At 40.3% G+C, this 236795-nt stretch overlaps 16 protein-coding genes and 1 non-coding gene across 44 annotated transcripts; 4 read left to right on the top strand and 13 right to left on the bottom strand.

The window, feature by feature from the left end:
- Positions 1-5342: 5342 nt before the first annotated feature.
- On the bottom strand, positions 5343-8327 carry LOC108886541 (protein disulfide isomerase Creld1). 2 transcript variants are annotated; one of them, XM_051074532.1, is made up of 6 exons: positions 8158-8327; positions 7295-7570; positions 7102-7185; positions 6315-6410; positions 6060-6200; positions 5343-5965 (listed from the first exon to the last, which is right to left on the bottom strand). In XM_051074532.1, exons 2-6 carry the CDS (start codon positions 7464-7466, stop codon positions 5745-5747), a joined length of 714 nt encoding a protein of 237 aa, XP_050930489.1. In that variant the 5' UTR covers positions 7467-7570; positions 8158-8327; the 3' UTR covers positions 5343-5744. The 2 variants fall into 2 exon arrangements, with proteins under 2 accessions (XP_050930489.1, XP_018536984.1); XM_018681468.2 differs by having other exon boundaries at positions 7295-7489.
- A 372-nt stretch (positions 8328-8699) lies between these two features.
- Positions 8700-14247, bottom strand: LOC108886540 (interleukin-17 receptor C). The gene is made up of 15 exons (XM_018681466.2): positions 14089-14247; positions 13471-13820; positions 12896-13127; positions 12070-12179; positions 11852-11966; positions 11696-11737; positions 11459-11580; positions 11296-11352; positions 11154-11208; positions 10843-11060; positions 10459-10512; positions 10319-10370; positions 10087-10182; positions 9752-9790; positions 8700-9653 (listed from the first exon to the last, which is right to left on the bottom strand). The coding sequence occupies exons 2-15, from the start codon at positions 13576-13578 to the stop codon at positions 8980-8982; spliced, it is 1974 nt and encodes a 657-aa protein (XP_018536982.1). The 5' UTR covers positions 13579-13820; positions 14089-14247; the 3' UTR covers positions 8700-8979.
- A 1209-nt stretch (positions 14248-15456) lies between these two features.
- On the bottom strand, positions 15457-30432 carry LOC108886538 (inter-alpha-trypsin inhibitor heavy chain H3). Of its 10 annotated transcripts, none has more exons than XM_018681457.2 (24): positions 30235-30432; positions 29412-29572; positions 29202-29306; positions 28806-28968; positions 28598-28708; positions 27428-27556; positions 27167-27283; positions 26827-26995; positions 26625-26735; positions 26032-26213; positions 25729-25908; positions 25511-25632; positions 24956-25182; positions 22803-22850; positions 22226-22273; positions 21660-21704; positions 21142-21195; positions 20287-20391; positions 19143-19241; positions 17977-18084; positions 17663-17831; positions 16064-16212; positions 15748-15832; positions 15457-15648 (listed from the first exon to the last, which is right to left on the bottom strand). In XM_018681457.2, the coding sequence occupies exons 1-24, from the start codon at positions 30304-30306 to the stop codon at positions 15534-15536; spliced, it is 2874 nt and encodes a 957-aa protein (XP_018536973.1). In that variant the 5' UTR covers positions 30307-30432; the 3' UTR covers positions 15457-15533. The 10 variants fall into 10 exon arrangements, with proteins under 10 accessions (XP_018536973.1, XP_018536976.1, XP_018536978.1 ...); XM_018681460.2 differs by having other exon boundaries at positions 25034-25182; positions 30235-30431; XM_018681462.2 differs by lacking the exon at positions 20287-20391.
- An 876-nt stretch (positions 30433-31308) lies between these two features.
- wnk2 (WNK lysine deficient protein kinase 2) lies at positions 31309-56167 on the bottom strand. The gene is given in 29 exon segments (XM_051074530.1): positions 31309-34048; positions 34197-34519; positions 34618-34662; positions 35498-35596; positions 35762-35992; positions 36075-36307; positions 36417-37006; positions 37135-37199; positions 37329-37386; positions 37813-38684; positions 38876-39031; positions 39147-39189; positions 39323-39493; positions 39587-39703; positions 39787-39949; positions 40047-40096; positions 40438-41145; positions 41937-42053; positions 42285-42317; positions 42954-43076; positions 44599-44909; positions 45270-45537; positions 46254-46274; positions 46276-46474; positions 46668-46756; positions 47777-47934; positions 48841-49061; positions 49725-49897; positions 54008-56167. Coding segments are annotated over 29 exon segments (6618 nt in total). The 5' UTR covers positions 54683-56167; the 3' UTR covers positions 31309-33742.
- Positions 56168-57312: 1145 nt separating this feature from the next.
- On the top strand, positions 57313-62828 carry LOC108886537 (ninjurin-1). The gene is made up of 3 exons (XM_018681456.2): positions 57313-57614; positions 60545-60782; positions 61854-62828. The coding sequence occupies exons 1-3, from the start codon at positions 57558-57560 to the stop codon at positions 61994-61996; spliced, it is 438 nt and encodes a 145-aa protein (XP_018536972.1). The 5' UTR covers positions 57313-57557; the 3' UTR covers positions 61997-62828.
- Positions 62825-66833, bottom strand: card19 (caspase recruitment domain family, member 19). The gene is made up of 6 exons (XM_018681455.2): positions 66679-66833; positions 66111-66250; positions 65536-65692; positions 65319-65381; positions 65087-65152; positions 62825-64929 (listed from the first exon to the last, which is right to left on the bottom strand). The coding sequence occupies exons 1-6, from the start codon at positions 66683-66685 to the stop codon at positions 64820-64822; spliced, it is 543 nt and encodes a 180-aa protein (XP_018536971.1). The 5' UTR covers positions 66686-66833; the 3' UTR covers positions 62825-64819.
- Positions 63627-63754, bottom strand: LOC127143149 (U6atac minor spliceosomal RNA). The gene has a single exon (XR_007814374.1). It is a non-coding gene; the product is annotated as a U6atac minor spliceosomal RNA (small nuclear RNA).
- A 519-nt stretch (positions 66834-67352) lies between the features above and the next one.
- LOC108886533 (protein bicaudal D homolog 2) lies at positions 67353-77742 on the bottom strand. Its single transcript, XM_018681452.2, has 8 exons — positions 77218-77742; positions 73637-73849; positions 72712-72864; positions 71995-72459; positions 70539-71525; positions 70199-70350; positions 69463-69694; positions 67353-68675 (listed from the first exon to the last, which is right to left on the bottom strand). Exons 1-8 carry the CDS (start codon positions 77449-77451, stop codon positions 68673-68675), a joined length of 2439 nt encoding a protein of 812 aa, XP_018536968.1. The 5' UTR covers positions 77452-77742; the 3' UTR covers positions 67353-68672.
- Positions 77743-80750: 3008 nt separating this feature from the next.
- Positions 80751-89780, bottom strand: LOC108886532 (transketolase). The gene is made up of 14 exons (XM_018681451.2): positions 89404-89780; positions 87599-87716; positions 87362-87475; positions 87148-87245; positions 86123-86314; positions 85857-85975; positions 85550-85746; positions 85257-85421; positions 83955-84111; positions 83323-83453; positions 83128-83211; positions 82927-83020; positions 82591-82713; positions 80751-81895 (listed from the first exon to the last, which is right to left on the bottom strand). Exons 1-14 carry the CDS (start codon positions 89508-89510, stop codon positions 81708-81710), a joined length of 1887 nt encoding a protein of 628 aa, XP_018536967.1. The 5' UTR covers positions 89511-89780; the 3' UTR covers positions 80751-81707.
- Positions 89781-100580: 10800 nt separating this feature from the next.
- On the top strand, positions 100581-155877 carry cacna1da (calcium channel, voltage-dependent, L type, alpha 1D subunit, a). Its single transcript, XM_051074416.1, has 45 exons — positions 100581-101018; positions 102264-102369; positions 117024-117163; positions 121078-121250; positions 121754-121906; positions 122267-122463; positions 122840-122943; positions 124425-124594; positions 127553-127640; positions 127912-127938; positions 128408-128568; positions 128806-129031; positions 129137-129344; positions 129940-130060; positions 130247-130334; positions 130437-130467; positions 130572-130726; positions 130821-130950; positions 132530-132589; positions 134100-134206; positions 134801-134888; positions 135008-135115; positions 135229-135281; positions 135376-135522; positions 135738-135939; positions 136141-136299; positions 136742-136852; positions 137680-137763; positions 143269-143397; positions 143487-143552; positions 143649-143740; positions 143831-143990; positions 144190-144317; positions 144419-144515; positions 144628-144730; positions 144906-145007; positions 146660-146793; positions 147677-147793; positions 148237-148625; positions 150311-150337; positions 151051-151179; positions 151319-151458; positions 151740-151846; positions 152059-152376; positions 152559-155877. The coding sequence occupies exons 1-45, from the start codon at positions 100723-100725 to the stop codon at positions 152862-152864; spliced, it is 6237 nt and encodes a 2078-aa protein (XP_050930373.1). The 5' UTR covers positions 100581-100722; the 3' UTR covers positions 152865-155877.
- Positions 155878-156932: 1055 nt separating this feature from the next.
- On the bottom strand, positions 156933-160462 carry LOC108886549 (parapinopsin-like). Its single transcript, XM_018681473.2, has 4 exons — positions 159761-160462; positions 159218-159546; positions 158227-158469; positions 156933-157049 (listed from the first exon to the last, which is right to left on the bottom strand). Exons 1-4 carry the CDS (start codon positions 160089-160091, stop codon positions 156933-156935), a joined length of 1020 nt encoding a protein of 339 aa, XP_018536989.1. The 5' UTR covers positions 160092-160462.
- A 3637-nt stretch (positions 160463-164099) lies between these two features.
- On the top strand, positions 164100-194767 carry cacna2d3 (calcium channel, voltage dependent, alpha2/delta subunit 3). Its single transcript, XM_051074415.1, has 39 exons — positions 164100-164347; positions 166174-166255; positions 168175-168186; positions 169774-169890; positions 171962-172021; positions 176183-176345; positions 176850-176981; positions 178270-178330; positions 178465-178615; positions 178813-178887; positions 179005-179094; positions 181011-181124; positions 182171-182249; positions 183599-183732; positions 184027-184044; positions 185566-185637; positions 185730-185810; positions 185915-185989; positions 186891-186974; positions 187292-187363; positions 187467-187528; positions 187644-187711; positions 187864-187909; positions 188024-188121; positions 188203-188296; positions 189004-189099; positions 189222-189343; positions 189988-190065; positions 190183-190244; positions 190337-190381; positions 190478-190540; positions 191253-191323; positions 191429-191504; positions 191781-191821; positions 192277-192332; positions 192484-192601; positions 192714-192826; positions 193048-193130; positions 193826-194767. The coding sequence occupies exons 1-39, from the start codon at positions 164223-164225 to the stop codon at positions 193916-193918; spliced, it is 3282 nt and encodes a 1093-aa protein (XP_050930372.1). The 5' UTR covers positions 164100-164222; the 3' UTR covers positions 193919-194767.
- A 6733-nt stretch (positions 194768-201500) lies between these two features.
- On the bottom strand, positions 201501-207297 carry LOC108886548 (uncharacterized). 6 transcript variants are annotated; one of them, XM_051074357.1, is made up of 17 exons: positions 207114-207297; positions 206861-206887; positions 206410-206700; positions 206011-206292; positions 205575-205868; positions 204619-204912; positions 204208-204501; positions 203717-204013; positions 203270-203326; positions 203028-203120; positions 202542-202643; positions 202430-202448; positions 202170-202189; positions 202052-202089; positions 201858-201924; positions 201711-201751; positions 201501-201630 (listed from the first exon to the last, which is right to left on the bottom strand). In XM_051074357.1, exons 1-17 carry the CDS (start codon positions 207145-207147, stop codon positions 201538-201540), a joined length of 2343 nt encoding a protein of 780 aa, XP_050930314.1. In that variant the 5' UTR covers positions 207148-207297; the 3' UTR covers positions 201501-201537. The 6 variants fall into 6 exon arrangements, with proteins under 6 accessions (XP_050930314.1, XP_050930315.1, XP_050930317.1 ...); XM_051074358.1 differs by having other exon boundaries at positions 204619-204877; positions 205837-205868; XM_051074360.1 differs by lacking the exon at positions 205575-205868 and having other exon boundaries at positions 204619-204877; positions 206258-206292.
- Positions 207298-207739: 442 nt separating this feature from the next.
- LOC108886528 (uncharacterized) lies at positions 207740-214953 on the bottom strand. 6 transcript variants are annotated; one of them, XM_051074362.1, is made up of 19 exons: positions 214895-214953; positions 214576-214602; positions 214037-214330; positions 213493-213771; positions 213043-213336; positions 212894-212953; positions 212286-212600; positions 211545-211607; positions 211402-211461; positions 210974-211042; positions 210748-210861; positions 210594-210671; positions 210129-210224; positions 209779-209797; positions 209555-209574; positions 209320-209360; positions 208834-208891; positions 208670-208734; positions 207740-208568 (listed from the first exon to the last, which is right to left on the bottom strand). In XM_051074362.1, the coding sequence occupies exons 1-19, from the start codon at positions 214926-214928 to the stop codon at positions 208476-208478; spliced, it is 2079 nt and encodes a 692-aa protein (XP_050930319.1). In that variant the 5' UTR covers positions 214929-214953; the 3' UTR covers positions 207740-208475. The 6 variants fall into 6 exon arrangements, 5 of the variants coding, with proteins under 5 accessions (XP_050930319.1, XP_050930320.1, XP_050930321.1 ...); XM_051074363.1 differs by having other exon boundaries at positions 208670-208725; XM_051074364.1 differs by having other exon boundaries at positions 210802-210861.
- A 930-nt stretch (positions 214954-215883) lies between these two features.
- Positions 215884-227186, bottom strand: LOC108886525 (uncharacterized). 5 transcript variants are annotated; one of them, XM_018681437.2, is made up of 11 exons: positions 227073-227186; positions 226811-226837; positions 226345-226638; positions 225184-225270; positions 225000-225018; positions 224664-224710; positions 224565-224581; positions 224429-224477; positions 223744-223760; positions 223559-223602; positions 222825-222995 (listed from the first exon to the last, which is right to left on the bottom strand). In XM_018681437.2, coding segments are annotated over exons 1-11 (636 nt in total). In that variant the 5' UTR covers positions 227107-227186; the 3' UTR covers positions 222825-222994. The 5 variants fall into 5 exon arrangements, with proteins under 5 accessions (XP_050930328.1, XP_018536953.1, XP_050930327.1 ...); XM_051074370.1 differs by having other exon boundaries at positions 224691-224710; XM_051074368.1 differs by lacking the exon at positions 222825-222995 and having other exon boundaries at positions 223384-223602.
- A 32-nt stretch (positions 227187-227218) lies between these two features.
- On the bottom strand, positions 227219-236200 carry LOC108886523 (transmembrane and coiled-coil domains protein 1). Of its 4 annotated transcripts, XM_018681432.2 has the most exons (12): positions 234847-234937; positions 234086-234151; positions 231320-231346; positions 230950-231018; positions 230342-230434; positions 229946-229964; positions 229373-229404; positions 229223-229260; positions 229045-229105; positions 228729-228766; positions 228549-228609; positions 227219-227708 (listed from the first exon to the last, which is right to left on the bottom strand). In XM_018681432.2, exons 2-12 carry the CDS (start codon positions 234135-234137, stop codon positions 227662-227664), a joined length of 537 nt encoding a protein of 178 aa, XP_018536948.1. In that variant the 5' UTR covers positions 234138-234151; positions 234847-234937; the 3' UTR covers positions 227219-227661. The 4 variants fall into 4 exon arrangements, with proteins under 4 accessions (XP_018536948.1, XP_018536949.1, XP_018536943.1 ...); XM_018681433.2 differs by lacking the exons at positions 234086-234151; positions 234847-234937 and adding an exon at positions 231478-231877; XM_018681427.1 differs by lacking the exons at positions 227219-227708; positions 228549-228609; positions 228729-228766; ... (3 more) ...; positions 229946-229964; positions 230342-230434 and adding exons at positions 235066-235507; positions 235847-236200 and having other exon boundaries at positions 234847-234982.
- On the top strand, positions 232181-233472 carry LOC108886526 (protein B4). The gene is made up of 5 exons (XM_018681438.2): positions 232181-232289; positions 232391-232647; positions 232729-232837; positions 232922-232971; positions 233177-233472. The coding sequence occupies exons 1-5, from the start codon at positions 232196-232198 to the stop codon at positions 233435-233437; spliced, it is 771 nt and encodes a 256-aa protein (XP_018536954.1). The 5' UTR covers positions 232181-232195; the 3' UTR covers positions 233438-233472.
- Positions 236201-236795: the final 595 nt, after the last annotated feature.

The raw sequence follows: 236795 nt of genomic DNA, 5'->3' as shown, positions 1-236795 counted from the left end.
GTATAGTATGGCGTCAAAAAACATGAAAAAATGTCATAGTATAGTATGGTATCAAAAACGGTCAAAAAATGTCATAGTATAGTATGGCGTCAAAAAACATGAAAAAATGTCACAGTATAGTATGGCGTCAAAAATCATGAAAAAATGTCATAGTATAGTATGGCGTCGAAAAACATCAATCATCAGATATTCATAATATATTTTAAGGACTTGAAGCTTTTGGCGGTTTCTGTGATTGACATGTTCTGTCTCTGCAGGAGGAGGAGGAGGAGAGGACCACATCACCTGAAGAGGACAACAAAAGTAGTTAAATTTTGTCTAGAACAGAATCAATTAAGTGTTGTAACTTACTTTTTGAGTTCAGTTTCTCTGTTTTTGAATTCATATCATAAAATAGATTTTGTAATGCAGAAATGGCAACTACTCTGTACTTGCAGCTTGCAAATGAAAGCCTAACTAATCTCTGGTTAAAAGCTGTAACCCTAACCTCTGGCTAAAAGCAAGTACTGTGCAATAAACCAGTTTAATCTGCTTTCCTGTATTTATTACATGGTTCATGTTTGTCTCTGTGAAATTTGAGGAATAGCTGTAATAATTACAGTAGGTTTTTATTTTATAGAGTTTCAGAACTATTTGTAGTCATTGACTGTAGTGATTGGAAAAAACACATTAAAATATGTCATACTGAAACTAAAAGTTAAGTTTAAGTCATTGTAATTAGTATCAAATTTCTGTGATGAACAAATGTTCTTGTCTCTGCAGGAGGAAAAGACAGCAGCAACACTGTTTTCATCATCTAACTGATGAAAACAGTGTTGGTATCCTGTTGTTCAAGTGAAAACACTACAGTTTTTCTGTACCACCTGTAACAAAATCATTACAAGTGCATCCCTAAACCTCTGAGTCACATTTCTCTATTTTGAAACTGATGTTGTATAAATCATTTTATTGCATTTTAAGAAAAGGGTCATGATTCTCATGCTTTACGTTTTTGGACATATTTTTAAATGTTCTGAAAATATATATTTTCTGGTTTTATATTTGTTTTTATGGTTTTATACTTAACTTTTACACTCATTGTTCAGGTATATTTTAAGGGTTTTTATTTTATTTTTTAAAATGTTTAATATTTATGTTTTAGTTTTAATTATCTTCTTTAAAGGCTTTATACTGCTAGACTTATTGTTTAGACAGTTTTTTAAGGTTCTACTTTTATTTTTTACAGGTTTCATGCTTAATTCATTGACATATTTATATAGACATATAGAATTGTTTTACATTAATATTTATAGGTTTTATACTTAATATTCAATACTATTTTTTAGACTTATTTTTGCAAGTACATTGTTGAAAAATATTAATTGATACTAATTAAAACTGATTTACAGCAGCTTTAATTTGTTCCAGACAAGAGGTTTTAATGAGTCCAACTGCAGCTGAGATAATGACAGTCAGACCGAAAAGAATAAACTAACACTGACCTTCTGGAAATGTCTTCATATCTGTCTTTTCTCTGTGACTTTATGGTTAAGGTTTGAATCCTGTGGAGAAAATCACAACAAACATTAATATAAATATGTGACTTTTAACACATCAAAATAAAAGTACAAAGATGGAAGAAGCTGCTCTGACTGGAGAATTTATTCCACCAGTTCCTGATATTCACACAACAGTAGTAGATGGAAATGTTTTTTTTTTCCAAAGTCAGTTAAAATTTGAACTAAATTTGGTTGATAGAAGCCAAAATGTAGCAAAATGACAGTGTTTATAGTGTGACACTGAACTGATATTAAGATTTACTGCACTAATGAGAAAGAAAGAGACAGAGGGACAAGGGGGACAGAGAGAGAGAAAGTGTGATAATTAGAGAGTAAAGCAAGGTACACACCAAAAGATAACAGGGCTGATTATTGGCCCAAATCCCCCCACCCAATCGAAGTCAACAAAGGTCTGATTATCGGTTTGTTCTAAAAATGATCATGTCAGATTTGTGAGGTGGTGTGAGGTGCATTCTGAGTGATTTTATCCTCCCCCGATCAGGGTAGTGAAGCCTTTTGTGACAAATCAAACTATTGAGACTTCAGATCAGTTACTAAAGATATATAATTTAATGTCAGTGCTCTGTGTTGGACAGTTTATGTAAAGCTGTTTGTAAATTACCTGGAGGCCTCAGTCCTGGTCTCAAAAAACTTCATTGTGCAAAGACTCTCTGCAATCGTGGTGGAAGTGGTGACACTTGGAGGAAATAAAGAGAAATATACAAAAGAAAATTATCATTACACTAATATCTATTCCTCATCAACAATTTAACCCTAAAACAGACATGAATATTCAATATTACAGCCAAACCAGAACATTTTCCAAACGTTAGCATAGTGTCTCAGAAAATGTGTTGTTTACTTTCACATATGACAAGAAAAAGCATCACATCTTTAAGAATGAATAACAATAAATATAACTGCATAATAAACACTTTCACTTAAGTACATTTTTGAAGCATAGTACAAGTATTTCTAACAATTTATAGACGTGTTAATCAGTTATTATTAGATTCAATACCAAACTCATTCATTAAATACCAAGTTGATTAATCAAGACAATTTAAGTCGATTACTCGTGACGTGATCCTTAACACGTGCCCTCCACCAAAACCAAAATATGTTGTCATGTTATGTTTTTTGCACTGTAGTGTACAGATGCACTAACTTTACCTCCCAAGCTCAACTCATCAACAACGCACCTCAGACTAGTTCTCAGCAGTGTGTCTCATCTGTGCTGAGTTTAAAGCACAGAACCTGAAATGTTTCAGTCACCGTCCATGTAACAGCAGGCGACAGTGACAAAAAAAATCCAACGTGAGAGCTGTCCATGCAGCCCTTGTTATTGCATCTTTCTTGGCTTCCGTCAGATTCTTTTTCAGAGCTGTAGCTGCATATTGTCTGACATCATTTAAGTCACCAAAGCTATTTGTTATTTGTTCCTGTCGTAAGCTGCCACATGAGCGTTTAGGTAAATCCACAGTGTTTTCAGTAAGCGCCGGCTGACGGCCGGATGCCCGGACATTAAAACATTTTCACCCGACTACTTTCTTATTGTTTCAAGTCACTGTCACTTTATATATTGTTATAACACTAGTCTTAAACCAGATGAAGGATTTTTGTCATCAGACGTCTGGATCTTCAGTGATTAGAGAAGCAAGCTGCGCAAACAGCCGCTCTCAACGTCCGTGTCCGCGTCGCGGAGAAATTAAAAAAAAATATATATATATATATATGAAACTGCTTCATTCAATGAGGCTCGGTGGATAATTCAGCTCCCAGTAAAACCTCCTGGATGATGAACACTGAAGGAATCCTAACCTAAAACAAGCTGGGCATCTAGAGACAACGTAAGGTGACGTTAACGGTAGCTCGGTTAACAGCCTATAGGCCGTATTAAACTATTAAAACAATAACTCCTGCCAGGTGAGCACCATTAAGCACCCCCTCACTATAATGCACCATACAGAGCAAGATGCAGCACTGGGCAGAAACAGAACCATCAACATTAGTTCTACGTCTCTATGAAGAAACATAAATCTCCTCCCACCGCCACCCGATTAAAAATTAGTCAAATAAAAATTAGACTCGTAAAAATAGATGTCGACGATGTTTACCGTGTCAATTAATTGACTGATCGATTATTAATGCACATCCCCATAAAATACAAAGGATTTAAACAGTATCCCTGTTACTAACATTAATAATTCAGTTCATCGACACGTTTTTTTCACTGGGTAAATCTTTAGGACACATACCTATTTGGTTTGTAAGGTGAGAGCTGGTGTTTCTGTCCAGGCTGCAGCATCTGAACCAGTAAACCTGGAAAACAAATGTACGACACACTACCACACAAACAAATAATCTAATTAATAAAGAACAGTTCACCTCCAAAACCTGAACAGTGTAGACTGAAAGCTAAACACTAGAACCTTGACTTTCAGTTTTGAGGTGAATAAATTATGTTACTAGAATATGACTTTATTGGTCTCGGAGATAAAAGCAGTTTTTAAAATAGTTTTTATAATAATTTCTAACAGTAATCTCAGCTCATACACTGTGACCTACTCTTGAGGATTAAAATTTGTGGAGGAGCACAGAGTTAAGATCTAATTTTCAAGCTTGAATTTACCACAAAACTGAGCTCAACAAAGTCTCAAGCCACCACAAACACATTTCTAATCAAAACAACAGGGGATCTATGGACACATTACTACCACAAAACTACGAAGACACGCAAAATGACAGAGGCAACAAAAAACAACAACAAACTTAGTCGCAAAATGATCACAATGAGGTGCTTAACTGCCACACTGAAACACCAAATGACCACAAAGAAACGTTAAATGACCAGGAATAGACACAAAACTACAAAGACATAATACCATGCAAAATAACCACAAAGAAGCGGACCATGCTGTAGATCAGCCATTTATGGTAGTCTTATCAGGCGGTCTTTGAGACCCTAATTAGATACGACATCACAGCTTAGTTTGGTAACCTCTCTGGGCAACAAAACTGGTCCGACTCACACAAACTGCATGGAAAATCATAGGTGTAGGGCAGCACCCATCCCTGCAGTCTATGAGCAGGCTGTACTAAGGCAAGCCAACAAGATAACAACTGATCCATCTAACTGATCCAGCTACACAGTATCAGCTGCTGCCACCAGGAAGGTTTAGAACACCCTCCTGCCGTTTGAATAGACTAAAAAAGACTAAATACTCTTTTATCCCCGTTTCTGTAAAACTCTACAATTGTGGCAGCTGCTACGACCAGTTGGTTTTATTTACTTAAATCCTAACGCTCGCTGCTAATGCTAACGCTATCCGATAACGTTAATGCTAACGCTAGCCGCTAACTGTTTGTCTTACCTTCACGCCGCAGGAGTGTTCAGCATCCATTCTTACTCGTGCTAGACATAAAAGCAGCTCCGGTGTTTGCTTTAGCATCCAGACTTCTCCGGTAACGACGTTTTCACACAGTACTGGCAAACAGAACAATTCTTCAGAGTTGTTTTAAATCTGTTTTCCGACTTCCTGTCTCCGCCTCTCTGGCTCCTCCTAGAAGGTCCTGGCCAATGAGGAGACACGTCGTGACCAATGACGACATACGTCAGTTTACATTGGCAGAAAATCACTGATTGTCCAGTCGATTCTGATCCGCCTAGCAATCGCCTCGGATTTGTTTTAAAATACATCCACCGTAAAGACGGAGAGAAGGCTTAGATATATTAGAAGATCTGGCGGACAGCCATGCGCCAGACGCATTGCCAGTGCACAAAATCAGAAGATGACACTTTTATTTGTGACCACATGTAATTTGTAATAGCCAAGCTAATGAGCTTGATACTGTAACAAATATGTATACTGTAGGTAATTACAGCAGCTTCTATTATTATTATTATTATTATTATTATTATTGCCACTAATAGTGGGTTTAAGGGTCTGATATATACATTTTTACTGGATTTATTTAACCGTTAACAGCCGTCCAGTTAAAAATATAAAATACAACAGAACATAAAAGAAAGAGAAAATTGAACATAATAAATATCTTTCATAGCATAAAGTATTTTCATATCAATAACTTATATTGTCCAGAATACAAACTAATGCATAAGATTCACCGGCTTGCACAGTGGAAAATGCATTTGTACACCTGCCATATGAAATGTTTTAGTCCTTTTTGCATCGATTTTGAGCTTTAACGCCCCTTCAGGAAGCTGTTTAACACACGGTCTCCCCGGTCAGAAAGCCAGTACCCTGCCATGGCTGCCACTGCTCCCATGAATACAGATGTGTAAACCATATCCCCCTTAGCAGCCAGTGTGGCCAGAGCACAAAGCACCACCCCGAAGAACATCTGCTGCAGCACTTCCACCTCATCATCCTGGATATCTTCAAACAGCCCTTTCTCCTGAACACCTGCAGGGGAGATGGATGTGTGAGCAGTGTTTGCGGTGAGGTTAAGTGTTAGGCGTGGGTGTAAGCATCCTTCTGTGTGTATGATAAGACTCACTAGGCAGCTGCTTCCTCACACAAACACTGTCCTTGCGGATGAATCCTTTTGCACAGTCACAGTGGAATGAGCCATCTGTGTTGGTACAGATCTCATCCAGACCATGGCAGGCGAGTACCCTGTCACTACACTCATCTATATCTGAGCAAATGAAACAGTGGCACACGATATGATCACACCAGAGACTTGTTGATTACTGCTGCTTAATGCATGCTAATGACAAGATACTTAAAGTCATTTCTTATATGTAATTACCCAAGCACTTGGACCCCGCCAGTCTGTATCCAGAGGCACATTTTCTGCAGCGTGCTGGCCCACTACCCATACATCCCACACAGGCTGGGTCACAGTCTGAGGAGAGAGTCACGATTTTGTGTTGTCAACAGCTGTAAATGTTATATATGATATACCAAACTAGAATTATGGTATACCTCCACTAACCAGTATAGTTATGGCCACAATGCATTTTATTGCATATTTTAGGCTTTAATGTGTTTTATGGTTGCAAGATGTGCAAAATATCTGGGTTTCTGATATATAACAACCATTTGGTGACATAGAGATTGTGTACTGATTACAACAGAGTTAACTTATGCAAGGGGAGTAGAGAATCTTAAATTTGCTAATTTAAGATCCACATATGAAGTCAGAGTAAATGTATTTAACAGTTTTCTGTGTTGTAACTCTTCTAGCTGATAGAGGGCAGCAGATACACACAATTGTCTTGTCTCATAAACCATACAATATACTTCTACATCAATTCTCTATTCCTCTACCGCATCTTTCAAGGTTTTCAAGTCTTTAAAGAAATAAAAAGACGCATCAGCAATTTTAGTCAACCAAATGTTTGCTTCATGTGCTCTGGTTCTTGGAGTTGACCAAATGTTTGCACCCAAAAGCATTTGCAACAATGGGATTATTGACAGAAAGACAGACTAATAAAGTAATATTTTATATGGGAATTGAAAGCTCTCCAGTGCAGCGAGTTAGTAAATAAATCAATTCTATCTCTCTATAAAAAACACAGTTCTGACCCACTAACCTCTGCACTCGAAGGACCCCTCTGTATTGAAGCAGTAGCTGTTAGGAGGACAGCTGCCCAGCTCTGTGCCGCACTCATCAATGTCTATGAAACAAATCAATACATTTTATTATCAAGACAGGAGTTATTCTCCTTGTCTTATATCATATGTACATGGTTTCCAGATTCAAACACAAAGCTCTGCATACAGTACCTACACAGGTGTTATTGTGAAGTGTCCAGCCTGCTCTACATTCCTCACACTGGTCATTTTCTGGGCCTGAACACTTAGAGCAGGTACCAGGACAGCTGTGGACTTGAACAGCCAAGAGACAACACAGCCAAGCAGCCTGCAGCAGGTTCCTGTGAAGCATACTTCCTCCCATCTGTCCCACCTGGTCCAGAAGTTCTTTATTTCATCCAGAATATAACATTACGTTTTGTTGAATGATGTTTGCAAGTTGGGAGCTTAATAACTAGGAAAGCACTGCTGTCAGAGTGAATATACAAGGGAGAAAAAAGTTTCATCTTCGGGACAATCCAAACCAACAACATGAAAAAGAAGTTGTTGATTAAAAGATTACTGTGTGATGTTTTCTAATCGTACTTCTGAACTTAAAGTCACATTTTGAACTGAATTTTGCTTGTAAGAGAGAATTTGTACATTGTGATATTGCTACTTTTAACCAAAAGTCCCAGGTCTTCTTCGACCACTGTGTGGCTCTCATGAAATAAGACAGAAATATTACCATATTAATTGTCACTTGAATTTGGAAAACTAAAACGTTTGCAAAAAGTAGCGGATTATTTGCCAGTTTCTGCCTTGTTGTTGTGTGACAGACCCTTTATTCCTCATGACAAACTACTTTCATTAGTAATCCTAAAATGTAGCAGATTATGGAATTTAATCGTAAACCTACTGTGGTGTTTGTGATGGGTTCGTTTAACTTCATTTACTTTGATTATATTTCTTTAACATTTACACATGGGGTCACATTCTGAGACACTGGGACAGTCAACAAGCAACAGAGTCCACCTTCAAACATAATCTAGAGCTGGTTTAAATCTTTTCTCTACCTCTTCCAAGTGCGTCGACTAATCCGTGCAGTCTTGTCTTTGGTAGTTTTAACGTAGTAACTCCAGTTGAGACGCACTTGTTCCACTCCGCGACGCTTTTGTGGTTTTTGTGTTACAGACAATAACCCTGACCCTCCCGGGCGAGCGGGGAACGTATCAGCCACCGAACGCCGCCCCGCCAGGATGCTCCGCAGTATGTAACAAGCGACTCCTCCGTGTGCTTAAACTGACACTGGGAAGCACGAATCAGATCCACCGCTCTGCCCTAAAAGACAGCCAATCACAACCCGAGATCTGCCATGCGCAGAAATAAGCAAATTTATTTATAGACAAGTGTGCGCAGACTTAGAGTACATGGATATATTTAGTCTGTGGGATAGTAAGTTAAACATTTTGCAGCTTAAAGAATAAGTCTGGTTATATTTTATATCTTACTTCTGGTCAACAAATTCCATCAAAAGGCCAAAACAAACAATGAATTGATACTAAAAACCTAATGAGTGGTGTAGATTATTCCTCTGTGATGTACAACTCATGTCAAGTCAAGTCAAGTCAAATTTTATTTATATAGCGCCAATTCACAACAGAAGTTATCTCGAGACGCTGTACAACTAGTGCACCAAATCCTCAGCTGAAAACTGTCCTACACACATGCACTACTTCGTTAACATCCTGTGTGGACATAAACGGCCTCAACAGTTCTGAGAGGTAGAATCATGTACTGTTGATTTTGGTCTTCTTATGGGATTTGTAACAACTGCAAACCTTTCCAGTGCCATAATTAATTTCATCCATCTTGGATGAACACGTCCTTCATGACATTTACGGGTGCTTTAAGGGTTCTGTCTCCAAGTTTTTCTCAGTTCCCAGATATTTATGTAGTGACTCTTTCTGCTGGTTTGGTCCCTTTTTAGGCTGTGCTCTCCATCCATCTGAGCCACCCCATTTCCACCCTGTCCATGTCTTTCCAGGTGATCTCCCTCCTGTCCTTCCCACAGTTAGCTCAGTGAGGAGAGCCTGGGTTTGAGAGGGGAGCTGAAACAGAGGCAGCCCCTGAAGAAGCTCTGGTAGATTCCTGCCCGTGGGATGGGAGTCAAATTTCACCAGAACAAAACGTTCTGCAGCCCTGCCCTGCTGTTTGTACGCTTGAATGAGGCACAGAGAGGCTGTGAACACGTCAGAGTAGGGGGACCATATCTGAGGGAGACCCATGTCTTCCCCCTTTGTCTTGATAACCTCCTTGTGCTGACAGGCCCACTCCTCCGTCCTCTCCAAGGCTCTGTGGGTCAGAACGACCACAACTTGGCTCAGCTCCAGTAGCTGGGAGTGCAACCATGGCAGGGGCCCCAGAGCGCACTGCTCCCTCCTGCTCCACTGGTCCACAGACACATTGAAGTCTTGGTTTCTGAGCAGAGAGCCGAGTCGACCAACTGACTGTGAAACACTATCATCCACATCTGGGGGGCTCAGCAACACCACGCGACCCTTTCTGCCAACTTTAAAGAGGAAAGAAAAGAGGGATGAATGTCAGAGATTTTGCTTGTTCCATCCTGACTTTATGTATTTTTTTTAGGGTAAAGGAGAAAGAACTCACTCTTTACAAATCCTCCATGATGGCAGCTCCACACCCATTCTAGAAAAGTTTGAAAAGTAGGAGTAAACATATGAGTGCATACGTTCTGAACAATTCTCACGACTAGTAAACAAGATTTGGTCTTCGAGGGAAGTAAAAGGTGTATTTGTGGTGAGTGCCCGAGGAAATTTAATTCAAGTTGGACGACACATATTTTATCGTGAGTTGGTTACAGCTTCTAGAGCAGAGGAATTAAACACTGCTCTGTCTTCTTCCTCAGTAATTCACACTGTGGGGGTTTCCTGCTATTCTTACACATTTAACACACTTAGTGCAAAAAGAAAGGTAAAACTTACTTTTGATAAAGTCACGTAGCAAATAAATAATGAGCACAGTCAAGCAAACCAGCATCATAACACCGACAACCAGGAGACTCCAGCGCCACCTGTCAGCTGCAAGGAGTACAAAAAAACACTCCATTTATATATATTTTTGTCAAGTAACAGGCACTGTATATTAGCTAAATACAATATATCATGCCCAACCAGTATCAGTCTCATCATGTATGTTTAAATGTGTCAGACTTACTGTTAGTAAAACAGAATGGGCCCAGCTCACGTCCCATTCCCTCTACTTTCACCTGCACAAATGGATAAACATGAATGAGTTATTCAGCCTCAGTAATTTATAGTGTATGACTCTTGAGAATACAGTTGAGAATACTTTACCATCACACACGGTGAGGGCTGGAGGTCGATGCCTTCGAATGTCCCTGTTATCTCCTGAGGAGGACACAACTGTGAATCTTAGTTTCTTAAACATGCTGTGCAGCCACACACTCATCAAACCTACAGAAATTCAGAAATTCTAGCAGAAATCTAAAAGTTTCCAGTGACATAAACATGTGAAATGCCTGGAAATTGATATTTGAAGTTTGTTGGAAATGTATATAAAATTCTGTACGAGACATCCAGAATATTTTCATCATATTTGGTGCTAACTTTATATAGCTTCAGTTTAGGGTTGAAACAAGTTCATTTGTGGCAGAGGGGTTAAACTCTAAACAAACACATTAAAAATGAGGGGTACAGGGCTCACTACATTTTCCTTACCCAGAGTCCTTTGCTGTTTTGTTTCCACGTGCCATTTCCCAGCTGTTGTCTGAAGCCCTTCTTCTCCCTGCAGCTGACCTCCTTTTGACAGGGCCACACCTCACTCTCCAGCCTGCAGGGGGCAGATAGGTTCCACAACAGCATTGTGCCATCGTTGTTTGTTTGACGCTGACCCAGAGACACTGTCACGTTCTCCCACACGTTTCTTTGGAATAAACCTGGGGTGGAGAAAGCAGCATACAAAGGATAAATGACCCAACACTTTGACCCTGTAAACTGAAACTTATGAAAGAGACCTTAAGCCTTCTCACCCTTGTTTTTGAAGAGGCAGTGTTGAGACCGCCTGTACTCCTGATCATACCATGTCTAGAAAACCCACAAAAAAGTCAGTCATATAACACAGCACTGTTTGTTTGTTGGCTGTAAGTAATCATTAAGTGTAAGTGACTGTACCTGGAGACACATGCAGTGGGTCACAGAATAGAGTGGCATGGTCCTCCTGTTCCAACTCTGTAAAGTAACATTTCAGAGGGAAATAAAGCAGTTTTTACTTCACTACATCACATATCTGACAGCTGCAGTTACTAGTCACTTTGTAAACACTGGTGACACTGACCTGGCATGTCCCATTCTTCTCATACTGGACACACATGTTGGGGAGGCTATTATTATTCATGCCATCAAACTGCAGCTCCACATAATTCCTCTCTTTGTGAATTAAAAAGCTGAGTTTGGGCACTGAAAAAAAAGAAAGAATAAAGTTAACTACAGAAAGACAAATACAAAATGACACAAGGAAAACTAGTCAATGTGTTATGTGTTTTTTTGTTTTGTTTTGTTTTTTTTTTCTTACCACGACACTTGTTTTCACATTTCCTCAGCTTCTGGGAACACACTGAGGACAGATAGTGAAACAGTATGTGTTAAGCACTGTTACCATTCATGTGGCATCCAGGTATAAATTCAACAGATGCTTTGAAGTTGAAATCACTGAAAGACCAAACTTTACCTTCATCTAGAGAGGGAGCAACAACTTCTTGAGTCAGATGCAGTAATTTGAAAGGATAAACGTACACTTTACTGCTGAAGAAAACCCCAGATGGCTCAGCAATCACCATGGATATCTATGGAAGTCACAAGAGTTTATAAGACAAGGTGTCTGGAAGTGAGCGTACAGTTTGTCCCTGCTGACAGAGTTTAGATTCTCATACATGGAGTTTACTGTACCTTTGTCTGGTTTTGCTGAGTAAGAGCTGTATGATTGACTGTAAACTCCACCTTCTTGCATGTAGGCATGGTAGGTGCCATTTGGTAACACACGGTCACACTGCGTAAAGCTGTTGTGACAGAAAAAACATGACACAGAGAGAAACAGTGATGGCACAATTAACTGTGAGTAAAAGTACTTAAAACTCACACTTAAAAGACCAAACCAGTGTATAGCAACTGTTTACACAACTACAACAAAACACTGTTCATTTCACCTTTTCACCCCAATTTCCATGTTAGCTCATTCTGTCTTCCAGTAATGATTTCACAACATCCCACAACATGCTCTTCAATAGTTCATTGTCAGATCTTGAATTTCAAAACAGTTTCTACTTGTAACTGCAGACAGGTGACGAATTAAAGGAAAAATCTTAGTTATGTGTTGAACTACCACAAGTCTCCGGATTCAACTGAAGGGATGGAAAAGATATTACTTTGGCATGTTGATGTTGGTGGTGGAGAGCGCTGTCTAACACGTCAGTCAAAAAATTCTCACAGGTGTTTAATTGTGTTGAGATCTGGTGACCATAAAATATGAGTCACATAATTTTATGACCCCTCGTGCCTCTACAGGTGGGGGCAGGGTCTTCCTGTTTCTCCACTCATTTTTTAGGTTTTCCCTTTAATTTGTCACGTGTGCAACTTTGACAGAAGAGTAAAGCTAAAAAACTTGTGGTTTATTTTGGGAGATGGTCTAATATCATATATATAATATATAATATAATATCAGTATAAATAATAAGTAATGACATGACAGTGGGCTGCATGTAGTCTTAGTTTATACCTTTTGGATTCCTGCTCTCCTCACCATCATCCTCCTCATCGAGCCCTGAGTGGCCTTCATCCTCCATATCTTTATCAGGACGGATGCCGAGCTCTGCGTCTATCTCCAGACATAATGAGCACGACTCGTTGTTCTTTGAGCAGAGCTTGAAATTTGCTGTCAGGCTTGGAACATCCACATTACTTTCTGTTCGAGGGAATATCTCATCCTTCATGACGCATCCAGAGAGGCCCTTCAAGGAGGCAAAGTTTGATAAAGGAAACAGTTTACATTTACATTTCACTGAGTCAGTCTGGAGAGCAAATATTTGCTGTTCAGAAGCCTATATTGGGACTGACGTGCATACAACGCTATATTATGACAAGCCGGAAGATGGTTGTAAACCTTTGTGTGTTAAATGAATGTTTGAGAATAAAACACTAAATCAGTGAGAAGGGAAATTAAAATGTCAGAGCAGGCTACAGCAGTACTTAAAGGAAATTAAAAGTGTAATCTGTCAACAAAAACTCTATGTACTGTACTGCAGCACAGGAAATGTCTGCTTCAGTGTATCTGAGCAGCGTGCCTCAGAGTACCTGTGAGCAAATGACTTCATCGCCGTCATATCCAGAAATCTTCAGACCACAGGCTGACATGCGTAGGATCAGTAAAACCACCCAGACGGACCATCCATGAAGAAACATTTTGTCTCAGGACGATCAGAAAGATTTGAGTCCTACTGCATTTTTCTGCACATATCTTTCTCCAAGAGCATCTTGAAACCCTTGTTAAACGAGTCCAGCGTCTTCTTCCCCATCACAACTTTATGCTGGAGATTAACTTGACGATATGCTGGAACAAACTTGTGGCATGGCGAGCAGTGAAACGAGAGAATCTGTTATTGCATAGTTGTGGATGTTATCTGGGTTTCACCTTTGTTTACGGCCTGAGGAAGAAGAGACATACATTAATGTTGCTGTGATCATTTCTTTGAATAAACAAACTAGCTCCAACTGTTTTCTGAAGTAAGCCTAACCTGATTTGTCAAGTTCACAAATCCCTTAATAGATTTAATAACTGAACTGGATAGTCCCTCCATCTGGCCTTATGTGAACAAACAGTGCTACAACATATATATGTATCATTAATGTAACATTAGAAATTGTATTAAATTACACTAGAAATCTCATAGAAATATTATCTTGGTTACTTACTCTGTCAAATGACCCACTTAAAGTAATCCAATCTGAAGAATGTATTTCTTCTAAGGATTATCAGCTCCACACCTTGTTGAAGTATCCTTGAAGTGTTTGATTCATGTGGAAATTGCACCATACAGCACGTCAATGTCATGACTCAGGGCCCCTCCCTCTCTCTCTCTCTCTCTCTCTCTCTTTCAGTTTGTCCATCCCTGATTTAGTCTCAGCTCAGTCACTAAACATGTTAAAATGCACTTCCTGCTTTGAATTCCTCATTACAGTGTAACCAGCACAACTCTGATGGGTCAAAGTCCACAGCTAGTTTTAATCAGAACAGAGACTCCACCCTGGAGTGGATTAAAGTAGTGTTATACAGAGACCTGCATTTTAAACAAAGTCAACACTTTATAACTGGTTTATTCGCAGCAATTTGTTTTATGTTTTTCATCATTGTGCTGATTTGGTAAGAATTCCTCCTTTTGCACTTCCCAGTAAACCATGTCTTGACAAACAAGTTTATCACCTCTGCTCAAAAGAATCCATATACCTTTGACCCACACTAATTATGCAATTCAGTGAGAGGAGGACAGTCTCATATGAAACACAACCGCACACAGCTCATATACAGCAGCTCAACTGGTTTGACCACATAACCCTAAACCAAATACAAAACCTCTGTCTGCCTATCACTCTGGGGACGTGTGCACAGTGGACTAAAAAACACAACCACCTATTGTGTACTTTGCAAATTGATGTGGCATTTTTCTGTGAGAGACTCTCAGGCGCTGACGCTGAACTTTTCATTTTATGGTGATTTATATGTTTAATCTGCAGTGTTTAAAACTACAGTATTTCTCTCCTCAACATTTAGATTATGTAGAAAGATATGTTCAGCTGCCCTTGTTTAAACTACCTGTGAATAAACAGTAAGTGAAGTGAAGCAAAACTAGCACCACCTATTAGAACCAGCTCTGCTGCTTACTGTGCATGCAATGCCTTCAATTTACTTAATTTCATTAAATTCTTCTCTTCTTATTGTGATATTCATATAGCCTAATTTTTCCAAAACTGCACAATATGTTGCAGGAGATTCAACTTCTCTGCTGAGAACTAGACTCAGCACTGATGTTATGCTTGACCATGAGACAGTGTGTTGGTATAGTCACACATAACAACTTTTTCATTTTATGTGAATAATAAAGGTGTAAACTGAGGCCATTTTGGTGGATGAGTTGCTGTCATGCAAGACTGTTGTGTTGTAGAACAGATCCTATATTAATTCTTGATTTTTTTTAGAATAAAAATGTTTAAGTTAGGAAGTATTTTTCGATACCTTCTGACAAATCCTTTGAATAAATTAATCGCTTACAAGACAGCCAAAGATCTGGGACACTATTTATTTGTTTATGTTAGTAACACATGGAAAGTTTTTTTTTCTTGTGATAGAACATGGTTCCCAGTTAAAGCTGTGTAACGATGAAATCATCCAGGCGTGTCTGCAAGGCAGAGTCAGCGGACATGAGCCAGCAGTCCAGTGTTGGGGGAGAGACAACACTGTAGTCAGCAGCACTGGATCTACACAAGAAAGACATAAATGGTCATACACAGTATCTTTGTGTACCAGAATAATAATAAGCTTTAATATATGAACTAATAATATGTAACTAAATGTACCTGGTAACATCAACCTCCTGGTCTTTGATCTTCAGTTTCGTTAAGGGGGTTTGCTGCACCTCCTCATAAACTGGTGGCTTAAGAGCTGGACACAAAGTGGACAAACAGTAAAGAAGTGACACTGGAAAAGCTGGGACTTAAAGGAGCACAGTTAAAATATTTGTCTCTTTTAACTATTTCTTCATCAACCACCACGGCTGCGTGAAAACTGACTGAAAGTCTTGTTGACCTAATATTAAAACAAAAAAGCAAATGCAGCAATTTTGCAAGCTGTGCACAAGCCGTACATACAAACACACACAGCCTGCTCACCCACCTAAAATTCCTTCAGCATTGTTGGCAGATGGCTGCTGTCTTAAAACCGGCCACAGGAATTCCTTCCCGTCCTTCTCATGAGTTAAGATGATGATGCGTACGTCGCCAGCTGCAACATCTACTTCCTTGTTCCTCCTGATTACTGTCACACTAGAAAAATATACACCTTGTCTCAACTTTCTTTTAGATTGTTTTTAAAGGCCCTGCACACTCATTTCACTTAGACTCACTTTGGCACTTAATAGGAACACCTTTCCACCTGCTTTTTCATGCAATTGTCCAATCAGCCAATCACGTGGCAGAGGACCATGTCAGGTCCCACTCCTGTCAACCAAGAATAGAAATCTGAGGCTGTGGGCACAGGCTCACAAAAATTGAACAGTTTAAGGCAAGAAAGGTATAGCCTCCCTTGTGTCAACAGTCCAGGCTGGTGGTGGTGTAATGGTGTCAGGAATGTTTTCTTGGCACACTTTAGACCCGTTAATACCAGTCATCGTTTGACTGCCACAGTCTATTTTTACTGGCCATACACTTTCCTTTATTGCTGCAATTTACCCATCCTGTAATGGCTACTTACAGTATGATAATGCAACATGTCACGGAGCAAAAGTCATCTCAAACTGGTTTTATGAACATGATAATGAGGTCAGTGAATTTCAGTGAAATCCATTACAACTCTTTTAAAATGAAGTAGAAAGGGAGATTGGCAGCATGAATGTGCAGCTGACAAATCGTCAGAAATGATGTGATACAATCACATCACGTGTCCAATATCTTGTGGAATCAATGCCACAAAGAACTGAGGTTGTTTTGAGAGCAAAGAGAGGCCCTGTCTGCTGTAAGTATGGTGTTCCTAATAAAGTGCTCAGTGAGTGTGGCTTGGCTGAAGAGTGGCTAAGCTACGGACTCCGTGCACCAGTAAGAATGATAAAGGTGACAGGAGAGAGAGGACAAAACAAAGTCTGCACACTTGGACACGCTACTGAAAAGAGCTCTTTATCCAAAATAATTCAAATCAGTTGTGTGGGTGTCCCATGGGTGCGCAGGTTCCATAATGTAAGCGTCAATAGTAAATAGAAATTTACATTTGTCTATAATAGTGAATTAACATCATAAATGTTGCACTGAGGAGGTTTAAAGGAAAAGTTAAACATTTTAGGTTATGCTAATTGGCTTTCTGGCTCAGAGTTAGATGAGAAGATTGAGACCACTGTCATGTCTATACAGTAAATATCAAACTAGCTTACCTTAGCATAAGGACTAGAAACAGAGAAACAGCCTAACTCTGTTCAAAGGTAACAAAATCTGCCCGCCAGTGCCTCTAAAGTTCAGTAGTTTGCATATTGTATCATATTTGTTTAATCCATACATCAAATCATGGTGACGATCTCTTGGGAGCAATATAAGCGAAGTGTTAGATTTATACTTTAAGTATGGACATGAGGGTGGAATCACTCCTCCTCTCTAACTCTCAGCAAGGAAAACAATTAGAAAATGTCGAACTATTCCTTTAAGAGTCACTCTGATGTGACTGTAGGCCACACACCTGTCCACACCACTGTCATCTTAGCATGACCTGACCATAACAATGCAAAGTCACCTCCCAGCTGTGATGAGCTCCTCTCCAGTGTGGCGTGTCAGTGCCTCTCCATCACGTACAGTGATTTCACTGGTGTCAACCTCGACATGCTGGTCACTTTTGAAGTGGATGATGATCTTTGTGAAACCGCCATTTGCTACAGAATCAAGCTCACCGTTCATAGACAGCTCTGGCAAAAAAAAAAAAAGAGAACAAATGTAACTCAACACCACACTTCAATCAAGAGAGTTCATGTGGACTGATACACACTATTTAACTGACACTAAGATTCTGAGGAGAAAAATATTGATGGCACAAAGAGGAACATTACTGACCCCTGTTGGGATAGTGAAGTAGTTTAAGGCGGATATTTCCAGTGACATCAAAGCAAAGTGGGAGAGACTGATTCTCAGTTTTTAGCAAAAACCTGTGGGAAAGAGGAACTAGAGAAACACAGAGACACAAGTTACAAATGAAAACACGTGGCCTCATCATGCCCTCAGAATCATAAGATCTGAGGAACTCAAATGTTTAAAACGTTTAAAAGTTTTAGTCATACCTGTGTAAAACCTGAGCACAGCCCTGTGCAATATCACTAAAATGTTAAATAATTCAAAATTGTACCATAATTGTACTATTTTAAAGGAAAGTGTAGGGATTTTGATTTTATAATTAAAAAGATTAGACAGACTACATTGAAAATACAGGTTAACTGCATGAGCAAAATTATAAAAGAACCTTTTAATGCCTCAGCTTTCTTCATGTCGGCCTGGGTTGTGTGGCTCTATATGGTAAAGAACTGCCTGAACAAGTGATTGTGTGCCAAGTTTCTAACCCTAACCCTAAGAACAATTAAAAAAGAAACAAAACTATGACCTGTCCAAGAACGAAAGAAAGCTGAAAAAAATCATCTTGTGCAAGACTGGTATCATGGAGGATGAAATCTGTATATTACAAAAATAAAAGAAAGGAAATCTCCCTAATGAAGGGTATACTGACTTTTGTTGAAGTTGAGTCTTTAAAATGGATTTTTCATTTCATTATAGATTAATGAGTCAAACATATGTTTTTCAAATCACTTCAGTGCCTCATTCTCTTTGGGCTTCGAATAAAATCAAGTAAAATTGTATTAAATAGACAGGATTTATGATGACATAACATTTTTGTGATATTGTCTGCAACTGTACTGTATTGTAAGTTTTGTTGTGTACAGTGTATTTGTAATATGTGTTAACTAAGAACTAATTCATTAACTGATAATAAACTACATGAGGGAACAGAGAAAGAGAAAAAACTATCTTGGTATATTTGTCAGGAACTAATAAATGCTACGATACCTGATAGAGTTAATAAAGATTAATCAACTAGCTGCAATGATGAGTCAAAGGAAACTTCATAATATATTATCACACTTTCTGCACTATTTTGTAAAATGTTCTCATGCAACAACAATAGATTCTATATGAACTATACCATGAAATACATTTATGTTATACTGTACCAGTGGCTTGTGTGGCTGCAGGACTGCTCATGGTAGCTGCAACAGTGTTATAATCCTGATAATCAGCATCCAAGTCCGCCCCAGCAATGAGCAAGAACTCTACACAAAGCCAGTTATATACAAATATGTATCACAACTTTTTGGGAAATTGCATTAATTGAAGATGATTTAGTGCTCAGAAAAAAATATGATAACAATTGTAAATCAAAATGAAACATGCCATAATTTGTGTGTTTTTTTAAACATTTTCACCTACAAATATATTTTTATTTTGGAAATCTATGAATACAACTTTTTTTTGGAACCTGTATCTTAAAAAGTTCTGTGAATAAACATCTTATTTTTAATTGTAGCCCAAACAAAAAATCTTTTTTTTTCATAACAAAATTTGGGTATGTAAATATAAACAAATCTGTTTGGTAAGTTGGAGTAAAGACAAATGAAGAGAGGTCAGGTTAAATGACATAAACATTATAGAGCACCTCTGGAAAGGAGGCTATACTTTGTGCCCTGTGTGTTTCTCTCCTAATTACTAAAATATCTCAAAAACTACCAAAAAAGACTTGAAGAAATTTGGTTGAGAGTTTAGGCCAAAGGGCATAGCAGAACTCAATAGTTTTAAGTGGAAATTCAGATCCAGATCCAAACTCAGAATCTGCATCTGTTGGAAAACCTTTGCAAAACTTTTTTAGTTGATAAATATTTAACATAACATAATCTGAAGACTGAAAAACACCTCCTCCTATAATCGATTGTCTTTCTCTGTATGCCTCATGATGCAGATGTAGGACATTTATATTCATTTTTCCATCATTAGCCCCCTTCAGATCATTAACTACGACAGGGGAAGCAACCAATAAAAGAGCATGTAAGTTGAATTTTAAGGAAATAAAAGTCAGCACATAACATCTGCACCTACATAAATCATATCTATTCAACTCCACATTTGCCCCCATGTCCACCTTGCAGTGGCTCTATGTCCGCACAGGGGAGTAGCCAAACCTTCAGTTTGAGAATCACTGATTTTGACTGACTGTCCAGCTCTGGTGGAGGCTGTATGTTTATTAGTTTAACATGTGTGGTTGATGTCTTAATTACAAAAATTGAAGGATGGGTCAGAACTGGCCCTGACATAAAGGATCACCTGGTTCAGCAAGACGAGGTGGTAATGCTGCACGTTGAAAAACAACACCGCCAAAACCTGCCCCGCCGCCAAAACCTGCCCCGCCACCAGCAACTGGATAATTAGCTGTCAAATTTAAAAAATACACATCTGCTACTATATGTGAAATATGAGACTGTAACTTTACATTTTGAAAAATGTTTCAAAAGCATTTTCTACAACAATTTATTTTTAAATGCAAAAGAGACATAGCTGAGCATTTTCCACACATATCGGGACAACTTCCATCATGATTTGTGATTGGTGCAATATCTTTGCAAAAGAGACTGCTGAGGCTCTGGCCTTCACCTGGTGACCACAGCTGCCAAAACACCAAACCCCTGCACCTAAATCTTGCAGGTTGTGAGCACACATTGCTTTGGTATCATGTCACTTCCTCTCAGGATCATGTTATTGTTATCAATATGCAGTTAAATGAGCCAAAAGCTGAAAGAAATGATAATTTGACCTATCACTAGTCCCCACAGTGGGTATCAGGCTGTGCCGTCATAAGTCTGCTGGGCCCCTTTGGAGGCAATTCTGTTTTCCTTTAAACCTTTAAACTATAATCCACTTTTCCCCTGTATTGCTCTAGTCGATCATATGGAGGCAGGAATGTCTGGCTACTACGCAAATGCACAAAATTACTTTAGCCCGCTACTCTGACTGATCTAATGAATGCTGGTAGCCACGCAAGTTAAATTAGCTTAAGGTTTGTCGCCTATCAGCAGCAGCTTCGCTCCTTCTGAACGGAACTGGCTAATATTCACCTATAAGCTGCAAAAGAATATCTGCATCAGTTCCTTCATGTGCAGTGAATGACTCCATGACACCTACCTGTATCCCAAATGCGGCTCTGCGTCTTCTGTTTCCTAGCTTTTTTGGCACCGCCTGAGGTATATTTGCATTTTGGAAATATCATAAATCATATTGTACTTCAGCAGCAAAATTATGTATTTCTATAGCACCTGCGTCAATCAACTCCATCCACTGGCATGACTGACATTTCACATATTTAACTGATGTTGACAAGACATGCAGATAGTGAGGTTGAGCTTGTTTGTTTTTTCTGTGTAGTAAATGTGTGCCTTCATTTTATGTTTTGATTTGTTCTACTGTCTTATATTATTATAATTATAAATAAAGGATATAAATAATGTGTATTTCACTGTTCTGTTCTTGCAGGCGTGGAATAACCCAAGACTTAGTCACATTTCTAGAAACTCAGATGTCAGTCAAGAAATGTGAACACGGCCGTGTTTTAAGCTGCAATATCTCTACATAAAGCAAAATACAAGCAGTCTTAAGTGCTAAAGTTGAATACAAACAGTGTTATAAAGGAACAGCTCACTTACCCACAGGGAAGCTAGGAGAATGATGTACATAACCGCTTGCACCCCCTGCCGTTGACGCACAGAGGTTTTAAAACAAATAAAAATTTGCAATGACACGACAACTGTAACATTTTGGTTGTGATTGAAATTTACACATATTTGGATTTATGCTCTGATCTTATTAGGTCAAAAAAAGGGAAATAGGGGAAATAGAGTCGTAAATTTCTGAATCAAAACTGCAGTGTCACTTGTTATGTGCTCTTTGTTTTGTTGATGCAGCAAGTGCCCATGATACAGACTGTATATCTATCTAAATAAAATCTTTATTAAAAGGAAGATAAATTCTAATAACTCATAATGACATCTCCAGGATAAATTTCCAGTTAATGTGTCCTGTATGTGCATGTGTGTGTATGTATGTATAATTATTTCACTGTTATGTTCTTGCAGATGTGGAATAACCCAATGACCCTTTGTCACATTTGTAGAAACTCAGTCAAGAAATGTCAACAAAGTTATCTTTTAAGCTGCAATATATCTACATAAAGTAAAATACAAACAGTGTTATAAAGGAACAGTGCACTTACCCACAGGGAAGCTAGAAAGACGATGCATATAACCACTTGAACCCCCTCCTGTCAATGCACAGAGGTTTTAAAACAAATGCAAATTTGCAATGACACAACAACTGTTTTCATGTAACGTTTTGGTTGTGATTGAAATTTACACATATTTGGATTTATGCTCTGATCTTATTAGGTCAAAAAAAGGGAAATAGAGTCATAAATTTCTGAATCAAAATTGCAGTGTCACTTGTTATGTGCTCTTTCTTTTGTTGATGCAGCAAATTCCCATGATACAGACTGTATATCTGGGAGATCTAAAAAAATCTTTATTAAAAAGAAGATAAATTCTAATAACTCATAATCACATCTCCAGGATAAATTTCCAGTTTATGTGTCCTGTATGTGCACATGTGTGTATGTATGTATAATTATTTCATTGCTATGTTCTTGCAGATGGGGAATAACCCAATGACCCTTTGTCACATTTGTAGAAACTCAGATGTCAGTCAAGAAATGTCAACAAAGTTATACTTTTAAGCTGCAATATCTCTACATAAAGTAAAATACAAACAGTGTTATAAAGGAACAGTGTACTTACCCCTAGGGAAGCTAGAAGGACGATGTGCATAACTGCTTACACCCCCTCCTGTTGATGCACAGAGATTTTAAAACAAATGCAAATTTGCAATGACACAACAACTGTTTTCATGTAACGTTTTGGTTGTGATTGAAATTTACACATATTTGGATTTATGCTCTGATCTTATTAAGTGGAAAAAATGACACAATAGGGGAAATAGTGTTGTACATTTTTCAATCAAAATTGCAGTGTCACTTGTTATGTGCTCTTTGTTTTGTTGATGCAGCAAGTGTCCATGATACAGACTGTATATCTGAGAGATTCAAAAAAAATCTTTATTAAAAGGAAGCTATATTCTAATAATGACATCTCCAGGATAAATTTCCAGTTTATGTACCCTGTATGTGCACATGTGTATGTATCTATAATTATTTCACAGTTATGTTCTTGCAGATGTGGAATAACCCAATGACCCTTTGTCACATTTGTAGAAATGTCAACAAAGTTATCTTTTAAGCTGCAATATCTCTACATAAAGTAAAATACAAATAGCATATATAGTGTAAATAGGAATAAAGCTTAGTGAAATCCATCCATACATAATGTGCAAAGATGCAACATCTGTCTTCATGTAACTCTTTGATTGTGATTCAAAATTAGTTGTATGCTGGTGTATGAGAAGTGTTATACATTTCTAAATCAAACTGATTAAGTTTTTTTGTTGGTTTTATGTAGTTTCATTCAGTGGAATTTATAGCAACAATTCGTGTCGATAATTTAATTTCCTGCTTAAATTTCCAGTGTAGTGTATGTATGTATTGTATAAAACTGAGAACACCCCCGTGTAATATCACTAATGTGATATATGATTCAAAATGTTGTCAACTTACAGTAACTGTATTATTTTGCAGTTTCAGTGTAGAGTATTCGATCATGAAACAGTGTCGTCAATTTCACTATATCGCAATTACAAAAGTGTCTCAACACCATCGTTGACCTGGACGGTAACAAACAAGTGGTCTTCTGGGCAAAGCTGTAGTTTTGTCTCAGTGGAGCAGAACAAAAGAAAATAAGAACTAAAGACACCACCGTCCCATGTGTGCCCATCATCCTTTGCGCTCGCCTGCCTCTTCAAATCTACAGCGAAGCTGGCAGATGTTGGTGTTGGAGGCAAAGGAGAACAGAGCAGGGGAGAGAGAGACGAAGCCTTTGAAACTGTGGATGCTCCAGCATCTTTTAGATCTGACAAGTGGAAGCACTTTGGTTTCCCAGTGTCATGAAATGAGAGGTGACAGACACGTCGGTGGACACAACCCACACTTTAAAATTAATACCTTGTTCATTGTTCAATGAACATTTTTTTTTCCAAGCCTTTGATTGCCTTTTTCAAAATATCACAATAAATATCGTGCCGTGAACTTGTTATCGAGGTATTACCAAATCGTTACATCCCTATTAGATACATTACACTGAAAACATTTGGCCCTAAAGGTACAAACTCAGTGCAACAAAAGTGAGTACACCTGTGACCACTACAATAAATTGGATTAGATTTGATGAGACTTCATATAGGTATAAGAAGGTATAGGGAAAGCTGTACTACTAAAAACAGAAGCGCAGTGGCCGTCGACAACGGCACGCAGTTTTTACGCAACCTTGCATTGAACAACTGGTGGGTAAGAGCTTCTGACTCTATGCCTGTTTGTATGCCGCATATGTATATATATATATATATATATATATATATATAGGATATAATTATTACACAGATCTACAATAAACCTCACCTTAGTCACATTTCTACAAGCTCAGTTCTCAGTCAGGAAAAGATGCAAAACCGTCCACATACAGTGAAATACACAACGTGTAGTTTTATCACAACAGAGCGACAGAGCACGTTTGTACCTATCTCCTTATGTCATGCCTGCAGCTGAGAGCAATTCAACTATAAGTTATTTTGGCTGAGAACGAAAATAACATGAAAACAAAACAATTTATTGGCTAATCAAGTAATTCTTGTTACTTAATTGACTGCATTGCAACTGCACCACCTGATGCCAAATACATCAATAAATCAACTTTTGTCTGGAATAATAAATCCCCCTGAAAAATAGAAGCTGAACGCTACTGATTTGGCAATAGATTGTTTTGTTTACATTTGAGCTGCTCACCTTGACTCCTTTGACTTTTCAGCATTGTTAATTTATGGTGAGCAGGCACTACAGAACCCTCCAGCTGCGGGTTCTCACCTTCCTTGGGTTTATGGAGCACAGCCGTGTCCTCTCCCGGAGGCTTGGTGACCACCATGGATGTGAGTGGAGTCACGAAGCTGTACTTCAACGACAGCTCCAAGGCCTCTTTCTTCACTTGCTCCTTCTCTTGACCAGATAACTGCAGCCTGCGTCATGAGTTGTGTATGTGAATCATATGTTTTAAACAGGACAGATGACATGACAGTAAGGTGTGACAGAACTGTTTGCATATGCGTCCTGCCAAGATTGGGAAATATTTGATAGATGATTGAAGTCATAGTAAAATCACTAATCGTTATCTGTTTCAAGCAATTTAAAGATGTCACCCTGGGCTCTAGAAAATTGTGATGTGTCTTTCAAAATATTTCCTTACATTTTATAGACTCTGCAATTAATTGATTATATATAGATATGTGGGTTGCAGCCAACCAGCCAACAAGAGCAAAGAGAAAAGATGGCCGACTTCAGACTCACTCTTTCTCCAGAAGCTGTTTGACTGTGAGGTAGGCCCAGACCCTCTGGATGTGGCTGTCAGATGATGTTCCAGTGGACTCTGTGGTGGCGTTTGTGTCAGAAAATGTCACCCTTTTGGTCCCCTGTCGTAGTCCAAATGAATTGTTATGGATACACAGGGGACTTTCACAAACCTTTCACAAGATTACAGCTGATGTGCAGTGTGGATTGATCCTCACCGAAATGGCCACCACTTGTGGGTTGAAGGTTTCAATGTCGTTGTCAGTGATCTGACCGGCCACCACAATCTCAGAGCCATTATAATACTGGCTAAAGTTAGTCTGGGTTAGATTGGTCCCACCGATATAGATCATCGTCACATCTGTCAACAGAGGAGTGGCCACCTCCTCATAGAAACCCTGTCGACACACAGTGTGGATACAACATGAATGTATAATCCCTTAATGGCCAACCGTGCTCGTCAATCTATGAAAATGTAGCATTAGTCATAACACAAAGGAAGAGCAAGCAATTCAAAATACCTTCAGCTGCAAATCAGCATCAGAGTCTTCATAAATCCGTCGCGCCACACCACTGTTCTGCAGCGACATCTTCTTGAGGAACTCAAAATTTACATCAAAGCCAAAACCAAGACAGTAGAGTGGGAATTTCCCTGCAATGGCCTGTCTCACATTTGAATGTATGGCTTCGAGATTTGTCACCCCTGCAAAGACATAACACCCGTGGCTTAAAAAGAGCTAAAATTCCCTCACACAGTACAATCAAACAACCATCCAACTACTTATCCTTTAGGGTCGTGGGGAGGTAGACCCTGGACAGATCACTGGTCATAACTCAAACAACTATCCAGTGATAAGTAGAAGTTACAGTGTATACATAATTAAATTCTGTAGACATTAATTGTAAATAGTGTTAAAATGTCCATGATCTTTAAACACCGGTGGATTTTAGCTAGCTGACAGGAGGAGGTACTGAGAAAAAGACCATAGTCAATCCAAAGACAGTCAGATCATTTGAAAATTGCCTGTGTTGTTACAAGCCTCGTTTTTTCTTTTTGAAGTAGTTGTGTGTGTGTGTGTGTGTGTGTGTGTGTGTGTGTGTGTTAGATTATAACCTGTCGTTGGGTCTCCATCAGTGAGAAGTATAAGGATAGATGCTGAGCCCTCTCTGGGATGTGCATTCAACATATACGCTCCTTCCAACACTGCTTTGTTTATGTCTGTGGCTGAAATAAGACAAAAAAATGTTTAATTACCGTCATTCTGCTGTACCAATGTTAACACCCCAAAATAAATATATATATTGAAAAATCTCACCTCCTCTATCCATAATACCCTGTGCAAATCTCTTGGCACTATCCACGTTTGCCTGGGTGGCTTGAACCAGTTCTCGTTTCCAGTGAAAAACTGCACTGTCGAAAGTGATGAGACCAAAGAAGTCGTCCTCTGCCAGGTCACCCAGGATGTGGATTAAAGCTATTCTGGTCTGACAAAGAAAAATATGCATCATTTATGCAACTTTTGTTCAATTAAAACATAATTTAAATCACCCCTGTTTCATGTGTGTTCTTAAACTGTGCACTTTATAAAGCTGACTGTAAAAATAACACACAGTAAACTAAAGGTAAAACGCTTCTGCCACAAACTCAAACTGTACCTGTTGTATTTTTCTGCCATGCATGGAGCCACTTTGGTCAATGACAAAGACAACGTTCTTTGGTATGCGGGGAAGACTGGAGGGAGCAAAGTGATGAACAAAGTACCCATCCGATGTCTTAGGGGGAGTAAGAAGGTTTGATTGGTCAGAAAAGACAGGGGAAGAATACAATATCAAATAAGGAAGGACTGAAAGGTTATTTCTGAAAACTACTAAAAGACCAAAGTCAACAGTTTTCCAGGGTATTAACTCTCGCTGTACCTTAATGTCTCCCAGTGAGTTGTCCCTGTTGACATCATAAACAATGACCAGATCTCCATTCAAACCCTGTTCTCCACAGCTGTCACATGTTTTCTGTTGGTCCTCTGTGGGGTAGAAATACACCCACGCCTGCAAACAGGACAAATCAATGAGTGGTGGGTTTTGCTGGTCAAAAAGATGAGGCCTCTGCATTTCATCAAATTTGATTAAATCTGTCTTCATTGACAATGCATGATGTTGATGCTGCTGGTACAACTAACAATGCAGTGTGCCACCTAACTACAAAGTGCAAACTGTTGCAAAAGAGCATTTAAATATACTGTAAATAAAAACACTAAGCAGAAGATAAACCTACATAACCAAACAAACAAACAAAAACAAAAACAAAAAACAGTCTGCATTACATTTCTTTAAGTACACCATATTTCACATTTAAAAAATGACTCTATAGTCAACTAGGGATTTTTTGTGTGTGTGAAAAATTGTATTTCGGTGTTGTGGCGAAATTTGGTCCAAAAACTTTTTTCCTCAGTGAGTGACAGCTCAGTGATTTCTCGATTACAACACTGGGAGGCGCACCATACAGCCAGAGGGCTCGTAAAACAGCCACTATTTACTAAACATCACCAAATCAAAGCAGAAATTTGTACAATAATTCAACAATTATCACATTCAAACAATACTAATGTATATTACTCTTTGACTCATACCAAAATGTTAAATAGTATCGAAAAAACTTTTCATATCTCACCATTTGATTGCGCGAACATTTCCTTAAGACGTAATTCAACTTTGAAAACTTTTGACAACTTTACTTTACGTTGCGCGTCCCATAAATCGGCGCTGGTTGTCGTAAAGATTCATTCAAATTCCCTCGGAAAGCGGAGAATCTCACGTTTCAGACAGAATTTAAAGTCCACCATAAACGGTTCAAAAGTTATTTAATGTATTGAATAAATGGGTCGGAGTAAGAAAGCAAATGAGTTAAACACAAATTAGATTTTTTAAATTACTTTCACAGACTGTGTAAACAACGCTGCCTCTTTTTTTTTTTTTTTTTAGAGTTATATGTTTCTGCAGGGTTGTTGTGTTGGACTGCATTAGATAATACAGATGTACCTAATGATAAGTGTATATATTGATACAGTCTATGGTCACTTTGTACTGTACCTGTTTGTCTGCATGTGTTTTGGTGATGGCATTAGCCAGAGCATTGGTGCTTAGTCTTCCTTTTACCTCCAGGAAATTGATGCTGGCTCTCTCGTGAATGTACACATCAACCTGACATTGAGAATGAAATAGTTAGAAACTCCGACCATGGAAGATGTTGTTACCCCAACATTGTTTTCCTGGATGACCACTGAGTAGAAAGACTCACCTTGAAGTCTTTGACAGGCTGCATGGGGCGAGCATGGATTTGCAGCTCATACTTGCCAAGCTTGCGTTTCAGCAGTTCCTCATATGTCAGCTCAAAAGTCACTTTTTTGTGAGCAGCAATGGTCACGGAGGTTTTAAATTCCTCCATGGTCCTCCCTACAGAACTGCGACAAAGGTGATTATCACAGGATTAAAGAAAACGTGACCCTTTAAAATGGAAATATGTCCTCTTGTGACCCCTCATCACAGGTCATGGCCTTAGTGTGGGTGTTAATTGTTCAACTGAAGTTCAGCTAAGAGGATTTTAGAGACCTGAGGATTCCCAAAAGGAATCCCAAAAGTCCCAAAGTACAACATTAAAACCACCAACAATAAACTGATCATTTGATCCATGTACCTGACAATCCCAGCGCTTTCACCACGGGACACAGCCTCAGTGTACTGCTGCTGAGCTTGCTCCTTCTCTTTCACAATACCATCATACGCCTGCCCATCTATGAACCTGAAGAACACCAGAAAAAGTTCTTGTTTATATACATATTCCTGAGTAGCCCTTAATCTTTAATGTGCAATTCTTTATGTGCAAGGTCATTCTTGCTTCTCATACATTCTGAATTTACTGATGAAAGCATTCTTGGGGATCTGGACATGGAATTCAATTTCTTTTGAGGCATCCATGCGATTGGCCACGCGGCTGGTGATGACAGTGGTGGCATACCGACTGCTCACTGTGGAGTTGATGTGAAAACTGTAGATGTCCCAGTCATCCTGAGCAAATACAGAAGGCACATTTCACAATTTAAAAACAAAAAAACAAAAAAAACAGGCTTCATTGATCGCTGGCTGACCACCAGCTGATCAAAGATCATTTGATGGTGAACAACAAAGTATTGGTGGGTGGCATCTGTGAAATCTGATTGGTCTAACTGCAGAAACACCCCATGCTCATTAGTTCTCATTTTGATTTTCCACAGCAGTTTGCAATTCACATCACATAGCACTGACTTAAGTTCATTCCCTGAAGACCTTAAACTTTCCCTTAACCCTTACACAGGATGAACCCTAAAATGTAATGATTTTTGTTATCAGGACCCTGTTTTTTTGTCCCTAAAAGCGAGTTGAGTCCTCCAGCTGAGACTGTATGAACAGATTTATGTCTCCACAGCATGACTAACACACTCTCAAACACACACAGACAGAGAGCCAGCAGGTCCTTCAACCTGCTTCTTTTTGATGTTTATCAGAGGCAGAGTTCAGTGTGTTGCAACTGGCAAAATTGCTGAAGTACAAAAATCTTGAGCAGAAGATAAAAGATATCTGTTATAACTGTCTGTGCAAATTAATCAGCAGTAAGATATAAATACATATATTCAACAGACTCTGTTTCCTTGCAGTGTTGCTCTCTGTCTTTTAGCTGTTTTTGGCCTTACCTTGTTTGGCAGTGTGGTAACCAAAGCCAGCAGCAGCCCAAGGAGGGTGATTTGCACCACAGCTCTCTCCATGATGGCTCCCACCAGAGTGCAGCCCAGGCAACTGAAACTGTCTTTTAAACTCAGACAGACAAGGACAGCATTAATGTGTACATAATTTTTTTTAAAAGGGCAAACTCTTCATTCTCTCTCTCGTCCTCCTCCTGCATACGAGACAAAAACACACACAAACATACTCCCACCCGCCCGCCCACAGACTAATTTTCCTGCTCTGCATACTGCTGGGAATCGCACGCAGCTAACAGAAATCGTCATGATGAGGCGAGAAAGAAACAAAAAATTCAACTGCTTGTGCAAGCTTTACTGTTTACATCGTGGATACAGACTGTCCACTTTGCAAGGACTTTGTCACCTCGCTGAAAGCTTTTTCATGTCAACATAGGCAACACTGGTCTGAAAACTGAACGTGAAAGAGACACACAGAGACAATCTGGCTTTACACCGATCAGCCACAACATCAAAACCACTTGCATAATATTGTGTAGGCCCCCCTTGTCCTGCTAAAACAGCTCTGACCCCTCAGGGAATGGACACAGGACCTCTGGGGGTGTCCTGTGGTGTCTGGCACTGGAATATTGGCAGTGGATCTTTTGGGTCCTGTGGGTTGCACTGTGGGGCCTCTAACATCTGGCTTGTTCTGGTGCATCCCACAGATGCTGGATCAGATTGGGATCTGGGGGATTTGGAGTCCAGGTCAACACCATGGGCTGTTTGCCACGTTCCTCGAGACATTTCTGGGCAGTTTTTGTGGTGTGGTCGGAGCACTGTCCTGCCTGGGGAGGCTGCTGCTGTTGGGGGGGGCGCATTTGCCATGAGGGTTATGCTTGGTCTACAACAGTGTTTACATGGGCGGGTGGTATATGTCAACATCCAGATGAATGTCAGGAACTAAGGTGAACATTGTACTGTAGATGAATGTTATTTACTTCACCTGTCAGTGGTTTTAACGTTGTGGCTGATCAGTGTGTATGTCTGTCATGCACTGTAAATGAAACAAGTACATGACTAATAATGTATGGTGTCAAGCAAAAATGAATTTATTATTACTGTCTTCAAGTATGTACAGCTTTTGTGAAAGAGTACCGATCTGACGAGGTCAGGAAAGTGTGGGGAAAACAGGTGATACAGCAGGCAAAAGCAAACACACAACCAGCTTTCACTGCAAGCGTCAAAGAGATCAAAGACAGGGATTACTGTGTAAAGCACAAAGGAAATAGCTGCATAGATGATGTTCTCAAGAAAAAATGTCAACATGAGAGAAATTCTGCCTTTAAGACGAGTATTCAGTTTAAATCAAATCATTGTCACGCTGTGCAAACATGGAGGGATTTTACAGGGGCACTCCAACCAGTTCACTCATCACAGGGAGTACTACTTCAAACTGCTGTAAAATGTCATCTGTAGCTCTGGAAAAAGCTTTCCCAAATTTGAAAAATAAGTCTAATGATGTCAAAGATGTTACTGAGTTGTATTATGGGAAATTCAGCGTCTGAAACAAACGTCAGACAGCCTCTGCTGTTGCTCTTTAAATCTCTCTCTCTCTGAGACCCCTGAACGTATGAAAGTGCAATACTGCAATCACTTGATTACCCCTTTAACTGAAGGAAAAAAAAGGTTGAAATTGAAGGGGCTCTGAACTGGGAAAGAGAGGAGACACAAAGAGAACAAAATAACTGTTTTGTAAAGTTGAATCCTCACTGAGCAATTTGTCTGTGATGGCTGTCTCAGCTTTGAAGAACTGTTTTATTGTCACAGCCATCCTACATCTTGACTATGCAGACTTTTGCCACTGCTTTGTTTTTACAGAATACATCAATATCAATGCATTCAACAAACCATTTCTCAGTGGGAATTAAAGAAGAATTAGCAGCATAATTAAGTGTTGAATGTGAAAGTGTTATTTTTGAGGCCATACTATTGAAATAACTGAAACGGTGATAGTGCAATATTTGTTGGAGATCTTTGAATTAAGCCAGCCAGAATACATACAATTAGCCGTAAGAGCCAGATGATTGTGTGAGGCCAGCATCTAATAAACAGAATTTACAAAACCTATGCATTGTACAAATTACATGTCAAACAGTTGTGGCTTCTCAGTAATTCACATTCTCCACGGCTGTGCCTCTAACATCGTCATATCATCAGCATTTATCAAACAACCACCAACCACACAGTAATCTCTTAAAAACCACAAAGGCAACGATATATAAAGCTACAGACTGCATTATTAGAGGTATGAGATGATTATGATTTCGACTCGTACGTTGAGTCCTTCAGCCCTCCTTTTATCGTATGGTTTCAGTGCCAGTTTCTCTTAACAATATCCTCCCGTAACTCACCATGTGGACCTGTGCACATTCAGAATATCAGTGTATTCATGCAGGCTGTGGTGCAGGTGGCAGAGCAATCCCACAAGAAAATTACTTCAGTGAACCAGGAAAAACTTGCAGTCAAGATATTAAATAACCCTAACTGTTTTGGATGTTGTTTTTTTTTTTTTTATTTTTTTTTTTTTTTTTTTTTACAATCTGTGATATTTTATGAACTGCAACATGACCAGATTATAGTGTTTAATTATGTTCTGTTGCTAAATCAAATATGTTTTAATCCACATTCAGTATTCAAATCACATAATTTACCTTTGAAGGTGAAAGCATATATAGAATATCTAGTGTCTGCTTTGAACCTAAATGCTTGTCTTCAGAAAACTGAAACTGCAATTCAAGGCACTCTCACAGGTGGGGTGTTTTTTTTTGTCCCACCTGAAGATAAAGTTCAAGTTCATTCAAATCTCATAAGGATATTTCAAGCGCTTGTGCTGGAAGCATTTCATCGATGAAGAATGAAACCTATCCTTGGACTGAGAGAGCAGAGAGTAAAGCGACCGGTCCTAGTGACCAGGATGTCAAGTCTTCACAGTGATGGCATGATGGTGGCTAATAAGGTGTTGCATTAAGACACATAGCTGCAGCACCGACCCTATGGATTATCTAATGTTAACTGTACAAACACAGGAGCTATGTACAGACTAACAAGAATTCATATATACACACGGCAGCTTATATATATATATAGGGGTGATATGAGCAACACAAACATGAACTATTTATATAAACATGGCTTGAATGAACAGTAAATTATGTACATTCAGTGAGTGGAAAAGTATGTAAGCAATGACAAAAATCTGCACTTTGAAGCCTGAACTATACATCTTTAAATGTACTACTACCATTACACTGCACTCAAGGAGTATGTACTGTAATATGGACATGAGGTATGTTGATGCAAATGAAACAAACAACATAAAACTCCAGAATAGAGACGAGTATGTACATATGGTTACATACATGCTGGTTAAATATATACAGTATATGCACATAAGATTGACTAGAACTATAATGAGATTTCTTTTTGGTAATAAGAGTTGGAAGACACAATGCTACTCAGGTTAGAGAGTCCTGGCTTTGGGGTCGGGTGGCTGATATGATGGAGCTGGAGCGGGGCTGGGGGCGTCCTGGGCTGAGGGCACAGCAGGAAAGGCAAAAACTCCAGGAGGGAGAGGGAAGATTAAATCAGGCCACTGGCTAACAGAGAGGGACGAGGTCAAGGCCCTGAACGGAGCAGGAGAGTGCAGCTGATAGCTGGGATGGGGCCCTGTGGAGGGGGGGGTGTTCATCACTGTTGACCCGGGGCTGTCAGGCCATGACAGGGGCAGACTGCAGGCCTCTGGGCCAGGGGCTGTCCATGACGATACCTGAAAGGATTAGATAATGCACAGATATTCAACTTCACAGCAGCCCACAGTATGTAGTTCAGGCTTCAGCATCTAAACACTACAGGGATATACTAGATTTACACTGTAACCTGGATCCACACTGGTACATAACTCGCATGAAACTCACATCTGAAGCATTAGACAGATGTCTATGTGTTCGAGGCACAAACTGATCCCACAGCTGCTGCCTGCTGATGCTCAGAGAGTTAGTGCGCGGCCTGTGGGTGACAATAAGAACCTCCTGGGCCCAGTCGTCCATCAGCCGCTGCAGGTCTTCAGGCAGGTTGTTTTCTGTGGCACTCATGGACGTGCCGGTGTACGTGCCTGTCTTGTTGTTGCTGTTATTGGCCTGAGCTTGAGCCAGCCCCATCACAGGCTGATGAGGAGGAGGTGTGGCACCGGTGGGCGGCTGCTGTGACTGATTAAAAGAACCCGATCCGGCTGCAGACCCTGAAAAGACACACATGTTTATTCCGCTGATTAGACTGATATGAAGTGGCATGACTGTGAGTCAATCTATTTTGGAGAGACACTGTAATTCTACATACTGTTGCCACGCTCTTTGCCGAGACACAGTCGCTTCAGCGTTGACCCTAGGAGACAAAAAGGATCTTATACAAATGATCATTCCCATTAACCGGAAATAATGATCAATAACAGGACTTAGTGCAAAACAAAGCTGCTGAACACTGCCACAGAACAAAGGAACAAACTAAAACCAAACTAACAAATGGATAAACAAAGCATTCAGTTCCCCTGAAACAAGTCCATTGCATTTATTAGGAAAATCATGCAGCTGGCCCAAATGAGAGCCACATCGAAGTGCAGTGTTGGATTTTTTTTGAGAGAGAGACAGAGATAAGAAGGAGGAGAGAGAGGTTAAAAAGAGATGAGAGATTAGGATTTTTACAGCAGATTGGCATGCAAAAGTCCTTTGCCTAGTAATGCAGGGTGGATAAGTCACAAAAATGTGTGAGTTACAAGGTGGATAAATAGCATAAGCATCAGTGAAATGTGAGATAATTACTATCATAATGAACCTTGATTATCCAAACCTCAAACATCTAGAATAAGACAACAAATAGTTAACTATTCTATTGGGCAAATTCTTGGTCATTCTTCCACATTTGGAAAAGGTTTTTTGAAATAACCCTTACAACGAAAAACATCGAACCAATCAAAAATGTTTCCTTTTTCAAAATAAACTTTACTCCTCGGTGGTTTGAATAAACAATATCTTTCTGCGCAAACAAAAATACAAGATAAAGGCAAGTGATGAGGACGAGGCAAAGCAAAAGAAAACCCAGCAGCGTTGTGGGACACTTAGGTAAAGACAGAAAAAAAACACATCAGTGAGCTAAAAGAAGAGAAATAGAAAATATGGGAAACAAACACGTGAAGCTATGCGGGAAGAGAAGAGATACAAACAGATAGACAAAGACACAGGCCCACTGAGAAATCTAGCTCGTGGCTTGCTACTGGATTTATAGGTCACTCTCTCAGATGGTTGAGGGTAATTAGACCAGCCTGTAGAGGAGTATAACCAAAGAGGGAGAAAAGGTAAGAAGAGCACACATTGAAATACCCGAACTCATTAAGCAGAACACGACACCACAGTGTTTGTTAATTCTCTGGTGAATCTAGATGTTTACAGTCTAGTATAAGTGGAAAGACTGTGTTGTTGGTGATCACCTTGTCCGGGTTGAGCTCGGGTGCCCGTACCATCGCCGTGTAGTCCAGCGTAAATATTATCAGAGGACAGCGAGCCCTTAAGGGAACAGGGCTGCTGAGTCTGCACGGGCTCTGAGGTCGAGCAGGGAATGTGGCTCGTGCATGACCGTGCCCTGCCGTGAGTGGGGAAAGATCCTTTGGCTGGAGAGCCATTTAAACTCACCGTGGGCTCACCTGTGCCTGTAGCAGCACCTGAAGACACAAGGAATAGTACAGTCCTTGCTCTTGCTGTACAAATTCAGCTTATGACACTGGAGACTGAGAAGATACTCACTGGATCTGCTGGAGTCACTAGTTTTGGTTGTGACATTTCTAAACTGTTGGACCAGAGGGCTGAGAAGTTTGCCAGGCTTCAGCTTGTGCTTGCTGGACCTCTTTCTACGGCCGGCGTGTGGCCCAACGTGCGAGAGACCCAGGCCAGGAGGAGGGACTTTGCCAAGCCGGCGATATAGCAGTTCCACTTCTCCTCGCTGATGAGCCTGCAGCTCAGAGATCTCCCTCAGATGTCTGCAGGGATGGAGACAGGAATATGCTGGTCAGGTACAAGCTAAATAACAAAATATTTTCATGTTAAGACACTAAAAAAGACTGAATGTAAACCTCTGGCTGTGCTTACTTCTCTCTGAGTCTCTGTAGTTCCTTCTTCATGTCTGAGTCCTCCATCTCTGAGTCATTATCGCTGCTGCCATAGGCCGAGCCGTGCACGCCTCCATGCCTGCTTGGTGAGTCAGAGCTCTGCACGCTGCTGCTGCGCCCTGAACGGCGGAGGAAGGCCACTGCCCTCTTCATGAGGTCACTTCCCCTGCGCTCAGAGCGAGTGTGTTGAGATGGGGTGGCCGGAGCCAGCTTTGCAGGGCTGCTCTCGGCCCCCGAGTCTGAGGAGAGGAAGCGAGCGTGGACCGTGACGTCCACGGGGACAGAGGTCGAGGTCAGGGCGCGAGGCAGGGAGCCCCGCTTGGCCATGGAGGGAGGTGTGTCCAGGTAGAAATCAGGCGGGGCAGAGTAGCGGCTGCAACGTGTCCTTTGTGTAATGTCGTCCTCAGTGCTTATCACAGAAAAACGTCCGATTGTGGTGGAGGCAACCATGGCCTCAGCTTGACTGCTGTCCCCGCTGTATCCCACAGGGTGTGCCGGAGAGGCAGCGCTGCTCCAGCTCCTTTGTTTCACATCTCGTCTGTTGGCCACTTCAGGTGGAACAGAGATTATCTGCCAGAGGCAAAGAACAGACTGAGTACTCGTACAGGACGGTGATGCTTCTCTAATATCAAGTGAGGTGGAACTAATCTGACAGATTTACTTTCCCCTTAAATGTGAGGAAACTCTCCCTTTTGTACCTTAAATCGACCTCTTGTTCCAGAGCAGGAAGCAGAGTGAGGAACATGTCTTCTTGACAGGGAGGCTGTAAAAATGTCCACAACACTGAATATTGTGCCATTGCAGTAACAAACTAACAGCAACAGGTAAATTAGTCAGAAGTTAATGACGGCAGTTGTGTTGATTAGAATTGATTAGCATGCGCAGTACATACCACACACAGCCGAGTCACTCAGTGTGCTCAAACTATCCATCCTCTCTGGGATTTGAGGCTAATAATAAAGGAGCAAAACAGACACGTGACAACACTACAAACGAATACAAAGCATTAATATAATCCTTAATATTGTCTTAAAGATTGAGGATTGTTGACAACAATGCCAATGATACAAGTTAATATCTGTTTGTGGTAACACAGCAGTAAAAATATTTAAAATATATTGCAGAATCCAGCCTCTCATCAAACAATTTAATTCTGCTTTTCATGTACATATAAAAAAATAATAAAACTCTGCATCTTAAACTAATTATTTTGATGCATACACTATATCTGCACAGCAGCTGAATCTAAATTTTCATTTCATTTTCTGATGCTATGAAAGGTTTCATACATATAATGCCTGCATTATTTAATTTATATGGTTGAACCTTTATATTGTTAAAAAACTTACTGACTGCATCTTAAATGTTGCACTTACCAGCTGTTCTCCTGCCCTGTAACGTCCCTCCCCCATCGGCCCTGGCGTGCTGTTTCCTGACCCTCCTGTGGCGCTGTCTGGACCAGGAGGAGACTGGATGTACTCAGTGCCGGAGCCTGGCGTCTCTGCGGCACTGCCTGATGGATACATGGGAGCATATTCCTGGTAGAGCAAGTTCCTTAGTTTCTCGTCTAGTGTTTTAATGGTGCTGTCCACAAAGCCACCCCGGCCGAGCCGTCCTTCGCCATCTGACTCACCGGGCCCTGCGGTGTGCTGGGACGGCGCGGGGCTCTGTGGTAGTGAGGACACTTTGGTCCCTCCCACGCTGGAAAAAGGCTGGTGGAGCACCACAGGCTGCTGTGGTCGCTCGCTTCGCGGTGCAGAGGGGTAGGAGACGGACAGCGGCTCCTTGGCTGAACCTGGCTCCTGGAGTGGAAGTGGGGTGAGAGGGGACCCACCCTGTGACCCACTCACATCCAGAGATAGGGGCATGACCAGAGGGCAGCAGGGCACCTCCTCGGCTATAGAAACGGAACACGTCATTTCAGGAATCTGCTGAGCAGTGTGGGTCGGGGAGACGGAGCCCAGAGGAGATCCCTGTGACTCATCCACCGGGAAAGACGTATGTGGTGATGATGGAGGCAAAGTCTGAGCCCTGGCTGGCTGGGCCTGATGCACGCTGGGCTGCACCGAGCTGCCTGCGGGCTCCACTGATGACACGGACTGAAGGGTCGGGGGTGCAGACACAGGAGGTGACAGAGTAGCCAAAAGAAGTGGGTCTGTGTTGGACATTATTGGAGGACTGCAGAATCCATACACGTCATAGGTGAAGCCTCCACTTCCACCAGACATCGTAGAAGACGACCCCTCTTCTGCAGGAGGAAAAAGAAAGAACATAAGCCAAATCTGTGAAAAATTACAAGACTCAAAAATATTTTATAAAGTCATCAAATGCCCAGAGAGAGCTGAAAGGTGTCTTTCGTTCTGCTGCCACAAGGCAGTGCTATTGTTCCATGAAGCTGTCAGACACTGTGGTGAAATTGCTCTGCGGAAACAAAGTCACCTCTGGACGGCCTTGCAGTGCCGCTATCAGCAGGCTGGGTGGTGGTTGAGCTCCCAGGTGACTGCGTAGTTGTGCCTTCAGATGGGGTCTCCTGGCTGGATGTGGGAGTCTCTTCTACGGGGCAGATTATGAACCATCTTTTTCCTGTGTGAAGAACTGCAGTCAAAGAGTTCAGAGAATTACCACCCCATGCTCTTAGAAGTGAATATGACACAGGCAGAAAGGATTTACTTGCAGATGGTTGCATTTTTGAGAGAGGAAATTGTTTTACCGTTCTGCTGATAGACGGGCTGAGATGCTCCAGGCTGCTGACTCTACAGAGTGATAGACAGATGTAAGCTGAGTAAATAAGGATTCACCCACCAACATGTCTCTGAAAACATCTAAATCCATGTATAAGCACGTGTATTGTATCTGTAGAGACTATATTTGTATCCACCCCCTTACCTCTCCCACTAGCCCCTCAGACAACTGGCCTTGTTGAGGACTACAACTCAAGGTGGAGGCCCTTTCACCCTCTGTGTCTTCATTCAGCATGTCCTCAGCTTTATCCACAATGTCCTTTAGCTGGTCGATGAAGATCTCCTTCTCTAACAGTAGGATAAAACCATTCTCCACCTGCAGGCAGGCAGTTTTAAAGACATTAAACACTATCACAAACATAACCAATTGATAAGACAAAAACTACAGATGGTAAAAGGCTGAACTAACCATGTAAGTGGCAATTTCCTCTGGAGCATCTCCATCCAGATCAAATTTAAATGTCACCATTTTGTGATTGTGAGTCTCGAGCTGGCATTCGACCATTTTATCGCCAGTGTTGCTAACCTGTGGTGGTAGAGGTTACACTTTACAATCAATGGTTTTGAGAAACTGTAATTTCACTTGTCTCAAATTACACCATGACTCACATTGAGCATGCTAAGTTTGGGTTTGCTGGTCTTTTCTTGGCGGGAACGCGTACGGGCAGATTTGCGGTGGTGTTTCCTGGGTTTTCCGTCACCCTTCCCCCCGCTGGCCAAGCTGTCGTAGCCGTCGCTTGTTTCCTTTCCGGACGCCACGTCAGAGTTGAGACTATGAAAAAGAAAAGTTGAAAAAACATAATCACCCCGAGGCTGGTGACACATTTTCATCACATTAAGTAATAGAGACAATCTGTGAAAAAACACACCTGTCATACGCATAGCTGGGTAAAGATACTGGTTTGTCCTGGAGCACATCCTGAAGACAGAAACAAGACCGTGGTAAAAGTTTTATTCTATACACAATGGATCATTGCAAGACTATACAGCAATGGTATTGATATTAATGTGTGCTATTAGCTTTTGACCTTAAAGGATTATCTCAGTCTCAGATGAAGAAGCTGCTTTCAAGATGGAGGTATAAAACTGATGGGAATGTAATTAAAAAAGCAGCCAGTTTTAACATGCTTTCTGAGTAATAATTAAACGTCACTGATGCAGAGACAATTTTCATCCGGCAAATTTAAATCTTTCAAATTTGCATATATGCGCGGATCTGTATTACACCCTGAAATGTGCAGACTTTGGCTTTATCCCTACCTCTACACAAGGCTCTTGTTGAAGGGTGCTGGATGCAGATGTCGTTTCGAGGTTTTGCTGAGTTGTGGCCAGGCTGGCACACTCAGGCAATGAGACTGCTGTCTGGATGCCAGCAGGCTGCAGAACTGGAGCTGGGACTGAAGCTGCGACAGAAGGTGGAGCAGGAGCGGGGGCTGCAGACTGAACAGGGGCTGGCAACGTGACAGGGATCGGGGCTGAAACCAAACCAGGGACCATGAGTTGGGGTTTACCAATGACAGACGACATGTCTGAGCTTGTAGATGAGACTTTTGGTGGCTCAAAAACGGGACCTGACGTAGCAACTGGTGCTTTGACTGAAGCAGAGGCAGGAACCTGTACTAGGACTGAAGTTGGGGCTTTAACAAGGATTGAAGCTGGAGCTTGAGGCATGGCTGCAGCTTGAGCTGATACTGGGACTGGTGGTTGGGTTTGTGCTGGGGCGAGAGCTGGAGTTTGTGCCGGTGCTTGAGTTTCGACTTGTCCTGCGGCTGAGACCGAGATCGAGGCTGGGGCTGGAACTGGAGGTGGACCTGCAGGAGCTACAGTTAAGTTTAGGCCAGCTGCTGTGGTTTCTGGAGCATCTACCCCGCTTCCCCAGAGAGGAGTCTGAACAGCAGGTAAAACAGGGTGGACTGGAGCCAAAAGCTGAACATCTCCCAAATTCCCCTGTGGAGCAATCGCCTGTACCTAAGAAAAAAAAAAACACATTTATGGAATTGTTCATCACTTAATACAGACATTGTTCACCCCTAAATCCCCAAACGCATGCCCTGCATGCACTACACCAACGGTTAAGATAGATTGCCACCCTAGTATTACAGATTTCCCATGACCAGCCATTACAGTGAGTACTGAGTCAAATATTCACCTGGACAGGCTGCTCAGCCAGTTCCTGCTCAGGGTGGGGGGCGGGGTATGGGGTGGTTCGTACCTGGGAGAGAGGTATGGGATGGGCGGTATGGAAGCTACAAAGGTTTGGCTGAGATGTAGGGGGGCCGCCCTGCTGCTGAGGCAGTGCAGGGGGCATGGCCATGGTAAGAAGTGGGACTGGGAGTGCCACACTGGGCACGTGCTGAGGTGTGGACAAAGGGGTCTGAGGGGTGCCTAGAGTAGGTATAGAGGGCAAGGCAGAATGAGGGGTCAGAGGAAGGGATGGATGGTGGGGTGAGGGTGAGTAGTAGGTGCTAGACATAGAAGGGCCACTGCTGCTGTAGGCAGATGGCAGAGGTACTGAGGAGAAGGGAGGGGGCTTGTGCCCCCCTGTTTGAACAACAGGATATGGTGAGGGAAACTGGGAAAGAAAGAGGGAAAATGGATATACAATGAACAAAGACAACCAGTCGATAGAAATAACATTCACACAGTACCTTTACGGGTTACTCAACCCTGTAACCTCTGTTAACCTTTGCAGGATGTTTATACCAAATTCTGTTGCTATCTTAGTTTTATGTTATGTCTCTAATGCTACCACAACGCACCTGTGTGCTGATCTGCAGGGGCAGGAGTGGGGGAGGAGCACTGGAGACTGACTGTGGAAAACTGGCAGATATGTCAGGAGGACTCAGATGAGATGCAGGCTGGTCAGCAGAGAGCAGCTAAGGAAGGAAATCAAATATTTGTTTTTCACTTTGACTGGAGAGCACGACTTTTGTGATGGAAACACAAACTAATTCTCCATTAAACCGACAAGAGGTTCTGGTCTAAACGCTCAACTTTAATAAAAGTGAGCTGCAGGGCAGGTAGACTTTATATGATTCAGTCATTCTGTGTGGTTTGCAATGTGTGTATTGTAGCCCGCAGTAAGTTATAAAAGATGATGGCTCTACCTGGGGCAGGACAGCAGCTGGTTGGAGATGGCACTACAGGGAGAAAAGATAAATGGGAAGGAAACACAAACCAATGAAAAGCCACTTACATTCACACACACACACACATATATAGATATACAGTATATGATGAAGTGTTCAAGAAGGGGAACTCGAGCGCACTTACTATCCACCTCACACAAAGATAGCCTCAAAAAGTGTGTTTTCAGACGCCCAGTGCCACTAAATTGCACATTAATTTACTGTATTTTTGTGTGTTTTTTGTTGACTATAGCATACTGACAGTAAATGCCCACTACAGAATTAGAAATTTTGGATGTCAAATAAGCAAGGTTAATAGTGCGCAGTCAGCTAGCCCACATTCCAAACATGCTTAATCACTGGAAAAAAAATCTGATGTTTGGTTTAGATCAGCCAGAAAGCCAAACTCATTTATATTCTTCTTTTACTACTCTGCCTCTAATTTATCTTATTTATCTAATTCCATGAAGTTGTCGTAGCCATGTTTTCCCTGTGGACCCCAGGAAGAGCAGCTAATGAATGAATCAATCAGTAAATAAATATTTATATAATAATGGGTGACTTCCAAATGTTTGCTTCATAATTCTGCTTTGTGTGTCTCACTACAGCTATTGCCAGGGCCTGTCTCAGTTGTGAGGCATGCAGTACCTGCTCCTGGCCGGGCTGCACAGTAACCTGTGTCTGTAGAGCGGGAGCTGCAGTTGGGAAGCTCTGTGCTGTCTGTCTACTCTGCTGCGCAGTAGGGGCTGGCGTAGCTGGAGCAGAAACTGCCTGTCAGAAACACACGAGAGAGATGACATTTACTGAACCCTGTTTTCAGACATAATATGATATGACTCGCTGTGCAACAGAAGATCATGCGTGTATATTTGCTACAACAAATCGAGCATGGCGTTAAAATGTGCAGTGTGTCAAAGCAGGGGTAGTCATATGTGAGGAGGTAGAGGGATTTTTGCAACTGGCAAGGTTAAATAAGGTGAGCTGAAAAGGAAAAGTGGAGTTAGAGCATTAATCTATCATCACACACCCATTGTGTTCACTGCCATACACTCTGCTAGCACATTAGTTTGTACGCTGCCACACACTCCTGCTATGTCCTGACCTCATCTATACCAGAGACCAGGAACTAAACCCTTACTGCAGATTAAGCAGGAGCAGACGCTGGTTGTTGCACTTTGCTATTATCATGGAGAAGCCGTAGGAGCAAAACAGCTGGCAGATTCATGAAAGGTACAGCAGGCTGCTGCTATGGCAGTGTTTAGCCTACATGAAGTCTCCATCTCTAACCTACCAGTGGATCCGGTTGGTCTTTGCTGTTATGTGATGGTAACAGTAGGTTCCTGTCCAGATTTGGGCTACAGAAGAGTGGGACCTCCAGGCTCTGACTTTTGTCTATACGCTCAAATGCTGAGGAGCCAGTACCCCCATAATGACTTATTCTATCAGAGAGGGTGGGAGAGCTGGTCCTGCGGTTGATGATGTGATGAAGACAGTGGTTGAGAAGAGTGAGATCCGCACCTTCGTACAAACTCCGCGGGAGCGCGATTTGTGACGGCGGGGAGAGATGCGACGGTGGAGTCAGCAGGGTTGTTTGACTGTTTGACAGCGGGGGAGAGGGTGACGCCGAAGGAGGAGGTAGAGTGACTGAGGGAGACCTTGACAGATGAGGAGATGTGGGTGAGCCTGGCTTAGAGGCCGGAGTAAACTGGTTGGTTGTGGAGAGAGAGCGCCCGTGTGTGTGTCCCAGAGATCCGCCTCCCTTCGTCCTATCCCCGAGGAGGAGAGACATGCAGGCCCTGCAGTGGCGGTGGGGCTGTGGGCTGCGAGGCACGCTCAGATGGGGCTCGGAGGGAGGTTGTAAATTCAGGGGAGGGAGAGGAGAATTAAAATGACTTGCTGAGTCATGATCAGAGTATTGATGGGGGGACGAGAGAGGAGATAATAATGATGGATTCTGGGCAGAGCTAGAGCACAGGTGGTCTGTGGCGTGCACTAAGCTCTCTGTGCTTTTTGTTGAAGCCAAACCCTGTGACGGGCAGTAACACGGGCTTTGACTCATTGTCTTTGCCCTACACCGTAAGATCTCAACCAGGGAGGTGCTTCCACGCCTAAAACACACTGTGCTCTCAGTGATGAGCAGGTTGTCATGGCATACAAAGGGTTCACTGTAGTGACGCTGATCAGGTATCATTGCAAAAAAAAAAAAAAGAAAGTAAAGATGTTGTTATTTCAGAAAACAACTCAACAAAATGAAAATTTTGTTACCACAAAACTAAGAAATGCTTTTACTCACTGTTTGAGACTGGTAAGGCCCCTGGTGCAGTTGTGCTGCTGTTTGTTGATAGGCCCCAGGATGCAGCTGACCTGTGGTTTGCTGGTAGGCTCCCTGGTGTAACTGCGTGGGTGGTTGTTGTGTGTAGTTTTCGTGTGAGGCCTGTGCTGTGGGTTGCTGGTAGGGCCCCTGGTGCAGTTGAGGGTCAGCCTGTGCAGGAGGGCTGTAGACCATCTGAGCTGTGGAGATGGGCTCTGGAAGCGACTGGTAGGGCCCGTTTTGCTGATTGTTTAGATCGTCTAATTGCATGGTAGAGCTCACTCCACTGTCAGCTGTAATAAAAGAGTGAGTAAAAAACATTATGATTCACCACGATGCCCTCTGCAGGAAGGACAGACGCTGAAGAAGGACGGGGGGGGGGGAGACAGCCGAGCAGCGTCTCATTAAAATTCAAAAGCTGGTTGATGATGTCTCATTGCTGACTAATAGGTGTTAGTCAGACGCTGCAGTTGCTTTTTCTGTGTTTCTCTCTTACATTCAAAAATACCAAATTTGACCATTTGAAGTCATAATCAGTGCCATTACCTGTTAAAGGCATAATGGATTAGACCAGTGGTTAGATGGTTCTACCAGAGACTGAGGTTGTATTGCCATATGATACGTTTGTGTGTGCTTCTGCTCAGGTTTCTCACATGTGGTAGATGTGGTGGTTGGCACAGCACATATCAGGGTCTGCTGCTCCACCTCTTGGTCTTCAAAATCTGTCGTAGCTAATGTGGCTCCCTGTGGCACACCGGTACTGGGCACCTGCAGTAGGTTCTGCTGCGTTTTTTTCGCAGCAGCCTCACCATTTCCTGGCGAGACAGTCCGCTCCCTCCTCCATTTGATGAGAGCCACGCGGTCACGGATGGACTTCCCAACTATCTTCACATCGCAGTCGAGGAAAAAACCCGATTCGACCTGCGGGACACAGGTAAGATACTCGCTGGAGATCAGAACGAATTACACCAAGATTGTAATTCAATAGCTCATGTGGTAAATCAACAAATCTACATTATATTAATGGAAAGGCATGAAAAGAACTGTCTTTAAGCTTGTGTGGAAGAGCAAAGATCAACTCCAGTTTCAATCAATAGAGTACATGCCTCGAGCCTATCATTACAGACACTACATTACAGACCACTGAGCAGCTCCCAGTTACATTACACCTAATTAAAAGGGCCCAAGATTGTGTTCCAAAGTAAAGGCAACTGCATCATGACAAGACACTTCGACAAGAACCTACGTAGCAGAATGACACAGCATGTGTAATAATCCACCACCTCCACTACCTCAGTGTGTGTGTTATTGTGCTTATACCACAACCACTCAGCCAGTTTAAACACTGGTTTGACAGGTTTTTATCAGTGAGAGTTAACTTGCAATGTAGCACAAAGCAGAAATATTGTTGCTCTGGTAATATTCCTCACACACTGACTTACAACTATTTTAGAATTGTCAGAGGATTTTAATAGACACCTGCCAGCCAGACTGGACAGTACAACAAACCACTCACTAAAACATATAATGATAATAAAGTTCCTCACACCTCATGGCATAAAGAAAAAGTGCAATTATTGTCTGTTTATATCCACAAAATTCAATTATTCTTTCTGTGACTCAAAATATTTGTTTACCATTTCTTGGGCAACCACTTCTAGGGACCTCGTTCACCAAGTTAAAGGTAAACTCAATGGCACCAGTGTCCTTGTATTTTCCTTTCAGCTTTTTAGGATCCTCGACCCACAGCTTTAGAGCGATTGATGATTTCTTCCCGTCATCTTCTTCATTGAGCTCCACCCTCACGCCTGTATCCTCTGCAAAAAAGGCATGATTCAGGAGGTCCTTGATGGAGTACCTGCAGGAAATACACAAACACCAGCTACTGACCCAGACTAAAGATCACAGTGACAGTAAAACGTAATGCTGCATAGCACAGAAAAACATCAACTGTGTCATAGACAAATACTGGCATTTATGTCAGAACCCCTACCTACATCTGAAATGCATCACAAGCCCTGAGACGCTGTCTCAGGTCCCGGTACACTTACCTTTCCTCCCATCTGTGACAGATACACTCTCCGATTATTTCTTTAATTTCAGGGTCACTGACTTTACTGTAGCTGGCAGGTTTCACCCCCTGCAAAACAAACCAGCATTAATATGTCTCAAATTACCAAGTGACACACTCAAAACACCAGTGCTTAACATGTCACTGTATGAGACACCAAGTACTGTCTGCAGTGTCAAAAAACATTAGATACAGATGCTCCAAAGCACCTTATTTTTTCTTACACATCTCAACTATGGGGATTAAAGAGCTACTGCAACACAGAAGGACCTTTGGAGCGCTGCAATATTTAGTTGAGGAATTAGTCAATCCTTAAAAAATTAATTATTAATATTACTAATTATTAACTCACAGTGTGAGTTATAAAATAAAAATACAATTCTGAGTATTATGTAATTTTAGAAAAAAGAAATAACACATTTTTCCTCCTACAAATAAAAAGCTGAGTTCTTTAGAAATAAACCCTTGCTCAGTTCATTCAGTGATTTTGCTGCTACAGGTTTACCTGCTCTGGTGTGACCAGTAGCTTTGGTGGCTAATGTTAGCAAACTTGAGAAAAATATTTATGTGCAATGCATATTCCTGAGCTAGTTCACTGACTCTCCTCCACTTGTGCTAGTGTTACATTTAGCGATTAAGATGAGTATTAAACATTTGTTTAACAGCAGTTTTAGCATTTAGCATTATTCCATGACAATAACTTTGTAACCAGAGTGGCTGCTGTTTAGGAAAAGTTACATAGTCTGACTTTAAAGTTACAAAAATGTGAATATTCATTTTCAGTATTGACTCCATCACTATAAATTGAATGCTGGTTGTGTTTTAGCTGCAAAGTACAGAGATAAACTAACTTTTACCTTGATAAAGTGTGGTGGGCAGGTGTCATCATCATATGTTACAAACTGGCGCCTCAGTTACAATTGATTACTTATTAAAACGATTAAAAAAAATAAATTAAAAAAAAGCTGCTTAAAAAAAGTATGTACCATATTATATAAGTCACCAGAATTCAGAGGAAGTGAGTGGTAAACAACTTGAAATAGTTGTGGGAGCAATGGCAGAGTTTAACAGCTTTGAACATGAACTCACACTGGTGACTTTGCGGTAGATCTGTGCAGCATTTTGACATTCAGAGTAGGGGTATTCTGAGGTGGCCATCTCCAGCATACACATCCCAAAGGCGTAGACATCCACAGCCTCATCATAGTGCTCCTCATACATCTCCGGGGCCATGAACTCTGGAGTGCCTGGAGAATTAATACAACAGCCGGTGATAAATTATGAACTCACATGCGGTTATTAGTGTTTCATCCTATTTCACTGGGATCAATACCAGTGTCAGGACTGAAATTCGACACGCCTGCTAAATTATAATTCCAATAATTTCCTAATTGCTCATATGACAGATGACAGAATTAAAAAAAATGTTGGACGCTCTGTGCAACTTGAATACAATAATGTGAGATTACTTCTTCACCGAAACATCTGGTTCATGGTTCTTTAGCATTAAGCTATTTGAGAAAATTTTGACCACAGTAATTTGGGCTTAAAATAGATACTATGCTGAGCCAAGACTGTGCACCAGGAGAGGGCTAGTCATTCTTGTCATCTGACTCTGCAGTTCTCCTCAGATCTACAGAGCTTGCTTTGTTTTTTTTTATAGCCCATAACTTCACTGTTGTTTGGCACTCTCACCTCTCTCATCAGATCTTTTCAGTGAAAAATACCTAAAAACTCACAATCCTGTTCAGCACCAGTTGGCAGACAGAGACAGTTAACCCCCCCTGCCCTTCGTAATCCGTATACTTTTTTCTTCGTACTATTATTCAAAAACAAAAGATATCCGCTTCAGAATCACAAATGTCACGCACAACAACAAATCTACATACAACAAATCTACTACACACACACACACACACACACACACACACACACACAAAGGCACATTGTCACTTTGACCCAGAGGACAACGCGAGGGTTAACAAGGAGCTGCTGAGCTTAAGAGTCAGATATTACTCTCAGGAGTTGGTGGAGACCAAAACAGAACTAAAAGGAGGGTGAATTTTGGAGTTAAAGTCATCAGGACGAACGCTAATGTTGCTGCAGGTTTGAAATCAATAAAACAGCATCTTGCCATCTTGCTGATGACTAACCTATAACACTTTTAGCAAAGGAGGCTCTCTTCAGCGTTGCCAGGCCAAGGTCTCCTATTTTGACAGAGCCCGTGGGACCAGTGATGAAGATGTTGTCGCACTTGAGGTCTCTGTGGATGATCGGAGGAGTCCTTGTGTGGAGGAAGTGGAGGCCTTTGAGAATCTGTCTGCACCAGCTCCTAAGAACTTTAGGCTTCATCACCTTAAAGCGCTTCAGATACCTGTGAGAGGATAAACACACCGTTACCATGACAGAGATGTTCCAGTCGACACCGAGTAAAGGCTTTTTCTAAACACAATGAAAAGTAACTGGCAACGTGACATATCAAGGTCCGTCCCCGGCGAGCCACTGTGTTGATGTTTCCAATTAGCTGTTCCTCCTTTGCTAATCTTTATTGCTTTCATTAAAGCATCGACTGCAAACACATATTTAAAAATAAATCTCTGATGACTATTCAATTCTCAAACTAATCCCCTCGTTCTGACAGCATGAAAACTTTTTCCCATTGTGCTGCCAATACTGTGAGTTGAATTAATCTGCTTTGTAATGAATTATGTTTGAGTGAGGAAACAACACTATTTAACGTGAACAACATCTTTGGAGTTTCAGTCTCCACACAGTCTAGCTTTAGATTTACTGTAATGGTGTCAATCAGCTGGTATGAAACTTGATACAGATGATGTAGACAGACTAATGGTCATTACTGTAAGGTTGTTTTAAACTGACTAATAGAAACAGCAGTAAGAGACTCACATTTGCATCTGATGATCAGTGATTTACAGTCAGGTATGAAAGTTGAAAAGAGCACACCACGACATCTCAGACATACCAACAAAGATGGTTTTAAAGATGTTTTTCTGTGTATTTTCATTATGACTCTTACGTTTTTAGTGTCCCTGAGGTCATTAGTTCTGTAACGAGAACGATACACTTCTTCCCTTTCACCGGTGATTCCCAGAAGTCATAAAATCGCACAATGTTGGGATGCTGGAGAGCTTTTAACATCTCCGCCTCCTCTTTGAACCTCTGTCTCTCAGCTTTTGACAGTTTCCGTTCCTGGGGAAAAGAGAGAAAGACAATTAATTTTTAAAAATGAGAAATCGTGAATTGCATGTTCACCCACTCATTTAAAAAAAAAAAAAATTTTAGTAGGCTGGAGCCTTATCAGAGAACGAGCTCCAGCAGTAGTCAATATGTCCAGATTTAACAAGTTTGAGGGGTGGTGGAGGAGGAAGGAGGGGCTGAATCATCATCACTTTCAGTGTTTTTGTTATATAAAGTGGTAATTGAAGAGATACAATTCCTTTTCAACCTCCTTTAAAAAGCCTAGTGTTGCTTCAGGAGTGGAACTCAGAATTGCCTGTGGTTCTTGTTTATGGTGAATACAACTTTGGTATTTTCAGTGGGTAGACATGGGGGTCTGAAGCATTTACTCTTTTTTTATCGCCACTGTGTATAAAACACACAGCGCTAAAACACCTCAGACCCATGAGTAGATCCTGACTAGACTTCCTGAAGACTGATGAGTAAGAGGTTGACTCAATCTGATGTTCTTACACAGAAACAGACACATCTGTCATGACAGATAAACATGGGATTAAATCGCATTTTTAATCTGGAAATATCAAGTGTGCTGCTGGTAAATAATGGAACAAAAAAGACAGGTTCATAACTGCGACCTGTAAATAAATGGTTTTCCATCACAAAGCCTTGAACATCAAGGAAAAACTGTATTTTTGATATGATTACTGTGTACAGTTCAAAGTTTAAATCTTACATCTTTGGTTGTACAAGCCTGAGTGAATCTGTGTATACTGGATCAATATTTTGGCCCCTGCCTTCCCCGAACTGTTGTATAAATAGTAAAACAGCTGACGGCGAACATCCTCTACATTTCTGTTTCTCTCCAGTCAGCATGGCAGATACAACCCAATGGCTTTGGAAGCGACAAATGCTACATGACCTCCAGATTTTCTCTCCCACTGTCTTTCATAGACACATTTTAATGGGAGTGATGAGGGTGCATTTGGTGTTTTCAGTGTCTTGGGTGCACAGTAACCTACTGTACATCTCTTGACATTGATTATTGACTGATGCTGGGGAGTCAGATTTCATTCATAGCCCTTAGTGACCTATGCAGTGTGCAACCTAATGCGTCTTAGATTATGTGCAGCATTGGGAAGGATACGCCTCCTGCTTCAGCCACCTTCATTATGCTGATACTTAGTGTGAACAAATGTATCAGACTTTGTCTCATCTCTCTGTCCATCTTGCTTTATTTTCTAGACAGTTTAAAGATTACTACAGATGCTATGCAGAGATGAGATCTAAGCAGGGTGTGGCACTTTTAACCCAGAATCAGCTTTACTGAGAAATCATATTGCACAATAGAAATTGGGTAAAAATACATTAGCCACACTGATATTTGTATTTAATGGAGTGGTGAGGACATTGCACTGCAATTACTATAAATATAGATGTCTTGCCTTGCTGTGTATCCAATACTACACTTCTTACACGCTATCCTTAGCTGAACCCACCCTTTCCCTCTTCCTCTCTCCCTGTCTTGGTGCAGAGGGCTGCATCAGCAGGATTCACTCTCCAGACACATCTGTGTGGTAATACCACAGGGGTATAAATCCATGTTTAGTATTCATTAATAAGCCATCAAACAAGACAACTAATAATGTGTGACACAGATCTCAAAGTGGTGAAATCTTTTGGCATTTTTACTAAATCATGCTGCATAATTTGTTAATTTCGGGTAAACAACTTGCTCAGCAGATGTTTGATCATCATTTAGTGGATAAATAAGTAACAAGACTAGCTGTCTGGCCTGCTCAGTACCAGGCACCAGCTCCTCTTCAAATCTGATTTGTAAATCTCTGTATGAGCATCCAGTTTTCTGCTGTCTCATTCTTAGTTTTACCCCCAAACACACACACACACACACACACACACACACACACACACACACAGTATTTGAGTTACAGCAGCTTTTTTTTTTTTCTTTTTTTGTGAGTGAGCCACACAGGCACAAAAGCTCTGAAGGGCAAGGCCTCACCTCCAGGGACAGAATGGTTGAATCATCACTAGATCTCCCCTAAGAACCTGCTCAGACGCCATACAGACGCAATTACACACACATACTGAGCATATACACTTGCTGTAGAGACCATTATGCACGATACATGCCCTTAAATTCATGGTAATAATGAAGAAGTGCTTAAAAATATCACCAGCGGCTGGTTTCTCTCTTGACAGATAACAAGAAATACTAAAAAAATCCACTTTAAATCTCCTTAAATCCCCAGTGAAGACTTGAAAAACTGAATTTAAATTTATTATTCAAATATGAGCAACACTGTGTATTCTTATTACATACAAGTTACCAAAGTAGAGAACCAAGACTTAAACCTGGGATGTCATCAGGACCATTACTTTACATTAACCTTGGCCCTGTTCAGGACGGTTGAGACATGCAGTGAATGACATAGTCCCCCACAGGACTACATTACCCTGAGCACAATCAATTGGAGGTTGACTTAAATCCATTAAATCATGCTAAAAGGCCATGCCTCACAAACGTTATTCTTATTATGATAATTTATTGTAAATTAAATGTTCTTAAAATGACGTTGAGGTGCTGACTCTGCCTGCGCCGGCTTGATTGATATTTTTGGCCTCTACAAACTGATTAAACTCCAGTGTGCACGTACCAGCCAGCGCATTGACTAAAACAATACAATGAGCAGCTTATCAACATCTGCTAAAATGATTTCCTGCAGAAAACGCAGCATACTGCGAACACTGTTATGGATTTAATAAGTTGTTTACATACTTTATTTTAATTTAAGGAATTTTCCACACATATCAGAAACAGAGAGGTTTTCTGTTTGCGTCCACATTCTGTTTTATAACAGGTGCAGGTAAACAGGTGCCTGTGCTGCTGTTTAGCTGAAGAATACTGTGTAAAGGTAGCAGTGCTCGCAGCAGCATAATACTTCATTTAGTGTTTTCAAATGTAATCTCCCGGCGGTAATTTGCTCTGGACCTACTCCAAAAGTTTAGCACATTTTGAGCCCTGAAAGGGCAACCACTGTCTACAGGTCTGCCTCCAGGCTAATCTGTATATCACATGGATGGTATAAACTGATCATTAGATTACTAAATACACAGATTAGTAATACAGCAAGCTGTCACTGCTATGAAGCCGAGTGTTTGCACTATATTAGCCCCTGCTAAAGTACTTTGTAATCATCTTCATCTGCTGACACAGGAGCAGAATACCTTCAATTCAAATCTAGTCTAGGAAGTATTCAGAGGAGTAGAATACAGACTTTAAAGGCTCTTTGTAAACTACTAAGTGTAGCACTTTCTGTGCCTCTGAACACCTCTACATCTTTCCTGTGTATTTCTCAGTAGGTTTAGAAACAATCAAGACAGCTGTAAAATCTGGACGAGGCTGAGAATTATGAGAGGGAAACCTGGTGCAGTGTGAGCACTGACAAAAAGTCAGCCACTTCCTCTACAATCTGCACTGTAACAGTGCGCTGAATAATACTTCTCCTCAGCTCCCCAGTGAAAACACATAGTTTCAGTGATGGCTCATTAATAAAACCCATGATGGAAAAAAGAATGGGGTAACAGCATCTCATGTGCGTATAAGGTTATAAAAACACAGAACTATGCTTTTGATAAAAACTATCATCAGTAAGAGAGTGTGTAACAAAATGCCTGTAGCTGTTCTCTGCTTAATTAGTTTTTTTCCCTGAGAGCTGAGATGTTTCTGTACATTATCTGAGAATAACTCTGAATGACACATGGATGATGAACCTGTGAGGGGGAGGACAAAAGGCAACAAATACACAGAACACCCTGACAATAATCAGTAGACCCTGGTCTGAGAGTACGTTATATGATCTGGTCAGATTGGAAAGTTACAAATCATTATCATCTTTCACTGTTTCAGCTTCAAATGAATGAACTGGTCCTGTGTTTGCTGAAGGACACATATCACCTCCACAAAGCCCCCCCCCCAAATGTTGACTGCAAACAGACTTTTTTGGAGCAGGTGTTTTTTAAACAAGCCAACTACAAACAAAGCTATTGATTCCTATAACGACACAATGTTATTGGCTGAGCTTGGATGATCACTGAACCCACCTGAAGTTCACACCACGCTACTTCGACCCAGGTGTCGGTGTCAAGACCTTTGTAGACCGTCTTGAAGGACCCTCTGCCCAGCTCAATGTCAAACTTGAGGAAGCGCCCCCCAGGTGAAGTGGACACCGCCTTCATCCCGGGCTCCTCTTCGTTCTCGTCACTTCCTGATTTACCTGTGACATCCGAGGGCACGACTTCAGCCTTGGCCTCGCTTTCGCTCCTGTCGCCCTTGTCCTCTTCCGCGCTCGCGCTCTCCGTGGCGCTCTCCTTCAGCCCCACCTGGCTCTCCGTGCTGGAAGTCTCCTGGAGACCCAGGCGGGTCGGGTGAAGAACCCGGTTCCGGCTACGATCGACGATGGTCCTCAGGTCGATGTTGAGCACCGGGCTGCTGTTGACACACTCCGGCGTGTCCACCGGCTGCTCCTCGGAGTCTGACACCCACAAACTCCGCCGGATGAACCTCTGGCGGATGAGTCCCCGGTAGTCTGTGGAGGGGTACGCGCTGGGGTCACTCGCACCTCGCAGGGCTGCGTTTTGTATGTTGACATTGTGGTCCGTCCCGTTCTCGTAAATAGGCCTACAGGCATTTGCATTAATGTCCGAGTCTAAATTGGGTGCTGAGGAAAATGTGGATCCCAGGGGCGGATCTTTGCTCGGATCGTCCGCCGAATCCATCCCCGGGTAAATCGTTAAACACTTACCGGCGACATAGCGTTGGGAGGGTGATGAGCATGCTGCTCTCCCGGCGGTGGGAGAGTTTGCTGCCTACCTGCAACACTCGCATGCAGTGACGCAGTTCGCCAGCTCAGGGGTTTTGTATGGCCTTATGTCTTGAATTTGTTTAGCACGCACGGAACATCCCGACAAGAAAAAATGTCCAGCTCGGAGGATGCGTGCATCGCTCCCTGCCACCTCACGCCCCGGTCCACCTTGCTGCAATACAGCACAGAGCTATTCAAGTTAAGCCTGATGTCATTGCCAGTTCAACCTATGAGCTCACGAAAACACTTCCCTCCACATTGCATAAGGTCCTCTCTCCGGCGCATACTACATATATATTTATATATATAAACATGTGATTTGTTCCGCAGACAGATCACTGGCCTACAGTGGACAGGCGGCGATGTTTAGGCTGTGCCACGCATTAATCCCTCCAAAGACACATCACGGGACGGCCAAGTGCGCAGCTGTCATTCCCTCTAAACGCTCATCGACCCGGGCTGTGGTTGATGCAAATAAATAGCAGGTGTTGCGGGTGAAAACCTGAATCAGCTCCGAGAAGTGTGACCTCAGCATCTCTGCATTGTTCCTTTGACCATCCCCACGTATTGTTTTTTCCCCTTTTCTTTCTTTCTGTCTCCAGAGTGTTGTCCTGGAGCGGAGTCCAGGATGGACAGAGGCGCTTATCAGATTATGCTCACTGCGGCACAGTATCCCCCCCCTCAGGTTGGAGCAGGCGGCTCTCGGCGCATCTCTCGTCCGGCTCATACCACTGTGGTCTTGGTAGATTTCATCCCTTTAGAGAGGTTTTGGGGAAAGTAGCTGGAATATTTCACGGCACAACCCACGCCCCTAGCAACAACACGTATCCAATAACCCGGCACGCTTTTAGGCGGCACCCTCAGCCTCCCCTGACACAGGCTGTGTGGTCCACACCACTGTCCGCCCTCATAGTGACGCGCTAAACCTCCAATGGGAGGGTGACTGTCAAAGCCTACCAACCACAAGAAAAGAGACGTTGCTAGGAATTATGGGCCACTGGGTAAGACAAGACGCACCGGGGCTGGTTGAGACTCTCAGTATTTTGTTTTACTAATGCTTTTCCTAGTCTTTTGGATCCGTGCACACTTTTACTGTAATTGCTAGTGTTGCACAGTTTTGCAACACAGAAAATATAGTTTATCATATACAAATTGTACTTTCTAATAACATTTCCTCTCAGCATGATGGATACAGTGACAAGATTATGTGAAAGTATTGAGACAATCAATGTAGAGTGAGGTAGGTATCAAGCTTTTAAAGTTTGTTCTCATTGTGCAACTCTATCATTTGTACAAAAGCACTTAAAATACATAAAGTTAAAACAGAAATAGAGTTGATGCTTTTACAATTCTGGCTCACACAAAGGTCAGAGATCAGGGTTAGGAGGCCGTATTGTCATTATCTGCCCAGTTTTTGACCTTGGCTCGTTTATCTTTTTGTGTTTGTTTGTTATATACCATTAAAGTCATAAAATCTGAAGTGAGGGAGTTCTTACTTGAGGCCTCAAAAGTATTCTTCCTCTCCACAAGGATAAACCTGAAGGGTTTATAGGGTCAGCTTTGAGGAACAACCCTGCCCAGATCACTAGGGAAACAGTGGAAATAATAGGAAGCAGTTGGTGGGTGGTGTCCTGCCCTGGGAGGGTCTGTTTACAATGAGACACTATGAATGTGACAGTTAAAGTGGTGTCTGGCCAACCTATTCTCTCTGTTTGGCTCTTTTTGTGGTCATGTGTTTGAATGGACAAAAGTCCAAGCTTGGTCTGTAGATCAAGCTGCTGCTGCTTGGTCAGCTTTGCTTAACACACATAGATTAATTAAAGGAGATGACTGAAGCTTGTGGTAGTTCTAGTAACATAATTATTATATATTTTACCGCACATGCAGATATTTCTTGGAACGTAAAAATAACATGAAGTCTGGTATCTGGATGAGCTGCTTTACCTCTAAAGACCCTTGGGTTGTTAAATAAGAAGCTTTAGTTTGACTCGTCTTGAGTATCATCTTACAATAGCAGAATTTATCTTGAAATACACCCTATTTTGGCATCGGTGAATTCATTTAGGCTATTTGTTTTGTTCTGTTACCATGAATTATGTTCAGTGTTGCTCAAGATTGATTTATCAACCAGGCAAACTGGACAACTGCCCTGACTCCCAGGGGCCTGTTGCGCCAATTGGTCTGTGATAATTCAATTATTATAAACCTGTTTAGTAATAAACACAAAGCACAATCAGAAACTGAAATGGTAAGGGCTCCAGTGTTTTGCACAGAGACTGTGTCAAAATGTAATTTGAGTGCCTTTAATATTTCAGCTGATGTTATGCTTACGTGGTGCAAATCCTTGAGTAAAATGGTTTAATCAACTTATGACAAACTACAGCGTGTTTGAAAGAATCTACAGGCTGGAGTCGAGTCAGTTTGGAATACCGCGTTTAGACGCATGGTGGCAGTGTTTCCAGCAAAGTCTGTCAGTATCAACGTCCACGATTACAGCGCATATGAAGCAAGTCTAAGTCATTTACAGAACAACAGGGTTTCTGTTCAGCTGTGGGAAGTAATCCTTTATGTCGTATCGCCCGTGAGTGTAACTGTCCCCCCGGTTCTACGAGGACAGCCGCCCCCGTGTTGAGGGGCGGTATCCTGGAGTTATCCCCCCTCCTCTTGTCGTCACAGCAGCTCTATACTAACACTCTGCGTGCGCCCGCCAGGCTGGACCACTACCTCCGACTTTCCCACCCTCCACACGGACCAAACCGCTCGGGAAACAAGGCAGATTAGCACCGAAAATGGCTACGGAACACCTGGAAATGAACGGTGTTGCTGACCGAAACGGCGAGGCTGAGGTAAGGCGGCGCTGGTGCCCGTTACAAAGGACAGAAAAGAGCTTCTTGTTCAGTAATGTTAAGCCACCACTAATAACATCCTGACCAGGCTCAGCCAAGGGTGAATTCCCACAGAAAGACGTCCCGGTTAAAGTATTGCTATCGGTTTTACGGGAAGCGTTTAGCTGCCTTGTTTCTCATCCCTGTCTCCATCCATTCAGACATGTTGTTTGATATTAGCCATCGCTGCTGGACATGGATTCATGAAGCTAATCTAACGAGGTTAGCAGCAGCAGCTCAGTTTGGGATTAGCCCTAATTTCAAGGCTGATTTGAACATTTCACCACTTTTCAAAGTATCCCAGTGTTTGTGTTGTGAGAGGACTTTGCCTCTGTCTGCTGCCTACAGAAAGTCTCAGTTTACACATAATGATAGGTGATACAAAGGACCATGTGGGAGCAGTGAACCATCATTGCCCAGTGAAGGAATCCAGACGGTTCAGCTCAGCCTGTGACCCAAATCAAGATGATTTAACCAAATGGACTAAAACTGTACCAAGAATGCTTATATCCCTTCTTCTACAATTCATCTAACAGTCTAAGTGTCTAAAGTTCAATAATAATAGTGTTAATAACTATTGATCAAGTTGATTTTATGTCAATTTTATCCAAACCTTCACTGGCTTAGCTGTCGATACAATAAAACTTTAAATGGGAAGTGGTCTCCACAATAAAACTTAAAAAGGGAAGGTGAAATCTTGTGTCAAGGGATGTAACTGAAGGTTAATAAACGAAGTGAAGAGTAATTAAAGTTTCTTCTCTGGAATAATGAGTACAATGGGCTGTTTCTGTCAGAAATTATAATTATTTTTGCTAAATTAGTATAGTTAATGTAGTACAACTGTTATATCTGTTAAGGTTTCGATCAAAGCTTTTCTTCTTCTTGTTATTATTGCAGGTTACAAAACAGAAAGCAGTGAAAACCTGCTTCTCAGTAATGTCTGTCAGTTTTAAAGGGTTATTTGTAGAGTCAGGGAGCTAAAATAATGCAATGACATAATGCTAAAATGATTAATCGAGTAGTTAACTGATGGAAAATTACACCTATTTTAAAGATACATACATCTTTAAAGTAATTAATCAAACCAGTTGTGAAACATTTGTTGGTTCTGGCTCCTCACTTGTGACAATGTGCCGTGTCTTCTTCTTTTATACGATTTTTAACTAAATACAGTATATATTTATTATTGATCAGACAAAACAGGTCATTTGAGGGTGTCAGCTTGGGCTCTTTGAACTTGTGAAGGGATTGTGTTTCATATTTCATAGATAAAGTGATGAATCAAAAAGATGATTAATCTCCACTGTTGGGTAAATTAAAAATGTATTGTACATGGTAACAAGCAGCAGTGGTGTACAGTAATGTGAACGCAAAAATACATTAAGTGTTCAGTAGGTTTGTAATTCTTGCTCTCTGACAAAAACTTCACAGAGATAATGATTATATACATTCATATCAAGCAGACCACGTGAGAAAAGAGAAAGTAAAGAAGAAAAAGCCTTAGAAAAGGAGGTGCACAGGAAGCTGTAACTAAAAACTAAGCTGCAATAGTTAAAAGAAAGGAACGGGATATAGTGACTGACACGTAGTGATACTCACTCATATGCTGGTCTACCACAAGATCATCTTTTTCCTCTGTGGCCTGGCGGATTTTCAGAGGTGACGAAAGAGGGATGCTGCGTTGAACCTCAACATATGGTGTTGCCAACCTGGGCACAAGGGTGGCTTTGTTAGACTGCATAGCTACACTCCACCCTGAACACTGTGCAAAAGTCTTAATAAACAGAAACAGGGGTCTCTGCATTGACCCTGGTCTCTTGTGATGTAATGTCTGTGCTGTTTAAATTAACCATTTACCACATACTCCTTTCGCTTGCTGAGGCAAACGGAAAACAACTCCTATCTGTGCTGTTCCTCAAAAGGGAAGGAAACTAATTCCTTGACATGACCTCTTCCTGCATAGATTAGTCAGTCCATCACCAGTATGAAATTCTGCTCACTTTAACTTTGACATGTACTATGAATGGGGGTATAACATGTGGACTCATTCAAAATCACTCACTTTTTCCTCTGTATTTGGGTGGAGGCCATCTGAACCTTCTTGTGTTTACACTACATGACCTGGTTGGCTTGAAAGAAAGGATGTGGCAAATTATTCTTGACCTCTGGACAAAAAATGAACTAGACCCTTTTGTCAAACAGAGTGTCCTGAACTAACTACTGAACACTTTCACTTCCATTATTATCTTTCATAGCAAAAAGTACAGAGATTGTGTAATTTTGGGTCTTATTTTTGGTCATCTTACTGATCAGTTCTGATCTAATTATATGTATTTATTTGATTACGTTTGGTCCAGATGTTGTAAAACTGAAGTGATTAAACCATGAATACTGTAACTAACTTCTGTAATTTTAAACAGGCGCAGAGTTTATCATTTAGATTTTTTTGATGACATACATCTCTGTATGTGCTGACACATGCTGCAATTTGTGATATCAAGTGAGGGATTTAAGGAACTGTGAAAAATCCCCACATATATATTTCCTAAGAAGGTGATCATGTACTTTCCGGTCAGCCAGTCACATATTTCCATGAAATCCACTATAGTAGCAGCAGAGAACTTTCATTTTCTCCATGTTGAAGCAATTTTTCAAACACTATGTAAACTTTCAGGACAGAGAAGCTGGCGTGTTGACCACTACAGCACACTGATGGTTGAGGCCTGTTTACAGATGTGTTGTTAGATGGGGGATGTTGATTTTTTAAAATAAAGATAAAATGCATTTAAAGATATGTGAGTGATGATCATTAGCTGACCTCAGTCAGATTTTACACCGCCAAACGTGTCATACTGTGTCATACTGATGTCAGGGTTTGTGTTTGTGTTCAGTTACCGCTGCGAGGCCCGTGGAGGAGGCCACAGGGACCCCTCAACATGAACCATTATGCCAATAAGAAGAGTGCAGCAGAGAGCATGCTGGACGTAGCTCTACTGATGGCTAATGCCTCACAGCTGAAGGCTGTGCTGGAGCAAGGACCAGGTTTCTCCCTCTATGTGCCCCTCATTACTCTCATTAGCATCTCTCTCATCCTTCAAATCGTGGTGGGAGTTATGCTCATCTTCATAGGTAAGTGTGGCGGCTATTTCCTAATTTCTCTCCGTTGTTCTACACCACCACACTGTATAAAGTGATAAATAAATGTCATTTATATTCATGTCATTTATTTTGTCCTCTTGTGCCCACACTAGCTTGTAACAACTCAATGGTATCAGCACTGAGGTCACACAAAGACTCAGGAAGAGTTTTTCAGATTTAAAGCAAACAGTGCGTGTGAAACTCAGTAGTCAAACCTCCCACACTGTGTTGGAACACCGAGGTCACACGTACACACAAACAAATTTAAATAACAAATCTGACTTTTGGCCCTACTTTTACAGGCAAAAGTGGTGCCAAACCTCATACTTGTAGCAAAGTGAGTGTTTGTGTTACGTCAGTACCACAACAGACAACTGCTTTCAGTTTGTACTTGGATGAAGGCAGTTTCCTTTCTTCTCAGGCTTTGTGTAACCTCGTTGTTATCATCTTCTCTGCAAATGAAAGTGTTTTTTCACTGGGTTTACAATATTTAAATTTCACAAATTCAAGATCTTAGGGTTCTAAAGATGTTTTCTCAGTTTAAATTGGTAATGGATTGGTAAATTAGAAGGGGTGCACCTTGCAGCACAAAGTTTCCCTCCCCCCTTCTTGACACTGTCCTTATCTTTTCCTAACAGAAAATACTATTGTTTGAGCGGACTCTAAAGAGCCGCAGCAGGAAGAAACACCTGTCAAGCTGCCTCTGCTGTCAGCTGTTTACAATTTAAAAAAGCTCTCTTCACAATTGCAATGTATGTCATAGATTTACCTGCACCACAATGGTATATCAAAAAAACACACTTCCTCTCAGACTAAAAGAAGATCCACTCAGGTTCCTCTCTCAGATCAGCGAAGCATGTAATGTCCTAATGAGGGAGAAGCTAATTATTCACCTGAGGCCTGGGCTGTCAGATGCTGTTAATTTATATGATAGTCCTCAGTAATGATTACTTTACTGCTGATGTGACAGGACACTCTGTGCTGCCCCCTTGTGGGGGAAAGGAGGTCACTTCTACTGTCTGAGCTCTGTTAAGTCTTTATGTGTCATTTCTCTTTCAACAGTTAAGTGGAACCTGAACGATGAGAGCATGCACTACAGGCTGAACATTATGGAGAATATGACCACAGCCTTTGTCTTTGTCATAGTCGTAGTCAACGTCTTCATCACCGCCTTCGGTGTCCAGCGGCCAGTCCCAAATGCTTAATCACCCTTCACGTGACTCGCAATGCCTGCTGATCACCTTATCAAAGACGGACTTCTGCGTTATTTGTACAAAAGGAGGGGATATTTATTCACCAAACTACAGGGCATGCAGGTGCATTTCCTTTTCTGTAACTCAATCTCCCTGGCTTGAGGAGACACAACGTACCCCGCGGATCAAGTAACACTGTCTGCTGTATGAATGTGTGTGTGTGTGTGTGTGTGTGTGCCCCTCTTCTTCAAGCATGTCTGTGGACAAATGTGTGGTCATCTTTTGTTTCATGTGGCAGTCCTCCCCTTTGTTACCTCTTATCATGCTCAGGTCACTGATGCAAATAAATGATTGCCTTTTACTTAGAGGACAAACATATCAGGAGCAATATACTGTGTGTCACAACCACTGTGAATGTTTCCTGAAAAACATACAAAAAAACAACAAAAAAAAAACAACCACCACAGCAAGTGCAACAGGAGCCATCTTGGCTCTACTACTGCTCCTGGCTTCATTTTGGGGGCAAACGTACTGTCATACAGTGTTTTAAACCTCAACCAAATGATAAAGTGGACCTTACATGCTTGTTTTTTGTTTATGTTCTATGCAAAGTCTTGTGTGTAATGTTTGTATCTGATTTACATGTAAATGTATTAGCTGATGTATGTATTTGTGGATTTAAGTATGTAGTGTAATTTGTTACTTTTAAGCTTTTTTCTTTAAATCATAGTTTTTAAAGGACCAAACATTTTCTTAGCTTTTGCTAAACTATACTAGTATTGATATATGGCAGTACTGTACTTTTTTAAATAAAATTTAAACATAAAACTAAAAAAAAAAAAAAGATAAGATGTGTTTATTGTCCTGTGTATTATTATCACGCAAGTTGGTTTGCATTGTACAAAGACAAAAATCTCAATCATACAAAATGATGGCACTTCCAAATTTAAGGCAATTTTACATGACAAAGTACACACACAATATAACAGGCACTGCTTATTGAGTAGACATCAACCGACAACCACCAGAATATATATCAAACATCAGTATTTCCTTTTAGAATATTACAAAAGTGTTACAAATACAAGCTGCATAAATGTTTAGAGGTGTTCCTGATAGTGCCTTTTGAAATCCTGAAAATCAACCTCCTTATCACACAGAAATACATTCTGTCAAAGCACCGCCATGATAGTTACTGTTATGTTCTTGTTTACAAACAGCCTGAGACATACTATCAGATGTTACATGTCAGCCATTTTGGGGTCAGTTCATTTACTGGTGGACTTTATATTTAAAGTAGACTTATCACTAACTAACTAACTCAGCACAAAGGCACAGTTAGAGCAAAAAAATATAGGATGCAGTATCTATCAACAATTGGGGCTGGGATTTACTAACATTTAAATATACTTTACTCTCCCGCAAACTGAGTTTACTTTTTCTAACACTTGGTGCAACCCATCGTGTATTCAGCACAGTCAAAGGCTGAAACAGCGGAAACAAAGGCACAGGGAAATATTTACGGATGCTTCCTGTCTTCAAGTACACAGCGAAAACAAGGGAAGTGGTTTGAGATAAGTAAATATGCAGGTTGTAACCTCAGTCTTAATGTTTTGTTTAGTTTAGTTAATATTTAACAGGTGAAAAAACTTGGTTAGAGATGCCACGAAGTAGGTGGCAATGCCTTAACCGTATATGTGTTGCAGGCCACAGGGGCCAATTCCATCCTTGTCAAGGGGAGTGCTAACCTTCTCTCCTTTCATACAACACACCAATAAAACTGCGAGACGTCACTATATATATACGGAAATATACAAGTTAGTTTCACTCATGGTGCACTTTCGGTTTCATAAATATTACATCTACAGAAAATAACTCTTATGTGGTTACTTTAAACCGGGTTGATTGGTGGTTGCGGTTCATCCATTAAAATTAATCGATGTTTGGGTATTTTAGATCATTTTTGGTCATAATAGTACCCATAATGCACTGCGCTGTTAGGGCGGGATATCATTGGTTAATGTAATCACGTGATTTTAACGCGAACTATAAAGTCGTATGAAATGTCAAAACCCAGCCACCGCTCGATATCATTTCTGGCTATTCAGGGGACTAATGTCTTTTTCGGTCGTTTCTGTCTAAATGTGAACGGCAGAGTTTCGAGAAGCTCTTATTAGACCAGCACAAGCCACACTACAGTAGGTTTGGTGCTGTAGCTCCTCTTCCGACCGCAAGATGGCGGTCATGTTCTAGTCCGACTCAATTCGGGGTGGACACTGAAATTATTTCAGCATTCATGATATCAGTGCGGACTGAACATAGAAGGCAGCATAATTCTTCATGAACCAAATAAATGTATGTGGTTCAGCACACTGCAAAAAATAATTTAACCTGTGGGTCTAGTGGGTCTGATCTGAGTCACAACACCTGAAAGTACTGATTAACTAAAGGCTTATATTAACTTGATTTGATTAACTAAAGGCTTATATTTTGTTGTGACATAAAATGTTCTATAATGGCCAATAATGTACCTTCTAGTGTCATTTTGTTACCAATACAGTCCGTTTTAAAAACCACCACATTTGAAGCTGGCAATAACAATAAATTATTAATCCTCTTGTTCCTGATTTAAATTGAGCATATTCATTCCTTTAACCTATTTAAACCAACAGAAGCATAAGAAAGAAGAGGAGCAAAGTGACAAATATAGCAAATATATAAAACCATATAAAATTAGTATTGAACCCTTGAGAAGATATAGTGTGCTGTGCTTTGGCATGAATAGTATTAATTAGAGCAGTAGTGCTGAAGCACCTGGTGTGAAGAAATTACCCCCTAATTCATGAAGCTTTCTTCAGTGTACCAAATAAGAACCTCCTGAGCTTTTCTTTTCAGACCCAGAGCAGCCATCCCGAGGGCCCGACTACCTCCCGACACTTTAGCTTCTACAGAAAAAAAGACACTTTCTTAGTAACACTAAATTAACAGCATGAAGTGGAATTATATTTTCAACAACATGCACAGACATAGCTGATACATTAACTACCCAATAATACTGGCAGTATCTGATCATCACAACTGCAGTGTCAGGTGACAACTTACCACTGTAGTAATAGAGTAACGCCATTCCCACTGCAACACTGAAACAGCCCAGAAAGAAGAACGGACCTGGAAAGAGTTGAACAGTTTAAATGTAATAAATATCTGATGTGCATGTCAGTGCTAATTAACTGACACACTTCTAGCAGTTTCCTAGTTTTTGAATGGTTGAGCAGTCTGAATGCAGACATTGCACATACATACTGTCATACATTTATTTACTTTCACATCTTACCTCTGTCGTTCAGAACATGTCTCTGTTGGTAGACACGTGGATGTGCAAGTGGATCCAAGGAATCTGGAGGCAGAACAATGTGAGTGTGTACATTCAAAAGTAGACTACACTAGAATACATAATTTAATATGTATAATCTACTCTATAATATCTAAATAATGATAAGTGTCTCACTGGGATCACACATGAAATGTAAAAGAGGTATTTCGGGACTAACCTCTCAGGCGAAGCCGTGTGGGCAAACTGTAGTAAACCTCCTCGACATGCAGGTGGAGAGCCCTGTAAAACTCCCTGCATGCTTCCTCGCCTTTCCCCTGCAGATTCGTCAGGAGCTCGCCCAGTCGAATACTAGTGGGCACGTCCAAGTTTCGGAACTGAGAACAACAACAGCGATTAAAAAAGACAGAGAGAGATTTTTGATCCCTCAATGGAAATATTAGTGGGGCTGGGGTGTTTACTGACACAGGAACCTGTATACAGGTACTCCGGGTTTGACTGCCCAGGGCAACACAAAGCATCCCACCAATGTGTTAACAGTGAACCCATGGATCTGAATAACCCACTCTGTTTGAGTTTATAAAATGTTGTTCATCATACTTTAAACTACAAAAACTAACAGACAGCTACAGTTTTAAATGCTGCTTGCAAGTTAACACAATAATAATTACATTGACAGGGACCTTTCTGATGCATAAATAATAATCATAAGAGAGAACATTTTGTCATCTGTGACTCTGCACCACTTCCAACATGAGACCGCAGCAGTGAGGCACTTTGTGCAAGAGGACTTACTCTGGTGGCCTCTTTGTCTGTGAGGATCTGCGGGTAGATCCTGTTGAGCTGCAGAATGAGTTTGTCCACCAGCTCCGTGTCCAGTCTGCGGTCAGCTTTGAGGAAGGCGCTGTCCTCTATCAGCTGCTCGCGGAAACTGTCTGTCCACGTTACCAGAGGGAAAATAGGGAAAACAAGACTCAGTCTTTTTCACTGGAAGATACGGGCTTCTTTTCACATTATCGCCAGTCTTTTCTCGGCAGTGGAGGAGTATGTGGACGTGGATTGAAAACGCTGCGACAAAACACATAATGGCCACTGAACTTGTATGTTGACAATAAACTGACAAGTAAGGATCTTTCTCCTGTCAAACACGTTGTGAAGAAACTTTTTGAGAAACTACAACATGACTTGGAGCGAGACGTTACAGTGTCATTGGCAAAGCGAGGCAACCGTTCAGGTCGTTAGTGCTTTAGCACTGTTCATGGCTGCTGGAACTAATGGGCAGATATCAAACCGAAACACAAACCTTAACACATTGTAAAAATAAGCGTTATTTTCATGAGTTAGTTTAAATAAAGACACGAACCTCCCATTGTGGAGTCCCCTCTGTCCTTTGTTTGGTTACGCCCCCTGACGTCAACACGCTGGCAGGGAGTGGTTTACGTCAACGTCATCAGAAAAGAAAAAATAACTTTTCCTTTTCACTGGAAAGAGATTAATGCAGCAAAGGCTAAGCTAGGCAACAACATACTTACTTAAACTTTTGTATAACTTTCCTTTCCCATGTTTACATTGATCTTTCTCCAGTAAAAATATATTTTAACAGAATTAGATCTATCCATATAGCCTGTAAGACTTATCCAACAAAACCAAAGGGTTCATTACTGTAAAATAAACAATTGAATTTCTTTTTGTAAATTATTATCTATATTATTTGGAATGTTTGTATGCAGAATAATAAAAAAAGAAAAATACAATATAATACACAATATACACAGTAAAAAAAAAAAAAAAAAAAAAAAAAAAAAGAAAGAAAGAAAAAAAAAGGATGGGCGTGGGGGAAGTACATCCAGTGCCTACTCCAAGGAACCATCAATGTTGTACCTGCTACTGACAAGTAAAATAGGACCAGTTTAAGTATGTATATGTCAAAAATTCTTCTTCTCTTTAATTCATCAAGAAAGAAAGTGTAAAGCATTAACATGAAAATGACTGTGGATTGGTGGCTAACTTGTGTTTTACTGAAAAAGAACAAAGACCTTGTGAAAGTTAGATTTATTTCATCACTGACCATAACTGGAAGCAGAGACAGTAGCTAACAGTCATGAGTGTTTATGAGTGTTTTACCACAGTTTAGTCTTCTTGAAATTCTGACCATTCACCTCCACACAAACTCCCTTATGAAACAAAAAGGACAATGACATCCTGTAGTCTGAGCAGTGTCAAATAAATACAATTGCTTTAGTTATAGTAAAAACATATAAAATAAATTGGGACCAAGAATGTGAGCAACAATGTGTAAAATATTTTCACATAGCATAAACGTTGTTTTTGCCATGTTTGCAAATTGCACTTGTATACACGACACAAAATGGCACTGCAGGCTTACTGTTTGCAAATGTATTTTCAAACAGTTTACAAAAAATGTATTAAAACAATTACATTAGAGACTCTCCTTCATGAATAAAGTTTATGAATACTATTAACATCTGACCTTAACTTAGAAATCTTTAAATAAGCTTTGCATTAATACTCTTATTCAGTCATAACAAGCATACTTAAATTTGTAACAGCTCTGTCATGTCTACAGAGGAGGAGCACAGAAAATTTAGTTAAGACCCTGAATTTGAAGCTCCACATCTGCAGGATAATATAAATTGAATATGCTGAAAACAATGTATTGCATAATGTCTTAATGAGCTAAACAGGAGACATCAGAGGTCTTGCTCATAGGCACCCCTAAATCTAAGGCCAAAAGTAAAACAACTAAGGCAGAAAAGCTTATTTGTCTCTTGTTTGAATTTCAACCAGTTGGTTGAAAATACTGCTTTATAAAAGAATGACCACATAATCGCTGGGTTTTGTTGTTATGAAACAAATATAGATAAAGATATGCTGATCATTTAAAATTGTCATGAAGAAATTGGCAGATAAACGCACACATACAGTAAAACATTGTACATTACATGAAACAATTAGTATGATTTTAGAAATAAAGAGGAATCACCTAAGAGCAAATAAGTAAAAAGAAAGTGCTCAGTCAGGGTAACACAGGCAGTGAGTAATCAGCAAAACCTCCATCTTGAGTTTTCCTCTGGTTCAGTAATAATAGCGGTTCATATTGTTGGAAGACTGAAGGACTGCAGTGGGCAGATGATGTGATGAGTCATACTTTCTGCAGTCACACTGTTTGACAGAACTTTCAGAGATTTTTGTTTTGGCTCTCTAAAACAAGGCCCTTGGCAAATACTGTTGGATATGTTCTTGTGATAGCAACGACATGATTGGGACCATGATTACAGAGTGAAGAACCCAGGAGCACAGACACGGACCTCCTTAAGGCCACTTGGCTTGATAGATTTACTGTGAATGGAAAGATAAAACAGAGGAAAATCACATTAAATTGATTGTTGATGAATTTGTAAGATGCTAATTATTGATGAAGTTAGCAGAGGGGAAAGTGCATAGGGAAAGATCGCAGGACTGAGATGTGTTTATGCATGCAGTCTTCAATGATGAGTCACTGGTACAACAGGGAATGTTTGAATCAACTCAACACTATTTTTCCTCAAGTTTCTATTAAATTATTTGAACTCCACCTGTTTTTTCATTACTTCGTGTATCATTTGTAGTAGAAAAAGATGAATATTTAGGAAAAAACTGAACTTATCAATACAATTTTGTTTCATTTGGTTTGACTTTGGTATCCACCATCAGAATTTCTTTATTGGTGAGAAATGCAAAATGCTTGTTAATATCTTAATTTCCTGGTTTGTTGTACTCTAGCACCATCCTCGCCAACTCACCATGACACTAACACAGAACTCAAGCATGAATACTTGGTACTTTCCATGTCTAATTATACCCGCTTATACTTATCATGGCAAATTTGAAAGGGATGCAGCTGGACACAAATGTCAGTTGAATTAAAATTAGCATGCAGGTTTCAAGTTTCATGCGACTCTCAAGCCAAATAATGATATTAATATCACATGGAAATAAGGTTTATGATTATCATCCATGTTTGGGGCATTTGCAAATCTTGGAATAACAATGTAGAGATTTGCAGGGACCAGGCTTGCAGAAGAGCTCAGGGTCTTGGGTTATGCTTTGTGACTCACTCAGCCCTGCAGTACAATCTCTGACTTACATGATGACTGGAAGAGGCTCCCTTGCCCTTTGTTTTGCCCTTGCCTCCCACTGCTGTGGCACTGTTGCGGCGCGCCTGCTCGTGGTCAAACTCCAAGTCCTCCAGGCGCTGGGTTAAGGCCAGTTTCTGCTGGATGGCCATACGTAACAGAGAATTCAGGGTCTTCTTCTCATCCTCAGCAGCAGCCAGCTGCCTCTGCATGTCGTCCAGCTGGGTAACGTACTCGTCACACCTGAGAGAAAAGAGCAGGGAGAGATGGTGAAGAGAGCAAGGGAAGGGGGAGGGAGGAGGAAATGAGAGATGAGCATTATTTCCACCAGGTGGAGCAATTTGCCTTGGATTTCTGCTGTCACATGTTTTCTCCATTCCCCAGACAGCATTTTCCAGATGGGAGGATGAGCTCCCTGACAAGTATTACATCAGACTGTTCCCACAATGCTTTGTGTTTTTCTCACAAACATACACAGACACGCGCACGACACACGCACAACAGCTGTGCAGAATAACACCAAAGTTTTGATTTATTCTTTTTTATTACAGGGAAGAGATGCTGAAAAGAGGCAGGATTAGCAGAATAAAAAGATATATTAATGTTATTTGTATTTTTGTAATGTTTCCTGTAACAGATAGAGTAGATAGTACATATGTTATAGTGTGTGCCCTGGACTACATGGCTATCAGGAGACCATATGATGGATAATTTAATGTTTGACAGGAATTAAATGTAGAATCATACCTTGTAGCAAACATGGCTCGAAGAGAGGAGAACGTAGCAGCATCCTCTTTCAGAGCCTTGAGTTCATTGCGGAGCTTCATCATTGTCTCAGTCACCATGGCCTTCTCGCTGTCATACTTACTCTTCAGGTTGGCCAGGGCAACCTCTGCCGTCTAAAGGGAACAAGATGCTATGTAATTAATAATTTCTCACATTTTCATAAAGTCCAAACTGAGTGGTTATTTTTAGCTGCAGCCAATAATCCCTGTCTGTTGTATTTGTCAGTTTGAGAAACAATGAACATCCTTCCTCTGAGACAACATACATGCATGCACACATGGACACAGAGTGGTCCTCTGACCTGTTTGTTGGCTTTCAGCACAGCTCTGAGAGTGGCTATCTGTTCCCTCTTGGTGCTAAGCAGGGACTTCAGTTTGAGGATTTCCTCCATGCAAGCCTCTTTGTCTTTGTCTGCCACTGCGCTCAGCTCCAGATTGGCAAGTCTCTGGCGTGACAGCTCTGTGGTTCGGTCCACTGCCTGCTGCAAGTGGCGGATCTGGTCCCTGATGATGGCTACGAGGTTATAGATGTTCATGGGCTCTGGGCGTTGCTCTGGGGCTGGAGCTGTGGTGTGTGACTTTCCTGGTTCCGTCTCTGTGATCAGCCCGTTACTGATAAGTATGAAAGACTGTTGCTCCTTCCCTTCCTGCCCTCTTCTTACCATGACCTTGCCTTCCTTGTAGTAGTCGAGCATGACACGGTTAGGGGTCTCGTTGTTGCACATGCACACATGGTTGTAGAGATTGGCTAGCTCTTCACTGAAAGCTATGAGCTCATCCTGGGCCACGTTAAGGCTGCCAAGTGATTCTCCTGCAGCCTTGCTGGCCAGATGGAGCTCCTTCTCCAGACGAGCCACCTCCGCTTTATCTGCTTGGCTAATCTTCTCCAGGGACGCCAGCCTTGACCTCAAGTCCTGGACGTCGCTCTCCAACTGCGCTCGCTCCTCTTCGTACTGGGTTCGACACTCCTCGTACCGTGCCCTCAGCGTCTTCAGCTCCTGCCTCAGCTCCCCAGCTTCAGACACGGCCACAGTGTACTTACACTGCAAGATCTCAGGCCCGTTGATGTCGAGCTCGTAGTAGTCTCCGTCATCATGGCTGTCCCTGTCTTTTTCACTGTCGAGGGCAGACTGGCGCTCCTTACTGGCCTGAAGTTTCCTCATTGCGCTGAGGTTCTCAGTCAGTCTGTTGACAGTTTCCTTTTGCTCAGACACAGTCCCATAGGCCTGTTCCAGCTGCTTCTGGCTCTCCTGCAGAGAGTTAATCAGGGCCACTTTCTCTCGCTCCACCTAGATATAAAAAGGAAATCAAAGCTTAGTTGACTAAGTTAACAGCACTAGCGGACAGTTCAGGAGGTTCTGACTGTATCTACTGGACAGAGTAGACTTGTGCAGCAATATTTTGAACTAACAAATCATATGTTTTTGCTGTTTTGACTTCAGAGCATAATCATAAAAATCAATCAAATACAATACAGGGTTAGTCAGTAAATGCTTCTTTCTGAACCTTGTGTATTCTCTTCAAATTCATTCAACAGAGAGAGAGCAGAGAATAAGCACTGTGTATTTAATTAGGTTTGTCTACTCCCGGTCCAATAAATAGATATCTGGATCACTGGGAACAGATAATGATTGTCAGTAATGACAAAAAGGAAAAAGAATATCTGACGCGCTGCACTGATGCTTAACCAACAGTCTCTTTTGGTATAAACATCTTACAACTGGTTCATGGTAAAAGTGCATCTTGTGCACTTCATACCTGTACAAGCTGTTGTTTAAGTTTCTGGATCTCTGAGATGTTGAGCTCACTGAGCAGTTCATCCACCAGGCTGGGAGCTGGCTTAAAGGCCTCTCCTCTCTTGTTCATAGCGGCTCTGTTGTCTTCATCACCCTCACCCGTTTTCACCAAGCCATTTTCAAAACCTCTGATTAGATCGTCGTTGTCAGGCTCACTGATGGTGGAGGGGTCGTCGTGGAGTTTCAGGTTGTCCATGGAGATGTTGAAGGAGCTGTTGTACACAGAGCCGCCGATGGTCATGTAGTGGGAGAGCTGCTTGCGCAGGGAGGCCTTCTGCTCGCGCTCTGTTTTAATTGTCTCTAAGGCCTCTGTTAGCTGTCGCTCAGCGATTTCTCTTAGACGCATGGCCTCCTCCAGTTGGCTGTGCAGGCACTGGGAGTCCTCCTCTAGACGGCGGATCTCATGCTTTAGACCTTCAAATTCCACCTGTACAGAGGGTCAGAAATTTGAATAAAGCTGTCAATAATTTTACCCAATTGTGTCCACCATTATTCCTTCCAAATATATAGTACTGGAACAGCAACAAGTTTTGTCTCTCTTAAGTTGGAAGCACATGACACAGGCACTATGTGGTTATATGAGAACCTAAAGCAATAACATGGGTAGTTTGAGTCATGTAAAGTCCCAGTTCTAGATGTGTAACAGAGTGAGTATTGTGTTGAGTCTTATTTGCCGTACCTGGTTCTGTCTCAGCACAGACACTTGCTTCTGAAGAGAGATGTTCTCCTCCTCCAGCTCGCTGTAGTCCTGCAGCAGACGAGCCTCTCGCACCTTGTATTCTCGGATGTCATCGCGTAGCTGACCGCGCTGCAGCTCAGCCAGCTCTGAATTCTGGATGCAAAAAGACAGGGGGAGAGACAGATAATGGCATGTTATGGCAGGGTGCATGAGCATGAACTCTAATTAATTGTTCACCGTCTTTGATTGAGTGAAACATCACCCAGGCAGTGTAAACTACATCCTCGCAACGGTCTGGCCATTGTGAGTGAAATGAAGATCAGCACGTCAGCATGTTTTACATACCACAGAGGCAAGACCCTTGGCAGGGAATGTAGTGACGGAAGGATGACATGGTCCACTTGCCAATGCATGCTACAGAGAGCCGTGGCGGACGACTTCCTTTGTGTCAGTCACAGTGGACCATTACGTCATCTTTCCTGCTGGGCTCAGTGCAAACTTGCTAACTGACCCTCCCCCGTTGCAACTATCGCACAACTACCGGTGAGATCACAGTGTGCATTATAACTCCTATGAGCTTCACAAACTCTAATTCCAATTTTAGTCCAGTAACAGAGGATTCTTACAGTTAACTGATATTTTAGATTTTCATTTAAGAAAAATGGTTAAAAGGTGTCAAAGGGGATTTATGTGTCAAGAATATCTTGACAGCAAACTCAAGTTACCAGTTAAAAATCTCATGGAAGCAAAATTACCCAGCAAGATCCATTTTCATTGACTTAAACTGATAATGTCATTATTGGATGAGATTTGCAGGTATTTCAGAGTGCACAGTCTGAAAAGTTTCTGAAACTACTGTATATTCTAAATGTCAGGAAATCCACAGTCAACCTGCATTTTAATATCTATGTATTTAGATTATTACCTCCTTCATCTCCAGGACTATGGAGGACAGACGCTCATTTTCAGCTTGTGAACTGGTGAGGGAGGCTTTGGCCTGTCGCAGCTCATTCTGCAACTCAAGGACTTTTTGCTGGTAGACAGCCTCTTTACTGGCAGACTCCAGGATCAGTGACTCCTCTCTGCTTTCCCCATCTGCTGCCACCTTCCTGTGGGTAGAGTAAGCATGTCCAAAGGCCTGAGGACAGATGGAGAGAACAAACATCAGAACGCTTTGATCAAGATTTTCAGCACATCCGATGGAAAATTCTCACGCATGACGTCAAGTGTGACCAGAAAAATCACTGACCATAGAGGTATTTATTCAAAAATACCAGCAGTTTATCACTTACTAGTTTACATTAACGCAGCATTTATTACTGGTCATGTTACAGAAGACCGTGTACTCACAACTACTGTGTCCCCCCTGCGACATCTGCTATATTTTGCTTTTTCACAATTGTTCTTATTACACGCCAACAGAACGTGGAAAGAGATCACTGCAAGCACTAACTGCATTTGAACTGCATAAATTTGAATTTGTCATGCATATTTGTTATAGGACAATTCAGAGCAAACTGAATGTAGCTGCCTTTCAATCCACATTCAGGGAACAAAAACACCTCATTCTGTTTTATCTTTGAAATCTGAGCTGATAAAACCAAGTTTTAAGTTATAGGTCAAAATGAAAATATCCAATATAAGCAATTTCAATTAAAGCATGTGCCACAGACATCCATACATGTTTTGTGCAAAACTCTCCTTCTTACCTACAGCATACCCAGACCTACATTCATCATTTGATTTATGGAGCTTGTTTGGATTGGTACACAGCCTGGGAGAGAGCACTTCCTGACATGTCAACAGAACATTCAACATTCAACTGAATTGTGCACAACCCTGTCATATTAATCAAGCAAAATAAAACTTTACGTATTAAAACGTAAAGACAAACTCCACAAGATTCTGGTGGGACTTATGATTTATTTTAATGCATGTATTCTCAGGTCTGTCTTTAGCAGAGAGGTGGGCGAGGCAGGGTCTTGACCACTAATGGGGTTGTGAATACATTAATGGATAGATAGGAGGCAAAGTGTCTAGGCTTTGGTTAAAAGTATTAAGAGACAGACAGAACAACGCAAGAACAGGTTAATAGGATGAACACACTGGTGTCAGATTCCCACAGGCATTTGACTTAAAGGCTTATAGATACCCAGCCAACATCTACTGACACCAAGCCAAACAGGTGACGTAACAGTTACTGTCCAAGAAAGTCCTGAAAGCCACCGTGGAGTTACAGCTCTCCTTCCCACCACCCCACCTTTTCTCCCTCAACAGTTTTCAACAAACGGATATATCAGTCAGTCAGCTGTGATGTGACTTGATCAACAGCCTAAATACACAGAGAAATACGGCAGAGATCAAGCTGATGGATAACACATTTTTTCTACATCTGTCTCAGTGACATGATCTAATAAAGAGAGAAGGAACAACCAGAATCATGAGATACCAATAGAATGACTACAACAGTGAGTCACTTTGTGACTGGACTGTGATCTACGCCATGAATAACACCATGTGGACAACAATCACCATCAATATACAGCTGAGTATAAGTCATTCAAAGTTCTCTTCCGGTGAGGACACAACTGAGTTCCTCATCTTGACTGGACGTGTTATTTATTAACTGAAAATAGAAAGACAGGAATAGACCGAAAAATCAAGCAAGTTTTAATAATCAATTGATCGTTTCAATCTCTAGTTGCAGCCTCTTGAGATTTTCTGCTTTTCTTTATCATATATGATAGGAAACAAATTATATGTAACATTTGGACTGTTGGCCATATAACTGGCATTCCTCTATTTCATAGGGTTTTATTAACCAAACAATTAATCAGTATTTGAGAGAATAAACAGCTGATTGATCAATAATTAAAATACTCCTTAGCTGCAGCTCTAACTATAAGTTGGACTCAATCAATATAAATGTAGAAGTGTGTAGTACTGCTTGTACTAGACATTTCTGCAATGAAGTCTTCTGTCTGAGCATATCTTGTTCACTATTTAGTGCACTGGACACAAGATTATAGGTTTAAAACACCACATGATAAAATATCACGATCTCATGTAGACAACTAAGAACATTGGCTGCACTGAGGGACAGTAAAAACAGACCCAATGCACTGAATTATTAAGAGCGAACAATGGAGGTATAGTTGGTAATAAGTGGCGCCCACAAATGCTGACACCAATGTTGAAGTGTCTTAGGATGCAGTTCCTCTAAAGGATGGTAAACTGGCTGCAAGAAAACTGACTGAACTGATAAGGGAAAACCCCAACTTCTCTCTTGAAACAGAGTCCAAATTTCCTACAAGTTAGAATCTGTTATGGGAATCTTCTATTGAAATGCAGTAGCTATTATTGCTTCTTCTTTTGTCTACTGTAGTGGAAGTTTTAGAAACCATTACAATACCACGAATAGATGTATTATCCTTTCATTTAGCCGTGTTGTTTGCTGTTTTCCCCAGTCTACATCAGATGTTGTTGAGGCTCTTCCTCATTTTCCAATTATGGCAATTTTTGGCTCCAGTAACTGTCAGAGGTGGCAGAAAATCATCTCCTCAGAAATCAAAGCCAGTGTCACAGACTACCATGTGCATTATGTAGTTCGCTCAAGTGAGAATCAAATTACTTCACTAAGAAGGCTGGAGCCATAATGGATGATAAAAGAGATTGGTTTGACTACAGCATGACTTGAAGTCATAACATTTTAATGCTGAAATTAGTTGGGTATACAAGTCTGACGCAGATGAGGAAACCTCCTTTCCATGTGAACAAGTACTTACTGACAATCCTAAAAAAGTGGAGCTAGCAGCAGAGGCAGCGCTGTTATAATTGTAGGTTAGAAATATGCTCTCCAAAGATCCTAACTGAGATGTCAGGATAGGAGAGTTATAAGAATACAATGGACTGAAGTGCAGAACAAGTCTTCTCTTCTACTTTCCTGATACTTTTAGACTCAGTAAACCATCAGCAGCTTGGCCACATAGGCATGCAAATTTGACCCAAGCTACTGCAGCTGCAGATGTCTGATTGTGAAGGCCTCAGCTTTACATACCAAGAGCAAGTAGGGGCAAATGACCTAAAAGTAATGACAATTTTGAATTCCTCTGCATTTGGATACCATATGGTGATCTGTAATAACCTTATGACAGACTTCATATAACATTTCAAGACATTTTTAGCCAGTCATTGTGCACTTTATGGTTCTTGGAGGCATAAAATCAAGTTCTTGGCTGAGCTTCAGAGACACCAGGTCCAAGACTGACAGCTTATATAAGTTATGATGGTTCTGATTATAGACTGTATGATTCAAAGTGATACGTTCAAAAACAGTTGGTGAACAAAATACTGACCGCTGCTGCCCGAAAATCTTAACTATTACCGTGCTGCTCAGAGAATACTTGCTAGGGGTTACATGCAGTGTTTACATACCGATACAATTAACATCATAACCACCGACAGTATTTCAAAGTGTCTGGCTGCGTGGCTATGACCTCGGGTTACCTCCTTCAGCTGATCCAGCTCCTGTCGGACCGTCTCATATTCCGTCTCCAACTCGTCGAATCGCTGCTTGAGCTGCTGTTTCTCCTCCAGCACCGCCAGCCCATACTCCGCCGCCTGGATCTTCTCATGGGTCGTTTCGCGGAGCTCCCGGGTGAGACGCTCGACCTCGGCCCGGAGCCACTGTGGCCCGGCCTCTGTCACCAGCACCGCTTCGGGATATTCCTGCTCCTCCATGGACGTCTTGGCGAGCCGCCGACTCACAACTGTAACGGGACCCAGCCCTGGCTGCCTGGCTGGCAGGAGCAGCAGCAGCAGCGGAGAAAACCACCGAGACCGCAAATCACTGCTTCCTTTGTTTGAACCGCATTGTTATTTGGGACTTAAACTGCGTTTCGTTTACTTTGCCTTTTCCCGCCGCGGTCTTCGACAAAGCTCAGCCTAGAGGACACTTTTATCATTCTCGGGGAGTTTCTTCAGCCTCTTCATGAAACTGACAGAGGAAACTTCAGTTGAGATCATCGACTGGAAAAAGCAGCCCCCTACACCGCATTCAAATCTGTGTGAGTGGAAAGGGAATTGTAGTTTGAAGTGTGACGCCAGTGTCTTAAGGACTGCGTGCTTAGGCGCCATATTGACTTCGATTACCAGGATGCATTGCGCGGGCTTGAAAGCCTTCAATACAACACTGACATCTAGTGTTTCTATACTGAAACTACAATTATACCCATGGGTCAAATACTGTGTTTTATGTATTAAAAACATTGCGGCTGCGAAAACAAATAACAAATTCAATTTCTAATGATATAAAACACAGAAAAGTAGCAAGCAATTGGCTTTTTCACCCTTTAATTGATCAACTCACGCGATTATCAAAGTTAATTAATTCATTCATTTTCTGTCAATACACTAGACTGTAATCTAGCTACTTGTTTCAGTTGTTCAAATGTAAATATAGCTCCGCCAACGCAACACCTGCTCTCATTACCATATTGACCGACAAGTTTATGAAAACATGGACTGAGGCCAGACATCTATTTTAAAAAGTCACGAATATGCTCTTTTCTCTGTTAAAGTCATTTCTTATGTAATGCCAAATGCCAAACAAAAGTGCTGATCTTTCATCTAGACTAGACTTTGATTCAGTACTTGGACCTGTAAACAATACTGAAAGGCCTCTATGGTTTTCCATTGTCTCTGAGCCTCACCCACTTAAAGCTGTACACAGATGGTGTTAAAACACAGTGTCTATGAATGTGAAAGCAAAACATTCTTATCTGGGACTTCCCTTCTGCTTATACACAGCACTTGGCAGGGTGGTTTGACCAGGTTCAGGAAGTTGTCTTCCTGATGACTGAATGTCTTCTTGCTGCTTCACCTGCCGGGAGAATTAGCCTGAAGCTCAAACTTGAATGGTGTGTACATCAGTGTTTCTGGGTCTCAGGGTCTGCCATCTGTGGTTATGGTAATCCACTCTCTCACTCTTTCTTTATATTATTATAATGTGGTGCCATATGTTCTCTGTGCTGCTGTCTCTCTCTTGCTTTCACATCATTTTGTCACCTCTGCCCTCTCTGTTTCTGGCAACAGCCTACTTTGTGTTTATCATAAACTATTGTGATAATATTTCTTTTTCAGGAATATGGAAGGGACCTCACATCTGACTTTTACCAGCACTGTATGTAGAACACATTAGTGGAGGGTGGTAGCACACAATGTCCAAAAAGGGATTTGTTTAGAAGATATGTCTTAATATTTAATGTTTTCTCTTGAACATTTTCAGACAAATATTACCATTTTTATGCCGTCTGCTTTGGTTTGGGATGTGGAACAGCTCTCTATAGGCCATTTCGTTGTAAGTAGTGAGAAATGAGAATTTCTAATAATCTAATTCATCAGCAAACATACCTATTTTTGCTTGGTATATGTTCATAACATGGACTGTAATAATTTAAGAATATCTGTGTTGCATTTCCAGCACTCGTGATTCCTTCAGTTCTTGGTGTGTTTTTCACCATAGTGTTTGAGCTTGTGGGCATATTTACTGGTAAGATAAAATTTGTTTTAAAATTGACACAATATTTTTAAACACAATATTTTTAACAACAACAACAGTTATTGCTGTCATTTTTTGTTAACTAGAAGCTGTTTCTTTTAAGTAAGTCATTTTAGATGACCTCCTAATCTTTGTTTTTTTGAACAATGACAATCTCAGTGTTAATTTTTTATGTTTTTGTCAGGCCTGCCAGCTCATACAAGGAAATGTAAAGGCCCACCATATGAAAGAGGAGGTATTTTATATATTTAGTTTGAACTTCACTTGAATGCACACTTGAATAACTTGGTTATAATTGGAATGAACTCACAACTGATTAATATTACCAACAAAATGTGTACTCATAACTAACACATGTACTGAGAATAATACTATAAACTGGAATTATCAGTTTTTCATTACCAAATATTTTGTAAATCATTTAAGGTGGTCAGTGGTGTTGCAGTCAATTTTATTTAATTTTATCTATCAAGGTTTCATAACAATAATCAATCCAAGGAACTAAATCTAAAGCTTTAGTTTCCATTGACTCATATTCATACAAATTTTTAAACACTAATTATAAATCAGTTCTCACATTCAGGCCCATTTGTCATAAAAAAATAACATTACCTTCTAACTCTCTGTAGATGTTTACTGGGGATTTTGTTTTGCACTTTTCGTGGCCATTGTGAACCTCAACTCATATCATGGTAAAACCGCATGACTTTACAGCACATGAGATATGCAGACGCCTTGGGAAAATACTATTTCTGTGGTTAAATATTGTGCTTTATTCCAGTCTACACATTGTCTTACGGATGTGGAATCATAATGTTTGCTCTCAGGGGAGCAAAACGGAAATACAGCTCTTTATGGTGGGTAGGCCGACAAGAAGCTGCTTTAACTTTTGCACACTGTTCCTATAGATTAACAGTCTTGTTGCAGGTTTAATGTAGTGTCTTTAAATGTTTTTGAAAGTGAACTAATGGTATTTGTATGAACTGAAAATGTTTTCTTTTGGACAGGAAGTTAAGAGAGAGACAGCAATCTTGGTGGTGAGAGAAGCTTACAACCGCAGACAGTGAAGTGCCAAGCAGTGCTACTGTGGTATTAACAAGGTCAAAGAGCAGAACTGTGTGTGGTTCAATGAACTTTCAACTCAAAGGCGTTGATTTCTGCCAGGAAGCCACCTAAGTCTCCATGGATGCATATTTCAGAGTCTTTTATGATCAGATATTTCGCTGGTTTTCTAGTTTATGACATAAATGTATTAGTAAGCTCAGGGACGTACAGTAAAGACTTAATATATGAACAAATAACGCAGATCTGTGCCTCAACTCTGTCATACTAATATGTTGTCATTCATTATGTTTTTGTATAACTTCGCAAGACACTGTCTCAATTAAAAGTTCAGATTCCTGCATATGTGCTGTTTGAACTACACACATCAACACAAACACATCGAGGGAAAAGGAACAAACTACTGTGAAGACTCAAAGTCAAATGCAGAGGGCTTTATTACATGAAAGTAAGGTACATACAAAATTTCAAGTAACAAAGAAAGCGTTTGTTCTCGGGTTCACAAGTCAGATGTAACTCTACCTTCACAGTCACAGCCAACCATATTCTCCATCAGCACCGGAGGGACCTTCAACCCTCCACCTTCTGTAAAAGAGATGATGCCACTGACCACACTGTGATTATCGTCGCACTGCTGGCATGGTCCAATTGTACAATGAGCACAAATGAACACTGAGGTGTGTGTAGGTTTATGGTAATAAAATCGCTAACAAAAGAACGCGCTGAAGAGAAATGACACGATTTTCAAAACCACAAAAGTTGAAATCATCTGAAAATGAGAAGATGTGGTTTTTGCGTGACTGCTCTTTATGACCTAACTACATTTGCTTGATTTTTTTTTTCCACTACCTTCTACAAACAGCAATTCGATTGGCTTCTTTCTCACACACCGTTATCATGATAGACACCTACTTTAAAACTACACCCCACCTACATCAGAGAACTACATCAGAACAATATAAAAACATTTCCAGATGAATGAAGTTAATCAAAGAGCTTTTTTAAAATAAAAAAAAAAAAACACACACACACGAGGGCACAGGTATTGTTTTGTTTGGTGAGTCAGTTATGGCCACATTTTGATTACTGAACTGGATCCATGACTATTCTGAAATTAAGAGTATATGTGTGTGTGTATGTTTGAATTTGTGTGTGATGTGATGGACGCATGAAAGAAAAGGTAAATGTGGAACTCTACTTCAAAGTGTACGGCACAAAATCACATTACTTTAGTACACACTTAGGGGCATTCACAGTGAAGGAATTTAAAGAGCTGGGTTTCATGTGAATCAAAATCATACTTGACTGTTTTATCTAAATCTGCAGAGGGAGGTGTGTGTGTGATCAGACAGGTGGGGTGGGGCAGGGAGAACGTTCACTTGGCATTGGTGGAGCTGCTGAGCATCTTGCGGACAGCCTGGGCGATGGCGTCGCGGTCGATGCCGTAGATCTTGAGCAGCTCGTGGGGTTTGCCGCTACGGGGAACGTGGGACACAGCCAGACGGTGCAGGCTGAAGCCAGACTCATTGACCATTGCTGAGCACACTGCCTCCCCAAGGCCACCTGCAGAACAGCAATTTATCACGTGAGAAAGGTGAAGAGGGAAGATAAATCCTCCTTGAAGGATGAGGGGCACCCAGCCAGTCGCCTTAATGTTTGCAGCATAAATGAGCCTTTGTACACACACCACATAGTGTATATCAGTACAGTATATAGGAGACAAGAAAACATTACAAGTGTAAAACATATCCCTTTGACCACTGAAGCATAATCCTCCTTGGCCAAGATGTAAAATGAATGAAATACCCGACATCAGGCTGATTACAGTCGCTAAATATCCTTTGTCCTGTCAAGTCCGTGGCATCACCCATCCCCACTCTCTTAAAAGGCACAGGGCATGGCTGTCTGTGCTATCTAGGTCACAGTGAGCCCCATGGGCACATGCTCAGTTAAGGAAATCTGACAGCACTCTGCCTCTCTGGCTCTCACACTTACAAAAATGCACCACAATACCAATACCTTTGCCTGCAATGAGGGCACACGACAGTCAGCCTCCCGCTAAGCCAATAAGCGAATGCCACCACATCACGTCTCTGTCGCTGCACCAATGAAAACATGCCACCCAGACGCACCCGAGGATATGGACCAATGACACGGCCCCAGCTGCATTATGTTGAGAAGCTTGTTGCTGCAAGGTTGGCAGTGGTCATGCAATATGCAGGAGCTGAATGGTATGAGCAACTTTTATGGAAGCGTACCTTCATAGTAGTGGTCTTCTACGGTGAGGATTCGTCCCCTGGTGGCACGTGTGTGATCCATGATGGTTTTGACATCCAGCGGTTTGATTGTGAAGGGGTCAATGACCCTGACTGAGATCCTCTCTGCAAAATCAATTCATTAAGTGAAAGTATTACAGCATATACTGCATTATTTTCAGTGCCAGCTGCAGTAAGTACTGAATCACCAAATTTAGTCAGAAATAATTAAAAATCAATACTCTCCACAATGTTGTATAATCTGCTTGGTTTGTCAAATAGAATCTAGTCTATATTTCATCTTATTGCAGCCAGAAAAGTTATTTTGCTGTATGGTACCTTTCTTTAAATGTTCAGCTGCAGCCAGGGCCTCATGCAAAGTCACGCCAGCTGCCACCACAGTCACCTGGTCCTCCTTGCTCTGGTACACCACCTGGAAAAGAGAAAAGTATTACCTTGTGTTTCCTTTTACATATTGACAGTGCTTTGTGTGTGAGTTAGTGTTACACTGAATTAGTTCTGTAAACACCAAAAACTCACCTTTGCTTGTCCAACATGGAAGTCCTCATTGCTGTTGTAGATGATGGCACTGTCTTGGCGGCTGGTTCGGATGTAACAGACACCCTGTATGATGGAGGAAATGAAAGGAGCATTACCACTGAGGCAGCCAACAGGCTCTCTTGCAAATAGTTAAATGTTCTCACTGATGCTACGGGGAAGCCAGGACTCTGGTACCTTTATGGTTGCAGCCAGTTCCACAGCCTTCTCTGTAGACACACCGTCGCTGGGATAGAAAATGGTTGCTGTGGGGAGGGCCCTGAACATAGCCACATCCTCTAGACCCATCAGAGAGGGGCCTTCCTCTCCTGCAACATACACACTTACAATTATTTTCACGCACCCAACAATTAGAAAATCCTCAAAAGTTATCGACTGGTTAGGTGAGCTGATGCATGCGGATATAAAGCCAGACTTTGCATGCAGTGTACCTGCACTAACAGAGGGACACCTGGTTCCCTTCAGACAGCTTCCAGGGCAGACAGGAAGGGAGAAAAAGGGGAGGATTGAGTACTAGCTGTAAGGTCAAGGGGGGTAAATGATAAGGAAAACACAGGATTAGAAGGAAAGAGAGAAAGGGTAGCAAAAGCTGCACAAACACACACACACATACACACATACAGAGATCATTCTTTTATCCATTTATCAGCATAAAGGATAGTGTGAATATGGCCTGAGAAAGTGAGTGCTGTGAGGTGTCTGGCTCCAGTGTAGGGGAATAAAGGTGAATTTCTGTGAGGGTGTGGGTGTTGGTGAGGTGTGTGAAAGGGGTCGTGGTGCGTATGGCTCATTGGCAGTGGTTTACTAACCAGTGGAGAGGCCGCAGTGGGAACCACACAGGTTGATGTTGCTCTCTGAGATGGCTGCCATGCGAAGCTGGTCATAGGCGCGGGTGAAGAAGGAAGCAAGAGTGCTGGCGAACACAACGTTCCTCTCACGGGCAGCACATCCCATGGCGACGCTGACCTGGGAAAGGAATTTGTTATTTCTTAGGAGGCTGCCTATACAAGAGCACCGGTAATATAACCTTCCTGCATGTGTCAAATTAGATAGACACAGGTCACACGCACTTGATCCCAAAAAGATCATCCAGAGGGTCAAATATCGGCAGCACAAACTGTATTTGAAAGCGTCTTTGAACTAAAGACCATGTTAAGTACAGAGTCAATGAAAAGAGTTTTCTTCAAATCTCTGCAGCTTCTTGCCCCATATGGACGGAATCAGGGGCATACCTCCTTTTACAAATAATTTCCTTTGTCCTGTCTTCAAGAATCTCCCCAATCCCACAACTTCTTTCCATCCTTAGACAGAAACAATAACTAAGCAACCGTGAAAGTTCAAACGTGATGTTAGATAACATACAATCAAAAAAAATAACCTGCCTATTTAACGGCTGCACTCTAACTAGCAGCTGTTTCATTCTAACTAAGAAAAGATTTAATCAATAACAGATCAAGTGTATGATTTTATAGAACCAGTCTCCTCATTTATAATGCAGTGGCTTTTCATTCAGCCACTCTAGCTGTGCCATTCAACTTTTGACTTTTCTCATGCATTAAGCCAGATGGTCCCGCCCTCCACACTGATTAATATTTTACTTCTGAATACACTTGTCATGACTGCTTATCGTCATACACATGACTGACCTACATTGGAGTAGGTTTCTGCTGCAGCCACAACAGCGCAAGGAATTAATGTCTAATCGCCTCTATCCAAATTATGGATCCAAGATCAGAGGAATTAATGACAGAGAGGCCATGGCAAACCGCTAGTGTGAGCAGCAGCTACACTGACCATAAGGAAACATAGGAGTCATATTTTTTTCCCATCCTTACATTATGGATAGACATGTCATGTATTATTAAATAACACAGGCTCGGACTCACAGCTGTGAGATGTAGGGCTGAGAGAGAACGATTTACTCAGCAAAATCACCACTTTAAAGAGACAAAAGGAGGTTTTATTTGTATTCTCTAATAAGCTTTTAAAAGAATAATAAAAGACCATTAACAGAGTACAGACGGCTTTCTTAATACATATATGTCTTACAAAATATCTTTCTCAGACTTTGGGAAATAGGCTTAAATCTTGAGATTCATGAGGGATCATACCATGTTCTGCTGTGCGATGTAGCACTCCACAAAGCGGTTGGGATGCTCATTCTTGAAGATCTCTGAGTAGGTGAGGTTGTTGGTGTCTCCGTCAAGGGCCACAACGCGCTCATTGTAGCGGCCCAGCTTGGCCAAAGCCATCCCATAAGCTTTCCGTGTTGCAATCTACAGTATAAAGACAGAGAGAAACACCATGTTTATGTTGCGTTCATTCACTTGCTCCTGTGATTTCATTGTGTGAACCTACTTGAGAACAGAAGACGAGGATATGAATGAGTGCACAGGTGACAAACCTTTTCTCCGGCCTTGTAGCTCGGTGCGCTCGGCATCCTGATGTTCCTCAGGCTGACCGGTGGGGAGTCCTCTATGGGAGCAGGCGGGTACAGGTGCTTGCTGCTGTTCATGATGCGGCTCTGCAGATCCTTGATGACCATCTCGGCCATGTCTTTAGGCAGAGGTTTGGCATGCCAGCCGAGCTTATCTTCTGCAGCTGAGACCACATAAACAAAACGCCGCATTAGTAGATTCAAACACAATGGTAATAGGGCTATAGACTCAGAACAAGGCATCTGCAGATGAGGAGTGGACTGTGAGAGTTACCTGGGATGCCTTTGCCCTTGATGGTTTTTGCAATGATGGCAGTGGGTTGGTGGCGTGGCTGGCTCAGAGCCTTGCAAAGCTCCTCCACACTGTGTCCATCCACAATTATAGCATGCCAGCTACAAACAGACACACACACACACACACATAGACATCGTAGCCACACATTAAAACACACTTAGTATGATCAGATGCCATGAACACAAATCTTCCATCCATTAACCAGCCTCTACTACTCTGCAGTTTCCAGTTTTATGCGTTATTACCCGAAAGCTTCACAGCGTTTCTGATATTTCTCCACGTGATGCTGCAGAGGTGCAGGGTCACTTTGGCCCAGGCGGTTGATGTCCATGATGGCCACCAGGTTGTCGAGTTGGTAGTAGGAGGCAAACGACATGGCCTCCCAGACAGCTCCCTCTGACATCTCACCATCCCCCAGCAGGCAGTACACACGGTAACTGAGGTGGTAAAACAGGGCGGGATTATACGATTAGTAGTGTGTCGGCATTTGTGGGGTGTTGCGCTCACAAGACGTGACATATCACACAAAAATACCCTCTGACACTTTTCCACTCAGATTGATTCTCTTTCCATTATCTGACAGTTGAGTTGGTAACCAGCTGTGACATGATAAAAGCTTCCTCCAGGCCTATGAAGGTGTGGCTGCTGAATTTCACACCTGCCTTAAAAATATATCTCCCAAAAGAGGTCCATATTTTCCTTTAAATGAGACAAAATGATCATCTTGTTTCATAAAAAAATTATTATTTATTCATTGTTTGCCATTGGTTTCAAATATTACCTGATGGGTCTAAATGTCATCTATATACAGCGGACTGTTTTATGCAAAAAAAAAAAAAAAAAAAAAAAAACTTTATTGCAGCAATGAAAAAGTAGTAACAGGAAACGTAATCAGTTTGTGTTGATAAATTAGAGCGATAGGCTGAGACCAAATATATGGTTGAAAGCACAATATCTGTATTTGATTCTGAGATGAAAACTGCTCTGATGGTAAAAATAACTGAGAAATGACTGCTGGGCCTGTGATTATTAGAGCAGAAGAATTGTGAGAGCAGAGCATGTAGCCGCAGCACACACCCACCAAATCTGGAAAATCCTAATCACTAGACGCTCAAATGAAATATGATGCAGACTGAAAATTGCACTAAAAATAACTCAGAAATGTATAGTGCACAAACACACAACAATCCTGTGAATATTGCCGCTGTGTGTAAAATAAAGCTATGTCAGTGTTTATTTATGTCAGATGTTTACATTTATGAAGGATTACCTGGACTTGTCGAAATATTTCCCAGTGTAAGCCATTCCACAGGCTACACCAAGACCCTGCCCCAAGGAGCCAGTAGCTACATCGACAAATTGCTGCTTCTGTAATGCACACACACACACACACACACGCACGCACAGGATAAAGTGTTATCAAAAACACTGGTTGTGTTCCAAGAGATGATTCCTGAGGTGTGTTACAGTATGTGACAGCTTACTGGGGTTGGGTGGCCCTCCAGGGTAGAGTCAACCTGGCACAAACTGAGCAGCTCGCTCTCCTTCAGGAAACCTGTTTCAACCCACATGGAGTACAGGGCGGGAGCAGCGTGACCCTGTGGGAAGAACAATCGCAAATCCACATTAAGAGAAATCGCTGAGGTGGAGCAAAGAAAAGGTTAGATTCTGCATGGCATTTTGAAAAGAGGGGCCTCCTGTTCAGACTACCTAGCACTCACCTTGGAGAGGATGAAACGATCATTGTTGAAGTTCCTGGGGTCTTCAGGGCGGTACTTCATGTTGTGGAAGAAAAGCACAGACATGATTTCTGCCACACTGCAGCATGATGTCGGGTGTCTGGATGACAGAGAAGACAGTGCTCTTAGCTTTATGTCAGTGTTAAGTAAATACATATGCACAAAGGAATGTATGCTAATCCCATAAAGACACACTGATTCAGATTCAACATGTATACTATGCATATCAGTAGGCCTACAGGTGGACACATACATACACCGTCAGGTTTGGTAGAAAAAGTTGGTCATGTGCTGGTCATTGTAAAATTAGATGTTAAAGTGCAAACCTAAACATAATGAAGGACCAGTATCTATTGAAAAAGCATTCACATACACTGTATGCAGACCAATTGCTGATGGAGTCGATAAAACTAGTAGCAGTAATAGAGCTCCATGGGCTGATATACTTCATGCAAAGGGGCTAAGCAGATTAAATAGAGAACTGTTTGTAAATGCTAGTATTTCATTCGAATTAAAGCAATTTGTGCTTTAATAAACAATCATTAAATAAAGCCACTATATTAAACCACCGACCAACTTTAATCTTAATCACAAAGTGCTCCACCCAGTGCTTTGGAATCTGAAGGATTAAGTATTTTGGCGCGCTGATATCAATAGGTGGTTATTTACCCTTAACACATGCAAAAGTACTGGAGCTGTCCACTGATAAGGTACCAATACGATAAATACAAAACTTTGTTTGCATTTTAACACAACTATTAGTCATTAATAATTATAATAAGGTTTAGAATATTTTAATTCAAGTGACATAATTTCAACTGTTTCTCAGTGTTCTTCCACTCCCATCACTGTGTACTTGTGTACAAGGAGATGGGCTCAAAAATCCTTCAAATTTAGAAAAGATATAGCCGTTCATAATTATTCTGATAATCTGTGAAGAGACATTTCTATCACAAATTGTGTGCTGTGATACGACATCAGCATTGAAAAGATATATCAGCAATCTACAACAGGGCTCTAAGAGAAGATTAGATTATTATTTCATCTTACCAATAAAAATGTACAACCATTTTTCCATTGAAAAAGATTATAGTGCCAACAGCAACCATGCAATACTCAAGTCTATCTGCAACATACATTACACAGAGCATTGCACATAGTAGTCTATTGTGCCCAGCACTGCACAGAGGCATATTATCTTTTCAGAAATCAAATACAATATTTATCCTGCAAACAAAGTAAATATAAGATTTTGAAATAATATGAAGACTTTGTACATCTTAGTCATTGTCCAGAGAATGGAACCATTCATCTGGAAAAAAAAAATAAAAAAATCTCACTTTGAATATCAGCTGTGATTAAAATATCTAACAGTTTTCTATCTTAACTACACTGCGTTCAAAAGAATATCCACTGAAATTCCTGCAACTTGGTGTGTATTTCATGAATATTCCATAAATGTTCTAAAAAGCAGAATGATGTAGAAATTGTGTAATCTATATCTTTTTTTTATTTCGGTCAGTTCATTGATACGGATTCAGAGCACAATTTATAAAATAACAACTTTGGAAGTTCAAATTATTCTTTCAGTAGACCGGAGGAGAACAAAGGGAGAACACATTGTTCCTTTGGCCCTTCACTTACATCTATGTCTGAGTGTGTGCATCTGTACATGTATGTGTTCATGCATGCTGCATAGAAATATTAAGTTTGTGTTATCCTTTGCACACATTGAGTAAAACATAAGTTCATTCACAGTGGTAAAGCTCAAACGTGAGGAGACTCACCCACTGCCCGCTGCAGTCGTTGCCTTGATGGAGTTGATTCGGAGACGGTTGGCGATGTTCCTCAGCGCCTGCACTGTCTGCTGGTCAGGTTTGTGATAATCCTCCATGAAGGCAAAATGTCAAGTTCCACAGCACCAGAAAATTGGACCAACTAAGTTCCTCTGTTGAGTTTGTGTGTGTTTTTGGATGTGTGTGTGTGAGAGAGAGAGAGTTAGGGTTGCCAAAGAGCAGTACCTGTATGTGTGTGTCTGTATGTGTGTATGTGTGTGTGTTGGTGGCAGAGGCAGAGAGAAAGAGAGACAGGATGGAGGAGAAACTGGATTTATCCTACCGGGCATGCAGACACATAGATGCACTCACTGCAAACACACACACACACACACACACATACACAGAAAGAGAAGGAGGAGGGGAAACCCTGTGACGTTGACTGGGTGTTACTGCTAAAATCGAATGGCACTCATTCCATTGGCTACTCTGTGACTGGGATGGTGGAGGTGTGTGTGTGTGTGTGTGTGTGTGTGTGTGTGGAAGGAGTGTCTGGATAATTGGGAGAGGGGGAGGAGGGGTGGCATTTGAAGCATCTCACCCTGATTCACTTTGGCTTAACTGTCAAAACTAATAATTCAGATAATTCAGATCTTAGTGGTTGATTGTTCTTTGTTATTTATTCACACCAAACACCCCGTTCTTGTTGCCGGGGCCCATGTTCAAACAGGCCCTAATTTGTTTGTATTAGAATTTAAACAGTGCACAAAGAGATGATGAATGTGAAAGATGTATAGAGAATTAACAAGAAAAAAAAACATGAGAGGACAGAGGAAACCAGAGAATTTAACCCAGACAGAGAGCAAGAGAATTTGGATTTTCAACACCCTCAATCTTCTTCTTCAACCACACACAAAAAAACAACAACACGACTTCATATTGTCAAAAAATCAATAAAAAAAAATCAATTAAGAAATATAAATAAATAGATCTTAACGCAACAGAAGTCGAACACATTTTTAAAAGAACATATCATTCATCATACAGTAGTGATCATAACTTTTAATGTGATTTTCACCATTATTTATATCTCATCTTCATTCTTTGTTTTTGTTAATGGTTTGATTTTCTACCATTACTGTATAATATAGTATCATAGTTGTATGGTATAGTATGGGGGTATGTAGCCTATTTTACAGAGTATATAATGTTGTATAGTGTATGTACAAAGGTGTTGTAGTTTATATTATATTATATTATATTATATTATGGAAAAGTCCTCCAAGATGGAGATTCCCTTCTAAAAAGGTCAAAATGGCACAATATCTCTCCGCAGTCTGAATCGCTTCCTTGCTCTGTTTTCATTCTGTCGTCTGTCCAACATCATGATGCTCAGTGAACCTGACGACTCCACACACAGAGGACACAGCGTTCCCCTCTCAGAAACCTTCTGCAACAGACCTCACAGGTTTCATAAACACAGATACTGAGACATAATTCTAAATTACCTCAGGGATAAACCAGCCATAGTACAGTGATGAAGCGTTTACACTCATTAAAAAGAATAATTTAAATAAATTTTCCTTAATTCTTCTAAAGTTGACCATTAAACATTTACATGATTTGAAACTGAGGATGTAACTGTGCAGATAAATACAACAACAGTAGCATCATCTTTTTCCAACATTCACCACAATATATTTCATAGTATATGAATTATGTTATGTGAAATTAAATAAGAATGAATGCAAACTGTAAAAGAAAGTTGACTAATTCGATTTATCATTAAAATAATTTTGATAAATATTCAGCTCTTTAAACAGTTTGGTGACCTTTTGGTATTTGATTTTTCTGCTGCCTTTGCACAAAGCTTTGCATGCATGCTCACAAAACATCTGACAGGATAATGGTTATGGAGAGGGTGGGACTGCCATCTAGGGGATAATTTATGACAGTACATTTGACCTGTTTCCATTGGTCACCTGCTGGATCTAATGTGTCAATCAATAAAACATCAGACCAGTGAAAACTGAAGACATTCTTCTGTCTACTTTGGTGTATCTGATATTTCTTAAGACATGAATCTAAATCTAAATGGCTGGATTGATTATTTAGAGATAGATTTCAGTGAAGGCCAACATCTAATTACATAGTATCACAAAAAATCTTTGTTGTGTGGAGAAGTATTTCATCTCTGCATTAATTTTGACTGTGTGTGTGTGCAGTGTGCTGTAAAGGCATCAGGAAGCTTTCTAAAGCAGCAGTGAACAGTGATGTGCAGAGGAAACTGTTCACAGATTAGAGTGGTTTCAGTCTACAACTGGTGATGTGGTACAGTCCAGAATCTTCCATTGGACAGAGAGAGGGGTAGTATTAAAATTATAGTACAGTATCATTCTTACTGGGGAGCCACAGGGAAATAAAAATAATATAAGAACATTTAAATGCACATGATTCACAAACCCTCTCTTTGTCCAATGGCTTTTAGGATCTTTCATTTGAGTTATAATAGATCAATCAGAGAGTACTGTCTCTTCCTTGACATGAAAGATCGACAAAAATGCTGACACAATGGATCAGTGAGGGGTTATACAGGTAGATTAACAAGACATTATCCCACATGTGTCACATAAGCATTTGCTCCATTTTGAGCAGCCTTTTGTTACAGGCCAGTTGTATTCCAAGCATTAAACACCAGAGGACACTGTCTCCCCATAAACATAGTATTATAGCCACCATAAAAATGGTTCACGGTTAGTAACGAATAACTGAAGTGGGGAAAAAAACACTAAAATAAATAAAAAAACAGTAGAGGTAACTTTTGAATTGATTTGTTATTCATTAAATCAATGAATGCTGAATCAATTTTTCAGGTCACGTGGCAAAGAGAAATGTATTTCAAACCATCACCTCATGGAATTACACCAAATATGGGGAGATGTGAAGTTTTTGGTAACAGTGAGACAAGACGACAACAAATTTAAGTGTCAGCTGCACTTATATGATCATAACACGTGCTCTCTGAGTGTCATTTCTGCAAATCGTCGCCCTGTCCCGTCCCTCATTCATTTCCTCTGCACCTCCTCGTCCATGTGATCATCTCTGTGGATTCCTGCCCTTTGCAGTAGCTGGGAGGTCACGTCCCGGCACCTCCACGCTCACAGCCATGGTGATGCCATCTCTCGAGCTCCCCCACTGCTCTCCTGGTTCCACCGACATTGTCCTTCTCCCAGTTTCCAGCAACTCCTCTGGGCTCCTGGGTCCTGTCAGAAAAGCTTTCCTTCACAGAGCCCCACAGGTGCCAGCCAATGGTAGCCTGGGAAGAAGACGGCACGTGACGATGTGCAGCCAATGTCAGGAACCCACAACTGCACACTTCCTGGAGGGAAAGTACATTCAGAGAGCATGAATGTTTCTATTTTTAATCTCTCTGGCAGAAAAAGAGGAGCAAAGCAACCACTTTTGAAACAATGCCTTAATATAACACAGAGCATGTGTGTGGCTCTTCTGACACAACGCAGAGCTCAGGTAAACAAAAATGTACTCAGCGTTGTTTGGCTTGAATGAGTAATGAGGTTTTGGCAGCTGCACAAATGCAGATACACACACACACACACACACACACACACGCTCACATACAGGCCTACATATGTGCACATCACATGCACTCATGCACGCTGACATGTGCACGTGTGCATGCTTGCAGACACAGGAATATGCTCACACTCATATGGATTGAATCTCTCACACACATCCATGAGTCTTGGTACATTGCTTTAATGCCAGTCGCTCCTTCAGGCTCCCTCTTCCACTCTGCTCTTATCACTCCATTTCCTTAAATCGCTCTGCAGTCACCATGATGACATAGTGTTTGCCCTTCTATCTGAGAGCTGTCTGTCAACCAAAGGCCCCACCCCCCTGACAGTGCACGAGACCAGATCATAGGACTCATGATTGAATTATCAACAGAGCATTCAGTCATACAGATGTTCACAGCTGGACTGGATGATCATCCTGGAACATAGGGGGCTTGGGATGGGTTGTGGGCATACATGAGGAAAAAAAAGAAGTGATCAGCAGAGAGAGAGATGCCAAATACAGCCAAGACATAGCAGATGATAATTAAAGCAAAGTAGATGAAAGGATCCATCAGAAGATGAGAGGTATAGAGATTGAGATGGAGAGCTTAAGATAAGCAGAGAAAGTGGATGAGGGAAAAAAAGGAGAGACAACAAGGAAAGAGGAAGATTCAGAGAGAAGAGGAGGGAGTGCGAGCAGGGGTTAAGGCTGAGCGTGTGTTGTGGGCTCAGCAGTGAAGTTGACGATGCACTGGGAGAACAGCTGCGCTGCAGGGCTTTCAGGCTCCATCACTACTGCTCTCCTTCAAGCAGCTCCACCAACACACTCCCTCTCTCTCTCTCGCTCTCTCTCACACACACACACACAAATGTACACACAGCTCTCATAAACATGCAAAAGCACTGATTGTTGCATCAGTGCACATCAATGTGCTACAATAATAACCAGGTTTTATATGCATGTTCAGGCCTAGGAACAAGACATCCAGTGCACATGGTCGTATTTAAAGTTCTTCAAAATGTCCCATGTCTTTATTTCTAATATATGATTGCAAAGATTAGAAATATTTCAGATATATAGCCAGAGAAGATACAGAATATAGAAATGCTGAATGAGACAGAAATTAAATGAGAAAAGGACTAGAAAGAAAATAGTAGTTTTACAGCTTAGGAGCACATGAGTAAAGTAAAGCGATCATATAGATTTATTGCAATCTGATTTAAAAAGAGCTGCAGAGAGAGAAGGAGAGAGAGGGAGGGTCAGGCTGAGAGATAAAGGACATACAGTAGAGTAAAAGCTGTGTGCATTTACAAAGAGACAGAAAAATATAACAGCTGTTCGCATGTGTGAACTAAACACATGGTGCATTTTTAGTGAGTCAACACATCATAATCCCTTTAGAGGTTGGCCAAACACAACATTTACACAGGACCTTCGCCACAGCAGGGTTCAGAGCCAAATATAATTCTGCTTTGTGCAGATTTATATTTGTCTGATTTATGCATGAATTACAGTACGTTCAAGACAGAGCATCTTCCCTTTTAGCATTAGAGAAATAATGGGGTGGGGGTTTAAAATTATAACGTTCCTTCATCTGGTGCTGTAAAATCAGAGCAGGTAAAAACTCAAATTCCTATGGCCACATGATTCAGGTGAAAGCGAATCACCATGTTTGAATAAAGTTAATTTTGGCTGGGAGAACTTGGTGGCGCAGGGAGCAGAGAAGCACGTCAAATCAGAGGTGGGAGCAGACTTCTGTACTGAGCCAAATGGCATCCATGATCCCTGGAGGCCACTGCACCCTCTGTCTGTGTTTTTACTCCATTTTCAGTCCAAATGAACTGCATTGCGCTTTGGGGACTACAGACTGGGTTTGTGTGTGTTTGAAGGAAAAGAGAGACACAGAGTTTGAACACAACCTCACAAAAAAACACACAGATACATGCACATGAGCTATTCTAGGTGAATAAGCACTGAAACATATAGCTGTTAGTTCCACCATCCTCACTAACACACAGCACACAGTTTTTGTAGGGAAATCATCAGTACAGAGAAAACCAGGTCAAGAACAACAAGAGAAAAGACAAAGAAAGAACATATTTTGAGGATGGGGTTGGGAAAAGAAACAGCACTGATATATTTCCTGGTGAAAACTACTTCTAAATCTATCCTTAAATCATCAGATATGGGTAAATGATGACATCTTCAAATGTCCTGATTCAAAGGTTGCTAACTCATTAAGAACTGTTGAATAGTTTTGGGTACACTTGCTTTCTGTTGAGAGTCATTGGAGATTTGTACTCTCTAACTATGAAGCTAGAACCAGGCTGGCTGGGATATCTCCAAATGAATAAAAATAACTCCTTCCAGCTCCTCTAAAACGCACTAATTAACACATTATACTGTATCTAGTTTGTTTACTCCATGCAAAGACCAAAATGTATAGACAATAATTTGTATTGATGGCTTCCATGCTGGAACTATTTCTTGGCAAGAAGCAGTGACTTCTGGGAGTCTTCTTGTTGCCTCTGCCGGCCTCCACTGGCTTTCGGAGATTTCATTTTTAGCTTGAAACCAGTTAGGACATCCACTTAAGTCCTTCCTTCAGTATTCAGTCTATTAAATAGCCCCCCTGTTGTCTGAAAGCCCGCCTGGGGTTGGAAGAAATTCACACTATGGAAGAGTGTGAAAAAACGATGTGTGTGAGCGAGTGATTAAAATTCCTGCTCCAGCCTGCAGAGGCAGCGTTGAGCATGAACTGTAATGCTCCAGCAGGTTCCCTCATGGTTAATATTAAAATACATTTAAGCATAATTATAACATGATTTAAGGCACGACCAACAGTGGAGCTCCTAAGTGTCCCCTGTTGTCTCGCTGCCCCACAACAAGCGGTAGGTCCACTGTTAGTTAGGTATGGATGCACACACACACACAAACACACACCCCACCACATCCATAGGTGAATAATTCAAGGCGATTCTAGAAGAAACCATTATCCTGGGCAGACAGGTAAGCCGATACGGCGGACCTCGTCCCCTCCTCCTCACCCAGCCCTTCTCCTCCTCTCACCAAATGCTGCTGGAGTTCACTCACTGACCAACACGCCGGGGAAGAAGATGATCGTTTTCTGCTCTTTGTTGTCAGCTGGGACATGTAGGTGAAGCAGAGGCCTTGGCTCAGCGGTTCTACTCTAGGTAGGATTTTTACAACACTGAACTGTGGTCACTGTCATTTGAGCAAGTTGCAGTTAAAACACTTTTATTATATCGGGTTCTACTGATGCACTGTACAACAACTGTGGAAAAGGTAATACTTCTTGGATTAAAGCATTAATTGAAATACTTTAACTTCTACATTACAGTGCAACTACAGAGCCAGTCTTCCTAAACTGTTGCTGTTACGCTGGTGCTGTTGTTACTAAAGAAGATTGACACCAGATTAACAAGTGACCGAAAACAAAATCCATAGAGGAGTTTTTAAAGGGTCTTCTGTGGGTCAAGGCTATCATTTGGTCATTAGTTTTTCATAAGGGTGGGATTAATGAATAGCTGTACGCGTGACAGATGTACAAGGGCTTTATGATGCTGTTGCATTTGTCAGACACGCTTTTTACTTACAAATAAGCTTTTTATGGCACAACAATGTTAACAGAGGTTAAGAGAGGTTACAGCTTTCACAAAATGACTGGGTCCACTGAGATCTAAAGCTAATGAGCTGGACTGATAATTTACTCTTTTACAGATTTACAGCTCTTACAGTATCTTGTTGGAAGCTATCTCAAACATTTTGTTAAAAGAAACTCTTGAACAAATGCTGCCACTGGACAAAATAAATAATCTCTGAATGTATAAAACTCTCACATTCACCTTTCATATTTCTATTTGTTATATAAAATACTAATAGTTTTATCTATTAACATACATCTGGCATATAATCTGCTTTCTTATAAAAAAACAGCTGTAATGGGAGAGAGGTGTCTGTTACAACTAGATCAGGCAGGGTCGTGTTGACTTACTTTCTTGTTACAAACGCACACATTGGAGGCAAATGGGAAATGTAGTTTTATTCCAAATTTCAGAATTCAATTTGAATGGACGGCGACAAATTGTCGAGAGAGATATTTTTACTGACTTTGGGAGAAAAGACATCACCATGTAACATAAGTCTGGGTGATGGCTCCCTCAACTGAATGACATGTAGCTTCTTAACACATCCACTGTACAGACTATATAGACAGAGAGGATTTTTATAAGTAATATAGTGGACATCACTTGACGACACTTTAAATTATTCCCTTGTTTAGATCTTCCTGGTAACAATAAAACATATCATTTAGTGACCAAGCACTTACAATGTGATGAGTGAAGGGAAGTGTGTTGTTTTCGGTCTCAGTCCTGGCAGATTCAACCAATTAAACAACATTAGAAGAGGTGCTGCTGTCATTTTGTCTTTAATAGCATTTCAGCAATAAGACACTCTTTATAATGGGCTTACATATTTCATCTAGTGCTAATAAATCATCTAGAAATGCTTCATAGATCAGCTGTAACCTATTAACAAGCTAGAACGTGTTAATGAAAACCCCTTTCAACTTGTTTGACCCTTTGACCTGGACTTATTTCTAGAAAGGTGCAACAGAGAATCCATTTATTGTTAAACTTAGCTAACACTTATAACTGCAGATTTGAGCTTCATTAATGACTATTAACATTTATAAACAGACTGGGGCAGAAACCCAGGAGTATTACAGGATTACCAACATATATGGTGCATCATCACCAAACAGAAATAACAGGGACCAATCAGAGGGATGTTTCTCAACATGACAACACAGAAGTTCATGTTACAATTGCTATGACTACATGTAAAGAATTAATAAATCATTAAATAACCATAACAAAGACATTTGCTACAATTTAAAAATCAAATATAAAGGTGCACTTTTAGAAAGTGGCTCCCAATCTATGTCTGTGTTTAACTGCTTTACATCTGAAGAACCACGGCTGTATCTTACAAATAAAAAAATTAGGCTCATAAGGATTTGAGTCTGCTCATAGTGACCTTCACGTGATTAATGGATGCTGCATGTGACACCTCGTTTCAAAAGTGTCACCCATTATTCGAGAACCACGAGCAAGGTAACACTGGGGGCTTGCCAATACAACCTATTTGATCTGAGCAGGGTCTTGTGCAGGAGCAGGAGAGTCGGGGCCAGGAGGAGGAGGAGGAGGAAGAGGAGGAGGAGAGCTCGCTCTCTGATGTACACTCGTTTTCACTGTTCACTGGCGCCGTGACGATAAGCAGGCAGCGGACGAGGATGCTCTGTTGTCTGGTGCGCACTCTCCTGTCTCCAGCTCTCCACGATCACCATGGAAGAGCTTAATTAATGCACAGGCTCTACGTGTCCCTCCTGCTCGCGGAGCTGATGAATTTTAAACCGCCGTTTGAGACCGGACCTGCGTTTTTCAACCCGCGGAGAAGCACTGGACCCGTGTTACCGAGCGGAGAGGACCGCGGCTGAATCCTAAAGTCTTCAGAAAAAAAAGGTACAGCAGCGGCAGCGGCAGCGCGGTGCGGTGTCTGCTCCACAAAACTGAAGTTAGCCTCTTTAGCATAGCTGCGTTTCCCCCCTGCATGCAGGCAGTGATGATGCTTTTCTGATTATTTCCAGAGGACGGCAGTAATTAATGGCCACTTTCCTCTCGACGCTGTCATGTTCGGCGGATTCAGAGAAGATTCATCGCCCTGTCATAAACAACACAGACAGATACATTTGAATAGAGGCATCCACAGGGGCTGATACCTTTATTTTTACCCCTCCAAACTGAGGTTGGCTCTGGTCATGTGGACTGTCCACTATATTAGCCCAGAGTGTAAGAGCATCACTGATTGTGGTTTGTTGTAATAACGTTGCCAGCTGTTTTCTGCTGAGCAGCGAGGACCATCTGACGGCTGTGCGTTGCTCAGTTTTCACTATGAGCGCCGGGAGTCAGGCTGTCATTTCACATCCTTTTTTTTTGGAGAGGGGGGCGGGGGGGGGTCCACCACATCTTACCTTGGTGGTTGGTGTCCAAGGAGAAATATTGAACACGCTTGATGATGGTTTATTTTGTCACGAAATCGCTCATGGAGATGTCAGTGTTCGTTTCCATCACGGGCTGCATGGTCGACAGTGTCGATGCAGCAGTGAAATTAATATCCCCCCCCAAAAAAGCGCATTTAATACGCATTGTTCACATATTGAGCTCGCACTAGCCTCGGCTATACACGAAGGCAGCAGCGTAGCACAAAGGAGATGTAAAGCTGGCAGTCTGAATCCCCCACAAGACGTGCTGTCTTACATTACAACGACACTCAGATCATATTTTTCTGAGCAATACAAAAGATTGATTCCTCTCGGAGCATCACTGCAATGTGACCTTTTCTGTTTCTTCCTCTGCGGGGCCTGCTCGCAGTTCAAGGACTTACACAACTGATGTGACCAAGTGATGCCTGAGAGTGGCAGCTCTGAATTTACAAGCTTGATTTGTGTGTGTGTGTGTGTGTGTGTTTTGGCCTGAGCTGCATGTCATTTGCTTCTGTTGTGTTTTTATGGAATATGGTCAGTTTTAGGCAATTTTTGAGTGTTGACTAAATTTAGACTTTTGACGGCACCATGAGAGCCAGGCCGTGTTTCTTGTGGTCTGAGACACACACAGATGATATGTTGCCCATTTGGTAACATTATGGAATCATCTTATTTGCATGTTTGAGGAGAGACACAAATTGCTTCTTTGTCTTTCAAGAGACCAGTTCAATTCAGTCAGCTGCCCAAGATTCAGTCACCTCTGGCATTTTGTAGGTGTGTGTGATTTAAAGTCCTCACTCTCGTGATGTCTTTTATCACTAAACAAAAAAGGTTCCTGTATAGTCTCAAACATTTATTCATAGTCAACCAATACAGATAACCCCTTCATCTTGAACTCCCACTGACTTTGAGCTCATGTGGAGCAGCTACTGTGATTTAGCTCCAGATAGAGTTTGAGCTGGATTGTCAGTGCTGGGTTTGGACAAAGACAACACATTCAACTGAGGTTTTTCTTTTTTTTTTTAAACAGCAAAATCCACACCCAGGGGAAAACACAGTGTGCTTTAGATGAAGGTTAAGAAGAAAAGAAGGACAAGAGACAAGAAAGAGGAGGAAGGGAGGGAGAAAAATAATGAGAGGAATGATGATAATGATGCTAACTGATAATAATATCAGCAAAAATGATAACAGCCATTCACAACAAACATAAAGACTTATAGATAATCCAGCTACAAATGACATGTTAGGCACAGATAACATGTTTAAGACAATGAAACAAAAGAGATGAGAGGCTGGGAACATCTCATGTCTTCAAGGAGGCTATTAAAGCTTCTAAATACTGAAGCAACTTTGTTGGACTCTGAACTGACCCTCTGTAGAGCAGGAATATGAGAACCAGTTGACCTGAGAGGTCTGAGGTTAATCAGAGCTTCACAGAAAGGCAGAAGAACCTTAAAGTATTTCTAGAGGGTACTGGAGGTCACTGTGGTGATTTGACTACAGGTGTAACGTGCTCTGCCCTCTCTCTCTCATTCTCAGAGGCAAATTATGCCAGCAGCACCAGAGTCGCTCCCCCTGGTGACGTGCCAGCTCATTGGTCAGACTGCTCTGCCCTCCTCTAGCCTCCCTGTCTACCCTGGCAGATCCATGCTGCTGGATGCTCCTCACAGAGCCACGCCCGCACCATGAGCGCCAACGGGCCCGCCCCAGACCCAGCCCCCGCAGCCCCAGAAGCCCCACCTGCCTCCACCCCCGCCCCTGCTCCGGCCCCAGCCCCAGCGGCACCACCCGCTCCTCCTGCCCCGCCTGCCCCAGCAGCCACTACCATCCCGGCAGGTGCGTTGGCACAGAAGAAGCGGCAGCAGTATGCCAAAAGCAAGAAACAGGGCAGTAACGCCAACAGCAGGCCACCGAGGGCTCTGTTCTGCCTCAACCTCAACAACCCCATACGCAGGGCCTGCATCAGCCTGGTGGAGTGGAAGTATCCTTTACAGTGGTGTTACAGTGGCATGTGTGAGTGTTGGGAAGTTTATTTAATATTTTGATAATTGATGAATCATTTAAGTAATTCCTCAAGCAAAAACACTAAATATTCTCTGCTTCACTGAGGGAATTTTCTGCTTTTAAATTTATATCAGCATGAATTGGATATCTTAGTGTTTTGGATTAATGGTCAGACAAAACAACACATTTGAAGACGTCACCTTAGATGCTGGGAAAAAAAACTTTTTCAGTATTTTCAGACCTTTTTGACCAAATAACTAATGAATTAGTTCAGAAAATAGCTCCCAGATTAATCAGTAATAAAAACAGTGGCAGTCCTACTTGTTCAAATCTCCTTGTATACCAATGTTGGGTCTTAATTGTGATAATTATTAATATTAATATATGAATTATAGTGCTTCTAAAAGTAATAAGATCCAGGATATTTAAATGCAAAAAAGGAGAAGAAATAAAGAGAAAAAAGTAATTCCTCTTCTTCTCTCTCATCTGATAAAGAGAGAACATCAAATAAATAGGAACATGTTTCTCCCACTACAGACAGTGTATGTCCTGAATCCTAAAATACTGGTGGGGTACTGTGCAGACAAAGCAGCTCCACAGCGGCACAACACAGCTGTGTGACAGTCTGGTGGGTTTGTTACTTTAGCAGATGTTGTCATGACAAAAGCCAATGAGATGTTAGAATAGAGATTGCCTAATATGAATTGCAAAGATACATTTCATAATCCACCTCTGTGTGTTTGTTGAAAAAAAAAAAAAAACAGTCACTGGGGATTTACCACCAGTACACTTTGGGAATTGAGCTGTATCAGGTGTCTCAGACTGTTCTGCACGGACTGCAACACTGCAATAATACTACGTATTTGTTTCTGACACTTGTGAATGGATCCTTCAGTTTGTCAGTTGTGAGAATATGAAGAGTGAGCTGAATTTACAATGTTTGTTTTAGTTTTTGCTTCATGACAATTGACAAATTGTGTATTTCTGAGATAGATGTGCCTTTGTTCAACATTTAATTTATGTTAAAGGATCAAGATCTGGGACTTAACATGTTTTCAAAAACTTTAATGTCTAACTTTTTACTTTCTGTGAACAGTTTATGTGATGACAGAGCATAAGTTGAAATGTCATACCTGGGGTAATTTTAATTCATACTATTTATTATTTCGTCTTGCTATGTTATGCCATTGTCGCCTGTGTTTTCCTTAACTTCTTTCCTCAGGCCATTTGATATCTTTATATTAATTGCTATTTTTGCCAACTGTATGGCCTTAGCTGTCTATGTCCCCTTCCCTGAAGATGATTCCAACTCCACTAACCATGATCTGGTGAGTAGCCCTTTTACATCTTAATTGCTTTGTTGTTATCCATTCATCCATTTGGTGCCTGTTGAATCAGTTCTCCTACTTACACTCAGAGGCTGCAATCAAAGATTAACTGCTCTTGGTTTGGATATTTTTATTTCGACTGTTTGAGCTCACAATGCCAAAACCTCTTGTTTTGAGGTCAATATTGTTCATTCTGGCTTGAGCTGTTATCTTTAAATTCATGGATACATTCTTTGTAAGGATTATAAATAAATAAAAGATTCTGTGTTGTTTGTGATAAGGAAAAGAATAATGAAAGATTATTTCCTGTAGTGCCTATTACTGTCTTTTTGTTTGGTTGGCTTTCATCTGTACTATTTATTATGTAGGTTCAAGATAAGTTATAAAATGCATTATCACTTTGTGATCCGTTCTGTTGATAAAGTTTGATTGTAACGCCTTTTTAAGATGAAGATATTGTCAGGGATGTTACAGTAATAAGACGCTGCATACAGACTGTGTCTTCAGTTTATTGCTTTATCATGCAGATTTCAAGTATCTGCTGTGCCTACACAGAGAAACACTTTGACAAGTATCCTCATTGGTGCTTTATCATGTCATAGTTTGCCTGTACAGAGGTTTTATTCAGCTTTCTATTTTTAGAATTTTCTCGTCACTGCACCACTCTGTGCACCTTGTGCATTTATGTCTGTGTGATGAATTATGGGTGATGTAGTGTTGTAAGCATTGTTCCACAGCTGAGGATGAGTGCGCTCTCCAAAAGCCTGACAGACACACAGAGTGTGGTCCTTACATGAGCAGAATTTAGCTGTAATGTTTAGTGATTCATGAGCAGCTTATACAGTCTGTCTGCAGACATTTAAATGTTCTTGAAAGCTTCGTCTGTGAGCGGGACCATGTTAGAGAAAGGTTACCAGCCTGCTGCAAAAGACCGGCGGGAATGTTCTTCTTGTCTGTTACGGTGCTGAACCCGCTGTGCAAGATAAGCTACAGCTTTGGTTAAAAGTGTGTCTGGTCTACTTTAGCAAAGTAAGGTGTACTGCTTTCCAGTTTGACCTCCTGGAGGGTGACCTCAGGGTGTTTGTTTACACAGCGGTGGTGCATCAGAGGAAAGTGGGACATCTGGGACATAACAGTGTCCGATACAGTATCATCTACAGTATGTAGTCAGATTTAATTTGGGGCGATGTTTGAAAGAGGTGCATTGTCCTGTTAGTGAAGAAAAGTGGAAGAAAATGTGTGCACATGAGAAATGTGGAACAAGAATCTGGTAAAATGTGAGGATGGTTGGTATTGCTGAAACATTTGTGCATGTTGCAATATCAATATCAACACACCAGCGATGGAGTTGAAAGACTATACTAGGAGATTTGAGAGTGCTTGCTGGACAGGAGTGGTTACATACACCCCAGCCTTCTTTTTGTCTTTGGTTTACGGATGCACCAATCTGACCCACTAGTTTCTGTGCCCACACTGACCTCAGCGGGTCAGGTATCGGCCACACATTACCAAACCCTGTTAGGATAAGCATACTTTTCTTTTTGGTCATTCTCTGTGGTGGGCCAGCTTTTAGCTAATAAGACTAAAATCATCTCTGTTTAATGTCTGGATGTTTTTCACAATAAGGGATGGGATGATATACGATTGTATTGCCCATCACGATAAAAACATAACAAAAATAACACTCACAATAAATTGATCACAGAGAATTTCCATCATCGCGATAACAGTGAACGCAAACAATCATATCTTCACGAGTGACTTTAAAAAGCTTGCCAACATAGTCCTGTATTAATTTATTTTGAATTGCCACAAGGGGGAGCTGCATCTTTCCAGTCATTCCAAAACTCACTATGGCCGAGGGTTCGGTTTGCCCATTGTAACCCCCCTAAAAGAAAGTTAAATTGGATGTGTAGAATACTAGAAAAAAAGCAAGTGTTGGTTTAGTAATACTAACGTTAACGTCACAGGTGAATTAAGCTAACGTTAGCCAGGTATCCTTTGCTATGTAGCTAAACAGCAAATAGTCCGCTGTGTCAGACCAGAGCGGAGCCGCGATCTTTGGTGAACTGACTGTTTTTTATTTAACGTCAACTGTAACATCAACTTGGCCACAGCCCATAAGGAACAGTTCAAATCATTGTTTTATTTTATTTGAAAGAAAATCCTTCTTCTCTTATTGTAATATATATTATAAAATTGTGAACCGCATATATTTTGGCCATGATAATTGTGACATTAACTTTTCATTTTGTCCTATGCCAACTTACAGCAAATGCATTTTAATGTGCAGGTTGTGGTAGACCTTTACTGTGAAGCCAGAGGTGCTAATATTGGAAATCAAAATTTACTCTGTAGTATATACACTGAATTTAATTCATTATGTTTACAGACAATTTTACTGATTTTAATTTAGGGAACAAAGATTGGTACCCATAAGTTTTAGTGTCAGTGCAGTCAGACTGGTGCATCTCTGCTTTGGCTTGATTTCTCTTTGTTTTTATGTAACAAAATGTTGCCATGTACCAACTAAATGTTTTACAACAGAGAATAAATGTGAAGTTAATTTGAGCGTTGAGAGAAGCTACTCTCAGCTGAACGGCAGCTCTATTGTGTTTTAGATGGCTGTTGAGCTAAACAGCTCTCGGTGACAGATGCCACTCACTGATACGTGCTGAGCTTCAGACTGATAATTGAACATGTGTGTAGTGTTGACAGGTGCTTATTTCGTACTGGTTACAGTTTGAACAGCCTCTAAACTTAGGGTCTTTTTGCAGATTTGCATCAATCGTAGCCATTCTGGAGCTAAACTGCCATGTTAATAAATTCAGAGTGGTGTTAGAATTTACTTTCATATGTTCAGAGCTTCACTTTTTCACGCATTACGATCACATCCAAGGATAACTGGCAGAGGGGAAGCTTTTCAATATTGACTCTTAAAATATCCAAACAGCATCAAGCTAAATAGCTAAGCTGCCTAGGAAGGGAGCGACCCTCTATATCTCATCTCAGTTTTTCCAATGCAAAGCAAAGAGCTGTAAGTGCAAACATGATGGATAGTTTGACAGTTTTTAATGATGCCTTCATTATGTCTGTTGTCTGAACCTGTTGCAAAATCGCTGTGTAGTTTTTGTCACTTAATTCTAATGCAGCTGATGTAGGTCTCCTCTAAACATGAGTGCCAGATTGAATTTATGGATGCTCCCATTAAACCAGGACTGAGCAACATCATTGATGCGGCTTACATGCTTCATTAACAGGACCATTAGGTAGAGATTAGATGACAAGCTGATGATTAGATATTAATTATTGATCATATACTGGCTTTTCCAGTAATCCTGATTGCCTTAAAAATGCACATCTACCTCCTCTCTTATTTCATGGCACTATATACAGTATGGTTTTTGCTTACTGTTATTATCAGATACCAGAGGACGAACAATGCAATCTTTTCCTTTTCAGCAGAGGTTGAACAATAGAATACTTTGTAGGGCAGGTGTGCCAGCTTGGCCTTAGTTGTTCTACAGAACTCATGCTGTACTCACAGGAGGAGTGCTAGAGAGCAAAATGCTGAGCTAGTTTTGCTATAGTAGCCAGCGTGCGAGGCTGTAGGGAAGATTGCCATTTCACACTGCTCTGCTCTGCAGCCTCACAGGTGGACTGAGGACTGATATGAAACCTGAGGTGGGGTGCGTAAAGCAAGGATCAAATTATATCACAAGACAGCAGAACTGTGCAGGCTTTTACTCAGTGATACATTCAAATGGGGTATAACTTTCAACACACAGAGAACCTGAAACTCTGATAAAGACAAGCTGACTTCTAGGCTTGTGAATGTGTAGACTGTTCACTGAGTGCACTGTCAGTTAGCACATTTGTGGTTAACATAAATTCCTGAAAGGTAAAAGTGCTGACTCTATTCATTTGCTGGTGCTCCACTATGTAGACAGTATTTAGGTGCTGCAGAGATGCTGTGAGTTAAAACAGAGCATTGCTGCAAAGTCATAGAGGCCTTAATAGCATGAGTCTGCCCGTCTTGTTAGTAAGGCTTGGTTAAATGCAGCAGCTCATTATAAATAGAAAGCAATTTCCTCCTCAGGCGGAACACAGGGCAAAAGATTGGGGTCTTGCTACCACCAGGAGGCACAAGTGAGTAACAGGATGTAGCAAGCACACACACAAAGACGCATGCACGTGAGACAACAAACCCTGTCAGGAACACGCCGTCATTTCTTCATTCCTCTCCTGCTTAGCTCTCTCCTTTACTGCTCTTCCTTTTGTTTAATAATTTCACTGTAATAGTAAGAAGCACACACACAAACGCCTTTTCTTGCATGTGACTGTGTCTTCTCGGCACACACCTTGTCTAGGGGACAGACAAATAGTCTGCAACCCTCCTGCCTTTGCTTTAAGGTCATTTCTGACTTATCTATCTGAGACTCAACACCCCAGGCAGCTCCTGCTGAAGGTAGCTGAGCAAAACAATGACCTTTTCATGGTGAATATGATTCATACATCTCATCCTTCATAAGGCAACATGCAGCGAATTGCGTCTGGTATCATGTAATGTTTGCCCCTATCATTGTTATTGCATAACACTGGAGCTGCAGAGCTATTTATTTTACTGGGGACAAAAGGACACAAACATGTAAAGACTGAAATGTCCGTGCGCGCAAACCAATACAGAGGTCATTTGGATGCCAGCAGAGAACTCACGGTTTGAATCAGTTTCACATTCAGATGCTCTTACAATCGAGCGTGTCAGCATTTATAAAACATGAATCATTTTGCAAAATATATGTCACATATGAATGATTGAATATGAGGAACTGATGAACACAAACACGCTACAAATGTGAGTGTCTGGTTTAATTGACAACCTTATACCTTATGATAATTAAGTGATTATGACAATTATTTTCTTTAATATTGATATTTTGTGTTATCTCACGAAGCAAAGAAGTCGTATGTGAGGTGAGGGAGGTTGGGGGTTGGGGATCGGAAATGGTCATTAAGCACAACTGTCCTCCTTGTTTAAGATTAACATGTGACGCTTGTTTACAGCAATTGCAGTTACATGCTTGTCATCTCCCAGCATTGTAATGTGATGTTACACTGTATTCTACTATAACACAAACAGACAGCACTGATCATTTAGTAACATCTTTTACTGACACGACAAAAGCTTTGTAGAAATGAGTTGCATTCATTTCATTTATTTACATGCTTGAGGACAAATGATGCCATTTTAACTCACTTTTATCATGAAATCATGCACAAAAATGACAAACTTTTACCCTCAAAAGTTATGTATCATATACTTCTCTAGACACGCATTATATAAATTAAGTCTATGTCACAAGATTTTCATTTAAAGTATATAAACTTGGCCACTCAGTTCTTAAGCACCATCTGTTGACCAGCATGCAGCAAAAGGTCCAAATACACGGCAGATTTTCTAATCACACAGCTCTCCCCAGTTATCCCCTGACGTCAATTAACACCAGTGTTACTGTAATATATGTTGGATTTGCATGTGACTCTGTTGTTGGTGTGAAATGCGCATACTGTATGCTACAAAATGAGCAACCACAGACAAAGAAGTCATCATTTCTGATGTAAATACATACCAACAACTGTCACAGCGCCAAACTTGTGACTGGAAGCCACTGCCTGTTGACTGATCACAGTCACCAAGTGCTTCAGTGTGACAACCAGCCACTGAGAGGCATCCAGTGGTTCTTGTCAAAGAATATCAGAGGCGCAATACAGTGAAGTTTTTTTTTTAGTGAGCTGACGTCTAATAATATTGTCAATATCTCCATAATGTCCTCCATTTTGCCCATTCAAAAACAAGAAGCCTCATTATCTAATTTTCTAGCTTTTGCTTTTCTTTAAGGCAGTGACCATTAATTTACCATATCCATTCTATGTTTACAATTTAAGTCACAGCCTGCCATTATGTCCTTTGAAACAGTGCAATTTCTGCTTGTCACTGTTCACTCCAGTCTTGTTTTGATGTAGTAATCACACTCTGTGGTTCAAATCTACACTGAGGGAGTTACTGACATGTATTTCCATTTGAGGAGTGCTGCTACAGTTCATGTGTCAGTGTTTTGGCTGCGCGATTGTGTTGCAGAAGAGCGTAAACGTGTACATGTGTGTTAACGGATGAAGCAGTTGGCTGTGTGTGTGTGTGTGTGTATGTATGTGTGTGTAACGGCTGGTGCAAACCGCAACGTCTGGACTGTGGACTCCCATAGAGATGATGGTAGAAGTATGTGTTTAGTCACTTAACGTAACTGCTCATTTGTGGCTCACACTAGCACTGTCCCTGCTTGTTATCTTGAATGTGTATTTCTGCATGCCTGTGTGCGAGTGTGCGTTTGTGTGAGTGAGGAAGAGATGGCGAGAGAGAAAGAGAGTAAAGAGGGAGTCAGAGCTGTGCTAGCTTTGTGTGGAGACGGTGTGAAAGTGTTTCCAGGATAAAGTACAACAGCAGAGCATGTGCACAGAGTGTGCGTCAAACAGGCCTTCTTAAAGGGGAACAACAGGCGATTTATTAATTAATGACATGTATGACTTCTTACAAATATAAATGCAATTAACAACATATTCTGTGTTTTCCACATGTCTACACAGATTCAAGAGAACTTCATTAACTGAATTATGTCTCTATGAGAGCAAAACTACAGCTGTACATAATAACATTGTAAAATAAAATATATTACCAAAAACAAGTTATAAAAAGAAGTACCAGTAAAGCTGAAAAACAGTCAATAATTAGATAATATAAGAATACAGTGGCAAATACACACAAAAATACAGTGTGCTATTGAAACTGTAGTGAAACATTTTAGTGTGTATAGTACCTGAAACTTTAATAGTTCAGGAATGTTGTTGTCACATGTTCTTGTTAAATGTTAAGTCTTAGTCTTTTGTTTGTTCCCAGTTTACATAAGAAATAATTATCATGTTGTGTTACTTCACTTACTGTAAAATGACAAAATAGTAAATTGAAACAAAATAACATCTTAACAGGAGTTTGCATCAGAAGAGCTGGACAGTGTTCGTTCTCCCCTGTCACTTGCTTTCTTTGTTTTGAAGGATTATAGCATATTTTTAAAACATACATTGAATGTATCATATGTGCAGCCGTACAGTGATGACTATATTTCATCATTATATTCTGCTGATGTGAACTGGACCAGATTCACACATTTTATCAAATCATTTGCTGCCATTAAAGCAACATTAAAGTAAAATTGCTCAGTGGAAGTATTCATTTGTATTTCTGTTTGGGTGACTTTCCCAATGTATGTGTGCACACACGGTTGGACCTGTGTATGTGAGGGGGACTGAACTCGACAGAGTGAGAGAGTTGAATTTAACATGCGAGGCCTGATAACTCAGGTTGACACTGAATCAAAATGGGAAGAGCTGTAGACTTTACAATGGTGAGAGATACGAAACCCAGACAGGGTGATGGAGACACCTGTACATTTTAGATGGGCTTTACTGCACAGAGTTCCTTGATAGTCATGCTGATAATGTGGTGATTTCAGTACATGTATTTACTGCATGGATTCAGAAATCCAGTACTTTTATTATGAAAATATTTGACTTAAATGTAGCTTTGTTCACTGAGCCTGAGCCAAAATCTAAAAGAGAATTTTCATTAAAACTGAAGCACTGAGCTGATTGGTTGACACGCAGTGTGGAGCTTAAGAGCCAAAGTTTGGCTTTTGGGATCTTACTTTCATTTCCTGAGTTCAGCTATTGTTTTGGTTTCCATGGCAGCTACTGTATCTCATATATAGGACTTCCACAAGTGGACACAGATCTTCTTACTGATTTACTGTACAGTAACATAACATTCAAAGATACACATTACTAATGATGAGATACAAATGAACAAACAAGGGAAGAAGAGGGGATCATATTTCTTTTGTAATCTGTATAATGTGTGTATGTGTCTATATTTGTTGGCGTTTCTGAGTGCATGGCTTTGACTAGTCACATGCATGGCACAATTAAACAACATCAAGAGAAGCTTTGATGGCTCTGCTAATGAGCTCCTCTCCCACTTCACGATCTAAACTTTGAAAACCTCTTTACAACCTCAGCAAATTGGATCCCTTTGGCTGACACATGGCTGCTCTGCTACAGGTCGTGTTGTAAAGATGGCAGATCAAAACTCACACTGATACTTTGCCTGCACTGAGCTACAACTGTGCAAATCCCCCGGTCTCTGACAGCTGCAGCATTTTGGGAACTGAGTAAACGACTACATCTTGATTCAGTGACTGCATCTCTGTTCAGCTCAGGGCAAAACTAAGTGAAATACCAGCAACTACCTTATGCAACAAATATTCAGTGCGATGTTTTCTTTCTTTGTGAAGATATTTACTTGGTAGTGTGGGTATGACCTGCACTTGTAGTGTTTTCCTTGGCAGTGACATCCACATCCTCACACAACTCCTTCCCGCCCCCATAGTACTTCACACACGCACACAAGCATACACTACGCACCAACTGTACAAACACATGGGCACAGCTATATAGAGTGATAAAGGACAGAGCATTAGAACAGATGTGCGGTACATTATGTTGTATTGTGTAGTGTTGTTACTGGATTTCCATTTAAAGCATTCAAGTAGAAATAAGACATTTTATTACTGCAATGGAACAACTGAAATATGTGAACCATGAATTTCTGCAAACATGTTATACGTCACAATAAATAAACTCCGCTAGATCTATATTTAAGTTGATGTAGGATCAGCTGGTAACATAGCAGACCGTATTAAAAGATGCAAAAGTTAAAGACAAACCCCATACATAACGCACACTCAAACAGCCATCCCAATATAGACTGCACTCTCAAGCACACTTATTTACTGTGCAAACCTGCAGGAGTAGGCGGTGAAGAAGCACTAAATGCTGGCTGCCCTCACCCCCCTGGCTTGGCTGGATGGCACTGACTGATCTATACAGACAGGGGAAGGAAAGAGAGCTAGCGAGAGAGATGGAGAGAGCATGGGGGAGGGAGATGTAGCAGAGAGTGATGTGGGAAGTCCTGCAGAATATATGCCTGCTCATTGTGTGCAGAATCAGACCCAAAATGACATTATTACGTTTCACGGACACTCAGGGGATCGTCCCATGGCTGATGACTGCACAGTTTTGGTTGGTTTACAGTTGTTGTATTGGGTGCTGTGTGATGACTCTGTGCCATAATGTATGAGTGTTTATACGGTCTGCTGTGCTACATATGGCTTGCCTTGACATTGGTATTATTGCTTATAGTTTGTTGTGTTTGCTCTGCTTGTAAATGCTGTTCGCACACGGATATCAAACATGCATGATGTCACTCTGACTCATGTGACTCTGGGCTTGTCGCCACACGCTCAGATGTGGTTTTTCATACACGCACATGGAGTAACTCTCAGGTGGTCATGTAGAAATACATCAGAAACAGCCAAATTATCGTTTTAATTGTTAAGTGTTTTTAGACTTTATTTTTCAGAAGGATGGTCAAAATTCTCTGGTTCCAGCTTCTCAATTGTGAAGATTTTCTGGTTTTCTTAGTCCTCTACGCTCGTAAACTGAAAATATTTTGGATTTTGGACTGATTGTTGCACAATACAAAGAATTTGAGGACATCACCTTGGCCTTTTGGAAATTGCAGTGCCCATTTTTCACAATTTCCTGATATTTTACAGACTGAACATTAAATATAATCATAATTGAGAAAGTAGTGAGAGTTAATTGATAATGAAAATAATAATTACTTGCAGCTCTAACAGATATACGGTTTATGTCAAAGCTTCTGGCAGCTGATATATCTTTAACATCTTTTCCTCAAAACTAGACTACCTCTGAAGATCTCATTTCCTCATCTCTCATCTTACCAGTAATGGAATGTGGTGATATTTTACAGTCACATGCCTCCTCCCAGTGTCCTCATGACTCCATTACTTAACATAAAGCATCAGGATTTATTACAGACTGACAATCAGGTTGACTGGCCTGCCTGATTGACGTGCACATTCAAATCCCTGGTACATTTTCTTCATTGTTCCCTCTCAGACTGTGTGTCCTGTTTGTGCTCATAGAATTTCCTTAATATTAATGTTTTATATGTTTGTTTTGTATTTGTTACACTCTGGTTCCTCTTGATGTAATTTACTGACTATATAACAGTTTCAATGGTTCAGTGTCTCATGGTGAGTTTCAAAAGATAATGTTGGACCTTGGCATCATTCAGTAATGTGCAGTCTTGTCTTTATGCAGGTTTAATTTATACTTTTAGGTAATTATCTAATATTGTGATTGGTTTTCATCTACATTTGTTTTTGAAGGACTATCTGAGTAAACTGAGGCTTGAATTTGTTCTTTCTTTAAGTGAGTAAGTGTATTTTCCAAAATATGTAACTTTGATATCAGTGATTAGAAGGTGGGGTATGGCTGGTTTTGTAGTTATGGATGCAACAGTTTCATTTTGAATTTCTGTAATACTGTATATTTTGAGGGCTGTGATTAGTTTTGATTCTCCCAGTCTCACTTCAGGATGCTGCAGTTTAATACTGGCTTTATTTAGATAATAAATGATAATGTACAATCAGTGGAACTATAACTACAAGACAAGCTGTTTCATTGTCTTTTTATGACTCCATTTACACTCCTTTATTTGTACGCACAAAATTAAATCAGTGATTTTCCATGTGTAGTCTGGAGGAAGATGCGCAGGGGCCTCCTGAGCATTGCAAAAAAAAAAGAAAAAGAAAGGCTCGTCTGAATTCTTAATAGGTTTACATTACTGCTGTCTGCCTGGCTCAGTCATATGGCGAGTCATGTAGAGGAATGCATGGTTCAGCGGGTTAGCATCCTCTGTCATATGGCGAACTGAGCTCTGAGAGTGTGTGAGATTAACTGAGTTGTGCCTGTAGACATGAACACTCACCCTGTGGTGGAGGAGGGCCTGCTCGGCTGTGAGAGTTAATGGGGAACATGCCGTGTGGTACCCTGCTCGGCGTGGGTTTACTGTGTGTGGTTAGTGTGCGTTTTAGGACATAAACATGTGCTCTGTGTGTGTCTGTGTATGCATGAGCGCATGATATATCATGCTGTGATGGATACCTAAAAGATCAGCAGTGAAGTGAACATACTAAGGGCTGATAATGTGCATATACTGTATGAGTAAAAAAGAGCATACTACAGTAAGTCTCTTTACAGCACAAATAAATGAAGATGAGTCAGAGATATTTATGGTCATCCCCAATGGCCTTTTTCCTCACTCTCTTTCTCTCTCGCTCTCTGTTGCTCTCTCCCTTTCTATTTCTGCTCACAGTTCAACGTGCTGATGAATGAATAAATTGCTGGATAATTGAGAGGGAATGGTTATCATTTGCTATTATATTTAACATGCTTTCATGAACCAGGAAGTGGTAATTTGCATAAATTTACCATAGCCTGGAAAGCTAAAACTGTTTAGACAGGTTATTACATGCTGGTTTCAGTATTTTTGCAAATATTGCTCAATTACAGCTGTGGACCACACATGAAATTAGTTTTAGTTTTTATTCTAAATTCAAAAAGAAAATGCATCCACATCACATCAATTACTTGATAGATCTTTGGCATGTATATAAAAAACATTCTGAATCCTTCTTGTTTATTTGTGTTTTAAAAAACCAAAGCTTCATTTACACCAGCAGATCACTGCAGCAGCAGTTTACTGTCTGTTCTCTTGGTCTGTAAATGCCTCTAAAATTGTTCACTTGTCTCTCTGTCACTTTCTGTCCATCCTCATATGAATCGTTCTGTTCTCTCTGCTCCCTGCGGCCCGAGCATGCTCTGTCATAGAGGCAGCAGCCGTGAGCTTAACTCAACCTTTTTACTTCAGTAACAAAGAGGCCCATGTCTCTTATTCTGGGCTAAGTGCTTCTCACAATCTGCGGTAAACTGTTGGGAAAACGAGCCCCGCAGCCCACAGTGCTCTCGCATTTATGGTGTCCACAGAGAACACAGAGCAGAGGATTAAGGACTCCCTCAGGCGGAAGAGGTTATTATGTATATAATAATGTATTTGTGTGGGCATTTGTCTGTATTGTGTGTTGTAAGAATCCAATAGGCTTTAAGTTAAATGACTGCATCTAATACATTCAGCGCAGAGATGTATTGACAGACTGATAGTATAAATACCAGCCTGTGTGCGGCGTTAACGTTGACCTGCCTCATGCATAAAGGATGAAGAGGTCCTCTCTTTGGTTTCATGTCTCCAGGGAGGTCCCAGGACTGTCCTAAACAGCTGAGTCACCCCATGGTGTGTCCACCTCCAGCTTCTCACACATTTCCCTGCGCTAACATGCGCATACCACCTTTATCTTGCTATGTGTGCCTCCGTTGTCGGCTTCACTCCCAGGCGACCTCAACCTGATGGCTTAATGTTCCCGTGTTCTCTCTGTCTTTGAAACAACCGGAGAAAGGCACAATGTTGTGTTACATCACTGGCTCTAATCTCTACATACCCTCTAAAAACAGCCATTTTATTCAGCGTTTGTCCCCTTTTTTAACCTCTGCATCACTCAGACACAATCATGCCTTGTGAGCTCTGCGACTGGTCGTCCAGCCTTGTGAATGAAGTGTTTTCAACCCTTTAGAGCTGTTTTCTTTTAATTTGTACTTCTGCCTTTTCTTCCTCCACAAAGACACAATGCTGAGTTGCAAAAGGTTACCATCTAACAACAGCTGTGCAGAGCCAAGCAACTTTTTACCTTATTCTCATGTAGTCTCAATTAATATTCCAAGCATTTAAGAAAAGGTTTTGTTTGGTTCATTGTGGATTAGGTTCACAAGGTGCATGCATGTCAGTGGTCAACTCTATGTGCACTTTATTCTTTGTGGTGTGTTCAGGAGACAGTGGCAAAACATTTGATCAGTCTGCCTTTGTTAGCTCTAGTTCTCTGAGATCTGTTCGGTGTGTCAGGGCTGTAAGACGTCACACAAAAACAGCCTCTGGCCTTTTCAGTCTTAACATGAGATTACAAGGATCTACATTTAAAAAAAAAAAAAAACAATGATGTTTTACTGTTCTTACGTGAAATTACCAAATACTCTTGTGCACCTGGTCAGTGTTTCTCATATTGTCATAGTCCTCACACTGTTCTGTGAATATGTGCTGAGACAAGTGCTGCAAAGTGTGAGAACTAAATCAGATCAGAACAAGGTCAGGACAAGGTGAAATTTTGCTGCTCTGGATAAGCAGTGTTGTTCAATACTGTGGAGAGACACAGCACGACCTGATAAGTGTTTTTACTTTTTATATTCATGGGGTTTTTAAATATAAAAGAAAATCATCAACTTGTATTCTAAGGCTCAGTAGTCTTGATAGTCCATAAATATCTGTGTGTGTGTGTGTGTGTGTGTGTGTGTGTGTGTGTGTCTGTATGTAACTTCATTGATCTCATATCTGTGACTGGTATTTGTGTAACAACATGCACTTTTTATTGTTACCATTCTAATTCATAAAAATACAGATTTAGTGTAATTTTTTTGCACTAATGGAGCACTAGAACAGCACAAGACAGAGAGATGTGAGTGAGGAAACAAAGGGATAAAATGGACTTATTTATTTAACGTGTATAGGAATTTATACTGTAGATATTTGTCAAAGCTGGATCAGCTCTCCCGGGGACCTGAGACCTCAGGGACTCCAGAGGCCCAAGGTTCCCTTTAAATCAGCTGGTTGTTCTGTTCATGAATTTTTACCTAAAGCGCAATATCAGCTAAGATGGATGCTTCATTACTGAATGTTGTGGCCCTGGGCAGTGTGTCAAAGCTTCAATACCTAATTTTGCTTGTTTGTTTTAAGTAAATCACACAGACAACCAGGGGGAAAGTATTATTACAAGAGTACTGTGGGATTCCAACTAATGATCATTTTCATTATCTATTTATTAGTCTGACAATCATTACTTTATTAATTTATAATGAATGAATAAACATTTATAAAGGCCAAGGTGATGTCTTCAGATATCATCTTTTATCCAACCAACATCACAAAACCTGAAGATAATCAATTTACTATACATATACAGAAAATTAGCAAATATTCAAATTTGAGAAGTTAGTATCTGCACATTTTTGCAATTTCTGCTTTGAAAATAGACTTCAACAGTTAATCCATCACCAAAACTATGACCTTCTGAGCAATGACCTGGTGTTTGGGAGGAATTATACTGTACTGGAATTATACTGTTAATGTTATGATACAGAAAGTGTACTAGTACACTTTGAAGACAAAAAAATAACACTGCAGATTGGGGAGAATTATGCTGTACGCTGGGGCCAGTAATCTAAAGCATTACTCCAATACAGTCTTGGATTTATTTCCACCATTTCTTGTGTTTCCACAGAAAGTTGGATTCTCTTTACTCTGTTGAGCTCATTAATCAATACTACAGAGCTGAATTGAACTGCTCACATTAGATTAATTTATCTATTTGTGTTTGTGTTTCTGTCCTTCAGTGTTTGTGCCTGCTGTGTGTTGTCCATCCAACACACTGTATTAATACACTCATGTATTTCTGAAAAACCATCACATCTGGTTCATATTAACAATCTGTTGTTTTCTTTTTGTGTGTCTATAGGAAACAGTCGAGTATGCCTTCCTCATCATTTTCACAATTGAGACCTTTCTGAAGATTATCGCTTATGGTTTGGTGATGCACCAGAACGCGTATGTGAGAAACGGTTGGAACATGCTGGATTTCGTCATTGTTGTCATAGGGTAAGTCCTCAAGTTCACTTATTTTAATTCATTTACTTTAAGTAAACATAGTGTCCATCATAGTGGACCTCATATCAGATGTGTCTCTTTGGAGGTTTTGTTAGTTTAGTAATGGTCTTTGGATTTGCACTTTGATCTCAGTTTGACAGTTGCAGTTTACAGTGTTTCTGACAGTGTTAAAGTTGCTTAAGCCTCTGCTCCAAGCGGCCAAGTGCTAATAGAGACCCTCATACACCCACAGTATATGACCCAGAAAAGACAGAGAGAATAAATCAGAGCTTTACCACTACTGGAGTGAGTCACCATTTCTCCATACTTCATCTCTTCTCCAACACTCCCTCCCATCTTTCCCTCTTCTCTCCTCTCACTGACTGTCTTTCGCTCACACTCTCCTGTCCTGCTCTGCTTTGTCTCTGCAGCCCTTTCTTATTACTTCCCCCTTCCATTTTGATCTCTCAAATGGTCGTAACCTCATGATTTTCACCTCCCCACCTCACTCTGCCCTCGTTCCTATCTCCTGCACACTCTCCTCTTGTTATCTTCATCCTTATCGCACCTTCTTTTTCTCTCATCTATCTTCCTTCCTCTCTCTGTCCTCTCGCTATCTCTCCTCTAATACGCACAGTCCACTGGGTAGCTGGGTCAGATCTCTGTCTGTATGCAGGCATGCAAGGTTGATCTGCCACGCAATCAAATGCAAAGACGGCTGCTCCTGCTGTGAAGAGTGACTGTTGCTGCTAAATCACTCAAGTGACACACTAAAATAATGCTGCCAGTATCTGATGTCAAAATATAACTCAATATGGCTTTAATACAGCTTTATGAATCTATGTCAAAGGTCAGGCTTCAGTTCACCTCACACCAGGCTTCAATATGTTTCTGTGTCCTGTATTTCTAGTTTGTAGAAGGTCATATTATGCTTGAACGGAGGTTAGAAAAAGGCTGCAGGGTAAGATTCAGCTGTGCTTTATTAAGTGAAATGTGTTGTTTTTGGTCCAAATTGTTCCTCACATCACAGATAAATGTGTGCATAATGTTGCAGTAAAAACATCTAACAAGTGGGAAGAAATTGATTAAATAATTATTAAGACGTTTTAAAGATGTGGGTTTCAGAAATGTTAATTAGCATTGCAAACGAAAAAAGCTAACAGTAAGGGCACATAGAGGAACATTTATTGAATTTATCAGAGAGAGAGGGATGCCTTAAATTTTGAGCACAGCTTTAAGTGTAGGTGAGTAATTTCTTTTACCTAAAGAACAAAGCCATTGTGTTTGAAAGTTTTAGCTCTTAACAACAAATAGTGTATTCTTAAAGCTAACCTTAAACATTTAAACGCTGAAGAAATGGGCGACATTACCTCCGTATGTGTAGCAGGATCCACAGCATCTTGCAGCAACAGCGGGAAAGGTCCTTCCTCCGCACCTGACACACACCGGTAACACTCCACAGGTCGGCGGTCCACTCCCCCGATGTCAGGCGACTCCTCTCCCGCGACGGCGGCAGCTAAGCTAACTCGGCTAGCTTCTTCGCAGTAGACATAAACACACGCTCTATCGGCAGCAAACAGTCCCAAACTCACGCCTTCAAGAGCAGGATGACTGACAAACCATTCACGATCATACCGCCGCGGTTAAAACACAACTAACACAGTGTAGTCTGTGGCCACTCTCACACAGGTCGGAGTTTGTGCTTTGCCTCGTTGCCCGCTCGATGATTCGTCTTCTTCGTCTCACGCAGGTGAACCGGAAATAGAAACTCTCGCGGGTCATTTACTTTCTACCATAACAGGAATTAAACAAACAAACAAACAACTTTTGTATTTAAAAATATATTTTCTAACAGTAAATTATTTATTCATTTTAACCTATTTAATTTACCTCCATATGATATGAACTAAACTGTGACAGCTTAAAATTATCAGGAATCTCACTGATAAAACAAAATAATAATATCCTCTAGGAGACACAGGAAAAAAACTGATATTTATCAGGTTATTACACAATATTTTCATACAACAAAAGGATTAAATACGAAAGGTTCTGCTTGTAGTGACTAACCCACAGAACTCTGCAGGTTCTATCAGCTCTCCAGAACATTGTAGTGTCTTTTAGCTCATTGTTTTGGTTTTTAGGTCGCACAGCTTTCCTGCTTTGGTTCACTGAAGGCATCTGTTTTCAGCAAAACGTGCACATAAACCCAGTGTTCACCCAGCGCCACACAGCACACAGACAAAGTTCGCAACAAGTTGTTGAACGCTGTGGAACACTTAACAGCTAAAGAAACAAATACCTCCCTCAGGTGTTGGTGAAAATCAAACAATGACACAAAGAGATTGAATATTAAACTTGGACTCAGGTGGCCAGAATATATTCACCATAATAAATCTACAGTATAAGGTGACAATATGTGGATTAGGGCAAGAAAAAAAAACTGAACCTGAATATATGAATATATGTTTATGTCAATCACAGTTTCCATTCATTTCCGTAATTATTAGGTAGACTCCTTGGGGTTGATTCAGTAGCAGACTTCATGTACAATGTGATGGATTACATAACTGCATGGGGTTGGTAGTAATGGGGCTAAAACAAAAACAGAGAGGGGAGACACTGAGAGGCATAATCTTACTTCATTGGTAAAGGAGTCAGATGTATTACCTTTGTGAAAGTGGCTCTCCTCAGGTATGTTCAGTTTAAAAGGTGTTGATATGTGAAGGAGGGTTTTTCGTTTGAACACGACTCGATGAGTAATGAAACCCCAGTGGCAGGCGGTCAATCTTACAGCTGTGACTCAGAATAACATAAGTCTGAGCAGACTGTGCTTATAGGCCTTCAGAACTCCTTCCAGCCCCTATCGGCAGCTTCATTCACTGCTTTTAGTCCGCAGCTTTGATGATGTGTCGAGATGATTTCCCCTCTTGGCTAGGTGAGGAATGTCTAACTGACTGTAATGAAGTGTCCTCTGTCATGGCGAGAGATTTGTTCACGGCTGATTTTAATTTGTGACTGCAGTGGGTCTCTGGTTTTGTGGTGCATTTATGTGCTGTAGATTAACATGCTTCTATATGGTTAAACGGGGCATTGAGCCAGAGGGGGTGAGGCGCTGCAATGTTGTACTGCACTCTCAGCTTTGCCCCTGGCTTTATATTGTATAGTGTAGTACTGTATTACTAAATAATAATCTGGTAAGGAAAAGAAGTAACTGGGAATTATTTTTGCAAATTCTCAAAAATACAAGGCAGTTAATGGAAATCTGTGTTTGGTAACCAGTTTTATACCATCTATTGACATTAAAAGGTGCAATATGTTTAACATGTGTGTAGTACTCTTATTAATCCAACTGTTTCCTGGTGATATCAGTATGGTTTGTGGGTGGCTGTAAAGAAAACTGATGACACTTACTACATTATAGTTTCACAGTGAAATGTTAATTGAAGAATCAACAACAGTAAAATAAAGATGCACAAGAGCGAAAAGCCCATTACTGAAGGGAATGAGTTCTTGTTTGGTATTAACATATTCTTAGCTTATAGATTCAACACAATGCCCTCACTATCAGATAGAAAATGTCAGATAATGTAAAATTCATACTTTTACAGAACCTAAGGTGATATCAGCTAACAGTCTAGAAACCAAAGATATTCAGTTTTGACAAACAGAGCATTTGGAAGAACAAGTAGACCAAATTTAGAAGCTAGAGCTGTTTGGCATTTTCTTGCTTGAAAATGGGCTGAAATGATTAATCAATTATCAGTATAGTCACTGGATAATTTCCTGTTGAATGACTGATCAGTTGGCTGATATTAGATGAGGATGCTCTGGAAATGCAGCACACAGTTAATATGTAAACACATGCTGTATGTTTTCCTCATCAGAATAATGGCGTGACTTTCTTCTTCTTTATTTTCTGACAGACTCTTCAGTGTTGTCTTGGAGCTTTTGACCAAAGATGAGAAAACAGAAGGTGACGGAGAGAGTAGCCATCCGTCGATGCACGGGCATGGGGGTAAACCAGGTGGATTTGACGTTAAAGCCCTTCGAGCCTTCCGTGTGCTGCGACCCCTGCGGCTGGTCTCAGGAGTACCCAGTAAGAATGAGAACTGCTGAGCGCCGCATACCAACACACACGCAGCCCATGTTAACCCAGTGTAACCCAACACATAATTTCTGTATAATGATCTCAGTCCTTCCTCCCAGTAAGGGTAGGACAAGGAGGGTTAGACATGACAAGTCCAGATGGTCTTTGTACCATCCCTGAGGATTGTTTTTCATCTGTTCGACATCTACATCAGCACCCTGCAGACATGAGCTCTGGGTGTGATAAAAGCAAACAAACTCAGAGTTAACACACATTAACACAACTCTACGTGGTTTTAGATGCACTCAAGTATATTCAGGTATCAGATATCTGGTATCAGGTAACTGGTATCAGATTTGTAGATAAAGATGACAGTGATGAAAGTAGGAAAAACATTCAGAATATAGTTTTATTATGTCCTGTCCCACATTATTATATAGTTTTGATTAAAGAAATGTTGAAACAGGTGCAGCCAGGCCTGATGTAATGTGTTTGTTTTCTTCTTTCCATAGGTTTACAGGTGGTGTTGAACTCCATCATTAAAGCCATGGTCCCTCTCCTTCACATTGCCCTCCTGGTCTTGTTTGTCATTATCATCTATGCTATTATCGGCCTGGAGCTGTTCATTGGCAAAATGCACGCAACCTGCTATATGGCTGGCTCAGGTACGCCCTCTTGATTGTCTGTTTTACATGTAAAAATCAAATCAACCTTCCAGTGTCTCTAATGTGCGTTTTTAATATTGTAATGAGCAGTTCTTGTGAAAAACCACTTGACCTGAATGGTGCTGTGCACTGATTTTCACCGAACATGCAATATTCAACATGCGTTTCAACTTGATTCTAAAGGTGAAACCAGCCTAATTTTTAATCCGACAGCACGTGTGCTCAGCTGAGCAGGTGTACAAAGGATTTTTTTCTGCAATTCGTCAAGACAAGTTGACATAATAGCTTATGTGCATTACACACTGCACAAACTGTAGCACAGAAAGTCTCAGACTGGCTTTTTTTCCTCTCTCTCTGTAGATGCGATAGCAGAGGAAGAACCAGCTCCATGTGCGATCTCAGGGCATGGGCGCCAATGCCCCATGAACGGCACCGAGTGCAGGGAAGGCTGGCAAGGTCCCAACGGTGGCATCACCAACTTTGACAACTTCCTGTTTGCCATGCTGACAGTGTTTCAGTGCATCACCATGGAGGGCTGGACTGACGTGCTGTACTGGGTGAGTTCCTCGCAGTTCAGTAACCTGCGACTGTCACGCGCCTTCGGCCTTAAATGTCTGTTCAGATCAGACGCGCAACCGTAATGTGACTGACATTCTGATGATGAAGCTGCTGATAATTTCCCGAGGCAGCTCTTATCACTCTGATATGATTGATTGACTAAATGATTGAATGCATTCAACAACTCATCTAACAACATGGTGCTGTCCTCGCACTCAGTACTCCTGCAGAATCTCTATTTTTCTACTGTTTAACTTGAGTTCTGTTCTTGTTTTCTGGCAGTTTCTGGCTTTAACAGCTTATTTCACTCTTTTCTTTCTCTTCATTCCTCCTTTCTTCCCCTCTTCTCCTTCCTCTGTTGGCTTGTTCCTCCAGATGAATGACGCTATGGGCTTTGAGCTTCCATGGGTGTACTTTGTCAGTCTTGTGATTTTCGGCTCCTTTTTCGTCCTTAACCTGGTTTTGGGTGTGTTGAGCGGGTAAGCACTCTCCTCTCTTTACACACAGAGACCTCCTGCCTGGTTTCAGGCCTGAGGTTCTCTGTTCTTATGTGTGTTTTCTGTCTGTTAACCGGCTACCTTTGGCTCCTGTAGGTCAATGACGCCATCGGATGGGAGACACCTTGGATTTATTTTGTTAGCCTGATCATTCTGGGATCCTTTTTCGTGTTAAACCTTGTGTTAGGTGTGCTAAGTGGGTAAGAGGCGACCTGTGTGCGAAGCGTGTATGCTGTGGGTTGCTGTGCACCTGGTACTGCTTGCTCTGTTTGGGAAGTAGTGTTAGCTTATTAATGAATATGTTTTATGCCAAAATTCTTGGAAAGTACATGATCCTGACACTCTTTATACAAACATTTCCGGATATTAAACAAGTAACTGGCTATTCTGTGTTAGGATCTCAAGATGGATGTACATTCTTTCTTAGGCACTCTTCCCTGACCTCTGTTGGCATCAAACTTATCACATCCTTTCCACGGCAACTGCAAAGTGAGCGTTTCCTCCCCCACTCCATCCCCACCACCAACCCACCCAACCTCCTGAGAGAGAAATTAATCTTATTCCTCGCCCTTCACTCCCTCTGCGCTACTAAGCTTTCTCAAACCCCAGTTTGCTTTCCCAGCTCTGTTGAGTGGGGGTGGGGTATTACAGTAGAATTAACTCTGGATGGTTGACCAGCCAGCAAAACCTGGTTGTTAAAAAAAAAAAAGCCAACAAGGTTAACGTAATCATCGACTCAGGCACTCTTGCAGTTCAGTCAGCTGTTTGAATTTGGCACGGTCTATTATCTGGATCAACTTTGTAAAGGCAGTCCCAAAAATGCTGCTTTGCTACCTTCTTACCATCAGGACTCTTTGGTTTCATGTCAGTTGAATCTCATATATCATAAGCACATGTAATAACAACATCCCATCATGCACTGCGTATACATTATTTACCTCCTGTCCACCGAACGCTTACGTACAGCAGTTTCCGCAGTAGTTGTTTTATATAATCTATGAATTCAGATTCTGTGCAAATGTTGCATGTCTCTTGAAACCATCTGTCTACCTAAATTGCCTTTTCTGTATGATTAAGATGCTCGCCTGAAGGATACTACTGTACTGTTGGGCTCTAAATATAGCACTGTGTTGTCTTTCAAAGGTGTACATCTCCCTCCAGTGGCTAGGGTTCAGAAAAACACACAGGACATTGAAAGGCTTTGATTGAAGTGTGCGAATATGTAGAACACAATATGGATGAGAATATGCACAAAATATTTCTTTAGGATTTTTCATTCAGTGTGGTGAAAAATGTCCTTTTAGAGATTATTTGGTAGAGGAGGGAAGACTTGTTTATTTCTACTTTGTTGTTTGCTGTGGAAGTGTGTGCTCTTTGCATGTGTTTTTTTGGTCATTTATGCACTCCTGTGTATTTGTATGTGTTTTGCGTGTTTTGTCTGTGTGTGCCTCCGCAAATCCCAGAGAGTTCTCCAAGGAGAGAGAAAAGGCCAAAGCTCGCGGCGACTTCCAGAAGCTGCGTGAGAAGCAGCAGCTGGAGGAGGATCTGAAGGGTTACCTGGACTGGATCACTCAGGCCGAGGACATCGACCCCGACAACGAGGACGAGGCCGATGAGGAGAGCAAGCGCAACCGTAAGCATCTTCTCCCACTCCCTCCTGTAGGTGTGGTTAAGAGTAATACAAGAACCCTACAATGCAGAAAACTGATTAAACTGTTCATTCTGTTCCACTGTTTCATCCAGCAGTGTCTATAATTGTTGGCTTGAGAGGGTCGTGATTTTTACAACTATAATTAGGCCTATTTTGTATAATCAGGAAATATAGTTTTTGCTCCAGAAATTGTAATATTTGGAGGTTTGTAAAAAAAACACACACAGCAGGTTTAAGCTAAATGCTAATTCCCTCTCGAGAGGAGAAATATTTAAATATTTAAACAAAGTTTAAAACAGAATCACTGCCTCTCCTTGAATTCCAGTTTCCATTTGGGTGCAATGTGCTCTATTTTTCTTATTGCCCCAGAAAACTGGTCAGTCATGTTGAGACACATCAGTCAGCACAGATAGAGAGAGCATTAATTAGGAAAAAAAAGAGCCAAGACATTAATCTAAATCTACCCTATAGCATCAGTAAATTCTAATGCAATTAATGCAAAATTACCAACAATATTTGTGCCACAGTCTGTGATACTCCACACAGATATAGTACGTTCATGCACACATATAGACAGAGGTATGCATTAACAGGGAGATAATCTTTCCCTTGAGGCATCCAGTAGTAACATATGGAAGGTGTTTGAAGTAGAGACTACAGACTCCACCCTCAATGTATGTCACTGATAGATGTGGAGCACGCTGAGTACCGCTGGAGTTTATCTGAGAAGGGAAAAAAAAGAAGAAAAAAACATATTACTTGAGCAGTAGAAAAACTCTTAATCCAAATCCTCTTTATATAAGCAGCACACATGATGCAGAACAGAGAAACTGCAGCTGCTTCACCTTATATGTTGAGCATAGGATCTGTTTCTTGCACTCTGCTCGTTATAGTCTCCCCTCATTTTAATGTACTCTGTTCATTTACTGTTGCCTCTCCCATCTGTCTTTCCCTCTAAGTATACCTCATGTACTGTATAAAGTCAGGAGTTTGCTTTCTAATTTACAGTGGCGACATTACAGCAAAGATTTACCACAAAGTGAAAATTTCCCAGGCAAAGGTTCTGTGTTACGAGGAGGCAGGTCCATGCTGCTTTTCTTCAACATCCATCCTGGCTTTTGGTGTCTGTCTCCGATACATGAGCCCCTGCTAACATGTTAACATGCAAATGCGTTAATTTGCAATGTAACATGTCAGTACAGGGCCTTGTCACCTGCAGGCGTTTCCTGTGACTAACAGCTCTCCATGTTGTTCTTCTGCCCTCCTCAGTGTCTGCAGCCCCTGTGGCTCCTGCTGCGCTTGTCATTGTTGGATATTGATATTTTGAATACTGTTGTTGTCCTGTGGTGCTTGTCTGCTCTGACCCATTTTGATAGCAGCCCATTCTCGCCCTCCCCCTCCCCATGTCCCTCTGCTGTGCCGTTGTGTCTGAATGCATGGGCTTGCATGCATTACACATGAAGGGGTGACTCTGGCTGACCTCACTGAGAAGAAGAAAGGAAGGTTTGGGTGGTTCAGCCAGTCGTCCGACACTCATGGTAAATCCTGTGGTTTCCCTCCAGTGTTTTCTAGCTATTATGTGTGTGAGTGTGCTTTCTTACATAGATGTGTGAATGAATATGCACATTTGACTCTCAAATTGACCCCATGCAGAAAAAAATGTCACTCAAAATAATTAGACCAAACTCTCAAGAAGGTTATTTTTTACAAAGTTTCACAAAATTTTTACTAATAAAGTGTCATGGGCCATATTTGCTGATAACTACCATACTGCTAAAAAGAACACATCAGGTTCACTTAGTATCATCACTGTGTTCTTCACAAATACATTATTAAATTTAAAGATGACCAGCAATCGCCAAAAAAATCCAGTTGAAGCATCCTAAATGACTGTTGAATGAGTCTGTGAGTGTGTGTAATACCTCATCACTGTGTGCTTTACTACTGTGTTTAACCCTCGTGTTTGAGCATCACAGCCTTTCAGTTTTTGTTTACTCCTTTTTTTCCCTCCTGTTATCCTGTTTTTTAAGGTCCACTGGCTCTAAATGAAAAAGCCTATCTTGTCTCCATTAAGGGAGTGAAATATGGAGCAGTAATACAGCTGCGTTTGATAGCAGGCACGCCCTGTTTCCTTTCCATGTCCCATTTCAAAAGCTGGGGCTCAGTATGAATATAGGAAACAGGGCTAAACCCAGATCACTACACCAGCAGTCAGCACTATTTTCAGAGCTGAGAGCTGTCCGACCACTCAGGAATCAAAGCCAACACATCTACATAAGCTAAGCAGCAGCAGCAGCAGCGCACACACACACACACACACACACACCATACTCCCCTCATACGAGTTAAAGCACTGAGACGTTTCACACAGTTAATCATCATCTGTCTGCGCAGGCAGTCTTTCCAAGGCGCTGGCAGTACCTTTGAGTGTAGCATTTCAGAGACAGCTTTAAGAGATCTGTCCTCCTCACCCTGCTCCTTTCTTCCCTCTGCTCCTCATTGTCTGCATCAGTCAGCCCTGGTAGAACAGCTGTCCACTCGCCTGTCCCATGTCAGCTCCCTTTCAGCCCCTTGGTAAATGATACTGATGATGACAGTGATGCACAGCCACAGTGCTTAGCGCCTTCCTTTCTGTGAGGTAGTTTTGTAGTTGCACTGTGGCCTTGGAGAAACAAATAAAAAGTTTCACTATCAAACAATTGTGATGCACTTGAGTGTAGATTTTGCACAATATGTTCTTTTGTGTATCTTTTTTTTCTTCTTTTTGGAGAATTTCCTGACAGAATTGCCTGGCAGCAGTCTCCATTTTCTTTCTTTGTGCACTTTTTCCCCCTGGGATGCACTGCACTGTGTCTCTCTGAAGAATCTTGTGCTACTGCAAAGTGCATATGATTATTTTTTTCCACTCTTTTAAGTGTCTGCTTTATTTTGCTGCTGCAGCGAGCGTTCCAGCCAGCGAAACAGAATCCGTGAACACAGAGAATCAAAACGGGGAGGATGAAAAGACACCATGCTGCGGACCTCTGTGGTGAGAACGTACAGCGCTTTGCACAACAAACCTTTCTCAGAAACAGGACCACTGTCATTACATTAAATTACTGTTCATCAGATGGCTGTCCTGTCTCACATCACAGGCAAAACATTTATTAAAGCACACACCTTACAGTACATGTTCAGTCTTCCTAACATAATGCTGCTGACTTTTGCACACGTTTTTTTAATGTTGTCATCCATGAATAATCTTCACCAACAAACAACCTGCATTTGTTAAAACTTTGACGATTTCCTCTTCCTTCCAGTCAAAAAATTTCGAAGTCAAAGTTCAGGTCAGTATATTTGTAGGTCTGTGTCTGTGCATGATGCATATACAGTAGGTGTTACTCTAAGTTTGTGCCTGCATTAGATTATACAGATTTTTATTTGTAAGTGCTTGGCTTTCATTTTCCTGTATTTTTAATGAGACTTTACCGGGGATGATAAATCAACAGCTTTTATAAAGTCAGCATGTACCACATGGTATTTTTAGAGAATAACCTTACGCAGTATTTTTCAGCTCATTTACTGTACAGTATGACTTGCAAAAAATATATTGATGCAGTTCCCTCGTGGCCCTTCCCCCTTAGTTCACCGCATTCTTATTACTAATAGAAGCGAACCCTAGTGATTTCCTTTAAAAAAAAAAAAAACACTGAGGCGATGTATTTAGTCTATTGTTTGGGCATTATCACCAGAGCCTGTATTCTTCTAAATCACTTTATGAAGTCATAATGCCACTATCACTTTCTCCCCTCACAGTCGGCGCTGGCGCCGCTGGAACAGGTTTTGCCGCAGGAAGTGCCGGTTGGCTGTCAAATCGGTGCCTTTCTATTGGCTGGTCATCATCCTGGTGTTCCTCAACACCCTCACCATATCATCAGAGCATTATAACCAGCCGCTGTGGCTGACACAAGTGCAGGGTATGAACAACACGGCAGTGCTCATGAAAGTCTTAATTCCACAACAACAATTTGCATCCATTTTTCTTATTATTGCCATTTTATTAGTTCATTTTCCATGCTTCCATGTTAAATTAAATGAAAATATAACACTTTTCAACATGGATATACATAGCAAAACAAATATAAACACGCTGTAGACCCTTTCGTCATTCATTTATGTATTTTTAATCTTCTTCTTTTTTCTCTGGTTTTCAGATGTGGCCAACAAGGTGCTGTTAGCCCTGTTCACATGTGAAATGTTGGTGAAGATGTACAGTCTGGGGCTTCAGGCTTATTTCGTTTCACTGTTCAACCGCTTTGACTGCTTCGTGGTATGCGGAGGAATCACTGAAACCATTCTGGTCGAATTGGAAATCATGTCTCCCCTCGGTATCTCCGTGTTCCGCTGTGTCCGCCTGCTGAGGATCTTCAAGGTCACGCGGTAAGGCCATCATGCTGAGTTTTTGTGCGTGTTGTATTGTGTAAATGTGGTGTTCAGTTAATCACCTGTCTCTCCTCTTCTCTCTTGCCCGACCTTTCTTTGTAGTCACTGGCAATCTCTGAGTAACCTGGTGGCATCCTTGCTTAACTCCATGAAGTCCATCGCTTCCCTGCTGCTGCTGCTCTTCCTCTTCATCATCATCTTCTCCCTGCTGGGCATGCAGGTGTTCGGAGGAAAGTTCAACTTTGACGAAACGCAGACCAAGAGGAGCACCTTTGACAATTTTCCCCAAGCTCTCCTCACTGTGTTTCAGGTATTTACGTTCTGAAATACAGTTTAGGTTAAGACATAACTGTACACAGCGGTCACACCCATCTGAAGGCAAACACTCAAACATCCAGCATTTGCCCATTGCTGCACTGAAAATGTAGATAAAATGGGGAAAAAAAGCTGATGTAAGAATGTTGGCACAGACTGTTGAAGGCTAAGGAGGAGAGAAGTAAATCAGACAAGCAGATATATAGTATCGGCATATGTATGTTCACTGATCTGTAACAAAAAACTGCAGCACAGAAATTCAAAATTTGGTTCAAAGTAATGTAGAAACAGTGTCACCATTGCATAGATTGGCCACCAGAGAGCAGTAACAAGTTGAATTTTCAACTGTAAAATGTCACATTTAGTAACTTGGTTACAGTTAACTAATCAAATGGATCTGTCAAGAGATTGTTGTGCATGTTATGTATTTATGTGGTTTTAATTTTGTGTAAAAAGTATTTTATAATGTCCTTAGGTGTTTCTTTGGGACACTCAGTGCCTCCATCTTATCCTATCAACTGTTCTGTAATGATTTTAGTTTTGTTCAAATTTAGGTTTGTGTATATAAATGTTTACTGTGGTGATTTTAGATCCTGACTGGTGAAGACTGGAATGCTGTTATGTACGATGGGATCATGGCGTACGGAGGTCCTTCCTCTTCCGGAATGATCGTGTGCTTTTACTTCATCATCCTCTTCATCTGTGGAAACTGTATCCTCTCTCACTCACACTAACACACCTGACACTAAGTCATAATCTTTTGATGAGGTGCTGTTTACTAATTTGTTGCTAGTATTGTTCCCGGTATAAATTACATTACTAATCTTGTTTCTTTTGTTGCAACTAATGGTGTAGTCATACGCAAGAGAGTTGTTCTTTACTGAACCCTTTGCTCAGATATCCTGCTGAATGTCTTCTTGGCTATCGCTGTGGACAACTTGGCAGATGCAGAGTCTCTCAACACAGACGAAGGAGACAAAAAAGGGTGACTGCTTGATCTCCTGCCGAGTCTTTGTGCGGCAAATCTAATGTTAGATTCAAATGCTCAGATGTCTATCATTCATAAAAATACCTCTGCTTATTACAGGGACAAAAAGGATGACGAAAAAGATGAGAAGGTATCCCTAATTTCTGAATCACTGAATCATAATGTAACGTATTTATATAGTTTGAAATGTTTTGCACGCTGACACAGATTTCACACTCTCTGCTTGACTATAAGGATGAGGAGGAGGACAATGATGACACAGCAGCGGAGGAAGAGGATCCAGAAGTACCATCGGGGCCTCGGCCGGCCATCTCTGAGCTGGTAAAGAAGGAGAAGATCACTCCTATCCCAGAGGGAAGTGCCTTCTTCATCTTCAGCAGCACAAACCCGTAAGACATGCACACATCACATGTACACAAACGAGTAGTGTCTCACATCGCACTGAGGTTTCTCTTTCTGCGCTGTGTTTCCTCTGTCCTCCAGGGTGCGCGTGTTTTGCCACAGACTCATCAATCATCACATCTTCACCAACCTCATCCTGGTGTTCATCATGCTCAGCTCTGTCTCACTCGCTGCTGAGGATCCAATACGAAACTTCTCAGCTCGCAATATTGTAAGTTTACAAACCTTCCACAGACATTTAATATGGTTTCTAACAGACTGTGTAGCAAAGAAACATGGGTGAAATTGTATTATAGATAAATCACTTTTCTGGTAATAATGCTTAGTTAAATATTTGATATGCAGTTTTGTCATAAATCTTTGGTTCTTTACTGATGGTTTTGTATGTTTTAGCTGATTTAATTAAACTTGCATTCTTTACATTACTGCTACCCAGTGATGTAGGTTCATATACTGAATTCTTACCATCATGTCTGTGTTTTAGTGGCAGTTAAATTAAAGATGATTTGATGGGTAAGACAAAGGCAGCTACATGAGGTCATACAAAGGTCATATTGTACATGTTATAAAAAGCAAAGCAATACACAAAGATGCAGTTTACTAAGTTATTTCTATAGGATGTAATCAGGTTACTGGTATGAAAAAGATATTGATCTTTTGTGCTTATAAGTTTCAACTCTTCCAATCTGCCCTCAAATCAAAGAGTCTGTCATTTTCCTCTGAGAGGCCACAGCTGCACTTTTTCTTCAGTGCAGCAGTGCACAGAGAGGGCAAAAGAGAAAGAGTGAACAAATGATTGAAGGAGAGAGAGAGAGAGAGAGAAAATGCAGGCAGCTTATTTTCCGTGTACAACATCTATGTCATCTATCCTGTCTTTAACAAAACATCTCACAAAGATTACTGGCTATTATTTTTCCAGAACATACATTCAGTTTAATTGTCAGGACAAAGGTGGTTCTCGTCAGGACACCAAGACAAATAGTAAAAAATATAGTCAGTCTATATTTAAAGGTGACATCTGGTCACCCTGTTCCCACTGTTCTGTTCCTACATTCTTGATTTAAGGCTGAGGTAGTAGGCAGCAACCTTTTAAATCTGAGAAACTACCAAATCCTCATTATCCCTTTGACAGTATAGTTTGTCTCTTGGAATTGTTTTTCTTATGATGAAGCTTATGAATCGCAATGCTTTTAGGGGCTGACTCACACATCAGACAAGTCAGTGTGTCCTTAAATGCACCATAAAGGAGAGTTTTTTTAAACAAATGGTGGCTGCATGAACTCACTGAAGATCCAACACTTTACATAAAATTAAGGCAATTAATTAATCACAGAGATGAATGCCTACATTATCTCAGGCTCGTGTCAAGTGTCACCTGACTGTACTGACTGAGATATGGTACTGTACACTTTGGTTGGCAGAAATGTGAAGAACATGCTGTTTATATTTTATGAGCTAAAACAGACAAAAACACCAGTATAGTCCTGTATATAAACCCTGAGGCAGTTATATTTGTGTTTCACTTAAAATGCATTGTAATGATTTTAAACCATTATGATCACTATGGTCACATTCATTCACGACCTACTGAATTCTGCATAAAAACTGACCAAGGAGCAGTGAATTAACTTTTTGCAAGTAATTAAAATGTACTGTGTGCTGTTTACTCTAACAAACCTTTTCCAGATAATGCTACAAATGATTTTTTTTTTCATTCATCTTGTTTTCATATAATGTATGAAGCTGCACAATGAACTGTCTTTGTTAAACATCTACGTTGCTTTTTGCAGATACTTGGTTACTTTGACTATGCTTTCACGGCTATCTTTACTGTTGAGATCGTTTTGAAGGTAAATGCCCTGTGTCCCCTGTCCGTGCTGTGACTAACCACACCCCAATAACACTCCAAACGTCTCGTTGCCTTCCAGGTCCTAGGCTATGCAGATTATGTCTTCACTAGTATGTTTACATTTGAGATCATATTGAAGGTAACCCCTTAAATGACAACGAGAGCCTTGCTGCATTCTCTCCTTGTGTGTCACCTGCCACTCAGTACAACCTGGCTTGTTTGTTTCCTTTCTCTTATTTACTTTTTTCTTCATGGCACCTCTTTTAAAAAAAATAGCAACAAAAAACTAATATTGGAGTTGTTACTTTGCACACACTAACACAAACACACGATTTGTTCAAATTACACTAATCAAAGAACTCCTGTTGGGGGAAGGAAACATCACATCTACATTACATTATTCTCACATGGGTGTCACGTCATTCGGGCAGTCATCACTGAAATGATTTTCATGACGCAGATGCATAAAACATGATGCAACCCCTTGGTGCGATGCAACAAAAATTTAACGGGCTGTTCAGACATTGTTCAGGCATTGGCTGAAGTTGAGTTTGAGGTCATCTTCAGGGAGGGCTGTTCAGAAACGTAAAGTCAACTCCAGTCAAAGCTAACGCCATGCCTCTCGTACTGACTGCTCTTCAGATTACCCATAAAAGAGGGGGCAAAACCAACCATGTTCCTGCCGAGCATGGTTCAGTCTGCTTTCCCTGACTGAGTGTATAGAAATGTGGAGTTGCGTCTGCAGCCGTTTGGGTAAAAAAAAAAAAAGAAAGAAAGAAAGAAAGAAAAGTCGACAGCCATTTGACTTTTAATATGTCGACTGCTCTTAGTTAGCACTCCTCTCTCCGTCTCTCTGCAGGGCTCCACATTTACATGCACTCGGAAAATTAATCCTTTACTTTTATTATTTGAAGAAGAGTTATTTTGGCTGGTTTTTCTTCTCTGCCTGCTGAACTCTGAAGTTTTTAATTGGGAGCTGCTTCCCCTTATTCTGAACTATTAAAGAACATAATGGAATGTGCTTTAAGATGACGGTCCACATGAATGTGACAGTAAGGCCATTTCTACTTTCCAATCACTATAACTAGAGCTCTTGCAGGTAGTAAATATCCCTGACATCATGGCAACAAAATGCATGTTTTATTGCCTCATCCCATAGTAGATTGTGAAATGAATGACTTACTACTACATTCATGTAGTTAAGGGCCGTGGGGGTGGCGATGGTAGATTTAGCCTCCCGTTTCACTGCCTCCGAGCTCGCCACCCCGAATCAGAGTGATCTACAAGAGTGTGGAGACGTGTGAGCGTGTGCGTTTGACTGCAAGGTAGAGAGTGTTGGGAATAAGTTTCTCCTACTGAATATGTTTGTACTGTACGTGTGTCTTTGTCCTCTGAGGTGTGGAGCATAACTCTGTGTGTGTGTGTATATGTGTGTGTCTAGTGTTTGGTAGATGAAATGTGTGTGTTTTCTCTCTCATTTGCTCCTCTAATTTCCTCTGTCCTCTCCTCAGATGACAACCTATGGGGCTTTTCTGCATAAAGGAGCATTCTGTAGGAATTACTTCAACCTCCTTGACCTGTTGGTGGTGGGAGTTTCCCTTGTCTCATTCGGCATTCAGTGAGTACAAACGCAGACACATTTGCCGCCTGACTGCTGTACGAACAGCAAAGAGAGAACACACTTTTCAACCAAATAGCTCCAGGAGCTATGGAGGAACAAAACTCAGAAACAGTAGGAACTAAATGTTCCCTTGGAGCAAATGTTTGTTGTTCCTACGCCTCTAAAAAACCTTGAAGAAAAAGCAAACTTCTCTGATCAGAGATTAAAAAACACACAGAATTTGAGATGCAGTGTTCACACAACGAAACTCTGTCTCCATGGTAGATGAGCTGCTGAGTGTTTTTACTTATTTACTAAGTTATTTCAGCTCCATTCATGAATTTGACTTGACTTGAATAAAACCTTTAAGAAGCTGTAGCAGCCACAAGGTTTGAGTTTGACCAGCCGTCGACAGTCAGCCCTGCAAACTCAGCCCAATAGTTCCAGATATGTTTTTGGAAACTACGGCAGCGAGTGGGAGTTAAATTTAGTCCCTGGTTCCTCCAGTTGAAACACAAGTTCCTGAGTTCCAGAAATTGTTCCTGGGCCCTTTCAGTTTGTCTACCCCTTCTTTTTTAGATGACCTTACACTCATGTCTTTTCATTGTTCAGGTCCTCTGCCATCTCTGTGGTGAAGATTCTTAGGGTCCTTCGTGTTCTTCGGCCCCTCAGGGCCATCAACAGAGCTAAAGGCCTGAAGGTGCAGCTTCTTCACAAACTCATCCTGCAGCTCGTCCACACGAATAACCACAATCTTACATTTTGTTGCATTCCTAATGAACAGATATCTATAATAGTTATTATCTCTGTGTCTTGCAGCACGTGGTGCAGTGTGTGTTCGTGGCCATCAGAACCATCGGTAACATCATGATCGTCACCACACTGCTTCAGTTCATGTTCGCCTGTATAGGAGTGCAGCTATTTAAGGTCAGCAGCACTGAGACTGAATGAAATCAGTACTGCACATGAAGTGAGAGATACTGAGGTAATAGTTTTAAATATTAAGCATCAGAAGGAAAATGTTTTGTTTTCCTCCACAGGGAAAGTTCTATCGCTGCACAGATGAAGCCAAGTCCAGCCCAGAGGAGTGCAAGTTAGTTTAACTTGTCTCAATCCCGTACAGCAAATTCCCTCACTTACAATCCTATTCCATTTTAACTTCAATGCAACATATTGTTTTCTCATAGGGGTACCTACATCCTGTATAAGGATGGAGATGTGAACCAGCCAACCATCCACAAACGACTGTGGCACAACAGCGACTTCAACTTTGACAACGTCCTCATGGCTATGATGGCTCTGTTCACTGTGTCCACTTTTGAAGGCTGGCCTGCGTAAGTTTCAAACTTTTTACTCCCCATGTCAAAGCTTTGAGGCGGTGGACAAGAACAAGACAGATCTCAGTATTATCACCAAAAGGTTTCATTTGGGAGAGATAGATATTATTATTATTATTATTATTAGATATAGATAGATTATCTGTGTTTAGAAGAAGTGTCTCCCATGTGGCTGCATCACACGCTCTCTCCTTGTTTTCCTCTCATCTCAGGTTACTGTACAAGGCCATTGACTCCAACAGGGAGAACCTTGGCCCCATCTACAACTACCGCGTGGAGATTTCCATCTTCTTCATCATCTACATCATCATCATTGCTTTCTTCATGATGAACATCTTCGTAGGTTTTGTGATCGTCACATTTCAGGAACAAGGAGAGAAAGAGTACAAAAACTGTGAACTTGACAAGAACCAGGTCAGCAGTCAGCAAGTTCACAACAAGTGGATGTGTGGTTTCAGTGTGTTTGTGTGTGCGTTAGGTCAAAAACTAAAGAGAGCATAAGGAGAACTTGAAATATACTGATATAATGCACTATATTGAGCACTGAAAATAATTTAGAGTATCAAGTTTGTTCTTAACTCAACATTAAAACCAGTTTTGTGTCTGTCTGTGCAGCGTCAGTGTGTGGAGTATGCTCTCAAAGCTCGTCCGCTGAGGAGGTACATTCCTAAGAACCCATACCAGTACAAGTTCTGGTATGTGGTGAACTCCACTGGGTTTGAGTACATCATGTTTGTGCTCATCATGCTCAACACACTCTGCCTGGCTGTACAGGTAAGAAGCCAAGATTCATCCCTGTAAACAACCAGCTCTGTCAACTAAGTCAGTTTCCTAAAAACAGTCCTGAATAAGTCCTGTTAAAACATCTGCTGTAAAGTTCAAAACCATTAATGTGAGTCTATTGTAATGTATAAAACATTAGTCCAGATGATATAGGTTAAAAGTATTTTCATTAGTACTGATGCATCAGTCTTTAATAGTTATTTTGCTAACAGTATCTTAATGCCATGTTTGTACATACTGAACAGCCATAAATCCATTAGCATTTCCTGCAACACTATAGGTAGAATTTAATTTTTTTACTTTGGTGCCCCCCAGTGGTAATCTCAAAACAGACACAGTTCTTTAAAATGCACTGGCAAGCAAATTAAAAAAAAACCTTCCTTTTCATTTGTTTTATCTATTCCTATCTCTTTCCTTTATCTCCTCTCTGTAGCACTATGGCCAGTCAGCGACATTTAACTACGTAATGGACATCCTCAATATGGTCTTCACTGCTGTCTTCACTGTGGAAATGGTTCTCAAACTCATCGCTTTCAAACCCAGGGTGAGTCGCCCTGCAAATGTCTTCAAACTTGGCCACCACCTACTGATTTGTCTGTTAAATTTGAAGTCACAGCCAGCAGCTGGCTAGCTTAGCTTAGCATAAAGAGTGGAAATGGGGAGAGGGATAGGGTTGTCCAACGTTCAAAAAAATGTGCCTGTTTAAGTCGTGAGTCTTCTAGGTACTAAAGGTGGCTATTGTGACCTTTAGACAGAGCCAGTTGTTTCCCCCCTGCTCAGTCTTTATGCTATGCTAAGCTAACTGGCTGCATCTTCATATTTAACCAACTAGTATGAGAGCACTAGTGATCTTCTCACCTAACTCTTAACAAGATCGTAAAAATACATATTCCCCAAAATGTCAAACCATTCCTTTAAAGGAGCAGCATATGTGAACATGTGAAAATTCAGTCAGTGAGTGAATATTATTTTTCACTCTCCCCTCGACCGTGCCGCCTGACCAACAGCTCTTTGTTGCGAAGAAGGACAGGATGCTAGTAAGAGACAGAGTGTGGGGTGCAGTGTTGACTTGTTTTTTTTTTTTCTTTTAACTAAAATAGCTCACACCGTTTGTCAAGTACTTGGCAGCAGTGACTTTGCATGTAATATTAGTATTAACATCAGTTTGGTGTGCATTGAGTACTCAGCCACAATCTGCATAAATCACTGCACCATAATCATGAGCCCTCCAGTTGAAGTGGCCAGCAGGGGGTTCCTGTATGTTTTAAATTACCAGCTTAAGTGGATTTAGATTTCAGTGTAAGGGTAAAGACTTTTTGTTTTTGCTGACCCTACATCCAACTCGCCCACCGCTCACTCCGCCTCACTCAGGGCTATTTTGGGGATGCCTGGAACGTGTTCGACGCCCTGGTTGTGATTGGCAGCATAGTAGACATTGTTCTCAGTGAAATCGATGTAAGTAAGCTCAGCTACAACTAGCCTCACTGCTCTCTGACCTCTCTCTGTTCGGCCCACCTCTGAGCAGGCTCCCATGGCAGAGCTCTTATTTCTGCTTTTATATCTGATTCCTCTTAATACTTTATCTCTTTTTCTCTCTCTCTTGTTGTCCTCCCCTGACCCTGCCATTTCATTAAAAACTCTGCCACCTTTTTCTTTCTTCTCTTCCGCGATCATCTGTTTCCCTCTCTTTCTCCTTATGGTCTCTCTCTTTCATTACCATTCTTTACCCTTGCGTGTTGTGTTGTGCATTAACAGCACTATTTCGCCGATGCTTGGAACACATTTGATGCCTTAATTGTTGTTGGTAGCGTCGTCGATATCGCTATCACTGAAGTTAATGTAAGTATTACTTTTTCTGCTTTCCCAGTTGAACTGAAGCCTTATAGGAAAGCTACATGACAGTCGTCAGTATTATTTGTTTTGAGAATTTTGTCATCTAGTTTTCTGGGTTTTTTTTTTTGAAGAATCTTAGAGCCTTTAAGAAGTGAAAGTATGTGGTGCTTTACAAACACAAACAGGAAAAAATAGGGGATAAAAATTATAAGCAAAATTTTGTCTTACAGAAATCTTCTTTGTGACCTCTCCAGTTTGCTCAGTTGTAGCCTACACTTCAAAATGCTATCTGCTAGACTAAGAGCATGCTAAAAGTTTGTTACTTGTGGAAAGGCACTCACTGTTGTTAAAGTGTCATTGGCTTTTTCTGTAAAGCTTCAGTTCAACTTTATGTCCTGTTGTTATTGATGCTACATCTACACCTGACAAATATAAAAGTCTTGTCTTGCTGGAATTTTTGCTTCTGCTAAATGTTTTATTGTCAGTGTGTTGCAGTACTGTTTGTTACAGACATGACAAAATGTCTGGTGAACGTGCTGATCGTTAACCCTTGGACATGTGAAAATGTGTCAAAAACTGGAGTTTCTCACATTTCTGACGACTGTTATTTGGTTCAGAGCAGGATGATATATGATGTGGTTTTCTAATTCTTACTCTTGTTCACTTTGTTTCCATAGAAACTTGTAGAGGCAAGTATGGCAATGAACGAAAATGTTGTTTGTGTGTAACCTGTTGTTTATAACAACTTTATCTTCGGGACCCCTTTACAGTGCGATGGATTAAAAAGTAAATTAGTCATCTAATGTTTTATCGACTTGGGCAAAAGTAGATATTTCTAATTTTCCAGTACAGTAACATATAGATTTCATTATAATTGAAAACTTAGTTTAGAGTCAATTGCTTCGACAATCCATGTCAAGGCTCGATAAAGTAGCGGATGACTACCTCTAACCTAACCAACTACAAAAATACTCCTCTTTTTATAGCTTGGCTCTGCAAAAAAAAAAAAAAAAACTGCTTGGAACAAAAGTGGGAAAGATTGTCAGATTTGTCCAAGACACAAACAAACAGCAGGAACGCTGAGAGACCAAATTTCGAGTTTCTAGGGAATAGGCAGTGACGATGGTGCTTGTTATAGGTGCAGTGTCCCAAAGACTCACAGCTCGGCCTGCCCCTCCTCCTCCCCCTCCTCCCGAGTGCTCTCGTGTCTGAGCTGCAGTGCTGTTTTTCTGGAGTTATATTTCATGTTTTCAGTGTTTTCTCAGTTTGTGTTCCAAAATGTGTGTCTGCATGAGTGTATAAACAAGCACTAACTTTGTTTAAAACATATGATGGTGGTGTGTTTTAGGTTATTTATTGTTATGCATGTGTGTTTTTTAACGTGTGTATAGTATGTACTTTTAGGTGTGCTATACTGTACGTGCGAGTGTTTGTGTCGGTATGTGTGTTGTGAATGTTGGGGACATGATGTTGATTTCACAAGAGCTTTCAAACTGGTTCTTGTGAGGCACCTTTCATCTATGTACCATTTACATTTAATTTACATTTGTGGTTTGCGTTGCATGTGGTTGTTACTGTTTGTGTCATACAACAAACTGACAAGACCAGATATTACACCGTACCATTCCATCAGTGTAATAGCTGATCTACATTGGGTTTGCTTTTTTTTAATTTAGTGGTCTTTGCTACTTGCTTGCTGTAATCCATTTCAGCCATGAGTTGTGTGATCGTTTAGTTTTATCACCTGGCTGCAGTGACCTCTCCAAATGCATGCTGGGAAGTGTCAACCATTCACCTTATCCCCTAACATTCTTTCCATGTCCCGCCTCTCACAGATGGCGCTTGGCCACCCACTCCATTCCCCTCCGGTCAGTTGTTTCCATAGAGCCTTGTGAAGTTTGACCTTTCTCTCTTGCCATACCCCTCAATCTTTACCTCCAGACAGAATGGCCCTGGAGCTCAGAGCTTGGAAATGTCCACCCTACACAACATTAAGGACTATTTTAATATAGAATCCGCGAAGCTCAATCTCTCTGTGAAACCTGGCTAAAAGTTGAGATTTTAAAAAAGTATTATTAATTTTCCTTAATGTTGTGTAGGCCATATGTGCATCGATATCGAGGAAAACAGATCAAGACATGTAGTGTCCTGGATATAAACTAGAGAATTAAAACTTCAATTAGGCTGCAGTTTCACTCCTAAAATTAAAGAAAAAGTCTAAGCATCCTTTCACCATACAGTTCTCAGGTAAGATTCTGCGACCCAACAAAATCATCAGTAGATGCTAAAGATGTTAAATCAGTCCTGATCTTTGAACATTTATGCTAATGGTGGTTTAATGCAGCTGAGTTTGAGGTTCTTTGATGATCTTGTGTTTGTGTCTCTGTGAGTGATTGTCTCTGTGTTTTGTTCTGTCTTCCTGTAGTGAGCTCTTAAAGCTCAGAATGGAGCTCATGTGTAGCGCAGGTGTGTAGACTCCAGTCAGGTGCATGAACACTCCTACAGTAACTCTCTCCTCTCTCCCTCTATACACCTCTCGGCCTGTACTCTCTCTTTCTCTCTTCCCAGTTCAGTATGACTCAATCTCTCTGGTTTTCTTTTCTGTTCCAGTATTGGTCTCTCTCTCTGTGGTTTCCTCCTCCTCCCTCTCTCTGTCTGTCTCTCTCTCTCTCCCCTTCCTGTTGTTCATTCACCACTTTCTGCACCGGACTGTGAGAGCGCCCTGCTATGGCAGTTTTGTTGCAGGGCACTACTGACATGCATGAGTTGCTGCATTGCTGCATTGAGTCCACCAGTGGCTCCTCATCAACCAAAATGTCTTGCGTGTGCGTGCAGTGCCCCCCACCCCCACCCCCTCCACCCAGCAACGTGGCAATGCCGAACGCATGCTCCATCAATGCTGTGGCCAGGATTACCTAAAGAACCTCCTCAAGCTAATTCTACATTTTTTATCATTTCTGCTCATTCTGCACCCCATGGGACGGTTTGTGAAGTAATGTGCTGAGGGATTTGAATGAAGCCATATCTGTCTGGAGTATCTCTTTGTTTTCAGCGCTCAGCCTTCTGATATTACTCTTTTCAATGTTGAGTTAAGCTCTTTCTTTCAAAATCACATGATCATTATGCAGGTTCAATGCAACCACCACCACTATGAGTGATGTTTCTATTTTATTTTGCACCACTGGACTTTCTGTGTACAAATGCTCGCCTAAGACTGCGGTTATAATTTCCTTTAAATGACATGGATTGCAAAGAAAACCTGTGTGTGAGGGTGGGTGTGGATTTGTATGAGCGATTGTGCAGATAAAATTATTTTATTATGTTTATATCTCCTTTTTTTGTCAGCAAGCATTTTCATTTCTGCCACTTAAAATTATTGTTTTCAAAACAGTTGGTTTAAATCATTACAACCCAGAGCAGAGTGAGCGTCTGACATGTACTCTAGTCCTTTTGATGGGCACTATTAATGATGCAATATGCGCACAATGTATGATTTTCCTCCAGTCAAGTCATATGTTGATGTGTATTTGTCTGAATCTCAAGCCTTTACGATGAGTTACAGCAAGAGTTGATAGCAGGTGGTGCTTTAATCATGAATTCATAACATTTGTTATGTCGGTCAGTTAACTTCTCATTAACATTGTCTAAAGCTCGTCAGACTAGACATCACAACCATAAAATCCATTTAATCCCATCAGTAAAGACCATTACACCAGGGGAGTGATAAAGTTGTGTGCCAGTCCTACGTGTTGCTATTTGTATTTAAGTAATTCCATGTTGTCTGTCAGTCTGACATGCACTTGTCCCACGTAGGAATGTTAAGCTGTAAACCCGTTGTGTGGCAGTCCTTTAAAGTGTTAAGATAAAGCTTTATGTCTGTCATTATATTCAGTGTAAGTGGACAGTGATATATGTACAGTAGGGTGTCAATAAATGTCTGTCTTTGTCATAATTAAACAACAAGACAGTTTTGTCCTGTCAGTGACCAGAGTAGTGATTTCGTTCTGTCTACGTCTTGACTGACGTGTGCTGGCATTGTGTGATAAAAACTTTTCAAATGTGATGTTTTTACGTGTTTGGCCCGATGTGTGTGAGACCCTACAGGCTTCTGTACAAGTCATTAATACAGGTCTTTGATTTTAAAGCCAACGGAGACTCCTCAGGTGGATGAGCTGGGGGTAAGATGCTCCGCCCCACCCCCTCAACTCCCCAACCCCTTCTGTCAGGGCCATGCCATGTTTAGATTTGCATTTCTTTGTTTGGTACTTTTCTGTTGTCTTCTACGCATCCTATGAACTATCGCTTATTTCAGTTGTATTTACGTTCTCATGATAAGGTTTCCATTCTTTGTTTTTGTTTTTTTCCTCACTTTTGTTCTGTTTGTTTTATTTGCATATATTCTCAAAAAAAAAATCTTGCTTTTCATTTTCCTAAATGTTTGGAGTTTTTTCCAAGGAGAGTGTGTCACTCAAACGTGACGCTGTGTGTCCCGTTAGGTGGGAACGGTTTTTGCGGGCCGCTCCTCACGTTTGTACTGTTGACACCGCTACATGGTCTCTGCCACCATTCTTGCGTAGGGTAGTGACCCATGGATGACCCCCCCTGGGATCAGGTCACCCAGCTCTGACCTGTGAACCTCCTGACCGACCCGTTCGGGTTGGTCCCACTGTGACTCCGCATGCAGTGACTCTGGACTGAGGGTGCCATGCTTGTGCAGATGTGTCCTGTCAAGTATGGCAAGGTTTTCTCCAGCATGCTTGCCTCCTTGCTTCCTCCCCTGTAGGTCTGTACAGTGACAGGGCTCCTGACGGTGCTTTGGATGCCAACTAACAGACACATATCAGCTGCAGCTACACTGCTTGAGAGAAGGTGTTTAATTCAATACAAATCTGCGCACAATAACTGCACCATGAAAATCTATTGTACAGTATGCTGCCACCAAAACTAGGTTCACTTTAGTGTTTTTTGATGACATAAAGACGCAGTGCTGCTTTCTCAGCCCATATGTATCTGGTACTGAGGTCTCAGTTCGGACCTCATCATCCACTGAAGCACAGCCAGGTTCTCTGTGTTCTCCTCATATGTTGTTGCTCCACTCTCCTTTGACTCTGGACTGTGTCTCCACAGAACACAGAGGACAGCGCTCGCATCTCCATCACCTTCTTTCGTCTGTTTCGAGTCATGCGGCTGGTAAAGCTCCTCAGCAGAGGGGAAGGCATTCGCACCCTGCTTTGGACTTTCATCAAATCCTTCCAGGTGAGATGCAACACAACTGTCTGATCAGTGACCAAGGGAGATATTAAAGCCGCTTCTGTTAAACTTTCTTTCCTCTTGTTTCCCCAAAGGCTCTGCCGTATGTTGCTCTTCTGATCGCCATGCTGTTCTTCATCTACGCCGTCATTGGCATGCAGGTTGGTAACTGAATGTGACAGAGAATGTTTTTCTGCTCTGATATCCAACTTTATAAGGTTGCAGTTGTGCTTACGCAGGTAATATATTTACTTCAGGTGTTTGGAAAGATCGCAATGGTGGATGGCACACACATCAACAGAAACAACAACTTCCAGACCTTCCCTCAGGCCGTGCTCCTTCTCTTCAGGTGCGTAGGGGTCATGTCCTGATACAGTGTGCGTTTAATTTAATGGATCTGTATTATCAAGGGATTTATTTGTGTCTGATCGTCCCCAAGGTGTGCCACTGGAGAGGCGTGGCAGGAGATCATGTTGGCCTGTATGCCCGGGAAACTGTGTGACCCAGAGTCCGACTACAACCCTGGGGAGGAGATGACATGTGGCAGTGGATTTGCAATAGTTTACTTCATCACCTTCTACATGCTCTGCGCCTTCTTGGTATGCTATAATTAAACTATGATATGCTTATTTCTTTCTTATTAACTGTACATAACTTTGAAACACACCGTGGGTATCTGGTGGTTTTAGCAGATATCATACACACTTAGCCACAGTTTCTCTCACCTTTAGAGGTACATGAAAAGGCACCACGATATTCAATCAGACATTCAGATTTTTTTTTTTTGTCTATCTACAGATTATCAATTTGTTTGTGGCTGTCATCATGGACAACTTTGACTATCTTACACGTGATTGGTCCATTCTTGGTCCTCACCACCTTGACGAATTCAAGAGAATTTGGTCAGAGTACGACCCAGAGGCCAAGTATGTTCATTATCCCCTGTATCTGAGAATATTTCATATTCTTGTTCCTGTACAGTCAGCTGTTGATTAACGTCTTAAATGTGTTACTTTCTCTCATGCAGAGGCAGAATTAAGCACCTGGATGTTGTAACGCTTCTCCGTCGTATTCAGCCTCCACTCGGCTTTGGCAAACTGTGCCCTCACAGAGTGGCTTGCAAGGTCTCTCCTCCACTCTTCTATTATCTCATTAACAAAGGTCACACAGACATGCTGATGATTTATCTGGCCTGTTCTATCATGTTAAAGTCCTCTTTTTGCTCTCTTCTTTCAGAGGCTGGTAGCCATGAACATGCCTCTGAACAGTGACGGCACAGTCATGTTTAATGCCACTCTGTTTGCGCTGGTGCGAACAGCCCTGAAGATCAAAACAGAAGGTATGAGCCAAATATAAATCGCATTACATTGTACTTCTTCCTAACAATGCGTCAGACGCTCTGCTGATGCCTTTACTGAGTGTCTGTTTCCTGTAATTATGGGGTGGCGTGGTTTTAAAATGGCTGTGAACTGGAGTGCTACTTTCTCAGGGACACTTGTCTCCCTGTGGTGCAGGTAATCTAGAGCAGGCCAACGAAGAGCTGCGGGCTGTCATCAAGAAAATCTGGAAGAGAACCAGCATGAAGCTGCTGGATCAAGTGGTGCCTCCTGCTGGTGGTTAGTGGAATCAGCCTGTGTCTGTCAATGAAATCACATGCACCTCCTAGTCCTTCTGTTGTAGTTTAACACACCCAAAAACAAGCTAAAGCAGCCTGCACAGAATCACATACACACACACCATATGTTGCCCACATGTTGTTTGTATAAAATTACAGGATGCTCCAAACTGCTCTTTCGTAACTATGTCCTTAGATAAAAAGTCACTCATCCACACACACATACACACACTCAGTTTCTCACACACAAGCTGTATCATGCTGTTTCTGCTCTGCTCATGTTCTCCTGGTTGCCCCCTCAGCAGTGTGTTTTTTTATCCATGTGTGTGTTTGATCCACACTCCTCCCTCCTGCCCTGGATGCTGATGGAGGCCACTGACTGTCTGCTGGGCTTTGGGCTTGCATGGCCTTGTAGACCACTGTGCAAGTGCATGTTCTGTCTTTCTCACTAATATTTCTCTGTCTCTTTCCTTCTTTATCTGTCTCCTCTCTCTTTCACTTCATTCTCTCGTCTCTCTCTCTGTTGTCTTAATCTCTGTCCTTTTCTCACCGCTTGAGCTTCCACAGCTTATTCTCCTCACACTTTAATATCTCTGTATCCAAAACTCTGAAACACTTCAGAATATTCTGAAGCAGTTCTGTTTTAGGGTGGTGGCATGGAACTAGTGTTGCCTCTCTTCTCCGATCTCTGTCCCCAGCGTGCTTGTTCAAAGTGACTCAGACCCCTGCTTCAGAATGATTCTCACGCACTCTTGCACACTCTTTTAAGAAAAAGTACATATAATGGGGCCAAATATACATGCAAGAACATGCCTATACACAGTCTCAAGTATAGCATTCATTGACTAGCACACATCATATAAGGAAAAAGGCATACATGAGCACAAACGGGTAAATTTACACAAACATAATGACATGTATGACGCATAGATCTGCTTGCTTGCATGTGCTAAAATAGCAAAGTAAGGTCATTCTTGTACACAGTTTTCAATAAACACCTCCTCCCTGCATCCCAACAATAAACAAATACTTTACATTTGAGCAGATAAGTCAAAATTAAATTTTAACAATGTAATTGTACCTGTTAAAAGTTACATATTACCTAAAGGTTGAACAATTGCTTTATCTTGCAGCATTTATGTCACTGCTAATTGCACATAATACAGTTTTAATTTGTCCCGTAGAGTCTAATTTAACCTCAGTTCTGCTCACTCTTTTATCAGTAGCACAACACTGGAGAAGAGTAGGAAAAAATATGAAATAGTTTCATTACCCACAGCTTCAGGGTTCATATTACTATCTTCTTTTAAAAGCAGACATTTAACATAAAAGGTTTCACTTGGATCATCTAAAGCTTTTCAGAGACTGTAGCACATATTTGATTTTCTGTTCTCTCTGAAACACAGCAAAGGATCTCAGATTGAGGTACAGTATATACACCATCAAGATGGATGTATATATAATTTGGATTCAAATAATTTGGTTGATTGGGGTTGCAGCGTGCCTCGCATCGTCTGCAGTCCAGAGGTGAATGAACCCAGAATTTTCAGGAGAATGGACGAGGGAGGAGAAGAGTCTCTCCCTCTGTCTCCCGGAGCACTGTGTGTAGTGACCTGCTGACACAGGAAGCATTTGTGTGGTCTGTTCACTCAGATGATGAGGTAACCGTGGGGAAGTTCTATGCCACCTTCCTGATACAGGACTACTTTAGGAAATTCAAGAAACGTAAAGAGGAAGGCCTGGTGGGTGCTCACCCCTCCCAGAACAACACGGCCATTGCTTTACAGGTGAGTCCCACAGGAGTTTGTGTGCGTGTCCCTCAAGAGTGTGCGGTCTGTTACGTAAGAGAGAGATTGTCGAATGCTGTGTGAGAAGGTGGATTTACAAACACTGTAATTTTGTTAAGTCAAGTCTCTATAAAATGTGTCTGTACATTTCATTCAAATATCATCGAGTGTGCTAATGTTATGGTTTATGATCCAGCAGGACGTTCATGATGTTGGTGTACAGTATGAATCTGTAACTGTGATTTAAATGTTCCCAGTGTGTGAACTTGTTATTTGCATCTCTGTGTCTTTGAATATCATATATGTTGATGTTAAGCGTGTGTCATCGTCTCCAGCCATCATCTCATGTGTTTTCTGTGCATCACAATTCACACACCGACTCATGAAATTCACATGCAAAGCTTGTTGCCATTTCTGTTACCTTATAAAGTATGATATATGGCTTCAACATATCACCATATATCATTGTCAGACACTAAACATGACCAGCTTTTAGTTTATTTATAATAAAATCTTTGTGTATATTGTGCTAATTTCATAATGTATACCTACAAATAGAGAGAGGGAAGTAAAGTATTTTTCACTGCACTCACTGAGGCATATGTGAGAGAAAGCACAGCTGGATGCTACGCAAGACATTCAGCTAAGTAATACTCACAGCAGGTTGCATTCAAGAGAGCACATCTGTCTGTCTGTGTGTTCTCATCTCTCACAGTCTGTCAGTACTGTAAATGTCAGGTGTCGCATACTCCAGCACAGGTGTGTGTATGCCCAGTATGTGTGGTGGTTGTGACTGTATGATGTCAGTTTTTTTTCCGCACTGTGAGTTGTAAGATGAAGGTCCCAGCTGTAGTGCTTAGCCCTCTTATTGTCATGGTTACAGGCTGGCCTTCGCACGCTGCATGATATTGGGCCCGAAATTCGCCGAGCGATATCATGTGATCTGCAAGATGACGAACTAGTAGACTTTATTCCAGAGGAAGACGAGGAAATTTATAGGGTAATTTATTTTAATTTTACCTGACAGGAAGAATGTTTGTGGCAAAATTAACATATTGTGCTTTTAATGAAGTCAACAATTGATGCTTTGCCATGGTAATATATATACAAGTGCTCTCTATAAAAGGGAATGTACTCAGAGACAGTATTCAGCTAAATCTGTAGTAGATGCACTGTCTCTAATTTATATTGCTACAATAAGTAGATTTTTTCATTTGGTTTATTTGAGTTTTTCCTCCATTTCAGTTCCAACAAACTACAAAGAGTGCATTCATTTTGCTCACATATGTCATATGCCATAAAACCAGCTTCTGAACTTATTTTTGCTCATACAATTCCTGAAAAGAAAATCAGCCCGCAGTCTTAACATCAATAGCACGTTTGTTCTGCTGCACTGTGAGGAGTAGAGGCCCTGGTGGTTTTACTTTGAGCGTTCCTTCACAGCGTAACGGCGGACTCTTTGGTAACCATCTCATGAATGGTGGTCATCGGCGATCCAATGGCCATCAGACCAACGCCACACAGCGACCCCTGCAGGTCCAGCCTCCACCACACTACGCCCACATGGAGCAGCCGGTGGGACGCCTGTCTCGAGCCAACGCCATGTCCCACCCCAACCACCATCATCACCACCACCACCATCACCACCGCCACCACAACTCCTACGGCAAGTCTCCCAAGTCTACCAACATCAACCTCAACAATGCCAACGTGTCCAGTCTGCCCAACGGAGGACACCATCGCTACTATGAGCACGCGCCTCCCAATGGTTACCCAGGTCTACGCAGCTCCTACTACGACTACGACAAGCCCCGGACACCCCAGGGTCAAAGGTATCCACACGTCAGCCTCAGAAATGGTTCAAACAATGTAGAGTAAGATCTGTCAGCTAAAAATTCCTGTTGAAATGTACAATCCAATCTAAAGCTCCGATATGTAGCCATCGCTGTATTCTGTGTTGTTGACCCCATTTTGTTCGGTGGTGTTTTCTTGCTGCCATAACTTGCCATATGTTGAAATTACATGTGAACTAAACATGTAAAATCACATCTTGTCAAGATATTTTCAACATAGATTTTTGCAGCAGAACTTAACTGTAACATTGACAGAAAAACTAATCATTTTGCACAAGTCAAGTCTGAACAGAAGGTCTGAACAATTTTAAAACATAAAAGAGAGCAAACGTCCCTTATGTTTAAGTCAATTTAGTTTAACATGTTAAGAAATTACCTTATTCACTTTCTTGCATTGCTTAGTTGATTGATAAAACTCTTACATTCAGTATTAAAGCAAGAGATGGCTTAGCTTAGCATCTCGGCTAAGTCCACCTACAAGTACCTCCATATCTCATTATATTTTGCTGTTTTAGAGGTGCTGAGACCTGCTGATGTCATCTCCCTCTCAATTTTAGGTCTTTCTGCTAAGCTAAGCTAACTGACTGCTGATATTTAAGCTTAGCTTCATATTAACTGATCATCTTCTTAAATAAGTCTTAGCAAGAAAATGTATGAGCGTATTTCCCAAAATTTAGAAAAGTTTAGGATCTGATGCTGTAGTAGATTTTGTCCACATTTAGTTCCTTCATTTAGATATTAGTCAGGATGCATATATGGAGAAATGATTATGCTTACATTGAATTAGTATCCATCCCATAGTGTTCACAATCTTTGTGAACAGAAGTACACACCAAAACTGAAAGAATTAGAAAACCCCATCACAGAAAATAGTTTATACAGTAAATGGAATATCACACAGTTATAATATTTGACAGCAAGTGTACAAATTACAAAGTATGTATATGGGTTATAGATTTCTCCTTCAAATGCAAGGCTGAAACTTCAATGGATAAACAAGAAGTTTTAAATTTCTTCTTGCCCCACTGAGGGCCTTTCTTGGTCTTTTCATGCAGCTATCTTGGGTTGTATGACAGCACATAACTGAGAACTGAGGAAATTAAAAAAGAGAAAGAGTGGGATTAGTTTTTTTGTGCTGCAACCACAACCCCTGAGGACATTATCTGTTACATAAGTATTTCTTCCCACAGGCAGGACCCAGCTTCTTATCAAACCTTTCTGTTTCACAAACCTTTCACTCCATAATGAATCACAAGCCTACTCCCATGCTGACAGTTAACTTCATAAGTGACCAATAGTACACTTATCTCCTGATTTCCCTTGCTCTGTTTAGTCCGCCGCTCCAGGATTGGGCCTGTTTTTCTTTAGTACCCCATAAGTTTGGAGGACAATTTCATTGCTGCCACTTTACAAAAGAGAAACGATTCTTAGTTTGTCTTATCTTAAGAATAGAAAATGGAATTGTCAACCAACACTGGAGTCGACGTCCACCATCACGCTCTCTCCTCCTCATACATATATATGAGAATGCTGTATATGTTTCATATACTGTATGATATATATGTCATGCTTTTTCCTCCATTTTCTCTGTGTTCTCTCCTTCTCCCTTTCTCCTTCCTAACCAAAATGCTTTCTCTTGACCATCCCTCTGCTTTCTTGGACAGAAGGCGCTACTATGAGACCTATGTTAGGTATGTTGTTTTTCTAGGTTTGGCACCAGCAGTTTTGTCTCGACAGCAAAAGAAGGACTTTATTTTTTATATTTGTTTGTTTCATTTTGACTTGGTTTTGGATCGATGAATGGTTGCATCCTTGCTAAGTTAGTGTTATGAGCTATATGCTGGCCAGTCATTTGTCTGGTTATTATCTGCCTTTGTTTTGACACACTTGTGTCAATGCTTTAAAGTGAAGGGAGAGCTAACATAAATGTGAATGGCCAGCATATTGCTGAGAGCAGCCCTGCTTTATGCATGTGTCAAAGTGACGTGCTTGCTTTGAAGAAGAACCCAGAAGCTCAAAAAGAAGGAGGTGTATGACAATGTTTGAAAAATCACTATAACAGTCACTACAAGTTTTGTTTTACACTCCTATCCCCAAAATTGCAAAGTCCTACACCCAATTCACTTCAAGATTCTTAAACAGAGAGAGGTCTGTGTTTTAACTGATCTATTAAAAGACGTCAGAGTGGGATGTTTAGTTGACAGCGTAATGCTCTTCAGCCCGAAACGTCTGCCTGTTGTCTTGGTTTGGCTGTGGTTAATATTGAAAAGGGTGGTCAGTTGCATCGCTGCCCCCTGGAGGATTGCGTCTGCATGGCAGTGCATGGCCCTATTCCAGTGACCCCCACCCCCCTTCCTGATAATCCACAGCATGCACGCTCCTGACCCCTGTGCCCTTCCTCCAGGTCCCATGCAGGGGATGGACGCCACCCCACCATCCGCAGGGAGGAGGAGTTTGATGAAGATCGCTTCTCTGGGGAGTATTACAGCGGGGAGGAGTTTTATGAAGATGACAGTATGCTGTCAGGGGACAGGTATTATTCTGTCTGACTGCCTTTTTGAATTTGACCGACCAGTCTTCTGCCTTGTTCACAAAATTTAATCAGAAGATTTTTTGGATAGTGTGTGCCAATCCATGTCACCCAACAAGTTCTTTATTCAATATGTTGACAGGTATCAGAACAGTGACACAGAGTATGAGACTCCCAAAGGTTACCATCACCCTGACAGTTACTATGACGATGATGAGCAGCCTCTCTACCGCGACTCACGGAGGTCACCAAAGAGACGGCTGCTTCCTGCCACACCTCAAGGTATCCCCTTGCCTACATACATACCCGCAGCATGACTTACACTTTTACTTTTTACTTTATGCAAAAGGAAGTGATGCAAAATTATTACAGGCTACAGGCTAGCTGTGAAGGAACTGCGTTACATTTGCAGCCTTGGAGAAAAAAGTCCAAGAGCTTCTTTTTGTTCTCTTTTCACTGTATGATATATCCACCCACCCAGTTTCATATTCCTGAGTGTTTGCGATGTTAAAGTTTTGCATGCTGCTAAACGTCACTCACTGGTCCACTGCTGACTCGTTCAGGTCACAGGAGGCCATCCTTCAACTTTGAGTGTCTGCGCAGACAAAGTAGCCAGGACGAGCTTCCACATCAGCGTACTGCTCTACCACTGCACCTTATGCAGCACCAGGTAACACAGGCACACGTGGTATTTACTCACAGACACTGTGTCATGCTTTGTTTGGACTGCTCTTACATGACTGATTCCATCAGTGCTGTCACAAACTTAACTGACCACATTTTTAAATAAATACCACAGACATAAACTGAATCAAGGTAACCACTCTACCCGTTACGGTGCTCTGTATAAAGCTTGTATTCCTGGCTCTCTTCACCTCTCAGGTAATGGCTGTAGCAGGCCTGGACTCCAGCAGAGCCCACCGCCTCTCCCCGACCCGCTCCACCCGCTCCTGGGCGACTCCCCCTGCAACCCCGGCCAGTAAAGACCAGTCACCATACTACACCCCCCTCATCCGCGTGGACCACCCACACAGGGGGAGTGCTGCTAGCAGCCAAGTGTCTGTACGCAAGAGCTCCTGGTACACAGATGACCCCGAATTCTCCCAGAGGACGTACTCGCCTGTCCACCTGCAGGTGCCGCCTGAGTACCACAACCAGTACCACCAAAAAAGAGGCAGCGCCACCAGCCTTGTGGAAGCGGTGAGTTGAGGCTATTTGAAAACATAGGGAGGAGAGAGGTGTCCCTGAGCAGATAATTTGATCTTGAAGGCACATTTTTAGATATATCCTGTTGTCAAAACAAAATGTTGCAGGCAAGATAAGAGAAACAACATTCTGAAAATCCACAGTAACATATTTTTTCCTCCCATGCTGCCGAGCAGGTTTTGATATCAGAAGGGCTTGGGAGATACGCCAAGGATCCCAAGTTCGTCGCTGCCACAAAGCACGAGATAGCAGATGCGTGTGAGATGACGATAGATGAGATGGAGAGTGCAGCCAGCCACCTGCTGAACGGAGGGATGGCCCCGGGCGTCAATGGGGTCAATGTGTTTCCCCTACTGACTCCAAGGGACTATGAACTGCAGGACACCGCAGCCAGCTACAGCGATGAGGAGCCAGAGACAGAACCCAGAGCTCCTTACGAGGAGGACCTGGCAGACGAGATGATCTGCATCACGACTTTATAGCAGTGGCTGGAGACATCTGCAAGTTAGAACCTTTGTCAGACTGCAACCAGTGAAAATTTTAAAAAAGAAATGCATCTGTTGGCTCCGACCAAAAGAAGTGCCTTTTACACTGAAGAGAAAAGGCATATAGAAGAGAGACACATTAGTCCCGTTCATTTAATTGTTCTCCACCTGCCAGCAAAAGGAGGTCACAGCACAGAGCCAGATACCATCCCTGCTGTGCACAGAGGGACTGACTGGACCCTCCTGTCAAGGGCCTTGACCTGGAGGTGACGCACAGGTTTGGCCTGCAGCCAATCAGAGACGAGGACAGTGATGCTGGTGTAAGATGGACCAATTGGCAAAGGTGTGAGATACTCTATAGGGCGGGTCTCTAAGGGTGATGACAATCAGATGTACGATGTCATTACCTCAGTCACTTTATTAAGGTTTGGCATATCATGCAAGTTTTCAATGCAAGCATAGAAAGGCATATCTCCTCCCTTAGTCGTTAGAGTAACTTGATCCCTTTGTTGTTAGAGCAGATTGTTAAATGATTGCTACAGCCGAGTCAAAAAGTGAAGAGCACCAGTAGTGTTGTACCAGATTATGCAGGAACTAACTGTCCTACTTATAGCATCATTCAACTTGAGATATGTACTTTTGAAACGACAAAAGCATTTGTGATAAATGCACTAGCAGGCAGGTTATTTTAAATTTTAGAATAGCCTGATTAATATTTCATAGTTGATATGCTGTAAATTGTATTATATTACAAAAGAAAACTTTGTAAAGAGATATTCTATATTTTGTAATTATGTATGATTTAAAAGATCAGCAATATGGAACCTTGTGACTCCTGTTATGCTATAAAAGCAGACTTGCGTTATTTTATTAGGTACAATATTCTGATATTTGTTTGCCTTTTCTTTCTTTGCTAATATGCACCCTTTATTTTGCCTACGAAACAGCATTTTTAAGAGGTTCTGCTTGTGTGACAACACTACTGCACAAGATATGCAAATGGCTTTGATTTCTTAGCATAGGAGTACATATGTTACTTCATCAAACCAACACCAGTTGCATAAGGTAAAGCCCCCTTTAAAGGAGCATTTTTAGAAGGCAAGCCTCAAGGATCCAGTGCCGAAATTTTATACAGATGTGATGAACACATTTGTTTGCATATTTTGTGCAGGGCATGCACAAGAATTTAAAATGCATAGTGCATTAACAATGCTGCTTTTTTAGTTGGTTTCAGAGTTAAACCTAGGTTTTCGTCAGCCCCTACTGAAATGCCTTTTTGCTGCTGAAAGAACGAAAAATGATAGATGGTAATAACAGGGATAAATAATTATTTCTCATAGCTTGTGCTGGGATTTTCCATGATACACAGTACTCTTTGTTGATCAAGGCGTGATTCCATTTAAACCTTTGTACCGAATCCTTGCGGTCACATCTCAGTCTTCATTGTAGTGTGCGAGGGTTCGCAGCCCGCGGCGGCAGGAGACGCACGCACACATCCAAAGGTCAGAAACAGCCCAATACGCGGTGTAGGTGGAAGGACAGAGGGTGTCCTGGTGTCAGGATGCTGGAGAGAGGCTAAGCAATACTAAACCCCCCTACCCCCCTTTCTCTCTCAGCCTGCCTGGTTCCTGCATTACAGTATACCTCGTAAGGCAACAGTGACAACATATCATTGTCTCAACTTATCTGTCTGTCACAGTGTCCCACAGTGGAGTCTGAAAGAGATCAAGTAGGGCTGAACCTGAACGTGTTTCTCCTCTAATCATGTTTATTAATGAGACCAGGAAGGAAAACTCACCCTGGATGCATGAAAAGGAGCAACTCATGCCCACAAGTTGGAACACAAACAACAAAATATCTTTTCCATTTTTATCAGTTATCATTTATTGATCTATCACGATGAGGATACTGGACTAAAAAAAACTGAAATGGGCTTTTTCAGGCATTACCATGGAGAGTTTGAATTAGCACCAAGGATATTTAGGGTAAACATGATCTGTTGTTCATGAGTGTTTGATTTGTAGGCGAGTGCGTACTGTACTCTAATTCAACCGAATACTGTCATGAAAATGTAGGTTTTCCATTTTGTGTGCACATTGAAAGGGCTCTTTGAATTGTTTGTGAGTAAAAAAAATGTGTTCTAGTCCTTTTGTTGATGACTGTCATATAAAAGGACCAATGCACATAACAGGCACATTGTACTATTCGTAGCAATTACAGTACTGATGAACTGAAGATATGCATTATTTTGTAAACACTTTTAAAAGTTGTGTTAAACTAAAGATGAAAAGAACTTACTTTTACCTCATGTCAGGGATTCCTGAAGAAAAAAAAAGAAAATAATGATTTGGTTCAGTCTATACCAATGGTATTTAAATATTAGCACATAGCTGTTTGTCTTTGCACAAGTAAATGTATAGTGCTTTTGTTTCTCCTTTTTCTAAAACAAATTTGTGTATTAAGGTGAGACAATTTTGTACTTTTTGTGACTGTGTGTATGGTTTAGTGGAATCTATATTTGTCATTTACACCTCACCTTACAATGCTGGGAATGAGAGAGTATTAAAAAATATTTTCAAGGTGCACTGTTCCTCTGTACGTGGGTAGGGAAAAAAAAATAAAATGGTAAAGTACCAGTTTACAGAGAAACACATATTGATTTGAACATTTCTATTAGTTTTCTTCATATTGTTATGATTATAATTACTATAACAACTATTAATGTTCTGAAAGCTGTATTTAAATAGAAGATAATGTAAAATATGTACAAAAGTATGGAAAGACCCATGGTAATGTTCTCTACTTGAAAGTCTTGATATTTGCTCCTTAATGTTTTTATTCAGTAAACATCATTTCTCTTAGTAGCAAATGCTTTACTATAACCCTCTAGGTTTTGTATCGATACATTTTTTTTGTATTTTTCATTTTATTTTGGCCTTGACTTTATTTGAATCAATACTGATATTTTATTTTCTATTGATCATCATTGAATAAACTTATGCTGAATTACTGTTCTCGTTTATTTTGTATTCTGCACTTTTTAGAGCAGAGGTCCCCAACCTTTTTCTGTTTGTTTGTTTGCATCACGGACCTGTTTCATGGATGATAATATTTTTCACGGACCAGCCGTCGTCGAGGGTTTAAAAATTACCGGAATATAGAATCGGCATTAAAACAAACAAACAAGCGTGAAGAGCATAATAAATACAACTCACCATAACGCAGCAGCAGGAAGCATCAGCTCTTCATCAACAGTGAAAGACTTCTCTTAGCAACACGGTTAGCAACGAAGTACGGCCTTAGCAACACGGTTAGCAACGAAGTACGGTGCTCTCCAATGCAGCTACACTTGTTGCTGCGGTGGTCCTGAAGACTTGTTTCTGTCCTTCTTGTTCACGTTTTCTCTTCAAAGAACTCGGGTTCAGGCTTGTCTTTTAGTGCAGGGTTCTTTGTTGCTATGTGTCGAAGCAGTTTTGAAGGCTTCATTGCCTCATTCGATAGCCTGTTGCCACATTATATAGAGGCAGCCTGGAGCATGTGAATCACCTGTAAAGCCGTATTTTGGAGGTTGGACTCCTGGTATTTCCCATTAAATGCAGCTTTCCTTTTCCTGACAGTCTTAAGCTTTTTCCCTTTTCAAAGACGCTCTCCACAGTCATTTGTTTTTGACTCGTTTAAGCTAGTTAGCTAGCTAGTTAGACTTGCCGGGAACCGCAGCCATGACAGACAGGTGTGTGTCAAGCGGTATCAGGGGGCACAGACGGATATGAGGGGCAGAGCTTCCGGTCATTTTTCAAAATAAAACACCCCACAGACTCGAATACTCAATAACATGAAATGATATAAATTATTTATTTTTTCTTTGCGGCCCTCTGGTTGGGGACTGCTGCTTTAGAAAACAAACAAACACTGGACACCGTTTTCACAAGATTTTAACCATAAGCACCATAGATGAGGTCTTCATATATGCATTAAAGCCACATATTAGAGCAGAAACTAAATTATACATATTCCAGACAAAAATCTTTTCAAGGGGTGGATAGGCATGTGTACACTGTGCACACTTCAGGCAGGAGATACTTTGTTGATTGCAGTCTCCACAGTTGTCCCTCCCTCTGACGCCTCGTCTGGGTCCCAGGGCTCTTTCCCACACAGCAGGAAGGGCACAGCATATTTACGAAACTAGACAACAAAATGAAACAGCATAACAAGTTCAGCCCAAGACAAGATATACTGTCTGTTTTTCAACAAACATTCAAACAATATCCAGCTGCTAATACAGGATGCAGTAATATAAGGTGGTTACAGATATTCAGTCTAGTATAGAAATAAATAAAACAGTCACATTTAACAATAATGCTAAAATACTGCCAAATAAACAGCAACTTAACTTTTTTTAAAATGTAAACATATTACAAGGGGACTCTATACAATTTATTATCATTAATTTCTATAGTTTCTTTGTTGCATTGCAGTGCATTAAATGCTTCCATATATTGTTAATAATGTAAGCATATATCTTTGTGTTGTGTTATGTGTTGTAAGAAAAAAAATTAAATGAAATACATTTAATACATATTTTCCGCTTTAGTTTAGGTAAAGATTTAAACCATTTTGTTTTGATTTTTAGAGATTGCGTTGGATCGATGTGCTATTGTAGCAGCCTGCCTCCTCTCTGTTTCAGTTTCCTGATTGACTTCATTATATTTGCATTCAGCTTTAAATTCATCTGTCCACAGCACTTGTTTCTAAAATGACTCTGGCCTATCCAGATGTTGCTTTTGATAAGGTTTTCCTTCTGATGACTTTCCCTTGTGCATCAATGCTGCCCAGTGGACCGGTGTGCCACCACTGCTGTGTCAGCTAAACCTTCCAGCAGATCCTTTACAGTCATATTGGGGTTTTGCTCTCTGCCTTTCTACCCAACAGATGGCAGGTTTTATCTGGCTGGTCTTTACTTCCACAGTTCCTCTCAAGTACCATCTCTGAGTGTTATTTCAGACAATGATTGATATCTTTTTATGGCCCTCACTGTTTTGTTATCTTAACAAGTAGAAGGGTGCCCAGACTTTTGCACACACCATTTGTTAATCTATTCATTTATTTTATTGAATTCCGCAAAATCTGTAATCTACCAGAGGGGCTTCAAACTTTCATGTACAGCATTTACACACATTCCTGTGCTGCACTGAATATCAGCTCTGAGGCAGAGTACTGTAATGTCTTTGTACATGTAACACTAGATGGTGCTGATGCTCTAGAAGAGCTAAATACTTCATTCATACCTACAATTTATTATTCAGTTTTTTATATCTGGCAGGACTCCATTATGAAACTAATCTGTGTGGTGTTACTGTACCTGTTTGTTGAGGTAGATGTAGATGATGGGGTTATACACAGTGCTGCTCTTGGCCAGGTAGACAGGAACTGTTCCTACCAGTGGGTGAATCTCCACATCAGGGTTGAAGACCACCAGCATGGCCAGGCCGGCATAAGGCAGCCAACTGATGAGGAATGTCAGGACCATCAGAATCACCATAAATGCCACCTTCATCTCTCCCTTAGCTACTGCACCACCTTCCACACAGGCCATCTTTGATACCTGTAACACAGAATAAAAACAGAACAGATACAGTGATGTAAGAAAAGTACAGAAGTGTTATCAGAAAAGCACATGTAAGTTATCACAAATAAAAGCACTCATCCTGCAGAAACAGCCTCTGCCAGTGATGTATTATTATAAATTATGTTCCATGTTGATATTGGTGTTTAGTCCAGTGGTCCTCAAGTTGGAGGAGGGGTTGGGCCCCTCTTGAGGATCAGAAGATAAATCTGAGGGATCACGAGTTGATTAATGTGGTAGAGAAAAGGAAAAAACAACATTCTGCAATGCAGATTAGTCTTCATATTTTAGGCTTTTCTGTAATATTAGATTTTTTTTGGTAAAATGTTGGATCATTTGTTCCCTTTGGAGTTTAAACAACTGAGAACAATTTGAGAACTTTAGAAGTTCAGACATCTGAAACATGACAAAGGACCCCAAATAGTTTTTTTTAGTGAGGGGTCACAAGTCAGAAAGGTTGGGAGCCAGACAATGTATTGTATTTTATAGACATGCATTTTTTAAATGTAAAGTCTAAATCTGAAAAATAACTGGTAATTGTAGCGGTCAGGTAAATGCAGCAGAGTGAAAAGTACAATATTTCCCTCTTAAGTCTGGAAGAGTTGAAGTATAAAGTAAAAGAAATTGGAATTACTCAAGTGCCACAAAACTGTACTTTAGTCCAGTTCTTTAGCAAATGCACTCAGTGAATTTCCACCATGATGAAACCAAATGTACAAATGCTCACCTGGTGTAGAGTCCACATCAGTTTTGTGTAGGATGCCAGGATAATGGCGAAGGGAACTGCAAAACACACTGCAAAATAAGCCAGGATGTAGGAGACATTTTGTGGGTCTTGGTTGTGCCAGTCCGGTGCGCAGGATGTCCTGACCCCCTCCAGCTCATACCTGCCCCAGCCAAACAGGGGGGGTAAGTTCCATGTGAGGGACCACAGCCAGGACAGGGCAATGCCTCCCATCGCATGAGTCTTTTGGAAGGTCATCTGTCCCAATGGTTTACACACAACAAACATCCTCTCCACTGCGATCAGAGCAACTGTGCACAGGGATGTGATGCCTGCGGACAGTTGATAAAACATAAATAAATATTGAACTATGAGAAAATTCTGCATGATTAAAAGGACATTTATCATTGTGCTAAACTAAAATAATTTATTGTGAGCATTTAATGATCAATCACATCTCATTTTACATAAGAAAAGATGCACTTGTTGTAAAATAATTCTGCATATTAAAACAAATACTTAACCTGTTCTCCTCTTTTCACTCACCAAACAAGGACACTGCAAAGCCCTCCATCACACAGCCTGTTCTTCCCAGGGAGAAGTACCCCTGAGCATTGTTGACCACAGACAGCACGCCTCCGGTCATGGCTGTGCCCAGGTCAGCCACAGCCATGTTCATCAGAGCGTAGTTGAGTGGCTGCCTCAGCTGCTTGTGCATGAGGGACACAATAATCACTGTAGCGTTGAGTACGATGGCTGGACCGGTGAAAAGGGCCATGATGATGGATAGAATAATGAAGCCGACGCGTGACAGAGGGGCGTCCTCCTGTGGGCCCAGGTAGGAGGAAGCATTGGGTAAAAAGACGGATGGCTGCATGGATCCAAAGCTTTAAAAAAAAAAAAGCGAGTCGGGTAGTTTCTTCTTCACCTGGAGCTTCTATGATGTTCAATATCTCACCACTCGACTGTGACAACTGAGATTAGATGCCTCAAGTCCAAGAATAAATCCTCCAGATCTGGACTTAACAAAGAGTAATTCCTCCAAATGATGATCCTTGATCCCTCACCTTTTGCTTGATTGTAAAAGCACTTAAACAGGATGACTTCACAGTGCTCCTCACTGGGATCAGTCTGCTGAGCAAGTGCAAAAAAAACAAAAACAAAACAACAACAAAGTCTGTGACCACTCCTACCTCACAGAAGGGTGAAGAAACTTTTGAGTTAGCTTTCTAAGAAATGTTCAGAGGAAATGTATTATATACATATAGCACCTACAGTAAAGACTGATGAGAGTTGATTATGTATTTCTGCTCCTTTTTTTCTCTTCTTTCTGTTGTTGTCTTTTTGGTTTCTTCACACAAACCAGGGGTCAAGTTGAGTTTAATCAGTGTCAGTATTCAGTCAAGTCAGTTTATTTATAGAGCACATGTAAGACAACAGCTGTTGACCAAAGTGTTTTAAAGAGACATAACAAAATATATCAACACTATTAAAATAAGAATAAACATTAAAACCTGTCTCTGCAAAAGAGTGAACATTATAACACTGCATATGAACGAAAACATTAGATAAACTTTTACTCTAAATTTGTGTGAATGTTCTCTACCTGTGTCTTAAAGATGATGCTGTTTTCTGTCTGTCAGTTTAAGAGAAATTACCCCTGCAGCAAGATCCCATTTATTCCCACTGGTGTTCCCAAAATGGTGAAGTAACTGGTTAAGCTTTTATTTACGTACACAATGCAATGTGCTGTCTGGACTCAGGATCACTGCAATGTGCTATAAATAAGTCTTAACCAAACATGTTATCAAACACTAACTCAGAGTGATGCTGAGTTACAGTCACGATAATAACAACCTGAACTCGGGAAAACAGCAGTAAAGGTTAATGTGACTGGTATATGGGATTAAACACACATATTTTTTGAATGTTTACAGCAGTAATGCAAAGATTTCAAGACACTAGGTTTATAAACACTTTACTGTACATGAATAAGACAAATGAACAACATATGGGACACCGAGGTGTGAGATAATCTTTCCACCATCACAGTTCAGTCTGTCATGTGACTCTATAAGCAAATATATAACACTGGGTGAGTATAAGTTGACAGCTGGAGGTAGGTGAGATTAAGCTCCAGGATTTAACAGGAGAACAGGACAACAGGTGTCCGATGTTTAACCTTCTAAGAGGTTTATGTCCAATCAAGTCAAGATGGAGATTACAACTGTTTGGGTTGAGAGTTCAGCAGCGGCCTGGCCCTGATTATGAAGCTTTATGTTTAAAACAATACCTTTAATTCTGATTCATTTGGAATGATGCGTCACTTGGAATGACAATTGTAAAAAGAGGGGCCACATTACATTTTCATCTGCCATTGTTTTGACCAAAAAATGTACAGGGGTTTGTGTGTTTTTCCTTCATCTTTCTTTTCAAAGATCAGGGAAAACAGGACCTCCTCCATATCAAACACCAAGTTTGTGGTTCATAACTGTACATGGTATGCCTAAGGTCGATGATCAACTCTGGGGTCATATCATCAGATCTTTGGCTGTAGGACACTCTGGTAAAGAGGAGAGCTGTCAACTGATGGATGAGATGGTGGGGTTAGGTTGAGGATACCTGGCTGAGGCCCTTCTCACACATCCTGGGGGAAGGTGGGGACATCGGATTTGAGTGGACTATGTTCAAGGCCAGCACTTGATGCTTTCTCCTAAGTTTGTCTGAGCTTTTCTGTGCTTAAAAGCTCTACAAAAAGCCAGTAAGCAGGCTACATGCCCTGACAAAGTCTGTATGATACAGTTAAGAGCTCTGGAAAAAGCCTGTAAACTAACCTTAGGTTGACCTGTAATGTGAAGTTGAAGCATAAAGACACAAACACGGCGCTGCAAAGTGAATTCAGCACCCACCCAAAGACATTACGGAGCTTTTTTCACATTCATGAAATAAAAAATATCTGCACATTCATAGATCCTACATTTTCATTGTGGAATAAGGGGATTTTTAACAATGAAAATTCACTTGTTTTGTGTGAAATATATTTCAGACACAAATTATTAGAAGTATTTTAAATGTCTTAAAAGATTCAGGAGGAAACCCTGCACTGAAAGAAATATTTCTGTACAATCACAAATCAGCAGCAAATAACCAGCCATGCAGCAAGATGCATCATCTCAAACAATTTTACTCTGTCGTTCACTAAATCTGTTCCCATATGGCCTTCTGATGTGTTTATTTGACCTATTGCACTGTGTGGGTGGAAGTCATGACTTTAAAAAAATCCAATCAGCTGGACAATTTGGTTTGTATCCTCATGCGTAAAAAAAACTCTGCAACAGCCCAGGAGAAAATATCGAGTTGTTTGCCCAAGAACACGCAAGAGCAAGACTCGAATCCCAGTCTTGCATTTAACTGGACGAATAAAACTCGAGGACTTTTCTTCGGTGCCGTGACTGAGAGCCGCTTCTATTTTCTGCTGGTGGTTAATTAAAGCTTGCAGGGGGAGCCGCTGCTGCTGCTGAGCTCAGAGGAGAAGAGACTGGATGATATTGTCCGTCATCCAACATGCAGACGGCTTATCGGCACGTCCCAGACAGTACAGGCTCCTCACAACTTTGATGTACGATGCAATTACTAAACTAATAAAAGCCTCAAGTCGAAACACTGCTCCTGACGTGGTGGTGGTGATGGTGGTGGTGGTGCGGGAGGAGGGGAAGTGGGGGTGGGGGGGTGCATCAACCCTCCTGCTGCCTTGACATCATTATCGCTTCCTAATCAGCGTTTAGAGCACAGAGCCACATCTTCAGGTTTTATTTTATCGCACAAACCAGAACTTTATGTCTCAGTAGATGTTTCTCCACCAGCCGCGCAGCAGCAGAGGCGCTAATTCACCACAGCTCCACTCCTGACATAATCTCCAGGATCCACGTGGAAAAGTTGCTGGTGAGTGACGTGACGTCATCGATCAAAGTGATTAATTTACGAGACTTCAGCCAATCATAGACGATGGAAGTTTACAGGATGTATTTCTTCAAGATGCATTCACTGACATGTATCTCTCTAACTTGCTCGTGTGGAAGTAGGTGTGGAGGACAGTGAACGTATCTTCCCAAACCCAAATAACTCCCATGATCATCTGTTCTTTCTTCTTCTTCTTCCTTTATCATGCTGCTGGCAGTGCGGAAGTCCTCATCAAATATCTGCAGTCTCATTATCGCCCACAGAGCCATTTTATGCAAGAAATCTCCCCTCAAACACATCTCCGGGCTTTAACTTCATGCTCCGCGGAGTAATTATTACGCGCACTACATAATCACATTTCAATTATTGTAAAAAAACACACGCTTGTAAATCTTGGTGTGTGTGTGTGTGTGTTTGTGTGTGTGTGTGTGCAGCGTGCAGATTGGCGACAGTACAGTGCATCAGGCGTGTACAGTATTATGCAACGTCAGTGTTAAATCCAACAACTTGAGACATGAGAGAAGTGTGTTGCGGAGAGGAACCAAAGTTCAGTGTTTTACAGATGGATTTCATTTTTCTCTGCAGCTGTGTGGACGATACACCTGTCCATGGCGCGCTCTTTGGATGAGTGGGTCCCTCCAGAAATCACATTCTGCCAATTTCACCTGCTCGAGCTTTTCGTGTTTGAAACAGACGATACGGTTTTGCGAGGGATAAAGGTCTGTGATTCTTGCAGCAGAGAGCAGACTGAGAGGTTTTTCCCCTTTTCAGAGGAAGACGGGAAGAGCAGAAGCTGGAGGCTGGAGGATGATGCTCTCTCTCTCTCTCTCTCTCTCTCTCTCTCTCTCTCTCTCCTCTCTCTCTCTCTCTCTCCCTCTCCTCTCTCTCTCCACGATAAGATACAGTAGGGTACGTGCTGGCAGAAGCGCGGCTGGAGAGGGTGGACCCGGGGTTCCAGCAGTCCAGCACGGTACCGGAAACGGGACTTAACTGTGTATATCTATTTTTTAAATTATTTTTTATACTGCATCTTCAGGCCGAGTTGAAGATGCAGGGAAACTGGAGGATCCTTTTCTCGCACATGTGCAGCACCAGCTTCCTTCTGCTCTGGATCTTCGTCGGCTTGAACGTGGTGGAGGTGGCGGGGTCCCAGCAAGGGATCCCTCTGTCAGTGTGAGTAAGAAGCTGCTCTGCAACTTCGTTAAGATGGAAATAACACGGAGATACCTGGCACGTTGGTATCTTACTGGCAGGGAATGCAGCCATTAGAAGAGCGGCATTTTCTTAGATTTACATTCATTTCAGGAAGTTTAAACAGGTTAAAGTTAAAGCGACACTGGGCATAAAGATCTCTGAAAATGCCGCTTATTTCTTCTTTGTCTTGGCGGATTTCCTTGTGGCAGTTTAATTTAACCACAGACACTCTGCTTGTGTTCCCCTCACACAGGCCGTATTACCGGTTTAATTCACCACTTATTGGTAGAGCGTGATACTGGAGGGAGGAAACAAGTAATTACAGAGGTGATTTTAGCAAATAAGCAGGAGGATTAAAATATTCACAGGAGGTGGAGAAATTCAAAGTAGAACAGGTGGACAACACTGCTGCAACAAAACTCTATTTTCTTTTTTGTCTCAATTAACAATGACAATTATATGTGTCATAAATAAGTCAGAAATAACAATAATGTGTCAGGCTTGTTAGACTCCATTTTATAAAAATCTTTATATCTCTTGGACTTGTGGAGTAATTTATTTATAAGAGGCAACTTTCATAATCTCAATTTTTTTTCTAAATGTCTAATAATTCAAATAGATTCTTTTAAACAAGCCATACTCCTGTTGTAACTATAAATTCTCACAGTTGAAATCACAACTCTGCAGATGTTTACAGGTGTAATCAAATAATTACCAGCTGTCTACAAACAATAATGAGCTGATCAGACATTTCTGAATGTGTGAATGTTCTGAATCTAATTTTTCTTTTTAAGTCAGATTTCAGCTGCAACAAGCTAAAAGACTTGGTGAACTGCAGCCTTTTACCAGAGAAACTTTTTGCAGGAATTTGTTTCCTTGTTCTGCCTACAACGATTATTAAAAATATGAAAAATTCAAAATAAAAATCTAAGACATGAAGTCAGATTCCAGTACTGAATCTCGTCCTGTATAACGCTGGTGACAGAATTAAATCTGTTAAAACTCTGTGTAGGAACTGATGTCAAAAATCTCTGCTGCACACCTTTAAAATCTAAGAGTTTTTTCCTGTAAGTTTTTTAAACCATTACTTTAGTTTAAAGCCACAATGTTCCATCAGAAATCCATAAGATTTTCCAAACCAACAGAAAACAGAAAATCAACTGAGAATAAATTATTCCATTTTGTGAAATCTTTCAGAAATTGTGTCTCTACTTAACTCTGTTGGCAAAGTTGGTTCTGTAGCTGAGGACACTTCATCAACACGTTACTACAGATCTTTTATTTTTCAGATTGAATATATATTCCTTCTTGACTTTTTGAATCCATAAAAGTCATTTGGATAAAAACATGGATAATGTTTCAAGACGGGAAACATCATCTGTGTTTCCTGTAAGATAGTTACATTCACTTTTGTTTTATATTTTAGGTATTTCAGGTACAGTACTTCGCCGTCTCATAGTCATTTACAGTTTAGTAGCAGAAGCTCCAATAACTATGTAATAGATCATCAAAATTACAAGCAATCATCTGTCAGCAGAGCGAAGGTCAGGACCACTGAGCCATGACAACTTTCTTTTGATGGATCATGTTGGAAAAGAAGCCAGAAAAAAGAGAGAGATAAAATGCATTTAAAGCAGATTAGGTGAAGACATGAAGTATTAATTAAATACCATGTTTAAGTTTGGCCAATAACAGATATATTTCTATTTTTTTACAGTCAGTCTTTTACATTTCTGTGTATTTGTTTTTACATTTCTTAATCTGCATTTGTCTGAAGTGTCTTTTTTTCCCCTCCTTTTTTTTAGTGTTAAGCTGTGGGCCTCAGCATTTGGTGGAGAAATTAAATCCATTTCTGCAAAATATTCTGGATCCCAACTACTGCAAAAGGTATTTCTTCTCATTTCCCAGTCTTGTGTGAACACAAATGGTTTTTCTCTTTGTCTGATGGTCATGTAGTTACACACATTGTATGGTGTAATGCTGTGTTCCCTCTCTAATGGCTGCAGAGACGTTTTGGTGTCTCAGCTGAATGCTGATGCGTTATTTCAGAGGAGACTCAGGTGTGTTTGGCAGAGACAGAGCTCTGTGTGTATGTGTGTGTGTGTGTATGTGTGTGTTTGTACTTGTCACGGCCCATTAACCACGGCTCTGATTCCTTTTCTCATCTCATCTCTCCAGTTAACTCTCTGGAGTCAAGAGTTTCAACCTCTGGATATGAATGCGACAAGGAGACAAATTTAATAAGTGTGTAGTTGGGTTCAACAGTGGGTGAAGGGGTGGTGATATGATGAACAAGTGAAAACTACAGAGAATGAGTGATGATCCAGTGCAGTAGATTTAACTCTCTGACCACTTGATGGCAGAGGTGGACTCTGTGTTCACAAGCATCCAGTTTAAAAAGGTGGCCAGAGTTGACTCAGGTAGATGAATGGTGAACTGTCTGCGTCACTTAAATAGGACCAGACCAGAGACTGTGAAGTAAACAGCTGGAGATGAAGCTCCACTGCGTGAATGCTGAAAACTGCACTGCAGTGAGGAGTGTGTGCCCAGAGTTACAGTGCATACAGTACAGCACACGCTGTGTGTGATGTTCATGTGCCTCAAGAAATTACAGTGAAAATATAGGAGATAAACAGCATGGGTTTGATGTGGTTTAAGTCTCTTTTGTGCATGTTAGATTTTTATATAGATACATAAAGGTTACCAGTTGTATACACATTATATTCATACCCTTTGGCATTTTAAAAGGCATTAAAGCCTAATGATGCCATTAGGTTACATTATAGAAAGTACGCTTTACAGAAAGAGAGAAAATAGAAAGAGAAAAGGCAGAGGAGGCGGAGGAGGCGGACAAGGCGATAAAAATAAGAACACAAACTGCACAAGCCATAAAAATATAAAGTTATCATGTAAAGTTAAGAAGCCCTAAATTTAAAAATGTTTCGACAGACCTTATGATACTTAGACCAAATGAACTATTCAAACCCAACATACGGTGTTTTCATGGCTACATCATTAGAACAAACGCAGATATTCTGGAAATCTTGTACATTATTTTACACAGCATTTCCCCAAAATGCAGTGTGACGTATTTAGTATATTTTGAACCAATGTGGGATCTGCATGAGAATTAGAAAATAAAGGTCTGATGTCTGAAAAGTCTTAGCCATACAACAAACACATGAGAAAGTCTCTGGTGTGGAAGATGTATGCACATGCAACACACCATCACTTTAGGTTACAGCCAAACAACTGTTATATAACATTATAGACTCTAATGTGTTAGGTGTTAAGTTGCTGACTCAGTTCTATGTTGTTTACCTGTACTTTGTGTTGTTTGTGTTGTGTCAATGTCTCTTAGCAACAAAATTTAGAGACACTCTTTAATAGTTAATCTCAATACAAGAACAAACTACAGCCTCAAAAATGTCCACAGAATTGGATCAATACTTGCCAACTGAGTTGTATTTATTACTATTGCACTGCGTTACAGTGAACAGTGGTTTCTATTTTTCTGGTTTGATGAATCCTGTGTAGATCAGTTTCACCTACGACCCTCTGTCCTTCCTCCCTGTAGGTTAAGTTACTACATTAATCCCTGTTATACTTATTAACCCTCTGCATTTGACCCATCCTCACTATTTTAGGAGCTGTGGGCTATCACAGCACCGCGTCCGGGGACCAACTCCAGTTCTGAGGCCAGTGCTTCGGTCAAGGGCAGTAGCAGGATTAATCCCAAAAGCTCTGCTGCTTGTCTTGGAGCGTGGGAGGAAAGCGGAGCGCCCAGAGGACGCAAACATGGGGAGAGCATTCAGACTGCATTTAGAAAGCGGCTCCAGGGTCCAAACCTAGGACCTCCTTGCAATGAGGTGACAGTTCCTTACACTAATGTATAAGATTTAAGTTCAAACGATGTGGAAGCTGAAGCACTGTGCGTCATTTCCTTCCATTTGTTACCAAATATGCATTTCATCATTGTACAAAAACATATATATATATATATATATATATTTTTTTTTTTTTTTTGCAATGTGCCCTGCAGACTTGTTCCTTTTTGTGTGTATGTAAGCATTTTGCTCGTGTTCCTGTTCATGGAGGCATGTCTGGAGAGAGCTGTGCCGAGCCAGTCAGCACAAAGCACTGAGCTGTGAGGGAACTGACGGGTCGTTAGGGGCTGGTCATTAAGGCTGATCATTAGATGCTTTTATGGTGAATTACCCGGGTTTCACAGATTTCTGGAAAATACAAAAGCGGGGGAAACACTGAGACTCTTCAGGCTCCCGGCAGGCAGACCTCACTCCTGCACTGGTCATTACTCTAATCAATAATCATGATCAGTGCTTTTGATGGATGGGGCTTAACCTCCACTTGATGACTGGAGGAGTGTGAGTCAGGAAGAGGAGGGGGAGGAGGGTACTGGGGACTCGGGGTGCTGAGGCGAGGAGGACAGGCGTGAAATGAACTGTTCTGCTCCACTGCGAGCCCACACTCTTCCTTTCAGTAGGTAATTTGTCGCCTCATGTACTGATGTGTGTGTGTTTTTGTGTGCGTCCTATCCACACAATGTGTTTGAGAGCGTGCTACAAGCCCATTGTGGATTATGTTTATTTTCAGATAAGGTTATTGGAAGTGTGTGTGTGATATGGCTGACTGGACAGCATGAGAGGATCAGGCTTTTGTTTTTATTTGGCATATGTGTGTGTGTGTCTGAGTGTCAGGCAGGTGTGGGATTATGTAATGTTATATTCCTCCGAGCTGTGGCGGGCTTTGTTCTGTATCACTGGAGGTCCTGTGCATCCAGCAGAATCAGCATTATGTGAGGTGTAGTTCATTATCCAGAATCGGCCGAGCTTGACACGTTATTATCTTTCTCCTGTGCTTTGACTCCATTTCAATTACCCTCTTACCATGCATAGCCTTCAGAGCCAGCCCCGCCCCCCACGGCCACCCAACATGGCCATCTCCAGCCAATCAGAGAGAAAGAGGCAGCATGTGCAGCCAATGACTGAGACCAGATAAAGACTATCAATCATCCTGTGCTGCAGAGGGTTTTATCAGCCGTTCATCTGAGACTGGCTGGATGCAGCTTGTCAGCCAACATGTGAAGGCTTATAAGCCTTGTTTAACAATTCCCAATCTCTCTGGAGTGGGATGCCGTAAAACAATCGTCCTCTAAAATGTTGCAGAACGCACACAAAGAAAAAAAACAATTACCTAAATGTTTTCTTTTTTCTTGTCTCGCTAGTGTTAGGTGAAATTTTAAAACACCCTGCAGTGACTTAATTACTAACGGGTTGATCGATCATGTGGCTTTAAGCTTCCAGTGTGTTTTTTTACAACAGTGTCATAAGATTTACAGTTGTCCTCTCTGTCAATGCTACGCTCTTGTCTCTGGTTATTTTCAGAAATATAAAGAATTTGAAAAGTCAGTCAGAGTGGAAGAAATTGATGGTGTGAAACTGGTCAAAAATCTGGCTGTGAGGATGGAGGAAATGTTCCGGAGAAAAGCGGAGGCCACCAGGGTAAGTACGATTTGTTTGAAAACATATTTTTATTCTGCATTTACTTGTTTTTTCATAAATTTAATTCTATTTTAGGGGATGAGGGACGGTGTGTAAGTTATTAGAGTGGTGACAGGAAAGCTTCAGAGAACAGGGAGGGCTGTATACTGCTTTCTTTCTGCTTAAGGGAGGGTCTTTAAGTTTCACACACATCAAAACGAAGTCAAGCCACTCAACTTGTGTTTTTGGTGTTTTATCATGCACCTGCCTGAGGGAAACCTTCAAGTAATCATTCAGGTGTCATGTGATTGTGATTGTGTCTGACGTCTGATCACGCCGCACTAACTCAATATGATCTAATTCATCTTTACTGTATTGTAGTGGCATCGATGACTTTTCTGATCATTCTGATAACTCCTATAGTATGCTTTGGTAACAACATCTTGTTGACTCTTTTGTTAATTCTACTGTTAATGTGGCACTGTGGAAATCATTGTTTTTGTTATTAATATTATTTGGAGATATTAGGAGGAGCGGAAAGGGTCAAATAAAAAAAGGGGGATAAAATTCAGACCCTCTCCACCTCAGTGGATCAGATTTTCGCACAGACCCTAAATTGAGCAGATTAATAGCTTGGAAAAGCAGACTATTGTTCAGTGTCCAAAGATCAAATTTCTCCTCCCTGCCAGTGTAAAAGGTTCGTCTGGAACATGGTCTTACATGTAGTTTATTACAGTCCGGGTCCAAGCTGCAGTCAGACCCACAGCAGCAGCCTGGCTGCGACCTCAGCGCAGAGGAGCTTGTAACCATTTTAATGCTGCACCTCGCAGGGACTGCTGGGAAATGATAACGTTTATCTCCCTCATGCCTGATCCCATGTGGGCGGCAATTCATACCAACTCAGCCTGTAAATTACACTTAAAGGAAGGCGCGTAATTTAATAAACCTGGTGTGATTCATAACAAAGCGGGTTTTTGGGGGAATTATGAGGAAGCAATGCAGGGAAAAAAACAAAAAACAGGAATAAATCCAGGCTCACGTTTGAACCTACACCTGCACAGGTTTAATAAATCCTAAACCGGTGACGTCATCACTGTGCACCAAATTGAAAAGCGACTTTAAAATGAGGCAGTGACCTCAATAAAGTGGTGAAGGTGGAGTGTCTGCTCGCTGCAGGTGTATTTCATTTTTTTTTAAAAATGGTAAATTGCGCACTCGCCTTTGCCAAGAGTGTTCTCCGCCTCAATCAGAAAACATTGAATTTATTTCCTCATATATATTTTTTATTCGCCAACTGCTGACGGCACGAGAACTCATCATGAGGTCAATTGAATGTAGCCACAGCAGCTCAGTGGTCGGCGGGAAAGCCTCAGTTGTGTTTATAAAGCAGTTTATTTTGACACATGTGACAGATGTTAATTACCTGCTTGGCTCCGAAGGCGGGAGTGACTGTAACGTTTAGGTGGCATTTTCCCCCGGAAACACAGAGCCAAGCACATTTTCCGGAATCGAGTTATTACAGAAGCCACCGCTGCTTTGGTGCACGGCATGAAATCCTCCAACCCGGCCCCATCAATCATTTCACAGCTGCACTCCACAGTAGTGCCCTACATTTTATGCATATTTTTTTACTCTTAAAAACATGACAAGGATTGCCAAGGAGGGGAAACCTTACCAACACTTCCTGTTACTGAGTTTATTTAAACAGCTGGACATGCTGTCGATTCCATCCAAAGATTAATTTAAAGCCTGGCTATGGTCCTCGATCATGTTCCTCCTCAGTGGAATGACATTTGTTGAGATGTGGAAATAATAAAGCGGCCAGAACAATGTGCAAACAGCAAGTTTGGGAAATACAAAGAGCAGCAGAGTGGAAAAAAAAAAACTTGTGGGAATAGATTCCCTGAGGCTTTGGGGGAAGTTTGTGGAAGTCTTAAAGAAACGTGGTTACAGCTGGTGCAGTACGCTATATTACCTGAAGTAGAAACTGCAGTTTATGCACATTACATAAGATTAGGATCGTTTATATACTTTTAATACATATGCGTGTAATAGCTCTGCTCTTATTAACCGACCTTTTCCCTCTTCTCAGCGGCTGGTGGAGGCAGCAGAAGAAGCGCACCATCAGCACGAGGATAATCCCGACCTGCAGGTGAGGTTTGTCCTGCACAAAAGAAAAAGAAAAGAAAAGAAAAGAGGGACATAATTATTAAAAATGTGATGTGTCATTGCGTTAGACCAGGGTGAATCATTTTTAGCCGGGCTGGGGAGGAGCGGCTGCAAGGTGAGAGAAGGGTAATAGGCCCTAAAAGTCTTTAATTGCGTTGGCATCGTCCTTCACACCGATGTCCTGTCAGCGATTTGATACATAATGCTTCTTTGATAAGCAATGCCGCACACACTGAAGGCTGCAGCACACAGTCATAACTCAGAGTGGATGTTTCTAAGCGTTGGAGTCGTAGCTCAAAAAGCAGGTCTGCGCTTTTACGCACGTACAGTAACTGAGGAACATGAGGCCTACGGTACAGTGGCGATTAAGATCTGTCGCCTTCTGTTTGCAGCTTTAAAGTCTGTGCTGCACATTGTAATGCACGATAAAATATTTTGAATAAGGTGCTGGTATTTCTCAAGAGATGCGGTAATTATTGGACCCAGGTCTTTGCAGTCAAGCTAAAGCAGAGAGAATAATGGGACACTGCCCGCATCGCTTCTAATTTTAATTATATTTCACAGGATATGCTCATGTCCTCCGACTCTGTTCAGGGACATTATTTAGCGGCTCTCATTGCGGATTTCCAGGCGTGCACCCGAGCTTCCTCAGTCTCTGCAGAGGGAATGCAGTATTTCTGTCGTTTGTTACTGCTCTCTCTCTCTCTCTCTCTCTCTCTCTCTCTCTCTCTCTCTCTCTCTCCAGTGGACAAAGATAAATGAAACTCTTTTGCGCGGTGCATTGTTTCACTTTCATGGCTTTAGATTGGAAACCCACTGGAGCAACAAAACACTGAAATAACGGCAGCACTTTACAGTTAATAGAAGCATTTACATCATGTGAATACATTTCAGTCACCTTGTTCTCTGCCCGTTTCTCTGCTGTTCACACATCTATAACAAGACGAGAGGTTACTTTTAAACTCCTTAAACAGAAAGAAAACAACTGCTATTTTTTAAAGAATCACATATTTTTGACAATGATCCTTGAAAATACTTAATTTGGATTTAATGCCATTATCTTTCTAAAACAGATCTACAAAAACATGTCAGTTTATGCATTTATTGTACTTATTTTCTTTAGATAATTTTATTCAATTATATTTGAGTTGATATGAAGAAAACAAGGTAAAACACTTTATGGACAATTCTCAAACCAAACAATGTGTATGTGGACTCCACAAATATGAAATGCACCAGTACTGATCCAATTCTTTGTAATATCCTTGTCATAAACTGGTTTGTAGAAGTTTAATAATATTTATGTGATCTTGGCATAATTGCATTGTCTTCTATTTAACTATTTTGCCTTAGACAAATATCTGTTTTACAACCATTAATGTTTTCTTATAAAATATATGAAAAGAAATTTAATTCTTACAGTAAAATTGTTGCACTCTGTTGATAGCTGAAAGCTGTTTTAACATTTCTATTCAAGCAATTGACAGTTATTGGTATGCAGCACAGTCATTTCATTTTAAAGGCCATAAAAAATAATAAGGAAAATTCAATATCCACCTGCGGTAATGATGTGATGTCATGATATTACTCCTCGTGGCATCATTTAGCCAACCTCGCCTCCTCTGACACCACACATTTTTCATGCACCATTTCACTGACCACAGAGAGATAAGCCGTCTGCAGCTTATCTCAGCTGCTGCGTGTCAGGACAGTCGGGTGTTTTGCATTGACCCGAGCGCAGTCCGTGGTTCAAGGGTGTACAGATCAGGTCTGATGGAGCAACAGAAACTTGGCTCCTCAGAAATGTATCTGTTGTAATGATTCTTTGGTTTAGTGTTTGTTTAACTTTAAACTTTTACTTGGGCCTAGAAAAAGCCTCTATCAGGATTTAAAAATCAGGAACATTTACAGTTTCTCATGAAGAAATAAGAAATAAGGAATATTGTTTAGCATTTTAAATAAACAGGAAAGCACACCAGTAGAATAAAAGCATTGTGATTAAATGTTGTTTGTGTAGTTTTTATCTTTAATCTTTAATCTGTAGGTTAAGGGCTTAAATCTGTGCTCTTGTGATTGTTCCTGAAAAATGTTTGCAGCTTCACGACAATATGATTATTGTGTAATTTAAGAATCCTTATTTACTTTCTATTTCATATTTTGTATATGAGAAAATAAAAATAAATAGGGGAGACGGATGTTTACAGTTTTTAAAATGAATCCTCTGCTGCTGACATAGTTCCTGTACATAGCAAATTTGAGTGCACAAAATGATGCTACAGGGTAAAAGCAATTTAAGTAACGCTGTAGATGTGTTTTGCTCATGTTGTTTGTTGAATTGTTTTTTTGAGCATTTACTTGCAGAGAAAAAAAACAGCTCCCCTTGAATCCCCTGACCTGTAACATCAGGGGAGGAGGGCTGGCTTCAGAACATATTATTTTCGATGAAGCTGTTAGCTATGACAAGCAGCGCCTGTTAAACCTACAGTGTAAAGCTTAGTGCGACCCACCATCTCCAGATATTGGAGCCTGGTTATACAGTAAGGCCCAGCAGTCTGTAATGGAGGGCAGATCTCTGCAGTAGGGCCTCCAGCTAACTGCAGTGGTGTAAGAGTCAGTGGGGCGTCTCGGAGAGCTGCAGTGTCCCATGGCCTCCTCTACAGTAATAACCCTGGTGGTTAACGTGCCTCTCTACAGTACTATCAGTTCTGCTGAGGGTGCACGTTTCTCTCCCCCGCTGCTCCCCCCTCCGCAGCTCTCTCTCCCCCCTCTCCCGCCCGCCCCCCTCCGCCCTCGCCGCAGCTCGTCAGAGAGCTGCTCAGGCGTGGTATGAGCTGTCAGGGGCTGCTTGATGGTGATGCCCGTGCGGCCTCCCCCGAGTGTGATGCTGTAGAGTCCATCACCCATCTCTCCCTCCCTCCCTCCCTTTCTCCTACTCACAGTGCAGACAATAAGGACCGGAGGCCACAGAGAGGCCGCTCAGACAGGATGAGGTAGTCTTTCTTTTGCAGCAGCAGCAGCAGGCAGTGAAGGACAGGACAGACAAACTGTTGGGTTTTACTTTAAGGAGGCCAGACTTTCCACTGGCACTCATGAGGTTCTCTTTCCACATCCAGAGGCTTCTTAGAAATCAGTGACAACTGTTAGCTCTTATATACATTCTGATAAATGGAGAAATTCCCAAAACTGCACTGACTAAACAGAGTTTCACATAACATTTGCACAGTCATATACTCACCACCTATTTATTATGAGTTGCTGTAGCCATCAGCCGTCATCCGATCACCTGCTCCTCATGTTCACGTGTTGAAATGTCCTTGAGCAAGAAACTGAAACACAAATAAATTGTTTCCAAATGAATATGATGAAAAAAAAAAGTATGTTATATCACTGAAATTAAACATTGTGAGAGGCCAATTCAACCATTTTCACCTGATAGGAAGTTTCTGGAAATGCTCAGACTGTATCACGCCATTTGCTTTATTTTGTTCTACTCCATTCTTTTTTTACATTTCTGTTCTGATATAATTATTCCTAATGTGATGGTTTATAATCCTCGGAGGGCAGATATAGACCATGCACCCATTACTGTTTTGATGGAGGTGTAACACAGCTGAGTAAAAGGCATAACTTCTCTCAGGCCTTCATGTTTTGGTTGCTGTAATGCTTCCTCCTGTCTATACTGACTGTGAAGATATTCCTTTGAATCTAGAGGTAGGGGAGGAATCCACAGTCCTGGATTCCCACTTTATGTCACAGCTCAGAAAGAAAACACTGTCAGGGGCAACAAAAAAGAGAGTTTCATACTAAAAAGGCTGTAACTTTGGAGGATACCCACTTGATTTGACTGATTCAGGCTCCTCAGACTCAGCTTTGACTGAATTTTACAGTGCATTTTATGAGAGATAGCGATGACTGCAGATTTTGTAGGCTGAGAACATGTTAGGAGGGGATCTCAAAATAGATAGTATTGACAGGAGGAATGAATACAGCAACCAGAAACATTGAGTGTACATGGACGTGTGAGTATTTGTACGGCAGACTTGTGAAGTGAAGGATAATGCATGTTACGACTGCTCTCTGCAGGTTTCAGTTAATGTTCGGTGTGCCTGCAGTGACTTTAACTTATTCCTCTCTCACTCTTCAGTATGAGTACTTCAACGCCGTGCTGATTAATGAAGTGGACGGGGAAGGAAATAACGTGGAGCTGGGAGGAGAGTTCATCCTGGAGCCCAACGATCATTTCAATAACCTGTCAGTCAACCTGAGCCTCAGTGTGGTGCAGGTGCCCACCAACATGTACAATAAAGGTAAGAGAACAGCTAGAGGACAGGATTATGTGAGGTTTTTTTTTTAACCTACTGTGGGCTGATGAACGGGGAGGAGAGAAGGAGGAAGGAAAGTAAGAGGTGAAAGTGAGAGATGATTGTTGAATTAGTGTCAGGAAGATGTGAAGTGGAGTTGAAGGGGGATCGATAGCAGCCTGGGCATGAAGAGAAAGCAACTGCAGACACTTCAAAGACATCGGACACAGTGTAGAGGAGGGGTGTGGGGGGGGTGTTGCTCATATGGTAGCTGTTCAGTGTTGTCACCTCTCCGCTGTGTATCACCCGGGCTGCTTTTGTTTAGCTGTAATGGACTCCCCGTAAGTCTCTGTTCATGGCACAAAGGGAGGCTCGTCCAGCAGGAGGAGGGGAGGGGATGATTTAGTCACAGCCATTGTATCTCCTTCAAAGGGGGGGGTCAATAAGGGACAAAGGTCAACTGTTCGCTCAGTAGTGGTAACCAGGATGTTTCTTTTCCCACCTCCTCAGATCCTGACATAGTGAACGGAGTTTACTGGTCCGAGGCCTTGAATAAAGTATTTGTTGATAATTTTGAGAGAGACCCCACACTCATCTGGCAGTACTTTGGGAGCGCCAAGGGTTTCTTCAGGCAGTACCCTGGTGAGTGTTGTCAGTCTGTCTTCATATTTCTGTGTGTGTGTGTGTGTGGGAAAAGAAAGGGTTGTCCCATGGGAGCCATCAGCCGTCAGTGCAGGCGGGGGGAAAAAAAAGATCAGAACAAATGATTTAGAATTACTAAAAGGGTAATTTGGCTAATGTTGTAATTTTACAGACCATCAGAGAGGATGCATATATACAGACTGTAATTAATCAGCATTTGCCGGTTGCGGACCTACAGCCGTACTGAGGAACTGTGCGTGGCTGCTGCATCCAACCAAAGTTATCAGACCGTTACAGCGATGTGAAGCAGCCGCTCGGCTCTCTGCAGTGTTGGAGCGAAGCCACAGAGATGAGATCCATCTGATGATATTGTCATACAGCTATGGATTCTGTATGTTTAATGCAGAAGAAAAAATATGTACTCAGCGTTTAAATGTTAAAATCACACACTGCTGAACTCTTATTAGCTTTGTTTTGATCATATTTTATGAAAGAGAGAATATGTTATGTAGATTGGTAGACAGTTTATATATTATCAGTTTCAGGAAACGTTCTCATGGCAGTTATGTTATTGGATATTTTTCTTTTATGTCAACAAATCACATGAAAAAACCAAAACCAACAATACACAAGTCTGCCTCTCAACACCTCCCGACTCTGCTCAATGGATCCTGTCAGAAATTAACATCTTTTCAAATGGACCATGAATATATATATTGCACTTTTTAAAAAAGGATAAATAATTTCCTTAAAGTAGCAGTAGTAGTTTTTCACAAGCATTACATAAACAGGGTAGTGTTATTTGTTGAGGACTATTTTTAGCCACGTGGTAATCCACATTTGCAGTAGTGTGTATTTACTGCAGCAGGATGGTGAATGTGGGACTGACTCAAGATAAACTACACAGTGTGTGTTCATCATAATGAAGGAACATGTTGCCCAGTGCAAAAGTGTGGCTCTCTGATGTCTTTTTAATAGTTTTTGGAGGTCCATACCTCAGAGGAATAAACTGCACAGATAATGAAAAAACAGAGAACTTTTGGCAATAAAAATATAGAATATCACCAAACTAATCCTTCAAACATTATACTCTCCTTCTCTTCTGAAAGGTCCAAAATGAAATGTGTTGATGTTTAAAATGCCTGTAGTCTACTTCACTGAGAGTTCAAGAAATAAACACCTTGATTTGTCTGTTTTCCACATCAGATATCTGTGGTGGTGTACCTGTGTTTGTCCACTGTGAAAGTTATTTTCTGCATCTCAACTGACTTCTTCATCTTCTCCCCAGGAGTGAAGTGGCATCCAGATGAACATGGTGTCATTGGCTTTGACTGCAGAAATCGGAAGTGGTAAGCCTCCACGTACCTGAGAAAATATTGCACATCATATAGTTTGTAGGAAGGAAAGTATTTATTTTCCAGTTATTTCTGTATTATTATAACAGCCTGTGTTTCATAGTGTGTGATTTAACCTCATATCACAGGTACATCCAGGCAGCAACGTCTCCAAAGGATGTAGTTATCTTAGTCGATGTTAGTGGAAGCATGAAAGGACTGAGGCTGACCATTGCCAGACAGACTGTCTCCTCCATATTAGACACACTCGGAGATGACGACTTCTTTAACATCATCGCAGTAAGACTGTGACCTTTTCTCTGTTTGTGTCTCTTTGATCAATTATACATTTGTTCATCTCAGTCACTTTTCTCTGTAATTTTAGTCTATTTCTGTCCATTAAATGTATTTCTGATGAGTGGAGCCCAGTCTTCCATGAAAAACAAACAGTGCTTATTTAATTCTCTTTTATCTAAATGTCATTTGTTTTTCTCCAGTATAATCAGGAGATTCACTACGTGGAGCCTTGTTTGAATGGCACGCTGGTCCGGGCCGACAGAGCCAATAAAGACGTGAGTCTCTATTCAAACTGACATTTAATGAATGTACGTGGATCCTATCTGGGTTGAATTTGTGTGATTAATGTTTAAAAAACCTTTTTCTTTTCTACTTTTGTCGTTGTCTGTCAGCATTTCCGTGAACATCTGGACAAGCTGTTTGCTAAAGGGATCGGGCTGCTGGGCGAAGCTCTGACCGAAGCCTTCACAATCCTGAGTGATGTAAGTTCCACTACAGTAAACTGTCAGTTTAATGGGGATGTTGTTGAAGCATAAATCTTCCCAGTCCATATTCCTCTGAAATAATTTATCACAAAGCAGATCATCTAAATTCATATTTACTGTTTACTGATTATGTGACAATGCTGTTGAGTATTCATGAGTTTTCACAAAATGATTCATTTATTTATTGATTCATTTGCCATAAAGTGATGAATCTGTGCACGTGCTCAGATATCACAAATAAACTTTGTTCTCATTTAATTCAAGGGCTCCACTTGACCAGAACATTAGGAAAACTTTCATTTCACAAGCCACATTTGTTTTCACTGACAGACGGTGTTAAAGCATGTTCTGCATGTTCTCAGCTAATCAGAAAAAAGTGGCACACTCCAGTCAGATATATTTGAGCGTTTGGGAGGTGTGTCGCCTGTCGAAACGCTCCAGTGCTATCCCCATTCCGCCCTCCAAACACGGACACATCTATTCTGAAGCGTGATTAATGGCTCTAATTAATGTCAATGATTAATAACGTGGCTGATTGGAACACAAAGCAGATAAGGCCAGGAGCCACGCCGCACTCCTTTTATCTCCCTGTTTTCAGGCGAGCTTTGGCTGCGCCGCTGAAGCTGAGGGAGCACAGCTTTTACCTCTGCATTTGTCAGATTAATTAAAGCCCTGCGATGAATATGGTAATCAGGGAGCCAGTAGACTACCGCTGAAATTCATTGTTACACCTCTGCCCAGTGACTGAAGTCAGAATACAGCCGATCACAGACCAGATCAAAAAGAAACTAACTTCGCTTGCAGAGCGCTGCAGCAGTGTCCTGGTCAAGTGAAAGAGAGCAGTGATGAAAACCTTCTCACAGGAGGATGAAATGAAAGAATCAGCAAGCGTATAGTCAAATATTTTACTATATATATCACTGAACTTGTAATCCATCTTCTTGTCTGAGGATTTTATAACAAGAACAACAGCTCTTGAGCAACAATGGCTTGGCATTGATTAGATGTTATCAACATCAAGTCCTTAATGATCCCTGTTATTGATTAAGTCCTTTACCTTTAACATTTGCATTTACAAATTCTTATTTATTAGACAATACTGAAACAAATGGTATGATATACATTAAAACAAAGGTTTAGCTAAAGGATGAAGACACAGCAGCAAGGTGTGAATAATAAAAATTAACAAACACTAGCCGCACAATATTTGTCTTTAACTAATCTGGATTATCTGGATTAAGTGTTTCATCCTTTCCCTGTTGTTTTCTGTATTGAAGTACAGCCTCACTCACTGCTCCATACAGTTCTCTCTGTTTGCCGTCCTGTAATGTCACAACGAAGCTGCCATCAGACGGCTGCATCATCAGGCAGAAACTGGTGTTAGTTAGAAATCAAAGATGCGTGTTTTAAATTGCGTTGTTGATCTCAAAGTTTCTGAGCCGCTGAAGCTTTAGAACATTTTATGTAATGTGCTGGTTTGTATCATTTTGAAAGTTAAGAATTATCATTATTATATAAAAATACAGTACAAGTGTTAATGTCTGAGAGAGAGAGCCATGTGGAGGCCTCCTGATACTTGGCCTGTATGGTTTGAGAGCAGCAGTGCTCAGCAGGTTTCGGTCTGCGATCGTGTTACTACACACTCCTCTTTGTCTCCACATGTCTCTGTTACAGGTCAATAAACCACTTAATTACTGCGATGCATCTGAATCAAGTGTAACACATCCCTCACCTTTATTTACACTATCTGTGTTTTATTAAAGGACGGCTGTACAGCCGCCATATCAGACGTCGTCATCAAACACAGTGGAAACAGATATTGTTTGCTCCGTAATGTTTAATGTTTAAATAAAAACAGATATGATTTGTTTGTTTTTTTACTTGTGTCTACACGGGCTGTCTTTCCTTTGCAGTTTAACCAGACTGGTCGTGGCAGTGTGTGCAGCCAGGCCATAATGCTTGTGACTGACGGGGCGACTGAAATGTACGACGATGTTTTTGAGAGGTACAATTGGCCAGAAAGAAAGGTGAGTTTCTCTCTCTCTTTCTGTTCCCCTCGCTGCCTAATCTTCAATGTTACACATGTCCTTTTTCTGAATTTTCTGCTTGCACTGCACTTTTCTTGCTTCAGGGGTAGATGTACATTTTAATACTACGTGAAGGCTAGAGCTCCGTCTTGACGTTTTGAGGAATTGGTTTCTTACTTCATCACTGCTCATAACTCTGAGATGTAAAATCCACGTCAATATGATGTTTTGCAGTGTGTTGACACATTACAGAGCACTGCTTCCCCCCATGAGGAATAAAACATGGGAAATTAACCGCTTTCAAGGGCAGAGCATGTGCAAGCAGCTCAGTCTCAAAACGCCCTGGTCTTCGTCCCCCCTCTGCCGTGCTCCCGCCACACTTCTTCCTGGACGCAACACTGGATTTAAAATCTTTTGTTAGGCTCCTTTTGTAAGACCTAAAAGCAATTGAAATGAAATGGACTGCTGTGCTATTCACAGAGCAATAAAAACAACAGCTCAGGGGCTTTTGTTCTTTGTCCTATCAAGCATATGTGTGTTGGCAGTGTTTGGCAGGATACAGGGCAGTATTTGGCAGGGTATCCCATCTCCCCCCACCCCCTCCCCTCATACAGCCTCAGGGCCACTATATGGCAGCCATTCAGTGTTTTCTATATGCGTTATGCTTAGCAAAGCATCTGGAGCCAATGAGCCGTAGAGGTTTGACAAAGTGTCACACAGCGTTCTTTAAAAGGACAGTGGAACATGCCCTTGTGCCCAACCTGCAACAAAAGAAAATTAATTGAATTTAACTGCATGAAGTTAAAAGTGAAAAGAAAAAAAAATCCACAACTCACTGTAGAAAACTGGCACAAAGGTAAAGAATGAAAAGGAAGCACCTAAACTCTCTGTTTCCTCATAAGGATGCAAAAACATGCAGACACTTCGTGCTCCCCACAGATAGAATCAGGACAGGAAGATAAAGTACAGAGGAGACACATCACTTTGCGTGTTTTGTTAATCCCTCTGTCTTTGAAACTGTCGACATCTATGTGTCCTCTGCACAGGTGCGGATATTCCCTTACCTGATTGGACGAGAGTCTGCGTTTGCTGATAACCTCAAATGGATGGCTTGTGCCAACAAAGGTTTGAGACTCTTTGATAAACACTTCCCAAGACAGCTCGGTATCAGAGTGTCAAGTACGGCCTGATGGGCCTAATATGAGCTGAGAATGTGTGGGTATCTGTGTGGTTTGGTATGTGTAGCCTATGTAACGCGTGTTTGCGTGTGTGTGTGTGTGTGCGACGGCTCAGACTCTTTCTGCCAAGAGGCAATGAAGTGGCACTTGAGGGGTCAGAGGTCAATCTGCTCTAATCCCTCTTCCTGTCAGAGTGTCTCCCTCTTGGCTGCTCGCTGCTGATGGCTCCCACGTGTCAACACTCTGGATGAGTGCCCTCTGGAAGGGAAAGTCACAGCCTGGAAAACTGATCACACAGGGATTGTGGGGAGACAAGCCCCAAACCTCCTTCCCCATACAGACCCCTGCTGTGACATAACCTTACACGTCCAAGATGAAGCATTGTCAGCAACAGCAGGAGCTGACACCAAGTCAAATGACTCTTGTGTCGCTCTGAGCCATGCTACTGGAGAGCTGCTCCAGAGTGGTTCAGCACAGTCCAGTAATGTCAGGGACATCAGCAGCAGAGCAAAGTACCTATATATAAATAAATATATTTACTAAGTACTTCATAACTGAAGAGTTTTGAAGTACCTCTACTTGTGTATTTCCATTTTATACTGCTTTATACTTCTACTCCACCACACTTCAGAAGGAAATATTTAACTATGTCATTCAAATTATGTGGCAGTTTTAGGTACTATTTACTTTGCAAAGTAAGGTACATACATATACACAAAACACATGAACAGCTGATAAAATTTGATGTAATAGAAACTACTCAACAGTATGTAAATATTTATGCAGTTTTATGTAGTTTTTTATGCAATTATAGCATCTTTCAGATTATTCTCATGGTGTCGTCTTTTGTTTGCCAATAAAATGAACCAATCATGGTGCAAACTCTATGTTTATTTTTTCACCCGTTCATTTGCAGTACCTCTGGGTCACAGTTGGGAGGGAGGGCGCTCCCACCCACACAGGGACTTGAAAGTATATCAAGTCCCTGTGTGGGAGTTTGTGTCCTTGGTATTTTTCTGGAAGTTTGGAGGATTTAGATTGTTGGGAACTTGGCTTTACTATTAAAAACTTACATGTGACTGGTATTTTTAGTCTGATTCCAGTGCTTTTAGATACAATATGTTCAACAATGTTGTTGTTGCATTCTTAGATGCAGGACTTAACATTGCTGATCTGGCACATTAATTCTAATATTTTGGTGTGTAGATTTAAACGGTCCAAATATGCGTAGGACTACACATTGTTGATGATGTGTATACTGTCTCATTTTGGGTTAATGTGTGTGTTTTATTGCAGGATATTTCAGTCAGATCTCCACCTTAGCAGACGTTCAGGAGAACGTGATGCGGTATCTTCACGTCATGAGCCGCCCGAAGGTTATCGATCACGAGCACGACACGGTGTGGACTGAAGCTTACGTGGACAGTGCTGTAAGTATTTATATTTCAAAGTTGTAGTTTGTACCGTTAATATCCTGCAATACACTACACTGTAAGGTGTTATTTTGTTCATCTGTGTTCTGTACAGTAAGTGTGCCCATGTGTGTGTCTGCTCTCTCATCATCACTCTTCATGCTGCTGGAATGATTCCTCATTATCAGCTTCATTAATCTGCATGGACCTTCCCTCCAGTGTACATCTGTGTCCACAGAGTCAATGCAGAGTGAGTGTGCTGGCTTTAATTCACTGGACGATTCAATTTCTATATCTCTTCTTTCATTTCAGCTCTCCCAGGCTCATAAGGTAAGCATCTACACATGATCAGATAGGAGTCAAATTAATAGAAAATATGAGTGATTTGTTGTCTTATTGTGAAAGAATTGGCTATAAGGAGTTGTTCTGAACTATGATCAGAAAGGAGATCCTGAGCAAAGATGACAGGTTTCCACTGGGACTCAGCAAATTTGAGCCATGGTGTATAAAGTAGAGGTGACTTGAGAGGTTACAAAGCTGCTTAGTGTTCCTCCACTTCAACATTATACGTTAATATTTCCTAAAAAGAGAGGAGAGTCTCTTTCCTCTGAGGGACAGAAGCAGTAGAGAAGCATTTATTGTACTTCTTTCCAGTGTGGAGACGGTGAGCGTTCACACACAAAAACACACACACGCACAAACACACAGAAGGCTTGGGAGATTGTCCTCTGGAGTGTGTGCTGTTGTATCTCAGCCTCAGACACACCATTCATCATTCTGTGGATCATTGCATTTTATCTCCTAAAGCCCATAATAAAACTGACATTGGAGGGGGAGACCAGGGAAGAGAGAGGGAGAGAGAGAGGAAGCTGGAGGTGGTTAGGTGTCCATGGGTTTACCTGTGTGTGTGTGTGTGTGTGTGTGTGTGTGTGTGTGTGTGTAGACTAAAACAGTCCAGTTTTCTCTTCTATTGTGTGTTGTGATGAATTTAAGGACCCAGCATCCTTCATTTTGTCAAGCTAGCTAGTACACACCGCAGTTCACACAGCTCGTTTTCTTCGTACTCATGCATATACACAAATGAACATCAGCCACCCACACACACACACACACACACACACACACACACACACACACACACAAAGACACAGGCATAGTCAGCTGTGTCGACTCAAGAGGTGAGGGAATAGCAGACCTACTTTAACAGCGCTCATGTGCTTAATTATGTCAGCATTCATCCTCCTCATCTGACCCCATCTCATCCTCTGAGCCTCACATGGCTCAGGTTTGACAACAGGGCGGCTGAGACCAGGATCATATGTCCATGTAGCTCTACAGGACTTTATCTGGATGCTACTTTAAAACATTTTGTGTAAGAACAAATGCAGGACTTTTACTTGTGTAAAGTATTTTGCAGAGTGGTATTTTACTTAAGTAGAAGAAACTAATGATCAGTAGTAGCAGCTGATTGACAACACTTCATCTTGGAATCTCAGTTTGTTTAAGAAGTGAATATACTGTATACACATTATGATGTGTAACTGTGTATTGGTTAGAATTCAGTGAGATGTCGTGATTAAGATAATGTTGAATAAACGTTTAAACTTTTATGTAAATGGTCTGGCTCCAGACGTCCGAATCACACTTGTTTAAAATGATTCAAATCAGTGAGTTGAAGCAAAATGGCAGTTCAGTCTGATGGTTTGAACGTTTTATTTGTTTTTCCGTGTAGTTCTGACTGATGTTTGACTGAGCGGAGAACATACTGACATTGTTGTCACAATGGTATTAGTCAGCCAAAACAGCAGCATTTATTAGTAACAAAAGTCCTGACTCTTGTGTTTTTTTCAGTTGAAAGACAAATCGGGCCCGAGTCTGATGACTACAGTAGCCATGCCTGTGTTCAGCACAAAGAACGAAACGGTGAGTGAGAGGCCTCGTGAGAAACTAAGTGAGTATTTATGCTGTTTTCATCTAAATTTGTGCGTCTGAGTGTTTTGAATCCTCTCATGCAGAAGAACCAGGGTATTCTGTTGGGGGTCGTAGGAACAGACATCCCTCTGCAGGAGCTGATGAAGCTCATCCCCAAACATATGGTACGATCAGCTGCTCTTGTACTTTTTGCTTTAAATAAATGAATGCATTAGTATGCATTTTATATTATATCTTTCACAGTCTGTATCTCATTTTGTGTCTCTAGTTAGGGATCCACGGGTACGCATTCGCTGTCACAAACAATGGCTACATCCTGACACACCCGGACCTCAGGCCTTTGGTAACTTAGTTTCTTAACATCACTTTTTTTTTTACACCTGAAAAGTCTCATAGCATTCCCTGACTTTACCCTGTTTTTTCCTTTTTGTTTTGTCCATGCAAATTGTATGCATAACCGAAATGATGAACTGAACGCCTCCCTTGACGAGGGTGCGCAGAGACAAATGTGCTATCTGGTTAGGAGGCTACATGGGCTCGTATAGTCTGTAATCCCCACCTTTTCCTTTGATGTATGCATGCAGGGATAAAGGCCACTCATAGGGCTGGCTGGCCTGAGATTTCCCAGAGGTAACTTAACACTCACTGGCAGAGACCACAGCCGCTCGCCCTGGGACCGCTGGTTCCTCAGGAGCTATGGCTGTGCTAGTGGATCTGTGTGTGCCAGTGTTAGTGCTATTCCTCTCTGTGCAACTGTGTGTGTGTGTGCTGGTCTGTGTTGTTTTATTGTGAGTGTCTCCTTGTGGCTAAAACTGTGCTGTGGTTGTAGTCATTGACTTGTTGTTTCTTGTGGATCGGACTACATACAGTAGCAGCATTTGACATGTACAATGTAATGCACTGATGTAGGCTTGTTTGAGCGTGGATTGCCTATCAATCATATTAATTATTTTTAATTTACCTGACAGTGTTAATTTCACAGATGATTTGTTAAATAATTACTCAGCAAAACCTTCATAACAGGGTTTGATAAATAAGAGCGCGCAAGTCTTCATTTTAACAAAGAAACACAGAAAAGGACAAATTACGGTGAAACTTTGATAAACAGAATTTTTTTGAAAATTATGTGTCTCATGCAGCTAGATTAGTCGACATGTTTGAATGATGGTTAAACTTTTAGTCAAAATAAAACCCTGTTACATAAAGGGACCATTAAAGTGTGTATATTGTGTTCCTCTGTGTAGTATCAGGAGGGTCAGAAGAGGAGGAAGCCCAACTACAGCAGTGTGGATCTCTCTGAGGTGGAGTGGGAGGACAAAGACGGCATTGTACGTGTCAAAAACAATAATATGGGGAAAAAATGCCATTATTTTAAACATATATATTGTTTACAATATGAAATATTGAATGTGCTTGAATCTAAGTACATCATTTTGTGATGCAGTGACTCAATTTCACTCTGTAACATGCACATTACTTGTTCAATAATAGCAATGGTTTCTATCAGATTTAATGCACCCTAAGAATTATCAGGGTATTACTGCTCAGTTCTCAGTATCCTCCTGAAATTGCAGCCACCGACAGTCTTTTCTGGATCGATGACCTAACCTCGACTTCTCTGCTCTTTGTGTGTTTTATCTTCAAGCTGCGCAACGCTATGGTGAACAGGAGGACAGGGACTTTCTCTATGGAGGTGAAGAAGACGGTGGACAGAGGGGTGAGGCTGCAGATAAAGACGTTTACTGTCTCCCTATCAGATGAGAGTTGTTCTCTGGACTAAAGAGGTAAATCTCATCTGAACTGCTCCTCTGTTGTTTTAGAGGCGTGTCCTGAAGATGCACAACGACTATTATTACACTGACATCAAAGGAACCCCATTCAGGTGGAGGAAAAGTTTATTCATTACACTCCTCAGTGACTTTCTGTCAGTTTATGTCTCCGTTTCAGTTAAACACTGATTGACTCAAGCTGACTCTCTCCTCTGTTGGTGTCTCTAGTGTCGGAGTGGCTCTTTCCAGAGGTCATGGAAAGTACTTCTTCAGAGGGAACGTGTCAGTTGAAGCAGGTGCGTCACTCCAACTCTGTCACATACTCTCTTAACAAACGCCTAAATACAGTTACGATGCCTGTCACTCTGACCTGCTTGTTTTGGAGGGCTTGTTGTATCAGTCTGTCCGCGCTGGCACTGCTGAAGCGTTACTGACTTGTGTTTTTCAGGGCTCCGTGATCTGGAACAGCCAGATGTCGCCCTGGCAGATGAATGGTAACGCCGGGGTTATGGAAGAGGGCATTCATGCATTATGTAGGTTATCCCTCTGTGTTCATCGGGGGATGTTGAGGCCTGTGATGTAACAGTGTGGCTCTGTTTGGACCACAGGACCTACTGCAACACAGAGGAGGAGCACGAGCATCGTCACCTGACCCAGATTCAAGCCATCAAGCTCTTCATGACGGGTCGCAGACCGCACCTCAAATGTAAGAGACATCTGAGTCATGGAGTAATTATCCCATGTAGGTCTGCGCATGTTGATAGGGTCATGGTTTTACACTCTGCAGGTGACAGAGAGCTGATCCAGGAGGTTTTATTTGATGCTGTGGTGACTGCTCCACTGGAGGCCTACTGGACCGGACTGGCCCTCAACAAGTCAGAGTAAGCACAGCAAGCTCTTAATAAAGGCTCATAAGTTTCATGTTTGCTTATAAGCCATCGGTAAATGTTTGTGAGTCATCTGCAGTTATAAATGTTAGCAAATCATTAGTGAAAGGTTCTTATAATGAGCCATAAAGTCTGCAGTTGTAATTGTTAATAAGCTGTCACGATGAAGGAAGATAAACACCAACCGAAGGGATTTTTCAAAACCCGAAAAAATGTTCTCATCCATGGTTCTGATCTGTAATAAAAATGAGCATAAAATTTATTAACCATAAATAAAGCCACTAGTTACAACTGTTTAACCCTTTGTTAAGTATGCCTCATAGAAAAACTGTATTCTCATTTTTAATAGAAACATTAAAATACTCTTAATCCTGTCATATGGTCCTGTCAGAAGGTGTATTTTGGAGTGATACCACTCTCAACTCTCTGACCCATCAAGTTTTCAGTTGTATATTAATAAGCTGTCAAATCATCATACAGTCTAACTATTTCAGTATGGTCTTTTTCCTTATTTAACACAAATTAAATCAACAGCAGATCTGAACTTTCTAAGAGTATCTACTTTTTCTCAATTATTAATTTAAAAGGAAAATCTAAAATGTGTAATTGTATCTAATCAGCAGTCAGAATTGTTCAGGAGCTGCACTCAAAGAGGATGCACAAATGTTTTAATGAGGGCCTGCTCTGCATTACCCCAACAGGAACTCAGACAAAGGAGTGGAGATTGCCTTCCTGGGAACACGCACCGGCCTGTCGAGAACCAACCTGTTTGTGCCCGCCGATCAGCTCTCCAATCAGTGAGTGCCGCAGCTCAACACTTCTCTAATCATTACTTACAGCACGAGGCGAGGCCGTGATTGCGCTTGATGAATCTAATTCTTCGTTCCTCACTTCACTTTCATTCTGTGTGCGTCCTCAGAGATTTCCTGACAGCGGAGGACAAGGAGGGTGTGTTTAATGCTGATCACTTCCCTCTGTGGTACAAGAGAGCGGCAGAGCAGGTCCCCGGCACGTTTATCTACTCCATCCCCTTCAGCACAGGTATACAGAACAGAAAACAGGGATCACGGTGTTTAATATGTTCACTGTGCAGCATTAAACATCAAGACAAAGCTAAACAAGACATGAGTTTGTCTGCCTATTTCTGCTATATTATCTGCATCTGCCTAACACAAGTTCATCTTAATATACTTTTTACGTTCCAGCACTTTTATAAAGTACAGGTTGCCTCAGTCACTCAACATTTTAACATCTAAATCAGTCTCTCTTTACGTCCCTCTCTCTGTAATGGCTTGTGGTTTTTACTGGTTTCCACTGATAGGATGTGCAGCACAGCTCACGTCTCCCTCTCGGCTTCTCTGCAGTTAATGTGTCCTACGTTCTGTCTGCAAGCCGCAGGAAAGAGAATTAAACCTCACTCTCCAGGACATTTACCACCTTTCCTCTGTTAATGACGACTGCGTCCGCTCAGGCTTCGCCATCATAACCTGAAATGTCCTATCGCTGCGCTCATTTCAGAAATATTAGAGTCATCTGGCTGTAGAAAAAGCTCTGAGTGGAAGTAATGGAGTGGCGCAGCGGTTTCTTTTGAGCCGGCTGACTGAGGCTGTTGAGTAGATGGCGCCATCTACTGAACAAAAAGTGAACGACTGACTTATAGCTGATTCCCTGCTCTTCCTGTCTAGCTTTAGAAAACAAGAGTGTGGTGTTGGCGAGCACAGCTATTCAGCTCCTAGATGACAGAAAGTCTCCAATTGTTGCAGGTAACAGCCTCTAAACCACCATATTTTATCATTTTTACTGTTTACTATTAAGCACGCAGTAACTCTGATTAGAAAACTGCTTTATAAATAAAGCTATCATCACTAATTTGTACTCAGCTGTAGGGATCCAGATGAAGCTTGAGTTCTTTCAGAGGAAGTTCTGGACTGCCTGTAGACAGGTAACTAGACAACAACTACTGTGATGTGGTTTGTGAAAACTGAGCTTCCTGACTGGGTGTGAAGCTAAACTCCTTATATGTTTTGTGTTCAGTGTACAGCTCTGGATGGAAAATGCAGCATTAGCTGTGATAATGAGGTAAGATCAGTTACATAACCCTGGCTTCTGATTTTTTTTTTCCTCTGGTTGTTCTGTTGTTTTGTTTACAATTTTTTTTCATCCCCCCTCTGACAGGACATTAACTGTTATCTCATTGACAACAATGGCTTCATTCTTGTCACAGAGGAGCAATCTCAGGTACTGTGTGCATGCCCATGTATACATGTTTATATCTGTGAACAAAAGTTGAAATAATGGAAACACCTAAACACATGCCCACTTAAATGTAACAGCTTCAGTTGACCTTAAAGTGTTCTCCCACAAGTCTGATACATGTGTCTGAAGAAAAACTTTCAAGAAGAAGTTTAAAGATCTTGAAGGAGCATGGCTGAAAGTTTTCAGACTTCATGCAGAATCATGGCTCTTTATTTTGGTGTCACTGTGTTAAACCGTGTCAAAGGAAGTATTCACAGCTTAGTTCATTGTGTGTTTCAGATCGTTGTTTAGCTATGCAGCCGGCAGTTTTACTTTTATATTGGTTCACTCCCACCACAGCAGGCAGCTGCACCAAACAGCAGACACACACAGTTAACAACTTGCAAGTGAACATAGTGCAGCATTTAGAAGTTAAAGAGCCATTTCCCTAAGCATTGGTAGAGATAAAAACTGAGTGAAGGACTTTTTGTATTTACCAGGTGGCCAGAGACACAACTCTAACTGAATGATAATGTTGCTCTTTAACTACTAGATGTGAAAATGAGCAACTGATTACTAACAACTTCACCATATCATGGTAAAAGATAATATGTCAGCGGTGTGTTCATGACATGTTTAGGTGTTTCCATTAAACCCAATGGGCAACATGTTTTAAAGTGCGTGCCTGTGTGCTTTGACGTAACTTCTCTCTCAGACAGGGCTCTTCTTTGGAGAGGTGGAGGGTGCTGTTATGAACAAACTTCTCCAAATGGGCTCCTTCAAAAGGTCTGAGCCACAATTGAACAAGTCCTGAACCCACTGATCCACTAAATCTGACCTGAGGAGCATGTTGTTGTTATTTTCTTCTGACTCTGCCTGTTTGTGCTGCAGGATCACGCTGTATGACTACCAGGCCCTTTGCAGAGAGTACGCTGGGAGCAGTGACAGTGCGCGCATGTTATCAGATGTAAGCCCGCCAGACAGAACATCAAGTGATAGATTTAAAGATAAAGACATTACAAGCAGTCATTTTGTCATCTGTGCTGCAGTGCATTGACATTTGTAAGGCCTGAGTTAACATCATGAGCATAGACCATGGTATCTATCTCAGAGTTTGTGGTTATCAGTGCTTAGACACTAGTGAAAGAATTGTGCAAAATTATTTGTGACGTCTTAACAATCTTAAACCATTTTTGGACACAGATTCTAACATTAAATGCTTTTCTCTTTCTCTTTTTCTCAGCCTTTCTCTGTGGTTAAGTGGCTCCTGACAGAACTTGTCATGTAAGAATTCTCAGAAATGATATACATGTCTAGAAACAGGAACATAAATTACGCAATATTTGACACCTCCTTTTTGGTAGTCATGGTAATAAGCATGAAATAAATAAAGCTGAATGACAATGATGTAAGTGGACAATCATCGCCCTTCAGTACACATTGTTAAAACGTAATGAGTTTCATTTAACTAGTTCAGTTCTAACAGCATTTACTTCTTATTAACAGTACCACTTCATAACTCAATATGCCAACCAATAACAACATGCATGGGTTAACAATTACTTTATATGTGCTTAAATGGTAATAAACATAGATGAATGTTTTCATGACCTGTGTATACTCTTTTCTAAAAACATTAGTTAAGTTATCTTTGTGGTAACTAATATTAAATAATATATCCTCATAACTGTCACCATCAAAATTGGTTTAAATGTGATTTTTGTGTTTTTTATCTTTAGTTTTCTGCTGGAATTTAACCTGTACAGCTGGTGGAACGTCGATCTTTCCGTTAAAGGTAACTGTAGTTATAAGTTATGATAATTATAGGTTAATAGGTACGAGAAAGAGAGAGGTGAGAGTGTAAGAGAATGAGAGCGAGACACTTGCTACCTGTGGTTTTGTCAACCCTCTGTGGCTGAGATAAGTTTGTTCTGTTACACATTCAGCTCAGAGGTCTCGGGGTAAAACCATGATGGTTCCATGTGATACAGAATACCCTGCTTTTGTCTCTGAACGCACCATTAAGGAAACAACAGGCAACATTGACTGTGAAGGCTGCATCAGGTATCACTTTTGGCCAAATCATCACATAATCAGTCCCTTATCTATCCATATTAAACAGTACACTTCCTGTTCTATCATTTAACTCCAGTCTCTGTCTGTGTTTGGGCTGCAGGTCGTTTGTTATACAGCAGATTCCCAGCAGCAACCTCTTCATGGTTGTTGTGGACAATAAGTGTGACTGCAGCAGTGCACCTCCAGTAACCATGGATCCCATCGAGATCATGTATATCCTTTCTAAAAGAAACATTGATGTCTGATATTTTGCATCATTTTATTTGAGTACATGGCTAATTTAACCAGAACGCATACGTCACTGACTGACTGAGTAACTGTAGGGTTAATTTTTGAGTTGCACCATGCAAGCGCTCAGTTTCACACCAGGCTAAATGAGTCGTGACATAGATATGTGTGCTGCTCATTTATTTTTACCCTTGACATCTCTGAACACAACGAGTCACTAAAATGTGACAGACTGAAGTTTCAGAAGGACAGAAAGAAACCTGAATCGTGTCATCCTTTCCACCCTGAGGTATGAGAGCTGCCTTTGCCTGCATACTGTACCCACGTGTCTGTTACAAATGCTGTGGATAGATCTATAAAACACATACCATTCACGGCAATGCCATTCAAGGCAAGTTAACCACTGAACTCTCACTCACACTGAGATACACAGTTCCATAAGATGAAAGACAAACTGTTAATCCATATGATATTAATTTGGGCCATCATTCTCACTGGTGATAATATGATTGTACTCATTATTTAAATTTCTGACATCTGGGAACACACTGACTTTGCTAAAAAGACGACCAATGAAATAAGAACAACGTAGTCAGACACATGACTCTTAAATTAACCCCTAGGTTAGCCACACTTATTTGGAAGGAAAAATCTAATGTGAATGGTAAATTATCATCTGAACTGTCACCTTACTGACTAATATACTGCCTCAGCTTTGACACTGAAATAAAGTGGCTTAAATAATATGTTAACTGTTGCCGCTGGGTCCCCAAATGTCAGTATTTACTTTTGTGAGTACAGTGCTATCATGATCAATAGAAACTATACACTATAAATAAGAATGTTGCTCAACATGAGGTTCTTCCTCCATAGTTCACATCTCCGAGCGTCCACCAATGTCTTTCATAGATAAGACCCTGTTAATGTTTGATATCACGCCCATGTGCTGCTCCTGTGTATCACAAACTATTGTTTCCTCTGCAGGAAAATGCCATGGAGTGCGGTTCAGCAACACGCCTCTCCAGTCCTCTAACAGCAGCTCTGCTCCCTCTGATAATAGCGACCATCAGCAGGTGACCATCAGCATCAGAGCTGGACATCAGTAAGGACTAACTCAACAAGAAGATGCTTATAAACACATAGAGAACATGGCCTATCAGAAATGAATTTGCTCATTCCTCTGCAACAGGCAGCGCTCTACTAAGACAAAATCCTAATCTGTAGCACTGAGACTCACATCCATTAATGCAGAAAACATAAAAAACGTGGTGCAGCAAAAGAAACTGAGATTAATGGGAGTGCTTGGTGACTTAGCTCAGAGCATTGCAGATCATGTCACTGTCAATTTGCCATTTTGTCCTGAATGTGTGCTGAAATTAAATAAGAGAAAGTAATGTGTCTACAGTCAAAACAAATGCCTAGGAGAAGAAAACAAGTCCTTTGTGCGAAGGATGATAGTAAGATATCAAATATGTTTGTTTCTTTCTTGTGAGGGGAAAAAAATGAAAGGTAATGTAAAAGTCTGAAGTACATAAAATGCACTTTTGTCATATGTGAAAAGAATGCAGAGCGGTCTATATTTTTGGCATTAAACTGCTAAAAACAACAGTGCCGTCATGCCTCTTCAAAGAAATTTTATTTTGTTTATTTTGTACCTAAGTTCTTTTTGATGTTGATATAATATGGATCATGAAGTGTAAAATATCAGAGAGACAGCAGAAAATTTAAACTTTATTCTGTCAGTTTCTCCCAGTTTTAAAGCAGAAGACATTTCAGACAAGCTAAAGATGCATGATGAAGATTCAGTGTGTTTAAGAACGTTACATTCATACATCCAACCATAATTTGTCAAGGTGACCACATACTCGTAACCACGTGTTTGAGAAAGCTGATGAATAAATACAAAGAAATATTTTCCTTCATTTACACCTTGTGTTATTTTCTCAAGTTTGTGTGTGTGTGTGTGTCATTGTTGGTGATGCTAGTTTGTGTGTATTATCTGACATGGAACAATTAATGAAACTTAAAGGGAAAAACTGAATAATAAAATATATTTAGATACAGAATACAGGCAAAGGGTTAAAGATACAGTGTATATACAGAAGCATTGAGTTGTAAGTACATATTTACAACTCAATGTTTATGTTGTTTAAGTTTATTTATTATACAGTCTGTGCAAAGCTACATAAGTCCTAAACAAAATATATCCAGTTAAAAGAACCATATCAGGAAACAAAACAAAAAATGAAAGTGAACTTGTGTTTTGGTTATGTGAGTAATCGAAGTAGATTTTCAATCTTAATCTAAAAAAAGAAAAAGGAACCAAAGGATGGAGTACATCATCTGCTTTTTACACCATAAACTACAAGTTAAAAATTGGATATTGCTGGAAAACTTGAAACTCTTTGGTACTGCTATAGCCTACTGTCTTATGCTAGTCAGCTCTAACCACAAAGTTTACATTTCTAACAGATTATTTCGACCGTCTGCTGCCTCTCTCTTTATCTATACTATAAAAAGTTTGTGTTTCAGTGATACATCACGGTGCTGTACTCCATACCCCTCAGGACCGTTGAAGCTGGCTCCTCTGAGATGGTGGCGTATAAATGATATGTGTCAGACTGGGAAAAGGAAGAAACCAATTATATCATCTGTGTGTGTGTATATATGTATATGTATATATATATATATGTATGTATATATCACAAATAGATTTAATGTTGTCTCTCATGTCTCACTTACATCCTGATTTTGAGACTCTTGCCTTTGCACTTCCACAAAATCTGGAACTGAGAAAGATAGAAGCCTTCAGTCCAGTCACTGCATTCAAGAATTTGATGGTATTTTTTTAATGGTATTATTGTCTTGATTGTGCATATTTTAAAAAGAATTATAACTTTCAACTTCATCTTTTAGCCAAAATAAAATAAACCAGCTGTTTAAGAGAACAATTCTATCATTGTAGCAGTATATATATACATATATCATCACCACCTCTTCTCATGACACTTTGTTCATATGTGAAAAAGAGTGTGAGACCCAAGCAGAGGAAGTCTTTTTGTCACAGTGCAGAGGTGGCCTCCCACATGCACGGTCTACTTTCAGTGTGAGATGCAGGTCATGAGTCGTTGTGTGCGTGTTGTTAACTTCCACAATGGTTATTTTAGTATTTCTAACCAAGATGAATTCTGGTTAATTAAAAAAAACATTTGAAGCTGCAACAAATACTTCCTGCAAACTGCAAATGGCTTTTGAGATCCACGCCAGAATGTGTGTCCCATCTTAACCCGAATGAAGCAGTGTTAGTTGAGACAGAGAACTAAACCTGCACTGACATCAGCGTGGCCTCATACCTCATTGTTTCTGTGCTGATACCTCCATGCCAGCAGTGTTTGTCGCTGCAGCTCCTCTCACCACTGCAACCTCAACTTTATGTGTCAGTTTTCGCTACTGATTGACAGTTGAGACCTTCCTCAAAGAGCTCAGTCGTCTTACTGTAAAACCTTTTGGTATAAGTGCTCATTCTCACAACCACAGTGTGTGTGAGTGAAGTAGCTTGTCTTTATATGTGTAAATTGTGAGAATGCTAGATGCAGAGCTCACAGAATAAATTGTTGTAATTAAATTGCAAATTGTTGAAAAAATGTTTTGATGTTGATGTCATATTTCTCACTGAATTCAACATGTCATATTTAAACAGTATGTGTGAAAAAATAGATCAAGGCGTTATTTATTATGGTTCTCACCAGCTCTTTTTTGTTTCCTGAGAACTGCGGATAGCAGTAAGATGATACCCACAGCCACTCCACAACCAGCTACAACTACTGTGGACTTCCATATCCCTGTTTCTGCTTTGAAACAACAGAAGAGTCACTTTCACTTCTTACATTAACAAAAAAGCAGGAAGACATACTGTGTGTACCTTTTCTGCCACCAATACAATTGCACACTAAACAGGTGATTTTTTTTAGACTACTGCAGTGTACGTGGGAAAGTAACCATTATCAATTTTGAAAAAACATTTTGCCCAAATTACATCACATCTAACATTTGACCCCTGATTTCTAGAGTAACTTGGGTGTATAATTTAAAAAGCTCAAGCTAACCTGCTACAAAATGTGTCAAATTTCTAAAAGAAGAACTTAAGATACTACTAGTTAGAGTGTTACTATAGTACATTTTTTATGTTAATGTCAGAATATGCAAGGTGGACAGATGTGTGTAGTGCTATGCTTATTGACACCAAAACCCGGATAGACAGCCATGGTTTTTAAAACATCCACAGCAATGCATGGTGGCATTTTGATGCACAAATAAGAATCTTTAGTCTACAGTACCTTTTATTTTTTCTCCAGATTCTGGATTCACAGGGATCATACCAATATCTGCTTCTTGAAGTCACAAAAACATGATGTTAAACATGATGTATCTTCCTTCACACTAGGCGTATAAATATTATATTATATTATATTTGTACACCCCAACAAATTAATGGTCCTTCAACAATATGGGCTAGCATCATTGAAATCATTAATGTATTTCCTCGTTGAAAAAGTGAGGAAGTACATATTAAAGTGAAACAGAAAGTAGAGATGGAACAACATAAAACCAGTTACTGGTTTTAGTATTGTGGCTGATGGGTCCATCTATAATTTTGTTACCTGGTGTCAGTTTTACAACAGTTACAGGAGTGGAGACATGATGCCTGCTAACAGTCAGACCTGGTGAATAAAAAAACCTTTAAAGCTTTCAAAATAAGAAATACATTGAGTGCTTTGTGATGATGTTCTAGATTTCTATCTAAATGTACAGCATGTCCTACCTGTGGTCATAGTAAATGTTAACATAGTCTGCGTTGTGGGTGACTTTATCTCCATCGTATCTACAATAAAAGACGACAGATTTGGGCCTGTCAATTTCATGTGTGAAAAATTGTGTGAGATTATTTCTGCAAACACCTGAACAATTATTTTCAATTATGTTCAGTACTAAAACTATTGTGTGTGCCGCAAATATATCAAGCAAATATACTCACAATAAGAAGTTTTCCAAAATCAAAGCACAAATAAACAAAAAGCCATACCTTTCCCACCTCCGCCGACAGTTGATATTTTAGTAGGAATGGAAGTCGTTAAATCTGTGTTACTTTCTTCTTTTCGGTCTGCAACACCCAAAACATATGAACACATAAATATCACAGCAGGCCACTTTTCTTGTGCTAATACTTCATCAATATATAGTAATATGGATAAACTGAAATAATAGTCACTCACTTTGTATGGTGATGATGGATGTGTCACTGTACTGAGATCGAGAAAGTTTTACAGCGTAAGAACATGTCACTTTAACCACAGCAGGTGAACTCTGATTAGCCATGTTCAGCAGCTCAGTCCCTGTCAGTGTCTTCACACAGGAGAAGACTCTGACAGTTCTTCCACTCAAAGTGTAGAAATAACACTGAGACACAGGAACAGATGATGGAGTCTGACAGTTCAATGTGACTGAGTCTGTCTCTGTGATCACCGGTGGATTCACTGTCAGTTTAGGTGGAGGAGGAACTGAAAGATTAGGGGGAAAAATGTCATAGTAAACACTTAATAGTCACATTAATGAGATACATTCCTAATGAAAAACTGTAAAGTAGAGTAAGTAAAGAAAAATATACTACACAACCAAACTTACTAACAGTTATCTTGCATTAGTACTATATGATAACATATCAGAGCACAGGAAAATAAGTCACTCACTGTTGATGGTGATGGATGATATGTCACTGTACGGAGATTGAGGGGTTTTCTCTCCAAGTTTTACAGCGTAAGAACATGTCACTTTAACCACAGCAGGTGAACTCTGATTAGCCATGTTCAGCAGCTCAGTCCCTGTCAGTGTCTTCAGACAGGAGAAGACTCTGACTGTTCTTCCACTCAAAGTGTAGAAATAACACTGAGACACAGGAACAGATGATGGAGTCTGACAGTTCAATGTGACTGAGTCTGTCTCTGTGATCACCGGTGGATTCACTGTCAGTTTAGGTGCAGGCAGAGCTGAAATGTAGAGATTGATATATGTGTATAAAAGCTGTACAGCTGGCCATGAAAACAAAAACAAATATCAAAATCAGGAACTGACCTTGTACTTTGATCTCATGAAAACAATCTGAAAAATGAAAAAGATGCAGTTATAACTCATCAACAGTTTCAACAAAATACCAACAGATTAAAACTCACTAACATGTAATTCTGTCAATCAAATATATATATATTAAAAATAAACGCTGCGGATAACTTAAGTTCAACTTACAGATGAGGATGACAAGCAGCAGGTGTCCAGCCATGATGAAGCTGAATAATGCGACTGTCAAAAACCCTCCAAGGACTAAACCTGTTTGACTTTGACGTACATAAGACCTGCCCAAGCAAAACCACAGCGAGCAACACAACATAATCATACTAATAAACAGGCCACAGAAACACATACGGCACCTGGCAGGCTTTATAAGCCCCTCAGTACACGTGCTACATTTAGACCTTGTTAACTCAGTGACAGATGATATACAGCAGCCTCAGACAGGAGTATTTTGTCATTGAGTCTATACACCATCATGTCAGTCAAAACATAATATTTCCTCTGTACTAGTGACAAAATCCAGGACCAGGACCATACACCTACAGCAGGTTCCTTTCAGTGTGTCCATGCAATATTAACAAGTATGGAGTCTTAGAAGTTTGCAGAATTTGAACCATAAACTACCCAATGGAGTTCATGGACAGATTATGACACAATAGGCCTCTAAATAAAGACAAGACCAGAGGGCCCTAAGACCACTTGGGACTGTAGGCCTGTATCCAATTGGCTTGTTTGATAATCAGTCCATTATAAAGTTCCTCTTGGATGCTCCAAATGTTTTGAGCCAAATAATTACTGAGAATTACTGAGTGGGCAGAAGGCAATTTGCATGTTCTCTACAAAGCTCATAATCCCAGTCATTCACACAACGTTTAGTGGATGAATTGTTGACATTGCAATTTCGTATTTAATGTGACGCACTAAAAGAAAGACAAAGCTCATTAAGTGCAAAGCATGCAAAACATCTGAAGACAAACAACTACAGTGAGTCTAGACACGTTTATTCGAGTCAGTTCAATTTTTTCTTCTCATACACAACCACGCACTTAGCATATTCACCGTCTGCTCTAAATGAACATGCAGTCATTTTCTATTTTTCCGCTGACCTTGCATTTGGCTTCAGATCTCAAGAATTAAGGTATGCAAGCTAAGTGGTTTTCAACCTCTTTATATCCAGTCTAACTTTTCAACGCTGCTGACGTTGTTGGCGCTTCAGTAAATTCTAATTAAACTCCTTACTTTGGCACCCTCTGGTGGTATTATGAAGAATGATGTTATGGCAGAAATTCACGTACTGTATAAGCAAAAAAAAAAAAAAAAAGAAATCGTTTCAGTGGGAACAAGACTCTCCCATGCTGAAATCACAAGAGACAAAACTGTTCTACTCATCCAGTAGACACAGAAAATATTAGCATTGAGGTGGAGTCAAGTTTGCGGCCACTTTAAGTTCGATATTCACTCTCCCTTTTGCTCTGTTTTGTTCTCCACCAACACCTGAGGAAAATACTGTGCTCTAAGCTATTAACTACTCAGCTGTGTTCCCCAGTCAATCAGTGTGCCCGCTTCCTTCCCCGTGTGGGGCAGTGTGGTGCACAATGGATTATGTCAAAACCTTTTTTAGCTGAAAATAGCTGCCTGTCGTGGTCCTAAAATAAAGCTGAGAAGAGTGTGCAGGCCAAGAAACCACAACAATGAGGTACGATGCTAAAATGAACGCTGCGGCTTCACTATGTGGACAGGACTTCTGGGGAGTTACATGCAGTTAGGAGCTAAGCTAGCTGGTCAATAAATACCTCCAAGACATCACCTGGTCACCTCAACTGTAACACTTTGTTTTCTACATAATCATGTTAGAAAATAGAATATGTGATGTGTGTGAGGGATTGACCAGACAGTTTTTAATAATTACTTAAATTTACTTCAGAGGAAAAGAAAAACCTTAACACCTATTGGCCAGTAAGAAACAATTAAGTAGTAGATTGGGTAGATGTGGGTAGATGTTGGATTTCAAATAATACATCACTGCTACTGGATGGCATAGCTGCAAAACTGTCAAAAGAAAATATTATAGCAGAGCATAAAAACAACCATAAGCACCACAAACACCCATCTCATCCAGATAAGGAGTCTGAGACACTCCAACACTCCAACTGATAAGAGGAAGGAAAGTACAGTCAGAGTTTCCAAAAGTTGAAATAGCACTCTGCCTGTATCCACTGTCAGCAGGAAGCACTCTTTCAAAACTGGCAGTAGTTAAAAACATACTTAGATCCACAATGGACCAAAACAGCACTGAATCACCTGTCTCTGATGTCCAATGAAAGTGAAATTCTGGGATGGGATTTGAAGAGGTTCATTAAGGACTTTTCTGTCAAATAAACAAAAAAGAAAAACTTCTAAAATGTGTATTTAGTATTGTGCTGCTATTGCATTATTGCTGTTATCATGAGCTGCTATTGTGTTGAATAATGCACAGCAGTTTGATTTGTGTTTCTATAAGGATGTTGTAAAGTTTCAAATTGCAATAGTTCTTCTGTTCTCTGTCTCTACAGTTTCAGAAAGTTTGAGTGTCAGTGTGCTTGCAGGGAGCTGTAGCCCGCATCCTTCAGGGCTGATGGAGCCGGCTCCTCTGAGATGGTGGAGTACATATGGTATGTGTCAGACTAGAAAAGAAAGAAACCAACTGTAAGAGTCCTTTAAATCAATAATGTTAATTCAGTACTCTGCCTCATGCCTCACTTACATCCTGATTTTGAGGATCCCAATTGTTCAGTTTCTCAGAACCTGTGAGTTAAAGAGAACCACAGAGTAAGATGAAAAAAACCTTGTTATTCTGTACATAAATCAGGAAATCTTGCACTATATTGTGGTAGGAGAAACAGCAGCTCACCTGAAGGACCATCAGCATCACGTACAGAGCTGACCATACTGTAGCCTTCACCATTACCTGGAGGTAACTTGTTTGATAAGAGGAGAGAGGAAGAGGAGGTGAGAGGAATTCATGAATAACTTTACAGACACTGAATTCACTCTGATTTTACATTATGTGAATGTTATTTTTTTCCATAATATTTATTTAATTACCAATCTTCCATAGTCAGTATTTGTCATCATTATATCACCTGCAACAGAAAGTAAAACAAAGCTCAATGCACTAAAATGCATATAGGAATAGTACTGTGATGTATGATGTGAACATTACCGCTAACGCTGGCTTGTGATCTGTAAGGGGGGAGAAAAAAGAGGTGAGGGAGTTATACAAGAAAGCAGAATGCACTGTAGGATGTCACACCTCTAAACACCTCTGCTGACTATGTGGTCACTGCCTGTGAATCCCTGGGTTCTGGGTTTGAACCTTGGATCAAACCCAGAACCTACTCGCTGTGAGGTGACAGTGATAATCACTGCAGTGATACATGTGTCACTCAGCTCTTGTTAAAAAGGATAAAAAGCATTTCTTACCTCTTGTTGAAACATTTTCCTGACAAATGAAAAAAAAAAACAAAAAACAAAAATGAGGAACATTCAAAAGTACATTCAAGCTTTATTGGACACAAATCGATATAGTTCTCACCACTTCTTCTTTTGGTGCACAGAAGCACCAGTCCCAGTGAGGTGACACCCAGAGTTACTCCAAGACCAGTCACAGCCACAAGGACCTTCCACATCCATCTTACTGTTTTGGAACAACAAAGGTCACAAACCAGTATCAGTCTCACTTCCTGTAGTGTTAAAACAAAAGAAAGAGGACAGCTACTGTACATACTGAACCAACAGTACCTCTACCACCTATAACAGGGTGTGTTGAACATTATAATTATGCAAAATGAATTGTTTAACTGCAGAGTGACACACATGGCACTGATGCAGCACAGAGAGCGTTTTTCAAAGGACATGATATCGAACTTTTAACCTCCTGTCTGAAAAGCAAATATGTGAAGGAGTTTTTGCTCACTTTTGTGTCTTCTACTTTCAGTTTAGTCTAATAAATAAACTGAAACATTAAAAACATTCACAGCAATCAGTCCTGACAGCTTTGATCCACTGGTAAGAATCTCACCTGTGACATTGCTGTCTGATGCTGTTTTCACAGTGTTGTTGGCAGAGGTCAGAGTAACTATACCAGCTGTATTAGTCTCTCTGGTAACTGTTTCTTGAAGATACAAAAGATAAACATACAATGAAAAAGTGAAAAGACATTATTTAAAATGTTCTATAATACTGGTGTAACTAGAAAACAAATACAATAATTTATATGTGACAGTTCTCTGGATTTTTCTTTTCATGTATAGCATGTCTTACCTGTCATAGTTAATGTTGACATACTCTGCACTGTGGTTGACACTGTTTCCACAATATCTACAATAAAAGAAGATGAATATGGGCCTGTCAGTTGTATATAAGCACACATGCATTAATATTTAAGCTCTGTGTTTTATTCATGTATTCACTTCAGCAGTTATTTCCACAAAACTAGAATTCAATGAATATGAGCAGTGTAGCAGCAGTTTCATACAATGTTGAAATATTTACAGAATAAGAAGAAGAACTGTAATTACCATGTTTTACATTTAAAATCTAACTCTGCTTCAAAACAATGATTTTCTGTCGCCTGAAGTCAGCACATCCAAAGCCATCTTCTCAAATTGATGATTTTTTTGAATGGTAAAAATGTATATCACCTTTTATGACCACGGGGCGCATTGCACTAAAAATGTTAAATCAGTCATAAGAATAGTATTTACTCACTGTTTATGGTGATGGATGATATGTTACTGGGTGGAGATTGAGAGGTTTTCTCTCCAAGCTTTACAGTGTAATAACATGTAATTTCAACATCAGCAGGTGAACTCTGATGAGCCATCAACAGCAGCTCAGTCCCTGTCAGTGTCTTCACACAAGGAAAGTCTCTGAAAGCTTTTTCACTCAAAGTGTAGAAATAACACTGAGACACAGAAACAGATGATGGAGTCTGACAGTTCAATGTGACTGAGTCTGTCTCTGTGATCACTGGTGGAGTCACTGTCAGTTTAGGTGGAAGGACAGCTGAAAATTTAGGGGGAAAAATGTCATAGTAAACACTTAATAGTCACATTAATGAAATACATTCCTAATGAGAAACTGTGATTTAAAGTAGAGTAAGTAAAGAAAAATATACTACACAACCAAACTTACTAACAGTTATCTTGCATTAGTACTATATGATAACATATCAGAGCACAGGAAAATAAGTCACTCACTGTTGATGGTGATGGATGATATGTCACTGTACGGAGATTGAGGGGTTTTCTCTCCAAGTTTTACAGCGTAAGAACATTTCACTTTAACCACAGCAGGTGAACTCTGATTAGCCATGTTCAGCAGCTCAGTCCCTGTCAGTGTCTTCAGACAGGAGAAGACTTTGGTTCCTCCACTCAAAGTGTAAAAATAACACTGAGACACAGAAACAGATGATGGAGTCTGACAGTTCAATGTGACTGAGTCTGTCTCTGCGATCACCGGTGGATTCACTGTCAGTTTAGGTGGAGGAGGAACTGAAAGAAAAAGTATATGTTGGATTAAGTAACTACAAATTGTACATATTTAAAAGATCCTGATGTGAGATCAGGCAAGTTATAAAAAGAGGTCCACAGCAGTAAAGTTGTACTCACTGTTTATGGTGATGGAGGATATGTCACTGTGTGGAGACGTATAACTGAACTCTCCGAGATTCACAGAGTAATAACATGTCATGTTAACCACAGCAGGTGAACTCTGATGTGTCATCAACAGCAGCTCAGTCCCTGGCAGTGTCTTCAGACAGGAGAAGACTCTGACAGTTTGTTCTTTCACAATGTGGAAAAAACACTGAGACACAGAATCAAATGGAGTCTGACAGTTCAATGTGACTGAGTCTGTCTCTGTGATCACCTGTGGATTCACTGTCAGTTTAGGTGGAGGAAGAGCTGAAAGATTAGAGATAAACGTGAAAATAATTCTATGTTAATGTAAATAAATGATAAATAAATAAATAAATCTTCAGTTTCATGTATGTAAAACTGTAAAATTAATGAAAACATTAAAAGTATAATGCACTGATATCATATTTCTATAATGTTGTCAAACTAATGATGGACTAATGATGTTTGTCAAAATCTGGCAAACAAATTACCCACAATGCAACTTGACTCAACTCACTTAAACGTACAGATTTAGGTGTGTGAAGTTACTGCAGTAACGGCTAATATAGCATCAAACTGTTAACCTTAAGCAGAGACGAGTCTGTTATGCTCACTTCTTTCTAAATCTTCACACCCAAGATTGCTTTCATTTTCAAACTTGTAGACGTCAGACCGGACTAACGCTGCAGACTAGCTCAAGTGACATCAACTGTAGAAGTTGTTTAGATTTAGTCCAGCTTCCTCTTCAGCCACAAAAGGCTTTACATAACTTTGTACATATGCAGTAGTACTCCCCAAGACTTGAGACCAGACATTGATATGTAAAATTGGTGGTTTCCCTTTAAACACCTCCATAAAACAGGGCTGACTCCAATTTTGAAAGCCACAGTGTTTGTGCAAATACTGTATCGTGATATTATAAAACATATGGCAGTACAGTCACTTACGTTGTATGGTGATGGAGGATGTGTTACTATGCAGAGACTGATATTGTCCTCCTCTGTGCTCTGCAGTGTAATAACATGTCAGTTCAACCACAGCAGGTGAACTCTGACGTGCCATGTTCAGCAGCTCAGTCCCTGTCAGTGTCTTCACACAGGGGAAGACTTTGGCAGTTTGTTCCTTCACAGTGTAAATATAACACTGAGACACAGAAACAGATGATGGAGTCTGACAGTTCAATGTGACTGAGTCTGTCTCTGTGATCACCGGTGGATTCACTGTCAGTTTAGGTGGAGGAGCTGAAAATGTGAACATGTTGAATTAGATTAGATGTATTACTGTTTAGACTCTGATGCACATTTCTGAGAGACACTTTGTTGTTTGTGCTGATATTGTAATACAAAATTAAAACACCAGTCCACAGCAGTAGTGTTCACTTACTTTGTATGCTGATGGAGGACACGTTACTCTCTGGAGAATGATTAGCTACAAGGTAAAAACATGTCACTTTAACCTCAGCAGGTGAACTCTGATGTGTTATGTTCAGAAGCTCAGTCCCTGTCAGTGTCTTCAGACAAGAGAGGGTTTTGGAAGGTTTTCTTCTCATAAAGTGAAAATAACACTGAGACCCAGAAACAGATGATGGAGTCTGACAGTTCAATGTGACTGAGTCTGTCTCTGCGATCACCGGTGGATTCACTGTCAGTTTAGGTGGAGGAGGAACTGAAAGAAAAAGTATATGTTGGATTAAGTAACTACAAATTGTACATATTTAAAAGATCCTGATGTGAGATCAGGCAAGTTATAAAAAGAGGTCCACAGCAGTAAAGTTGTACTCACTGTTTATGGTGATGGAGGATATGTCACTGTGTGGAGACGTATAACTGAACTCTCCGAGATTCACAGAGTAATAACATCTCACTTTAACCTCAGCAGGTGAACTCTGATGTGTCATCAACAGCAGCTCAGTCCCTGGCAGTGTCTTCAGACAGGAGAAGACTCTGACAGTTTGTTCTTTCACAATGTGGAAAAAACACTGAGACACAGAATCAAATGGAGTCTGACAGTTCAATGTGACTGAGTCTGTCTCTGTGATCACCGGTGGATTCACTGTCAGTTTAGGTGGAGGAGCTGAAAGTTTAGACGTAAACAAGTGTTAGATTAAATGATTAATAGCTACATGTGTAAAATAAGATCAATCATAGAAGACTGTAGGTTAAAGCACAGAAAAACATACTCTATAAAAACAGTTAAGTTCAAAGTGTTCAACAGAAAACAACATTAAACTGACCTTGTGCTCTGATCTCAGAAAATGAATCTGTTGGAGAAACAACATGTTAAAAATAGAAATAGATACAACTAACTCATCAATAACTCGTCTTGTGCTTCTGTTAGCCAGATGTAAGAATGTAATAAAACATGCTGATACCACTCATTGCCTGACATTACACATCAAACAGATCTTTGGAAATAAAATGCACTCGTACTGGTGTGTAAATAACCCACATAAACAATGAAAGAACCTGAGAAGATGTTTAACTTACACATGAGGACGAGTAATAGCAGGTGTCCAGCCATGATGAAGCTGAATAATGTGAATGTTCAGCAGTTCTGTAAAGTGCACCGGTCTTTCTGACTAGTTTGACTTTTACCTACATACTCTATGTGTCATTTTGCAGAACTTGTTTTCAGGAAAACCACAGCAAGTATAGGAAGTAAATCACACAAATAGACAGGCCAGAGAAACACCCACACTCATACAAAGATCAAAGCGCAGTGGTGGTTCACTGGGTCAAAAAAACAATTAACGCTATTCAGAATATTCCAAGACTATTAGTGTGACACTGAAGCCTGACACTGTGGTTGACTTGACAGAAGATGGTAAAATGAGGAGCTGATGGCATGCTGACGGCATAGGGGAGAATTTTGCAGATAGTTTTTCCCCCTGATGTTTCAAACAAGCATAATTTTCATCTGGTCAGTCTTCCATTACATGCACAATATCCTTTTTTGGGAAAAGAAAATTAGCTTTTTTGTCAACAACTTCATAATTTTTTATCTTACACAATTGACAACTGAACATTGATCTAAAACTCCTCTGATTATACAGTTACACCTTTTCATTTCCACACTGAATATCAACACTTTTACAGCTTTTATTTAGATTCGATTTTGACCTTTTTTTTAAATGTGGGTTCAGATACATTTTATTATTTTATTATTTTATTATATACAAAGTTAAATAGGAGTACATATGGAAGCAGACATTTGATGCAGAAAATGAAGCAGAGTAGTCAAGTTCTAACAACATAAACTACGCCCATAAATAAGAATACTACAGAGCCCCTTTGCTGCCTTTTGAAGGAAAAATATTGCATATTATTGCCGCACAAAGTGTCTCTTCCTAACAATTACTGCATGCCTAATGGCAAATGACTGAAGTACATCATTGAAATTCATTCAAGGTTAAAATAAAATGAAAAGTCATCTGTAAAAGTCAAAATCGTGTTTATAAGTGGCTACTGATGATAGAAAGTAAGAGTAATACAAAGCATGAAATATGTATTGTATTGTACAGTATTGATGTGTATTACCTGATTGTCCTCTCTCAGTGAACATAGGTTATAATATAACCTCATGTAGCACGTATTTCTGATGTACATGTGTTATTTATGGTGCATATTTCCAGAAGATAAAACATACTTGATTACAAATAGTTTACAATAAAAAATATTGAAATGAACTTTCACCCTCGATTTCCTGTATCAAACATTTTGCAAGAAACAACAACATTTTTTAAATCCATCCCTATTACATCATAAATACAGTACACAAGATAAAAGATACAAGGTTTAACACAACACATGGTTTTAAAACATTTCTTTGGTCAGTCTGTTCCTCAGACTTCAGTGTGGCTGCACAGAGCTATACACCATATCCCTCAGGGCTAATGCAGTGGGCTCCTCGGAGATGGTGCAGTACAGATGGTAAATGTCAGACTAGAAAAGAAAGATGCCAACTGTAAGAGTTCCTTAAACATATAGTGTCAATAAACCTTTATAACAAACACATTGAAAACTGAGCCTCATGTCTCACTTACATAATCATTTTGAGGTTCTCGTCTGTTCAGCTTCTCAGAATCTGCAAGTAAGCCATCTGTATAAAGTAAAGAGACACTGTGTCAAGACTTCGACCGTCATTGTTCCACAAAATGTCGATCGGTGATTCTTGATTCAGGTAGGTGTAAAATGAAAAGCAGCTCACCAGTTGCACCAGGTACTGAGGTGATCACACTGTAGGTTTCATCATCACCTGCAGGTACCTTAAGATAACAGGAAACATGAGAGAGGAAGTGAGAAGAATTCATGAATGACTTTAAACATTAATCCACCTTTACAAAATCTTCCTCCTAGAGATTATTTTATACCCAACAAAATTTTAATAGATGTACAAACTGCTTGACAGTCACACCAAAGACCAGGGTTCACATCCAGAGTCCTGCATATCTATTTAGGCAACAAAAGCACTTTGGTTACGGTTGGGGGAAGATTGTGCTTTGGGTTAAATGCTATTAAACACTCTGTGTCTGAAGTCACTTGATCAGACCTAACCATAAGTGAAATTAAAACCTATTTGCTGTTGCAGTTCAGTTGTATATAAACATAATGTGTAGGAGAAAATGTTGTTCTTTAGTTTGATTAATTAATGATGTGAAGGTCATATCAACTGGAAAAAAGGGTTTTTAATTACCGGTCCTCCACAGTCAAGATTTCTCTTGCACATTGAGTCACCTGTAACAGAAGGCAAGAACATCTCAATATACCAAATAACAAAATTATAACTAAAATAAGGCATAATGTACACTCAGATAGCACTTTATCAGGAACACCATACTAATACAGGGAGAGGCCTCCTTTTGCTCATAGTGAATGTATATCAATGAATAATACAGTGGTGTTGCCTGATCACTAAGTGTGTACATTACCAGTGTCGCTGGCTTGTGCCCTGTACAGAAATAAAGGAAGAGAGGTTTTATCCACATTATGAGCTTCTTCCACTAATGTCCTGCTGCCCTTAAGAAAAACACTAATGTCACAACTGTTCCAGTGATTCTGCTCAGTGGCTGAATAAAAGGATAAACTAGTGTAGTTTATCTGAATCAACCTAGTCAGCTTTTGCTTAAAAAGTGAAACAAGAAAGATCACTTACCTCTTGTCAGAGCGCCTCGCTGAAAAATGCAAAAACAACAAACAAACAACAACAACAAAAAAAAGAAAAGAAAACAGACAGAGAGAGATTTCAGGAAGCGCACTTAAGTTGTATTGGCTGATACAGCTGTTTCTAATATTTCCTGATTACTGCAGTCCAAGCCAAAGCATACTGTATAATCTGTTATCTGTCTACATTAGTACAGTTTATTTGTTTTTCACTTGCATTGGTTTGACTTTTTTGACTTTTTCCATTCTGAAACCTCCAAATTTCAGTATACTTGTGTGTATGTTTACGTTGGAAAAGTACATTCAAGCTTTACCAGACGTATATATCGACACTGTTCTCACCACTTCTTCTTCTGATGCAGAGAAGTGCCAGTCCCAGTGAGATGACACCCACAGCCACACCAACACCAACTATCACAAACATCCATATCCCCATTTCTGTTATGGAGGTAAAACAGTGTCAGTCGAACTTCTAATACAAAAGCAGGAAGACAGTGTGTCAAAGACAAGTATTTCTTATTTAAAAACTTTAAATCATATGAAATCAAACACTTAAACAGATAAAGTTGTGAACATTATGAATCAAGTTTAAGACATAAATATACAATATACAGTCCTGGAACTTTCTGATCACGCATTGTGTATGCTCACTGTAAATGAGACAGTGACAGTTTTTAACATTAAAATATTCAGTCTTAGGTTCAGGATCTTGCTTCATCATTTCCTGTCATCTTTCCTCTGTCGCCATCTAAAAGCTTTTTTTTTTATGTCTGTGTGAATCATTGAGAAACTTAATAACTGTTTCACCTGATGCTGGTTTCTCTGGTGTTTGGGAAATAGAAATAAAATGTTCCTCATCTTTCCTTGGTGCACCAACAGTCAGACCTGTAAATTAATGAAAATACATTTCATTATAGTCATAATATTCTGAAAAGAGTTATACATTATGTGTAACACTCACAGTAAAGCATGATAGTGTTATGATCCAAAAAAATGATGAGAATAATAGGTCCACCTGTTGTTTCATCACCAGATGTTGGATTCATACAAGTTGTGTCAGCAGAGGTCAAACTACCTGCACCAGTGAGAGTTACATCAGTAACAGAAGAACTGTTTAACATTAAAACAAATTTAACATTTAATGAAAAGTCAGTCTGAATCATTGAGAACATGAGTAACTATATCACCTGTTACTGGATCCACTGATGTTAGGAAAGTAGGGGCATTTCCACCAGTGTCATGTGTTGCACCAGCAGCTGAATAAATTAAAGTACATTACATAAAATCATATCACTCATTGTGTGACCTGATGTGGTTTTCACAAGAATTACAGAAGTTAAAGCAACGGCCTGTTGTGATAATGTTCTAGATTTTCTTTTAAATGTCTAGCATGTCCTACATGTGGTTGTGGTAAATGTCGACATAGTCTGCGTTGTAGGAGACTCTGGTTCCACAGTGTTTACAATAACAGATGATGGATTTGGACCTGTCAGTTTCACGTGTGGACAAATGTGTAGAACAGAGTATTTGTGCAGTCACTTGAGCAGCAGCAATAACAGAAACATGAACTGTGTGTTTAACTAATGTCAGACAAATACATCTATAATTTTGTTACCTGATGGTGTTTTCACAGGAGTTACAGGAGTGGAAGAGTGAGGTCTGTTTACAGTCACACCTGGTGAATAAATGCACAAAAATATAGTGGTTATAATGGTGATGATGTTCTTGGTTTCTGTTCAGATGTATAACATGTCGTACCTGTGGTCACAGTGGATGATGATGTTGTGCAGGCAATGGGTGGTGATTCTTTTTCCACAATATCTACAGTAAAAGAAAATTAATTTGTGCTTGTCAGTTTTATGTGTATGAACATTTCTGCAATTTTATTTCTGTGATTTGCACAAAACTTTCAAAACTAAAAACCACAGGACATTTACTGTGTTTCTGTGTCAAAACTAAAGACTACTGTTTTATGGCTGTAGTGATGGCAGTGTCAGAAATTCATCAGCACATGTTGTGTTGTGTCACAAACAGTGTAAAAGTAATTTCCATGTTAAGGTCAATATAATGTGGTTCACAGTTTGTACACAGAATGTCAACTTTCATTGATGCTGTTCATACAGGTTATAGTTAAGGACTTTCAATCAGGTGTCAGGTGCCATTAGACAGAATGGGCAGATGGATTTTGACCATCATGCAGGGTAAATGTTACAGGAAAGTAACAGTGAAAATGTTATGGAAAAATGTGTGAACTGCTGTAACAGACTCTTGTGTGAACAACTGAAGATCCCTGTGCTGTGAGTGATAAATATATCATGTAAAACCAGGAGAGGAAATATTTGGACTGCTCTTATTTCAGTAAACACACAGTATACTGAGTCATGGAGGATGCATCATTTATGAGTCTGTCAGTTCAGCTCCTCAGTGACTTTAAGTTCAGGGTTAGACTCAAACAGTGAAGTCATACTTGTATGTGTATCCATGTCTTCACTAACTTACCAGTCAAGTTGCGTCCATCACTACGAGGAGACAAAGAGTTGTGTTCACTTCCCAAACTGTAATCACAACTGGCTTCCTTTTGTTGAACGAAACATAGATGTCTCAGGAAATCATCTATTGTGACATAGAACTGACAGAACCACTTTTTCTTAGTTGAGCTCTTTGTCTTCCTGATGGTTGTAGTTTGGACTGGACGACTGGTTTCTCCAAAGTAAAGATTACATCTTGTCTCACTATCAGCAGATCCAGGCAGTGAACAAGAGAAGTGAACGTAGTCACCGATAAAATGTTGAACACTCATCTGTGGTTTTTGACCTACAAAAGAATCAATGAAAAGTCATTAAACACAATGTGTTATTCTGTTAACAAGTACACAGCATGTTGTAGCAACAATTTTAAACAATGCTCACAATCACAGAAGTCCAACTGTCACACCTCAGTCATCATGTTTTACTGATTCATTATGATAATTATGTGTCATCTTAGGTGAGTGTGACTCACACTGTAACAACAATCATTAATCAGAATAGAGTGAAAACTGATGACAAAATCTAATTATTATAAAATGCTAATTGTAACATCTCATCCCACAGGTGGTATTTTATTACTGGGAAAGGAAGTTGTTGAATCATCATCTCTCTTCATTTTGTTCTCTCTGTCAATAACACCTGAAATATGACACAATACATGTCACTGAGTTATACTGCATTAGTACTATATGATAACATATCAAAGCACAGGAAAAGAAGTCACTCACTGTTTACAGTGATGGAGGATGTGTCACTGTGTGGAGATGGAGAATCTAAAGCTCCAGACTTTACACTGTAAAAACATTTCAGTTCAACCACAGCAGGTGAACTCTGATGAGCCATCAACAGCAGCTCAGTCCCTGTCAGTGTCTTCAGACAGGGGAAGACTTTGGTTTCTTCCCTCACAGTGTAGAAATAACACTGAGACACATAAACAGATGATGGAGTCTGACAGTTCAGTGTGACTGAGTCTGTCTCTGTGATCACTGGTGGATTCACTGTCAGTTTAGCTGGAGGAAGAGCTGGAAAATTGAAGCATACATTGCATTAAACAAGTGAAAATTGCTTTTGTTTACATACATTCCTGGTGATAAATTAATAATGACAGAGGAGACAAATTGACTAACACTGACTCTGGACACCTGACCCCCCTGTAACAAGCAGCAGTGTTAACTCACTTATGACAATGGTGGACAAATCACTCTCTGGAGATGGATACATTACATCATAATAACATTTCACTTTAACCACAGCAGGTGAACTCTGATGAGCCATGTTCAGCAGCTCAGTCCCTGTCAGTGTCTTCAGACAGGAGAAGACTCTGACTGTTCCTCCACTCACAGTGTAGAAATAACAATGAGACACAGAAACAGATGATGGAGTCTGACAGTTCAATGTGACTGAGTCTGTCTCTGTGATCACCGGTGGATTCACTGTCAGTTTAGGTGGAGTAAAGTCTAAAAATTTTTGGAGAAAAAAACATTTGTTATATCAAATACTTAATAGTTGTGTTAAAATCGTAAAATTTCAAATGAGAAATTGCAACAGAGGAAGTAAAGAAAAATATACTGTATAACCAAACTGACTAAAAACTGTCAAATCAAGTTTATATTATCTATATATAATCTATAAAAATATATATATATTCTATAAACACAATGTCACTGAGTTATACTGCAGTAGTACTATACATATCAAGGCACAGGAAAAGAAGTCACTCACTGTTTACAGTGATGGAGGATGTGTCACTGTGTGGAGATGGAGAAACTGAACCTCCAGACTTTACACCGTAAAAACATTTCAGTTCAACTACAGCAGGTGAACTCTGATGAGCCATCAACAGCAGCTCAGTCCCTGTCAGTGTCTTCAGACAAGAGAAGACTTTGGTTTCTTCCCTCACAGTGTAGAAATAACACTGAGACACAGAAACAGATGATGGAGTCTGACAGTTCAATGTGACTGAGTCTGTCTCTGTGATCGCCGGTGGATTCACTGTCAGTTTAGGTGGAGGAAGAGCTGAAGGTTTTGGAGGAAAAAAAAAAAAAACAATTGTTATATGAAAGAAAAAAATAGTAAACAATTAAAAACCACATTAATGTCAGAATATTCCTACTAAGAAATTGTGATTTAAAGTGGGGTAATTAAAGAAAAATACATTGTACAACCAAACTATGTATACAAATAGTCAAACTGATAAGAGACTACAACACAGTGATAACAATAGAGCTAGATATGAGATTATAGATTGATCAGACTCTGACCTTGAACTTGAATCTCATGAAAGGAACCTGTTGGAAATACGATGTGTTAACAAGGTAACTAGATGTTATAATAACTCATTAATAACTTCAAGAAAAAATAAAAAATGTGTCATTCTGTCAGTCAGAGGTAGGAGTAAAGGTCAAGACAGAGACCAAGATACATCTCACTGCAGTTCCACGAGAATTTAACAATAATCAGCAAAAAGCAACAACTCAGACAGTAAAAACACACAAAACACAAAATATCCAAACATAAAAAGATCAAATTTAAGTGCAGCCTACATTAATGATTACAACATGTATAGAAGGTTTAACTCACACATGAGGATGACAAACAACAGGCGTCCAGCCATGATGAAGCTGAATACTGAGACTGAAGATAATCCTCCAAAGAGGATAGTTGTGTGTCTGACTACACAGACTCTAACACACAGAAGTGTCACTTCACAGAACAAGAAAACCACAGCAAGCATCAAAAGACAATCACACAAATAGAAACACACACTTTACATCCTGTTTCAGATAGTACATGTGTTTAATTTAGCACAAATCTACCACACTAGAGACAAACCTCTGAGGAAAGACGGCACGTTATTTCTTTAAAAACATTCACACTCACTTTGTCTGTTCATGGTGTTTATCTGGCTCTACCTAAACATTCACTTATTTCTCATTTCTCAGTCCTGATCATTCAACCATTTTAATTCATATCTATAAATATTGCTGCACAAACTGTGTTTTCTTCACTCTGGTTGAAAAGATGTCACATGTCCTGGATTAATATTTTTAAGTCATTTTGAAAAAACATCAGTGATAGTTCACCCTGTTCATTGTCTTATTACCAGCTGCTTGTGAGTGTGTGTGTGTCATTATGATAAAATGTAGTCTTGTTTATATGTTTGTCTGTCACAAAACTTTACACATGTGCGTAGTTCAGAACAAAATGAAGGCTGAGTGTTATGATTGTGGTCTGACCCATGAGAACTGAGTAGTCATGTAACAACATAGTAATAACTACTGAGTATTCATGGGTCAGAACTGTGGTGATCCTGTTGTAAGATGGTCTCTAGTTATGAATTAATATTGTTTTGTAATTGGTTTTTACTGTTCACTCTGTATATATGTGGTGTATTGCACATGTGAATCACTCCTCTGGTGTAAAGTGGTTTGAAATGAATGAGACTTATATTTAATAGTTGTGTATAATGTTTTTATTACTTAAAGCACTGAAACACATGATACATGTTATCTTCTGTTCTGTTTCTATCAATTCATTAAAGTTCAATAAAGTCTTCAGATCATTCTACAATTCTAATTCAACAATTATTTGTATATAAGAAAGCAAAGAGAAAAGCTGCAAGACAAACAACACTTGGAATCAAAATGACTGTGGAGCGCTGCACACTGTGTCTCTCAGGTGTGATGCAGCTGCTGTCACTCTGAAAAGAAACAAACAGACATGACTTAAATGCTCTCAGTCAAGTGTAAATGTTCCCCAGTGTTATGTTTTCATCAAGATTTCAAAAGCTGAACATTTTAAATTCTTTGTGCCACAATAACAACTTTTTTCACATCTGAGAGCGCTCACATTTTCTTGACTGTACCTGTGATGACACGTTGTTACTGTTTAATCATTTTAGCAGCACTTGCTCCACCAAGTGGCTGATCAGTGTTTAATTTGTTCCACCACTGTACCAGGGTTCTCATGTCAGTTAGCTGGGCTGGTAACAGACAGTTTTCCACTTACATGAAAATAAGATATGACAGTATTACATGTATCCAACCAGTAAAATGCCACAGTCATTTCTTTTTAGGTGCTTGATATGAAAAATAAATCTATCATCATCTATAAACATATATATTTTCTAAAAATCATGTTACAAGAAAATCAGCTCACCAGTGTTGCATTCATAGGTGACGATGGTGTAGGTTTCACCATAACCAACCTGAAAAGGATTTAATACAATGTTAGAGAGAAGGAAGAGAGACAGCAGCCTCGGTCAAATCAGAGGATTTGAAATTGTCACTCGTTCACTGTTGAGACTCACCATATATTCCCTGTCATCTGAAACAGAAAACAAAGCACAACTTAATACACTTCTATAGTTAATACTATTTCTTACAACTGCAGCTGAGTTTTAGAATAAACTAAATTCTTACCAATCCTGCTTTGATTAAAGAGAAGAGCCAATCCAAGCACCAGGACACCCAGAGTCACACCTGTTCCAATCATCTGTATCATCCGCTCTGTATGAAGAGAACAAGTCATTAACAAAAGTCCAAAGTGTTAATATAAAGGACAGACAGACACACACATCCATCTCTACTATCAACACACACAATTACAACCAGAGGAAAAACCTTGACTTCTGCTGGTGGAGCTGCCAAACTGTAATGTTGATCATCATCCACAATATTAAAGTGTTGGATGGAACAAAAATATTTACTTCTGATCTTCTTAAATACTGTTTTTAATTTTTTATAGTGTGTCAGCATTTTTTATGGTTAGCTCTGAATATTACAGTGTGAGTATTACAGTTTTTAACCACTGGTTAAAAATTGTTCTAAACAAATCAGTTAGTAAATTTGAAAATAATATTAGTTAATATATAATTAATTCATTGTCACTCATGTACAATGGCTGATTAAAATGACAAATTGTAATTTTTCTTCACTATTAAAGAGTTGTATTAATTTCTCCTTTTTATTTTTTTATTATATTTTTATATAATATATAATATAATTGTGGTAATACAAGGTAAGCTGTATGTTTAAATACCAGAAATAATAATAATAATAATAAAAACATCCATCACTTTTGTGTCTCAGTGATATTTTCCATAAGACCACAAGAGAATTTATTGAAATATTTGTATTTGATTTGAGGTCTGTGTCATCCATAAACACCTGACTGGATGATGTTGTTTTCTCATGTGTAATGTCAGTCTGTCACGGTCATGTTTTCTGAGTTCAAACAGAAAATAGGTCCTTATGATATTTTATTATAAAAGGATTTTATGTCATTTTCATAGTATCATGTGATTTTATCCAACAGTTTCCTATATTATAAAATACAATTTCATAAACATTTTTACATTTTGCAGAAAGCATATGACATGACTGAAATACCTAAAATTCTGTGAATTGTTTTTACAACACAAGGTAATGTGCTGCAAAAGTTTTCAGATTGAAAAATACTAAACAGTATGTTAATTTGCTATATTTCTAGATGATGTTTCCTCATCTGTAACTGTTTTCAGTGGAGATTTAAAAGAACAAGCTAGTTTGAGTTTGAGTCTTACAAACAGGATTTAGTATGTACACAGTCAAAATATTAGTAATTAAATAACAAATAAGGCTCAAACCCAGCAGAAACATGTTCACTGTGGATGTGATGGAAACTATTCTTAATGTTAAAACATTAAATCTAAGATATCTGTTCACATTTTTCAAAAAACATGTTTGTGCAGCTCAAAGTAACTTGTTGCAAAATATGTCAAATTGCCAAGGGAAGAGAAATACTTCTAAAATGAACAGCATAATATATGTATTACTAAAATATGCACCATGTGTAAGTAATCACATGCTTTTTGCTTCCCTCTGGCTTTAGTGGGGTTTAAGAAAACAAGCTAGCCTCAGTGAAGCTTATGAAGTTTCTGACCCACTGTAATAATAAAAAAAACACTGAAACATCATAATAAGAATCGCACCTGTATTGTTGTCTCCTTGTAACAGAGTTTTGTTTGCAGAGGTCACACTAATTGTAGTGCTGAGAATAGCAGAAACTGTTTATAGAAAAACACAAATAAATGTTAAATGAATTTTAAAATTATATATTTCAACATATGAAATGTTTGTGTGAATCACTGAGAAAATTACTGAGCAACTGTTTCACCTGATGCTGGTTTCTCTGGTGTTGGGGAAGTAGAAATAAAATGTTCCTCATCTTTCCCTGGTGCACCAACAGTCAAACCTGGTGAATGAAGAAAAGTACATAATAGTTGCAGTGCTCAGAAAAAGACATACAATGACAGTGTAATTTGTTACCATTTATTGGAGTTGAAGCACAAAGCCTGCTCACAGTCAGACCTGTTAAATAGATGTGTAGCATGTCTTACCTGTGGTTGTAGTGAATGTTGTCATAGTCTGCGTTGTGGGTGATTCTACTTCCACAATATCTACAATAACAAATGATGGATTTGGATCTGTCAGTTTCATGTGTGGACAAATGTGTTGAACAGTGTATTTGTGCAGTAACTTGAACAGCAGCAATAACAGAAACATGAACTGTGTGTTTAACTAATGTCAGACGAATACATCTATAATTTTGTTACCTGATGGTGGTTTCACAGGAAATGCACAAAGTGAATAAATGCACAAAAATATAGTGGTTATAATGGTGATGATGCTCTTGGTTTCTGTTTAGATGTATAACATGTCCTACCTGTGGTCACAGTGGATGATGATGTTGTGCAGGCAACAGGTGATTCTCTTTTCACAATATCTGCAGTAAAAGGAAATTAATTTGTGCCTGTCAATTTTATGTTTGAAAAAATAAATTAACAATTTTGCTCTTTCTGTTAATTGCACAGCCACATCAACACAAATTATTCAAAAATAATAACCATAGAACATTTATCCTGACTGAAATATTTGGTGGATATAGTTAAGGACTTTCAATCAGGTGTCAGGTGCCATTAGACAGAATGGGCAGATGGATTTTGACCATCATGCAGGGTAAATGTTACAGGAAAGAAACAGTGAAAATGTTATGGAGAAATTTGTGAACTGCTGTAACAGACTCTTGTGTGAACAACTGAAGATCCCTGTGCTGTGAGTGATAAATATATCATGTAAAACCAGGAGAGGAAATATTTGGACTGCTCTTATTTCAGTAAACACACAGTATACTGAGTCATGGAGGATGCATCATTTATGAGTCTGTCAGTTCAGCTCCTCAGTGACTTTAAGTTCAGGGTTAGACTCAAACAGTGAAGTCATACTTGTATGTGTATCCATGTCTTCACTAACTTACCAGTCAAGTTGCGTCCATCACTACGAGGAGACAAAGAGTTGTGTTCACTTCCCAAACTGTAATCACAACTGGCTTCCTTTTGTTGAATGAAACATAGATGTCTCAGGAAATCATCTATTGTGACATAGAACTGACAGAACCACTTTTTCTTAGTTGAGCTCTTTGTCTTCCTGATGGTTGTATTTAGGACTAGACGACTGGTTTCTCCAAAGTAAAGATTACATCTTGTCTCACTATCAGCAGATCCAGGCAGTGAACAAGAGAAGTGAACGTAGTCACCAATAAAATGTTGAACAGTCAGCGCTGGTTTTTGACCTACAAAAGAATCAATGAAAAGTCATTAAACACAATGTGTTATTCTGTTAACAAGTACACAGCATGTTGTAGCAACAATTTTAAACAATGCTCACAATCACAGAAGTCCAACTGTCACACCTCAGTCATCATGTTTAACTATTAACATTTAACTTATTGATTCATTATGATAATTATGTGTCATCTTAGGTGAGTGTGACTCACACTGTAATAACAATCATTACCCAGAATATAATTCAATATCATCAATATCAATATTTCAAAGCACAGGAAAAGAAGTCACTCACTGTTTACAGTGATGGAGGATGTGTCACTGTGTGGAGATGGAGAAACTGAACTTCCAGACTTTACAATGTGATAACATTTCACTTCAACTACAGCAGGTGAACTCTGATGAGCCATCAACAGCAGCTCAGTCCCTGTCAGTGTCTTCACACAGGGGAAGACTTTGACTGTTCCTCCATTCAAAATGTAAAAATAACATTGAGACACAGAAACAGATGATGGAGTCTGACAGTTCAATGTGACTGAGTCTGTCTCTGTGATCACCGGTGGATTCACTGTCAGTTTAGGTGGAGTAACGTCTACACATTTTGGAGAAAAAACATTTGTTATATCAAATACTTAATAGTTGTGTTAATATCGTAAAGTTTCAAATGAGAAATTGCGACAGAGGAAGTAAAGAAAAATATACTGTACAACCAAACTGACTAAAAACTGTCAAATTACAAACATTAATAACACTTAAATATTATCTATATATAATCTATAAAAATATTTTAAAATATATATTCTATAAACACAATGTCACTGAGTTATACTGTTGTAGTACTATATGATAACATATCAAAGCACAGGAAAAGAAGTCACTCACTGTTTACAGTGATGGAGGATGTGTCACTGTGTGGAGATGGAGAAACTGAACCTCCAGACTTTACAGTGTAAAAACATTTCACTTCAACCACAGCAGGTGAACTCTGATGAGCCATGTTCAGCAGCTCAGTCCCTGTCAGTGTCTTCAGACAGGAGAAGACTTTGGTTTCTTCCCTCACAGTGTAGAAATAACACTGAGACACAGGAACAGATGATGGAGTCTGACAGTTCAATGTGACTGAGTCTGTCTCTGTGATCACCGGTGGATTCACTGTCAGTTTAGGTGGAGGAAGAGCTGAAGGTTTTGGAGAAAAAAAAAAAAAACAATTGTTATATGAAAGAAAAGAATAGTAAACAATTAAAAACCACATTAATGTCAGAATATTCCTACTAAGAAATTGTGATTTAAAGTGGGGTAATTAAAGAAAAATACATTGTACAACCAAACTATGTATACAAATAGTCAAACTGATAACAGACTACAACACAGTGATAACAATAGAGCTAGATATGAGATTATAGATTGATCAGACTCTGACCTTGAACTTGAATCTCATGAAAGGAACCTGTTGGAAATACGGTGTGTTAACAAGGTAACTAGATGCAATAATAACTCATTAATAACTTCAAGGAAATATAGAAAAATAAAACAAATATAATTCTGTCAGTCAGAGGTAGGAGCAAAGATAAAGATCAAGACCAAGATACATCTCACTGCAGTTCCACGAGAACTTAACAATAATCAGCACAAAGCAAAAACTCAGACTCATTAATAACTTCAAGGAAAAATAAAAAATGTGTCGTTCTGTCAGTCAGAGGTAGGAGTAAAGGTCAAGACAGAGACCAAGATACATCTCACACTGCAGTTCCACGAGAATTTAACAATAATCAGCAAAAAGCAACAACTCAGACAGTAAAAACACACAAAACATAAAATATCCAAACATAAAAAGATCAAATTTAAGTGCAGCCTACATTAATGATTACAACATGTATAGACGGTTTAACTCACACATGAGGATGACAAACAACAGGCGTCCAGCCATGATGAAGCTGAATACTGAGACTGAAGAGAATCCTCCAAAGAGGATAGTTGTGTGTCTGACTACACAGACTCTAACACACAGAAGTGTCACTTCACAGAACAAGAAAACCACAGCAAGCATCAGAAGACAATCACACAAACAGAAACACACACTTTACATCCTGTTTCAGATAGTACATGTGTTTAATTTAGCTCAAATCTACCACACTAGAGACAAACCTCTGAGGAAAGATGAGACGTCATTCATCACCTCTGTTGCTTTGTTATTTTCCCAAATATAAAGCAGCTCTGTTTCAGTTTATTACAAACTATCAGCTGTCTATCGAGTCCCAGTGTGAGTGTAAAGTACACACTTCATCACTGCTTCAGTTATTTCTTTAAAAACATTCACACTCACTTTGTCTGTTCATGGTTTTTATCCGGCTCTACCTAAACATTCAGTTATTTCTCATTTCAGTCCTGATCAATCAACCATTTTAATTCATATCTATAAATATTGCTGCACAGACTGTGTTTTCTTCACTCTGGTTGAAAAGATGTCACATGTCCTGGATTAATATTTTTAAGTCATTTTGAAAAAAACATCAGTGATAGTTCACCCTGTTCATTGTGTCATTACCAGCCGCTTGTGAGTGTGTGTGTGTCATTATGATAAAATGTAGTCTTGTTTATATGTTTGTCTGTCACAAAACTTTACACGTGCGTAGTTGAGAACAAAATGAAGGCTGAGTGTTATGATTGTGGTCTGACCCATGAGAACTGAGTAGTCGTGTAACAACATAGTAATAACTACTGAGTATTCATGGGTCAGAACTGTGGTGATCCTGTTGTAAGATGGTCTCTAGTTATGAATTAATATTGTTTTTTAGTTGGTTTTTACTGTTCACTCTGTATATATGTAGTGTATTGCACATGTGAATCACTCCTCTGGTGTAAAGCAGTTTGAAATGAATGAGACTTATATTTAATAGTTGTGTATAATGTTTTTATTATGTAAAGCACTGAAACACATGATACATGTTAATTAAAGCATTGATTATTTGTATATAAGAAGCCAAAGTGAAAAGCTGCAAGACAAACAACACTTGGAATCAAAATGACTGTGGAGCGCTGCACACTGTGTCTCTCAGGTCTGATGCAGCTGCTGTCACTCTGAAAAGAAACAAACAGACATGACTTAAATGCTCTCAGTCAAGTGCAAATGTTCCCCAGTGTTATGTTCAAGGTATAAAAGTTTTAGATTTCTGTCATTCCACTGCAACAACTTTTTTCACATCTCAGAGTGCTCATTCATTATTGTACCTGTAATGTTTTTTATAAAGCATTAATAGCAGCACTTGCTCCATCAATTGGCTGATAAGTATTTAATTTGTTCTACCACTGTACCAGGGTCCTCATGTCCCTTAACTGGGCTGGTAACAGAGGGTTTGCCATATGTAAATATAAAATATGACAGTATTACATGCATCCATTTTGTAAAATGCCACAATCACTGGGATGTTCCCTTTCAGATGTTAATTATGAAAAGTAAATTATTCTCTCTCATTATCCACATTGTTTTTTGTTTTTAATCTCTATAACTTTCAGGGTAACTATGATGTAACTGATGTAACTCTGAACTTTTTTTTATCACAGCGGTCATGACAAGAAAGTGATTCATTAGACAACCTGTTGAAGAACATTATGCTACATTTAGAAAAAGAAAATCAGCTCACCAGCATTCATAGGTGATGATACTATAGACTTCATCATAATCAGCCTGAAAACGATTTAATAAAATGTTAGAGAGAAGCAACAGAGAGAGAGTAGCCTCATCCAAGACAGAAAAATCACTGCATGAAGAAAAACCTTTAGCAGAAAACGGAGGTTTGACTTTATCACTGTCACCGTTGAGACTCACCGTATATTCCCTGTCACCTAAAACAGAAACCAAAACACAACTTAATACACTTTAAAATGCAAATATAATATAAATACAAATAAAACATACAGTACATGTACGGTACATCATATTCAAATGAGCGACATTTAGTAGTGACTTTGGATTTTGCCCTCAGTCAAATGTAAATGTTCTCCAGCATTATGTTTTCATCAAGATATAAAAGCTGAACATTTTACATTTAGTCATTCCACAATAACAGCTGTTTTCATATCTGAGAGGGCTCACATTTTCTTGATTGTACCTGTAATGACAGATTTCAGCAGCACTTGCTCCACCAAGTGGCCGATCAATATTTAGTATTATAGTTGCTGATTAAACACTGCACCAGGGCCCTCATGTCATTTATGTGAATACAAAATATGACAGTATTACACATATCCATAATGCTACAAAATCTCACATTAGGGTGTTCTCTTTCAGGTGTTCAATATGAAAAGTAAATTATTATCTATCATTATCTATACATTTTTTAAAAATTCCTTTTACAACTCTCGAGGTAACTCTGCTAACAAATTTAATAAAGCAGAAACATATATCTTTCATTGGGATGTTCTAGCCAGGATTTTTATCACTGGTCATGAAAAGAAAGTGATTTATTAATTTGCTCCACAATCTGTTTAAGAACATTAGAAAATCAGCTCACCAATGTTGCAGTCATAAGTGACAATACTGTAGGTTTCATCATAAGCAGCCTGAAAATGATTTGATAAAATGTTAGAAAGAGAGAGAGCAGCCTCATCCAAGACAGAGAAAAATTGTCTTTCACTGTTGAGACTCACCATATATTTCCTGTCATCTGAAACAGAAAGCAAAACACAAATTAGTACACTTCAACTAACAAATGCAAATAAAATATATGTGTAGAAATATGTACATACTGTCATATTGCATAGATTTTGATTTACCAGTGATGTTGGATTTTGATCTGAATGGAAAAAAAGAAAAACAGGTTTTGTAAAGAATGTGTCTTCATTAGAGGAAAGAGAAAGTACAGTTCACATTTCCAAATGAATACACTGTATTACTCTCCACAAACATCTCTAAATTATGTGACTGAATAACCTGAGTCAGATTCTGTTGAGAAAATAATGAATGAAACTTTTCTGACATTCTGAAACTATGAATGTAAACCAGAGTAATGATGGAAAAGAAGATACAGACAAGCACTCACTCAAATTTAACTGATGTTATTTGAGGAATAAGGAATTTCTTACCTCTGGGAAACGCATTTTTCTAGAAAACACACACACATAAATAAAGTCATTCTTTCGCATTTTACCACCAGACAACATCAGCTGCCTCTAATTAAAAACAAGTGAAGCCACATGAAATATTTCCTACAACTGCAGCTGAGTTTTAGAATAAACTGTGCTGAGATTAATATTTTTAAATTCTTACCAAACCTGCTTTGATTAAAGAGAAGAACCAATCCAAGCACCAGGACACCCAGAGTCACACCTGCTCCAATCATCTGTATCATCCCCTCTGTATGAAGAGAACAAGTCATTAACAAAAGTCCAAAGTGTTAATATAAAGGACAGACAGACACACACATCCATCTCTACTATCAACACACACAATTACAACCAGAGTTGTGTGAGTTCTGCTGGTGAACCTGACAAATGATGGTGTTGGATGGAACAAACAATTTACTTCTGATCTTTGTAAATCCTGTTCTTAATTATCTATAGTCTGTCAGCATTTTTTGATGGCTACCTCTGAATATTACAGTGTTTGTTATGATTCATCAATAACTGGTTTTATTATTAATTAAATTTATTATTATTTTATTATTAATTATCTGGTAACAAATAAAGTGCTTATTAAATTGACAAATTATTTGTCACTCATTTGTCAATAATCACATGCATTTGAAGAATTTTAAATAAAGGCTAAATTGCAAATGTACTACACTAGGATTCTCTTAAACTAATTCTTAAAGTAATGTTAAAACTGAAGGAATAGACCTGGTAGTAAAAAATAATTAAAGAAAATCTTTCTTTTTTTTTAAATCAAATTATTCATCAAATGATGACTTGTTTTATATTTTCATCAACATTTCTTTATTGTCATCTTTTTTATTATTATTAAAGTACAAAATATCACATATGTACCACTAAGAAAAATTTGATATCAATTAATGACTTGATGATTTTAAAAACATACGACACATTCTGCTGTTTAAAATGATATTCTATGAATAAAACAATTGTCTAATATATATTTTAATATTTATGAACAAAACAAAGTAAGCTCTAAGTTTAAATACAGAAAATGAAATATATCCATCTGTTTTATGTTTTATAATATTCTATTATCAGAGGATTTTATGTCATTATCACCGTATCATCTTATTTTCTCTGATCTAACAGTTTCTCTGACTTAACGTTGAATCTCTGTCACAAATTTTTCATATTGAAATATAGTATCTCAAATATATTTTTACATTTTGCAGAAAGGATATGCTTATATTGTGCTTGACTCTGTTTCAACAAAATCTACAATTAAAGAGGACACATCAGTATATTCAGGATATACAATGGCAGTATGATCACTCACTGTTTATGACGATGTAGGATATGTGACTGTGTGGAGATGTAGAACTGAACTCTCCATTTACAGTGTAGTAACATGTCACTTCTACCACAGCAGGTGAACTCTGATGTGCCATGTTCAGCAGCTCAGTTCCTGTCAGTGTCTTCAGACAGGAGGAGGCTCTGACACTTCCTCCTCTCACAGTGTTGAAATGACAATGAGATACAGAAACAGATGATGGAGTCTGACAGTTCAATGTGACTGAGTCTGTCTCTGTGATCACCGGTGGATTCACTGTCAGCTTAGGTGGAAGAAGAGCTGAAAGTTTAGAAGTTAACATATGTTAGATTTAATAGTTGCATCTGTAAAATAAATAATAATTAAATAATTAACAATGAAAAATTGAGTTATTACAGGAAAATCTATACAAAAAAAATAGTAAGATAACAGTAAATTACAATAAAGTGACAGAAAACAACATTAAACTGACCTTGTGCTTTGATTAAAGAAAATGAATCTGTTGGAGAAAAAACATGTTAAAAAGGGAAATAGATGCAATAATAACTCATCAATGACTTCAAACTGAAACTCCAACTAGTGTTGAAATGCTGTCAGGAGTGTAATAAAATTTACTGATACCATTAACTCATTAGCTGACCTTATACATTGATCAACAGTTCAACAAAGCACTGATATTGGTGTGTATTAACCCACATTAACAATGAAAGAACCTGTGAAGAGGTTTAACTTACACATGAGGACGAGTAACAGTAGGTGTCCAGCCATGACGAAGCTGAAGAATGTCCAGAATTTCCTCAAGGACTCTGTCTGTCAGACTACTACAGACGACTTTTACCAGAATGTGTCATTTTGCAGAACTTGCTAACAGGAAAACCACAGCAACCATCAGAAGGGAATCAACAAAACAGACAGGCCAGAGAAACACATACACTTTACCTCCACTTGCCATGATACACTTTGTACATCCAATATATTTTGATCAAATCTTCTACACTTTTAGTTAATTGTTTTTTTCTTCAACATTTTTTCAACATTTCTGTTTCTTTCATTTTGTTTCCAGGGTGGTTTTTCTCAGAAAATGGCAGTAAAGTTAAAGGTTTTGTACTTTCTTTATTAATAAACCACAGCAACAAATATTACATATCATCTTCTCCTCTGTCCTGTCTTTTGTTTCTTTTGTTTCAGCATCAGTGTATCAGTGCTATGGATTCATGAGGTCATTACAGCAGTCTACAATCTAATAATCGATTTACATGTACTGAAAATAGCAAAGCCAAAAAGACATAGGAAGCACAATTTTATATCTTCATGAGATGCTGTTTAATTGCTGTGCACAGTATCTATCTGGTCTGATGCAGCTGGTTCCTCTGAGGGAAAAAAGAAACAGACATTACTTGATTCAACATCTAAGTCTTTTCCTGCATCATGTCAAGATGCAAAGTCATGTCAATTGTACATCAGAAAATACATAAGTAGAAGAAGAAGAAGAAGAAGAAATTCTCAATTAAGAAAAAATGCCCTTGTGAGTGATGTCCTATTACATATTAGCATCTTATTGTTATAGCTGGTCAAGCTGGGATTCATTTTTAATTATTCTTCACACTTTGCATTAGTTTCATCTCAGTATATGTATGAGCAGATGAGAGGCTTTGTTTCAACAGTCTAAGCTCATGGTGTAAAGTGCACGGAGCAACTGTATTTAGGATGTGGCCAAATCCACTTCTGCTTTAATGGCAGAAAAATGGCTGCAGCAGCAGACAGTTAAAAATGGTTGTAATGGAACAGAACATCTAATTTGCATATATGTCTGCTTAAGACACCTTCAGAATGTTTAATGGTTCTATTCTGGAATCATGTCTTATTATTACATTAGAACATTCATCGTGATAAACACAGATCCTGTAGAGAGAAACTACTTTGAGTTTTGTTTCTACAATTTCCCACAGTGTTGATTTTGTTGTATATTTCTAATACCTAATGGATACTCGCAAAACTTCAAAAACAAAACATCTTCCTGCAACAGCAGAAGAAAAACTTCAGTGATGGCATTCAAACACATACATTACAGTTGTCTGGTTAAATCAGATGCTTACTAATAATTACACCTTTCAACCAATCAGAATTCAGAATTTTCAGTGGCCATGGTATAAAGATAAGTATACATACAAACATACACACATACAAACATATAGACTGGTAGAACTCACCAATATTGCTGAATTGATAGGTGATGGTACTGTAGGTGTCATCACAACCAGCTGGCAAGTACTTTATTAAAAGGATAAAAAAAAAAGGTAAAATGAGAGTATCCTTATCCAAAACAGCATGATGACTGAATGAAGGAAAAACATTTTTGCAGACTGGATGCAGAAGTTTTTTTAAATTACCTCTCCAGTGTTGAGTCTTCCTACATATCCACACCCATCTACAACAGAAAAAACACAATTAGATAAATTTTGACATAAAACTGTAAATGAAAAATACAGATATGAATATCATTGTTATTGCATTGGCACAGCTATACCAATGTTGCATACATTTTCTTTCTCTCTTTCTCTCTCAACCCAACTGGTCGAGGCAGATGGCCACCTTGACTTATTATCATTAATATTATTGATTTGGACTTCCAGATTGACAATTAAACCACTTACCCACCTTGCATAAAAATGTACTGTAGAAAATATTCAAACTGGTAGAACTCACCAATAATGCTGAATTCATAGGTGACGATACTGTAGGTGTCATCATAACCAGCTGGCAAGTACTTTATTAAAAGGATAAAGACAAGGTTAAGTGACAGTAGCCTTATCCAAAACAGCATGATGACTGAATAAAGGGAAACATTTCAACAGACTAGATGCATAAGTTGTTTTTTAATCACCTCTCCAGTGTTAAATCTTCCTACATATCCACACACATCTACAACAGAAAAAACACCATTAGATAACCTACAACATAAAACTATCATGAAATATACAGATATGAATATCATGTTATGTTGCATTGGCACAGCTATTCCACTGTTACATACATTTTGATTTTCCATTGAAGTTGGCTTTTGGTCTAAAAGGCAAAAAAGTTTAAAAGAAAAAGGATGGTGTAAACAGCATGTCTACATTACGGCCAAAAGCAGAATAAGCAGAACACATTGACAAAAGATTGTAATTTCTAAAAGAGCATATACTTTACTCCACAGTGGTTCATCAGTACCACATATGATTAGTCATCACCTGACTAGCAACAAGTGCACAGGGTGGCCGGTACAGTTCTCACTATCGCTGATAATGTCCTGTCAACACCACTCACTGCTGCAGCTTCCTCCCTTAAAGCATTTTGGATTAACTGTCTTTATTAGGATCTATTGTTCATGTGTGTTAACGGCCACTTGTGAATCGTGAATGCTATGATTTGTGAGTTTAATGTGCTGGTGATTTCATTGTGAAAGCTGAACCGTCACAGCTGCTCAGATTCTTTGAAAGTCACTTTAGATCTGAGGAACCATTTATGCTATATGGACGTAGTCTGCGAGTGTCTCTGACTGGAAGTGAACATGCTCTCTTTTTTCAAACTATGAATGTAAATGAAAAAAAAAACACAAACTTACCTCAGTAGAACACATTTTTCTAGAAAATACAAAAAATAATAATCAACCAATAATTGATATCAGGAAAATGCAAAAATACCTAATAAAATGGGAACACTAGACATAGCAGTCTGTCTTGAAAGCTTTATAATAAAAACTACTGTAATATTGTCAACCTATTATTGCATAAATGCTAGTTAAAATGTTTCAGAATAGAATACAATGACAGCCTGTTGCTTGTTTGTACTTTTTACACTATATATATATATATATATATATATATATATATATACACAACATAATGATAATAAGTTAAAGACTTTGTCTGTTAACGTGACAAACAAAAATATCTCATATTAAACCTCCACTGGAAATTCAGATCAACTTTCTTCAGTTTACTAAGGAGTAAATTCTCACCTGTCCTTGAAAGAAGTGCAGATACCATCAAGATGATGCCCAAAGATACTCCAGACCCAGTCCCAGCTACCATCAACTTCCATATCGACAAGTCTAGACAGAGACCATCAACAAGAGTCAGTTCCACATTTCATGTCAACAGAATGAAAACATGTACTTATCCATCTTTTTACCACTACACTAGAACATGTGTGCATACAGTCAATACAACAATTGTTGCTGCTTTCAGAGTGATGCCAGTATTGGGTAAAATCTATATTTATCTTGACTAAGTCCTTAAAATCAAATAAACTTATACCCTTATACGCATAAATGTGCTCAACAAATTTCATGGTCACTCATTTTTATGGTCTTAAATGTAAAAGATATATATTTGATATAGTGCTGTCCAAAAGAAACAACTCAAAGCTCAAAATAAAAAAGAATAAAGACTTTGTCATCTGGAGATCATGCATGTGCTGAGCCAGTTTAATAGATATCTGTCCATTAGATTCTGATATATAGTCATGGTTATTATAGAACGTGGTCAGACCTGGGCATAAAGACATAAAATGAAGACATATCTCAATCAGTTTGTAAATCAGTAAGTGAGTCAGTGAGATACATACACTTATCACTGGACACTGGTGTTGCAGGAGGTACAGGAGTGAAAGCACTGGTACTGCTAACAGTCAGACCTAAAGTCAGACACAACAGCCTGTTAAAACAACAATATGTACTTATATATATCATTTAAATATCTATGTATCTGTCATTAGACTAGACTGCTCCTTCAACATTTAAAAACTGTGATCTTTGTCAGTGTCTGTATTGTATGTGTCATGGTAGCACACATTGAAATTGTTTTTATTCCTCCTGTTTATACTGGTTATTACAAGATCCCTTCCTAATGTTCTTCCGCTCTAAGTGATGGGAGTCAAAATTGAAATCATACAGATATTACAGTACACCTGGGCAAGAAACGTAAAATGTTCTTACTTTGTGGTTTGATCTCATGAAGGGAATCTGTTGGAGAGACAATTTGTCAACAGGAAATAAGTGCAAAAAATAACTTGTCAATAATTTCAACAAAATGCAGAACAATTAAAACATGCCATTCAGTTTACAATTATTCTATAATAGTGAGTTTAACTCACACGTGAGGATGACAAACAGCAGGTATCTAGCCATGATGAAGTTGAATACACCAACTGTTCAGAAATCCTCCAAAGACCAGACCTATCTGACTTTGACATACCTGTGTTATGTTGCTTGCTCTCAGGAAAACCACACAGAACTGAATAATACTGACAGGCCACAGAAACTCTTCCACTACCTGACACAGTCTGAGAAGCCCCAGCACTTGTTCTATACTTAGACCCAAAATAGCAGAGTGTGAGCTAAGTGGTTTATAAAGACCAATGGAGTTCTATCATAGCAATAGAGGTCAGTTCTAAACTACTGCTTTTGTTATTACCGAAAACCTGTCACAAAACCAGTAACAGAGTGGGTTGGTTTGTGCGCCTTGATGCTTTTTTTTAACGGTTTGAAAACATCCTCATCAGTGATTCGAAGCAACATCTTGCTCTTTTTAAATGTTCTCAAAACACTGCCAAAGACTTGTCCTGTTATCTCGCTAGACACGGTGAAAGATAATAAATGCCAGCAGAAGTTGGAGGTCTTTCAACAGGAGCCTTTATGGCTTAAATTTACAGCTCCTAATGCGCTGCACCTGCAGTGATGTGATTCACCTGGTCTCATTTTACCGGAAGCGACTGCATAAAGGCTGAGTGGACAATAAGCACGTGTCGCATACTTTTAGACTTCAGCACGCCTGTTTTGCCCTGTCTTTCTTTTAAGATTTTATTCTCAACAATGCCTCCTAAAAAGCCAGCAGCGGACTCTGCTGATCCACCTGCACCGTCCGATAACGATGCGTCTGTGGAAGAGAAAGCGGAGTCGAAATCAGGTTTGTGCGCAAATGCCAGTAAGTCAGGGCAAAGTAATTGTTGAGCTTTATATTTTTAAACAATCAGTTTCCAGTGAATTTACAATAATATTGTTCTCCAGATGCTGCGGCGCTGCGTAAACTCGCAGCTCATCCGTCTACAGCCATAATGGTGAAGGAAGCGCTTAAAGAGTTGGACTCACGCAAAGGGGTTTCTTCCCAAGCGATACAGAACTATATTAAACAAAAATACCCCTCGGTGGATTTGGTGAGGTTGAAGCACTTGGTCCGTAGAGCCCTAAAAAAAGGACTCGAGAATGGCACGTTGGTGCGGCCTGCCAACTCCACTGTTACCACAGGCGCGATGGGAAAATTTAGGGTGAGATGTGAACTCTGCAGTCTCATCAAAGCGGGTAAAATAACGTTATTAATCCGGGCCTTTTTTGTCCCCCCTCTTAAGCTTGCACCAAAAGTCAAGGAGGCAAAGCCAAAAACTGAGAACGTGGATCCTAATGTACAAAAAGCTCCAAAAGCAGCCAAGGATGGAGCCAAGAAGCCTCAGAAAACAGGTGAGAATAAAATAAGCTTACCACCACCAGTAATGTAAACCAACCTTACAGGTGTCTGTTTTAATTGCATGTAAAATCTTAAAGGTGCAACAAAGAAGAAAGACGGTGCCAAAGAAGAGGCCAAGTCACAGGAGGTGAGACAATACTATGATCTGGAACTGAGAAGTTAAACTTACTGAGGGTTGGCTGAGTATACATGCTCTCTGCTCCTATTAACTGTTAGTAGATCAACAAACAATAATTGGGTTGAACTAAAATGGAAAATGATAGTGATCTGAAAACATTTAAGTATGAAAGTGACCCCCCCCCACCCCACCCCCTTTTTTTTTTTTTTTTTAGGAGTCAAAGCCTCCCAAAAAGTCAAAGAAAGATGAAGATGCTGCTCCCTCAAAGGTTGCTCCAGCAAAGAAGCCAAAAGCCAAAAAATCTGCAGAGAAAGAAGACGACAAAGGAGCCTCTGATTCAACCAAAACGAAGGCAGCAAAGGGCACCAAGGAGGGAAAGGGAGGAAAGGCATCCCAGAGCAAGGCTGCTAAAGCAGGCAGTGATGCTCCTGCCTCTAAAGCAACTGGGAAACGAGGGAAGAAAACTGCAGAGTAGATTTATAATTCACTATTTTAAGCTATTTTGTTTTGCAATAAAACCTTAACTTTTTGGAGCTGGTGTGTTGTTTTTTTTTTTTTCCCCCAAATCTACAGGAACTTAATGCTGTTTATTTTTGAAACAATGAGGAAGCAACATTTAATTATGATGTGGATGTTGCTGAATGTCCTGTGGCTAAAAATGGGTGTAAGAACTTTGAGGTTAAGATTCAGCTTCATCAAAACTTTTAGATTAAATTTGACTGGTTTACTTCTTATACTGTTATTATCTGATCTCTTACTCTCTGGGATTGGACACTTAATGTTTTAGTGTAGTGTTTTTTGTTTTTTTTTTTCAGTTGGGTTCCTGATAAAGATGCCAAAATGATGTCAGTCAAGTTTGATTGTCTGCCTTTTCAGGATGCTGAATGCAGAAAAGGTGATAATGATACTCTGATATGACACCCCAGTGCCTCCAGAGTAAGTGGAGGAGGACTATAAACAGCAGTGTAGAAAGCAGGCGGCTGGATGTTTTCATCAAAGGGGTAACACAGTTCACCACTGTGGACACAAACACCAAAACCACTGCCATGACAGCTAGCAGCACATTGATTAGTTTTCCAACAAGAGTTTGCACTGTGGCATACTCCAAAACCTCCAGCTGTACCAACTGCTGCTGTTGCTGCTGCAGCTCCATCTTGGAGATACGTGTTTGACATGCCTCCAGCGCCTCCTAAAGGTCAGAGATAAAAATTGTCAATGAGGGTGCCTGAATGACTTATCTGGGTAGCGCCTCTTGTGATAGTTGTAACCTTTTTCCATGGCAGGTATTTGAACTTAGCCATGACAAAATTGATGGTATTGAAAGCAAAAATTAGCTGCTGGGCTCCTGTTAACCACCTGATAGTCCCACATTAAAGGTGTTGAGTTTTTCTGTGCTGGTGTACAACCTGGTACCAGATTTCCTGTGTAGCAACATATCAAATTTATGAATAGGCAACATTTAAAACCTACATTATTTCAAAAAATAAAAAATAAATTTGACATCAAATCTAGATTTTGACAGACACCTCTATCTTGAGATACAGCCTCAAGATTTGTAAAAAGGCAGGACCCATCTAAAGGCTCTTATCAGATATTGTGCTTTGGTAATGTATTCCTACCCTACACAGATTTTTAATGAAGTTACAGGTTGACATAGTTAGCCTGGACTATTCTGCAGCACTGGGGCAGTGTCCCACTTTGATCAGTTAGTACTGTAATCCAGTATTGGCCATGAGGTGAAACGGCACACATGTATTTATTCCTATTCATTAATAATTGCTCCATTCCAGTGAGCAAGAGTACACAATACTGACATACACACAGTTATTGCTATGCAATATCAAAATGTCTGGTGTAACAACTGATTATTCTAGTGGGGCTTACATGAATATGTGTTGTTTTGTCATAGAACTGATAATCAGTCTTCTCCTCCATGCTGGCTAGGTCCTCTTTCAAGACCAAAATTTCATTCTGGTGCAGTTCTGTCAAGTTATTGAGTTGTTCTTCTAAAAGTTCACACCTGCAAAACACAATAACAAGAACATTACTATCAGTACATGATGCCTTCCAACCACAGAGAACTTTACACTTTAAGCACATTACCTGCATCGTTCTTCTTCTAGAGCCTCCTCTATCACTGTGTACTCTTGTTGGTATAAGGCTTTTAAGTTTTCAAGGCTGTCCTGAAGCTGACCTTGTTTTTCCCAGAGTTCTTGGACCTCGTGGAGTAAAACATCAAAACCTGAGGCCTGGGCATGATCGGGGGTGTTATTCCTGGAGCTACAGGATTCTCCAGGGGCTCCTGCAGAGCCAGAAGTAGCACTAGGACAGTCCTCATCACTGCCATACTTTGGGCTGGGCTGCAGCTGCCCTGTTCCAATGGTCCTCGATTCCCCAGGGCTAAAATCTTTGTCTCCCTGGGTTTCATCCAAGTCAGTCAGGGCTGCAATGTTATGAGTGCTGTAAGACTTGTTGTAGATGAGGGATGAGGTTCCTCCCAGCTTGGACACCACAGCTGAAAGAGGCCAGAGAGGCCTCCTGTCACCTGTGATGGGCAGGATTAGGTTAACAGGCTGCTACTGAGGCTAATGGACCACTTTGTTATTGTAATATTAAAATTAAGACTATGACTTTCGGCAGAGTAAACAGACATGCAATCTATAGAAAGATTAAACATTCAATTCAGAGATCTGCTTCAAGGTGACAATCTCACCATGGGACCTCTGTGGGGTATGAGGTTCAACAGAATTGGGTTGGAGGTAAAGATTTTACACAAGAACTGAGATTAAAATCTGCATGTTCACACATCTATAGAAGAACCTTAATTGAGATAAAAATGTCTTTTGTAATTATTTTGCTAGCTAACTAGGTACTTACCACTTACCTGGCATCATGGTGGGATAGCCACGTTGATATTTTTCGATACTTTCCACTTAGTGTTAATATATAAACGCATTTATCCCAGTGGTTTAATTCTGTAAACTACCATACAACTGTTTTAAGTGTGCTCGGCGTTCAATTTTGCGAGCAAAGTCAACTCATATGAATGACGTTTCCATTTCGGTGTTAGCAGTTAGCTAGCTAACGTCGCACCGACCGTTAACTGGTTTTCAAGTTGCTTAGCAACAGCGAATACAGTCTACACCATTCAGTGCTCAGTGAGTGAACACTATGAAACAGAAACGAACTATTTTCCCTGAAAAGATTGGGAAACTCTCATATTGGTCCCACCTGTAGTTTTTATGCTATACCTACCTCCAAGGTGCAAAAAGAGGGGAAATAGTCTCTAAAATGTCCTGTGCACCTACAGTAAACCCACACAGGTGATTGTTATTGTTCCTAATTACCTCCTCTCAGGACTGTGTGGGCTGTGCTGATACGTCCTGACTCTCCTGTTGACTCAAAGAAGCATACTCACCACATGACGCATCATGGTGGGTATGCTGTTAAATCTAGTGATGATTTAGCAGTCTCTCTTGTGGCCAAAAAACAAAATTCTTTGAGAGGCGTTTCTGTTGTTTAGCTTAGCCTTATTGATATGAATGCGTGGATGAAGTAATACAAACACCTGTCTGTAAACAATTGTACTGTAACACCATTCAGCAGCACCACAAACTGTTGGGTCACTTAATAACAGTGTAGACAAATACAAGTTAGACTTTTCAGTTTCACCTTTTAAAACAGCAAATTTATTTGTTTTTAAAAAATAAAAAAATCAACTAAAAAGTATTACTATTTCATTGTCACTAACAGAAACAGTACGGAAGCACTGAGTCTTTGAGCACTTTAACCGCTCTTCAAGTATGTTAATTCAGTTCATAGATTATTCTTCT

This window comes from Lates calcarifer, linkage group LG12 (genome assembly GCF_001640805.2).
Source record: "Lates calcarifer isolate ASB-BC8 linkage group LG12, TLL_Latcal_v3, whole genome shotgun sequence".
In the NCBI taxonomy this organism is placed as follows: Eukaryota; Metazoa; Chordata; class Actinopteri; family Centropomidae; genus Lates; species Lates calcarifer.
Note: the sequence above shows the minus strand (reverse complement) of the source record. Positions and strands in the feature narration are given on the sequence as shown.

Excerpts from the sequence above, each read along its gene's own strand:
- LOC108886549 (XM_018681473.2), bottom strand. The coding sequence starts at position 160,091 with ATGCAGCCATCCGTCTTTTTACCCAATGCTTCCTCCTACCTGGGCCCA. Across the intron at positions 159,547-159,760 it reads CTTTGCAGTGTCCTTGTTTG|GCATCACATCCCTGTGCACA; the intron begins GTGAGTGAAAAG and ends AACTGTCCGCAG. Across the intron at positions 158,470-159,217 it reads TGATGTGGACTCTACACCAG|GTATCAAAGATGGCCTGTGT; the intron begins GTGAGCATTTGT and ends TCTGTGTTACAG.
- LOC108886538 (XM_018681457.2), bottom strand. The coding sequence starts at position 30,306 with ATGGAGAGAGCTGTGGTGCAAATCACCCTCCTTGGGCTGCTGCTGGCT. Across the intron at positions 22,851-24,955 it reads GAAAAGTCAAAGGAGTCAAG|GAGGGGGTGTAAGCAGTTAT; the intron begins GTGAGCAGCTCA and ends GTGCATCAACAG. Across the intron at positions 17,832-17,976 it reads ACTTCACTATCCCAACAGGG|AGCTGTCTATGAACGGTGAG; the intron begins GTCAGTAATGTT and ends TTTTTTTGCCAG.
- cacna1da (XM_051074416.1), top strand. The coding sequence starts at position 100,723 with ATGAGCGCCAACGGGCCCGCCCCAGACCCAGCCCCCGCAGCCCCAGAA. Across the intron at positions 130,061-130,246 it reads CCTCTTCATCTGTGGAAACT|ATATCCTGCTGAATGTCTTC; the intron begins GTATCCTCTCTC and ends CCCTTTGCTCAG. Across the intron at positions 150,338-151,050 it reads TACTATGAGACCTATGTTAG|GTCCCATGCAGGGGATGGAC; the intron begins GTATGTTGTTTT and ends CCCTTCCTCCAG.
- cacna2d3 (XM_051074415.1), top strand. The coding sequence starts at position 164,223 with ATGCAGGGAAACTGGAGGATCCTTTTCTCGCACATGTGCAGCACCAGC. Across the intron at positions 178,888-179,004 it reads CCGACAGAGCCAATAAAGAC|CATTTCCGTGAACATCTGGA; the intron begins GTGAGTCTCTAT and ends GTTGTCTGTCAG. Across the intron at positions 185,811-185,914 it reads AGCTCATCCCCAAACATATG|TTAGGGATCCACGGGTACGC; the intron begins GTACGATCAGCT and ends TTGTGTCTCTAG.
- LOC108886533 (XM_018681452.2), bottom strand. The coding sequence starts at position 77,451 with ATGGAGGAGCAGGAATATCCCGAAGCGGTGCTGGTGACAGAGGCCGGG. Across the intron at positions 72,460-72,711 it reads CTGTGCTGAGACAGAACCAG|GTGGAATTTGAAGGTCTAAA; the intron begins GTACGGCAAATA and ends CCCTCTGTACAG. Across the intron at positions 71,526-71,994 it reads TTAAACAACAGCTTGTACAG|GTGGAGCGAGAGAAAGTGGC; the intron begins GTATGAAGTGCA and ends TTTTATATCTAG.
- LOC108886548 (XM_051074357.1), bottom strand. The coding sequence starts at position 207,147 with ATGGCTGGACACCTGCTATTACTCGTCCTCATGT. Across the intron at positions 202,090-202,169 it reads ATCACAAGCCAGCGTTAGCG|GTGATATAATGATGACAAAT; the intron begins GTAATGTTCACA and ends TTTCTGTTGCAG. Across the intron at positions 201,925-202,051 it reads ATACTGACTATGGAAGATTG|TTACCTCCAGGTAATGGTGA; the intron begins GTAATTAAATAA and ends TTATCAAACAAG.
- LOC108886537 (XM_018681456.2), top strand. The coding sequence starts at position 57,558 with ATGGCTACGGAACACCTGGAAATGAACGGTGTTGCTGACCGAAACGGC. Across the intron at positions 57,615-60,544 it reads ACCGAAACGGCGAGGCTGAG|TTACCGCTGCGAGGCCCGTG; the intron begins GTAAGGCGGCGC and ends GTTTGTGTTCAG. Across the intron at positions 60,783-61,853 it reads AGTTATGCTCATCTTCATAG|TTAAGTGGAACCTGAACGAT; the intron begins GTAAGTGTGGCG and ends CTCTTTCAACAG.
- LOC108886540 (XM_018681466.2), bottom strand. The coding sequence starts at position 13,578 with ATGTTTCTTCATGGATGGTCCGTCTGGGTGGTTTTACTGATCCTACGC. Across the intron at positions 12,180-12,895 it reads GGAGAGCAGGAATCCAAAAG|CTTTACGCAGTGTGACCGTG; the intron begins GTATAAACTAAG and ends CTGTCACAACAG. Across the intron at positions 9,654-9,751 it reads TCATGGAGGATTTGTAAAGA|TTGGCAGAAAGGGTCGCGTG; the intron begins GTGAGTTCTTTC and ends TCCTCTTTAAAG.
- LOC108886523 (XM_018681426.2), bottom strand. Across the intron at positions 234,983-235,065 it reads CTAGAAGAAGAACGATGCAG|GTGTGAACTTTTAGAAGAAC; the intron begins GTAATGTGCTTA and ends TGTGTTTTGCAG. Across the intron at positions 234,152-234,846 it reads ACAAAACAACACATATTCAT|GAGGCGCTGGAGGCATGTCA; the intron begins GTAAGCCCCACT and ends TCTGACCTTTAG.
- LOC108886525 (XM_051074368.1), bottom strand. The coding sequence starts at position 227,106 with ATGGCTGGACACCTACTGTTACTCGTCCTCATGT. Across the intron at positions 226,838-227,072 it reads ACTGTTACTCGTCCTCATGT|ATTCATTTTCTTTAATCAAA; the intron begins GTAAGTTAAACC and ends TTTCTCCAACAG. Across the intron at positions 225,271-226,344 it reads ATCCTACATCGTCATAAACA|AGGGGATGATACAGATGATT; the intron begins GTGAGTGATCAT and ends CTCTTCATACAG.
- LOC108886541 (XM_051074532.1), bottom strand. The coding sequence starts at position 7,466 with ATGGGAGGAAGTATGCTTCACAGGAACCTGCTGCAGGCTGCTTGGCTG. Across the intron at positions 6,411-7,101 it reads GGGGTCCTTCGAGTGCAGAG|ACTGTGACCCAGCCTGTGTG; the intron begins GTTAGTGGGTCA and ends CTCTCTCCTCAG. Across the intron at positions 5,966-6,059 it reads TGTGAGGAAGCAGCTGCCTA|GTGTTCAGGAGAAAGGGCTG; the intron begins GTGAGTCTTATC and ends TCTCCCCTGCAG.
- LOC108886526 (XM_018681438.2), top strand. The coding sequence starts at position 232,196 with ATGCCTCCTAAAAAGCCAGCAGCGGACTCTGCTGATCCACCTGCACCG. Across the intron at positions 232,290-232,390 it reads GAAAGCGGAGTCGAAATCAG|ATGCTGCGGCGCTGCGTAAA; the intron begins GTTTGTGCGCAA and ends ATTGTTCTCCAG. Across the intron at positions 232,648-232,728 it reads GCGCGATGGGAAAATTTAGG|CTTGCACCAAAAGTCAAGGA; the intron begins GTGAGATGTGAA and ends CCCCCTCTTAAG.
- card19 (XM_018681455.2), bottom strand. Across the intron at positions 65,693-66,110 it reads CAGACAAAGAGGCCACCAGA|TTCCGAAACTTGGACGTGCC; the intron begins GTAAGTCCTCTT and ends TGTTGTTCTCAG. Across the intron at positions 65,382-65,535 it reads CACACGGCTTCGCCTGAGAG|ATTCCTTGGATCCACTTGCA; the intron begins GTTAGTCCCGAA and ends TTCTGCCTCCAG.
- LOC108886532 (XM_018681451.2), bottom strand. The coding sequence starts at position 89,510 with ATGGAGGATTATCACAAACCTGACCAGCAGACAGTGCAGGCGCTGAGG. Across the intron at positions 85,747-85,856 it reads CAAGGGCAAAGGCATCCCAG|CTGCAGAAGATAAGCTCGGC; the intron begins GTAACTCTCACA and ends ATGTGGTCTCAG. Across the intron at positions 83,454-83,954 it reads CCACTGCGGCCTCTCCACTG|GAGAGGAAGGCCCCTCTCTG; the intron begins GTTAGTAAACCA and ends TGTATGTTGCAG.
- LOC108886528 (XM_051074362.1), bottom strand. The coding sequence starts at position 214,928 with ATGGCTGGACGCCTGTTGTTTGTCATCCTCATGT. Across the intron at positions 210,862-210,973 it reads ATCAGTGGATCCAGTAACAG|GTAGTTTGACCTCTGCTGAC; the intron begins GTGATATAGTTA and ends TCACTGGTGCAG. Across the intron at positions 208,569-208,669 it reads GAGAACCTCAAAATGATTAT|TCTGACATTTACCATCTGTA; the intron begins GTAAGTGAGACA and ends TTTCTTTTCTAG.